Source organism: Sminthopsis crassicaudata, chromosome 2 (assembly GCF_048593235.1).
Source record: "Sminthopsis crassicaudata isolate SCR6 chromosome 2, ASM4859323v1, whole genome shotgun sequence".
In the NCBI taxonomy this organism is placed as follows: Eukaryota; Metazoa; Chordata; class Mammalia; order Dasyuromorphia; family Dasyuridae; genus Sminthopsis; species Sminthopsis crassicaudata.
In genome coordinates, this window is record NC_133618.1 from 576,849,057 (window position 1) to 577,096,556 (window position 247,500).

The window sequence follows — 247,500 nt, forward strand, 5'->3', positions numbered from 1 at the left end:
AAAACAGCAACAATAGGTATTTTTTCAATAGGTACTGATGGTGTTAATAAAAGGAATTGGCTCCACTGGTCCTTTTACTCCCAACTCTAGCATCTTATCATATAGCACCATAGACAAAGGTGTACTATAAGTAGTGTTAAAATTTGTACCTTAGAAATCAGCCAGTACCCCAAATCAGGGCTTGATTTATTTTTTTTTATTAATTGTCTAGATTTAAGAAAGAGATGGAGAAAATGTTAATTAAACAGATCAAACTTAATATTTTTTCCAGAGCAACTAAAATAAAAGTTTTTATTTATTCATTTGAATATAAAGCAGACATTATCACAGATGTACAAAATGTACTGATAGTTTAACAAACAAAATGTCCAGCATAAATTTTTTAATTTTCAGAGAGCTGGATGTTAAACATTTACTAGCATACTCCTAATCATACTTCTAGAGGCTTCCTAGTCCAACCACTTCATTTTACAGATGAGTCCTAGGTAGATTAAATGACTTGCCCAATGCCACGTAGGCAGGAACAAAGGTGGGATTCCTGTCTTCCAAACTACCACTCTTTCTACCATGCCAAGTAAATAATAAATGTTTGTTAAGTTAAATTGAGCTCCAGTATTCTAGATTAAGGAGGAGCATTCAGGGTCTGTGTCTCTGGATGTCAGTCCCATGTCCTGCTTCTCTTGGGATTAGTAAAATACTTTTACTAATATGAAAATATGCATCTAAGTTATAGGCACAGTTCACATAATTTCAAGTATGAAAAGGATTAACTATGGAGGCTATCTACTCCAGCTCTTTACCTGAACAAAACCTCTTTACAATATTCTAAGCAAGAGTTTGTCAAGCTTTTTTCTGAAGACTGTTAGCACAGGAGACACCACACATCAGAGGCAGCCCATTCTGCTTTTGGATAGCTCTAATTTTTAGGAAGGCTTTCTTTCCACCAAATCTCAATCTGTCTCTTTGCAAAATGGACCCTATCCTTGGGAAGTAAGAGGAGGGGGAGGGATAAGGGCAGGCTGGAAGGCTCTGAAGAGCCCATTATTAACTTCTTAGTGTGAGCATTTATTCCTTGGAAATAGGCAAACACTACAAATCAGCATTTGATTTAATGTTTTGTTGAGTGTGTAAACTTAAGAAAGTAATGGAGAAAAATGTTTAAAATGCAAATTAAGCTAAAAAGGGAACCCAGCTATGCTTTTTCTAATTTTTTTTTTTAATCTGAGAGCCTGTTCTTAAATGTCCGGCACATTCCTGGCTTGGGAAAAAGAGAGCAATAAATTTCTGTTGGTTAAATGTATCCCCAAATAATATTTACTTCATCACAGTAGCTGGACAACTCATAGGATATAATGATATCACATGGCAATAATTTCCTTTTATCTATATCACCTTTACAATATGCAAAGTATTTTTCACAATAATCCCATGAGCAATATTAGCCCTTTATATTTACTTGTCCCTTTATAATTTCACATATTTTATCTCATTTGATCCTCAGATTTCAACTATGAAATAAGCAGGGTAGCTATTATTTCCATCTTACAGAAGGGAAAAGTAAGGCTCAGAAATTACTCCTCTAAGGTCATATAGCTGGGTAGTACTAGAATTGGACAAGGATTGCATCAAGACTAGCTTTTCATTTGCTTGTCTTAACATTTGCTGAGCATAGAGAAGGTAATTGGTAGAAAAAGTCCCAGTCAGTTTAAAGCTGAGACATTGTAATCTAGTGACTTCTCCTTTCAAGACTGTCTTTAACAACCTTAGTGGAGAGGATAGACACAGTAAAAATAAGCTAAGAAACATCATTTTTGTGAGTTTCTTTTACTCTGTAGTAGTTTTTTCCAATTATATATAAAGATGATTTTCAACATCCATCTTTGTAAGATTTTGAGCTTCAAAAATTTTTATCTCCTTTTCTTTCCTCTTCAAGACAGCAATTAATCCGATATAGATTACACATGTACAATCATGTTAAACATATTTCTACATTAGTCATGTTATGAAAGAAGACCCAGAAGAAAAGGATAAAACCACAAGAAAGAAAGAAAAAACAAAAAATAAAAGAAGTGAAAATAGTATGATTCAATCTACATTCAAACTCCATAGTTCTATCTCTGAATGTGGATAACATTTCCCATCATGGGTTTTTTGGAATTGTCTTGGATCATTACATTGCTGAGAAATCTATCATAGATGATCATTACACAATATTTCAGTTACTCTGTACATTGTTCTCCTGGTTCTGCTCACTTCATTCAACTTCAATTTATGTTAATCTTTCCAGGTTTTTCTGAAATTAGTCTGCTTATCACTTCTATTAGAAAAATAGCATTTCATTTCATTCATATATCACATCTTGTTCAGCCATTCACCTTAATGGTCATTGCCTTGATTTCCAATTCTTGCCACCTCAAAGAGAACTGCTATAAACATTTTTGTATATGCGGATCCTTTCTCCTTTTTAATGATTTTTTTTTCATAGTATTGCTACTGTTGGATCAGAGGATATGCACAGTTTTATAGCCTTTTGGGTATAGTCCCAAATTGCTTTCCAAGATGGTTGAATCAGTTCACAATTCTACCAACAATGCATTAGTGTTCTTCCCACATCCCCTCCAAGTCATTTTCATTTTCTGTCATATTAGCCAATCTGGTATGAAATTTCTCTAATCAATAGTGACTTAGAGCTTTTCTAATGACTATAGATAGCTTTAATTTCTTCATCTGAAAACTGCTTGTTCCTATCCTTTGACTAAAATGCCCTCTTTGAAACAAGGGCAGGAGACTCCAATAAAAATTTTTTCACCAGTGGTGTGCTGGTAAATGTTTTACAACCAGTTCTCTGGGAAAAAAAAATGCACACACCACACACTTTTAAGTGCTTTCTGCATTATTAACCATTTTTCTCCATCACTTTCTTACGCCTAGACAATTGACAAAACAATAAATCAAGCCCGATTTGGAGCATTTTCTGAGATATGAATGCTCACATCATAAATTTAATAATCAGCTCTCATTGAGGTAAGAGCAGGCTCCTGCACGTTCATGTCTCTAACCCACAGTGCTATCTAAGAACAGGGGAGGGAGTCAGGGCTATGTTTCATGGACCATCTTCCCAGCTTTGCCCCGGCCCCTCTGGTCTCTCCCTCCTTCCCCTGACAAGTGGAGACAGTGACCCTAATCCTTTTCAGAGAAGAGGGCAGAGGGGTGATCCGGGCTTGGAAAGAAAGTATAAACGACAGATGTGTCGGATTGTCCAAAAGACAAGGGGCTTCTCAAGGATTACTCTGTCTGCTCTCAGCCTGGCCCCCCAGCCACCCAGGAATAGAATCTATGTATATCTTTCCTTAGATTCCAAGAAGGGGGCAGAGATGTCAGGAGGCCCCCAAGGTCAGCAGGGGCCCTAAAGCAGTCAGCCCACCCTCCAACCATCCTCAGGGGCTTCCAGCTGCCTGAGGAAAGGCTTGTGTTTGAGGAAGGATTAATCGAGGGTAAGGAAAGCTAAAGTGTCTGCAGGGAGCTGGGTTAGGGCAAAAGCTGCAGGGAAGAGCCTTGTTTCTCTCCTATTAAAAGAGGCCCAGGCAGACACTAGATCTTTGGGAAAAGGGAGGTGAGACAGGAGACACTGCACACAGTGTAGGGGACCCCACATTCAGCTCACTCTACAGCTTAGGTGAGTGAGGGCCCGTGGTCGCCTCCTTCGTTGGGTTAGCCAAAAAGAGCGGGGGATAGAGGTGACGCCTGGCCCACCTCCTCTCTATAACACCAGCTATGGGACTAGGGTGGGGGAGAGCAGGACCACTGGTAGGCTCTGGATTCACAAACCCAGAGTTAGAGGAGATCCGAGACTGAGACGGGAACAAAAAAGGGCAGCTCTCTTGTACCGGATCAGAAGTTGGGTTTTGACAGGCCCTTTGATGAGCCTCTGTGTCACAGTGCCCTGATAGGAAGTATTTAATAAACGCATATTGGTTGACTGCCTCTCAATTTGTGACAGTGGATAGAGGAAGGGACTTAGAGCCAGGAAATCCTGGATTCAAATCCTACCTCGGTCCTTAACTGGTTATGCGATCCTTAGCGAATCTCTTCTTTTGGATTATTAGTTCCTACTCTGTGAAGGGGGGTTAAAACGGACGGCCTCTTAACTATCCTTTCTTCCAATTCTCAATCCGTGATCCTGAGAACTCAGGGGAAAATGGAGGATGGGCAGGGCTGGGTGTGCTCGGCCGGGAGAGGAGGTGCACCATCCTGTCTGCGCTTGCTGGTGCTGGAGAGATGGGGAAAGAGAGGGGGTTATTGTCTGAGCCCCCAGCCACTTTGCCGAGCCGCCTGCTCCCCGGGGGGTAGACCCTGCTGCTTCCAGGAGAGTGGTCCCACCCACCTCCCCCTACTCTCCTCCATAACCCTGTGACCTGCCCCGCCAGGACCCCTTTCGGCTTGCTTCAAGCCAAAGCCAGGAGGGGAAGATTGGAGACCGAATGGGGGGGGGGGGAGGGGGGCGGGAGACGGCAGGAAGAGGGGAGGAGAAGGAAAAGCAGCAAAGTCAATTGCAGTGTCTGCAAGGTGCGAGGCAATCATCGGAGCGGCTGGTGAGCTGGGGTCACTCAGTAGTGTTCACATCAGGGTGAAATCCTTTCAGCTCTTCTCCAAACCCCTAGTGAAAGACAATCAGGCTCGCTGTCACCGAGCTAATTCTGTCTATATAAAAGCAGTAATGAAATTCACGGCAGGATTACCCTCTCCATCCAATGGGCCATCGCTGTGGTGACATATCTCTCTTATTGCCCGAATGTAACACACCATCTAATTTACGTCGTGTAGCGAGCAGGAATGAAATGTTCATAAAGAATTGCTGCATCTCGTCACCTTAACTGCGGCCCGGGGCTCTGAGGCATCTGTCAGGGAGAGGAGTGCGAGCGGGGAGGGGGGCAGAGCTGAGGCCGGGGGCGTGGCGTTCCGTCGGGTGGATGTTTCTTAATAGGACGGGCTGGGGGAGGCGGAGGGGAGTATGGAGCGGGGGGAGAGGGGGACACAGAGCCGGGAGAGAGGGGATGGGGGAGGCTCGGAGGGCAATCGGTGCGGAAGCGGGGGAGTCCGTAGGGACCCTGTGTAAGGGTGAGTGTGAAAGAGTTTGCGGGACAGTGGGGTTTGGTCAAAGGACTGAATTTCTGCTCAACCTCCAGACTAATGTTGCAAGGCTCCGGGTTTTTCCTCCTCACCCACTCCATCCCTGGGGTGAAAACCTCAGGCTTTAATCGGCTGCCCTTTCAACTCCTTCTGAAAGAGCTGCTTCCACGAGCGAAGTGGAAAGGAAGCCGGGACTCTGCGGGGGGTGGCGTAGGAAGGAAGAACTCTCACTCCTTGAGCTGTCCGGCCTGGTGGTCAGTGCTTGTCCATTGCTGGAAGGGGAGAAAGAAGTGAATGCCACGTCCAGTGGAAGCCCGTGCTCCTTGACCATACTCTTCCGCATTAGTTAAACCCACTGGAAATGCTCCAAGGGCATGACTGAAAATGTCTGGATTCTTTCAGGGCCGGGGACCCTTATTATCTAATTCCCTCGAATAAAGCTCAGCCACCTTGGGAATCTGATTTTATTTTCAGAAATCTCTTCTGTTTTCTGCTGAATACTAATCTTTCCCAGGCTCTGGTCTACATTTGGGGAAGTCAGTCAATAAACATTTTAAAGTGCCTATTAATCACTGGGCTAAGCACTGGGGATTCAAGTATGGAGTAAAAAAAAAAAAAAAAAAAAAAAAAAAAAGTTTCCTGGAAAGAAAGGAAAAAGAAAAAAACCTATCAATCAAAACTCCTGGTCTCAAGAAGCTTAGGATTGAATGGGGGGAAAAGAAAGCTAAAAAGTATGGGGAGGGGGAGAAGTGGGAAAAGGCACACATTAAGTGTAGGGCATAATAAAATAATCTGGACCAAGAAAGAAATTAAAAACTCTCTATACTATCCCTCAAAGTTTTAGTTATTTTTGGCCCAGAATACTTTTTGGGGAGGTATCTAGTCTGGACAAGATGAGTGTAGGGGCACAGCTGTTACTTGCTATTTGGCTTAAAGAGGACTAAGCCTTGAATTAATCTAGTAAGGGCTTTTAAAATACAATAGACTTGTCCTAACCCTTCCAAGTTTTTTTTTTTGTTGTTGTTGTTGTTGTTGTTGTTGTTGTTGTTGTTGTTGTGTTGTTGTTGTTGTTGTTGTTGTTGTTGTTGTTGTTGTTGTTGTTGTTGTTGTTGTTGTTTTCAGATACCTCTGAGTTTTGGTCTATGATGGGGAGGGGGGAGGAGGGAAGAGGGTGAAAATGAAAGAATATACATACATGCAGAAATGTGACCTGATCTTCAGTAGGTAAGTTGTTCTCTGTTTCTGTGTTCTTCATTATGTTCTTTCCTTATAGATATGTATGCATACCTATACACATGTGAACAAACTTTTGCACATATATTTGTATATGTCCATTTCCAATGAGCAATTATATGTGGATGTATCACATATAGATGCTTTTATGTATATGGGTTCATTTGTGTCTAACTCTCCACTATCACATATATATGTGCATATATACGCATATATATACATATAATATACATCGTATACATGTGCAACTCTTTAAATCAAGGTCCTTAATATTTTTTGTGTCACGGTCCCTTTGACAGTCTGATGAAACCAGGAGAACCCTTCTCAGAATAACACTTTTAAGTGTATGAAATAAAGTGCATAGGATCACAAATCACATTAATTAAATGACATTAATTGAAGGTATTAAAATATTTTTTGTAAAACAAATTCTCAGATTCCAGATTTAGAGCTTTGCAGAAATATACAAGTACCTGTGTTTGGATCCATTTGTGTGTCCCCATAGATATATGTATCTATCACTAGCTTTTCCTCTTTGTATTTCTCTTCTCCATTCTTTGCCCACTATCCCATCACAATCCAATCGTCCTAAAGTTTCATGAAGGCAGTTCCCATCCTCTGAAGTAGGCTTTATGCTAGTGCTTTCTCTATTTTGACTAATTTTTTTCAAAAACTCTGTAATCCAAACCCGAGTAGTTCTTTTTTTTCCTTATTAAACATCAAATTTGCCCCCTCTAGAGTTTCCCTTCACTCACCAACAGGATTTCACTGGACCAGAAAGACAAACTCCACCACCCTGTTTCATGATTGGTAGCTAGATAAGCAGAGTTTAGAAGTTCCATCAGGAATCCTGGAGGGCACCGGGCCATCCAATCATAGACAATTTGGGATGAAGGTGTTTGTCATGAGGTTATGTCATTCCCATTTTCTCCAGATAAAAGGAACATCATGTCCATCATAGACACATAGAATGTGCTCCTATTTTGAACAACCCTCAGGAAGAGGCTCCTAAAATCCCATTCCTCTTCTCTCTCAGGTGTTTCTCTTTAAACCCTCTTTTGGTACAGCAGATGACATCTCTCTAGCAATTTCTGAGGGAACCTAGAGGCTATCATTGTTTCTCCCATATATTCAGTCATTGCACTTGATCAACCTTCTCTTCTCCTGACCCTTAAATCCTAATTCCTTCAACATGATTCCAGATGGCCAACCCTCCAAGGTGATAATAATTTCTTTGGCTCTGCCAGGAGCTGACATTCTAAACCTGACTCCATCGGGGTAGATGCTGTGGGTAAAGTGAGATGTCATCCAAGCTGTACTCTGAACATGCTGTGTATCTATACATGTGCATACACGTGAACAGAAGAACAAGAGAGAAAAAGCCACAGTGATTCACAAAAACCAAATACTCTGGAATTAGTCTTAGCTCGAGGCCTAAGATTTTATTGTGCCATGTACCTATGGGGCTGGGATTAGTGCTGTCTCAAAGTTTACTTTCATGTTTTGTTGTCTTTTAATGGGACCTAGAGAGAATTGAGTGGGAGATGACAGAAAATAAAACCAAGCAAACCAGAGGAGTAGAAGGTGGATAAATATGATTCAAGCTTATCTGTAGAATTTCCTCACTTCTCCCCCCCCCCCCCAAGAACAAAATGCTTCCGAGATGGCTGTCTATCTATTACTACATAACTGCAAAAGCAGCCACTCAAGCAGGCAGGTGGTCACAGTCCTCAGAGACAGTGCATCCCCAAAGTTCATATTTGTATTCTGCTGTTAACTATCCATGTGACCTTGGATGGAGAACTTTTCTGTGCCTCTACTCTCCATCTGCTCAATGGGGATAATAACTTTTGCTCTCTCAGGGGTGTTCATCTGTACATAGTGACTTACAGAAGCAAATCCAAATTATGGCTGTTCCCATTCTGTTTATGAGTTAGAATATACTGCTAACAGGGGCTAGTTAAATTCCTGGGTGTGGCAGTTAACTCTGTTTTGGTTCCCAGCTCCAATCTGTACCCCTAATCCTTGCCAACTAGTTGGTCATTTGAAGAACTGTTTGAGAGTGACTATGGAGCTATACAACTGGAAAGATTTGGAACAATTTGGTTCAGAAACCCCCCTTTGCTACTGATGACCTGTATGATCTCAGGTAGGTCAATTAACTTCTTTAGACTCCATTTCCTTATTTAGAAAATGAAGAAGCTGGATTAGATGATCTTAAAGGTCCCTTCTAGATTGTGCATTTTAGAATTCTAAGAAAAAATTATATATATATAGATATAGATATGTATGTATACATATATACACATATACCTGTTCACATATAAGTATATATGTATGAAATACATATATGCACATATATACACATCACTCACACCCACATATGTATGTATCCCCTTAGTATTGCTATTGTAATTATTATTAGCTGGATCCTTCTGGCTTCTTCAGAGAAACTTGATTTATATACACATTTGCTTTAGTACGACATTAGCTTATGACACCATAAAATATCTAACTTGCTTAGTCTATGTGAAAGGAAGTATTATCCGGCATATAGATAGGTCCAAAGTATCCCTGCAAATAGGAATCAGATGAATATTCAGGTAGCTAGGTAGCACAGTGGATAGAGTTCTAAGTTTAAAGTCTGGAAGATAGGACCTGAGTTCAAATACTGTCTTAGCTATTGACCAGCTGTGTGACCCTGGACAAGTCAATTAACCTCTGCCTGCCTAATTTCTTCATCTGTGAAATGGAGATAATAATATCACCTACCTCCTACCCAGGGTTGTTGTGGGGATTGAATGAGGTAATATTTGCAAAATTTAATGCACTATGCAAATGCTAGCTATTATTATTTAAAGAAAAAGACACAGACTCCCATAAAATATAGGTCATTCTGTGACTCACCAGGTCTTTAAAGCCAAGGACTCTGTTTGATGGTCATTTTATTAGGATCAGATCAGGGACATTCTCTGGTAATTTGCAGAGTTGTGTAATTATTTTGTAGTTAGTAATTGTTCACTAAGTAAACCCTTGGTGTAGTTACCATGTAAGTCAACGGTATTTACAGGATATTTTTTCTGCCTGTAACTCAAAGCCTTACCGAAACAAATTGGAATTGCCTTCTGGAGGCCGTTGTTATAAATTACAGACCCAACATCTGTCCACATCTGCAATGTCTAGACAGCCTGTCTCAGATACAAGCAAGAGGGAGAGAGAGAGACTCACACAGAGAGGGGGAGAGAGAAGTGAGGAGCAGCAAAGGGAATCTAAGATTGACAGATTTTTTCTCTTCAGGTGTTTACACAAATAGATCCCACAATGACCTCTGAAAGTCGTTCAAACCTTCCACAAGCCAAAGTCAAGTCCTGATGAGCTCAGCCCGGGTATCATCGCCTTCTGGAGGAGTGTGGGAATGCAGGTGCTCCAACGTGGGTAATCGGCTAGGTTCTGAGAGAGCCTCGCAGGCCTCTGTTGGGTCCTGGGAAACTCCCTTTTCAGAAAACATCCCCTTCTTGCTCAGTCCTACGGATCTGCAAGTGCAGTGACAGATTGTGGCCAGGTTCAAGGAGGGCTTGGCACACAGCAAAACCAGCTCCCATCCTCTCCAGGCTCTCTCCCACTCAGCCCGTCTACCTCCCTCAACCTTACTGCACCTTGCTCAGCTTTTCTGGGGAAGGCACTCAGATGTCTCCCTTTGCTATAGTCCCTCTCCTGCACCCACGATAAGGAGCCCTGCTCGTCAGCTGAGTGATTGTATTTTTTTACAGTTCCTAGCACAAACCTTCTCATTTATATGTAAAGCAGCCATTAGTCATAGCTCCGTTCCCACACACTGCCTGATGTACAATCACATTTTGCAGCGGATGAATCTTTCCACACAGCTGCTCTGCTATGAATAATCCGTCCTCATGCCCATAAATCAGAAAAAAATCATGCACCTCGTTCGCCTGATCCTTACACAAAGTCATATATTTTACATGAGGACGAGCTAAATATTCATGAGTCTTTAAAAGGCTTTTTTTTTTCCTTTCAGAGGCACTTGTTGGGGTTATTTTCTGCTCTTGGGGAGATTGGGAGGTTGTATTAGGGAAAATGAGGGATTTTTTTTTCCTATGTAGAGAAGGGAAAAAAACACAGAAAAAGCTCCAGACCTTTTTTGCCCCCATAGAATCAGTGAATAGTTTGTCTATTAAAAAAGGCAATTTTTTTAAATAGAAAAAAAGATTACAAACACCAAGACTTTTAAAATAAGAGGAATGTTCATTGGTTGGGCTGGGTTAAGTATAGTTTGTGGATTAGATATCAAGGTCATTTTGTGATTTGTAGAAGAATTGAGTCTGATTACCTCCCTCTCCTCCTTTCCTGTGAGTCATATGTGCATAGTCTACTGAGAGAGTAAGGACAGAAGTGTCCAGTGAAGACAATGCCCAGAATCCAGCCAAAAGTAGGGCTTCTAGTTAGAAGGGAAATAAAGAAACGAGGGGAGGAAGTGGGTAAGAGGGAAGGAAAGGAGAGAATCAAAAGAGAAGACCTGGGCCATTGCCATAGTCACAGTGGCTTCCAAATAGTCTAAATGAGTTACTCCTATCTGTCCCTTCCCATTTACCCCTCAACCATCTTCAGCTCTTTTCAGGCCTATTTTCTCTCATCTCATCACTCCCCCCAAATCCAAAGCACTCTCTATGCACACACTATGAAAGCCAGAAAGGGATAGTGGAAAATATCCTAGACTTACAGAATTTAGTCGACCCTTCTCATTTTATCAATGAGAGGATTGGCTTAGAACCTTAGGAGGGAATTTGAGTTTTGGAGAATTTAAAAGACTTTGCCAGAGTCAGTGAAGTTGTAAAAAACAGACTCAGGATTCAAGACTGCATAGAGGTTCCCAACTTTGTTCAGCCCTGAAAGAGTCGTCATGAAATGAAAAGTATTTGGTGCTTTTTAGCATAATTAAGAGGCCTTGATTCATAATCATCATAACAAAAGGAAAGAAAACAACTTTTTTTATTTCCATTCAACAAGTAGAGAAACTGAGGGAAAATCATGATAGATAGCTTTCCTGATGTCATATCAATTCAACAAGCACCCTTAAAACTTACCACATTCAAGGTTAGTACCTTGCTAGAGGTTCCACTTGCTAGAGTGGAAAAAAAGGCAAAAACCAAAGAAACAATTTGTCCGTATGAAACTTACATTCTTCTGTAAAGTTTGTCAAATGATTTTGATGAAGGTGGGGTGAGGTCTTAATATCATAGCTGAAAGGCTGTTTAGAGATTATGTAGACCAACCCTTTCATTTTTATGGATGAGGAAGCAGATTTAGAAGGGGAAAGTGACTTATTCTATGCCCACAAAGATACATTATTTCAGTTGAACCTTATCAACACTGTGAGACAAGTATTATTCCATTTTACAGATGATGAATTGAGGCTGAGTAGTTAGGTGACTTTCCTTTGGGCATATAGCTATTAAGTGTCAGAGGCAGGATTTGAACCCTAATCTTGACACTGTTCAGTGCTCTGAAAATCAATCTCTCAAAATTGGGTGTGGTAGCTATAATTCACCCTCAATTACTAATTCTAATTGTATGTCCTGAGCTTTTTCTACCAGACCTCTGGGCATGGCCCTGAGCTCAGAGCCCTTTTCTTTTCCTGCCTCTCCCTAGAGATACCAGAGTGGCTTCTTCCTCCCTCCAGCCCCCTAACCCCACCCCCATTCCCCCAATTCTCTTTTTGTTAACATTCAGACAGAATTAATCAAAGAACTGCCAGATAGGAGGAAAAAGTCCAAACACTTCCAGATGGCAGATTCGCAAATTTAATTTAAAATCATTCTTTATTATCCAAAATATTAAAATTAAAGCAATAATGCCCAAAGGAATGCACAGATTAAAACCCCCAATGTTTCACAGCCTCTTCCTCAGGGGGTCCCCGAAACACTGAGTGAGAAAGCTTTGAAAGAGAAGGCAGGAGAGCACAAGGAAAGCAGCAGCTGTAGATCATGGAGCCAAACGTTCAGTGACTGACCCAATCAGCTTCATTTAAAGCCAAACACCAACTGTTTCATTTGCAATTAATGATTGCCCCAGCAAATTAAAGTGCATAAAGTCGTCACACAGAATCATCATATTAGAAGATACACAGCAGTCACAGGTATCGCTTCCCCAGCATCCATATAATGTGATTACCTGGTTAATTCAGGCCCAAAGATTTAATTCTGCAAAACACCCTGTCCCAAATTTTTATATTCATAAAAATGCAGAGTCCTTCCCTTGCTACACACACACACACACACACACACACACACACACACACACACACACACCACACACACACACACACATCTCTGTTCTCCCTCTTTATTGCCGCCAGGCGGCAGGCTCATCTGACACAGATCTAGTGTTTGGGACAAAGTGCATCTGTCAGCAAATGAGTCACATCCTTGTTCCATTCCTCAGGTAGTCTTTCTTTCTGGGGTGGATGATCTCTTTCAGCATCTTTGGTACTTTGGTACAATTAGCCAGGATCCTCCTTTGTCTAGAATTCCTGAAATAGAGAAAGAAGCTTCATACATTTCTGTGTGGTCTCCCCTTTGGTTGGATGAAGTCCAAAAGTGGAGTAAGAAACAGTTCAAAAAGTTGTTACTGCCTCTACTGTTTTAACCTACCAATCATAGGGTCATAGATTTAAATGCATATTAGAGGCCATTTAGTCCAATCTGAGGCACAGAGAGGTGTGACTTGTCACACAAATAGTAAGAGCTGGGATTTTAATTGAAATTGTCATATTTCAAATCCAAACTTTTTCCCCATTGTATCCCACTGCCTGAGCCATCAATTCAGTAATTAGCACCTCGATCAATAAGATGTCTTTATTTATAATTCCAAAATCTTGCTATTTTAAACTAAAAATGTTAAGTAATTTGAGTCATGTTAACTAAATTATTTAGATTACATTAAGCAAATTATTTTAAAAATGTATCTTTTGTTTTGATATCACCTACATTTCCCAATATAGATCCCCTTTCTTCCCCTCCCAGGGAAACTTTTCTTATAACAAATAAGAAAAGAGGGAGGAAAAGTCAAAGCAAAACCAGCTGGTAGAAAAAGTTTAACATTATATGCAATATTTCACCCCTATAATCCCAGACTCTGTAAAGAAGGTAAGCTTGATACCAGTCTTCTCACATCACTTCTTTGGAGCCTAGTTTGGTCATTATAATTCCACATCACCAGTTTTTAGTTGTGCTGCTATTCTGTTCATTTACATTGTTGCATTGTTTCCTTGTGTCTGCTTACTTCATTTTGCATCAGTTCATACGTCTTCCTATGTGAAGCCCAAATTCCTCAAATGGTCTTTCAACATAAAATTAAACTTCAGGACATTAAAAAAAATCACAAACAAGTCCATGTTGACACAATGACAATATGCGAATTTGCTTTTTTTTTTTTTTTTCTGGGTCTAAACTCTAAAAACATAATTCAGAGCTTAAAACCATTTATCAACAGCATCATTACTGTGCACTGCTGGGTGCCTGTGAAAGACTTGTTGCTAAGCTCATTAATGGGGGTCTTCCTTAAACCACCCTGATTTTTCTATTGGCATTTATTTCAGACCCTTACCTCTCCATTCAATCCCTTCTGATTTCAGGAAAAGCATTTGATTGGATGCTGTTGCTCAAGGCTTCAGGCTCCCTCCCTTTTTTCAGGGCTCTGCACAATCAAAATGGGCTCAGCTAATAAAAATCACATTGGTCCCCAGATTAATTAGTCTTGGGGGCTTCATAGTAATGTGTTACACTTATCAATTTTCCTACAATTAAACTAACAACAAATAATATTGACAAACAAACCACCAGATCCATAGCCTTAAAGGACTGCTTGGGGCTGGAGAAAGCTTTCTCTGACAGCCTGTAGAGTCCACTTTGTAACCCTCCCCTCCTGAGGTCGGTGTCATTTGAGCTGTGAGGAGGATTTAAGTGTGGCAGGGGAGGAAAACTGCCCTCTCAGAAAAAATATGGAGAGCCTTAACTTTGTCAGCTCCATCAGAATTGAAGTATAGAATAATGTTAGGGCCAGGAGCAGTTTGGAGACCTAGTCTAATTCCCTCATTTTACAAATGAAGAAACTGAGACCCAAAATAGGAAAATGATCTTCGAAAGACACACATCAGGATAGTGGCAGGAATTACCAACTTTCACTGACTTTTCAAACTCAAAGGAGGACAAGGCCCAAGGCAATAAGGACTGACTATCTTCTCCTTTAGGACAAGCATATCAACTCAGCTAGACCCTATGATTCTGTGAAATTAGTCTGGACTTGAAAGAAACCAGAGTGGAAACAAGTCTGAAAGGCACAGCTGAAACCCTCTCTCAGGACTGGTACTATTTCAGAGGTGCTTGCAGGACCCATAGCTGTCAGTGCACAGGGAAAGGTGTGTCAGCCTAGGAGAATTGTTTCACAAGTGGATTAAAATGTTTTAAATCTCTGCAAAATTGAGGTTTACTTAGGAACAACTGAGGAGAGAGGCAAATGGAGGAGGAGAACCTAAAGGGAAGGAACCTGTAAGACAATATTCTTATCTATATTAGAATTCAAGTTTAATATCGAGGTTAAAAGTCAGGACTTAAAGTCTTGCATTTTAAATTCTTATACATGATTATTATTTCTGCTTCTGTCCTCCTCCTCTCCTCTTCTTTCTCTTTCTTTTTCCCTCCTCCTCCTCCTCTTCCTCCTCTTCCTTCTCTTTGATTTCAAAGCTGCCTTCCAGTTTTAACAGCTTATGATTGTGCACTTAACTATCAGATAGTGATGATAGCTAATTACCCAAAACTTGTTTAAAAAAAAAAAAAAAAAAAGAGGAAGGGAGAAGATCTAGGTCCTGAGGAGTCTTGAATGAATTTGTGGAAATGCTGAAAATATTTTCTTCTATGATTTCTGAAAGTCAGTGACCTTCTTTTCCTCATCTGTCCCTCATTATAGGGTAGCAACCCAATATAAGGAGTGCATGTATTTATGAATTTACCCAGTCAGAAACTAGTTCTTCCCTGCTCACTGGCAAACTTTGCTTCCGAACTTTCTATATTTCAGGGAGACTTAGTAATATGATTGTCACATAATGGAATTGTTTATTTGCAGAAGCAAACCAAAACAAGTAGATATTACATGTGTTATTTTTAATAATAATATTATTAGTATAATAATAAAAATAAGGCTAGAGATTGGATCTAGGATTTTATTAGTATGAGGAACACCCAAGTGAGAAAACTTCTTCTGCAAATATAGGTCAGTGCTTTCTTTGTAACTTAGGATGTTATAAAATTCTTTAGCAATGAGAGGTTCAGTGACTTACCTAGAGTAACACAGCCAGTATGTGTGAGGTGAGACTTATCTAGCTCTTCCTGACTTTAAGGACCTCTCTTTATCTACTATATCATTCTGCTTCTCAAGCAAATGTACAGTATATAATAACAATAATAAATATCTATCAAGTAGCTATAAACCCAATGACTTCCTAGAGCCTTGGGGACCCCCAGACAGCACAAAAACTGCTTCATACCCAGGAAGTCAGAAATTCATAGTTGAATTTGTTTATGTAGCATCTGGGGACACTCACCAACTCAGTGTGTGGATCTTCCAGAGAATTCTACAGAGTGGAGCTCATCCTAATTATTCATCACAGAAGGCATAGTATTATGCTATATGAGAGATAGATTAGCATTTTTTCTTCTTATTTCCAGGCTAGTTTTCTTTTCTTTTTTTATTAAAGCTTTTTATTTTTCAAAACATATGCTTGGACAATTCTTCAACATTAGCCCTTGCAAAAACCTATGGTCCAGTTTTCCCCACTTCCTCCATACCCTTCCCTAGATGGCAAGTAGTCTATGTTAAACATGGTAGAAATATATGTTAAACCCAATATATGCATACATATTTATATAATTGTTGTGCCATACAAGAAAAAAAAGAAGCAAAATAAAATGTAAGCAAATAACAACAAAAAGAATGAAAATGCTATGTTGTGAACCATACTCAGTTCCCACAGGCCTCTCTCTGGGTGTAGCTATTCTCTTCATCACTAAACAATTGGAACTGGTTTGAATCATCTCATTGTTGAAGAGAGCCACGTTCATAAGAATTGATCATCGTATAATCTTGTATAATGATATAATGTATAATGTATAATGTATAATGATATAGTGTATAATGATCTCCTGGTCCTGCTCATTTCACTCAGCATCAGTTGATGTAAGTCTCTCCAAGCCTCTCTGTATTCATCCTGTTGGTCATTTCTTACAGAAAAATGATATTCCATAACATTCATATACCACAACTTATTCAGTCATTCTCTATTTGATGGGTATCCACTCAGCTTCCAGCTTTTTGAGGCTAGTTTTCTTGATATGTTTGGTTTATAAGTTGTATCAGTGATTATAATATAACATATAAAATGGAGAAAGGGAAACTCAATTACTTGAGCATAGTTTTAAAAACCTAGGTGGGGCAGCTAGAAGGCACAGTGGATAGAGCACCAGCCCTGGAGTCAGGAGAACTTGAGTTGAAATCTGGCCCCAGACGCTTAGCACTTCTTAACTGTGTGATCCTAAGCAAGTCACTTAACCCCAATTACCTCACAAAAAGAAAATCAAAGAAACAAAAAAACAACAACAAAAAAAATAACCTAAGGAATGAGCAAATTAGTAATTGCCAAATAAATGCTAAAATTGAAATTCTAAAAATCAAGGTAGAGATAAAAAAATTGAAAAGTGAAATGATAATTAAACTGATTTTCTTTTACAAATTCCAATAAAGTAGATAAACTATTAGTTAACTTGATTAAAGAGAGGGAGAGTTGTAGAGAGACATGAAATGAGAGAGGAAACCAAATTTACAAATTAAAAAGTGGAATTAATAACGAATGCTGAATAAAGAAAATTAACAGAAACTATTCTATCCAGCTAAAACTTGAATTAGCTGGATGACTATAATTACAAAAATGTAAAATACCCAGGGTAACAGAACAGAATAGAAAGAATTTGAACAAGGAAATCTCAAAAAGGGAAACTGAGCAAGTCATAAATGAGTTTCCAAAGGGAGGAAAATTGGTACAAATGTATTTACAATGTTTTCTCAAATATTTGAAGAACAAAGCACACCTATGCCACATACTCTTTTCAGAAAAATAACAGGCATCATACTAAACTCTTTCTATGAGACAGATATTGACTTGCTATACCAGCCAGATAGAATAAGGCAGAAAAATCCCCCCAAAAAACTAAAGGCTATAATCACTAATAAATAATGGTATAAAAATATGAAATAAAATATTATCAAAGATGCAACAGCAATATATTTTTAAATTTATCCTCTATGACCAGGTTCTATTTATATTATGAATGCAAGAATGGTATAACATTAGGAAAACTACAAATAATAAATCATATAACAAAAATAAATATCATGTTATAAGTTGATGCAGAGAAACCCTTATCAAATTTGATGCAAAGATTTTTTTCCCATTTTTGACCACTTCCCTTCTTATCCCAGATGCATTAATGTTGTCTATACAGTTTTACAGAGTCTAAGCTATCTATTTTATCTTTTATAATTGCTTCTATTTTTTGTTTGGGTAAGACATATTTATAAGTGTGAGAGATATATGATTTATTTTCTTTCTTATTTTAAAATTGTTTATTCTTTGTTTTCAAAGAGGAACTATGACATCAAGAGCTGATATCTTAACTTGCACATGAATCAGATTTAAATGAGGCAATGATGTATTGTTCAAATACATCAGTCTTACTCTCTCTTCCAGTTACTGAAGACCAAGGGCAAGACAAGAGTCAAAACATTTAATATTAAAGTCTCATATCCATTTAGAGTAAGTTATACAGAGTGTTGTAAGATGTTGGTCTAAGTCTAATTTCTGCCAGATTGTTTTCTAGTTTTCCAAGAAGTTCTGTTTTTTTCTTTGTTTGTTTTGGTTTGGTTTTTATCAAATAGGGAGTCCTAGGTAATATGTTACTTAGGGAAAAACCTACCTGTGTTATGTTACAATAATTCTGCTTTATCAAATGCTAGGTTATTAAGTTCTATTGTTTCTGAATCTTCCTTATCTATTCTGTTCCATTGAGGCATTTCTCTATTTAACCAATATTAGTGATTTGAATGGCTTTGATGACAACTGCTTTTTAATATAGTTTAAGGTCTGCAAGCATTATTTCCCCTTCATTTTAACTTCTTTTCATCATTTCCCTTGATATTCTAAATCTGTTATTTTCCAAATAAATATTGTTATCATTTTTATCAAGTTCTGTAATGTTTCCCCTTGATAATTTTATTGGTATAACATTAAAAATTTAAATTAATTTTGGTAGCATTATCATTTTTATCATATTGGATTAGCCTAGGCATGAGCATTGAATATTTTTCTCCAGCTATTTAAGTTGTTCATTTCTTTAAGGAGTACTTTGTAATCGAATCTATGTCTTTTGTGTGCTTTGAGAGGTTGATCACCAGATATTTTATACATTTTATAGTTATTTGGAGTGGGATTTTCCTTTCTATTATTGTTTCTTGTATTTTGTTATTATTATACACATAACCTATTTTATTGTGCTTCAAAGCACGATATGTTAATGTGTGTTTTTTGGATGGGGAGTGGGCTTTTTGTTTTGTTTTATTTTCTACAAATTTGAGGTTTGTGGCAATCCTGTGTCAAGCAATTCTATTGATGCATTTTTCTGATAACAAGTGTTCACACTGTGTCTGTCACATTTTAGTAATTCTCACAATATTTCACACTTTTTCATTATTATTATATCTGTTAAGGTGATCTATGATGGCATTACTGTAATTTTTGGGGACACCATAAAAGACATCAGACTTAATAAGTGTTATGTGCATTCTGACTGATCCACTGATTGACCTTTCTACCATCTCTTTTTCTCTCCTTGGGCCCCTCAATCCCTGAGTCACAACAATATAGAATTCAGGCTAATTAGTAGCCCTGCAATGACCTTTAAGTGTTCAAGTAAAAGGAAGAGTCAATCAGTGCAGCAAATTTCATTGTTGCAATTTCTTAAAATGAAACAGCCTGATTAATAACAAGTCATCAATATCAAGGCAAGACCCTCCACCAGAAGAAAAATTACTATTTGCTGAAGGCTCAGGTAGCATTTTTTTTTACAATAAAGCATTTTTAAATTAAGATTTTTAATACATTTATACATTTTTAAAAGATATATTATTGTATACCTAATAGACTACAGTGTAGTATAAACATAATCTTCATATGTATGGAGAAACCAAAAAATGTATGTAAGCAATTGATGATGTAGCACTGGAGCCCAGAAGAAGATGGGGACAAGGCAAACAGATTTTGTGATCAAGTGAACAGAGCTAATTATTAAACTCATAGAGGTTCACCAAGTAATCACCAAGTGGCAAGTATAGAGAATAATGAGAAAAGGACCCAGGATAGACTCTTGAGGGAATTTATGACATGAAGGAAATCCAATAAAAGCCACTGAAGAATATCAGATATGGAGGAGTAACAAAACCCCATAGAAATGAGAGTACCCAGGAGGACAAAGTGGTCAGCAATTTTATTTGCTACAGGATGTCAAGAAGGGTATTTTTAAAAGACCTAGAATCTGGAAATTAATATGCAAGTAGGGCCTGGTCAATAAGGACCCAGTCCTGGGAGCATTCACAAGAGGCTTTGCCTGTTGCTGAACCATTTGGGGTGCAAGAGTGTGTGTGTGTGTGTGTGTGTGTGTGTGTGTGTGTGTGTGTGTGCGTGTGTGTGCTAATAGTAATCCTACTTTTAAAAGTACAAGATAATGTGGAATAAAAAAGGGCCCAGCTCACATGCTCTCCTCTCCCTTTCAGAGCATAGACGGGATTTTTGAAACTGCTTCTTGAGTAGAAGCCCATATACTACATAGTGATGAATAGCTTTTTGATTGGCTGCTGAGCTGGAAGTAAGTGTGAATATAATAAGCACTAACTAGCCAAATTATTCTCTCTTTCCTGGTGGTGATTAAGGCAAAGACTGTTATAGATGTGCTATATAGGGCCCAGTTATCTTGCTGCTCCCCTACTCTTGGGTGACTGACTGAGTGTTGGAGATGGAATTGTGAGCTTACTAAGGTTGGAAGAGCTACTGGAAGGCCAGTGGCCAAGCTTTAGCAGGAGCCCACCTTATGAGCAACTTGTTTGACCCAGACCATTAGCAGAGACAGCATACTCTAGGCACAGAAGCAGCTCACTCATTAGTTCAGCCCTTAGCACAGTGCTTCATATATCTTAGGTATTAATAAATGTTTATTGAATAACTGTGGGGGGTTGGTAGAGATTAGTCTGGAGTTATGTTTCTATTAAAGAATTATGTAATTATTCTATTATAATTCTGTTAACTTTGGAGAGGACAGTTTCAGTTGAATGATGAGGTGGAAAGCTAGATTGCTGAAGGATTAGAAGAAAGGAAAATAGGTACAGCCACCGAATATAGTCAACTTTATTATGGAGTTTGTCTGAGAAGAGGAATGATATAGAATTATAAAATCTAGTGAGGTTTTTCTTTCTTTTTCTTTTTTTTAGGATAGGTAGGACTTGGTTGTGATTGCAGGTAGTAGGGAAGGAGCCAGTAGATAAGGAAAAGATTGAAAATTAGGGGATGTGAATGATAGTGAAATCAAGGCTATGTAGAGAAAGTTTGGGCTTGGCAAGGAGTAGTGGGATCATCAAAGATTGAGTAAAGGAGATAGTGGGAAAGGACCGAGGGAGATCTTGTTTAATGACAAGATTTTTCAGTGAAATACAAGGCAAAGATCTCTGCTGAGAGGATGTGGGAAGGGAGTAACTTGGGAAGAGGAGTGGTAGGATTGCCTTATTGCAGTAAAGGCCCAATTGAGAACAAGTGGCATCAATTTGTAGTGGTCCCAGGCCACTATTATACAAAAGAAAGTTGATGTAGCCAATCTCAGGAAAGAGGAGGTGGTGGAATGTAGATTTGAAAAAAAATCTTTGTACTTAATATCCCTGATAAAAATAATACAATACTCAAAATCTATGTGGAATTGACACAAATATATAAAAAGATTTAAATAAATAGTTTTTGTTTTTTGGTTTTGCTTTATTGTAACTTGATTTCTTAAAAGTCATTAGCTTCCATTTGCTCAATTCTAATTTTTATGGAATTATTTTCCTCAGTGAGCTTTTGTATCTCCTTTCCCATTGGGCCAATTTTGTTTTTTTAAGATATTCTTCTCATTAGTTTTTTGTTTGTTTGTTTGTTTGTTTTCCTTTTGTACCATTCTCAATTCTTTGCCCAATTTTTCCTCCATCTCTCTTACTTTATTTTCAAAATCCCCTTTGAACTCTTCCATAGCTTGAGACCAATTTTTTTTATTTTTAAATTTTTATTTATTTTTCATTAAAGCTTTTTAATTTCAAATATATGCATGGATAATTTTTCAACATTGTCCCTTGCAAAACCTTTGTGTTTCAATTTCTACCACTCCCAGATGACAAGTAATCCAATATATATTAAACATGGTAAAAATATATGTTAAATGCAATATATGCATACATATTTATACAATTATCTTGCTGCACAAGAAAAAATCAGATCAAAAAGAAAAAAATAAGAAAGAAAATAAAATGGAAGCAAACAACAAAAAAAAAGTGAAAATGCTATGTTGTGATCCATACTCAGTTCCCACAGTCCTCTCTCTGGGTACAGAGGGTTCTCTTCATCACAAGATCATTAGACCTGGCCTGAATCATCTGATTGTTGAAAAGAGCTAAGTCCATCAGAATTGATCATTGTATAGTCTTGTTGCTGTCTACAATGATCTGGTTCTGCTCATTTCACTTAGCATCAGTTCATGTAGGTCTCTCCAGGCCTTGAGACCAATTCTTATTTTTTTTGGAGGCTTTGGATGTAGGAGTTTTGACTTTGTTATCTTATGAATGTGTATTTCCTTGTCACTATAGTAACTTCCTATGGTTAGAAACTTTTTCTATTGTTTGTTCATTTTCCTAGCCTATTACTTGGCTTTTAAGTCTTTGTTAAAGCAGGACTCTGTTTCCTGGGTTTCCTGTTGCACTGTCTTAAGTTTCAGGGGGTTTGTGCAGAGATTTTTCTAAGGACCTGACCACAAGCCCTCTTTTCTGTTCTGGAACTGTTAGGAGAGTCCCTGTCCTTGTCCCACTGTAAGATCTAGTGTATTAAGGCAATAGAGTCCTGCTTTGCTTGAGGCTGGGGCTGTGCTGGTGCAGCCCATGCTGGGATTGCCGGCTAGACTCCCCCTCTGTTGCCACAGAACTTTCCTTGTCCTCTTTGGTGTCTCTGAACCAAAAGGTCTGGAAGCCACCAGTACTGCACTGATTCAGAGGCCCCTAGGCCAGTTCCTGCATTGCTGGCTAGGGGCTGGGGCTGGGACTGGGACTGCACGGTAGACTCTCACAATGATGTCACAGATCTTTTCTGATGATCTACTAAGTTGTCTTCGACTAGAAAATGTTCTACTCCACCTTTTGGGGTGTTCTGATGCTCTAAAAATTTGTTTTGAGTTATTATTTAAAAGAGTTTGGAGAGGTTGGCGGAGAAGTTGGACCAGTTCCTGCCTTTACTGCCATCTTGGCTCCATCCCCTAAATATAAAAAATACACATTAGCAGTAATCACCTAAATGCTTAAAATCACTAATAATCAGATATATGCAAATTAAAAGAACTATGAAACATTTATCATCTTATATTCAAACTATTGTTGTTGTAACATGACATGCAAATGAATTGTATTTGAGTGAGGGAGAGCTGTGCTAGGCAACCAACCTCATTTTCGCCTCTGAAACTATCTGGGTCCAGGATCAGGATGACTGAAAATGGTCCTGAATGTAAGGAGAGACCTTAACCTTTTTAAGGGAAGGTCTTTAACAGGTTTCAGTTTGACTGAAACAACTGTTCATTCAGTAATTAAGGTTAGGTAAAAAAGAAATGAGGCAAAGAATGGCCTTTAGAAACTTTGAGGTCCTCATCTCCCAGACTTGATTTTTTTTTTGCATTACACAAACTAGCAAAAATGTTAAAGATTTAAAAATTCATTGTAAGAGGAGATATAAGAAAACATTCATGCTAATTGACTACTGGTGGAATTGGAAATTGGTTTTACTCTGCTAAAAAAACAATTTGGAATTAAATATAGAAGGTTAAATTGTTCAAACTCTGACCCTGAGATTTCACTGCTGAGTCTCTGTCCCAAAAAGGCTATTGACAACCCAAAAAAAGATGCATCTGTACTAAACGGTTCATAGGATCTTTATTTGTGATAAAAAAAAATAGTTGGAAATAAAATAAATGAGAAACATTTGGGGAAGCTAAACAAATTATATTGTATGAGTGTAATGGAATATCACTGAGCTGTAAGGAATGGCAAAGCACCAAAACAAATCATCATTTTTCTGTATTTATATTTTAACTTCTTTTGGATAGAAGTAGAAAAAGGGAAGAAAAGATGGTATATTTTTGTTGTATCAATTATTTTAAAAACTTGAAAACAAGATTTGAAAATAAGATGATTTGTACTGCAGAATCAATACAGCCTTCAGGCATTTCTCAAATATTCTTTTATATTCTTAAATAAATGGATAAAACAAAAGTTTTGGGACCCAGAAATAAATGACAGAGAATAGATTCTTGATATTGTTTATCTGCATTTTTATGTAAGCTGTAAATGCTACCAAAACTTTTCCAATATTAAACAGAATAATGCATCACTTATCTGGAGCTCTGACTTACACCATACACAAGCTTCTGAGCAGGAAATAACTACAAAAGGCTTCCAACTCAGCTCAAAGGAAAATCAGAATGAAATTCACCTCCTCATTCAGGTAAGTGAGATTTAAGGCAGGGAAATAGAATGTGGAAAAACAGACTGGCAACCACAGTGAGTAATGACAAAAGTGGGAGGAAACAGAAAGACTATAAAAAGCAGTCATGAGGATTATAAAACCACAGCAGTGTTGGGCAAATAGCTCTACCTACTTCACTAACCACTGCAGGCTTCACATATTACTCCAAGTACAATAATTCATGTTCCAAAAGACCCTGAATATCCAAATATTAAAAAAATCTGTGATCTGATCAACACGTTTCCCCTCCAACAATATAGATCATAACTGATCTATCCCTGTCTACCCTTTAGAACTTTTGTCCCTGCCTGTAAGTTTACCGTGTGTGTGAGAGGAGGGGGCAGTAATAACAAGAACATCTACATCCAATCTGCTTCAATTTGACATCACAAGGATACCACTGGAGCTCAAGGGCTATCCATAACTTATCCCTACTTATCATGATAAGTATCATTAAGATATCACCAACTTTTCTATGGTACCCCTTACTTGGGGTGTCTTGCAGTTATATATGTCCATTATATGTCTTTTTATTGTCCTGGAGGTTATCTTTAATTCCAATTCTTTGACTGTGTAGTTATTCTATGGTTTTCAGACATGCATTATTATCACCAATAGAATACTGGCATTAGAAAAATAAATTTATATTCCAGGGAGAAGTTTGATATTATTCATCAAATCTGGCAAATTCCAAAGTAAATTTAGCCTGATTTTCTCCTATTGTTCAATTCTGAATCCTGCAAATTGTCTGTTTGTAGTTTCTATCCATTATATGGAAATTAACAGAAGAGTTTTTTTGGTTATTCATGTACCTGAATTTTATAGTCTAGACAATAGGTATTTTTCTTCTACTTGGTTCTACCTATGTGGATGGTTGGGCCTACCTCTGTTTGGAGGGCTTTATGCAACTATTATATCTCCTGCAAACAGTAACATCTAGAAGATATTATTATCTATAGGAAATCCCATAATGGGGAAAAACTATGAGCACAAGTTTCCCTATTTTATGCCTTTGATAGTAATGATTAGATAATAGGATAAGGTTATCTTTCAAGGAATTGTGTGTAATTCTGACTTATGCATGGGAGATATCATTTTTGGAAATATCCTACCTTTTAAGTCTGTTTTTTGTTTTGTCTTTTTATCTCCAGTTGTATAGCAGAGCATCTTGTGCATACGAGGTGATCAACAAATGCTTGTCAATTTGGATAAATATGTGCTTTCAGATTAAAAAATGCCTAGATGTCTAGATAGTCTAACTTTACCTTGTTGGAAGGGGATGGCATGGGGAGGATGTTATTGAAGATCAGAAAATGTTGATACAAGTAAGGCTGAAAATAGACAAGAAACTAGAGAATAGATTTTAGTCCCTAAGTGGGTAAATTTAATTACTAAAATAATATTTCCTCCGAGAAGTGCTCAATCAGAAAATGGGAAGCAAAAGTGGACTTGACAAGAACTCTTGGCCCAAATTCTCTAGAAAAATGTCAAATATCTCAAATAGCACAAATAGTGTATGCTGTTATCTACTTCTTTCTCTAATATACTCTTCACCTCTTTATATTTGGCTTTTGTCTTTCAATCAAAACTGGTTTCTCAGCTATTTCCCTTTGGACTCATGATCATCCAAACCAGTAAATTTTTTTTTTCCTATGGATTTTCCACTTTTTGACCTGCCATATTTGAGTTTATTGTGAGGCCAAAAATCTTGCCAGTTTCTTATTTGCTTACTAGTCTGATTTCTTCACTAGTCCTACTCTTCTAGTGAAGGTCCCATTTGGGACTATATCTCTCTCTATTCCAGGACACAGTGTTGTTTGGCATCTTCCCTAGAAGAAAATATACTTTGTCCAGTAGTACAGTTTTAGGAAGTGTCCTAATCACCAGCCCCTAAACTAAAACTTCAAGAACTCTCATTCTTTGGCTATAAGGCTCACTTTTGAGATTACCTAGTCTAGAGAATTCCCTTTTTCACTCTCTCACTTTCACCTGCTAGTCAGAGGTCTGGGATTGATGAATATTGTCCACAAACTGCACCTTTGGTCTGAATAAGTATACAAGTCTGCCTTATGCTTCTACAGGAAATCTATCAATAGGCTTGTTCTTCACCTTGAGTTGAGAATGTTGCCTTTCAGGATCTCTTTTTTCCAGCTGCCTGAAAGAATAAAAAGTTTTCCAAGACAGCCATTTCCAGTTTCCAGGTGCAGAAATAATTTTCCTTCCCTCTAGAACTATGTCTACTCTTTTGTGTGCTAATTTGGAATGCAAAAGGATGTCTGAAAGAATTTCAGGCAACTCTTTTATTGTTGTCTTTCTTCATTTCAGAAGAAGGCCTTACAAAATCATGAATTGGATTTTAAGTGAGAGAGAGTTGAGAGACAACAGAAAACGGTATCTCCTTTTATAAGAATCAGTCGCCTTAAATTCCAGAGAATTTATTATCTTTCCAGTAGATTCAAGTACTAGGTATAGTTCTGTGTCCTCTAAGCAAGGTACTAATGGGTTATGCCTATATTCTCCAAGGAGAGATTCTACTAAAATTCCTCTAAGGACTCATTCCTTGAAATCTTATCATCTTGAGTTGGTGAAACATCAAATTGATCAGGGACTCCTAATCATCTTGCCTCACATACTCATGTTTTAATTCCATAAATTTATTATCAATATATCTATAAATGGATATTATATCTATATCTATATATCAATGTCGGTGTTGGGCTTGGGTTTGCTTATACTTAACCTTTTAAGCAGGGTTATTTTGTTTTAGGAAACAACTAAATTTCAAAATGAAGTTTTCCCAGAATTTAAAACCACATTCATCACCAAAAAACAACACCCCCTCCCCAATCTGGACTAAATTACTGTCCCACCTATTTCCACCACAAAAAGACATTTCACAATAATCTAATTATTCTGGAGAGCAATTTGGAACCATAGCCAAACAGCTATAAAACTGTGCTCACCTTTTGATCCAGGAATGTCACTACTGGGTCTGGATCCCAAAGAGATCATAAAAGAGGGAAAAGGAGCCACGTGTGCAAAATTATTTGTAGCAGCTCTTTTTTTGTAGTGGTAAGGAACTGGAAACTGAGTGGATGCCCATCCGTTGGAGAATGGCTGAATAAGTTATGGTATATGAATGCTATGGAATATTATTGTTCTGTAAGAAACGACCAGCAGACACCTAGAGAAAGAACTCTGGGAGATGATTATGAACCACTACATAGAATTCCCAATCCCTCTATTTTGTCCACCTGCATTTTTTATTTCTTTCACAGGCTAATGGCACACTATTTCAAAGTCTGATTCTTTTTTGTACCGCAAAATAACTGTATGGACATGTATACATATATTGTATTTAACTTATACTTTAATATATTTAACATGTATTGGTCTACCTGCCATCTGGGGGAAGGGGTGGGGGAAAGGAAGGGGAAAAGTTGGAACAAAAGGTTTTGCAATTGTCAGTGTTGTAAAATTACCCATGCATATATCTGGTAAATAAAAACTATTATTAAAAAAAAAAGAAAGAAAGAAAAGAAATGACCAGCAGGATGATTTCAGAAAGATCTGAAGAAACTTACATGAACTGATGCTGAGTGAAGTGAGCAGAACCTGGAGAACACTGTATACAGTAAGAGCAAGATTGTGTGATGATCAGCTATGACAGATGCAGCTCTTCTCTGCAATGTAGTGATCTAAGGCAATTCCAGGAGACTTGGATAGAAAATGCTGTCCGCATCCAGAGAGAGACCAAATATGGAAATGTTTAAGAGGATTGTACATATATAACCAGATTGTTTACTATCTTAGGGAGGGTAAAAGTAAGGGAGAGGGGGAGAAAAAAATTTGGAACACAAAACCTTACAAAAATGAATGTTGAAAAACTATCTTTAAATGTATTTGCAAAAATAGAACACTATTGAGGGGAAGAAAATAAAGACATTTTACAATCAGCGGTTCCTCTTTTGGCGAGAGCTGTACTTTTTGAGTAGTCATGAATCAGGTAAGATTTCCCAGAACTAGAAAGCAAGATCTTGTGGCAAGATCCAGCCTAATTTGGGGAAAAGAGGCCCGAGTTCTCTTCAAGGAGGGAGTCCTTAGGTTTGTAAACCAAGTGATTCCAAGGCACACAGCCTCTTGCTCACAAGCAATCCTTTGGATACAGGGCAGATTTATGGGGTTTGGGTGATATGAGTTCGCAGTTCTCTAATAAAATCTGTTTCTTTGCCTGTGGTTAACCTCTTGCTACTAAGTAAAAGTGGCATGGTCGCCATCTTGTAAGCACATCCCAGGCCAGATTCCCCAAGCTTCTCCCAGTAACCAAGGTGACACATGCACTTCCGCTACCTAGAAGCTGAAAAACTACATTTCCCATGAGACTCCTTTTCTACTCGAGGTAGGCGGGTCTCTTAGGATCTGTTCTCGTAGGGAAACAGCAAGGCTGGCCTAGCGCAGGGATTGGCGGGTGTCTCAGTTCCCTTCGTTGCCCCGCCCTCCACCGTGATCAGTCCAAGAACTACCTATCCCGTGAGCCCTCGGGCCCGCGCCTGCGCGCGGCCGAGCCGGTTCTCCCTTGCCCCCCTGCCGGTGCCCTGAGAGGTAGGGAGAGGGCGGGGGGAAGGAAGAGGAGGCGGGATCCGGGAGCTGCGCTGGCTGCGGCCTGGCACGAAGGGGGCGGCCCTGGCGGAGCTGAGACCCAGCGGCCCCCGGTGACTATGGACCCGGCCGAGGCGGTGCTGCAGGAGAAGGCGCTCAAGTTTATGGTGAGGAGAAGGCGCGGGTCGGGGAGCAGCGGCGTTGGCGGAGGCGGCGGGACTAGCAACCGCAGTGTTGTCGGCTGTGGCTTGGGCCTGTACCCTCGCTTGGCGAGGGGAATAGCGAGTCTGGGGTCCGGGGGCGGCGGCGGCGGGGGCAGCGGCTGCCGGACGGGTCTGGGCAGGCCGGGAGCTGGGGGCCTGGGCCTGGGGGGTCGAGAGTAGCAGCTCCGCCATCTTGTGGAGGAGAGTCCCAGTGACAGCGGGGTCCCGACGGAGGGGAGCTGCCAGCGGCGCGCGGGGCGACGGACGGGAAGGGGAGAACGGGCCAGTTCCTGGGGAAATGGAAGGTCGTGGAGGCGGGGGCGGAGGCGGCCGGAGGCCGTTGTCGGTGCCTCCGCGCCGACGGCTCTCTGCCGCTGCGGGGGAGGATAGGTATTTGGGGGCCGAGTGTTGGGCGGAGCGGTAAGGGCCAAACGCCAACGGCCGAGAGGCTGGGGCAGGGGACTGCTAGAGACCCTTAGGACACCGGCACTGGGGAGGCCTGGGCTAGCTGAAGAGGAGACGGGGGACAAGCTGCCCTCCTGCTGTGGAACGGGCGGGGGTAGGCCTGACGTGGTAACGGAACAAGTTGATGATCTCTAAATAGTGAGAGGGTATGGACCAGGGGCGAAGGAGGAGGAGAGTTTAGAGGCTACTAAGGTTAGGGGCAAGTGTTTACTTCGAGGGATGAAAGGCTGAGAAGGCTAGAATAGTCCAGAAAGGACTGGGTCGTGGAGACTCCTACATTTCGGAGTGACTTAGTGAGGTGGGAGTTAAGGATGGGAGATGCTAAAGAGCGAGGTCTTCTGTTACATATTTCTTTAACCTCCTGTCATGCACGGACTTTGCTCATGTTTGGTCAGTTTTAAGTAAGTTTAGCATTGAGGCTTTTAATTTTGACTGCCTGTGGCAGTCCCTTGTACAGCAACTTGAGATGTTGACATCAGGTTTTTGTAGTTATTGTGGGTGAGCGATAATGAAAAAAAAAAAATACACGTAAGACTTTATCTGAGCATACCAGTTGGTCTTTAGTTTCCAATTTCTCCAGAGTTGGATTTGGAAGAGTCAGCCCCTAACCCCATTCTTTGAACGAATAGTTGCCATTTCCAGTACTGTTGCTTGGAATACAGTAACGACTACAAACTAAAATAACCACTAACTTAGTTAATATTGCGCTAAAACAGTTTAACTATTTTGTTTCCAAGAATGCTTTCTAAGTAATTTGTAACATTTGTTGAAAGTTCATTGATGGGAATTCATGCTTTTACTCATCAGAATTAAAATTTTATTGAAAACATAGAAACCAGTTGTATGAAGGGTCTCTTTGAATTAATACCCAAAGCTTAAATGCTATATCAGCTATAAAAGTCTTTGATTTAGGAGGTAGCATAGAGAAGTGAAAAGAACATTATATTTATAGTTAGAGGATATGGAAGTCCTGGCTTTTTTATTTATAACCTATTTGACCTTGGGCAATCTTGGCTTCAGGTTTCCCATCTCTTTACAAAGAAAGGGTTGGACCATATGAACTCTCACTCCTGTTTCCATTCTAAATCTATGAGCCTATGATCCTTTTTTTTTTTTTTTTAAACTTTACAAAGTGAGAATTATTACGTGGCCAGCTTTTAATTTTTAAAGGTAATAGTCACTTAGTTGCTATTTTTTTCCTTAGAGGATAGAATCTTTCTATCAGTTTAAGATGTTTTCCCCAGATTTATGGAATAATATTATTTACAGATCACAAAAGCATATTATGAGATCATCTACTTCAGACAGCAGTGCAAGAACATTCTCGGTCTCAATTGTATACCAAGGAGTTACTCATGTTTGAGTTTTCCCAACTGAGTTAAGTTAAACTTATAACTCTGAACTAGAGTTGACCATATCTTACTTTATACCTGTCAAAGTGCCTTATAATATTAACATCGGTCACTATCCAAAGGGAAAATAAGCTTTATGGACAAATACTCAATTTATCATATGTTTCTTTTGACACTACCAGCCATAGCTTTTGTCTGAAAGAAAGCCTAAGTGGTTACCAGGAGAGATAATAGAGATATATTTTACCTATTAGAGCAGAGAACTAACTGAAACCTAGACATTTAGTGTTCCAGTTGAGGTCTGTAGCAGTATTTTGTTTCAATCAGGGTAAGTCAAATTCTCTTTGGCCTCATTTTCCTGTTTATGAGGTCTTTGTTTACTTGTGTTAAGTTTTGAGCTCTCTTAATGATGCTGTTTGTAAAATCTTGAAAATTGTGAGTAGACTAGATATGAACTTAATCACAGTATTTTTTATATTAAAATTAGAGGAAGCATTGCATAGAAGAGTCAAAAAAATTTGACTTCAAATTTTTGCTCTGTCATTTATGGAATCTTGGGCAAGACATCACTCTTTGAGCTTCAGTATCTTTATGTGGAAAGTAGAAAGCATAGACTAAATCTCTAACATGTCTTCTAGCTCTGAAATCCTGAAGTTTCTGTGGTGTTACTTTTAACTTTGATGCACAGTGCTTGGCACAAAGTAGGTGGTTAATAAATACTTGTTTACTTGAGTGGAAGGGTAATTTTAGCCAAATGAAATTCAAGTTTCACACTATGTTAACTAAGAAATTTGTTACTCCAAATAAAAACTAAAATACAAATAGATTCAAGAAATGTTTAGATAAATTTATGGATATTACTTAGAAGATATTATTAAATGTTTTGAGGATGCCTGTAACCTTGTAAAGTTAAGTCCAAGAGTAAGAACTATATTATTTTATTAAACATCTCTGATAACACCATCAGAATATTGGTTTAGGTATATTTTGGGCATAATTCAAATTCAGTGAGATTGTCTTATACTTTTGTTATCTTCTGCATGGTGCTTATGTCAGTCAAGAGTGACTGGCTGTGAGAAATGTTTATAGACAATAGCTAGCATTTATATAACACTTTAAAGCTTGCAAAATATCATTTTTGTAAATTTATGTAAATTTCATATTTGTAAATATCATCTAATCCTCATGACAATCCTGGGAGGAAGGTGCTGCTATTCCCATTTTACTGTGACTGGCAAAGATTAATTTTCTTGTCTAGGATTACACAATTAGTAAGGATCTAAAGCTGGATTTGAATTTGGGTCTTCCTAACTTCAGGTCCAATATTGTCTCCACAGAGCTAATCAGTGCATAAAAGGAACTTCTTTTTAACTAAAATTTATTTACAATATCTGGATTTGTTCTCTCCTCCCTCATTCCTTTCTCTAAATTGTGAATTATTTCAGACCACTTTTGCTCAGATTGTGTCATTTGCATATTTTAATATTTAAAATTTTACCCACAATGGTAAAAATGAAATTGGCAATTTTACACAAATTTTAAGATTATTTATTACACAAAAACTTTTTTTGTGCTCCTGCTTTTGAATTTGTTGTGATTTATTTGAAAAATAGGCAGAAGTTTTATTTTACTCCTTTTATGAAAGTGTTTGCCAGAAATGGATAGTATAAAGAAATTTATAGAGCCTATGTTTAACTTACTTAAAGAAACAAGTGTTTTCAAGGTTTTGTAAGGATGAATGTTGAAAATTATCCCTGCATATATTTTGAAAATAAAAAGCTTTAATTAAAAAAAAGAAACAAGTGTTTTAAAACACCTTAGAAGTACTAGATTATAACAAACTAATAATGGTTTTATTAAGGAGTTATTATTGATCACAGTAGATCCCCAGGTACTTTTGCTCACAGTTTGTAGGGGAAAAAAGATCCCTTCAAGAATTATATAACATGGCTGAAAAAGATAGTGAGGACAGTTGACATAGGCGTGTATGATCATTGATTGAGAGCTGAAAAGGACTGTGGAGTTCATATTACCTATCTTTGTGACCTTCCATCCCTTTTATTTTATAGATTAGGAAATTGAGCAGTCCTTAGTGACTTGGGTCCTACAGCTAGTATGTGTGCCTGAGGAAAAGGTTTGAAAATGATCAGAGAAATAGAGGCAATGCTTTATAAGGACAGACTTACTGTTAGGCCTAGAAAGACATAGGTTAAGAATAGAAGCTTGATTTTTTTCTAAAAATTGAATAAATGATGAATGGGGTGAATGTGAAGAAGTTCATATTGAACTAGAAGTATTGCTTGAAGCTTGAATTGAAGTCATTTTAGAACAAATAGGATATGACTCCACACATGTATAATTAGGGTATCTACCACTCCGAGAAGTAATAAAGACTGAAAATATAAAGAAATTTAAGAAAGATTTAAATAAATTTGTGGTTAACTAAATTCTAATGGCTTCTTGGGGAATTTAGGAATATTTGTAACCTTTGCAGGTTGGGGTTTGAAAAGCAATCATCTTTTTCTTTATATTTAGTTCCATTTTTCAGAGAGAATACTAAGATTATTAGGTATTCACTGTGATGTTGATTTTGTGAAGATAGAGATTATTTTTTAGGCACCTTTGTAATCATAGTGCACATTAATTTGCACATACTGGGTTCAGATTACTTTAAAGAAGCAATTATGGTTAGTTACATTAGGTAACAGGTAGTCCTTTTTGACCTTAATCAGATGAAGCTAGATTGAACTAATTTTCCCCCATTTAAGTTACTTTTCTATCAGTCCAGTGATAGATATCATCACAGTATTTCATTGCTTTATTTTGTTGTAGTTTTAATTGTGTACTTTTTAAGAATAGATAGTATTCCAGGGAAATATGCAAAGGTTGTGACTTTTAAAGAGCACACTTCAATGACTGTTGAGGATATTAAAGCTGCTATTAGGGTAGGTAATTAAATCCTTGTCATTGAAATAGGATCAGTTGCATGAAACTGTAAAGGAAGGGGAGTGCAAAGGACAGAACTGCAGGAAAAGAAAAATAGTGTCAAGAACTCAAAATATTGCTGTAAACATCCTAATTAATCCTCAGTAAATAAGCAATGGCTTTCAGAGGAATTTGGTAGTTGGAAGAATTGTTATTCATTCCTCTAACATATGCCAGGACCTCTTTTTTTTCTTCATAGCAGGTATTAGCTATTTTGTTTCTAAACCTCTTCAGGTTTCTAAACCAACTTCAGGATTGGCAAAAGGCAGATTTTACGTACAAAACTTTTTCATTCAAAGTTATAATCATTGTCAAAGGGTAAGCCTTCATCAGACTAAAATACCTCCCTCTACAAAATATCTTGGGGATTCTTTACTTTTGGTGGTCTGAAAGTCATATTGAAGGAGTGATGAACTTAGTTATTCTGAAAAGCAGAAATAGTCTAGAATTACAGAAGTTTCCAAAGGTAGCTCCATATAGAATCATGATTTTGTACCATGCCATATATAATTAAATGTTAAGAAATTTAACCAATAGATGGGGATAAATGTGATTCAGTAGATAAAAGAAGTCATCTCATTTAAACTCTTTTGAAAACCATTTGTTCTGTAATCTGCTAGATTGGGAAAAAATGGACTTCATCAAAAGTACATTCGATATCTAGTATGATTAATGTAGCTTTATTATGAAGAATTAAAGGAATATATCAAAATCTTGTTAATATCCCCACTAATTCTCTACTCCAGAAATTGGGGTGGGGGGAGAATAGCAAAGCAAAGTAAAACAAAGATGTATATGATCAAGCAAATGCTAAGTCATATATTATCCTACATGAAGTCTTTCTGATTCCCTCAGAAACTGTCTTCTCTCTTTTGTATTTAAATATTTGTTTTTATTTTTTAAAAAATATTTATACTTCATAAGCTCGTATTGATCCTATGGATTGAAATTGTTTCATTTATTGTATTTGCATCCCTAGTGCCTAGCACAGTAGATGTTATGTACTAGGAGCTTAATTAATGCTTGCTAATTGATTAATCATCACAAATCATGAAGATAGTGATCCTTGCTGCTTGCCTTTCTTATTCATTTGCTCTATTTAAGTTCACTGCTTGCTATATCTTCTTTAAACAAGTTTGACAGATGTCATTAAGAAATTGAGTCACATTTTCCCTACTTCTTTGAATTGTTTTCAATTAGTATCCAGATTTTTTTTCATTACTAAAGTGGAAAAACACATAGAAAAAACAATCAATATATTCTTTCATAAACTCATATCCTCCAAAATGGTTTTTAAAATACACATGTATTACTTGAAATTTGTTTTTAGTTTACGTGCAGAAATGTGGGAGAAAAAAAGACTTTTTTCCTTGTTAAAGAAGTTGCAAGATCACTTAAGGCTTTATTTATTTATATGAGTTATTTGTGAACAGTGTGTGATATATAGCCTTTCAGTGTTACTTACCAAAACTTTTGTCTTTGTGGCTGAAACCCAGAAAAGTATAAATACATAATTAAAGTTTGATAACTAACTTTTGAATAGTCATAATTAATCATGACATGAAAAATAACAGCTCTCAGAAATTCATACTATCATATCTTCTTAGCCAATCAGGGGAGAAATATTTTTTTCCTTAGCTGTATAGATTTCTCCAATATTTTTCAAAAAACTTTTACTTAATATTTTATTTTTTCTTCAGTTACATGTAACACAATTTTTAATATTTGTTTTTAAAACTTTGAGTTCCAAATTATCTTCCTCCCTCCTCCCTATCCCATTCCCTGCATTGGATTTCTCTAATATTTGAAGAACCCAGGGCATGACAAAAACTTTAAAGATAGCGGTTATTCACTCTAAGAAAAAAAATTAATAAGTTTATTTTGACTGTCTGGGCCTTTTTTATCTTCCATGGTTGACATGAACCTGGTGAGAATTATTTTTTAGCGGCTGTTTTTTTAGATACTCTCGGAATTAGAATACAGTACAGCAACTTCTTGAAGATAAAAATATTTTTTTTTTACTACTGATCTTTGCATCTCCCCTAGTGCCAGGTAATGTAGAACGCTTTGTACATTGTGGATTCTTTAGTTCAATTACACAAATATCTTGAGTGTCACTGTATATAAGGCACCTGTAGTTACAAAGAGCCAAAAACAGTACCTGTACTTGATGAGTTTACATTTTACTAATGGACTACATGTACATAAGTAATTGAAAAGATGATTTTAGTATGTATAAATATGTATATACTTTTATACTGTGGCTATATGTATTTATGAATTTGTATCTTGTGTTATATATGTGTGTAGACACATAGTATATATTAAAAGGTAATTTGAGGAGGGAAGAAGCCACTGATAATGTAGGATAGAAGGTGTGAAAGAGGTTTATAGAGGAGTGGTACTTGAACTAACTGAGCCTTGAAGAAACATTCTGAAAGGCAGAGACAAGGAAAGTGTAGTAATAGATAGTGCTTATAAGAATGTTTACCAGTAAACATAATATGAGAAGGGAAGCAGCATAGGATCACAGCATCATAGAATGAGAACTGGCAGGGACCTTTGAAGGTGTTAGTCCACTCCCACTCCCTTTATTTTATGGATGAACAGACTTAGAGAGGCTCTATGGCTTACCCAAGATAGTAATTTTAACTCAACTTCTCTGCCTTCCAATCTAAGAAAATTGTTTTGGCAGCTGAATGGAGGATGAATGAAGGGAAGGTATTGGGAGCGGAGAGACTAATTGGCTATTGATCTGATCCAAAAGATGATGAGGGCAATCATCTAGGGTGATGGCTATGATGAAAAAGGGATAAATGTTGATGTAGAATTGGCGGAAGTTAACAAAGTGTATGAGACAGAGGGAAGAGTCAAGGATAGTACCAATATTATTAACCTGGATAACCAGGAAGAGGATGATATCTTCAGTAGAAATAGGGAAGTTTAAGAGAAAGTGAGAATTTAGGGAGATATGAGTTCTGTTAAGGACAAGTTTGAGATGCTAATAAGATGGAAATGTTCAAAAGACAGTTCAAAATATTAGACACTCATCTGTGTATAAGTGATTGAATCAAATGGAGCAGATGAGGTCACTAAAGGAGATTATCAGCACAAAGTCTTTAGGGGGATAATCTTGCATAGGGACCTACATATAGATGAGCCAGTAAGGGGTTCTGCAATAGGAAGGTCATACAGCTAGAAGGGCATTGACTTGAATCTGTTTTGTATGAGATATTAATGCTTTTTCAGCATCCTATACTTATTCTATGATGGTGATTGGTGAGGATAGAGTAGATTGTATATGTATGCATGAATTTCATAACAATTATTGGAATGAAGACTAGATGTAAAGTAGGCTTTATCCTATTAAAACTTCTATTTAATTATGACTAAATGTGTTTAAAAAAGGGCAAAATATTGGTTTGCAGTTGCCTATGAAACTTTGATCTCAGTGAATTGTGTCATTACAAGTTCTGGAAATAATCATCCAGGGATTGCAGTGTATGGATGAATAGGTTGTTGAAGCATGTCTGCATGTTCTGGTGCTTGTGCATACACACAGCCACACCCACACCAGAAATGAACTACACCTCATAGTTGGAATATAATCTTTCTCGTGAGGATTCCTAATCTTTTTTGTGTCATAGATTCCTTTGGCAGTCTTTTGAAGCTTTTATTTTTGGGAAGATTTCTAGCTTATCCCATTACAGATAATGCTTGCTGATGGTTTTAGATACTGCTTATCATTTTAAGGAATACTTCTTTTATTCCTATTGTCTTCAGTATTTTTAATAGTGTAAATACTGTATTTTGTCAAAAGTTTTTTTTGATATCTGTTAAAATAATCATGATTTGTGTTGATTTTGTTATTGATATATCAGTTATGTTAATAGTTTCCCTAATATTGAACTAACCATACATTCCTGGTAGATCATAGTGTATAATCCTTATGATATATTGTTGTAATTGCCTTACTAGTATTTTGTTCAAATTTTTTGCATTAATATTCATTAGGAAAATTGGTCTATAATTTTCTTTCCCTGTTTTAGCTCTTCCTGATTTAGGTATCAGCACCATATTTGTATCATAAAAGGAGTTTAGTAGGACTCCTTTATCCATTTCCCCAAATAGCTCGTATAGTTTTGGAATTAATTGTTTGTTAAATGTTTGGTAGAATTCACTTATGAATTCATTTGGTCCTGGGGAATTTTTCCTAGGGAGCTCACTAATGGCTTGTTTCTTTTTCTTTTTCTTTTTCTAGGATGGGGTTATTTAGGCTTTCTGTTTCCTGATCTGTTAATCTAGGTAATTTATTATTTTTAAAATTTTCATCTATTTTGCTCAGACTGTCAGATCTATTGGCATATAGTTGGGCAAAATATTTCCTAATGATTGCTTTAATTTCTTCATTGATAGTGATTTCAATTTTTTCATTTTTGATACTAGATACTTGGTTTTATTTTTTTTAAATCAACTAATCAAATTAGTTTATCTATCTTATTGAGTTTTTTTTCATAAAGCCAGCTCGAAGTTTTATTTATTAGCTCAATAATTGGTATGGTTTTTTGTTTAGTTTTGTTTGTTTGTTTGTTTGTTTTTTTTACCTTTCCATCTTATTAATCTCATCTTTGATTTTCAGAATTTCTAATTTGGTGCTCAATTGGGGGTTTTTAATTTATACTTTTTCAAGTTTTTTTAGTTGCACGATCAATTATAGATCTATTCTTTTTCCATTTTATTGATGTAAAAAATTAGAGAAATAAATTTTCACATAAGTACTGCTTTGTGTCTTATTGTTGTCATTCTCTTTAATGAAATTATTGCTTCTATGATTTGACCCACTTATTCTTTAGGATTAGATTAGTTTCCGAGCAAAATTTTATCTTATTTTTTATTTTTTAAAAATTTTTGTTACTTTTTTTAAAAATTAAATTATTATTTTTTCTTTTTTCTTTTTATAATTATAACATTTTCTTTGACAGTACATATGCATAGGTAAATTTTTTTTTTTTTTTTTACAACATTATCCTTTGTACTCCCTTCTGTTCTGAATTTTTCCCCTCCTTCCTTCCACTCCCTCACCTAGATGGCAGGCATTCCCATACATATTACATATCTTATAGTATATCCTAGGTACAATATATATGTGCAGAACCGAATTTTGTTGTTGTTGCTGTTGCAAAGGAAGGATTGTATTCGGAAGGTAAAAATAATCTGGGAAGAGAAACAAAACAAAACAAAACAAAACAATGCTCACAGTTTTACACTCATTTCCCAGTGCTTAATGCTTAATACACTTAATACTTCCTAGCTGTGTGACCCTGGACAAGTCACTCAACCCCATTGCTTCGGGGGGAAAAAAAAAAAAGGAACAAGTATTATCTTCCCATAGAGAGATATAAAAAATTTACCTCTATTGAATCTCTCTCTCTCTCTCTCTCTCTCTCTCTCTCTCTCTCTCTCTCTCTCTCTCTCTCTCTCTCTCTCTCTCTCTCTCTCTCTCTTTTTTTTTTCCTTTTCCCTTTTTATCTGTCTATGCTTCTCTTTGGTCTTGATATTGGAGGTCAAATTTTTGTTTTGCTTCTGGTCTTCTCCTTATGAAAGTTTGAAATTCTTCTATTTCATTGAATGACCACTTTTTTTCTTGGTGTATTATGCTTAATTTTGCTGGGTAAGTGATTCTTTTTTCTTTTTTTTAATTTTATTTAGAATTTTTTTTTCACAAGTATATATGCATGAGTATTTTTTTTTTATAATATTATCCCTTGTATTCATTTTTCCAAATTATCCCCTCCCCTTCCATTCCCTCCCCCCATGACAGGCAATCCCATACATTTTACATGTGTTACGATAAAACCTAGATACAATATATGTGTGTAAATACCATTTTCTTGTTGCACATTAAGTACTAGCTTCCGAAGGTATAAGTAACCTGGGTAGATAGACAGTAGTGCTAACAATTTACATTCACTTCCCAGTGTTCCATCTCTGGGTATAGTTATTTCTGTCCATCATTGATCAACTGGAAGTGAGTTGGATCTTCTTTATGTTGAAGATATCCACTTCCATTAGAATATATCTTCATACAGCATTGAAGTGTACAGTGATCTTCTGGTTCTATTCATTTCACTCAGCATCAGTTGATGGAAGTCTCTCCAAGCCTCTCTGTATTCCTCCTGCTGGTCATTTCTTACAGAACAATAGTATTCCATAACCTTCATATACCATATTGGGTAAGTGATTCTTAAGTATAGTCCTAGTTCCTCTGCCTTCCAGAATATATTCTATGATCTTTGGCTCTTTAATGTTGTAGCTGCCAAGTCCTATGTAATCCTGATTGTGACTTCTTGAAATATTTGAATTGTTGTGGACACTTGCAGTAGTTTTTCTTTGATCTGATTGTTCTGTAATTTGGCTATAATGTTCCTTGGAGTTTATAGGATCTCTTTCTAGAAATTATCAGTGGATCCTATCAGTGTCTATTTTGTCTTCTGATTCTAGGACATCAAAATGGTTTTTCTTGAAAAATTCTTGAAAAATACTGTCCAGGGCCTTCTTTTGATAACACTTTCTAGTAGTCCAATGGTTCTGATGTTTTGTCTCCTGGATTTTCCAGATAAATTGTTTTTCCCATCAGGTATTTTACATTTTCTTTCATTTTCCTTTCATTCTTTTGAATTTGTTTTATTGATTCTTTATGTCTCATAGAGTCATTAGCTTCCATTTGTACAATTCTAATTTTTTTTCTTTTTTCTTTTTTTTTTCCTCCTGAGGCTGGAGTTAAGTGACTTGTCCAGGGTCACACAGCTAGGAAGTGTTAAGTGTCTGAGACCAGATTTGAACTCAGGTCCTCCTGACCCTCGGGTCCTGCGACACCTACCTGCCCCCAATTCTAATTTTTAAGGTGTTATTTTCCTTAATTAACTTTTGTACTTTCTTTTCCATTTACTCAATTGTACTTTTTAAGGAGTTGTTTTCTTCAGTGCATTTTTGAATCTCCTTTTTTATTAGCAAATTCTACTTTTAAGCACTTTTCTAAGCTGTTCACTCTTTTTTTCATAATTTTTTTGCATCACTCTCGTTTCTTTTCCTACCTTTTTTTTTCTACCTCTCTTATATGATATTTAAGCTCCTTTTTGAGGTCTTCTATGAGTTCTTTCTAGGCTTGCTATCACTTTCCACTTTTTGTTGGGGTTTTGCCCACAGGTGTTGATGTTTTCCTTTTTTAAGTTTGTGTCACCATAATGATTTTCTATAGTCAGATTTTTTTGGTTGTTTTTTGCTCATCTTTCCTCATCCCTTCCACCCCCCTCTTTTTCCTTTCTTTTAAATTTGAACTCTGCTCCCAGGGTGGAAGGAGTACTCTCTCAGACTTCTTGGCCAGGGATTGCAGATGCTGGCTGTTTACCGATGTTGTTCAAAGGCCCACAGGGGACTGTCATGTCCAATGCTGTGTTAAGGGGTAGTGTGGGGGTGACTTACTTCTGGAGATTGTAGGGGTATGGCAGTTTACCTAGTGCTCCTCGACTGGGGTCCTGGTGATTTGTGTGATGAGTGCCAAGGCCCAGTGCAGGGTTTCTGTTTCCTGGGGCTTCACTGAAGCATGTAGTGGTCTGGCCTCTGGTGGCTGCCTGTGTACTTGTATTGGGGGGGGGGGGTTCATCCTGATGGCTGCCTGTTTGCTTAGGCACTTGTAGGATTGTTGAATCCCTGTTTGCCTAGTGTTGTGCTGAAGCATGCAGTGATCTGGCTTAAGGAAGTTATCTGTTTTTCTAGAACTATCCTGAAGCATGCAAAAGTCTGGCCATTGAAGGATGCCTCTTTGCTTGGAGTAATTCTTAGGGCTGGAGTCCACCAGCTCCATGAGTATGCTAAGACATGTGGAAGCATCATGATGTTGTCATTTGCTCTCTTTACCACAGTGGGGTTCAGGATCTCTTACTAGCTTGCTGGGAACCTTCCTATCTTGGACAGTGCCACTTCACCTCTACTCCTCTTTACTTAACTGAAATGGATCCCTTTTGCTAATCTTCCAAACTTCTTGGGCTAAGGGATTGTTTTACTCTGTCCTCTTGCTGATTCTGCTATTCTAGGACTCATCTTGGGTGCTATTTTATGTCTGCTCAGTGGTGAACATGTTAGAATATAGTGATTTACTGCTTACTCCACCACCTTGGCTCCTGCAAATAGTTCTCCCTGAAGCTTATATTTTTAAATACATAAAATAAAATTCATAGGATTATATTATTTTATTGAATAGTTATAAAAATATATTTTAAAGAAAGCACAAGTTCAAATATCCCTTTAACACCTCCCCCAAGTTCTGTTCATCATCAGTTGGCCCAAGATACATCACTGACAGTAAAGTCTCAGAATGTAGTTACTTGATCAACAATGAAGCCTTTTGAAGGTGGATAGGCTGCAGGACATGCAAATCATTGTTTTCTTCTGAAGTTAAACTACACGAACAGGGAAAGATAAAAAGCTGAAAATACAATAAGCATTCCCTGAACTAGATAAAAGTTACTAGCATGCAAGAACAAAGAAGGGGACAGGACTGTCCTTTTTAAGCAGACTTTAGGTTGGCTTCAAGTCCACAAGTAGCAGATGCCAATAGGACAGTGATCCTAGAAGTGTGGTGTAAGCTCTATTCAAACATAGTTTTAGAATTAGTGATAATCTTCTAAAATAGAGCCTGAAACACTTGGCACAAAGAAATGAGATAAATACACAAGTACTTTGCAAATTATGAGATACACTCATGATTGTTGCAAGGTTTTAATATGACAGAAGAATTTGTGTAGTCTCCTGAAGTTGATGTATGGGCCAGTCATGTATGGGCCAGTCCTGAAGTTTTGCTTTAACTGTTTTGTGTAATCTTGTTTGGTGTTATAAATTTCCCTCCCAGATTATAAATTCCATTATGACAGGAATCTAATTGTAATTCTCAGCATCCTTCTTGCTACCTCCCCCAATTCCTAGACTAGTGTTATGTACCTAGTGGCTCAATAAGAGGTTGCCCCATTTCCCCAAATTATCTTGCATGTATTTTGTATGTACTTATACCTGGACTCTCAATCCCTTCTCTTTCCCACATAGAATTATAACCTCCCTAAGGGCAGGAAGTATTTCATTTTTGTTTTTGTATCCCTAGCACTTAGCACAATGTCTGACCACATAGCAAAACCTTAGTAAATGCTAAATGAATTAATTTTATCAATATTAACATTATTAAGATTAGTTAGCTTGTGCTCCTCTAGAAGTCTTTGAGAACCCAGTTTCCTCTCCATTCTTTTGAATGAGTCCTTAAACTAGGTAGAACTTGGGAAGAGAAATATTTGGCTGTACCTTTGATTTATTTGATATTGAGACATTAATTTACTGTGGCCCTGTTTTGTACAAGGAGCTGTTTTCTGCCTGCACCTGTTTACTATCTCTTTGTTGCTTCCTATCCAAACAGAAAAAAAAGAATAAGTTGCCATTTAGAATAAGGTTGTAGCTGTTCTGTGAGAGAAATTTTGAAGGCTCTTTTAACAAGTCTATAGTGACCTGCTAATTGTATTTGTGGCTTTCTTTTGAAATGTTATGAAAGCTTGTCAGCAAAATATGAAGTAGGCCTTGTGGCAGTGAAAGATGGAAAAGAGTGACTTTACAGCATTATATGGTCCTGGTGGCCTTGATGTTGTTTGATTATCAGGCCTCAAGGCTTTAAATAAAGGAACCAAGATAGTAGAAAGGTGGTATTTTTAAAAATGTATTTTCAATGGAATATTACACCATTATAATCAAGAGTAAATAATTGTCTAATTACTAGATGATTTTGAGCTTAGCTTTAAGATCATTGAAATGATTTTGAATCTTGTTACAGAAAAGTTTATGTAGAAAAAAAGAAGATATGAGTTTAGATTTTTTTAGAAAGCTTTAATTCCATCAAAAAACCCTAAATTTTGAGGAGACAAATTTATCATTGTTTTAATGTTTAACATGCCAATTGTAACATACATTAGTTTTAAGTCAAATATGTGCAAAAAATTTATTTTTTATGTCTAAACATACAATTCTGACTTCTTTAAAAATCAACATGTACAGCATATTTATGTTCATCTTATAAAACTTGTAGCACATACTATTTTAAATGATTATGGAGATTTATAGTTGTGTGTTTGTTTTAATGAACTGTATTTCATTTCAGTATTTTAAAGATCACTGCTTTCATCAATGTAGGTATTCTGGGAATACCTCATATAGATTTAGTTGATTATGATAGAAAAAGCTATTGTTTCTGAAAAAAATGTCAGTCAACCAGCCTGGTGATGAACCTCTAAATATGGCTGGTTTTTAAGATAACAATAGTTGTCAGTCCATAGGCCTATATTGGACACTTTTCTAGCTTATTATAAGATTAGTTAGCTTGTGCTCCTCTAGAGTCTTTGAGAATCCAGTTTCATTTCCATTCTCTTGAATGAGGCATTAAACTAGGTAGAACTTGGGAAGAGAAATATTTGGCTGTACCTTTGGCTTATTTGATATTGAGACATCAGTCAGGAATATAGCCCTCAACTAAAGTACCTTGGGATAGTAAATAATGGGTTTTATGAATCAGAAAAGCTGGAGTTATAATCATTTTTTTTTACTTATAACTGTGTTTGACTCTAAATAAAACACTTAATTTCTCTGGGTCTCAGTTTTCTCATCTGTAAAATGAGGAAGTTAGACTTGATCTTTAAGATCTCTACAGTTTTAAATTTATAATCCCACAAACATTATTCTTGTGGGAAAATATGATTTGTTTTATGATAATATAATTTATAATCATCCCTTTCTAGGAACATGTTTGGGGGAGTGGAGTGATAACTACCTATAAGATGGTTTGCCTAGTGTTAGAATAAGTTATTGGCTGCTGATGCTAATTATGTTCCATGTTATTTTAATTTGATTTCTAATAGTAATTACATTATGAAATAAGATTAAGGTTCCTAAAATCCTAGCCAATTAATTTAGTTTGAATAACTCTAGTATAGTTTGAAAAAGATAATTTTTAGTCAGAAAAAAACTAATGTACTAGAAAGTATTTAAACAAATTACCGATAATTAGTTGTGATAATGACAATAACCTAATTCTTTTTTCTGACCTTTAAATTTATGATAGTTTGCTATATTTTTGCATGTTGGCATATAGAAAAGGATTTTTTCTTTCAATATTTTTTGTTGATATCTTTTGTTTTTAAATCACCTCTATTTCCTAATATATCCTTTTTCCTTTCCCAGAAAGTTGTTCCTTGTTAACGAAGAATTTTTTAAAAGAAGGAAAAGAAGAAGATAGTTTGGCAAAACTGACCATCTCGGTTTCCTCTGATAATTTTGCACACATTTTCTGCCCATAATTTCATGCCCATAATCTACCACTTCTCCAAGGAGAAGGTAGTAAATAAACCATTCAAATTACTCAGAAAAAACAGACCATATTTTTAAAGGTCCCCTCATTCCTAACCATATTCATACTGCATTAGATTTTGAAAATCTAAATGGATAACTAGTATTTTGTTAATGAGTTGGAGACTAGAAACTCTTTTTCTTGGGTTTCTATTCTTGATTATAAGCAGTCATTGAAATCTGATACTTACTTATAATGTTTACTACATTCCTATGAGCACTATGATATTACATATTAAAAACTACAGAAATTTTATGTTACAGCTGCCCTCAGCCAGCTTTTAAAATCTTTTATCACATTCCCAAGTACCTAAGTATTTAAAATAAAATCTTGTGAATTAAAACACACACATATGTATATGTGTATACATACACACACACACACACAGTTACAACTAAACATTAATCACTTATTAAAAAATTGGAATTGGTCATTTCCTCATTTGAACTCCCATTTCTTTCAGTGTGTCTTAAGAATGTAGTGTCCTATTACCATGTTAGTTTTGCCTTAACCATTTTTTCTTTGTTGGAAAGGGGGGTTCTTTTGGGGAGGGGATATTGAAAAAAAAGGGGAGTATGTTGGTAAATGAAGAATTAAAAAGCATCAATAAAACTTTTTTAAAATGTAGTTACAGTGGCTACATATTGTAGTTTCAACTGAGACTTTGATTAAACGTCTTATAAATTATACTCTATAAGCTTTCATAGGATCGTAGATATTTTTTTTTCTCCAAAGAAACTGCTTCAAATGGTTCTGTTAAGTGTACGAATGTTTCTGATGATTATCTTTTTAATTAAAATGAGAAATCTTTGTTTAAAGTGGCATTCGTTTTTTACGGCCTGTTACAGTCTCTGTAACAATCATTTCTTAAGTCTGAACGTTTTATTTCCAGGAATCCATTTATATAAAACTATGTTTAGACTTAATTAAGGAACGATTCTTACAAAGCTTGTAAATAGCCAGGAAAAAAGGGACCGAAAATAAAACTGACATTCACACTTAACAAAATGATTGTTACAAGGTATGTAATATGCTATAAAAATACAATAAAACCCTTTTTATAAGAGTTCATATTTTTCGATCCTTGTTTTCAAAGGTATTTAAGAAAAATATCAAAGCTCTACAAAGTGACATCTGTTTTACTGAATGGACTAGTGATAAGTTCAGTTGTCTTTAATTGACAACACAAAGAGCTATACCTGTTGTGTTATCTAAGTATTTTACATTCAATTTATATTGAATTTAGGCTTTATGCCATTGTATCATGAGGAAATAACTCCACTGGGAATCACAAGAACTAGGTTTTGGTTCTGACTCTTTTAAAAATACCAGCCATGTGACTTTGGGCAAAACCACTTTTCTTTAAAGCCTTAGTTTCCTGACTTAAAAAATACAGATAATAAGACATGTTGATTCTGTGACAAATTATGATTCAGTGCAAGAACATTTATGAAGGGTTTATTTAACAACACATAAAATTTTATCAGTCAATCAACAAGCATTTCTAATATCATGAAAAATACTACATTAAGTACTTGGAAAATAGAGTAAAAAAAAAATATAAGATTCTGTCCTTGAGGAATTTACATTTTACTGAAAGACTATAGCATATGCATAGATGATATAAAGTAATTTGAGAGTTATGTGGAGAGCACTAACAAAGAAGTTAGATAACTTGGGAAAAGCCACTGTAGAAGATATTAAAGGGAACTAGGAATTCCAAGAGGCTGAGGCAAAAATTTGTTCCTGATATAGGGGATAGATAGCCTATGCCAGAATAGTGAAGTTGGGAAATGGGAGGTGAAGCCATATGATTTTAAGTTCGAAAGCACCTTAAGGATCATCAAGTCTAATCCTCTCATTTTGCAGGTGAGGAAATTAAGATCCAAAGAAAGGAAATAATTTGGCTAATGTATTTGTAATAACAGTCATATACTCTGATTCCAGATGCATTGTTCTTTTCATTATACCATTCTGCCTATCCATTTCTAACCATATCCTAACCATTAACATGTTTAAATGTTCCATGGGTATGGTAACTGTACATCTCATATTTCAAGTATTGTGTCTCTTTCACAAATCAGGAGGAAAATACTATTGTTAGATCTCATATGTCCTGTGTTCGGTTCAAGAATAATGGTAACTATACATAGGTGACCTTCAAGAAGTGTGGGGAGGAAGTCAAAAGGAAACGTATCTCTTTCAATTCATATTTTAGTTTTCAACTCTGCTCCATCTCAATAATTCTACTTGAGTGTAAATAAATAATTTGAGTGGGTCATAATGACTGCTTAGGAGTAGACTTCATGGCTCATACTTATAATAATGTTCAGAAAATCCATTGTGAAATTATAGTGGCTGTTTCTACCCTAGAACTGTGCAAAAAGTCAGTCAGAAGACTCAACAAAACTAGTATCATTATAAACAAACAGGCCTGTAGCTTTAAAACACAGAGATCATCCAGAGAAATTGTAGCTTTACAAGGTTCTGTGTTTTGAGATAGAAAGAGTGGAGGATTCTCTCAGGAAAGCCCCAGAGTTAACAGAAAATCCCTGAGTTATTGGAAACCTACAAGGGAAATCTTGGAAGCCCTGGAAAAGGTCAGAGCTCAAATGAGAACTACTTAGGCTCAGAGGTCCTTTGTACTCTCTCCTGAGATGCTGTAAAGGACTCTGAAGATCCAACACTCTACGGTTCAAAGATCTAGGGGTGTTTAAGCCTGAGACATAGAGGTCAACACAAGAACCCAAGTAACCCATGAGAAATCAAGTGGGCCCAATGGACTCAAAATCAAAGAAGGAGTAGAGCCTAATTGGAACAATGCCCCAGTTCAGGAACTAAAACTAGAGAGATGATTAAATTCAAAGAAGATACCAACCAGGATAAAAAAAAAAAAAAAAATTAGAAATGCTCAAAAATCCAACCTATGAGGAAGTAATTCTATAATAACTACAAGCAGAGACTCAGATGGGTTTTCTACAACAACTGCATAGTTATTTAGAAAAAGGGGAAGCAAGAGATTTTTTCCTTAAAGAAAAAGAAAAGCTCTTAAAGAATTTTTAAAAATTTTTAAAATTTATTTTATAATTATAACATTTTTTGACAGTATATATGCATAGGTAATTTTTTACATTATCCCTTGTACTCCCTTCTGTTCTGAATTTTTCCCCTCCTTCCCTCCACCCTCTCTCCTAGCAGGCATTCCTATACATATTAAATATATTATTGTATATCCTAGGTACAATATATATGTGCAGAACCGAATTTTGTTATTGTTGTTGTTGTTGTTGTTGTTGTTGTTGTTGTTGTTGTTGTTGTTGTTGCAAAGGAAGAATTGGATTCAGAAGGTAAAAATAACCTGGGGAGAAAAACAAAATACTAACAGTTTACACTCATTTCTCAGTGTTCCTTCTCTGGGTGTAGCTGATTCTGTCCATCATTGATCAATTGGAATTGGATTAGCTCTTCTCTATGTTGAAGATATCCACTTCTATCAAAATACATCCTCATATAGTATTGTTGTTGAAGTGTATAATGATCTCCTGGTCCTGCTCATTTCACTCAGCATCAGTCGATGTAAGTCTCTCCAAGCCTCTCTGTATTGCTCCTGCTGGTCATTTCTTACAGAACAATAATATTCCTTAACATTCACATACCATAATTTACCCAACCATTCTCCAATTGATGGGCTTCTATTAATTTTCCAGTTTCTAGCCACTACAAAAAGGGCTGCCACAAACATTTTGGCACATGCAGGTCCCTTTCCCTTCTTTAGTATTTCCTTGGGAAATAAGCCCAGTAGTAGCACGGCTGGGTCAAAGGGTATGCACAGTTTGATAACTTTTTTGGCATAATTCCAGATTGCTCCCCAGAATGGTTGGATTCTTAAAGAAAGAATTTGAAGGAGAATATTTTACTCAAATAATAGAGCAACCAAAAATTATACTGGAACAGTTAGAAATCACTTGACTTCACAAAACAATAAGAAATATTAGAATAAAATCAAAAGATTGAAAAAAGAAAATAAAAGAGCTGATGAATTAAAAAAAAAAAAAAAGCTTAGACATTATATTTTCAAGAAACCATAAATGAGAACTGCTCAAATCTATTAGAAACAAAGATCCAGAGAAAAAACTGATGGAGTTTGAATGGAGATTGAAGCACACTATTTTTCTTTCTTTTTTTTTTTTTTTTTTTTCTGTTGGTTCAAGTTTTCTTCCACAAAATGACTATTAAGGAAATGTTTTTAATAAGATTCTACATTTATAACCTATATCAGATTACTTACTGTCTTAGAAAAGTAGGAAGGGAGGAAGGAAGAAAATTTGAAATGCAGAAAAAATTCTAGTGTTAAAAATTGTTTTTGCATGTAATTAGAGGGAAATAAAATATTGAAAAAAAAATCAATATTGATGCCCCCAAAAAGGATCATTGAAACTTTTTCTTTTTAAATGAACAGACAAAAGTTCAAAGGAATAGACAATTATTTGGAATTTATTATATATTAAAAAAAAAAAAAAAAACCAACCCAAGCAATATGAAATGAAGATTTCACTGTTTCACATGGAGTCTTCTTTTTGTGTTCTATATATATAATGATTCTTTTTCTCCTCTCCTTCTTTGGTATTTAAATTTAGAAAAGACAAAAACAAATTTTTTTTAAAAAAAATAACCAGTTTGAGCTAGCATTTGTGGAACATTGGACTTTCATAGAACAGAGTGGAGAATTCTGACTTCAGTAATTTAGGATTTATACCCTAAACTTGCATCTGGAGCTCAGTGACTTTGGGTGAGAGAATGTTTACTTTACTCTCCAGCTACCTGGCCCCAGGGATCAGATTATGTACACACAGACCATCTGCTCTGCTACCCCATTTTTCTCCTCACTAGACTAACAATTTGTGTACTTGACCCCTGACCCATGCCCCTGGGTCCTAGGAAAGTTTTTTGAACTCTGATGTGGGGCTGAGCCAACTCTAGTGCATTCAAACCTGGCTAGCCATGTGATAATCCATATTGAATGGCCCCAAAGCAGACTCTTAGATTTTCGTTCATAAAGGACATCTTACTTTTGGAAAGGAAATATCAATGGATTCTCTTAATTAAAATCACCATCCCTATTACTCCACCAAACCAAAGTCTATGTCCAGGTCTTCCATCCCAAATGTGTTATCTTCATTTATTGGAATACAAAGGCCTTGAGAGCAGATCCTGTCTCCCTGTCTTTTATTTGTATCCCCAGTGCTTAGCTGTGTGCATGCCATTCATTCATTAAATACTTTCATAAATGCTTTTTCACTTATTCATTTGTTGTTTGGTGTTTGGGAGTTAAGTACTTTGCAGTTCTGTCTTTAACTGATCTATGGTAAACTTGCTTTATTTTATGTTGAATCAGTCTTGAGGTAAGGTGGGGTGGGATTTGAAAAAGAGGGGAAGGTACATCCCTTCATGCAGGTAATGTGTGATACAGTTTTATGCGACCATAGAGTTAGAAGGGACCTCAGATGCCATCTGGTTCATTCTCCTCACTTCACAAGTAAGAAAGTTGAGGGCTAGGGAAGGTAAATGACTTGTATAGGTCACACAGATAATTAATGGGAATTGAATTTAGATATTTTGATTCCAAATCTAATGTATTTTTCATGGTACCAGTGTATTTAACATTGACTTCAAGTTGTGACCATCAGCTTTTAAGATGGACCTATGATACTTGGTCTAGCATCTTCGTAGGATTTCTGCTGCATCTGCTTCTGTACCTCTATGGCAAAGCTTCTTAAATTGTGAGTCACAATCCCATATAGGGTTGTATAACTGAATGTGAGGGTTGCAAAAAACGTGGCAACAATAAAAGGTATCAAATATTCTACCAAGATTTAAGTCTTTATATAAAAATAAGCAAGCCCATCCATCTCGTTATGCAAATTTGCTTTCATTTTTAGTAAAATTATATGTATACCAAAGAATTGTTTTTAAAATATATTGCTTTATGATTTATTATCAGTAAATATTTGATTTGTATACCTATTTTATATACCCATATACCAGGGTTGCATAAAAATTTGGCAAAAAGGGTTGAAAATGGAAAAAAAATTAAGAAACCCTGCTCTATGGAACATCTAGAAAAAAGCAAAGCTACAGAAACAGCATTGGTCCAAAGGCAATCAAGTCCATTGTACTCCAAGCAGGGAAAGTGCATATTATCTGTTCTTGATAAAGGGCTACCTTGTGAAAAATTAATGTGAAAGGTATTTTCTACTTGATTCCAAAGAGTAGGATGAGGAGCAGTGGTACTGGGAAGGGAAAATAAGTTTCAAAAGACATATTCTAGCGCTGTCCAAAAGTGGAATAGCCATTAATGTAGTGAATTGCCTATCGCTGGACATCTTTGCATGGATATTAAATGGATACCTGTTAGTGAATGATGAATTTCTGTTCATATATAAGTTGGAATACATGACCATAGAATATAACTTTTCTTCTAGCTCTGACATTTTCTCAAACCCTTTTACTTCCCTTTTGTTTTACTGTAATTTTAGATAACTGAATCCTGTTTTGTCCGTAGTAGATGAATAAAATTAACTTTCTATGCATTGGGTGTGTGCTCCTTATGAGGCAGGGACTATTTTTTATTTTTCTTGTGTCCTCAGGGCACAGCACAGTGCTTTGCCATGGTAACCCTTAAAACTATTATTTGATGACTGATATTAAATTCTTTATAAGTGCATGAATAATAATTGTGGAAATTACTAAGGTTTGAAAGCATTTTAATGTATCTCCTTTGATTGTCACAACAACCCTATGAGTTGGATACTACAGGTATTATCATCCCTGTTTTACAGATGAGGAAGCTGAGGTATACAGAGGTCTGATGATTTGGCCACTCAGGCTGATCTTGGAAGATCAGATTTGAACTCAAGTCTCTTTTTGACTCCCAAGCCCAGCACATTTTTCATTCCAAAGTGTAGGTATTAATAGTTATTATTAGTGTTTTATCTTTGTTTTGTTCTTAATTTAGCTATTTAAAATCTTATCCTTTATTTACATGACCTAAGGCATGTCTCATATTCTTATCTTTAATAGAAAATATATTTAAAATACTGTTTAAAGAATTGGGTTTAATTCTGTAAAGATTACTGGAACATAACAGATGGTCCCCTCCTCCCTCTTGATTGGAAAGAATGGAAGCTAGAAATCAGAGAGCTTCTCCTTAATCCTCTAATTAAGGAGGATGTCCAGGGAAGACAGCACATTACTTCCCACCTATCTGTTTACCTTAACTTCATCTTCCTAAAAAGTCAAATCAGTTTTGAAACTCGTGACTCTTTAGTACCCCCTTGGGTCCTTTCCTCCTTATAGGATTTTCATTATGCCCCAGCACTGGGTACCTGCTTGTCCTCTCCCTGTCCATTCCCTTTTAATCTTTTTGTGTTTTGGTTTCACCTATTAGATTGTAAGCCACTTGAGAGGAAAAACTACCTTTTGCCAATTTTTGTATTCTTAGCACTTAGGATAGTGCCTGGTACTTGTATAGGAGTTGCTTAATAAATGTTTATTGACTGACTTAAAAATATTAAATTAAATTGAATAATACATTGAATAGTGACCAATTGTTATACTTTTATCTTTTATATATGACTTTAATATTTGCTTCCCATATCAAATCACAATCTTGTGTACTTTGTATTATAGTTTTTGTCTGTCTTATTTTGCCAACCAAGCTATTATTCTTTTTACATCTTGTTTTTATTAATGTCCTTTGTTTTTAAATCACTTTAATTTCCAAATGTATCTCTCCCCAAATATCCTACCCAGTGAAACATCCCTTGTAAAAGCTAAAAAAGATTTTTAAAAAGTTGGCAAAACAAATAACCTACTAACCATATCTGACACCTTAAGTTCTCTGCCCCTTTAAAAAGAGATACTTTTTCATTACTCTTCTCAGCCAAATTTGGTCATTATTCAGTTAGACAACAAACATTTATTAAGCACTAATATGTGGCCCAGGAAATATAAAAGAAAGGCAAAAAATAGTCCTTGGTTTCACAGTATATTGGGGGAGAAAACATGCAAACAACCATGAACAAACAACATATATATGTGTGTGTGTGTGTGTGTATACACTTTGGAGTATATAAATTGGAGATAATCTCAGAGAGAAGACATTAAGATTAAGGAGGACTGGGAAAGGCTTCTTGAATAAGGTGGGATTTTAGTGGAGACTTGAAGAAATCCAGAGAAGCCAGGAAGGAGAGGGTTCCAGGCATTAGAAATTGGGAGGTGGAGTGTCATGTTCAAGGTACAAAGAGGCCATTGTTTCTGCATCACATAGTACATAGTACATGGGGTGGAGTAAAATGCAAGACCAGAAAGGTTGGAAGGGACTAGGTTGTAAAAGTCTTTAAAAGCCAAACAGGATTTTGCATTTGATCCTTTAAGTAATAGGGAACCATTAGAGTTCCCATTGCATTATGGTTAGACATGTAATTTAGGAAGAAGAGAGTGTTTGAGGTGAAGATAGAAAGTTCAGTTGAATACATATGCTAAATTTAAAAGACCCATAGGATATGCAGTTAGAGAGATCCAAAAGGCAATTGGAGTTGTGGCTGTAATGTTCAGCTTCAGCTTCTTATTTATAACAGTATTATAATCATTTTATATGTTCTTTTCCCGATTCTGCTTCCATCTGTATCACTTCATTTTAGTCTTACCATGTTTCTTGAAGTTTTTCATATTTATCATTTTTTTGCCATTCTTTTTTTTTAAAAATTAAACACAAAATAAGAAAAGAGAAAAATTGCCATATGTACAGCAGAACTTAAGAGGATTTAATATAAATCTTCCGTTTCAAGAATATATAATTAATATAGCACATTGTGTTCAAAGCTGTCCATCTTTTTTTTTGATTATTTGTTTCTTTGTAGGTTTTTTGTTGTTGTTCTCTGGTGTGCACTTTATACTTTATTCTCCCCCATTCCTTCTTCCTTCCTACTCCCCCCCAAAAAGTTACAATTAAGCATGGACACACATACATATGTCTAAATATGCATGCACATATACATAAATGTCTATAATCATATTTATATACATGTATACCTTCATATATATCTAAGATCATACTATACCTGTTTTTCTTATTTCTCTGAAGATGGACATTTTCCTTCATAAGTCCAAGTGTTTCCATATTTTTTTAAATCTATCAACTCATCATTTCCTAGGCCACACCAATATTCAAACCTTATACTGTCTAGTTATTTTAAATAGTCAAAACGAATATTGATTAATATGGCTGATGTAAGTGTAGTTTTCTTATTTTTTCTCTTGATTAAATATATTTTACCTTTAAATGTGTCTGAGTTCATGATTACTACCCTTGATTTTTTACTTAATAAATTCTTTTACTGATCTGTATTTTATTTTTGTATGTATTTCTTATTTCCTTTCCTTCCTGACTCTGCTTTACTTCTACCTGATATCTTGCCTTCCTATCAGTTAACCTGCTCCCTCCTCCAATGTTGCTTTCCTTATTCTCTCCCCTTATCCTTTTCCCTTGCCCTTCAAATTCAAGGAACAAAGAGGCCAGTGTTCTGTCCAAATTTAGAAGACTTTTATATAACCTTCTACATATTTATATTGTTCCTTCTTTATACCATTCTCATTAATCTATACACCCTCCTAAAACACCCCCCCAATCTTGTTCCTTCAACTTCTTATTTCTTTATTAATTTGAAAGACTTTTATTCTATTCTAAATGCCTATGTTGTTCTCTCTTTAACCCAGATCTGATATGAGTAAGCTCCCTCTAAAAATCTCTCCCTTATGTTCGTTTCTCTCCCTATCCCTTTAGCCTTTTCTTTCTGAAGTTAGAAGACTTTTATACTCTTATAGATGTATATATTTGTTCCCTCTTTAACCCAGTCCCAATGAACCCATTCTCAGAACTCCAGCTCTCCTCCTTATTCTTATATTAGAATAATTATCCATTATATTCACATATCAAAGTGTATTTAATCATTTCCCAAACATTTGGCATCTCCTTTGTTTCCAGTTCTTTACTACCACAGAAAGTGCAGCTTTGACTATTTTGGTGTATATGTCCTTCCCTTCCTCCTCCCCCCCCCCCCCCGTTTTTGACTTCTTCTGGGGTATTTGCTTAAGAGGGGGATCCCTAGATTTAAGGTTATGGACATTTTATTAGATTGTTAGCATGACAACTTCTTTTTTAAGGAACTTTATCTGAGCTCTGACTTTTATATAGTAATTAATAAATACTAGAGAAGCAGTATTGGATAGTGTGAAAAGAACAGTTTACTTGATAAATCAGTTTAAATTCCAGCTCTCTCATATGCTAGTAGTTTTGTGAGATAGTGTTTTATAAAAATGTTGTACACCATTGTGATGAAAATTATTTGAATTGAATAGGTTAGTTTAATTTTTGAATTTGCCCTGTCTTTCCTATTTTTCTTAGCATTTCAGCTCTTTTTGCTAGCTAAAGTGCTCATAAAATATATAGAAAGAAAGATGAAATTCATATTAGTGAATCTGGCAATTTTCATATTTGATAAATGCAATTTGGAAGGAAGTAATTGAGACAGGTGATTTTTGCAGATCACTAGCCTATTTTCCTTTCTTTGGTATCTTGGACCTTGATTACTGTGGATAATTAAGAATTGACTGTATAATTATATCATGGTAAAAAAAATCATAAAGAATAGTGCATTTTGAAAAAAAATCCATTTATACATTGGCTCTTGAATTTGCTCTACTTAGCTGACTGTACGTAACTGAATGTAATATGGATGTCAGTTTAGTGGTCAGTATAGGTTTAAGTACTTAAGTAACAACCCCCTTCAAATACCACATTTTCAGCAACTTAGCTCCATTAAGCATGTGCAATTAAGAAAGCAAATGGCAAATTTGCTAATACATCAATGAAATATTTTCATTCTTAGTCTTATAAAGCAAAATTCAACTGTTCTTTGCCCTCCCCCTCCCCTATTAAAAATACTATAAACACTAGAGAGAATAGGATGACCTTAATATTTGCTTCCCAGACTAAATCACAGCCTCGAAGCAGTTATTTCCCACTGAATAAAAAGTTTAATTTCACGCCCTGATTAGTGCTAGTACGTGTGCAGGTGGATATTTATTTTATGCAGCTTAACTGATCTGCTTTTGCAAATTACTTGCCAGCCAGCAGGGCTATAATTTCTTATGAGTAGTTGATGGTAAATTATAGTTCTCATTAGTAAAATTAAAAAAAAAAAGTATGAGGAGGTGGGGGTTGAAATTAGCCATCAAGCTTTGACCAGATCAGAATTTTTTCTAATGGCATTTGTAAGAGATACACATTTATTTTAGATCATTACTACATGGAGGTTTTTTAAAAAATTGTTTTCAGGTGATTTGAAAAATCCACTCAGAACAAAATGTTTAAAAATCAGATTGTTAAAATGTTGAGAAAAGGGTTTTCCAGTAATTGTAAAACTGGAGATATTACAATAAATATTAGAAAGGAATACGACGAAAATATAAGTAAGTTTAAGACATAATTTAGAAATGAAATTAAGAAGTTTTTGATATTAGAAGATTGAGTTAGTGATACTTCTTGAGTCAGAAGTAATGAAATTATTTTTCTTAATAATCTACATAAATTGAAAACAAGTTTATGAAATGGGTCAGTTACTGAAAACAAAAAGCTAAACTCAGAATCTTCCAACCAGAAGTATAGTATGTATGTATACATGTATGTATGTATGTATGTTCTTCTCTCACTCTGGGGTCTCTCCATCAGTCCCTAAGATTTCGAGAGTAGGGAAGTAGAAGTGGCTGTGAAGAATAGAGGGATGGGGAAAATTGGGAAGGTTTTCTTTTTTGCCATTAACTTGAGCTCCTGTATTCCTTCCAGTGTTGGGTGCTCTTTCAGAGGAACATTTAATTCAAAGATAGCAAGAACAAAAATACAAATATTTCTCAGCATCTCAGAGGCATATTCTTTCTTATCCTGCTTCATTTTCTAGGGAAAGTGGGCTCACTCTTAGTGTCTACATACATTAGTCTCATCAAATTTATATCCAGTTGTAGAATGATTGCTGGATGAATATTTCTCAGCTCCCTCTGAGCTGAGTCTCAAAAGTCACACCTCACTCATCAAGGTGTTGATGCTGGGCTTGATATATAAATCTTAGCATGGACTATATTAATAAAGTTCCTTACTGGCAGCTCCCTTTATGGCAGAAGTCACAGATCTAGTCAAATAATGTAAAAAGTATCCAAACACATTTTCCTAGTTAACTGTAAAGTATTCTGCAAACCCTTAAAAAAAAATAAAAAAAAAAAAATATATATATATATATGTATGTATGTATGTAGATAGCACAGATATTATATGTTAAAAATAGAAAAATATTTGTTCTTGGTCATTTAAAATTTGACATCCCCTGGGGGTAATTATATTTTTAAAGCATATATTTTACAAGTCCTGTAAATCTTCATGAATCATCATTTTGAGAATCCAACAAAATGCTGACTGTGCTTATTTGATAGTGTCAAGAAAAAGTGGTGCAGAGATGACTTGACTGGTGGTTATCAAAGTCCTACTGAAACATCTTGTTCTTAATTATCTCATTCCCCCTATTCACTCAGGCACACAGTCATAATCTATCCCTGTCTAGGATGATGGAATTTTACTTGTCAGGAGTATATAAATGGATATATTTAACAGATTTAGCTGCTGCCACCTTTTGGGTTGTTTCTGAGGACCTTTCTGCTTTGATCAGTTGTTTTTAAAGGACAGTTTGATGAAGTTAGTGACCAGTAAGCGTAATCTGAATGAGTGAATGTGTGGCATATATGGGATGTTTTGATTCTGTTTCATATCAACTATAGATCTGATTCATCATTCATATTTAATAATTCTGGGGGAACTGGACTGTTGTCTTTTCTTCATCAGTGCTTTTTCTTTTCTCAAGATTTTGGTTTGGACATGCTGCCCAGCCTTGTGAACATGGTCTAGAATAGTGGACTTGATTATTTTGGGGGGAGTAAACCCTATTGGCTTGTCTAGTCTATTTGCAATATGATTCCAGAAAAACAAAATCCATTTTCACTAGAATTAATGTACAGCCTACTTTTTGTTAATAATAGCTTTTATATAATGCTTTATAGTTTACAAAACATTTTACATATATTCCATATGTATCTTTTGAATCTCACATGAAGTTAGGTATTACATTACATGAATCTCCATTTTACCAAAGGGGCAACTCTTACATAGTAGTAATTAGCTCAAAGTCATCCATCTAGAAAATGGTAGAGACACTTAATGAAATTATCGATTAGGAATTTTAGAATTAAGATTTTCTCAATCCTCATTCTCTTGTATCTTGCTGAAGCCTTTAACATTGTTGATCACCCTCTCTTCCTTGATATTTTTTCCCCCTTCCTGTTCACTATCTGACTGCTCCTTCTGTTTCCTTTGCTGGATCCTCATCCAGATCATATATCCTAAACATGGTTGTTCCACAAGGGTCTGTGCCATCCTGTCTTCTTTTCTTCCTTCATACTACTACTTCACTTGGTAATCTCATTAGTTCCTATGAATTAAATTATCTTTATACTGATACTTCTCAACTCCTATCCTGCCCAAATTTCTCTGCTGACTTGTCAGATATCTTCTAAATAAGATATCTTAAAGACATCTTAAATCCAAAATGTCCAAACTTAATATCTTTCCCCCTAATTCTCCTTTCCCCCCTCAATTACCCTATATATTGGTATCCAAGGCAACTCATCCTGAGTTTCCTTACTATTACTTCCCTCCCCATTCTTCCAATCTTCTATCTATTACCAAAGTTTGTCAATGTTACCTTTGTAATATTTCTTGTAATCCATCAAACTTGCAGCACAGCCATCATCTGGGTGCAGACCCTTATCACCTCATACCTAGTCCATTGCAATAATAGCGTGCTTATGGATCTGCCTGCCTCAAGTCTCTTCCCCACTCCAATTCATCCTTTATGCAGCCACTAATGCTAATTTGCCTAAAATGCAGGTCTGAACATATTAGTCATTACCCTACCCCCTAAGTAATCTTCTTTGAGCCTTTATCACTTATAGGATTAAATGCAAAATTTCCTGATATTCAAAGCTCTTCTTAGCATAGCTCCTTATCCTCCACCCTCACCTTTCCAAGTCTTCTTACAGTTCACTCCTAATTCATGATTCAGTGAGACTGCCTTTTTGTCTGCTTCATGAACAAAATATTCATCACTAGGCTCTGGACATTTCTTTGGCTTTCCCCCATGCCTGGAATGTTCTCCCTTCTCTTCTCCATCTATTGCCCTCCTTTAAATCCCAACTAAAATCCCATTTTCTGAAGCTTTTCTCAACACCTGTTATCTCTAGTGCCTAAATTTTAAAAATTTTAAAAATTTTATTTTAAAAATTATTTTCTCTTTATCCTATATTCATCTTGTTTATACATATTTGTTATCTTCCCCATAAGATTGTGAGCTCTTTGAGGGACTGCCTTGCACCTCTTTTTATAATTGGCAGAGTGTCCATCATATAGTAGGTTCTTAATAATTGTGTATTGATATGATTTAGAATTATTGAAGGTCATAGCTGGAAGGGATTAGTTAATCCATTCACCTGATTTTACAATTCATTAAACCAAGATTCAGAGATGTTGGGTGATTTGTACAAGATCTCATAGCTCCTTACAGGCAGAGGCAGAGTTGGAAGAATATTACCATAGTGTTTTATGATTTCATGAATATTGTGTACTTCTGATTTAGATTATAGTCACCACCATATCTTTAGTGGACGGTGTTCTTTAATGCATATGGCTAAAGAAATGTGTCAGTTGGTGGTGAAGCCTGTACCTCAAAATTAATTCTTGACAGAAATCAAAAAAGTAAATTTAATTATAAAGAAGGTCCTATAATAGGACAACTCTGGAACCTAGCTGGACAACTCCTGAAGATTACCAGTGACAGCTTGGAAGATCACACTTTGAGAATCTTAGATTTCCGTAAAAGTTTTCCCATGTAACATGATAGAAATTGGCCAATAAAGGAATTGGGGAAAAAATGAAATAATTTTATTTTTCATACCCTCTTTTTACTTTTCCTTCTCCACAACCTGTTAACACTGTTTGACTAGTTATAGCAGTAAGAAAATTGGATTTTAAAATTTACAAATAGCCTTTGGTCACAATTTAATGTATTTTCTTAATTTTTTTTAATGGAAATATGTAAATTGAAATGATTAATAAAAACTTTGATCTCTACATGATATTTTTGGGTAATAGTTTTGAAAATTGAGTAGCAGTTTTAGTAAGAGTTTAGCCCTAAACAAAATTTTCATGCCTACATTTTATTAATTAGCATTTCTTATATTATAACATTTTCTTTGACAGTACATATGTATAGGTAGTTTTTTGTTTTTTGTTTTTGTTTTTTTTTACACAACATTATCCCTTGTACTCCCTTCTGTTCCGAGTTTTTCCCCTCCTTCCCTCCACCCCCTCTCCTAGATGGCAGGCATTCCCATACATATTAAATATCTTATAGTATATCTTAGGTACAATATATATGTGCAGAACCGAATTTTGTTGTTGTTGCAAAGAAAGGATTGTATTTGCAAGGTAAAAATAATCTTGGAAGAGAAACAAAACAAAACAAACCCCAATGCTCTCAATTTACACTCATTTCCCAGTGTCCCTTTTCTGGGTGTAGCTGATTCTGTCCATCATTGGTCAATTGGAATTGGATTAGCTCATCTCTATGTTGGACAAGGACCCATATGTGCAAAAATATTTGTAGCACCCCTTTTTATAGTTGTAAGGAACTGGAAAACTGAGGTGATGCCTATTAGTTGGGAAGTAGCTGAATACGTTATGGTATATGAATGTTATGGAATATTATTGTTCTATAAGAAATGATCAGCAGGATGATTTGAAGAGATTTACATGAACTGGTGCTAAGTGAAATGAATAAAATCAGAAAAACATTTACATAGCAACAACAATATTTTGTGATGATTAACTGTGAAGGACTTGGTTCTTTTCAATAATAAGGTTTAAGCCAATTCCAATAGACTTGTAATGGAGAGGGCCATCTGCATCTAGAGAGAGAACTGTGGAGACTGAATGTGGATTGAAACATAGTATTTTCACCTTTTTTTTTTTGTTATTTTGCTTGTGTTTTTTTTTCTCATTTTTTCCTCTTTTGATCTGATTTTTCTTGTGCAATATGATAAATGTGGAAATGTTTAGAAGAATTGCACATTTAAGCTATATTGGATTTCTTGCTGTCTCAGGGAAGGAGAAAAATTTGGAACACAAGGTTTTGTAAGACTTAATGTTGAAAACTATTTTTGCATGCATTTTGAAAAATAAAAAGCTATTAGTATTTTTTTAAAGGTTGGTATTTATCCTGTATTGTAGGCATTATTTTTGCTGTTTTTCAAATATTACAAGCCTTAAGGGTTTGTATTAAGCTTGGAAAAATTATGTTCTGTAATTTGAAGTGCTTTAAAAAGTAGATTTGGCTGTACATACCCTTTGATCCAGCAGTGTTATTATTGGGCTTATATCCCAAAGAGATCTTAAAGAAGGGAAAGGGACCTGTATATGCAAAAATGTTTGTGGCAGCCCTTTTTGTAGTGGCTGGAAACTGGAAATTAAAAGGATGCCCATCAATTGGAGAATGGCTGAATAAATTGTATATATGAATGTTATGGAATATTATTGGACTGTAAGAAATGTAAGGATGATTTCAGAAAGGCCTGGAGAGACTTACATGAATTGATGCTGAGTGAAATGAGCAGGACCAGGAGGTCATTATATACTTCAACAACAATACTATATGATGACCAATTCTGATGGACATGGCCCTCTTCAACAATGAAATGAACCAAATCAGTTCCAATTGTTCAATAATGAAGAGAACCAGCTACACCCAGCAAAAGAACTCTGGAAAATGAGTATGAACCACAACATAGCATTTCCACTCCCTCTGTTTTTGTCTGCTTGCATTTTTGACTTCCTTCTCAGGTTATTTTTACCTTATGTCTAAGTCCAATTTTTCTTGTGAAGCAAAATAACTGTATTGATATATAAACATATATTGTATTTAACATATACTTTAACATATTTAACATGTATGATTCTACCTGCCATGTGGAGGAGGTCGGGGGGAAGGAGGGGAAACATTTGAACAGAAGGTTTTGCAAGGGTCAATGCTGAAAAATTACCCGTGCATATATCTTGTAAATAAAAAGCTATTTTTAAAAAAAGAGTCAGGAATGAATGATTGGATAATAAAATTTAAATTCATTCTTCTCTTTAAAAAAATAGATTTGGGTTGGAGAAAAAGATAACAGTTCTTAAAACAAATATACTCAAATGAAAGAAATGGCTAATTTCTTTAGACATTACTTTGAGACAAATTTGACAATTTCTTCTTTCTTTGGTAGAAAACATTTCATTGGACTTTCCCAACTTGCAGCACTCTTCCATCCTGAAGAAGACAGTAACATTCCTCCTTTATCTTGCTGCCTACCTAACACTCTGAAAGGACACCATCCTGAGACCCAGTCCCTAGTGATATTTATAAGCCTCTTATACTTATTTGTCAGTGATTAACAAACTCTCCCCCAATCATATCCTGCTCATTCCACTGATCTTGAATTTCTAGTTGTCATTAAATAAATTTCATTTTCCATATCCCTCTACCTCTATTTTCTTAATATTTCCCTGAACAACTAGCCTCCCCTTTGCTTTCCTCTTAAATCTTTTCCTTTTCCACTCTTTTCATCTTCTAACTTTCCCTGAGACTTGGCTCCTTCTTGATGACTAATCTTTCTTGTAAGGCTTTCTAGCACTGGTTGCACCTCTTCTCATTTCCCTTAAGCCACCAGTTGAAAAGCATAAATGGGAGTACTCCTTGCTGCTTCTAGGCTCTCCCTCTCTCTCTCACGAGGTGACCTCTTATCCAATCCATATCTATTACCTTAAAAATTTTTTGATAGCTGTTGTCTACCACCCTTCAGGACATTCCTCTTTTTGCCTCAGTTATTTCAATCCCTGGCTCACAGTCTTTTTCATTTCATACTAAGGGACTTCAACATATATATTGATAACTCTCTACAAATATCCTTACTTCCCAATTCTTCAATTTGTTCCTTTCCTATGACCCTACCCCTTTACCTCACCACAGCAACATACCGAAATTGATCATGCACTGGCTACCTTGACTCACTTCCATGTTTATGACCAATGAAATTTCTTTATCTGATGACCATCTATTATCATTCCATTTTTCCATCCACCTTGTATCCTCAGATCTTGGGGTTTTTGTCCTTATTGGACACTTGATTCCTTAGTTATTCCTCTGGCCATTACTCTTAAACATTCTCCTTACTTTCCCATCTTAATCTCTTATAGAACTATTTCATCTCTACAAAGTTGAATCCATTCCTTCTTATCATCTCACTGATCTTGTCCTGTCAATTTTCAGCCCTGGATTACACCCATTATCTATTTCCTTGATTCCTATTCAGATGCTCCTGACAAAATTGTGCTGACTAGATTGACTACAAATTTATGTTAATTATCTTAATTTGACCCTCACTGCAACAAAGCAATCCTTTTACATCTCTCTAATTGACTTATTTTCTTGTTTTCCTATCTTTTAATTTCTTCTCAAACATTCTATGGCTCCCTTCCCTGATTCCTGCCTCCTCAGCTGAGAAACTGTCTAGCCTTAACTCCTCCACTTGACCTCCAGTCTTATATCTCCAGTTGCCTTTTAAGTCTATTGAATCGGATGGCTTAAACTCTAAATATATTCAAAATTGAATTCAATATCTTTCTCTGAAAACCTTCCCTTCTTCCTTAGTTACCTATTATCTTCAAGAATACCTTCATCTTCCCAATCACACAAGTTTGTATCCTTAATACCTCACTCCTACTCCTCATATCTAGTCTTTTGCCAAGACTTGTCAGTTTTATCTCTCTTCTGCCACCACTTTGATGCAGGTTACTCCTTATATCCAGTCTTTTGCCAAGACTTGTCAGTTTTATCTCTCTTCTGCCACTTTGATGCAAGATATCTTTATGCTTATACACAATAGTCTGTTGGTTTGTCTCCCTGCCTCAAATCTCTCCCTATTCCTATTCATCCCCACTTCACTAACAAAGTAATTTTCCTAAAACCTAGGTCTGACCATGTTACATATATCCCCAAATCCCCTATTCAGTAAATTCCAGTGACCCCATCTCCTCCAAGAGCAAACATAAAATGTTCTAAAACCCTTTATAACTGCCTCTCCCCTTTCTCCTAACACCTTTCTAGGCTTCTTACACTTTACATTCTGCTCCTCTCTTACTCCTCAGCAATGGACCATGGTTTTCTTAGTATTCCTTGTACAGTGACCTCCCTCTTCCAGTTATTCTCAATGATTGTCCACCATGACTGAAATTTTCTCTTTACCCATCTATACCTCCAGGCTTCTCTAAAGTCTACAGAAAGACTTTACTGTTCCCTCTTAATTTTAGTACCTTCTCTTTGCTGAGCATCTCTAATTTATACTTTATATAGCTTATTTGTACATATAATTATTTGCTTGTTCTCTCTCTTAGATTGAGCTCCTCAAGAGCAGGTACAGTCTTCTTTGTACCAACTTACTTTGTATCAAAGAACAGGGCCTGGTACATAGTAAGTACTAAATAAATGTTTATTGACTGACTAGGTCAAATTTACTAGCAAAAAGAATTCTTAATGGTAGAAAGCAATATGTGCAAAAACAACCTTCTCAGCCTTTAGTTTCTTAAGGTAAGAAATTGTTATTTTTGAGTCAATATTAATAATAAATACTTAGCGAAAATTATATTGTACTTTGTTGGTATTGGATTCATATCTTAGTATATTCTCACAGTTTTCATCAAATCTTTGAGAAAGTGTGAATCATTTTTGGATCAAAGAATTGCATTTTAAAATACCATAGACTGATGGCATGCTTCTTTAATTGAAACTTGAGAAAATCCTTGCTGTTTTTACCTGTCCAGATTGTAGGAAGAATGATAAATTTCTTTTTTTAAAAAAATTTTTAATTAAAGCTTTTTATTTACAAAATATATGCATGGGTAATTTTTCAACATTGACCCTTGCAAACCCTTTTGTTCCATATTTTCCCCTCCTTCCTCCCACCCCTAGATGGCAGGTAGTTCATTGCATTAAATACATTAAATCCAATATATGTATACATATTTATACAATTATCTTGCTGTGCAAGGAAAATCAGATCAAGAAGGAAGAAAAAACTGGGAAAGAAAACAAAATGCTAGCAAACAACAACAGAAAGAGTGAGAATGCTATGTTATGCTCCACACTTGGTTCCCACTGTCCTCTCTCTGGGTGTAGATGGTTCTCTTCATCATTGAACAAGTGGAACTGGTTTTAAGAGAGCAACATCCATCAGAATTGATCATTGTATAATCTTCTTGTTGCCATGTCCAATGATCTCCTGGTTCTGCTCATTTCACTTAGCATCAGTTCATGTAAATCTCTCCAGGCTTCTCTGAAATGATCCTGCTTATCGTTTCTTACAGAACGATAATATTCCATAACATTTATATACCATAATTTTTATTCAGCCATTCGCCAACTGATGGGCATCCATTCAGTTTTCAGTTTCTAGCCACTACAAAAAGGACTGCCACAAACATTTTTGTACATATGGGTCCCTTTCCTTCCTTTAAGATTTCTTTGGGATATAAGCCCAGTAGAAGAAACATTGCTGGATCAAAGGGTATGCACATTTTGATAACCCTTTTGGCATAGTTCTAAATTGCTCTCCAGAATGGTTGGATCAGTTCATAATTCCATCAACAGTGTACCAGTGACCCAGTTTTCCCACATCCCCTCCAACATTCCTCTTTAAAATGATAGATTTCCAATTCCAATGTAGCACTAATGGGTTGAACCAGCTGCACCTGGCAAAAGAACTCTGGGAGATGACTGAACCACTACATACAATTCCCAATCTCTCTATTTTTGTCCGCCTGCATTTTTGATTTCCTTCACAGGCTAATTGTATACTATTTCAAAGTCCGATTCTTTTTGTACAGCAAAACAACTGTTTGGACATGTATACATATATTGTATTTAATTTATACTTTAACATATTTAGCATGTATTGGTCAATCTGCCATCTGGGGAGGGGAAAAGGAGGGGAAAATTGGAACAAGGGGTTTGGCAATTGTCAATTAAAATTAAGCATGCATATATCTGGTAAATAAAAACTATAAAATAGTTATAGTTATCATTTTATAAGAGAAAAAAATGGATTAGCCATACATAATCAGGTGAGCATAAATTTAACTTTCTGTTGCATAATATGCCACTTTGAATTTGTTTCAGTGTCTAGGGTTTCATTTTTTTCTATAGACTTAGCAGGAATGTTAACTGTACTTTATTGAATATTGACATGTGTTCAATACAAAATGGAGTAAGACACCTATCTATATCTTATCTCAACTTGTATGAAAATTTTTTTTCCTTTAGATATCTGAGGTAGAGCTTAGTAGATATAAAACTATTTCTTTTTCTCAAACTCCAGAGTTTGGCTTTAACTTTTCCATTTTCTCGATAAATGTTAAGTTCATTAATGAAACACTTGAAGTGTTTGTTAGGTGTTTCAGTAACTTAGTATAATTTGTGTCACTTTGTTGCTTGATTCAAGAAATGTTACTACCACTGATATTAGTTAATAAATGAGAGGGAAAAAAACAAAAACAAAAAAAAACACATTTACCTGTGCAGTTCTATTTCTAAATTTTTTTTCCCCTTCAAATTGATTTAGCCCCTTCTCTAGCTCCCATTGTTTAAAAATAAAAGCAATTGCTTTTTTCTAACTGAATATAAAAGAAAAATGTACTTGGGCAATATGAAAACAACTGCTTGCCACTTAAAAGATCTAGATACATATAAAAACAACTCCTGTGTTTTAACAAAATATATGTCTCCATCTCCTTTTCCAAATGACAAAATACTTGGAATTTGAATGGAAATTTTCAAAGGTGTATATTAAGACTTAATTTTTAAAGTCAATGGTCCTGTCAATAGTATCTTCCTCTGTCTATTTATGTGTACTACATACAACACAAGGACATTAAATATAAAAACCTGCTATTATGGAGCAAAGAGTAATAGCATTAGTGTGGGCAACTTATGCTTATTAGATAATGTTCAACTATTATGTGCAATTTAAAGAAGCTGAAAAGTATGTAAATTTTGACACCACAATTTTTAGCTAAAAATGTCAGTTTTATGGCAATTTGTAGTATGTATTCAGTCTTGCAGAACTTCATCTTCTGCCACCTCATCTCTAATATAAACTGCTTTTAAAACACATTAATACATTGTTACTGGGATACTTTTCTCTAATAGTACCAAGCAAGAAACAGATCAATACTCTTAATATAGTAAGGACAATTTCATTACCATGAAAACCTGTTCAAGGCAGCCAGATGCTGAACAAAGAGCAAGGCTTTCATCAGATTTATTCCAAACATGTCTCCATTCCTCAGGGATAAATATTTTGGCTTGATGGGCAAAAAAATAATGAAATATAAAATAAGAATTAAGAAATTTTACAGTGAAATTATGAGATATTCAGTTAAGTGAATACCTTTTCACCTAAAGAGTATTTATCATTTATCATTGTACCAGTATGCTTCCAAAATGCAATAGAAAACCAGACAATGAATAGGCATGGTACCCTGATAGAGGTTTGACCTGTGGATGAAAGATGATGAAAGGGGAAGAAAGGAGGGAAAGTGGCAGAAAATACCCTGACAATATGGAGGATTGTTTTGTTTTTGTTTTTATTATTTTTTTTTCTTAGTGGAAATTGACCTATCTTAGTGTATAAATGCCTAAATTAATTGCTTTAGATTATTTCAGTAAAGTATCTGGTTTAGAGAGAACCACATCTTTGATATTTACTTATAAAGTACATTTAATGGACATGTTCCAACAGTTCATAAATCAGGATGCGTATTACACTATATTGTTTTTGGGGCTTTGCATACAATGGGTCTGCTATTAATGGTAGATCTTACTGGCTTTCAGTTTTTCAGTTTTAGCATAATGAAAGTTCCTGCCAAAGGAATCTTACCCAAAAGGATTTTATTACTATTAGACATTACATGATGTTTGAAAAAAAAATCCTAATAAAATTTTATTATTTGCTTTCTTTATGGGGAATCCAGTGTCCTTGAGAACACAGACCTAAAATAAAGTTGTTACATATTGTAGAAAGATTGTGTTGTTATGGCAACTGAAATGGGAAAAATGAAAGCAGCACTGAATAGCTGTATCTCGTTGTCATAGCAACCATAGTTGTGAAAATGATTAAAGCTAGTCCTGAAAGGATATATTACACTTTTAGGCCATTGGAAATAGAGTAAGATAAGACAAGGGGTTAATTTTAGATGAAAGTTAGACTAGTCAAGTACTACATGATATGTTTAATGAATAATTATGCATTCATTATCTCTTAGACCATGGTAATGTAAAGAAAAGACAAGTTATCACCTTATATTAACTTGTGGCAAATAATTTTTTTTCTTCTGAAACAAATTTAGGAAGAAATAAAGGTCTCAAAACAAATTCTCTGCTAATGAAAATTCTTTTTTAAAAAAGCAATAACATCTTTCTTTCCCTACTCTACTTCCTAGTGCACATATATATAGATACATGTAACACTTCATTTTCATTCCTTTACTGCCCTGCTCCATCCCCTTCTCTGATATCATTTTATTCAAATGTTGAACGTCAACATCAAAATGTAATATCTTGGCATTTGTAATACAGCATTATAATTACAATAGGAACATATTGGTACAATGATAAATGATAAATACTCTTTAGGTGAAAAGGTATTCACTTAACTGAATATCTCATAATTTCACTGTAAAATTTCTTAATTCTTATTTTATATTTCATTATTTTTTTGCCCATCAAGCCAAAATATTTATCCCTGAGGAATGGAGACATGTTTGGAATAAATCTGATGAAAGCCTTGCTCTTTGTTCAGCATCTGGCTGCCTTGAACAGGTTTTCATGGTAATGAAATTGTCCTTACTATATTAAGAGTATTGATCTGTTTCTTGCTTGGTACTATTAGAGAAAAGTATCCCAGTAACAATGTATTAATGTGTTTTAAAAGCAGTTTATATTAGAGATGAGGTGGCAGAAGATGAAGTTCTGCAAGACTGAATACATACTACAAATTGCCATAAAACTGACATTTTTAGCTAAAAATTGTGGTGTCAAAATTTACATACTTTTCAGCTTCTTTAAATTGCACATAATAGTTGAACATTATCTAATAAGCATAAGTTGCCCACACTAATGCTATTACTCTTTGCTCCATAATAGCAGGTTTTTATATTTAATGTCCTTGTGTTGTATGTAGTACACATAAATAGACAGAGGAAGATACTATTGACAGGACCATTGACTTTAAAAATTAAGTCTTAATATACACCTTTGAAAATTTCCATTCAAATTCCAAGTATTTTGTCATTTGGAAAAGGAGATGGAGACATATATTTTGTTAAAACACAGGAGTTGTTTTTATATGTATCTAGATCTTTTAAGTGGCAAGCAGTTGTTTTTATATTGCCCAAGTACATTTTTCTTTTATATTCAGTTAGAAAAAAGCAATTGCTTTTATTTTTAAACAATGGGAGCTAGAGAAGGGGCTAAATCAATTTGAAGGGGAAAAAAAATTTAGAAATAGAACTGCACAGGTAAATGTGTTTTTTTTTGTTTTTGTTTTTTTCCCTCTCATTTATTAACTAATATCAGTGGTAGTAACATTTCTTGAATCAAGCAACAAAGTGACACAAATTATACTAAGTTACTGAAACACCTAACAAACACTTCAAGTGTTTCATTAATGAACTTAACATTTATCGAGAAAATGGAAAAGTTAAAGCCAATCCTTAAGTTTTTATGTTTCTAGGTATTTTTAATGCACGATAGCATAATATATAGATCAATACCTCCCTGCCTTCTCCTTTACATAAGAGCAGAATTATTAAACCTGAGTTATAAACTTTGTACCAAAATTTTACATTGAGAATTAGGATGTGCTGATTTCTAGAGTAGTGCCTAAAAATAGACAGTGTGCTTGAAGTAGTAACAATTAAAACTTATCACTATTAAATAATTAACTTGCTTAAGAAAATATAAAGAAAAAAAATCTCACTCTTGCTTTCATTATTTGTCACATTTTGCTTTTTTTTTTTTTTTCCAGAAACATTCATTTTGGATGTTGTAAGGAATGTGTAATTTCATTAGTAGTGTTCTGAGAGAAAGATAAAAATTTTTCATCTGTTCTTAGTAATAACCACATCATTTCAGAAAATACCTTCCCAATATTTCAAGTAGCAGGCTGACATTAAATTTACTTTCAAGCTAAATTTTTTAAAATAGGAGAAGCTAGTGTTCATTTCTATTGGTTACTAGGGAACCTTGATACTTGCTCTCTTGGAACAGGAGTTTATTTCATATTTTTAATTGCCATTCATTTGATATTTTATAAACATGCAAACCAGCTGAACTGTATTGCACCAAGGAAGACTATAATGTGAACAGTGTTAGTTTATATACTTTTTTTTTTTTTACTGTGCAAAATAATAAATGTTTGTTAAATGTAATGGAAATAATTTAATTGCTACAAAAGTATTACTGAGTTCCAAAGAATGTTAGAATCATTTTAGTACCTAAAATTATTTGATATTAAGATTTCTTTTGATGAACAGAATTTCTTGGTATTGCTGTTTTCTTAATATTTCTCATGACCTCTTGTTAGATGAGACCATTTTGTTCTCTCATTCCATTTCATCTGTGAGGGGTAGTATGCTTCCAAAATGCAATAGAAAAGCCTTTTTCTATGTCCTTAAACAAATTTGCCACATGGGTTCTTTTTTGCTTCTGAAATATTTATGTTTGTACTCATAAATGTCAAGAGTTCTTATCCCTGATCATTATACACTTCAACAACAATATTATATATGAGGATGTATTCTGATGGAAATGGATATCTTCAACATAGAGAAGAGCTAATCCAATTCCAATTGATCAATGATGGACAGAATCATCTACACCCAGAGAAGGAACACTGGGAAATGAATGTAAACTGTTAGCATTTTTTGTTTTTCTCCCCAGGTTATTTTTATCTTCTGAATCCAATTCTTCCTTTGCAACAACAACAACAACAACAACAAAATTCAGTTCTGCACATATATATTGTACCTAAGATATACTATAACATATTTAATATGTATGGGAATGCCTGCCATCTAGGGGAAGAGGTGGAGAGAAGGAGGGGAAAAATTCGGAACAGAAGAGAGTACAAGGGATAATGCTGTAAAAAATTACCTATGCATATGTACTGTCAAAAAATGTTATAATTATAAAAGTAATAAAAAAAATTTAAAAAGAGTTCTTATCCCTTACATGATAAGAAAGCCTTTTTTTTTTACTATGTAGATTATTGACATAATAAGAACTTCATGTTTTATAGCAACTGCTAAGAACATGAAAATCCTATGTGAGAAAAAAATTCATTTTAAAATCCCTTTGTAAAATGGAAACTTATTTTTTGCTTCTTGCTTCTCTGTTGGCTCCAAATACATGAAACAACAGTTTCTTGAATTAACTATTGTGATTATTTTATAATTTTTTGCTCATATTGAATACTGTTAAAATAAGTATTACTACATTAAAAAATTGCTGTTTTGTATAACCAAATGACTTCCAGGCTCAGCTAGAACAAATTTATACAGAAAGTTGTACACTTCTTGGAATACATTTGCAATGGGATTTAATTGTATTAGATTGGACAAAATTTTAGTACAAGTAAGAATTTTAAAAGTCATTTCAGAGAATGTTTAGGAGATATAGTAGGCAAAGCTTATCCTTTTAGCATTTTTTTCTATTCTTGTTACATGGCAAAAGCTTTTTAAAATAGAGAAGAAAGTATATTGTGGATAAATTTCCATTATATTTTGTATTTGTGTTAAAATATTAAGCATTTAGAAATCAGGGGTTAGTATTTTTTGAAGTATTCAGAAATTGATAAATGAAGCATTTTTACTGTCTTTCTGCAGTGGATTACAAAAATACCTTTACTGAGTTTTGAACTGTTAACTCACTGTTCTATTGTGTGTTTATGGTAATCGTTTCTGATTTTGTAAACTGAGTTTGATTTAGAAGGGTTTTTTTAAGCATCATACATAATACTTCATATAAACCTAGTACCTAGGTTTAGTGTAGTCATAACCAAGTGTTAGCTAATAGTGAATATCTCTTTAAAAATTTGACTTTTTTCATTAAATACTAAAACAAGACAAAAATACTTTATAATACCACCAGTAACTGCTAATTTATCTTTTAGTTTTAGTACATCCAAACAAATGAAAAAGCAACCCAAATCTTAGCATTCACAAATATGAAGGAAATAGTTACCTAATGTCAATATCAAATTGTATTACAGAGATGGTCATCCCTTATAATGTATTTATCTTTTGCCAATGACTTCTGACATCTTTTGTTTTCAATACTAAAGTTGAATACCAAAAAATACATTGATGGAAAATTATAGAAAAGTCTTAATTTGCTTTGGGTCATTTTAGTCTCTTTGGTAAATTTATAATTAGGAAGGCCTTTCAGGGCTGTGTTGTGGTCTCACAGATACACGACTATTCTATATCTGGTAAATCAAGATTCATATGTTAGCACAGGGTTTTTGTTTTGTTTTTTTAAGCATATTATTTACACAATTCACTGGAATGGCTCCTTTGGAAGTTGGGTGGCTCTCTTATGTAATTATGTACTTAGTTACTTTTGCTATACTGAGCAGTAGAAATTCAAGGAAGAATAATTTACTGCTTATGCATAGTTATTAGAATTTTAAAGCACTTGTTTGTTCAAAATTCCAGTTTATTCAGGATATTGTTTGAGTAACTACATTTTTAATAAACAATAATGAATGAAATTTATTTTTATTGGTGGCCAAGTTGGAATTTTAACAATTCTAAATAAGCATTGGTGACTACTTCTTGGTATTTAAAGGTTTTCTTTCTTTCCAAGTTTTGTGGCAATCTTGCATTATATAGAGGGGGGAGAAAGCCTCAATTTTAAATACCATTTTGAACAATCACATTTTTTACACATAAAAAATTTGTAGGTGACTTCTTTGAAGAGCAATATTCACTTATGATACATAAAATCTAATATGTATATATATTTAATATATGTTGCATCCAAAATGTCAATACTAAAATGAATTTTGCAGATTTAGTAATAATGTCATTTGCCCCAGTCAGGACTGATTAAATAAAATATCTCTTCCTCTCTTCCTAACTTCCCTCAAACCAAATTGCCATTTCCCAAGGCCAAATTGGAATCTAAGATGACTGCCTCTTGTACCTGGGGCAGACTGAATGCTAAGGTCGAGAAGACTGGATAAAACAGATGGTGTTTAGTCTTTGACCTTTTCTTCCTTTAAGGGACTGGAAACAATTAGAAATTTCTAGTAGAGTAGATTTCAAAGCTCTTGGAGGGAAAATTAAGGAGAAATGAAAAAAGTACCTTGGATGATATGCTAGAAGTATAAGGAAAATTAAGCCTTCCAAAAATGTAACTCAACATTCTACCTAATTTCACTTACTTTATATAGCATGCAACTGTGCATTTTTCTTTGTTCTTTAAATGGCAACCTTCTTTAATTTTTTCCCCATAAACTAAACTCAGTGAATTTATTTTGTAAATAATCCTGAAGACCTTTTCTGTGATTTCATTTGCAAATCAGGGTTATTTGCAGTAATTTATTTGGACTTAGTCTTATCTTGGTTACCATAACAACTGCTTATAAAACAATTTGTTTTCATTAAAGTGTCTACATTTTTGGCCCAATTAAGGCATAAGTCACTGGCATTTGTTCACCAGTTTTACGTCTTAAAAGCCAGCTGTAGGAATTTACAAAGCAAGAACTCCACAGCCAATTTATTTTCCCTAAGACTGACCTTTCAAGCCTTGTTGTTTGTCTTTTGTTCTTGAAGAGAACTATGACATCAGGGAGGTGATGCCATGACATGCAAGTGAATTGAATTTAAGTGGACAAGGTCACAAGCTTCACTTTCTCTTCTAGAGCCATTTGTGTCCAGTGGCAAGATATAGTTCTGGGTAATTGGAGCTGACTCCAGATGAAGTAGGAGACTTTGGCCTTTTTAAGCTGAGGTTTTTAACAGGTCCCAGTTTGACCAAGGCAATACCCAATCAGTGATTAAGGCAAGATTAAGAAATAAGATAGAGAATGATCTCTTTTATCTAATTTTTAAAAATCAATCTTGGAGGGGAAGATCCAGAAATTAGCTCTGTAAGCAAGAGTGATATAATTGAATTCAACTATTACAGGAACTTGATTAAAGCATTTAAACATTTCACATCCAAATTTCATAGTACTCTATCGAAATGAGTTTGCCTTCATTCATATGTTGTTACTTATTTTATCTTTAGGTCTTTCCTTCCAAGGATCTTAGGATAAAAGATCTAGAGTTGGAAAAGATCTTACAGGTTATTTAGGCCAACCTTTTAATTTGATAGATAAAGGACCTGTGACCCAGACAGGTCATATAAATAGTAATGGTAGAGGAAGAATTTGAATTCAGGGCCTTTAGCTTTCATGTTCCATACCCGTTCCCTTGTACCATGCTGTTTATTACTTAATCTCTTATCTTTAGTAGAAACTGTATAATCAAAGATTCTGTATGATGAGCACCTAACTCAATTCAATCTTGATTGATGTAGAGTATAATACTAGATATTGAATAAATAAAGTTGAAAAATTATATAGTTGTTGCCCTCAAAAAGCTTGTTGTAGCATAGATTACAGATGGCAGAATAGCAAGAAGCAGTGTGATCTCCTATCCATAACTGCTCTAAGCCTAGAAAATGTATCAGACCACATTTTTTCTGGGGAAATCCAGAAGTCGTCACAATGAAACCTTTCTCTTACCCAGATTGATATAAGGAGACAGACTTCTGTTGACATTGGGAACTGGGTTTGGAATAAGAACATTACTATATAGAACTAGAGTTAGAATGTAATGGACTTATAGATACCCAGAAAAACTAAGGATAAAATGAATTTTTAATGAAAAAGAACTTCCAAGCATTCCTGATGAAAAAACAGAGCTGTGTAGAAACTTTTAAGGTTCAAAGGAGTGAAAAACATAAAAAGGTAAACATGTATAAATAGTACTAATTGAATAGTATTAAACAAGAATAAACTGTTGACATTTTAATAGAGGGAGATAGTACATGTGATCCTTTTGAACACTCAAGGATCATAAAGGGAATACAATTAGACAAGCCCTGAGAGTAGTTCTATTATATCTTAATGATCTCCCCCCAAGTATTTAAAGTTTTCCATTTCAAATTCTTTTCCTTCCTCCAATCCCTCCCTCACCTATTGAGAAAGCAAGCAATATTATATCAGTTGAAATCATGCAAAACATATTTCCATATTAGCCATATTGTACCAAAAAGTTTTTTTAAAAAAGTGAAAAAATTATACTTCATTTTGTATTGAGTGTTCATTAGTTCTCTCTCTGGAGTTAGAGAGCATTTTTTTTTGTCAGGAATTGTCTTGGAATTGTCTTGGCTCATTGTACTCATTTTAGAATAGTTTATACTTTCACAAATATTGCTGTTACTTTGTGTGACTCTGGTTTTGCTCACTTCACTCTGTATCAATTCATGCAGGTCTTCCCAATTTTTTCTGAAACCGTTCATTTTGTCATTTCTCATAGAATAATAGAATTCCATCCCAATCATATACCACAACTTGTTGGGCATCCCCTTAATTTCCAATTCTTTACCTCCAGAAAAATATTCTATATTTTTATAGATATAAGTATTTTGATGATATTAAGAATGGAAAGAGGAGAAGAGGAAGAGTAAAAATGAAAATTAGGGGAAGGTATTTCACAAACAGTTGTAGTACAAATGAGGAAGGGGTTAAGGAGATCACTTGACTTCAGCCTCATTCATCTGAACTAGCTGAAAGAAGAATGTGCACACATAGTACAGAAAAACATTTCATTCAATAGAGAAAAGAGAAGAAGTGGGGGAGGTGAATTAGTGGAAGAGAATATTAAAGGAAGGAAAAAACAGACACAAATTTACAAAAATATTCTTAGCTGTCATAGGTGGCAAAGAATGGGAATCTGAGAAAGTATCCTTAATTGGGGAACTGTTGAACAAATTATGATATCTAAATGTGATGGGATACTATTGTGTTACAAGAAATGATGAAGGGAGTGATTTCACAGAAACTTGGGAAGACATAATTTGATGTTGAGTGAAGTGAATAGAATCATGAAAACAATTTATACAATGATAGCAATATGGCAAATAGAAACAACTTTGAAAGATTTAGGAATTTTTAACAATGTAATGATGAACCATGATTCCAGAGGTCTAATAATGAAGCATGCTACCTACCTACTTCCTGATGGAAAAGTAAAGAACTAGAATGGACATGGACAATGTGGAAATTTGTTTTGCTTCATTATAGCAATTTTTTTTTTTTTTTTTGTCTGTTGGAGGAGTTGGAATAAGAGGGTAAGAAGGCAGAGTTTTGCAGATTTAAAAAAAATATGTTTTTTACAGAAGAGAGAAATGAGCAGAACCAAAAGAACATTATATATAGTAATAGCAGTATTGTTTTAAGAACAACTTTGAGCAACCATTCTATTGTGATTTTATATATATATATATATATATATATATATATATATATATATATATATATATATATATACACACACACTCAAATTAACCTCAAATAATCCTGTGAAAGAAAATGTTGTTTTTAATCCAGAAAGGAATATTGCTGTGGTGTAGGAAATGGTGTAGTTGATTTAGAAAAACATGGAAAGATTTGGATTATGAATGAACAAAAGGAAAACACACACACACACACACACACACACACACACACACAAAAGGTAAAAATAGTATTCTTTGATCTATATTCAGACTCCCATCAATTCTTTCTCTGAATGTGGATAGTATTTTCTGTCATGATTTCTTATGAATTTTCTTGGATTATTGTATTAGTGAGAAGAAGTAAGTCATAAACAGTTGATCATCACATAGTGTTGCAGTTACTATGTACAGTGTTTTCCTGGTTCTGTAAATCCTTAATTCATGTAAATCTTTACAGGTTTTTCTGAAATCAGTTTGCTTATCATTTCTTAAAACATGATAATATTCCTCTATTCATATACCACAATTTGTTCAGCTATTCCCCAATTCATGAGCATCCCCTTAATATCTAGTTTTCTTTGGAAATACAAAAACAGCTGCTACAAATATTTCTGTACATGTAGATCTTTCCCCTTTTTTTGTTCTCTTTTGATACAGACCTAGTAATGATATTTCTATATCAAAAGGTATGCACAATTTGATTGCCCTTTAAGCATAGTTTCAAATTGCTTTTTTAGAATGGTCGAATAGGTTCACAATGCCATAAACAATGCATCAATATCTCAATTTTCCCATATGCTCTCCAACATTTATCATTTTCTCTTATATTTATTTGACATTTTAAAGAAAGGATCTCAAAACCAACTTGTCCAAAACAGAACTTATCCCTGCTTACCCCATATCTATCACTTTCTGAATTTCCCTATTTCTGTCAAAGATACCATTATTCTTCGGGCACTCAGATTTCCCAGTCTGTCTTCATCTCTGAGGTGAGATGTCTTACATTCTCTCATCCTACATATCCAGTCAGTTGCCAGGTCTTGCCCATATTACCTCTACAGCATATCTCATACATTCCCTTTTCTTCACTCATAGGACTACTACCATAGTTCAGTTTCTTATCCTTTCTTACTTGGACTATTATAATTACCTCCTATTTGGTCTCCTTGCCTCACATGTCTCCTCTATCCATCCAATTGCCCAAGTGATTTTAAAACCTTGGTTTACTTTGATAATTTCCACTGACCTCCTTTTGCCTCTAGAAAAAAAAAGTGAAAACTTGACATTTAAAGTCCTTTACTATCTAGTTCCAAACTAATTTTCTTGTCTCCTTCAATGTCCCCTCACTCTATGGTCCAGCTACTAGCTTTTTTTGCTGCCTTCACATCTGTATTCCATCTCTTATCTCCATGTCTTTGCACAGATTTTCTTCCATGCTTGGTTTACCTTATAAAAGAAATGAAGCCAGAGACTTCAGACTCATCACCCTCAAATCCACTACTAGTTTAATCTTTCTTAAATATTTCATCATATCACTTCTCAGTTCGAGAAAACTTAGTGACGTTTTCCTACTGTTTTGAGCCTCAACCTCTCTCTGACTTTCAGGATTATTCCATAATATGTGTTTATTATTTTAGCCACTTTGTTCATTGTCTAACATTGTTACTTCTTTTATACCAGCCATTACTAATAGGCTGCTTCTAAAATCCTATAATACCGATAATTGATCCATAAGAATATATTACCTTCATTTTCTCCCCCCCCCTACCCTGAAATAGATTGTAAGTCTTTGAATATAGGAACCAAAACTTGTCATTTTAATTCACAGTGGATACATAGTACATAATAAACAAATATTTGTGGATTGAATTGTTTCTAGATAGAAAGAGCTTGCTGTTTGTTAGTAATCTTTTCAAAACCTCTTGTTATAATTTTCATGTTAATAATCCTGGGATTCCAGAAAGATTGTTCACTGAGATAACAATGACAATATCTTACAATGATATGATACCTTATATTTTTCAAGACATTTGAAAGTGTGCCTTACTTTATCTTCATGGTAGCTTTATGAAATAGGAAGTGTCATTTTTGAAATAAATGAAAATCTGTAAGAGAGAATCATTAAATTTGCATAGGTGCATTCTAAATATATCCTGTGGTTTATTAAGTAGTTCCACTGGCCTAAATTTTATTTATTCTGGTTCATGGCTTCTGAATACATAAACTCTCATGCATTACTTTTTAAAACAAATGTTGATTTTATAACTTATATTACTTTTGGATGTTGGCTCAGCAGGGACCAGCTAACATTTTGGTAGTTTTCTTATAGTAAATACAAAATAAAGACAACCCTTGGCTGTCAGGATTCTCTAAGAAGAATAAAGAGGATTTATGACATATACTTCATTCAGTCTAGATGGGAGGGTATAATTGAGATGTGATTGCTTTGAAAATTAATTCTTGCACATGAACTTGATGGGCACTAACTAGTATTCTCATTGAAGCAACAAAGGCTGTCTCTTCTCTGATTATCAAAGATGAGAGAATATAGGTACATGGATTTTTTTTAAGTGCCAAATTTTAAAAACAGAAAACTTCTTAGGAGACAACTTTTGTTTAAAAAAATTTAATAGAAGTTTTGGTCTAATTTTGAAAAGCAAAGTTGATTGAAATTAAAATGGTGGCAAAATGTCTTGACTTGTGATGTGGGAATCCATTCAGTTATCCATATTTGAATTTTACAATGCTAGATTTTTTTTTTTTTTTAGTGAAGTATTTTCATTTTTATCATGTTTTACTTAAGAGAAAAACTTAGTGAACACATAATATTAAGTTGTTTTTCATTTCAGTAGCTCTTGGTACTATATGTGTAAATTACTTAGATCAGGGCTTAAACTTTTTTCCATTTTGCAACTCCTTTTCACTTAACAAAATTTTATGTGACCTGAGCTCAAATCTGAGCTGAGATGTTTCTGGCAGCACACATGCATTCTTAGTGCATAGTACACTTGTTGAAGTCACATGATGCAACACAGGCAAGTTCTGCCAGAAATACCTCAGATTTGTTATGCATTTGGTTTTGAGTTAATTTTTGGTTACTTCCAAACTTTTTATTGTTGCCAAATTTTTTGCCGCCCCCCTCCACATTGTTACATGACCTTATATGGGGCCTGACCCACACTTTTAGAAGCATTAACTGATTTTTTTTTTAAAGAATTAGGGATTTAAGGATACAATACAATTCAAAATAAGGATTTAAGGGTACAAATTACAATCTTTTGCAACTCATATTTGTTGTCCTCCCATAATTTTCCACAGCTGTGCAACATAATGGGGACCTTCCCTTGAGTTTCTTGATATTTGGTTATCATTGTAGCACCCTTGCTTTCATTACATTGTTAATTCAGCTTCTTTTCTAGTCATCCATTTCTTTGATAAGAAATGCCTATCTTGTACAATTTATCATTGATAATATGCCACAGCCTACTTACCCTTATAAAGTACAACTTGCATCTCACCTTGCAGCTTTAATTCTTTGGAGATTCTAGTGTCTATGCTTCATGGAAATTTAGCATTACTGAAAAATTATTTTTATTAAAAAGAAAGGCCTTTATTTCAAGAAGAAATGTAGGTCCTTAAGAGCATATACAGTTTATCAAATATCAGCTACTTAACTCTCCTTTTCAGTTTTGAATTCCATTTCACTGCTTGTCTTTAGTATTAGCCCAAGAAACAAATAATGACAAATCAGTTTCATGAATTTAAAAAGCATAAGATTAAATTTAGAGGTTTTTGATGGTGACCAAGAATTGGGATTTCTGAGAGTGGTAATGGCAAATCACCATAAATTACCTTTTGAGAGGCGGGGAAGCTAATTTTTAAAAAAATATATTTTATTGATTTTTTTAAAATATCGCTTTCATTACCTTTCTCTTTTTTCCCCCCTCTTCCAACATGTTTTTCCTTATAAAATATTTTTTTTAAGGAGGAAAAAAAGCTTCAGCAAAACTGCCATTAATCATCATAATTTCTTATGCAGAATAGTGACATAATGAAAAGATGCTTGAGAAAGATAATGCTAATTGTGTCCCAAATAAGATTTACAGACACTTAAAAAAGTTTAGCCTAACAATCCATACAGGAAAAACCAGGAGGATGAGCTGTTCTGTCTTTGATTTGCACTTGGGTGGACAGCCCATTGAATTTTTGTCCATCAGTGCAAATGTGTTGAACAGACACTTGCAAGTACACAGTGTCCTGCGTTGAATTAAGAGAAAGAAAGTAGGCTGGATTACATTTGAGAAATTTTACAGTATCTTCATTTACTCCAGTCTTATCTCTGAAACAAAAATTTAACAGGTGACATCACTGTTCCAAGTGCTGTCATCTCCAAACAATTAACCTCATGGACCTCATGAGGCAGTGAAGAAACTATGATAGATGTTAGTAAGTTCCAGTTTAGGATTTTAATATAGAAGTGAAAGAAATTTTAGAAACCATCTATTTCAATCATTATATAGATAAGGAAATGAAACTAAATGAATTGAAAAAAGGGTCAGATAGGCAGAAAAACAGAAGAGCCAATATTCAAACTAAGGGCCTCCAACAAATTCAGCAGTCTTTCTGATATACCAATCTGCCTTTAACCCAGGAGTTACATGCAAAAAGTAGCATAAAAGATGTCATTAGAAAAATATAAGACTGGAAAAAAAGGCTGCAATGTGGCCTTTTAGATAAAGTTGTTCTCAGGAAGAACTGAGCTCAAGTCTGCCTCAAACACATACTGGCTGTTTACTTTTTTCTTAACTTCTTGGTACCCATAGAAAATTCTCCAAGACAGGCATATTATAGAGTAAGTATTTATACTGGTAAAAGAAATCATCATCAGCCATCTTAGTATATTGATGAAATCACAGGTCTACTTCATCATGTTATCTCCAGGAATAGCCAGAATAAGGGCTAACATATGGATAGTCCATGTGCTGCACTGATACCCTTAAATGTTAGACAGAAATTTAGAAGAAGGGCTCATAACCTTGTTTGTGTCATTGATCCCTTTGGCAGTCTGGTGATGCCTATGAAAAGTAAAATAAAATATATATAGGAAACTTTGTGTAAATAGTTATCAAATATTTAAGGTCATACACCTTACTTAAAGAATATCTGACCCAAGAGAAGGTCTCTACGCTGTTAAGCTCTGTGGAATATTCTTAAAATGACTTGGATGAGATAAATAGGATGAATGGATTGCAATTTTCACAACTGGAAGAAGTATCCACATGTAGGAGATCATAGATCCTTTGATGATATTCTGGCTATAAATATATATATATATATATATATATATATATATATATATATATATATATATATATAGGATAGATTGAGGCAGGACTAGAGGCAAGGAAATTAACTAATGGTTCAGTGATTAAGATTGCTGCTGTCTGATAAATGTTTTGTTATTCTTTAAAATATAGGGAGCCTTGATTCCCAGAGATTGATGGCCAAATATTGTAATGGCAATATTACAAAATATACCTGATTTTGAATTCACATTTCATTGCTTACTGACTTTGTGACCATAAAAAAAAGTCTTCTTGACTCAGTTGTTTAATCTATAAAATAAAGATAGTACCACCTTTCCAGCTCTGAGATTATTAATTCTGTAATTGTTAAAGAGAAACTTAGGGAATTCTCATCAGTTAAGTATCCCTTTTCTTCCTAACAGTATATAAGACACTGTTAAATGGTGTGGGTCATATATTACATTTTATTTTCTAATATTAATAATATTAGTTTAATAATATGTAATGTAAACCTACAGTTTTAAGAATTTTTGTTTAATATAAAAACACTGTCATCATTTTAAATCTTTGAAAATTCCAAATATCATTTAGCATTATTTATGATTTATGTTTTTTTTTTTAAAGAAATGTTTTCATGTTTCATACACATGATAGCCAGATATTTAGCTTTTACTCTAATCAAACACAAATAATAGCAAGGTATTAAGGTTATCTTCTGAACAAAGATAACCTCTCATTAAATATTTTTGTGGTAAATTATGGAACTAAATGAACCATGTTAAGCATCACAGTAAAGGATTGAATGTTTTATAAATCTCTAACATAATAATTACATTAGCCTAGTAAAAAGTTTCCCTAGTTTTCCTGGACCATTTGGTGCTGAGAATACTCTGATACTTCTATTAGTATTTTACCTTCTTTTTAGTTAGGTTTTAAATACTAGGAACAGCATTGTGGGGGCTTTTTGTTGTTGTTTTTTCTTCTGTTTTAGTTGTTTCTTGGCCTCTTTGTGTTTTTGATCCATCTGGAAAGATGAAGAGGCAGCTGCTGTGGTAACGATGCATTTTGGTTAATGAATAGCAGAGTAACTAAACACATAAAACACATGCAAACTGTCAGTGAGTTAGTTAACTATCATTGCCCCCAAGGTTGTTATTATACTTTCCTTTTTCCTTTCCCTACCTTCTAAAAAGCCTCAGTTTACTGAAATGTTTATTTTCTCGTTTTTAATATTAAAATGCTCCCATGGATTGCCTCCACCACCACCACCACCATCCCTCCGCCCCTGCTTATTTTGCAGAATTGTTCACCTTGTAGTGCATTAGAGGTGATTGCCTGTGCATAGAGAAAGAGGGTTGATTAATTGGACAATATGTAATCTTCCTTTGAGCAAAGACATAGACAATGATGCAAAAACTTGATTAAATATTTAATTTTTGGACTAGGCCATCTTCTGTTCTCATCATCTTTCCCTCTTTCCTTTTTCCCTTTATCCCCCGTTTCCTCCCTTTGCTATTAAGGATCTTTTTGATTTTTCTCTTGGGGGGTAGACCAATTAGTATTACATATTTCTTGAAGATGTTTCTGTCCTGAAGGCCAGCTGTATTGACACAATTCAGCCATGCCTTTAAAGTTCCTGTAATCTGTGCCATCCTGTCTCATACTATCCCATCTCATAGTTGTCCTCTCTCTGCAGTGCTCTATGCCCAGGTCTCTGTGGCTGGGCTGCTCCAGCCTGGCGGACAGCATGCCTTCGCTGCGATGCCTGTATAACCCAGGGACTGGCGCACTCACAGCTTTCCAGGTACTTTCTCTGTCTCTGTGGGGGGGACGGGAGGGATGTACATGGGTGTGAGTGTGCCTCTCTCTTCGTTCACACTCTTTACTGACATTCATTTTATTCTTCTTCATATCTTAGGTATTTTTCATGTCATTTTATATGCTTCTTTAATGATCTTTTCATGTAGATCCAGATTTATGCAGTCCAAAACATTTTCATTCCATTTATTGAATATGATTGGTTTGCCAAAATTGACATTGACTTGGCAATTGTTTTTCAAATCTATTAAATGCAAAATATTGAAAAAGGAAGCTCAGCAAATAACTTCAACATATAATGTTTTCTCTGGACCTACATCAAGCCGGGTTATAGAATTTATCAGTTAATTACATGCAGTTGATTGAATAGCCATTTGTGTTTTTCTTATAACCATTGAAGGAATATAATATATTGAGTCTCCTGATTAATGGTATTATGCATTCCCATCTAAGACCACATGTTACTTACATTTTAGTTAATGGTTGCAAGTCCATGAAGATGGTATTAAACTTAAAATATTCTAGGTGGACTAATAGTGGTCTTAATGCATCCTAAAGGGGAAATTCCTTTCAGAGTTAAACCAATGCCAAGTTTCTGTGGAAGAAAGATGAAAAAGAAGAGTAGAGAAAGAGGCAGAGACCTTAGTTTTAATTTGATAGCTAACATTTATAATGTATATATGTATATGCCCAGGGACATTTGAGTGGTTTTCTTGACAAATAAAACTGTAATCTGTATCCTCCAGTTTTGGAGAAGGATTTTTAGTCAGCATTTGATTGCAATATATACTATAGAAATTGTTGTATTTTGCCAATCTATGGTATAATTGATCTTCAACTTTCAATATAAGATAGTAATATACAAAATATATTATGTCTAAATCCCAGATAAAGTGAGAAAAAAAACATTCTGAATGTGATTGATAGATTTTGCTTAATTATATAATCTGTGTAAGTACTAATAATTGTTGCTCCTGCTATTTTTGCAATGACAATTTTACAAGGTTCTCTTTGTTTTTTATAATTTAACATTAAAATAAATCTCTTTTGCTAATACTATTATTTTTTGTTATTGTTGTTATTTTGGAGTTGAGATTTTATTCAGGTAGGGAGCCCCTGGTTTGAGATAACTACCAAATATACTACCAATAATTTGCAGAATATTATCTTACAGAAGTTACCTGGAGCACTTTGAGTTGAGTGCCAAATACTGGCAGAGGCAAATTTTGAACTCAGGTTTTCCTGAAGCCATGGCTAGTCTTCTATTTATTGTGCTAGCAATGTTTCAGTATTAAGCATAGCTAGTTTTACTAATGATAACCAGAATTTAAACTTTAACTTTATATAGATTTATGTAATCATAAATTTTTTTAACCTAAAATATTTTGAGCTCAAAATACAAATAAAGGTATTGTTTGTATAGCACAGTATGCATGGTTTTATTGTCATCATCATTGTATTATATTGTAATTCTTATTTTATAAATGAAGAAACTGACCCACAAAGAGGTTAAATGACTTGTATAAGGTGATGTAATTAGTTGGTGATTGAGTTAGGTCCAGAACTCTGCTCTAAACAAATCTCCTTTGATATGGAACACCATGGCTATTTAATTTACAAAACAGGCTTTCTGTGAGGAGTCTCATATTAGTTTGAATATAGACTATACATTTTACACTTTTTTCTGATAAATTTGACATGAGTGTATCATGTGTGGCCTATGCTTTGTGTTTTGGGGGTTTTTAAATGTATGCCAATTTTTTTCCCCCATAGCTCTCCTTTTTGAAATGTGGCCTATTTTGGACCTATATGGTCCTTTAATCTCCCTATAGTACCTGTTTTAATGCTATGCATATAGTAAACATACTTAATAAACATTTGTTGATTGATTCACACAACCATGCTATAGAAACATTAAATATAATCATATCTAATTAAAAATATGAAACTTAATTACCAGAGGGAAAAAACTAACCTAAATTGGAAACTCATTTAGATATACAAAGGTATTTTAGAAGAAAAAAAATTGCATTGTTGAGTAGGGAACAACTCTAGATATATTCAGCAATATTGCTAGGGTTCTTAGTCTGCAAATTATTGGGTCAGGAGAAAGAGTGAGAGACAGTGAGAGGGGAAGAGCGAGAGAGAAAAGAAGGGACGAAAGGAGGGAAAGAAAATACACATCTGACATTTTACTACTTTACTTTTATTAATGCTTCTGGTGTGATAAAATTGCAGCCTATGTACAGTGCTTTATGCAGAGTGAGTGTTCAGTAAAAAAAAGTGTTTATTTTATTCATCTCCTTTCAATAAATGCTACTTACTTTCATAAGCTGGATGGTATTTTTTAGATAACTCTCTGTATCACCAAGGTCTCTTATTTTTATGATGATGAGGTAGAGTAATAGAAAAATATGTTTGAAATAATAATTTTCATTTTTAAAAATGAGGCTGATACTTAAGGATTACATAGGAGACAGAGTTGTTTTTTTCCCCATTCCTTTTCCTTCTTTTAGGAAACAGGAAGCATCCTAGAAGATTTTTAAAACTTTTCACTATAGCAGCAGAAATTTGGGAGATCATTTAATCATTATCAGTTTGTCTGGTTATATGTGGGTATGTGTGGATATATATTAGTAAATATATACATACATGCATACATACACACTTATATAGGGGTGTGTGTGTGTGTGTGTGTGTGTGTGTGTGTGTGTGTGTGTCCAGAAAACCCAGGCAGGAATGACAAAATCAGAATGTTAAGTTTGTTTAATTACTGAACTAAATGACCTTTTAATAAAAATTCCAAAAAATAACCTGAAGATTATATGGTTGGGTCCAATTTAGGCATGCTTTCATTTTCTTTTCTCTGTCTTAGTGATTTCTTGTTTTGAATTATATTTTGGAGAATTGTTTTCATCTCCCCAGCAAATAATAGCTATTTCATCATATATAGAGTATTAAATAGGAGTTAAACAGTAGAAATAAGCAGCTCAAGTGGTGAAACACCTGAGGAATTACAAAGATAAATTCTTTTTTCCTTGGAAGATAAAATTCCAGAAGAATTTATTTTAACACTTAAGGATATAAATAGATATGCTGTTTTAGATAGCATGAAATGGTAGTAAACTTTAGTAGAATTTTGGACTATAAGAAACATTTGCTGTCTTTGAATTAACTTTAGTCATACAACAATAGTCAGACTTGTAAGGGATGGAATGAATTCAGGAGAATTTCAAAATGTTGGTAAATATATGCAGTCTTGATAAGCATGAAGTGAAATGTTAAAACAGTAATGCTATAAAAATTCAACATTGTTATACTTGAGATCAAGAAACGTAGACATAAAAATTTGGGAATTTTTATTGTTTAGTTATAGATAAATAACAAAGGCGTTATTAATATAAGATTCCAATCCTTATACATTATTATAGTGAAAATTATTTTGACAAGATTTACCAAGCGTAGTTTTATCATAATCAATGCGATAGACTTTCAAGGCAACAAAATAGTATTGTTCAGTTTTGTGAAGTTTGCTGGAATTTAACCTGTATTTGTAGTCTCTTTAGGTAAAGACCCCTGTGGCCACATATTAACTTAGAAAACTACATTTTAACATTATCTATATTCTCTTGTATTTTTATTTATTTTATCAGATATTCTCAGTTATATTTTATTTGGAGGCTGCTACACTCAGACCTACATACCTATAGGACAAGTGTTTGACATTTTTGACATAAAGTATGTAAAAAAAGGAATAATACAAAATAAATCTGGAAAAGTAGTTAGGAATCAGATGGTAGAAGAATTTAAATACCAGGCTGAGGAGTTTATATTTTATCTTTAAAACAGTAGAGAAACACTTAAGGTTTTGGCCAGAATTTGTACCAACTTCAACTCAAAGCCTCACATTTGTATACGTACGTACACACACACACACACACACACACACACACACAAAACAATGGGGGGTAAAAAGTGCAGATGGCACTTTTTTATATGTGCAGATGTCTATTCTCATAAAAAGGTTATGATAATGTCATATTGTTCCAGAGATTAGAAATTGGCATGGATGGGAGAAAGATTTATAAGATTCCTTGATTTCATGGTTTATTCATCCCATACAGATATTGACCAAAATTTACATGTGTGTGTGTGTGTGTGTGTGTGTGTGTGTGTGTGTGTGTGTGTGTGTGTGCACGCGCACACAAGTGTATTGCCAAATCATTTAGGTTAATTTCTTCTTCTACTTGTTTTTTAATGCATTAAAGTGGCCAAATTACTTCATTTTTATTAATGTGATTCCTTTGTTCATTAATACTTGTATGTATTTGCTACATAATATTGAATCTTATAACTGAAAATTATTCTAATTGTTATTTGATAATTGAGTCTAAAAGAAAGCATATACTGTAAAGAAAATCTTTTTCTTGATTTGTGATCTTGGATTTCCTGGTTTATTGGAGGTTTCATCCTCAGGAGTGTTGGGAGAGTTGGGAGAGATAGAGACTGGGTAACTGAAGACAATCAAGAGAACCCTCAGAAAACTCAGGATACAATCCTGTCTCTAGCTTTGGAGCTCTGTGATACTGGACAAATCATGCAACTTCTCTGAACCTTAGTTTCCTATTCAGCAAAGTGGAGATGACCATGTCTGCCTTTGCTATCTTGCAAGAATTGTTATGAGAATAAAATGAGAATAATGTGTGTAAACTGGCAAAGAATTTTTATATCCAGTGTTTCTGATAAAAACCTTGTTTCTAAAACATATAGAAAATTGACTCATATTTCTAAGAATACAAGCCATTCCCCAATAGACAAACTGGCAAAGAATATGAACAGACAATTTTTAGATGAAAAAATTAAAGCTATTTCTAATCATATTAAAAAAGCTCTAAATCACTATTGATTAGAAAAAATGAAAGTTAAGAAAACTCTGAGATTCTGTATCACACTTTTCAGATTGGCCAAGATGACAGGAAAAGATAATGATAAATGTAGGAGGGGATGTGGGAAAACTGGGCAATTGATGCATTGTTGGTAGAGTTGTGAACTGATTCAACCGTTCTGGAAAACAATTTGGAGCCATGCTCAAAGGGCTATTAAACTGTGCATACCCTTGATCCAGGAGTGTTTCTATTTGACCTGTATCCCAAAGAAATCATAAGAAAGGGAAAAGATCCCACACGTACAAAAATGTTTGTAGCAGTCCTTTTTGTAGTGGCAATGAACTGAAAATTGAGTGGATACCTATCAGTTGGGGAATGGTTGAATAAGTTATATAGTATGTGAATGTTATGGATTATTACTGTTATATAAGAAATAATTATAAGGATAGATCTGAGAGAGACTCTCCAGTGTCAACCCCTCTATCTTTTATAATATAAGGAAAGGAGGGACCCCAGAGGTGCGGGGTGAGGGTATGAATTTCAGAATTGATGTAATCTTACAGGAAGATGAGTTTCTGAAGATAGTGATGAAGTCCAAGAGAGCAGCCATTTTGGAAATTATGAAGCGATGGCCTTGGGCCCTCTTCTTAAATAGAAGCTCTAAGAGAAGCTCTCTCATATCTACGCCCTGCCTGTCCAATCAGAGGGTGTTATCCTTAGGATTCAAGAGAATTTACATTTGAGTGATAGAGTCTTTGAAAACCTATGATCCTTTCACCTGACCATTGCAAAACCTTTTGGTTACATTTCCCTGAGAGAATGATTATAATGATAATAACTAATATTTATATAGTGCCTACTATATACTAAACACTATGCTAAACATTTAACAAATGTTATCTCCATCTGATCCTCACAACAACCCTAGGAGTTAAGTGCTCCTATTATCATAAGTGGCAGCCAAGAGGCAGCCAAGCATTACATGACTTGCCCAAGATCACACAGCTATAAGTGTGTGAGGCAGATTGGAACTTCAGTCTTCTAATTCTAGGCCTAGTGCTTTATCCATTTTGCCTCAAAGCTATTTCCACTCAAATCCTTTCTCCACCCAGCTGCCCAAGTGATCTTCCTAGAGTATAATCTGACCGTATCACCTCTCATCAATCCCACTAGTACTTTTAACTACAGGATCTACTAAAATATCCTGTTAAAAACTTTTTTTTCTCCATTTCTAGTTTTCTTATACTTTACTTCTTCCACATACTCTACTGTCTTACCAGAGTATATAATAAAGTGGTCAGGAGGACTGTTACCTCTTCGTGAGGGCTTGTCGAGCCCTTTTCAGGATTGTTTATCCACCTTTGGTGTCTATTTGGTTAACTCAACTCTTATATGTGGCTCCAAAAAGTGACCAAACATCACCACCATCCCACTCCCCCTCCATCTCTCCCTCCCTACTCTCTATAAACCAGCCCTCAGCAGATAGGCTAAATCACACAGGATCTCTATCTCCTGAGTCACCTGCTCTTTCAAGATTCACTATGCCTATTTGGAACTATGCCCAAAAAGTTATCAAACTGTGCATACCCTTTGATCCAGCATTGCTGCTATTGGGCTTATATCCCAAAGAAATACTGAGGAGGGGAAAGGGACTTGTATGTGCCAAAATGTTTGTGGCAGCTCTTTTCGTAGTGGCCAGAAACTGGAAGATGAATGGATGTCCATCAATTGGAGAATGGTTGGGTAAATTATGGTATATAAAGGTTATGGAATATTATTGCTCTGTAAGAAGTGACCAGCAGGAGGAATACAGAGAAGCTTGGAGAGACTTACATCAACTAATGCTGTGTGAAATGAATAAAACCAGAAGATCGCTGTACACTTACAGCGTTGTATGAAGATGTATTCTGATGGAAGTGGATATCTTCAACATTAAGAAGATCCAGCTCACTTCCAGTTGATCAATGATGGACAGAAACAACTACACCCAGAGAAGGAACATTGGGAAGTGAATGTAAATTGTTAGAACTACTGTCTATCTACCCAGGTTACTTATACCTTCGGAATCTAATACTTAATGTGAAATAAGAAAATGGTATTTACACACATATATTGTATCTAGGTTATATTGTAACACATGTAAAATATATGGGATTGCCTGTCATCAAGGGGAGGGAGGGGAAAATTTGGAAAAATGAATACAAGGGATAATGTTATAAAAAATTACTCATGCATATATAATGTCAAAAAATTTATAAATAAAAAAAATAAAGTTATGTAAAATCACTAACAAAAAAAAAAAAAGATTCACCTTGCCTGAAATGTTTTCCTTCCTCCTTAGTCTACTAGTTTCCTTAGCTTCCTACTAGACTGCTCAAATTCTGCCTTCTGACCGAACCATTCTCCAATTGATAAATGGTCAAAGGATATGAACAGACAATTCTCAGAGGAAGAAATTGAAACTATATCCATTCACATGAAAGAGTGTTCCAAATCACTACTGATAAGAGAAATGCAAATTAAGACCACTCTGAGATACCACTACACACCTGTCAGATTGGCTAAGATGACAGGAACAAATAATGACAAATGTTGGAGGGGATGTGGGGAAATTGGGACACTAATACATTGCTGGTGGAGTTGTGAAAGAATCCAGCCATTCTGGAGAGCAATCTGGAATTATGCCCAAAAAGTTATCAAACTGTGCATACCCTTTGACCCAGCAGCGCTACTACTGGGATTATATCCCAAAGAAATACTAAAGAGCGGAAAGAAACATATATGTGCCAAAATGTTTGTGGCAGCTCTTTTTGTTGTAGCTAGAAACTGGAAGATGAATGGATGTCCATCAGTTGGAGAATGGTTGGGTAAATTGTGGTATATGAAGGTTATGGAATATTATTGCTCGGTAAGAAATGACCAGCAGGAGGAATATAGAGAGGCCTGGAGAGACTTAAATCAACTGATGCTGAGTGAAATGAGCAGAACCAGAAGATCACTGTACACTTCAACAACAATACTGTATGAGGATGTATTCTGATGGAAGTGGAAATCTTCAACATAAAGAAGATCCAACTCACTTCCAGTGGACAGAGGTAGCTACACCCAGAGAAGAAACACTGGGAGGGGAATGTAAATTGTTAGCACTAATATCTGTCTGCCCAGGTTGCATGTACCTTCGGATTCTAATGTTTATTGTGCAACAAGAAAATGATATTCACACACATGTATTGTACCTAGACTATATTGTAACACATGTAAAATGTATGGTATTGCCTGTCGTCGGGGGAGGGAATAGAGGGAGGGGGGGTAATTTGGAAAAATGAATACAAGGGATAATATTATAAAATATATATATATATATATATAATAAAAAAAAAAAAAAATTCTGCCTTCTGTAGGAGGTCTTTCTCAGAACCCTTAACCCTACTAGAGATTCCTCTGAAATTACTTCCTATTTACACTGTTCCATGTCTTATGTGTGCGTGTGTGTGTGTGTGTGTGTATATACGTATGTATGTATGTATGTATATTGATATGTTATCTCTTCTATTTGAATCTGAGTTCCTAGAAGGCAGGGCTTTTTGCCTTTCTTTTTTGGCCTCATGATTTAACACAGTGGTCAGCACACGTGAATTTTAATAAAGACTTGGTGGTTGACTTTACAGAATTGCCTTGATAATTAAATGAGGTGATATATGTTTGAGCAGTATATAAATTTAAAACCCATGAATACCAACTATTTACACTTGGAAATATGACATTATAAAATGTTTACAGTGTTCTGGTAAAAGGATTAGAATGTTCATTTTTGCCTTTTTGCCATTTTGTGAGAGCAATATATTTCTAACCAATGCTGCTGAGACAATACTGCTATCTTCTCAGGGATCTGTGTCTTGGGCCATCTGCTTTGGCATATTCTTATGTATTGAGAAATCTGATTATTACTGGAAAGTCAGTATGGTACAGTAGAACATGGCTTCTTAAACTTTTTTCCCACTTGCAACCCCTTCTTGCCAGAGAAATTTGTATATGACCCTGGATATATAGGTATATAAAATAAGTATATAAATCAAATGTTTATGATAATCATAATTTTACAACCCCTACATTCAGTTATGAAACTCCATATGAGGTTGAAACTAACAGTTTAAGAAACTGAGTAGTAGAAAGTATGTTGGTGCTAGAATCAGGAGAGCTAGATTATATCTTGACTTTGGCACCTTACGAGTTGTGTAAGCCTGGACAAGTCACTTCCTTTCACTGAGTTTCAATTTACTTATGTGTTAAGTAAGTATAATAGTACTTATAACATCAACATTAAAGAATGGCTGTGAGGAATGCTATCTGTGAATCTCAAATTATTATAAAATGTTAGCTATTGGAAAATATACAAGTTCTTTTTTCTAACAGTAGTGTGTCATATTTTTTATTCATTCATTTATTTATTTGTTTATTGCTGAGGCAGTTGGGATTAAGTGACTTACCCAGGGTCACACAGCAAAGAAGTATTAAGATTTGATTAAGATTAAGATTTGAACTCATGTCCTCCTGATTTCAGGACTGATGCTCTACCTACTGCACCACTTAGCTGCCCAGTGCTAGTTATTTCTGAAATGATTACATTCTCTTGTCTGTTTCCCCTGTGACCGTTTCTGTGCATTTTATGGGGACTATGGGCATGGAGGGGAAGGATAGAGGGATGAAGTAACCATCCCAAAGACTTTCAGCACTTACTCTGCCCTGAGATACCACTTTGAAAATCCTTTGTTATGAACCTCAAAGATCTTGGGGGACTTACTTGGAAGATGGAGGTCAGTGCAGGACTCCAACAATATACTTAAGAATAAGTAGAGTGTATCCCTTCATTCCCACCTAAAAGCAAAGTGAAGATCCTGCCTCCAATTAAGGAACTAAAACTACAGAAAGAAGTTAAAAACAAAAAACAAACAAACAAACAAAAACTGGCCAATTTTTTTTTTAAAAATGTAGAACCAGAGATATCCCCAAAGGGAGATAACTCTATAACTACTCCAAGCAAAGGCTTAAAGAAAAAAGGGGGGAAAAAAAAAGATTTTCCATAAGCAGCACATGAATAACCAGAAGAAATTAAGGAAGAAATAAAAAAATGAAATTAAAAATTCTGGAGAAAAGAATTAGAAAGAGGATAGATAGCCAAGAAGAGAAAGTGGATCTATCTTACCCAAGTCCTAGATTCCCTGAAAACTAGAATAGATCAAATGAATCAGTGACTTTATGAAACAGCAAGAAGTGAAGTGTTGTATGTAAAAAAAATCAGTAAAATCAGGCTTTACTGTAGAACATGTGGAAAAAGAGCTACATAATTAGGACTGAAAAGTAATTTGGGACTGGGTTTTGAAGGCTTTAATTGCTGAACAGAAGAATTAATCATTTATTTTGGAAGCAACAGGAGGCTACTGGAAGTTATTTAGTAAGGGGATAGGGTAAAACAATAAGACCTGCATTTAAGGAAAATCATTTTGTCAGGTTTATGGATGAATTGGAGAGAAGAAAAGTTTATGGCCCACCAACCAAAAAGTTGTTTTAGTAGTTCAGGAAAAAGATACTGAGGTTTGTTTTTAGGTAAAACAAAAGAAAAGAGAGACAGAAGTTCAAAGAGGAAACGATAATAAATATACATATTGAGTTCCTTTGAGAATAGGAATATTCATCTTTTAAAATTTATATTCCTTAAGCACCCAACACTAATGGATGGCACCTAGCTGGTGTTTTTTGTTGTTCATTTGTTTTTCAGATGTCCATCTCTTCCTGAACCCATTTGAAATTTTCTTGGCAAAGATACTTAAGTGGTTTGCCATTTCTTTTTCCAGCTTGTTTTACTGATGAGGAAACTGAGGCAAAGTTAAGTAACTTGCCTAGAATCAGTAAATTTCTGAAGCTAGATTTGAATTCAGGAATATGAGTTCTTGACTCCAGGCTTGGCCCTCTACTTAAGAAGTGCTTATTAATTGATTAGTGATTGAATGTTAGTATAACAAAATTACCTGAAATGTTGTTACTACATAGCTAAAAACATGCATGCTGGGTAGTAAAATAGATTTTAGGGAGAACATGATGAGTTTATTTTGGGGATAATATATTTGAATTGCCAAAGTCGCATTCCTAAAGTATAGTTCTATTCATTTTTCTTCTCTACCATGTAAGCTCCATTGGCTCCTTGTTGCCCCTAGAATCAAATATTGTTTGAAGGGTTGTTTTTTTTGTTTGTTTTTTTTTGGGGGGGGTGCTCCTTAGAAGTGTTCACAGTTTGGCTTTCCAATTTTATCACATACTTTTCCTTCATCAACCCAGTCACACTTACTTAAGCCTTGCTGTTTCTTCCAAAAGATATGTCATTTCCTGTTTCCAACTGTTTTTGTATAGGATGCAAAGTCCCCATATCCCTATTGTTCTCAGTCCTTAATCCTCCCCCTCATGGGTTCCAATTTGCTTTACAACTTAATTCTTAATATCACCTTTTATAGTACTTTCCCACCCTCCATTTTGTATTTATTTAGCTTTAAAAAATGATTTTTTAGTGGATAAAGTAATATCATATTTTTTGTACAAATCTTGTGTATTCTTATATCTATGTTCCCTGTATCTATGGAATCAGTTCCAGACCTTAGCTTTATGTATATATTGTCTCTCCCAAGAAAATACAGCTTCCATGAGGGTAGAGAGTTTTTCTTTTTTTGTATTCCTTCCTAGTATAGCGCTTGACATTTATATCACAATAAATGTATGTTGATTGGTTAATAGAACATGTTAGATTAATAGGAGACAGTTAAATGCAGATTTCGAATGAAGGTCAGTATGAGTCAATTTGAATTAAGGTCGGAGTCTGTGTTTCATAAAATTGACAGAAATGTTATTAGATTAAGTTTTAGGCAAGAATTTCAGACTTTTGCTTCTTTCGGTTTAACTCTGGCAAGAAGATATAAAAGTGTCAAGAAGAAACTGTCCTATCTTATGGGTTGGGGGTTTTTTCCATGTTTTTCAAAATTAATGTAGTTTTCACAACCAGATTTCAGTAAAGATAGAAAAGTACATGGTTATAGTTGTGCTAAAATTTTTCTTATTGTTTTTACATTGTATATCATCCACAGTCATGAATAGATGTTTATATATAAGAATACAAAATATCAGTTTAACCTATATTTATTGAGTACCTACTGTGCTTGGTTTTGAGGATACAGAGATAAAACAGTACAGATTTTATATAACTTCTAGAAAATATAGGACAGATGTATAAATAACTGTAAGTGTATATGAAAGGTCAAATTTGGTATGGGATAGTTAGAAAAGGAGAGAGATCATTTGAACCTGGGAAGATGAGGCAAGGCTTCATGGGGGATAGTGTGGAGAAGCTGCCAATATTGTTTATGAAGGAGAAAAGAATTTCTACTGGCAAAGTCGTAGTATCTCTTTTAAAGGTGTTTGTTGGTGGATCATTTGCTTTTTACTTTAAAAAAAGATACCAGACAACATTTCTTTGGTGATTTAGTCGATTCCTTTGTGGAGAATTGATAAAAATGGGTACAGGAATACAACAGCTTGAAAATAACACAACACTTGACCAAAATCAGTTTTGTATTCCCTACTCTAACTCTATTCCAGTGGTTCAGGAAATGTGCCTGTGGACTATTTACAGTAAGATTATAAACTGAATCATAATTTCAGTCAATAGAAGCCAGAGCATGTGGCTCCCGCACCCCAGCTGGTAGTAAGCTCTCCCCAGGTTTATGAATGTAGTTAGATGGCCCCCAACTGTTTACAAGACAGCAGAGGTGAGCTCTTTGATTGACAAGTCAGAAATGCATTAGATCATTCTCTCTGCCAGTCTCTGGTTCATGCTGTTAAAAATGTCAGCCTCCAAGTTTGAATGGCAGCCCGAGGGCCTTAGAAGCTTTTTGTTTTCTGAGATGGAAACACAAATTGGATGTGTGCCTGAGCGCTTCATCCTGGGCTGTAATTTCATCTTTTAGCTAAGAACCACAAGGTACATGAGCAAAGCACCCTGTAAACAATAATACTGAGGAAAAAAAATAAACAAGGTCGTGTTTCTGGTACGTTGATCTGCTGGTGTCCTGACCTCTATCACGTTGAACATCTCCACTCTGATTGCTGTTCCCTTTGGCATTACAATGAGAGGAAGAGAGACTGACATAGGAGGAAGAGATTTAAAGTTGCAGCGTCGTTGCACATTCCTTGTATTGGCTATGAAATATTGAAGTGCCAGAATGTGACACTTGGTTTTTTAAGCAACCTTCTTGTTTGAGGTGTTTGCTGCTCATTCTTTCCTCTTCCATTTGTCTGCTTTCATTGATGGAGTTGGAAGTAGTTGCGTTAAATGCATGAAAAGGGCCATTGTTAAAGAGAAGTGTTGGTGATGGAACCAAATCAGCTTAGAATGAGAACGTGCATGTGTAGTCATTGTAATCATGGTGATCAGAAAGGTGGAATAGGACAGTCAGTGTCTGAGTTCATACAAGAGACTGTACCCTGTGAGAAGTAAGAATCTATATAAAAGAGGAGCCTAAACATAATTCCTTAATTTTCCATGTCAGCATAATAGGTTTTGGCAAATTAATGTAATGTTATAAGACATTGTTGGAAATCAAACAAAAATATATTTGGAGACAATATTCATTTCTCCCGTCTTATTATGGCTAGTTATATGGAGTTTTCTATCTTCCAAGCTTTGGCATAAAAATAGTTTTAATTTTAAGTGCATTTTAAATTTTATTAAGTGGGTTAAGGATCAAGCATCAGAGAGTCAGTTTGGTGAGTGTACTAATCCATTGTATTGCTATGTGTAAGATACATCTGAGGTGGAAAGTTTAAAAAAAATTTTTTTACTGATAAGTATTAAAGGAAAATATTTTTATTAATATTTTAAAGATAGAATACTATTTGTAGATAATAAGCTCATTTAAAATATCTTTTGGGTCCTAATAATAGTAATTTTTTTTGTTGTTGTATATATCAGGGCTTATTAAACTGTTTCCATGTTCAACCATTTTTTTTTTTTTTTTTTGCCTGAGAAATGTTTGTGATTCTGGTACATTGGTATATAAAATAGATATATGAATCAAACATTTACTGATAATAAATCATAATTTAATAACTCCCACATTCAGTTAAAAGACCTCATATGGGATTGCAACTCCACAGTTTTAAGAAGCTGCAGTCTGGGACACTAAGAGGTTAAGTGATTTGCCCAGAATTACACTGCCTATATGTGTCAGAGACAGGACTCAGCCAAGATGTTCTTCACACCTAGTCTAGTTCTGATCACAATGGTAACACATTGCCTCTCATTCTTTATCTTAAATTCAAATTGTTCCTAGTGGATACCTTCTAAGCCAGAATTGTTGTGTTTTGAATCACTAAAAAATAAGAATCTGTGGTAAAAGTATTTGAATTAGCCTTTATTAGATGTTTTAAGAGGCAATTGGACATTTAACTTAACCTTCCATAAATGTGATAGGAATGAAATGTTTCTTATTTTGATTATATGGTAAAAATGAATTGAAAAATATGTTCATCTTTGGTTATTATACTATTGGGACTAGTTAGGGATTATTTAGTTCCTATGGAGTTGTCTGAGAAACAAAGTTTAAATAACTTGACCAGGGTCACACATGTAATAAGTGTCAGCTGAAGTATTTAAACCCAAGTCTTCCTAACTCCAAGTGCAATGTTGTCCATATCATAATGATTTTTCATAGAATCTGACATGTGTATACATAACATGTGTCTTAAAATTTATAAAGTGTTTTACATGCTTCTTATTTGATCTTCATAATAACCCTATATAGCAGGGAGTAGAAGTATCATTATTTTTATATATGAGGAGACTGGGGTTCAGAAAGGCTGAGTGATTTTCTATTAGTCTTAAAAAGATCATACAGTCATCAGACTTAAAGCTGGAAGAGACTTTGGAGATATCTAGCCCAACCAAGCTCCTCATTTTGTACTTGATGAGACCATGGCCAGAGTGGGTTATATGGTGCAATCTGAACCCAAGCCCTTCTGGAATACATTAGAGTTTGATCTTCAAATTAGGTCTTTTAATGCCACATGTAAATTTTTTCAACATCAACAAGAAAAGGGAGTCTTTTTTTTTTTTTTTTTTTTTTTGTAATATATAGTCTTTTTATAACTTTTTATTTACAAGATATATGCATGGGTAATTTTTCAGCATTGACAATGGCAAAAACTTTTGTTTCAATTTTTCCCCTCTTTCCCTCCCCACTCCCTCCCCCAGATGGCAGATAGACCAATACATGTTAAATATGTTAAATACAATATATGTATGTATAACCATACAGTTATTTTGCTGCACAAGAAGAATCAAACTTTGAAATAATGTACAATTAACCTGTGAAGGAAATCAAAAATGCAGGCAGACAAAAATAGAGGGATTGGGACACTCATTTCCCAGAGTTCTTTCGCTGGGTGTGTAGCTGGTTCTATTCATTATTGAACAAATGGAGCTGATTTGGTTCATCTCATTGTTGAAGAGAGTCACGTCTATTAAGAATTTATCATCATATAGTATTGTTGTTGAAGTATATAATCTCCTGGTCCTGCTCATTTCATTCAGCATCAGTTCATGTAAGTCTTTCCAAGCCTTTCTGAAATCATCCTGCTGGTCATTTCTTACAGTCCAATAATATTCCATAATATTTATATACCACAATTTATTCAGCCATTCTCTAGTTGATGGGCATCCACTCAGTTTCCAGTTTCTGGCCACTACAAAAAGGGCTGCCACAAACATCCTTGCACATACAGATCCCTTTCCCTTCTTTAAGATCTCTTTGGGATATAAGCCCAGTAATAACACTGCTGGATCAAAGGGTATTCACAGTTTGATAACTTTTTGAGCATAGTTCCAAATCACTCTTTAGAATGGCTGGATGTATTCACAAAATTCCACCAACAATATATCAGTTTCCAGTTTTCCCACATACCCTTCACCATTCAGAATTATCTTTTCCTATCATCCTAGCCAATCTGACAGGTATGTAGTAGTTTCTCAAAGTTGTCTTAATTTGCATTTCTCTGATTAATAATTAGACTTGGAGCATCTTAAGAAAAGGGAGTCTTGACAAAAGTAGGTGCTTCTGTCTTATACTGAGTGATGTCTTCATAGACATGATTATACTTTCAAAGAGATAGGCTATAGGGAATAGAGTTCACTTAATTGTTCTTGGTTTTCATTAAATATTGTTATATTTAAAAACAAATACATGAATTGTGATGTTGACTAGGACCCCATTATCTAACCTCATTGGTCATCATGTCACTTCTGGTATACTGTAATCCATCCAAATTGTTTTGTTCTCTGTCCTTCTATCATAACACTCCATTTCCTGTTGTCATGAGTTTGCACTGACTATTCCCTCAATGCCAAGAATTTATTTCTTCCTTCTGCCTCCTAGAGTCCCTGTCTTGCATCTTAAAGATGCAGCTCAGGCACTGTATTCTACTTGAAGTCTTTTTTGTCCTTCTTTTCCAATTGTTAGTGCCCTTCACCCCAAACAACCTTGTATTTAACTTCTATATGCCATATACACATATTCATAAGGTTTCAACTCGTGTGTGTGTGTGTGTGTGTGTGTGTGTATTTCCTCCATTGGGCTTTAAACTTGTTGCAAATAAGGAGTGTTTAATTTTTTGTATCCCTAGCACTTAGCTCAGTTCCTGACACACAGTAGGCAGGCATTTAATAATTACTTATTAAATAATAAATTTTCAGAAATTCTTCTTCCAGAAATTGAATTCCAGTTGGCTGATTACTCATTCTAGAGAAGAGTGCCTCCCTTTACCCCCAATTTGGTAGAATAGAGTACAAATACTTGTGAAGTTTTTTTTTTTTTTTAAGTGAGATTTGGATTGTTGTTTTGGTTTTTGTTTTTTGAAACTCTTTAATCTTTTAGAGAAATAGTCCAAAGCTAGGTGTATTGCTACTAGGTCTATTGTTACATACCTGTAATCCCTACCCTTGGGGAAACTGATGCTAGTGGATCATTTAAGGAGTTCTGAGCTGCATTAGGGCTAAATAAAGCTAATTGGGTATTCACACAAAGTCTAGTGCCAATATGGTGAGTATAGCCGCCAAAATTATTTTCCTAAAGTTAAGGTCCAACCATGTCACACACCCCCTCTCCAACCCCCTACTTTAGTGGTTCCCTATCACCTCCAGGATCAAATACAAAAATGCTTTGTTAAGCCTTCAAAGCCCTTCATGATCTAGCCCCCTTCCACCTTTCCTGTTTTCTTACACCTTAATTCCAGGATACTTATTCATTGATTCTGTGGTTTCCTGGCTATTTGATGAACAAAAACATTCCATTTCTCAGGATGCTCTCCCTCTTCAGCTCCGATTACTGACTTGGCTAACTTCATTCAAGTCCCAACTAAATTCCATCTTTTACTTGGAAGTTTTCCCCAACTCTCCTTGATTCTAGTGCCTTTTCTCTCTCCATCATTTTCTATTTATCCAGTAAGTAGCTTGCATTGAATGTATTTGTTTGCATGTTGACTCATTAGATTGTTAGCTCCTTGAGGTCAGGAACTGTCTTTTGCTTTCTTTTGAATCCCTAGTGATTGGTGAAGTGACAGGTACATAGTAAGCAGTTTAAAAATGTTTATTCATTGATTAATTGATTAATTGTAGGTCATTCTCATTTACCATAACTTAACTCCTACAATTTCCATTTACTGTTCTAAACTATACCATATATAGAAAAACAAACATTTTTAAAGTTATTAGTATGTGCACTGTGTTGGGCATTCGTGATTTAAAGACAAAAAAAGAAACAATCCCTGCACTAAAGGAGTTTCCAATAAGTCTACTAACAATAAAATTCAGATAGAATATTTAAAGAGAGCTGTCAGTTACCCTCAAATTTTCTCTTTGCAGTTCCCCCAACTTGAAATATGGTTTCAAGACCTGTACATTTTAGTCACCTTCATCTGGACAAATTCCATTTTGTCACTGCCCCTTTTAAACTGTGATACCTAGCGAACACAATATTTTAGTTGTGACCTTAGTAGCTCAGAGTGTAACAGTGTCTCACTGTTACTGCTATAATCTAATTACTCTGTTTCTGTCAGTGCAACCTTAGACTTAATTAATTTTTGACTGCAACATCATACTATTGATTTAAGATAAATCATAGCAATTCACTTTTTTTTTTTTTTTTTTTTTTTAGCGTTTTAAGATTTAAGTCTTTGTGAAATGTGTACTTTAAAAAATCCTATTGTTTACTAAAGGATCTGTACATTGTATATATCTCCTTACTTAGCCTGACTTCATTTCATTCTTTTCAGAGATTGGAAAGATATAAGTATTTTGACATGGCATATGTAGTAGCATGTCAAAATGTAGTCCAGGTACTTTTAGCTCTACTTTCTGAAGAGTGTGAACATCTGCTTAGAGGTATAGAAGAGCTCCACAATGCACTAATTGAATTACTTTTTTCTAGAGCTGTAGACTGCACTAATTGAATTAGAATCAGCTGTGTGGAGGGAAGGGAAGGAGGGACACACACACACACACACACACACACACACACACACACACACCCATGTTGAAAGTATGGAATAAGCAGAGCTCAAGCCTTAGGGGAAGAGAAGATTGTGGGAGGCATGACTGATGGTGTGTACTGTGCTGCTATCTAATGGCAGTATATGGAACTACATGGTCTCCAGGGAAGGTACAATTCAGTCATTCATTCTTCTGTTTGACTGACCTAAGGCTAACTTCATCCAGTTTGGTTCAGAGAGCCCCAGAATATATTTTAATTCTAATGTTCAGAAGAAAAATCATGAATAGTTTTTCTTTTAAAAAATGTAGATGAAAATTAATGATTTTGACTAATTTTTTTGCTGTACTTCTAATCTTTAGTTTCATTTTCATTGTATAAAAAAAAGCAAGTCAACTGTCTATAGGAAAGTCTATAGGAATCTAGTTCCAATTATTTTAATGCTTCTGGTGAGCCATTTTTTTGGTTTTGTATTTTTTATGTGGCTACAACTAGCTATGCAGAACTGAAGGAAAGAGACAAGTTATTATTTTTAGATTTGATTTTTAAATATTAAATAGAAAATATTTGTTTGGTTTGTTTCTCAATATAAGAAGAAACAGTTAATTTAAAGACTTTACTACATATATTATTCAAGAACTAGCCAGGAAATATTTGAAATTTTAGTTTTTACAGGAAAGGGGTACCAAAAATCTTACTGATCTTTGTTAAGAGAACAGAATTTAATTTTTATCAGAAACCTGGGGAAATTTGAAGCATTCCAAAGTTAGCCATAATTCACATATAACATCATTAATATATAATTCTAAGAAATTTTGAAAATAAACTGTAGCAATACTCATTTTAAAAAATCAAACTTAACTCTTAATAAGCATTTTAATTTGGAAAAATTCATGAATCACAGTAACACTGGGCATTAGCAAAACCCTTTTTTTGGGGGGGGGTTCTGCCTTTCTGCCTTTTTAATTAATTAAATATATTATTTATGTCCTAAATAAAACTCCAAATATTAAATATAAAAAATCTAATATTCTTTCTCATATAGTTATCACTATTAAGCGTGTGTGTGTGTGTGTGTGTGTGTGTGTGTGTGTGATCTTGAATACAATTATTTGGAATGATTCCCTGCTTTTTAATATATTATTGGGCTCTCAGAGATTTTTGTCCAAATTATTTTCCAGAAAGGTAGGAAAATTTATGACATTTCCTTCTTCTTAGAGTTATATGGGTATTTCCTTAATTTCATTTGGTGCATTTTGACATGATATCAAATACTTACGGTTCACTGAGTAACTCACCCAGGGTTACATTGTATATTTTGGAAGGTTATCATGGCATTTAGTTGTAAATATTCATTTCATTTTGTAAGATAAAAGTATTTCATTCCCTATTAATTGCTAAGGTAATTAATTAATGTAGACCAGTGACAAACTTATAGTCACATCATTTATGTCTCATCATATATCCCAGGCCAGCCTATCATTGTAAAGACATTTCCCTCTTCACTATATGCATATGTCAGCCATGACATTTTGTTTCATGATTACTATTTGGATTAATTAAATAGTATGAAATAGTGAAAGAAGCTCTGTACTAAGAGTGGAGACATCTAATCCTGTATACCACTTCTTATCTATAGAAATTAGAAAATTAGTTTTGATGGTCCCTTGGAGCCCCAAAAGTCAATAATAAACTAGAAGACAAAGCTGATGTCTCTTATACTGCCTCCTTCCGGTAGATTTTTAATCTTTGTTGTCTCAGCAATTGATTGTGCCCACTTGTGGTTTAGTAGTTAGCTCAGGGCTTCTTTACAAGACTATAAATGGGAAAGAATCCATTGCATACAAGGTATGAAGTGCTTTTTTAAACAATCTATTTCTAGAACCTAAATTGTCCGGGGACCAGCTCCTGATATAAAAATTCATAGAAACCTGTTTTTCACAGAGTGTGGTAACTCCTTGCCATAGTGCTGTAGTGTTAAAATTCACATTGGCCAGGTTGTTCTGTAAATTAAACACTGACAGCTACCCTCAGGGGAACAGCCAATGTATTTATGATGATGTGCTGATTACACAAAATACACTGCAAGCAGAAAACAGCTGCAGAGAACAAACCTCTTAAAAAGAATACAATTACAAATAGCACCCTCAGTATTTCTAGTGGTGAGAGTAAAATACAGCATGCTAATGCAGGTTTCTTAGTCTGCCTGAAAAAGGAAAATCTGAAAAAGATAAGTTAAATTATGGTTGAATGCTCATGTGGTCCGAACAGATTTGGTTTATGAAGACATAGCTATGAATGCACACATTTACCTCTGATTTTTTTTCCCCTTGGATTTTATTAGCTCTTTTCTTATATATCATAGGGCATGGCCTTAAGGTGTAAAGGTTCTGGATTTTTTGTAGAAAAACATGCAAAACATTTTAGAGGCAAGTAGCTAAGTTGTATTTATAGCTCTAATGTTAGTAAAATTTCCAGGAGATATTTAGTTGAATTATAAAGTTTACTGCATTAGTATTTTATTTTAAAAATTAGGTTCAAATTTTCAGAGATAAACCTTTGAAGACTTGCCCCTAGAATTAAAGGGAAAATTGTCTCCCTCCTTCCTCCCTCCAACCAGTATATAATATTTCTGGATAGCAAGATGTTGGTTAATTTGATACCAAATAAATTTTGAAGAAGTAAGGATGGTCCCTTCTTCATCTTCTGTTATTTTTATACAGCTAGGCAAGAATATTGGCATACAGTTTGTTTCCTTTGCTTGAGAACAGCTCTGCCACATTTTAAGTCCAGAACCTATAAAATATATTCAAGTCTTGAAAATACTGGTCACTGTTTAAACTACTAAAAAATATTTGACTTCTAATACATAAATTTACTCCTGGCCAATTTTAAGGTATATCATAGGGATATAGCAATTGGAAACAGTTCTCTTCACCCGTCTGAAACTTAGAATCTGTATATGGATCGCTAGTATGTAATAATTGACTATTATTGGTCAGTCTCTCTGCTTTTAATCAGTTTGGAGCCTCCTGGAGTTGTTTTCTCGCATTGCTGATATAAGTCCCATGTGGCAAAGGAGTTGTGTATAATCACTTTGCTTTAATCAATAGAATAATTGATAAACCAGATAAGATTTAAACTGATTATGGTCCCAACAGAAATCCCCAGAGGCCTTGGACTCTCTTAATTTTGACATGTGTGTTGTGTACCCTGAGGATGAAGTGCAGTTTGAATTATCTGTTTTTATTTGCTTAATGAAGGGGAGGGTGTTAAAGTCAAATGTTTAATTAACCCAGCAATGGGCTGCGTTGTCACTTACACACAGCTGATTGAGATATCTCATGGAGAATACTGAATAGGAATGATAATGTGGCACTGAGACGGAAGATTGCTTTTTCAATCCATTTGCTGGGTCACTGCTTTGAATGTCTTATTGGATGAAAGGCATTCAGCCTGGAGAAAAAATTCAGCATTTAAGTACATTTTGTTCTTTCCCTTCCCTCCTGTCCCTCCCCACCCAGAAGTTAACTAAAACAGATATGTTCTAGGTTTAATAAGCCATTGATATCTTAGTAAGAGATCAGGGATGGTGTATCTCAATAGCTAGCAGCCTGAAGCTGTATAATTTCCTGTGGAAACCGGAAAATCTTACTAGCCCCAAGATACTCTGATTGTGAGCTCTTTGTCCCCTTTACCCCTTCTTTCTTGGCATCATTGTGGGGTTGTCTTTGGTTACTTGATCTCCTGCCTTTTTTTGTGATGCTTGCTAGATGTGCAGCTGCCTCTAGGGCCACAGCCAGACCTTTTTTTCCTCTTAAAAGGCAAATTCTCTTCAATCATGTTATTGCCATTTCGTGTGGCTGGCTTCTGTTAGTTAGCATTTCTGATCAAATATTGCAGTGACATAAAATACACAGATGAAAAGGGAGGATTTTGCTTCTTTTGCTCCTGCTATCAAGCAAATGGTTGATTTTTTTTTTTTTTTAGTACATTTTTATTTGTTTAGAGTTAGCTTTTCTTTTGTGTGAATTAAAGAACTGGGCTAAGATAAATCCTGTTTAATAGTCCATAGTATCAAAAACTGTCTAGGCAAGTTTCAATTTTTAACATTCTCCACTGACTAGTGTATCACAATTCTCTCATCCTTTAGTTGTATATTGAGTGGAAACTCGAAAATAAAAGCTTTTTGTAACTTTCTGCTCTTGTAATCTTCATACCTCTTTTCCTTCCAATATAGAAAAAAAAATCTAATCTAGGAATTTACTTATTTCCTCCCCTTTTCTTACAGTCTTTTCTATTTCAGAGAACATGGCAGGAAGAAGACACATGATTGATTTTTATGTGTGTCTACTTGAAAGTGTAGTCTGGGACATGTCTACTGTTGGGGGGGGTATTTACAAAGCAATATAAGCAAGCAGCTAGTGTAGAGGCTCAGGTTGGGCTTATAGGTCAGGTCATATCAAAGGAGTAGCTTATCTTGAGGGATGCAAGTAATAGACCATATATAGACGAGCCATTTCAGGAATCATGTAGGTCATTTAATTATCCATTGTGATTGAGTGTCTAATGCTCTTTTGGCAATTACATGACCTCTGTTATTCTAGAAACCTTTCCAGGCCCTTGTGGGTCAAATGACCCTCCAGTCAGCACTCTCAGACTTCACTCTGCTCAGGAGGAACATGGATGTTGGGAACCACTGGCATTTAGAAATGGCTATACTTTCTTACCAACTACTGCTCAGAATAGAATGTCCTTTGTGCAGCAGGCAGTGATAGGCAACTGTTTTTGAAGTCAACTATTCCCTTGTTGTTTGCAAGATCAAGAGGTACATTGACTTAGACAGGAGAGAATTGAGGCAACACTAACCTCAAAACCAAAACTGGTTAGTTCAGTCTACATAGGCCCTCTGCTGCAAACACAAGTACGATAGCATTGAAATTAATGTTGTTTGATATCTGTCAAATCAATCAGCCATTACCAAACTCGGCAGTTAGTGAGGCAGTCTTTTTTCATGCTATAACATAACAATAATACTTGACAATGGCTAATAGAAATATATTTTAAATATAAGTTCATATTAAAATTAGTCTCACCAAAAAGTATTAAGTATATACTTAAGAACTATGTTAAATGTAATTAAAATTATTATTTAACAATACAGTAAATAAAAGCTACCTTTAAAAAAGTTGAAATTCAAGCCCAAAACAGGGAAGTTCTTGAAAGTTTGAACTCCTTTTAGTCACTTTTTAATTGTTCAGTGTGGTGTTTTCTAAGAAATCAGCCTACAATTCGGTCTCCCATTTCTTTTGAATTTTCATATTTAACTAGTGTGTATAGGATTCAGATACTTGCTGAAAATGATAAAAATATTTTATTTTATAATTGCTGTAGTCACAGGAATCTTATGATTCTGTTTAACTTGATATGGGAATTATGATCCTGTGTAAGAAAATGGTAATGTGTAATTAAATTAATTTCCTTATATTTGGGCAGTAAAAGACAATAATAGTAGAAAAAAATTATGTTCAATAGCAAAAACTTGAAGCACACAATCATATTTTCGTATACTCTGAAAGGGCATCGAATAAGTAATGTATTGTGGTAGATTTTGAGTTATGAAGATTTGGGTTCAAATACTGCCTCATAAATTTAATTAGCTGTGTGACTGAGCAAATCTCTTAATTTCTTGGAACTTCAGTTTCCTTATGGAGATAATAAAAATCTACGTTAGAAAGTTGTTAATGAAACTCAAAAGAGGTAATATATATAAGGTATTTACTTACTATGTAAATGTGAATTGAAAAACATTCAAGATCTTGAGTTTATTCCATCCATCCATACTTTTACTTCGAAGCAAAACTCATTTGCATCAGCATAAAAAGGAACAATCCGTAGTACCTTGTCAGGGGATAATTTAAAAAACCTTTTCCATGTTGAAAATAACCTATTAATGCATTTTTTCATGAAGGGTTTTGAAGTATGGTAAAAGTACAAATTAATCTGCTGCTATTGCTATTGCAAACTATCTAGGTATTGCAACTCTTAAATGGAGAATCCTCACTTAAATTTAAAAACTTTAGTCAGGAACTTCATTCTATGTTAGGTGATTTACAAACACCCAAAGAATTAAGTATGGTTTCCCTCAGTGAATTATATATAATGGGCAACGTATTAAGGTACTGTTTTCTAGAGGGTTTGTTTTTATATTTCTGAAATGAAAATTTCAAAAATTGCATGTTTTTATTATAGCAAAAATAAACAGTTCTGATTAAAAGCCTAGAATACTACCCCCCCCAAAAAAGAAGAAGAAGAATGGATCTATTTATTGTTGGGGAAATCCTTTTAAAATTGATATAAAGCTTCCAGCCACTCCTTTTGATTCATCAGACTATAACAAGTAAAAAGAGGGCAGCCAAGAATAGAACAAAGTTGAGTGTTTGATTTCAAATGGATACACCACTGTTCCTATAAGATATACCTTTGAGACTTGAGTTGGATATGTTTTCCAATCTTGGGGACCAAAAAAACAAAAAACAAAAAACTTGGATGGAAATCATTGAGAAGAAAAGGTAGTTGGAACTTGAGAGACCAGAAAAATCACTGATACTATGATGAGTGGGAAAAGTAAAAGTCAGGACAAGAGCGAGTACACTGAATAAAAGACAAATTGAAGAGAGTGATTGAATAAGGAACAATAGCACAACAGAACCACACATCTAAATTCAAGTCTTTGGCCAGTTAGCTTTTTAGAAGTTCACTTAAGTAGTTGGTATGTTTACTCATCATTCAGAAATTTGAGTGTACCTGGAGGAGTACATTTTGCCAACCCTGGGAGGAATCTTAAGAATTGTTTGAGTCACTGCTGAAAGGTAACTGTAAACAGAAAATCAGGGAAAATAGCCAAGGTGGTGTATTGGTTGATCATTAAGCAGAAAAGATATTCAGAAACAAGGTTGACGGCATAAATAATGATGTTGCAGAGATAAAAAGGATTTCAACTTACATCCTAAGGGTTCTTATAGTTTTCTACCCTGTTATGAGGATTCAAGCAGTTCTACATAATGCAGATGTCTTTGAGTTAAAAAGTAACCAGATGTCCTTATTAGCAAAAGCAAATGTTTGCCTCTTCATCCACATAAACCTATATTTAAAAGATTTCTGGATGAAATGTTTGTGTAAATATGGCAGCAACAAAAATTAGGAAATGGAGAATCTGCTAGAGAAAAACAAATTATAACATTAGACCCTTCAATATATTTTTTAATTACTCAAATAATTGCATGAATTTAACTATAAGAAGTTAATCAGATTAACTCGTTTTTTATTCACAATTTAGGTGAGTTTGGTCACCTTCATTCTGTTTTCTAGAAGTTTTCACATTCACTTCCACTCCAGATCTTTAGTGAGAGTGTTTTTGCTTTACATTATTGAGTAATATAGACTACTATATATTAGCTATAGATTTTAAATAGTGCAAAATAAATGCTAACTTTTATAAAGTTACATTAGCATCCCTAGTCTCATTATGCTTTAAAAATTGTGCTTGAAAAATTCCACCTTTGTAAACCCATTGAGGTTTTTATGATATTAAACCACATTATTATGGTTAGCCTTAATTGGGTGACTGACTGCTTTGGAATGTCTAGCAGGATAAAATGTAAAGCACCTATTTGGTATGGAAAGTTATATGTGTTGTGGTGTGGTTTTTCTTTTTTTAATTAAAAGAAAAAATCTCATAAGTTTCACTGAACTTTTTACATATAATGTGTTTGCAGGTTGGATTTTATATGTACCTTCATAGTCATTGCTACATTGATGTTCAAATCTTTAAGAAATCACATAGTTGAATTTATTCAGACAGCTTTATAATATCCATTCCAATCATAACAACTAAGAATGACTTTAGTTTTTCCCTTTCATCTTTATAGCATAGTTAAAATGTTTACTTTTCTTTATGCCTTCTTGGTGAAATATTAAAATATTGTATTGAGAAATTCTTTTACTTGAAACTTACAAAAGAAAGAAATCTCAGATCTGTCTTTACCCATCATTGCCTCATGGGCTCCCTTTTCTGTCCTCCCTAGAAGAGTACTTCAGAGCTTTAGGGGAGCTTGTTTATCTTGAAAGAACAGGGGGCAGGCTTTTAGGGACTGAGCTACATGTTCCAGTGTAATAGGCACCAACACTGTTTGACTTGAGAAACATTTGATCTCTTACATTAACAGCCCATGTCACTGTAATAGGGGCTACAGTTGTGGCTGCTCACAGCTTATTATTCTAGCTTTGAAATAACTGTTAGTACCGCACCAAAATCTCCTGCTATAAAATTGTATATTTTCCATCCCTTAGGATCTGCAAATAAACAAGTAGATTGTATGGCCAGCAGTTAGAACCTAGGGAGCATATTTTGTTAGCTTTGTTTTTAAATAAACTAAGAATCCTTCTCTAAAAATCACTTAGGTTTCATCTTTATTGTTGCTATGCATTTGTTAATCTGGCAGTATTAAAGGTTTCAGTTTTGTTATAATGTACGTGCCCAATTTTGATAATAAACTCCAAGTTCTTTCAAAAAAAAAAAGATTCCTTAGTAATAATAGAGGCATTTATTTTTTTAAATTGGATACATTTTAACTATTTAAAAACTCAAGCCTGTACCACTTTCCTAAGTATAGTAGTTAACTGAATTGTCTGAAGAATTTGATCTGTATTTTTTACTTTTAAATGTTAATCTACTTTTAAAAATGAAAAACAATTCTGTTGTTAACTTTTGCCGTGCCAGGGGCCTGCCTCTTAATTGAAGAATCTTATGGAGAAATTTTAACAATTGAATTTTATAAAGTCATTTCATTTGTCTCATCTCTAATGATATCGCAGTAGGATGATCCCATAAATTGATTTTTTTTTTAATCTTAAGGACCTTGGTGATTCTTCTACTTCATTCTTTTTTATTGTGTACAGCATTATAACAGGCCATCTAGCATTTACTTCACTTTTATACTAAAATACATGCATATATCAGCCAGTACAGGCATAATTGGTTGATAGGCAGCCATCTACCTATCTGGGGAATTCTTCTAAATACTGAATGTGTCATGTGCTATGACATGACGTATTTGTAATATCAGTGAACACAGAAAACACTTTCTGCATTAGATATAAGTGTTAAAGCAATAGTGTGTTTTAAGGATGTCTGCTGTACAAATTCTGGCTTGTGAGGTAATGACAAGTGTTTGCCTGCATAGACAATATATTTTTCCCCTTGAGGTCCCCACACACCTAGTTTCCCTCAAGCTCATCATCTCTGTCAGGTTAATCAATAGGCACCGTATGGCAGAGGGTCAGTAATCAGTGTCATCGTGCCTTTAAATCGTGTTGAAAATTTGCTTAAAGCCTGGGCCAATTAACATCGAGATGATGAATGGATGGGTAGATGGGAAGAGCCTGCCGCTCAGGGGCTTTGTGAGAAGGAGATGCTCAGCTGTTGAGCAGCAGACACCAGCGAATAAAATCAGCCATTCATGTGAGCTCAGTCCACCCACTCTTAATGATAATGTCAATCTAGCAAAATATATACACATTGGAGTTGTCACGAGTTCATAAATCAAAGGAGTTTGTCAAAGGCATTCAGATTAACGAGGCAGCAGCAATAACAAGTCAAATTTGCATAGAGAATTGCTCGAATCTCGGTAAATTATGATCCTGTTTTTCATTTGATTATTTGCTAATGTCTCAAGAGGGAGAATGATTATATTAGCATGCAAAATCTACTCCAGAAGTAGAAATCTGAGGTATAGAAGACCACCACACTATGACAATTAATCAGTTTCTGCATACTAGCATAAATGCAAAAGGCCCAGAAATGAACTTCTTTTTTTTATTATTATTTCTCCTTGCTACTGATCCAAATGGTTCAGCTTGACAGAGACTTTATATTGCTTTAACAGTGTTCTGAATTGTGCCTGCAGGCAAGACATAGTTATGCAGCTATAACCAACCTATCCATCTGCCAACCAGATTGGAATTCTCCTATCCAAGGCTTCCATTAACCCCCACTGACAGCTCCAAACAGGATTAAGAATTTGGAAGCATAAAAAATAGTTGTTCTTTGCATATATGCACAGTCCCTTTGCATTTTGAGAAGGGCTACATCTGTACTGTTTTATAATTAGCATCGGACAACATAGCAGGGGGAAAAACCTACTAGGCAGAATTTTTTTGTTTTCTCTATGGGGAGTAAGGCAGTACTGGTAGAAGCCCTTTACATTTGGTCATCAAATAGAGTGCTTTCTTATATCTAGTTCCTTGCATTAGATATATAACCAAAAAGAATTATCATTCCATAAAAACTTTAACTTAAGACTCTTATGAAAGATTAGAAGTATAAATAAGCTTTGATATGATTGTGGCTTAATAGAGTATGTAGAATGATAAACATATTAGCCAAATATTGTGTAGGAAAACATATAAAAGAATGGTACCTTATGAAGATAATTTGATATTTCTTTAAAACTGAACCCTAAATAGATTTATTCAGTCAGCTTTTGATCTTTTAAAAATAGGATTGTGTAGCTTAAAATGTAAATGCATTATTTAAAATAATTTTAGTTTCCAGCATAGTATTTTATATATCAGTATTAATTAAATATGTTGCCTTTCTTTGAGGAATATGAATATATATGTGTATTGTATTTATCTTCACCTTTCTAACCTTGAAGTGAATCCTTTTCATTTTGGAGTTTGGAGAACAAGCATTAGAAATTATAATTGGCTCAGAATTATGAAGTGATGGGGGCAAAATATTATCTATCAGTTTTCCAGTCCAAAATATCATCTATATTAATAATTAAACCCTATATTATTTTTCCTTCCTATGTTTTGATTTAATTATTTGTTCATAATCATAGTATACCAAAGTTATACCTTTGCCATTATGATGGAAAATTAAGCTTTACAGAAGACTTGGAACTCTTGATAAGAAGTATAAGTGACAAATTATTACTGCTGAATGATAATGATGCTATTTAATTTTATCTGTAACAATTGTCTAGACATCCAAATACAAACTCTTAAGTTAAATTCTTCTACCTTGATCAAGATGTTTACTTTCGGAGTTAAAAAAGAGGATTTGGCTTTTCATTTTAATTCATTTCAACAAGCATTTATTAACTACCTACTTTGTGTAACTTATGTAGAAGGGCCTGGAAATATAAAGACAAATTAAAAGCAATACTTTCTCTCCAGGTACTAAACAAATGAATAAAAGGTAATTTGAAAAGGGAGAGAAGGCTAACAATTTAAGGCACTGAAAGGCTTGCTATAGAAGGTAGCATATAAACCATGCTTTGAAGGAAATGAGGGATTTTAAGAAGCTGAGGTGAAATAGAGTATTTCAAGCTTGGGGAAAGTTCTTCAAAGACATAAAAAGGCAAAAAATGATATGATAAAATTATGGAAGAGGTAAATCTACTTCTTTAGAAGGGAGAATGCATCAAGGTGAAAGTGGGACACTGATCCAGAAAAATAAACTGAAGTCAGATAATCAAGTCAAGCAAATCAACAAACATTCATGAAATGCCTACTCTGTGCCAGGCACTGTTAAACAGTGGGGATACTAAGAAAAAAAAAACTCTCACTGTTTAAAAAAAAAAATTGTACAAACAAGATATAGATTATATGTGTGTATATGTGCATATGTGTGTATGTGTATATGAGAGAGAGAGGAAGAGAGACATAAAGAGACAGAGAAAATGGGGAGATGAACACAGAAAAGTCTTCTTGTAAAAGATGAGATTTTAACTGAGACTTGAAGGAAGCCTGAGAATCCAAGAGGCAAAGATGAAGGAAGATGTTCCAAGGATAGAAGACAGCTAGTGAAAATCTCCTGAGTAAGGAGAGAGTAGTTAATGGAAAGAAAGCAAGAAAGCCATTGTCACTAAATCTTAAAATGTGTAGATTGTGAAGAACTTTAAATGCTAGGCTAAGGAGTTTGATGTTATTCTAGCTTCAATATAGAGCCTTCAAAATTTTTGTGGAACATAATCAAACATAAGCTTTCTTTGACAACTTTCTATAGAGAGAGATTGGAACAGTAATCTAGGTAAGAGGTAATGAGGATCTGAATAGATCCTATGAATGGAGATAAAGACAATGAATATTAGAAATGTTGTAAGGATAGAGTTGATCTGACTTAGCATCTGATTGGATAAGCACTGGGGAGGTGGGGAGGAGACCCAGTGACTAGGCTCTCTGGGCCATCCACTTAGGAGGTACTTCATATTTTTGCTCCAAGCATTTTCTCCCGGGAATTTGGTGCCTGGAATTCTCTCCCTCCTCTTCTATTCTGTTTATTGACCTTCCTAGCTTCCTAGAGTGAATGTAAATAGTAATTATTCATTCATTCATTCATTCATTTATTTTTTTGCCAGAAACCTGGAGGGTTTTCTTCTCCCAAAATTTTACATATACATACATGCATGCACACATATGTGTGTAGGTACTGACTAGGTAAAAGAGGCCATTCTCTGCCTCATTTTTAGCCTTAATCACATATTGGGTGTTGCTTCAGGCAAACTAAGACCTATTAAAAGACTTTAGTTTGAAAAGGCCTAGGTCTCACACTGCATCAGGATCATTTCCAGTCATCCTGATCTTTATCTTGCCATTGGATCCAGATAGCTCTGGAGGAAAAGGTGAGGCTAGTGACTCAGTCTTCTCTCACTTAAATCTAATTCACTTGATTGCATATATCATGGCATCATCTCCCTGATGTCATAGACAAACAACGAAATCCCTGTTTTTACTGAAAGTCTTTCCCAACCCCTCTGAGTTCCAGTGCCTTCTTTCTGTTAATTATTTCCTTTTCCCCCTCCTATTTATAGCTTGCTTTGTAAATATTTGTATTCTTATTGTCTCTTTCACTAGCTTGTAAGCTCCTTGAGAGCAGAGACTATTTTTTCACTCTTTTTTTCCCCCAGTGCTTAGAATAGTAGGTATTAATGTTCACTGATTGAGTAAAGAGCTGAGGATCATTGTAATATAGCTATTCTGGTGACAAAGTTCAACAGAAATAATGAAGTTTGAAAGAGCAATAGTTTAAGAAGGGTGATAATAAAGAATTTATCATGCACTCACTCTGTTGCAGACACTGTTAAAGCTGTGGGATACAAAGAAAGGCAGAAACAAACACAGTCCCTGCCCTCAGAGAGTGTACATTCTAATGGGGGAGACAACGGGTAAATATTTTTGTACATGTAGGATATATACAGTGTCTATATCAAAAGTAGTATACACAAAAACTATATACGAAAAGGTGCCAATAACATTGTAAGAGCACTAGGAAGATAGACTACAAGCTGAATTATGAAGAATGCTAAGGAAGCCAAAAAATAGAGGTAAAGTATAGGAGGCAGCTTTTGACAAATCAGATAGTCAGGAGATGGAGTGCTGTGTGAGGAAAAGCAAGAAGGCTAGTGTAGTTGTGTGGTAGAGTATTTGAGAGAGATGAAAGTACTAGTAATTCAGAAGCCAAGGAATTAGGTTATACAAGTCTTTGAAGGCCAAATAGAGAAGTTTGTATTTAGCCCTGGAGATAATAAGGAGCCATTGGAGCTGATTGATGAGTGACATCAGGCCTGCACTTTAGGTAAATCACTTTGGCAACTAAGTAGATGAAGGTTTAGAAAAAGAGATAGATTTGATGTAGGGAAATCAAAAAGAAAGTTATTTTAGTAGTCCAAGAGAGAGATAGATACTGAGGGTCTGAACTAAGGGATTAGCTGTGCAAGTAGAAAAATGGGGATATATATGAGAAAGATTGTGAAGAAAAAAATGACAATTTGAAAATGGACTGGATATGTAGAAGAAGTATGAGTAAGAAGTAGAGAATGACACTGAAGTTTCAAGCATTGGTGACTGAGAGGATGATGATACTCTTAACAAAAGCCCTGTTTTGGACATGGTCAATTTGAAATGTCTATGGGACATAGAAATAATGATGATTGGAGTTAGAACTCAAAAGGTGATTAAGATTGCACATATCAATTTGAGAATAAATTGCAGAGAGATCATAATTGAGCTCACAAGAGTCAGTGAAGTTAATAAGAATGAAAATATTCCTAAATGGAGAACACCCACTATTAAAGGATGGAACAGAAGTAAAGATCCATCAGAGGAAGTAATGGTTAGACCGGAAGAGGAGAAGAGAGCAATGTCATCAGAACTAAGCAGGAGAGAGGTAGTCAGTAGCATTAGTAGTTGAAGAGAAGTCAAGAAGGATAAGACCTGAGATAAAACTGTGAAATTTATTAATGAAGATGTCTTTGGTAATGTTGGAGAGAGCAGTTTCAATAGAGTGTGAAGCTAGTAGAGTTGGAAGTAAGATAAGTGGCTGAAATAAATGACTTCTTATAAAACTTTGTGAAAGAGAGGAAAGGTATAGATAACTTAAGCAGAATTAAGCAAGTTTTTTGTTTGAAGATGTGGGAGTCTTGGACACGTTTAAAGGTTACAGGGAAATAATTAATTGATAAGAAGAGGTTGAAGATGGGAGAAAGAATAACAGTGATTAGAGGGGCAAACCCTCACAGAAAGGAGGGTATAAGCATTCAGAAGATTGCTTGTGAGAAATTTCTTATTCAGAAACCTAGAGCAATAGAGAAGAGATTAGAGAATTATGTAGAGGGATTTTGAGGTAGGGCATAAATGATATTTTTCTCCTTCAGATATTTGATGGTATAAAGGCTTGACAGAGGAAAAAAAGTTTGAAGCAGCTGCAATGTATGCAATGAAAAATCAAAGTGGGATAGTTGGTTGTTATACTTTGTTGTCAAAGAGAACCTAAATGACATCGCTATTAAGAGTCAAGTTATGATATGTCCAACTGTGGCTGATCAGACCAATATGAGCTCAGAATGTTCTATCACAAGGCAGGCACAAAGAGTCTATGTGAACATTTGAGGTGGATTCTCTAAATTTGCACATCTCACATTTCTTTTGGGCTTCTTAAATTCTGCTTTGCTTATAGAGCACAGCTTTTTCTCTGATGAGGGCACACCATGATGGGCATTCCTGTGCCAGGATATTCCATGTCACACAATGAATTCCAAAGTTCTTAAGAGAAATCTTGGGGTTGTCTTTATATCACTTTTTCTGACCACCTTGTAAGCACTTGCCTTCTATGAGTTCTCCAGAAAAATCTTTTTGACAAGCATATGTTTGGTATTCCAACAGCATATTACAATCTCTGTGGTAGAGTTTGAATGCCTGGCAGTTTAGTTCAAGAAAGGACCTCAATGTCTTATTCTGCCATATGATCTTCAGAATCTTTCTAAGACAATTCAAATGGAAGTGATTCAGTTTCCTGGCATGGCACTGGTAGACTGTCCAGGCTTCACAAGCATACAACAACTCTGTAGACCTTCAATTTTGTAGTCAGTCTAATACTTCTTCTCTCCCTCACTTTCCTTCAGAGCCTCCCAAACACCGAGCTAGCTCTGGCAATGTCTTTGTCAACCTCTTTATCAATGTGTAACATCCCTGGAAAGTATCCTGCCAAGGTAAGTGAACTGATCCACAGTATTCAAAATTTCTCCATTTGCTGTAAGCAGTGGCTCCACATATGGATGATATGGTGCTAGCTGATCAAGCACCTGTGTTTTCTTGGTCTTAATTGTTAGGCCAAAATTAGCACAAGTGGCAGAGAATCAATCATAATTTATTGCATCTCAGCTTTATTGGCTCTATTGAGTGCATAATCATCTGCAAACAAAAATTCATGCACTATCATTCCTTTCACTTTAGTTTTGGCTTGTAACCTTTTTAAGGTGAAGAATTTACCATTATTAATGGTAGTCCAGACTTTCCTTTAGAAGTGTCTCAGAGTCCAACCCACGTATTAAGTCCAAAGTCAAGAAGTAGGCTGGAAAAATGAACAAAAACAACTTCACTATAAAGAGCAATTATGGTGACAAAGAAGCTTGACATAAATAAAGAAGAAGAAAATGACTCCAAAACATCTTCAAGCAAAGCTTTAGAGCAATGCACAGATTGGGCACAAACCCAACCTGAATTTTTGAAAGATATATAGTAGGAGTTGGGGCTTTTTAAAAAAGAATTTTAAAATGTTTTCATAAATGGAACGAGTATAATGGGGGGGGATGAATTAGAAAAGAAATTAAAACGATGGAAGAAAGAATTGGAAAAGGACTTAACAGCAACAAACTCACTGAAAATTAGGATGGACCAAATAAAAGCAATAACTCTCTTGAGGAAACAATCATCAAACAAAATCAAAAAGCTAAAAAAAATAGAAAAACTTTTAAGGTGCCTCTAAGTAAAAACAGCTGACCTGGAAAACATACTGAGGAGAAAATAGTTTAAGAATCTTTGACCTATCTCAATGCTATGATTCCTCCTGCCTCTAGGGGGAAAAAGTCTAAACATCAGATTTCAAGATATCTTAAAAGAAAATTGCCTGGCTCTCTTGGAACCAAAGGGTAAAATAAAAATAGAAAGACTACACTTATCCTCTCCTGAAATGAAATGAAAACTTCCAGTAAGATCATAACCAAAATCCTGAGATTCCAGGTGGAAAAAAAGCAGGCAGAAAGAAAGAATTCAAATACTAAGGAGCCACAATTAGCATCACATATGACTTAACAGCAATCACTTTAAAGAAGTGGAGAACTTGGAGTACAGTTTTCCAGAAGGCAAAGGAAATATATTGAGTCACAGACAAGAATATAACTTAACTCAGCAAAATTGAGTAGGGGGGAGGAGAAGAGGAATAGATTTTTAATGAAATAGAGAACTTCTAAGCATCCATGATGAAAAGACCAGAACAACATAGAGACATTGAAATTTAAATAGAGGAGTAAGAGAAAAATTTAAAAAGATAAACATGAATGGAAAGTAATAAAGGACTAGACAAGGATAAACTACTTATATTCAAATATGAGGAGATAGATAATACAGATGTTCTCAGCATCATCAGCTGGGGTTAAAGAAGGAATACAATTAGACTTGGAAGTGGTTTTGTTTTCTTGATGATCTTAAAATAGAGAGGGAATGAATCACTGAAAACAGAACAGAAAGAAAAGTTGGGGACACTTATTTCATATAATCGGAGTATACCTTGTAGACATCTGTCCCAACAAGGAGGAGATGGGAGGAATGTCTGACATTTGAACTTCACCTTCATCTGAACTCGTCAAAAGCAGGAAGAGTACATACACATACTAAAATGCATTTCACTCAATGAGGAAATAGAAAGAAAAGAGGAGGAAAAAATACATAAATGGGATATTAATGAATGTAATGGCATATATTAATGATATAGAATACTATTGTGCTGCACTCTTATTAATGTAACAATCAACCTTGATTTCAGAGGACTAGAGATAAAACAAGCAACCTCTACTTCCTGATAGATCAATGAAGGACTTAAGATATAAAATGAGACGATGTATTTTTGGATATGGGTCAATCTAGAAAAATGTTTTGGTTGACCATACATGTTTGCAATGGAATTAGTTTTTCTTCTGTTCTCAATTGGGGAAGGGAGTAGTGGTTGTGATAGAAGGGTAAGAAGGTAGATTTTGGCTGATTAAAACAAATACGTGCATATATACATATATATGTAAATGGAATCAGATATAGCAGAAAAATCAAGAATGGAGGAAAAATCATTTGTGCTATAAGCAACATGTACTAAGTCCTTACCACATAAGTTAGGATATTTTCCCCCCACCCCCCACCAAAATTGATAATGAAATAATCTTCAAGACTTAAAGTCTTGGTACAACTTCCTGCTTGCCTTAGTTCAAAAACCAATACAAAAGCAGTTGGAGACTCTTTTGACTTGCCACAATGTTGACCAGGTAATTATTGTGGTACAGGAAAGGGAACTGTGCCCAGCGGAACCAGTCCTGCACTTTTTCTGAATAAGCTTTTCATGCTATTGCTAAATAAATATTTTTAAATGTTAAAGGGAGGAAAAAATATAGCAGCGAAGCCTGCTTGTAGAGAACTGAAAATATTAGGTAATCTGCTCAAGTGTTCCATATGGAATATAGCTACAATCCTAAATCATCAAGTGTTCTAGTTATCTTTAAGATAACTGTCTCCCTCCAAGCTACCAAAGGTGATTTTGTTTTCATGAATTTGGGGGAGACTCTTTGGATGAAAATTTCTTGGTTATGGATTTATTTATCTGTGTACTAGCTAAGTAGTGGAAATGATTGCATTGTCTTATAAGCCAACCAACCACTCAACCAATCAGAAAGCATTTATTAAGGATCCATTGATGAGCCAGACACTATAATTAGTGCTAAAGATACAGACCAAAGAAGTTATCTTCAATGAGGTAGGTATGGGGGAGAAAACAACACAAAATGAGTATAAAGAAAATAGTTACAAATTAATAAAAAATAGTAAAATAGAAGGAATACAAGGTAATGGGGGAGGAAATGGCATGTGTGAGAACGAGAAAAGACTCCCTATGTCTTGAAGGCAGAAGGAGATTGCGAGCACATTCTGAGCCTATGGTGGTCCAGGGCAAAGGAATTAAGACTGGAGATGAAATGTCATATTTGAAATAGTGAAAACCAGTTTGGCAGTATTGTAGAGCCAAGGAGGGAGTGATATGCATGTTTGGGGCCAAGTTGTGAACGACTGTCAAAGCTCCAGTTTCTAGTTTATCTTAGAGACAATAGGGAGCCATTAGAATTTGAGAAGGGAAACTATATGGACAGATCTGTGCTTAATGCCTCTTTGGTGGAAATGCAGAGAATGGATAGGAGGGTTCTATGAGCAGGAGAACTGAGTGTGCTAAGGTGCTAGTTTTTCTTTTTTTTTTTTTTTCCTTATTCAAGGACGCTTTCATCTGAGCAGGAAAGCATGGGTTTGAATCCCATTTCAGAAATGTCCTGTCTTCAATTTTTATTGGGAACTTATGTGATATAAAGGAAATAATTCCAATTCTGAGATCAAAAGACCTGGGTTCAAATCTGTCTCTTATGTTTAATATCTGTGTGATCTTTTTCTTATTTATAAAATGAGGGAATTGGAATTAATTGACCTTGAGGTCTCTTTCTGCTCTAGATCTATCATCCTATGTGTATTGGGTGCTTTAGAATAATAGAAAAAGTAACATCCTGTGTCTTCAGAGAGCTTGTAGCCTGGGAATATAGTCATAAAACACTTTAAGAACAATACAAGTTAATATTTAGGGACATTAAGTGGGATAACAATACAGTGCCAGTCTACTAAGCTTGAATATCCCTTAAAAATCAAGATAAAATCCTTTGATGAAGGCAAAGGGGATACTACTCAAAATGCTATGCCTTATTTAAAATGTATAGAAGAGAACAGAATGAAAAACAAAAAGAGACATAGACAAGCTAGACAGCTTTTATAGAATTTATTATATATTTACAAAGAAAAACAAGTTCTACATAATACAGATATGCAATTCTACATAGAAATCCTTTTTTAAATTCTGCTTTGTATATAGAAATAATCATTTTATTTGGTATGATTAATGTGGGGGGTTTTGTTTCATTTTCCTTTTTTAAAAGAATACATATCAAAAATAAGATTTAAGAGCTCAACAGAATTCTGAACTATTTCTCTAGAAATTAATATTGTTATATTTATCTTGGGTTGTTATCTAACACAGATTGTATTGGGGCTTCCTCATGTCAAGATGGGGTAGACTGCAAAATTCTGTTAAATGAAAATTTGTGTATATAATCTATAAGGGCCATAACACTTTGGAGAAGAGTTGAGGGAATAAGAGTTCTAGATAAAGAAATGTTTCATAGAAAATTCATAGAGTAAATTGAATAGTAAAAGAAAGTAACTGGCTTAACCATTATGAATGGCCTTTAAAATACTGTATATTGTAGGAAATAGGGAACCATTTAAGGTTTTTGAGTAGATAAAATAACAGAATGATTATAGTACTTAAGGAAGACTAATCTAACACTTTTAAGCAGATAATAGGCAAGAAAGAAAGATGGGGCAAAGTCTCAAGTTAGAGAGGCTAGTGAGTAGACTTTCACAATAATCCAACTCAGAAGGTGCTGATAATTTTGAAGTAGGATGGTAGTAACAGTAAACTTACAGATATAAGGAAGGATGGATAATTATCAAGATTTTGGAGGAAAAATTGGTCAAACGCTTATGACTGACTAGATTTCATGGGTGAAGAAGAATAATGAGTCACAGATGATTTCAAGCTTTCAAGATTACAGATATGGTTGGCAGCATTGATGAATGACAGGGAAATTGGGAAAGAAAGGAAGAGGAGTTCTTTACGTGTTGATTTTGAAATTATTTTTGATTTGTCTTCAGAACCCTTAGTCCAACTCTTTTTATTCAGCATTCCTCCTTCCTTGCCTTGTGTCATTTATTGAACAAACATTAGCACCAAGTTCTTGTTACACAGGAAACATTTTAGAATGTAGTCTTAAGATCTGATGTTCTGTCTTAATCCTACAAGTGGTATGTGTTTCTCCTTGACTTCTCAAACTTTAGTAACAATGCTGATATTGTTATAGCCCTGAACAAAATAAAATTATTACATTAACTCTAAAGTTGTAATTGAAATGTTTGGTTCTTTGCTAGGTTTATTAATACTGTTGACCTAGAGTTTAGTGAATTAACAAAAGATTATTTTATTTTATAAAAAGCACAGCTAGTTATTATTAGTTTTTTACCCCAAAAAGTTTTTATCATGATTAAATCCTAACATCTTGCCTTGATATTAACATATATAATAGAGATGACTCTGGTTTCCAGAGTTCAAGGTCTAGGAAAATAACCAAGCTGGAAAGGCTTTGAGGATAGGCTAATTGATGGCATTCCATCCCTCTTCTGAGAACAAGCTAATAACTAAGTTCAGAACAACTAATCATTGCTACCTGTAGAATTTTATAGCATTGCATATACTTTTTTAAAAATATATTTTATTGATGCCTTTTATCTTTCCTTCACACACTACTGTGTGTGATATACATCAGTGGAAAGAGTATTTGCACTAATAAAACCAGATACTTATATTACTAAAGTTAGCTGTCATTTTAGAATTCCCACAGAACTCCTCTAGCATAGTTTACTGTAGAAATTTTTACTCCATTTGCTAGAATTTTAAAATTTTGTTCTTTTATTAAAATCTTTCTAAAATGCACTATATATATGTGTGTATATATATATATATATATATATATATATATATATATATATATATATGCTTGCCTTCTTAAATAGAGTGTAATTTAGTCTTAGAGTCATCATTTCAAAAGTGAATTACTATGATGTGCCATAGATGCAAGTAAAAGACAAATCCTTTGTCTTTCCTCACATCTCCTATAAATAAATGAACTGAAATGTCTTAGTTGACATACTTTCAGAGGAATACATGGAAACATTAAAGGTGTGGTTTTTTAGATAAGGCTTAGTGACTTTTTGTAGGTGATGCCTTCAGCATCAATTACAGGTGGCTATTTGGTGCATACAAATGCATGAAAAATGGTCTACATATTTCTGGCTTGGTGGTATTGAAATATAGATGATTATATGTGTCACACGCAGACTAAACGATATCCAATCCCATCAAATGCTACAATCCTTCTATGCAACTTATTGGCCCCCCCAAATTACAAAGCTAGTTTGTCATTTTTGTCTCCTCATCACTGGCTAATTTTCCTTTGCTATTCTTGTCTACTATTTACCTTCCCTGTTGCAACTAATAATTTCCACCATTGCTGGTTTCCACCTGTTTTCCCTTTCTTATTTTCTCCACTCTTTTTGTTTCTTGTTTTTTTTCAGCGTCCTTTCTTTTCTCCCAACATTTCTCTGTTTTTGTGTAAGAAGTCTGGCCTTCTTCTGGTAATGGAGACATTAACAAACTCATTGGAGGACTCCTTTCTTTGGGATAAATTAACTGGTTTTCTCTTATAAGTTGTGATTTTTGGCTTTTCAGTTTTTATGTCTTTGCTGCTATTTCTTTGCCACCAAAAGATGGGGAGGGATGAAAGTGGGTAGAGTCAGAGCCATTTCAGAAGGCTGACCCAGTTTCACTGAAGTAAGTTAAAGTAAATAATATAATTATTTGGATGAAGTGCCATTAAAATGAGCTGTCAATTTTTGTATCAGTTTGGTATTTTGGCTTAGAAATAACCAAGTTTGGCACACTGTAAAATGCAGGAATGAAATCTTATCATGTCAAATAGCATTAGCAATCATTGTTTTTCATTTTATTTTTATGTGTTGTTGGATGGCCCGTAGGAAAAGTGTTTGATTACACATAATTTGCTCTTAACATTATTTTCTCTGACCCTTTTTTACTGTCACTGTTTATGCAAAACGTACTTATGTTTTCTTTGCATTGGTAGTAGGGAGGATTACTTGAGCTATTCCTTCAGTTTTCCTCTTCTGTTGTTCTTTTTATACTTCAGATAACCTTCCAGTTTTTCTTGACAGAAACAAATTCCTGTCCACAAAAATCAAATAAGACAATGTACAAAATGTTAAAAACTTAAAGAAAATTGTAGGTATATATAGAACATCTCCCAATTTTTCCTGTTTAATTCAGAACACTTTTTATAATTAAATTTCTCTAAAAACAAAACATCTTGCCATTTAGTTTTGTTATAATAGTATTTTACCAGCAAAATTCTAGTAAGCTAAATTATACATTAAACATTTTCACTAATTAAAAATTGAACTGCATATTCTTTTCTAAAGATAAATTCATGGGGGCAGCTAGATAAAGCACTGGATAGAGCAGTGGCCCTGGTGTCAGGAGGACTTGTGTTCAAATCTGGTCACAGACACTTAACATATTAGCTGTGTGACCCTGGGCAAGTTTCTTAAGCCCAATTAAAAAAAAATAAGTAAAAATATATTAAAATTATATAGATCTGAATTTGGCTTTTCCCTTTGTAGACACTCCATAACTTGTGCCCTGTAAGTCAAAAACTTAATCTTTATTACCCTTTTAATAGTAGTCACTTCTTGCAGACATCATAAATTTAAAATATCACAGAATTAACATCCAAGTAAGTTATAGTAGCTTTTGCATCTACCCAAAAGGAGCAGTTATATCTGATGTTATTAGAGAGAACTATGATCAAGTTCTATCAACCTTGAGAACTCAAGTACTTTTCAAATAAGGGCTTGTAACTTAGAATATGTGACCTTAAATATTTTAATAATTATATCAACATATGTGGTTTCTTTTGTGATCCTATGTATTTTATTTTATGTATTTCAAAACAGTATTCCAAGAAGAAATCCATGACCAAAAAAAAGTTAAGAATTACTGTTTTAGAATTAGGGTAGATTAAAAAAAAAAAAAAAAAAAAAAAGAGGGTAGATTAAAAAAAGATGATGAAGAAAGGTAGATGCTTAATTTGAAATTTATATGAAAACTTTCATAGAAACCTTACAATTAGAATTTTAGTTTCCAATTCTGGAAACAAAAGTTTCCTGTTAGAATTAAACAAATGATATCTCAAAACAGCAATAGTTCAGATTTTAGTAATACAAATTTAGATGCTAAAATTGTTGAAATGTTACCTGATTTCTAGTTTTATAAAACTTACTTAGCATAACTATTGTTACTTATGAATTTTGCTTTAGAGTAAATTTTATTTAGGTATGTTTTCTTCCTAAGTATATGAAAATCTCTTAGTTATCCCTTTTACTTGGCAATGACAGAGGCCAACAGTTTTTAGAAATCAGTCCTACTATTTGAATTAAAATTAATGGCTATATTAATATTAGCTTTCTGAAATAAAACATCTAGGAAATACAGGGAAAAGATCTAAGAAAGTAGACCCAGTTTTGAGGGCCCGGAAAAACTAGGACTTGAGTAAGATTTGAAAATTATTATTCTGGTGAATTACTAAATAGTAGGCATTGAACTTAGCATATAACACAGAGGTCTTAACACTGGAGACTTGACTTTTCACAAAATAAATAGCTTTATTCCATAGAAAGCTGAGTTTTCTTACAACAAAAATATTATATTAAAAATATTTAAAAGTACCACTCATAAAAATACTACTCAAAAGTACCCTCACTTTCACTGCCAGTTTCTAAATTGATTGATTCTTATTTTGCCTCTTCTTAATCCCTAATCTCAGACTTTAAAAATATATATGTATACATATAAATCCAACTACTAAAATTGCCAATGCCTTTTTTAAAACTATATTTACCATTTGGTATAGCTGAAAATCAGTTATTTGAAAAGGAATATATAGGAAATTGTGATCATATATAGGCCTGAACTTGTACCTGTTTGCATCTAGTACCTGCTATTTTAGAAGGAAATAAACCTGACTCTATAAATATGCATTAATCTCTGTGCAGTACCTAAAACATCCACAACATGTACATGTGTTTTTAATAATATGTGTGTATGTCCCTGCATGTATTAGATCATGCATGTGTGTGTATACATACAAATAAGTGCACAGATATATAATGTTTTAGCTTGCAGAATGATAGTTGTTATTCAGTTTCCTCCCACAGAATAATGTTGGAGATGATAGAACTGAATTAAAGCTTACTTTCTTTCACAGAATTCCTCAGAGAGAGAAGACTGTAATAATGACGAGCCCCCTAGGAAGATAATACCAGAGAAGAATTCACTTAGACAGGTATGAAATTCAGTCTAACTTTAAACACACACACACACACACACACACACACACACACACACACACACACACAATTCTCAACATCCCATTGTCTGCTATGGAGTTTGATCACTTAGAAATTAGACTGGCTATCTCACTACACACACACATAGATATAGATATACATGTATATCTCCATTGCTAGCTCCTGCCTTTAAAAAAAAAAAATGCTTCACGCTATTTGTGGTGAACTAGTATATGACAGTCAATTTCTTACATATAATGAAATCGTAATGAAGGTTAGATTCCTTGTGTAGGAAAAAGAACTTGATTTTTTTTCATGGGCATAATCAATATTTGGCTTAATTATAAAATTTGTTTATCAGATCTGACAGACCTAAAGTGGAAACTAGTTTCTTTTTAGTTATAGATGGTACTTTTTCTCCTTTCCATCTTGTTTTTCCCTAAGAGACAGAATTAGTTATGTATGGTCATGAGAATATCCTAAGAATGGAAAAATATGCTTTTCTCTGTTTCTACTGTTTTGTACCATCTTTCTTTGGAACCAAATGAATACAAAATGGATTGCTTCCAAAAGCCTTAGTTTCTGTAATCTTAATTTAGATTCCCACTCACTTGGGTGGTGAGCCTTATTTTCATTGTAGCACTTCTACTAAAGATGGCTTTCAAGGGTGTCAACAATGATTAAAAGGCATCAATAACTAACTTTTTTATATCTCTCCCAACGTTCCCTTTTTTTCTGCGCACCCTCTCCCTTTCTTCCCCTCTCTCCCTCTCACAAAAATGGAATGGAGAGGAGAAAAAGCACCATCCATAACTAAAAAGAGGTCAGTTTCATTTTGGGTCTGCCAGGTTTGATAATAAATTATATAATCCTCAGCCCCAGTCATTTTAATTCTAGGCTCTAGTTTGCTTATCGATATGTCTAACGATACAAACACATACAATGTTAATTTCAGGAATATATATATACATATATATATTTAAAGTCCTTGCAACTTTTTTTTTTTTGTATCTATTGTGTATTTAAATTATTTTTCAGTAAGTGCTATGTTCCATTTTGTAAACAAATTAGCTTGATGGATTTAGTTCATTTTAGTAGGTTTGGGAGTTGTATTTTTTTTTTTTAACTAAATATCAGTAATTTTGAGATAGTCAGATTGTAACTTGGTCACTTAAAGGTGATAAGTTTTTGACCTCTATATCCAAATAGAAGAACTTTATCAAGTTAGATAAAATTAGAGGTAGGAATACTATAACTATTATACAGAAACAACTGTCAGTTAACAATGACATGAGAAAAAAAAGTTTTGGCAACTTTATTTAAGCTAACAAACGAATTTTCACTCTGCAAAGTTATAAATTAATTTTAATAGGCTGGTCCAGATGGTCCATTTGGAAAATGGATAGGCTGATCTGTTGAAAATTAAACTAAATTTATCTCTCTCAGACTTCAAACTGAAGCAAAAGAGAAAATCGTGCCCATTAAGTCCAGCACATACAGATGGACCAGCAGGTCACACATGGGACTAATCTGATTCATTTTAAAAATAAATGCATGAGTTATTGAATTATTTTACAGTTGCAAGTTGTGTCATGTGCAGTATTTGAAAGGGATTAAATTTTTTTTTTGTATTTCTTTTAAAGCAGCTTTTCCCTTCTCCTCCCATTTAATTCAACAACTTCCTTGCCCACCCTTTCCCTAGATGACTTTTCTAATACCTATCATTCAGTGTCGAGATCCAAGCACTAGAGATTAATTAGGTCATGACGCTTTTCCCTCCTCCCTTCTTTGTCAGGGGGTTTTATCTTTATTCTCTTTATGAAGAGCATGAACTCAGTGTTCTCCAAAAGAGAAATGGCCTTTAGAAACAGGAAAGTAAGAGATCCTCCTGGGGCTCTCAGAGCCTTTTAGCTCCTGGGTGTTTTAACAGCTCCATGAATGTAGATTTGTAAATTTATTGCAGTGCCATCTGGTTTTTTGCTTCAACCAGATTACTGTTGGCTTGTAGCTGTCTATTGTGGTGGTCACTCCCTAGGAGCTTGCCCTCCCAATCTTAGGGATGAGTGATGAATAGCAGGGGTCAACATAAGCAGGTCACAGGGCAGCTGTCCAGGACTGCCCTGAACTTGATTACCCCACTGTTGTGGTTTTTGTTTTGTTTTTAAAGATAAGGCATAGTGCAGGTTGTTTAAACTCCCCCTTTCCCTCTGTTGAATGGAGTAATAATGAAGTGCCATTTGTTGTTATTGGTTTGTTCAGCAGACAAGCTCTGTTGGGGAAAGATGTGTCAAAGGTGCCTTGTGGGCTAGTAATATATAATCAGGATTTGAATCATGTAAGCTGTATTTCAGGTTAGACCCCTAACTTGGTATTGTTGATACACAGCATTTTGATAGGATTTCAAGAACCTCTTCTTCTATATTTTTAGAAAGTTTTATTTTTCCTTTTTTCAATATATGGGCATAGTTACATTGTAACCAGCTTAGTATCATTCAAACTAAACTTACAGTGTTCAGAGATTATTTGAAATATTTTTAGATCCTTGAGAAAAGGCTATTACCGCTATGATAGTATTAGCTTAAAAATGTATTTGAATACTAAAAATAGTAGCCCAGTGACACACTATCTTTTTTTATCCAGACAAGTCATTTTGTCTGCCTGATTTCTCTTGTTTCATTTTTACTAGCAGCAAATAAGAGAAATAAAAAGAAAAGCAACATACTCATTTAGTAGAAAGTTAATGTCTTTTCACATTTATAAACTTCACCTTTTGATTCTAAAAATATGGAATGTAATTTGGCATGAAGTGGCTCAAGTTTTTTTTATCCTTTTCCCCTTTAAGTTAAGTCAAGAAAATGTATCTATTACTTTCTTAGTTTTCTCTCCTATGTTACCTTAAGAAAATATGGCCTTAACGATATACTAGTTCTCCCAATGCTTCTGTATTAGTGCTAATAAGATCTGTCAGCATAGGATCTCTATGTAATTGAGTAAATTGTGACCGCTGTCTAATCCTTCCTCTACCCCTGCCCTTTGTGTATGTGTCCACTTACCATCCTGAGAACGTGGGCAGTGATAAATAAAGCATTCATCAGACTTCTCTAAACTCTTTGAAAGCAGCATGATGCCAGCCCTCTAGTTATATTTCTTTAAGTGTTTACGTTTTTCTGTATTCTTTCTCTTGTGTGGCTGGAACCCTGGGGATGCAAAGCCATGAGAGAGGCCAAGATGCTAACAAAGTAGCTGTCCCCCTTGTTAGCTAGTTCTTTTATTCTTTAAAAACAAGATAAAAACCATCTGGCTCAGGGCATTACATTTTCCTCCCCCGTGCACCTCTATAGATGGAGAGTTCACCTGCAGTGAGGGTTTACATTGATTAGGGAGGGAGCAGTAATTCAAGCCTCCATCCTCTTCAAGGATACTTTGCAGTCTTTAAAGGTGCTGACCCACTGAGTTAAACTGTCAAGGGAGGATAAAAAAGTAGCTTCATCCCAGGAGGTAACAGCTGCCAGGTTTTCAACACCTTGCACGCTGCTGGAAAAATGTCACAATTGTCAGCAGAAAGAAAAATGACTTGGTTGTCATCTTCTGTTAATGACAGGACTCTATAAAAGGAAGGATTTAAACCTTTTAGAAACCGCAAGGAGTTGTTTTCCCTGCTCTTTCCTCCCTCTCCCCATTTAAAATTTTAAATCCTGGGTTGTTCCAAGTAATCAGGGCCTTGGAATGTCTCCACAGAAGCAGCAACAAGCAAGTTAAATGCGCTTAAATAGCCCACTATAAGCATGGCAGTGCAGTGGGCATAGCTCCTTTACACAGTTGGATGAGTAAGAGGAAAAAGTAGCATATCACCAGCACACAAAATGACATTATGGTGTGTATTAACAAAACAACAACAACAAAAAAAGTCAAATTCATAAGCCAGTGAACTGAGAGAAAACATACTGTATTTCTGCTCTTTGGAGGACAATTTGTTTTCAAGCAGCATCCAGATGGGTAAATACCACGACATTTCTTTTTGCGAGAGATCCAGTTTTTCCTTTAAAAAAAAAAAATTCTAGCAGCATTTACTTCATTTAATAGCTGTAGTGCTTGGATATGATAGCATTCCCTTCTTTCTGATTTGATTGATGAAAAAACTCCAAGAATTTAATGAAGTCTTTGATATCAGGCAGGAAGATTTTTTCCTATTTGTTTTAGGTTAGTCATTTTAATTGTGTTGAGTAATTAGAAGGTACACACAGCCAAGGGAGCTTTGTTATGATAATTGCTCAAGAAAAACCCATTCCCTCTCCTATCTACCATTGCCTTGTGTTAAAGCACTTTCTCCCTCTAGTGGTAATATTAAGGTCTTTGGCTTGGCACTAAGCAAGGTGTAATTGCAATATGACAAACTATGCTTAAGGGACTCTCCTGTAAATACTTTAGTTTGGGTTTTGGCATTATTTCATTATATATATTTTTCTTTTAAAACTTGCAGCCTTTTTTTTTTTTTTTTTTTTTTCCTAGAGTGCATTGGGTTTCTGATGGGGAAAAATATGCCTGATATGTTTATTTAAAAAAAAAAAAAGCCCCAATGCATTCTGGGTAATGTTTTGCAGCTTGACTTAATTTTAGTCATCTATTTTAATTACCTATTTATAAAAATGGTTTTGTATTTGTAGACATTATTTAATACTTTGGCAGAAGCACCTCATTTGAAATAAATAAATAAATTGCATTTATTTTAAATAGTCCATGTAAAAGAACTTAAAGGTAATTAATGCAGGTCTCCTAAGTGAGACAAAAGTGATCTTCCCAAGTCTGATGAAGTGATTTGTTTATATAACTTCCCGCTTCTACTGTATTCTTTAGAGTCTAATAACTTTAAAAACAAAAAAAAAAAAACAAAAACAAAAAAACATGGCTAGCAATTTGTGCCTAGCTACAAAACTCTTCAAAAAGAAGCAATTTAATAACCAGCTTTCTTAAAATTACTTGGAGGAAGGAAGACTGTATAGGGGGTTGGTATTTTTGCTTTATTTTTATTTCAGTGTAATCATTCTTTGATAAATTATATAATCACAGACTTAGTGGGGAAAAAATATTATTGAACTCCTGGGTTGCAGTGACCATAAAAAGTATATTCTCATACAGAAACTTGAGCTACTGTGTGTAAATTACAAAGGAAATAGCATTTATGCTTGTCAAAATCCATATGGACCTAATTCTGTTTTGTATTCAACACTTAATCTGGACACAGCAGTTTGGTTTTTTTTTTTTTTTTTTTTCTTTAAGACTATTGTGCCTAGCTTCACAAGTCTAAAAGTACCTACCCTAAGAGCAGTACAGAATGAGATCAACTATAGCTCTGCATTTGCTGGAGCCAGGTTTGGTAGCATCTGGGTGGTATTTTTAAAGACCAGTTCCTGCTTGCCTAAGATGTAGCTATGGGCACTTGCTTTTTCTACATCACATTCTTGCTCCTGACATAATTGGATGCCATCATATATCTGTAAAGTTCCCCCACGCTTATTTCTCATCCATTTTCATTATACTATATCTTGTTTTGCTATAGGGTTGCTGAACAGACTTCTGAAGCAGCTCTTTGCAAGGTTAAAAGAATGCAGCCTAGTAACAAGTTTGTGTCATTTTAAATATATACCTCCTAGTAAATAAGGAGAAGTCTGGCAATCAATCCCTTTTAGTGTGTTATATGTTTCACCTGACAACTAAACCTTCTATTGATTAGCCATTACTTTGTTAGATAATCCTATGTCATTGAATCCATTGTAAAAAATTAAACTCTTTAAAATGTTTTACCCTAGCAGCAGTAGGAAAATTGAAAACTTGTTCAGAATTACAGCCTGCTTTCACAGAGAAGGTAGTTTTCAGCAAGCAGGCATCTCACCGGTTTATGCTTGCTTGCTTTATATGCAATATAAAACCTTATTAAAGCACTCCAACGCAGAATTCTCTGCCTCTAGTTCAGAAATGAAGCCACATTTTCAAATATTGCAATAATGCAGAAATCTATCTTGCCTGAGGCTATTTTGAGTATTGACTTATTTGCGTTCTACCTTAGAAGTGTTATTGGAATAGTAAGGCATTGAATTTATTTGCCCCCTTTTCTGTACTGAAATCAAAAGACTTCCACAAGTTTTAACTCATTGATTCTTATGAACAGACAGGACCCCCATTTTACAGAAGAAACAAGTAGGGATAAATAGTTAAATAATTTACCACTAGTTTCACTTTGGTAAAGCCCCGAGAAGTGAGAGAAAGGAATCCTGATTCAGTCCAGTGTTCAAACTATAGTTTCTATTCTAAAAAGTAGCAATTTTAGAGGAAAACAAAAAAAACAGCTTTCTACTTGCTAAGACTTAAATTTGAATTTCAGTTCTTTACAGTGTTAATAACCTCTCAGATGCCTTAAAAACAATCCAGGGATCTTTGCAGCTTCTTCTTGTTGTTGTTTTTTATGATGCAGTAAATGTTTGTTTTGTGAATGAACAGTAATAATGAGCCCTGAGTACAAAATGAGTACAAAATGCACTCTCTTAGAACTTTTAAAATATTGTGCCATAACTACATTTTATCCTTAAAATTATATGCTTAATAAAACAATTAGATTTATAACTTAAATGAATAAATTCAGAAAATAATAACTTGGCCAAGTCAAAAATAAACTTGATGATGATGTAATTATATAAAGTAACTACATGCCTTCTTTCTTTCCAAAAGCTTTATCTGATTCCTGAAAGAATGAATAAAGAAAAAGTCTGCTCGGTCTTAATGTGAGATATAAATGGAGTTATCTGAGTTTCTTCTTTGTTTTTTTTCTAGCATTATTTTAAGCACAAAAATAATTATGATGTCCACGTCATCATAAGATACAGTAAAATTGTTCTGGCATTGGCCAGAATTGTAATAACATGCAAAGTTGCCACATGATATTAATGTTTCATCATCTTCATTTGCCATCCTGCAGTTATGATGTATATCCTGAACAACATTACTAATTGTGCTTAACTGGCGATTTTAATATATTAACATATTCATTAAGGACTAAAATTAACCTATCAAATTTTTTTTTTTGGCCCCATCTTAATTTGGATCTTATCCTTTTCTGACAAAATAGGAGGCTTAGCATGTATAATATCATCACTTGGAAGATTTCATGATCTGTTATCTTTTTGGCATGAGTAATATTAAAGTTTGTTAGAAATGTTCTCATTTCTCTGAACTGTAAGTTTTATTCCTCCCTCATTTTAGGCCTTGGCTTTTAAAAGGAAGATGGAATAATAATAAATGAAATTTTTGTAATACTTTTAGACTTGCAAAGCACTTTATACATAGTACCTCATTTGATCTCTCATCAACTCTGTAAAGTAGTTACTATTGGCATTATTAACCCTGTTTCATAGATGAAGAAAATAAGATACAAAGTGGTTATTATAACTCAACTATACCGGTGGTAGGAGCGGATTCATCCCTAAGTCTCTCCCAATTCCCTGTCTGATGCTTCTACCATACCACCCTACTTTAGGAATCAGCAGATTGTTCATCTGTCCAGAATAGGAGTTTTGTATTTCATATAAAACTAAAGATAAGATTGTAAATTAGAATTTTTAAAATTTAGAGATTCAAGATTAATAGAAGAATTTAAAAGATGATTTTTTTGTTTTGCAGAGAATCTTGTTTTTTTTTTTTTTTTTAAGTATTTCATAGTTTCCCAGAGGCAATTCAGTTCTTTTCCTGTTTAATTCAGGTTCCTATTCATTGTCCCTCTGCAATGTCTAGCTAAGAGTCTACTGTCTGATAAACTTTATGAACTCTTCATCCGAAGTTTTATTTTAGTCTGGACAATATGCATTCTTCATCCTTTTGGTTTCTCCTCCTTGACTAGTCAGACCGAACTCTTAAGTGGTTATGAACGAACCTTGGTTACTTAGGAATGCTACAGTGTTCCAAACTTGGTATCATCAACAAAATGACATCTACAGAGAGAGGTTGTTGTTTGTCCTTCTTTCTCAAAGAGGACTATTGAGGACCATTGACATCAGGAAAGTGATGTCTTGACTTGCAAGTGAATTGGATTTAAATGAGGCAGAGCTGTGCAAATTTACCAGCTTGATTCTCTCTCTTCCAGAACCATCTGGGTCCAACGGCAAGAGAATCCTTATTCCCATTAGGCTTTGTGCTGAAACATCTCTACAGTGGCATCAGATACCTTTGGCAAGATTATGTCCTTCTAATTTTATGCCTCAATTGATAACAATAATTAGCAAACAAAATTGCTACATCTTTCAAGAAATCTTTTGTGATTTTGACATAAGTATAAGGGATACCTTATGGTAGGTGAGCCTCTACAAAATTGTTTTGCTGTAAGAATCAAGTTCTTTAATCATCAAATTGTAATGCTGAATGAGTCTCTGAAAAATTAAAGTTTTAGTCATCCAAAAGGCAATGAAAGAGCCCATGGTTGTCATAATATGTAGACTACACCAATGGTAGCATACTCAAAGAAAGGAATCCCTATGAGCTGCATATTGGCTTAGAAAACCACAAATTAGCATTATCCATGTTGTATTTTTATTTATTTTGTTAAATTTGTTTCCTGTTACATTTTAATCTGGTGGAATTTTGAAGTTGAATTTAACCTCTCTGGACTACAAAATTATCTTAAGAGTCATAGATACAGAACTAGAAGGGACTAAGGAGTCTATCCAGCAAGCCTCCTTATTTTACATATGAGGAAACTAAGACTCAGAGAGGTTAAGTGATTTGCCTATTTTCTTACAGATAATAAGTATCAAAGATGAAATTTGAACCCAGGTCCTCTAATTCCAGAACTGGTACTTTTTCTATGGAACTATGCTGCCTCTTGATTAATGAAAGTTGTGAAAAAGCAACACAATTATCAAAAAGATATGTATTAAGAGGAAAAAAAAGAATTGGACTGATCATAGAAATGGACAACTCATTCTCCATTTGTATCTATGCAATGCTACTGATAGAGGAAATTCTTCAGCAGATTGGGTGCACTATTTTGAAGGATCAAAGGATCATAAATCTATACCTGGAAAGGATTGCAGGATTTCATCATGAACCAGAATTGCCTAGGATGAAAGTACATGGATGGGTTGAGATATATTGTTGGATAAATTGCCCATATCATTGAGCTCTTAGCACCATCAAAATAAGACTTTTAGCAGTTTCCTCTGAAAGTTTCAAAAAAAACATGTCCTCAATCATATACTCCTATTAATTCTTGATCCTGACTAATAATTGTGATTTACAGGTACAAGTAATGGTTCGTTATATGTGGGACATAAATCAGACTTTATAGAATTATTTTGATTGTACCAAAATGTGGAGATTCAATAGGTAAATAGTGTTTCTGTATTGAAACTTTTTTTAAAAAATCTTTTCACAGACCTACAATAGCTGTGCCAGACTCTGCTTAAACCAAGAAACTGTATGTCTAGCAAGTACTGCTATGAAGACTGAAAATTGTGTGGCCAAAGTAAGTAATATTGAAAATCAATAGTGTGCCAATTGCTATTCATGAAAATTATTTTAATCCAATGTGACTGTAAACAAAAGTTACTTTAGGATTGCCTATTTTAGAAATGAAACAAGTGAACAACATTTCTCTGTCATGTTGTTATGTGATAAGTTGCAGCAAATTAGGTACAAGAAATTGGGTTTTCCAGTGCTTCAGTTGCAATGGAATCTGTTTCAAGGGTTTTATGTCAAGATTTGTTTCAGATGAACTCTGATTTGTTGCCTGGAAAGTACTTCTCAGTAATCACAAAATTAAGGTATGACCAAGGCAAGTAGAATACCATGTATTTTCATTTTACAAATTAATGTAAGGTTTTAATACATGAATAAGTGAAAAGTATGTTTATAGGGAGAATGAAACCTGAGAGAGAAAAAATTATAATTATTATTTCACCATCTATTACAATTTGTTAAGCACCTCCTGAAAGAATGTTGTATTTGATGCTTTTGGTGTATGTAGACAAGCTTGTTTAACCATGCATATAAGTTATTTCTTTCTACTGTGTAAATTAGAATAGTTATGTCATACATGATAGTTTTTCTAAAATTCTACCTGAATCTATTTGCTATTGAAGGTAGCTATTCCCATTCATTGTTGAAATTAATTTCCTCTAATTTTCTTATTGCAGTTTCTTCCTATCTGCCATAATTGTACTTTAAAAGCCATTTCTCAAAAGAGTATGACCATCCATGGAATAAATACCGAGATGGTCATTAGATACAAACTGTGGAGAGTTGAGATTTTTTTCTGTCTACTATTACTCAGGTTTACGTTGTGGTCCATGATTTGTTCAGGAGCTTTCTCTAGTCAGCTGTTTGACCTGGATTTGGTTATTTTGGATTTTCCAAAGTTGAAAATTCAAGTATCATCTCTTTTAGAAATTGAAACAATATTTTAGTGTTTTTTGTTTGTTTAGTTGACTTTTTAATATGGAGTATCAGTAAAAATTATTGCCTTTATAGCCATTTAGGGATCTGTTGCTGTTACAACACTTGTAACTTTAACTATGTTATTGTATTTTATATCTAGGCCCTCAGCTGTATTACTATTATTATTAGAAATAGGACTATTGTCATGGAGTCTTAATCTTGTGCTCCAAAATCCAAAGGCAGAAATATTTTGTTTGTTTTTACCAATACTATTTCTTTGAATTATCCAGAAGTCTGTAGGCAAATGAAGATCCAATATTTATATTCAGATTGCAATTAGAAGGCTGCTTAAAGAAAATGTCAGAGAACTCGCTTAAAGGTTCGCCAGTTAGATCTCTCAAATATCCAGATGTCTAAATGATTTCTTTCAAAATGTGAGACATATATGACTTTTATAAAGTCTAAATACTTTTATTTCTAATCATTTATTTAGAAGTAAAAAATAGTTATATTCTATAGCACTCCATCCCTTACTACCTGGTCAATTTGTGTATTTGCTATGTTTAAGGAGGGTTTTGTTTTTAATTTCTGGATTATGTTGCACTTAGGGTCTCATCACAAGTGGGTGACTTCTGGCTAAACAAGGTAGAATCTTAGCATGAGCACAGATCCAAGGACAGGGTGACAATTTTAATGAGTTTTATTGAGAGCCGGCCAAGTGAGCATCTGTTCCTTTTGTTTACTTCATACTTTGTAAGCCAGGATCTCAAGCTAGCTAGTTATGTTAGTGTGTGTCTGTATAGTGTGGTTTTTTTCCCACCCTCTCCTTCAATGGTGCATAGTTAGAAATATTTTGGCATCTGGTACAATGGCATAATTTCTATAAGGCTCTTGGGTGTGGAAATAAGTTTTCTCATTGATGCTCAGCATTCTGACTCATTCCCAGATGGTGACCTTCTCATCCCTTTCTTACTCATTTTACTTTTATTCTATCATAAATCTAATTTGGTACCTTCATTAAATAAATGCCCAAGCTTAAATGTAGTTCTTAGTGTTGACTATGTGATATGCAGTAGAATCATTCTAGATCCAACACATTTGCTCTGGATCCCACAGACATCTTCTGGCTCTCTCTGTTAACCTTTTCCTGTTGTTATTTATCTAACTTGCCTTTATCTCTTGTTGGCCCCAAATATCTATTCTAGTTCATCATTCCCTGTTTAAACCAATGACTGAGTGCTTCTTGGCAAGTGATTCTGTGTAGTTAGAATCAATTTCTTCTTTTCAAAGAATACAAGAATAGTGAAAACATTTCCTCATTTTATTTGGAGTATCTCATGTTCCCATGGAAGAGCTAGTATAGAATAGATATAGCTGAAGAGATCAGTGTTATCAGACCTACTTATATTAGCAATTGCATAATTTTTGGGAAAAAGATACAGTTTTCCTTCCTGCTATTGTAGGGCTATATACAGATACTATTTTCTAATCTTCAGCTATTTTATAATATGGTCTGCTGCCATTGATATTTCTGCTATTGCTAACTTGGTTTAGATATTAATATTGATTTAAGTTGTGCTCCAATGTGCCTTAAATGTTACTTAAGCCATTTTACTTTGCCATCTTTACTCTCTTTCATCAGTTCCCCATACAACAAACACCTTTAGTAACTTGGTGTTAGCCATTTTTATCACAAAAGCTAATTCAGGGCAGCTCAGCTGCATTGCAAATGATATTGTTGTCTTAGATATGACTCAAAGCCCTTGCTAAATTCTTAATCCTTCCTTTTTTTGAGAAATACATATAGAAGCTGCAAATTTGTTTGTGTAGAACCTCTCATTAATGTTTTTAGCAACACTACTATTATAGCATTCTAAAGTTATAGAATGTTGCACCTACTGATGACATTTTACTTTTCTAACCAACTTTTAAGAATAGTCTTCATGTCTAGTTAGAATATGAAGAAACTGAAGCAGAGGATTATAAATGTTACTTCAGACTAACAGGATTATCTTTGATATTAAAGATGGCAGAAGAAAAAATTTAAAACTCAGAAAGGAGGTAGACTTTTTTTTTTTTTTTAGTATCATTTTGTTCCCCGTTAGATTTGGGAACATTGAAATTATTTTATTTGCTATAAAAACTTTGCCTCTTTCTAAGTATAGTATTGTATAGTTCATGAATGACAGTGTTTATTTTGATATATTTAGATGAGTGCTGAAAATATTATGGCTTTAATTAGGTAGCCATTATTGATTGTCACTTTAGTCTTTAAAATAATTGCAGCATGTATACTGTCAACCTTCATGATTTTTTTATTAGTAAAGAAAAATGAAAACTAAAAATTTCTTTGTTAAAATTGTCATTTAAGCAGTTTGAGCAAAATATTGCTGAAAATTTTAGTTTCTGGCTTTGTCTTATTCTTTCTAAACATATACACAAAACAGATTTAGTTTAGTTGTCACATGTCTTGCCTGGATTTTTGGCCTTAATACAGAATTTTCTGCCTCTTTATGAGTTTGAGATAAACCTTCAGCAACGGTTTGTAGGGGTTTTATTTTTTTCTTAGTCTGATAATCTGTTTGCAACTGACTGAGACAGAAAAATGTGATGTTCCTTTCCACTCACTCCAGATTTTGATAGAAGACTTGTTTTATTTATTTCCAAAATTATATCCGCAGGAAACAAGCTGTTTAAATTCAGATTATGCTGAAGCAAAATGGTCCTGGTATGAGAAGCAACGTGCTGTTTTACGAGCACAGAGTCCCTTTTCTCATAACTGATTGATAGTAAATATTTTCCTGAAGAATTATTGCCAACCATGAACAGTGCAACTGTTTCACTTTTTTTCGTGCTACTTGCTGTACCAGCCATTGTCGGTAATTAAGATCTACAATTCACAATGCAGACGTTTGCACTTCCTCTGGGTCTGAGCTATTTATAAGGCATTTCAGCTGTTCAGAGTTTCTTTTGAGTTTTAAACTACATGTTAACAGGCTTCTTTAATCTGCTTTTCCACAAGTAGTCTGTCAGGTGGTCCTTTCCACCACAGAAACTAACAGGTTTAAATGTTAGCTTTGTTGTTAATGTAGGATTTAATCATATCATGTTGAATAACCTTTTTCTAAAAACTGAAGTTTAATGACTCTTAGCTATCACTTTTCAGTATTCTATAAAAGCATGAATGAAACTTTATAGAAGCCATTTTAGTGCTTTTCAAATTGCATAAAGTTAATGAGTATTATTAGCTTCTTTTGGTAATGAGAAAACAGGCACCGAGAGGTTGTAACTTTGGCACTGAATTGATAAATTTAACCAAGGATTTTCTCTAGTAGGTAAGAGTTTATATGCACTTCTTAAGTAAAAATAGATGTACAATTTTTAAATATGCATATACATATATATCCACTTATACATACCTTTTTTATACCCATATCAATACATATATAGCACATCTTAGCTAAAGTTTGTGTTATTTCCAGCAATTAACAGAGTGCTGAGCACAAGTTGATATTTAATGTGTTGAATGAATTAAATGAATGAGTGCATGGTAGCTCTAGGAATAATAGCATATAAAAATTTTAAAAATTAATGCATACTTCTTTGTATCATTGAGGAAATCCAGTCATAGACTATATTATTTGGGAAAATGCAGAAAATGGTAGAATTAGTTAGGGGTCTGTCTCAAGCCAAGGAATATACAAACTCTAAAGGCTATAGAAACTGTACCCTCGAATCAGAGTAACTATACAAAACAGTTTCTCAGCTACCAACACTCATTGTTAAGCATAAAACAAAAAAGAAACAAGTTAATGAAAGCTGTCAGTGAAAAATGTTAAAAACTTTGCCTAGAGCAGCAATCAGTCTGGTGGTCTCAGTTCCCCAAGTCTAGTTATATTGATTCTTCTTGTTGGCATACCAGTCAGCATCATCGATGATCCTCCAGCAGAGCAATTCTGCAGAGAAAAAGAGAACTCTGAATTCAGTGTTCCTTGCTTGGGAATATGGTCAGAGGCATTCAAAAACAGTTTTATTTGACAAAATCTATAATTTTTTGTAGTTCTTTGAAATGAACTGTTTGTGAACCTGTTTAGGAGCAGTAGCACTTTGATGATTGAGGAACTACTAATCTGATTGAAGTACCTGAACATGCTAAAATCAGTCCAGGTTTAAATCTAACCAAGAGGCTAATAAGATCAAACCTGTATGTGGATTGATCTGGATTAGCATATGATGAGTCTCAGTATCTTCCATACAGAAAAAGGAGAGGTAGAGAGAAGGGGATGAATCAGGAAAGTTCTTCATCAAGAATTTACTGCAGCATTGCTCATTGATGCATGTTGGATCACCCGCACGGAGAGATCACATGGCTCTTCCAAAAGTCAAACGATCAATTCGCCTCGTTTTGGCTCTGTACTTAATGCACAAACAGTGCGATCTGCGGGGCTGTAATTGCATTGTTAGGGCCAAGGAACAAGCCTGTGCCTTTTCAGCAGACAGCTGGCAGGGAGAGAGGCATGTTGTTAGGAAAGAGAGAGGCAAGGCAAATAAAATTACTGCTAACGCTCAGAGATCGGCAGGAGTCCTACTTGCCTAATCTTACCGGTGGGAGCAAGCGGCTGTTGTAATCCAATTATAGCAGCATAAGCAATTTGTTAGACACTCCGCATAATGTAACAATTTCCCAATAAACTCTGACTTGTAATAACGTCGGCAAGAGCCCGCATAAATCTACCCGAATGGTGGGGGCTGGAGCGTTCGGCTGGGGGCTTGTAATTGGCGCCATCAGCACGTTTTGCGGAGTGCAGTATGGTGCAGTCTTTTAGTGCAGGAATTTTAAGAAGAAAAGCATGGCACACATTGCTCAGAAAAGAGAAAAGTGGCCATTAAAAGGGGAACAGCCAAGAAGGGTGCCCTTGCCCTTTATGTAGAAAACAAATGAGAGGAAGCCACGCTTCCTCCTGATACTGAGTTAGAAAAGAGGGAAATCTTTTAAATATCTTTTTTTGAAGAGACCTTTTCTATTCATTCTATCCCCATTGCTCTTTCTTTATCACCACCACCCCAGAAAAATGGAAAAATTGCTGTTTTGACAACATTAGTTCATCTTAATAAACATCTTGGTAAGTCTAGCAGCAAAATGTAGCTAGGCATACGTAGAAATTTGGACTTATGAAATCTTTTTTATTATTATTATAAGTATTAGCTTTTACATCACAGCATGAAAATTTATTTTCTTTAGTATACCTTGATGTTTGGGGATAGAGGAGGAGGAGCAAATTTTATTAATAAAAAAAAAAGAGAGAGAACAACTTTATTACCAAAATTCCAAACCTGTCAGCTCTGTTTTGCTTTCTGTTTTAAACAATGTATTGCTCAGATTATCAAAGTCCAGTCTGTTGTTTGGTTAGTTTACTTTTCATTATTGTATATCCTTTCATTTCTCTAGAATATTAGGAACAAAGCTTTTAAAAAATCGTCCTTGTTGAAAATCTGATCTAAAAATTAGAACTTTGCTAGTTTTGAGTGGTACCTGAATTATCACAGATATAATTTCTGTTCCTAAGCCATATTGTACTATTTAGAGTATAGTATTTAGAGTAAAATTCAATCTAGCAATTATTTATTGTGCTCCTAAAACACAAAATAAAAGCATTTTTATTGATTAATTTTCATAATTACAGAATAAGGTTTATTTATATGAGTTCTAAGAAGATACAAATGCTCATGGATTTAAGGCAAGACTTTCAGCTATTGAGTGCACATTGCATGTTACATGTTTTCTGACTCTGTCCTCTTCTGCTGTTAATTTATGTCAAAAGCCAAGTTTCCAGTCTAAGAGTAGGATAGTTCAAACATCCTGTTGTTGCTGTATTATTACAATAAATATTTATTTTCAACGTAACCATTTTTTTTTTTTACTGTTGGAGCAAATGCCTTGTTTGACTCGAGCTACATCAATAAACTGCAGTGCCCCTAATAAAGCCACTCAGTGTCTGGGTTTAACTAATGGCTGATTTTCATGGCTTTGACAGTGAGCTGTGTGCGTTATTTTCTCCTGATATTGTAAAAATAATGAGAGCAAATTAGAACAATCAGTTTACACAGATAGCTCCTGATTGGAGGCGATGGGCAATATGGCAGCAGGTAATCCATCTTCGGGCTCCTGTCACATTAACTTCAGCAGTGTGAAAAGATCAGGTGGGGTAAGCGGGGATCCTGCCCAATCGGAACACTGAAATTAATGAGAAGAGCATTGTTCTGTGATCAACCTTTTAATTAGCAAGACTAGAGACAGAGGGAGTGATGAAGACAGCAGCACAGCTGCACAATACCAGACACAGTTTCTGAAAAAGAAAAAGGAAAAAAAAATAATCCATAGATTTTAAATTATCTTTTCTGTGCCTTTTGTATATAAGCAATGTGTCTTCATTCTAAATCTCTTTATAGACTTTGAGGAAATGCTGCTTACTCTCCAATTTAATATCCCATACATGGCCACTGCTAATCAGCTCAGCTCCATCCATGGGAGTTTCATTTAGGAATGTTTTGAATATCATCAAAACCCTTTTTTAGTTTTTACTTTGGGTTTAATGCTTTACTTCTTTAAAATCAAATGAAAGGCAATAACTTAAGTTATGACAGAGCTGTTGGTTTTTGTTGGGGTTTTTTCTTTTTTCTTTTTCAGCAGCCACCAATGCTATTCTTATTTAGGTAATATCTGAGTGCTTCAGTTTTGTACATGGCTGCTTCTGCTTTAGTTGTCATCATGGGAAGGAAATTTAGTTACCAAGTTACAACACTTTAGTCGAGTTCCTTTTATTTTTATTTGAAAACTGTTTTTTCCCCTCTACCTTAACCTACTTATAGCTCATTTAATGTTTCTTTTATTTATTTATTTATTTGTTTATTTATTTTTTGAGGCTGGGGTTAAGTGACTTGCCCAGGGTCACACAGCAAGGAAGTGTTAAGTGTCTGAGACCAGATTTGAACTCCGGTCCTCCTGAATTCAAGGCTGGGGCTCTATACACTGCGCCACCTAGCTGCCCCCATGTTTTCTTTTAATATTAAAAATTATTATTTAAACTAGCAAAATACTTTAACACAGTATTGGTGGCCAAAATGTCCAAATTCAAGATTGCCACTGTGAACATATATATATATTGACATGCCCTTTCCATAGAATTATGTCAATCTGTGATTAATTCACTTTTATATATTGAACTAAATGCTTCAAATGGCATGTGTTGTGTTAAGTAAATTAACAAAACATACTTACAAAGGCGATCAAATGGGGGGATTTCTTTCTCTTATGTACCTATAATCATCTGCAGAAGGCAGGTAAATGGTGTAAGTGTTAGTATGTAAAGAGTAATACCTGGTGAGGCCTGTGTTTATTGAGGACAAAATAGAAATAATGGGCATAAAGGATAATATGAACTATTCAAGTTAGTTATAGAACTTTCCTTATAGTAGTTGCTGTCAAGGAAACTTGTGGAATCATGTCCAATCTTGCATTTCCTAAGATAGTAAATTACAGAGACTAAATAAATCCACAATATTTCTAGTCCATGGAAAGGCTCAATAGAATAGAAGTACTTCACTGCCCCCTAGCCAGACAACCCATTCCTAGTAAATATCATTCCTGAAATTATGTCAGAGCGGAAGCCCACTTTCTATGGGCCACAGTGAGCTTTTGTTAGAAATACTTCCATAGTCTGTTCTATTGTTTTAGGGTTCATATCATAATGAGAAGTAATATTCTCTTATAATATTACAATTATTACTAATATCTAATACTTCCTTTTTGTTCTTAAAGCATTAGTGTACATAGCATACAAAGTTAAAATTTGCTTGATGTTTTGCTTACTGCTCCTTTTACATGCCTAAATTTGGATTGCTGATTAAATTATTTAAAATTCATATGTTGCTTTTAATAGTTATTTATAGAGGTAATCATCTTCAGCTTATTGTTTACCAGTTTCAGAAATTCAGTGCATGCGAGCTTTCTGGAAATAAATATGTTCTAGAACTGGGTGTCTAAACAAATCTCCTGCAAAGTTGTTGAAACCAAATTAATGAACAAGTAGTTTTATTCTTTGTGACAGTGACTTGATCTCATAGGATATATGAGATTTAGACTTTAGTAACTTTTCTTTTATACTAGGTTTCTACAAAAATAAAGTAGTGCTCATTTTCTTCCTTCGAAGATACTAGAATTCCACTTGATTCATTTATCTTACCTATGTCTGTACTTATTGTGAAAGAACTTTTTTCCCCAATGAGACTTAGTTCTCAATAGCTGTGTTAAAAGGTATATAAAAAGTAACAGACTTTTTAAAGTCTATAACAGTTAGGACAAGCCATTCCTAGAAGCATAACCAGTTGACTATATAACTGCTTAACTCCTTTTTACTCCCTCAGTGAACTATAATTACAAAGTCACCTCATGAGCCCTTCCTTCTAGAATTCATCTGTTCTTCTTTAACCTCAAAAGAATTTTTACCCATAGTTTGATGACTCAGCTCGCCACAAGTACCTTAGAGTGAAACAAATAGAACCACTCAAACCTTATTGAGGTGATTCCACATTCTTCTATTCTAAGAAAGTTTTCTTTCCTTATTGATTTTTTGGCTGGAAACATGTTAACCTTAAAAGAATACAAATCATTTGATGATTGTCCATTTTCATTATTCACCCATCCTCGTGCTGAAAGACTTTAAGAGTAATTTTGCCCCCATTTTCACCAATCCTTAGGGGAGAAAATGGAATTGGAGACCCCTGTATGTTTTCCTTAAAGTTATTACTTGCCCCCCACACTAAGAAGGACCTGTAAGTTTCTCAGTATGTTTTCTACACCACCTTTGTCATATAATATAAGCAATTTAATTTTGTTTTCCCCTTCTTTATTGTACATATTATACCATATTGTACCATAATGTTATGTGTCCAGTAATTCCATTATCTGATGGCTTTAAATGATTAGAATATAATAATTGCCCATCTTGTAAACCTGGTCTTCAGTTCTCTAAGATTTGACTTTGACTGTTATTCTCTTTTCTCTGTTTTTCTGCATATCAAATATCTGAGATGTTAAAAGATAATTGTGCTAGTTGGTAACTTGTGGATTCCCTCAGAGTGATTAGCATAAAAGGATTGTTTGGGATTATAATCTCTACCCTACTGCCTTTGGTAAAAAAAGCATTCAGGAGGTGCCCTTCCCTTTCCTGTCCAAAAACTCTTTATGTCTAATCAAGCATGGTCATTTATTTCCTTTTTTCCCCCTATTTTTTCATTTCTTTTTTTTTTTTTAATTAAAGCTTTTTATTTACAAAACATGCATGGGTAATTTTTCAACATTGATCCTTGCAAAACTTTCTGTTCCAAATTTTTCTCTTCTCCCCACCCCCTCTCCTAGATTCCAGGTAGTCCAATGCATGTTAATTATGTTAAAATATGTTAAATCCAACGTATGTATACATACTTATATAATTATCTTGCTCCATAAGAAAAATCATATCTAGAAAGAAAATAAACCTGAGAAGGAAAACAAAATGCAAGCAAACATTAACAGAAAGCATGAAAATGCTATATTGTAGTCCACATTCAGTTCCCACAGGCATCTCTCTGGGTGTATATGGCTTTATTCATTACTGAACAATTGCTACTGGTTTGAATCATCTCATTGTTGAAGAGAGCCATGTCCATCAGAATTGATCATCAGATAGTCTTCTTTTTGCCACATACAATGATCTCCTGGTTCTGCTCATTTCACTTAGAATCAGTTCATGTAACTCTCTCCAGGGCTCTCTGAAATCATCCTGTTGATTGTTTCTTATAGAACAATAATTCCATAATATTCATATACCACAATTTATTCAGCCATTCTCCAATTGATGGGCATCCATTCAGTTTCCAGTTTCTAGTCACTACAAAAAGGGCTGCCATAAACAATAGTCATTTATTTCTAAAGGCTCCTTAGGCCTTGATCAATAGGTAGCATTTTTTTAGAGAAAGAATAAGAATTCTTTGCAAGAGCATTTGGATAATTGAGTAATTGAGTAGAAATTATGACATCAGAAGTATGATTGTACTTCAACACCCTGTCTATTCCACATAGGGGATCTGAGTAAAGAAATAAGTGATATGACATAGGTCCATCAAATCATTTTCATAAAGCAAATGTTCACAGATGTTATTCTAATTAATGTTCGTTTTAAGTATACTGAATAATGTATTGGGAAAATAGAAGATTGACTATTAGGATTACCAAATTTCATGCCTAACTACATAGAAGCATTCTAGATGCATTTGCTGATATGAAGAACTAAAACCATATTAAGCTGGAATTTTTTAAAAATTGCTCATGCAGTGAACCTAAATTTAAGATTCTCTTTTATTTTGAGCTTTATAACTCAAGCTTTATTTCTTACTCCTCTCTCTATTTATCAGAAACACCTAAAAGAATGAGAAATTTAAACTGAAAATATTTCTTTGAGGGGCAAGGGATATGTGAAAAGGGAGACAAAAGAGAAAGGAATAAAACCAGGTTTAGAAAGAAATGGTTCCTACAGTGTTAACTATGGAGTCTGTAGCGTGACTCTAATGGAATATCATGGCAGGGGGTATAATACTGTAAATAAGATGAATATGCCACTTGTGGATTAATGGGCAACCTAAAGAGTGGCTTTATTTACATTTGTGTGGGGTTTATTTGCAGTTTATAGGAGTTTTTTTTTTTCCCCTCCTTTTTTTAGGTTATATATTTGGATTAAAGTGTTCATAATATTAGTGTGTTAAGCAATGAGGTAATTGTTTTAAAAATTAATCTCTTCAAGTCCTATTTTCTGTTAGTTTAAGTAAGACTTAGTGGCTATATTTTTGTTTTGTTTTTCATAGGTTGAAAAGGAAGTTTTGTTCTCAAGTAACTTTTTTCCTATTCTGTTCTTTTAGAGAATAAAGATTTCTGAGATAATTTGTAAGGTTAGATAGCCTTGGAACAATTTATTGCATTTTATATAGAGAAAAGGAGAAACAAAAAGTGGAGAATGTGTAATGTCTGAATTACAATAAGTTTCAGTTGAGAGTATACAGTTTTATAAAACTGAAGAAAAATTTATACTTTTCAAAGACAAGCTTGGGACAATCATATTTAATTGTATCCAACCTGATTACAATACTTGTATCTTCCTAAGCACATTTCATTTAAAAGTCAAGAGATTCAGAGTATGCTTCTTAAATATCCAACATGGGAAAAAAAACAAAGCACATTCACCAAAAATTTATTCATTAAGAATCAATGATTAATATTTTGAAATTAAAAGTAAAATGAGAAAATATATATCACCCTACCAACCTTTCTCAAAACATGGATCTCACTAAAATATAATACTTTTAAAGATTGTGTTAAATGAGAAATGAAGTTGCATTAGACTAATTTTCTATCTGTGTATTATGTTTATAACAACTAGATTTAAAATGCAGCAGTCATTTGTGTTGAACCTGACAAGCCTCTGCAAACCATAGAGAACATAGTAGATATGGTAATCAGGAAATTAATTCCTACTCAGTGTTATAATTTGTTAAACAGTTAGCCAAGTTTAGAAAATATTTAAGTACATGTAGCTACTTTAATCTCAACACTAATTTTTTGTTTGTTTTTCTTCTTTTGCACTTGTAGTATATTCCCTTTTAGCATTCACTTAAGAGATCATAAAAATTAAAAATACCTTAATTAGCAACCACAAAAAAGTAAAACTGTTAATTGAACCTTGTAATTTCTAGGAGGAACTGTCTGTTATGCTCTTCTTTTAAGGCTTTGATTGTATGTAATAAAACTGTTGCTTAATTAATGCCAGTGTTCTGAAGCCTTTGGATTTCACAAAATTGAATGAAGTGAAAGAGCCAAGAGACAAAATCAAATCGCTTTTCTATCAATGTTAATTTAGGTATGTCATTCTTGTTCTAGATCGTGAATTACCACTTCAAATATATATCAGATGGATTTCAAGAGAAGCATAACAATCAGTCCTATCTTAAGAAACATCTTAGTAGGTTAATGAATCTTAGTTTTTAAATAGTTCCTTATCTCCCTTGTGCTTCTCAAGAAAAGAGCATGATGGTATTATCCTGATTTGTATTATCCCAAGAGGAAAATACAAAACCAAAAATTGTATTATTTTGCCCATTGACATTGATTCCAGAAGTAGAAAATCAGAACTGTTAGAGTTACGCAATTCAGCCTTTGGAAATTGTTCTTTGACAGACTTAGTGTATGTTTCTAAAGCTTAAGACACAAGGAACTGGATATCTAAATATTGCAAGGGGAAATGTGTAAGCAATATGCCCTTGATATACTGTGTTTGGTTTATGATAGCGTCAGTATCTGCATGTTGAACTAAGTAGGGCATTATATATTTTTTTATATATACCTCTTAGTGCCAGAAATATTGCTAATTTTTAGAATGCAAGCTATTGAAGAGTTTAATAAAGAGATCTCCTAAAATATAACTCTCCAAAGGGCTAATCTCTGCATACCTCTATTTTTTCTTCTTTGATTCAAGGAATTTATTAGCTGCTTTCATATGTGTATTGATTTTAAGAAGGCTGTTGGAATGCAGTGCTTTCAAGAGGGAACATTTGAAATTCAGCAATGAAAAATAAAGTACTTTTCAATTTGGAGCTGCAGTGCCAGTGATTGTGCTGTAATCTTTAAACTAATTGCAGTCTTGGAGGCTTCTCAAGTGGTGGTCATGATCTTTCTAGATTGGGTGGGATTACTACATCATTTTTTAATGATAGATTTTCTTGAATGTATAGTTAGTGAAACATAAGCGTTTAGAGTAGAGACATGTTCAGGGACAATATCAATCCCATTGGTTCAAGGTCCTTGTGGAAGAGCAAGTCCACAAATATATGAGAAGAATACAGCTTTCAATTTGAATAGTCTTCTATTGTCCAGGGGGGTATATAATGCCTATAAATACTTTCAGCAGAATGATAGAACTAGGTTAACTGTTTACAGACATACCTTTCCATTCTCCCCCCCTGAAGAGCAAGGTTCTTCTAACACTGACCTACTTTACTCCTGTACAATGCTATAGGTACAGTGATTTTTGTAGCCATGAAGAGAAGAATAAATGAGGAAGACTCGTAGCATCTTTTAGTAGAAAGCATTTGGCAGTATGTTCCTTTGTTGGTAGGACATAATGTTGTAACAAATCATGAATAAATATTTTGTATTCTGTAATATTGTAACAGTTATAACCATTTTTAAGTTCCTTTTTTAAGTAGATATTTCTCTCCTGGCTTTGTGTATTGTGAACTTTACAAAACTGGCTTCGGCAGCCCTATTAATTATTCATTTCATAGCAACAATTAAAGCAAATTAAAAATAAAAATCTCCATATTGCAGTTAACTGTGGGCAACACCAAACTGTGTCAGCTCTATAAGGGCCTGTGGTGTTTCTTTAGTTAAAGGTGCTAGAGGGAGCTCTAACCTTCTTCAAAGGAATAGCATAAGGGACCAATTGCCTAGTGTTTGTATCTGGCCACAGAGCACAACTGAAAATAAGAGTTGAAGCTTCAACCACAGTAGAAACAGATTTTGTTTATTAGAAGTCCATGTTTCTGATATTTTAGGAAACATAGACTAAGGCCATCTACTGGCAATCAAACAGCTTGGTTCTCTATATATATCCCACATTGAATATAATCATCATGTAGCATGGTGCCTAGGCACAAGTTAAACTTTGCTTCAGTCTTCCATGAATACAGATCAAAATTCTCACCCTTTGACCTAACTCCTTCATTTGCTACTCTCACCATTCCCAATCTTGGCTTCCTTTTCAAGATTATAGCCCCTCTTTCAAATCAGTAATTCAATTCAACTAATAATTTAAATTCCTACTTTGTTCAAGACATTGTGCAATGTTTTAGTTGTCTAAAGACAAAAAATCTTTAAGGAGATTATATTATGAGAAGATTTCAAAGTAATACAGCATCTACATAAGTTTGTAACTTTAAAATATATTTGAAATAATAAATTTGAAGCAGTACAATTTTAAGAAGCTGTTTTGTGTTGGGTGTTTTTTTTTGTTTGTTTGTTTTTAATAGGGAGGCTCAGAAAAGACCTCTTATAGGAATTGGTCTGGTCTCTGTGAGTCTGGAAGGAAATGAGGAGCTCCAAGAGCTGAGGTTGAGATTGCATGCATTTCACTATTTGTAAAAAGATGTAAAAGGAACAGGCAGTAGGCCAGTTAAGACTAGAATGAAGAAAGTTAGAAAGGAAGTGTTATGAAATAATACTAGAGACAGGAAGGAGAGAAGGAAGCAGAATTGAGAAGGGCCTTAAATGCCACTATGAGGATTTTATTCTTAAAGTAGTAGGAAGCAATAAAACTTTTTTAATAGGGAGATGATATTGTCAGATTTGTATCTGACAATACCAATTTGATGATCATATGGAGGTTAAATTGTAAAGGAAAAAGGCTAGAAGTTTAGCAGCTAATTAAAAACCCATTGGAGATAAGGGTTTGAACTGGGGTAGAGAGAGAATGTGAGAGAAATGAGGAAGGGGACAAATATGGGAGATGTTGCAGTAATGGAAACTATAGGACTTGGAAACAGATTGAGATGAGAGTGAAGGAAGGATTATTCAAGGATAACACCAAGGCTGAAAATATTCAACACTTTTATTTCCACTCACAGAGCCCCATATGAGTTCAGGTCCTGATCACCTGGATTATTGCAGCAGCTCCCTAATTGATGACTTTTACATAGCTTGCCAAACTCATTTTCCTTAAATATGGAACTGGTTATGTTAATCTTCTGTTTAATAAACTCTGGTGGCTCTCTGTTGTCTTCAAGTTAAAAAGTTTAAAGTATAAACCTCTCTGTTTAGCTTTTAAAACTCTTTACAACTTAGGCCCGGTAATGTTCTGTTGTCTCCAGAAGCTGCCGATCGCTCTCTGGGAGTAGATCTGCTGTCCCAAATCAATCTCTCGGCCAGATTCTTCTTCCTGTAGAGAGCCGCCAACTCTGACCCTAGAGTAGACTTCTCCTCCTCCAGAGTGCGGCCCTCTTTTATCCTCCCAGGGAATGGGCGTGGGATAACGCAAGGGCTTGTGGGAAGATTACTTCTACCAATGAACTTGCTCCTTTTAAACATTAAGCTCTTCCCCAAAAGTTCAAAGGGGTAAAACTCCCTTTAAAGGACGGAACTAGAGAATTGTTAAGTACCGACTTAGCACTTAGTAAGAACCTAATATCTCATTATCTCATTAGCACTTAGTAAGAACTAAACAAGGCCCAATTTATCTTTCCAGTTGCATTGAATATTCCTTCCTCATTGTACTCTTTGGTCCAACTAAACCAACTTTCCCTCTGTTCCTCTCCTGTAGAATTATCTCCCATTTCTATGCCTCTGCATTTCCCTTTCTTTATCCCTGGAAAGCACTCCTTCACTTGGCCTCATAGAATCTCTTTTTAATTTTAATACATGGCTCAAACACTACTTTCAACATGAAACCTCTCATAATTTCTCCTATTCTCAGCCTGCTTCTAGGAGTCTCCCTCCCTAACAACTTTGTAATTATTTGTAATTATTCTGTATCCAGGTATATATACATGTCGTTTCCCTGCTAGAATGAAAGTTTCCTGGGAATAGGCCTTATATTATTAAAATTCTTTGTATTTGTATCATATATAGCACAATACCTGGTACCTAAGAGATTGTTTACAAATGTATGATGATTGAATGATTGGAAGAACAAAGTTATTCTCAGCAGAAATGGAGAATATGATACAGGTATTCAGAGAAAGAAATTATTTTTAATTACGGGTACTAGGAAAGTTCATGGAGAAATTTGACCTTGAAGGATCCAGTCTGATGAAAGTTCTCTACTATGTTGAAGACACCATACTAGATGATGTAAATATAAAGACAACATTTTTAAAAAATATTTCTGCTCTCAAGGAACATGTCTTCTGGGAGTATACAGTATGTTAACAGATAATATTCTTGAAAATTTGAGATGGAGGGAAAGAGAATACTAAGATAATCAGAAAGTTTCCTGTAGTAGGTACTACTACTGAGACTTGAAGTAACACATGAGCTGAGATTTGAAGGAAACAATTATTCTGAGAGTCCTAGGTGAGAAGAGAGTGCATTACAGGACTAGTGTTAAGACCATGCAGAAGTATGAAGATAGACAGTGAAGTAGTATTAAGTTGAGAAAGCAGAATAGTCAGCAAATTCTTTTAAAGAACCAGGTTCCTTCACTGACTCTTAATTATAGCTTTCTATACAATATGTCAGACCCTGTCAATTTCTTTATTGTCAGGAAGGGATGTAATGAAACCAGCAGCCCCTAAACCGAAGGTTCCCCTGACTGATTTCTGTCAGTTGCCACTGCTAAAAGAGAATAGAGAGGGAATTTTTTTAGCCAAAACTTAGTCCCTAGAGATTGATGACCTTTTTCTTCTTCCTCTCTTCTCTTGTGGCATTACTTCCTCAATAGTGCTCCTTAAGTATCTCATATCTGAATGATATATTCTAATGAACTATATAGATCAGCCTTGTGAAATATACAGTCTTTTTACAACAGGCCTAAAGTACCAGTTATGTGTAGTTTTGATAAATAGCATTTACAACCTCATATTATTCAATTAGTTTGATCCATGTTTTCGGTATTGATGAGTCTTTTCCAACTGTTCTAACTAGCTTTTCCTCCAGTCTTAGCTTTTGGGGTCACTAGTCTTTCTTACTAGTTATAAGTAGTACTTAGCTATTATCCTTAGACCTATGCCAAGCTCTCTCTTCCTCCCTCTCTCCTACTCTCTCTCTTCTCTTTTCTGTCTTCCTCTGTCTTCCTCTTTCTTTCATCCTTTTCTATCTCAGTCTCAAGTCCACCCACTTGCCTTTAGGTTAAAAATGCTATCCTCAGTCACCTGAAATTTGACTCAGCTGATGTTGCACAGAAATTTCCTGACTAATCTTTGCTCTGTTCTAGGTCCAGAACCAACTCAGCTCCCTTGAGCTAAGCTTACAGCCTTGATCAGCAGGTCATGGGTTTTTTTTTTTTTTCCTTTCCCAAACCACAGTTCTCTATAGTTCCTCTACAATTACCTAATTTTTTTAACTATTCCAGATGGTACCAGTCTACTCTAATAGTATGGAGTACATGTTGGCCATACATAATAACAATTTTTTAAATTGTTTTTTGTTCACTTAGTTTCTATTTGTGAGGTTGATTTCCAATTTTAATGTGCAAACAGACTTTAAACATAGGAAAAGATGGATTTATCTTCAGAGAAGGGGGCAGTGATCAGGTTCTATGGACAAGCCTGATTTGCTCTAAACTAGTGTACCAATGACATATAGGCATTTAGGAAGTGTCCTGCCTATTAGATGACACCCATCTCTACATTCATTAACATTAAAATATCTAATAGGTCTCAAGAAGAAGTCTCTGTGTGTGTGTAAATGTATAAATACAATTGTAAATATTACACATACATGTGTATGTGTGTATAAAATCATAGAAGAAGAAAATATGTAAGGTTTCTCATTTTTAAAGACTACCAGGACCTGATGTTAAACTCCGAAGAAATTTTAGTTTAAAGCCTTTCTGACAAAATAATAAGCCCAGTTCTAAGAATAATAGCCGACATATGTTCAATTTTACAAAGTGCTTTTGCCTTTATTATCTCATCTGTTTTATCTGTCTGTTTTTGCCTATCAAATCAATTTCATATATTCTTAAGCTAACAAAAAATTATGCTCATGAGGACCATAGACATACTTTGAGGTCTTCAAGATCCATGGAGACATATGGCAGATAGAAGCAGCCTTATGTTCCGTAGTCATGGCCTTTGACCCAAATGATGTGAGCATTCTTTCATTGTTTCATTCATAGTTTCATTGTACCTGTATGTTCCTCAGGAGATATTGCTCTGACTTGATCAACCCTTGTGTAGAATTAACAAAAAAGTAATGGAAAATGAAGTCTTAAGGAGAGGGTAACATTCATTTTGAATGTTGAATTTCTATAATATCTTTTGTCTAAAGAGTTAAAAGGGTAGAACAAAGACCTTTCAAACATGCAACAAGCTCAAACATGAATACTATGGCAAAGAAGGAAGTGGTAATGAGAAAAGAGTAGGGGAAAAAAAGGAGGCGCACTGCATCAGTTGGGAAATTAGATATATTGGCCCATATCCTTTTGGGAATTCTAGATCCTATTAGTCACTGCAAGACCATAGGAATGAGGGAGAGGGAACAAAAAGGAAGCATAAAGGCATTTTTGTATATATAAACACTGCCTAGTGTTACAGATACTCTGAATTTCCTTCGGGATTTTGTTTTTGTCCAAACCTGAGATTTTATTGGTGTAGGAAATCCCCAGTGAGAAATCTTACTTTACCAATGCAGAGCAACAAAAATGACAAAAATGATTTTGAATCCTAAAATCATTGAACTTTAAAGATAATTTGAGCCAATTCTGGCATTTTTATGTAAAAAGAGATTACTTGACCCACCCAAAGTTATCACAGCCAATTAGTGACAGAAAAAAGGAAGGAAACATTTATTAAATGTCTACTGTATTCCAGATATTGTACTAAGTACTTAACAAATATTATCTCATTTGATTTTCATAACTAACTTTAAAGGTAGGTGTGTTTAGTATCCCCGTTGAAGCTAACAGTCAAAAGTTAAGTGATATGCCAACCGTCATACAGATAGTAAAATGTTAAAGGTTAGAAACAAGAAGAAAGAACCTCTAAGAATCTGTTATGGGGCTGTCTTGTTCCAAATAAAAGAAACTGCATCAATTCATATTCATCATTATAAATAAAGTAACTTGTACATTGTACTGCCAGAAAAGTATTTGTAGAGCTGTTTTTAGTTGAAAGGTTGAACTACAGATATAGGCAAGACCTATATACCTTGCTGAGGCAGAAGGTAGTGTTTTAAAGAAGAAACTATCTTCCTAAATCATCTCAGGCTTTGAGAAATAGCAGTATCTCTAGGAAAGGGGTTAATACATCTCTCTAAGCAACAACAGAAACATTTCATTGATTCTTAAATTTTTCTCTGACTCCCTATTTTCTCTTCTCTCCATCTCCCTAATATCATTGGTGAGATTTTATCCTATTATGAAAAAAAAATTGAAAAGAATCCTGCATTTCTCAGAATTCAGCGTCTTTTCTCAGAAAGACCCAGATCTGCAGTCTTGGCCTCATGAAATCCCATAAAAATGATGCCCATGTGGGGAAAATGTAAATAACCTTCAGGCAAAATTACAAGGTAGCAGAGTTTTTCTGCCAATTTTTGAAAGAGGGGTGCTGATGACAGCTGGAATTCGTCTGATTTCTGCCTTTGCTCCTTCTTTGCTGATTCCTAAAATGAGAACAGAAATTCAGAAGGAAGCAAAATGCTCTCCCTAGCCTACAGGAAGTTTGCTTTCCTAATAAAACCAAGTAAGGTTTATATAGAAAACTAGAGTAGTGCCCTCAAGATCATCAGTCTGGTCATCTTTCTATTTTTCTTTCTTTCTTACTTACTTCCCAGTTCATTTGTATGTTACAGGAATATATCTTGACAATAGCTTTAAAAAATTGTCTAAAAATACTGAGGTACAAAAGTCCCTGCTATTTATTGATATATGCTGAAATCACATTATGAGTAGAATCCTCCCTTTTTATTCCTTTTTAGTTATATATAAAGAAATTTCAATCCATTAACCGCTCTAATATTTTTAAGGGAATACCTCTTTTTTTTTTTAATTTTTGTATAACAAAATTTAATGCACCTTTTTGTTTCATCAAAATGTTCAGGTAGATTGGTTAAAAATATGACATCCAATTAAAGCACAGAACTACTTTATGCTCGAAGTGAGTACCATGATAATTAAATAAACATGGAAACCAACAAATTGCATTTCTGCCACTGTTCTTTTCTTCCTATAATCCCACAAGCAAGCATTTCACCATCACTTTGACCCTTCAGATTGAAAATCAATTCAACAGATTTTTTTAACCATAAAAAAGATGAGATAATTTAAGCCCTTAGAGAAATTTATTACAGTATATTTGAAATCTCTTGTGTGACCATATTTAGTAAGATAATAAATTGAATATCACCAATTGTCAAATATATGATAAAAATAGCACTGTTGTAGATTCTTAAGTTGCAAAAAATATCTACAATGGGAACAGCTAGGTGGCGCAGTGGATAGAATACCAGCCCAGGAGGACCTGGGTTCAAATGTGGCCTCAGACACTTAACACTTCCTAGTTATGTGATCCTGGGCAAGTCACTTAACTCCAGCCTCTGCTGTGTGTGTGTGTGTGTGTGTGTGTGTGTGTGTGTGTGTGTGTGTGTGTGTGTGTAGGAAAAAATTGGTTTGGAGATGGCCAGAAATGAATAGTCAAAAAAAAAAAAAAAAATCCAAAAAAGGAACAAGCTATAAAACCAGGTTTTTTTTAAAGATTCACATAAAAATATACAAAGTCCTGGAATATGTTTTTGGAAGATTTTACTTGGATATATCAATAAATTTGTGATAGTGTTATATGTCTTCTTTCTAGTGATTATAGATTGCAAACTATCCATATCTTTTCCTTCTAAGTTCTTGTCTAGTCTTCCAGATGGAATCCTTCCAGTAATCTAGAGACCTCCTTCTAGATCTCTAGACTTTGCATGGGTATTTGTAAAACATATTGGTTGCTCTTTGGGTATCTCTCACTGTCCTTATATGACCAATGCACCTCTTTTTCTTTTTTCTTTTCTTTTTTTTTTTTTTTTTTGGCTGAGGCAGTTGGGGTTAAGTGACTTGCCCAGGGTCACACAACTAGGAAGTGTTGTTAAGTCAAATCTGAGGTCAGATTTGAACTCAGGTCCTCCTGACTTCAAGGCTGGTGCTCTCTCTATCTGTGCCACCTAGCTGTCCCTGTACCTCTTTTTCTAGTCCAATAGCTCTTGTATCAATCTTTGTACCACTTTCTCTTATAACTCCAGGTTGCCAGTGTTTTGACCTATTATCCATCAGATACCTCTGTTTTGCCTTTTTGGTAATCCCCAGCTTCATTTCTAAGCATACCTGTAGCCATACCACATCTGAAAGAATATTAATGGGCTTTTGTTTCAAAGACAAGCTTTGAGACTGCTCAATTAACCAAAGGTAATTCAATCTCTTCCTCATTTTGACTTCTGTGCTCTTATAATTGTCCATTTGCTATGTCTGTCCAAAATATGCAAATGGATCCAGCTTTATGGATTACCCATACAATTACATCTCATAGTACAATCAGTGAACATTCTTCATCTTCTTGGTTTTGCATGTGTGCATGATTAGACCTAAGTTTCTTGAGTGATTATGGATCACATTAGAATACTCTACTGTGTTTTAGGTTCTGTGAAACAGGATAGGAGAGAAGAAAGAACAGGAGTGAGATAAATAATATCATATATAAAATAGATATCCTCATGTGAGGACATCCAGGAACCAGGTAAATTGGGAGTGGGAAGGTAGAGGAGAGAGGGACATAGGGTAGAAGCCATTTGAATGAAGCCCCTAAGTAGAAATATAAATGGGGGGGAGTGGAGATGAGGGGGTGTGTGGTGTGTGTAAAATATGATCATTAAACTAAACTACAGATCATTAAACTATAACACAACCATCTTGAAAGAAAAAGAAACTAGATACATTTGGGAAACATTACAAGTATGCCAAAAAGCATAATAAAGTAGTAATGAAGGACTTCAGTTATACCTCTTTAAAAGAGCTCTTTATCTCTTTCTTTCTCTTTGTTTTTCTCTCTCTTTCCTCCTTCCCTTCATCCCTCCTTACTTCACCCCCCCTCCATAATAGCTAATAAATTATTGATTTGCTTTAATAATTTCATCTTTTTAAAGGTAATCAAACTAAAAAATTAATATCAATTCTGGAAATGGGGAACCTTGAGAAGTAAGAGTTTCAATGTTAAGGTTTGTGATAAGAGGAGAAAAACAGGGCATAGTCTGACTTGCATCCTAAATTTTAAGAGAACATATTTCAGAAGGCTAAGGAAAAAAAATAAGTAGAATCTCGTAGATTAAAATTCTACAGGGGAAGTCAGCCCAGGAGGGAACAATCAATAAGTCCTGCCAGAAGTTAAAAAGATAAAAATGGAATAGTTACTGTCCTCAAGAAGCTTCCATTCTCAGTGGCAGAGCCAAGATGATAGAATAAGACAAGAATTCACCTGTACTCTAAAAAATTCATCTACAAACTATAGGATATATATACATTTTGAAGCATTATTTTAATAGTGGCAGAAACAATAAAAAGATAGAATGAAACCGTTTTCCAGCCCAGGACTATTTAGAAGGTCAGCAGGAAAGGTCTGTCTTACTTGGATAAAAGGAGACTATAGTTGAGTGTAGACAGTGTCTGGGGAAGCCAGCAGAAGTTCCTGGGATGATCCAGCAGTGGCTCTATTAAATCTGTATCCCAAAAAGGTCTTAAAAGAGGAAAAAATATTCCCATATGCAACAATGTTTGTAGCAGCCCTTTTCGTTGAGGCAAAGAATTGGAAATTAAGTGAATGTCTATCAATTGAGGAATGGCTGAATAATGCAGTAGTCCTCAAACTTTTTAAATAAGGGGCCAGTTCACTGTCCCTCAGACTGTTGGAGGGCCAGACTGTAGTAAAAGCAAAAGTTCATACTCTGTCTCCGCCCCTCAGCCCATTTGCCATAACCCACTGGCTGCATAAACATCCGCATCTGGCCCGCAGGCTGTAGTTTGAGAATCCCTGATTTATGGTAATGTAATAAGAAATGATGAGCAGGCTGATTTCAGAAATGCCTAGAAAGATTTACATGAACTGATGCTGAGAGGAGCAGAACCAGAAGAACACTGAACACAGTAATCGCAAGATTATATGTTGATCAGGTATGTTAGACTTAGCTCTTATGAGCAGTACAATGGTCCAAGATAATTCCAATCAACCTGGGATAGAAAATGCCACCTGCATTCAGAGCGAGAACTATGGAGACTGAATATAGATTGAAGCATACCATTTTCACCTTTTTTTTTTTTTTTTAATTATTAGTTTGCTTTTTCTTTCCCAGGTTTTTTTCCCCCCTTTTGTTGTGATTTTTCTTTCACAACATGACAGATATGGAATTATATTTAGTTTGCTCTTTTGGGGAGGGGAAAAGTAAGGAAAGAAGGGAGAAAAAATTTGGAATTCAACAACTTTCAAAAATGAATGTTGATAATGAGATGATTCAGACCAGTTCCAATGGTCTTGTGATGAAGAGAACCATCTACACCCAGAGAGAAGATTGTGGGAACATAGCATTTTCACTCTTTTTGTTGTTGTTTGCTTGCATTTTATTTTCTGGTTTGATTTTATTTTTCTTGTGCAGCAAGATAATTGTATAAGTATGTATGCATATATTGGATTTAACATATATTTCTACCATATTTAACATATAATGGACGACTTGCTATCTAGGGGAGGAGGTGGAGGAAGGAGGGGAAATTTGAACACACGGTTTTCCAAAGGTTAATGTTGAAGTGTTTGTTTTTTTTAAATACATTGAGAAATAACACAAAAAAAAAATTTTAAAGTTATTTTTTAGGTGAAAAAAAATGTTGATGTGCAAAAATATTTATGACAGTCCTTTTTGTGGTGGCAAGAAACTGGAAACTGAGTGGATGTCCATCAGTTGGAGAGTGGCTGATTAAGTTATGATATATGAATGTTTTGGAATATTATTGTTCTATAAGAAAGGATCAGCAGGATGATTTCAGAGAGGCTTGGAGAGACTTACATGAACTGATGCTGAGTGAAGTGAGCAGAACCAGGACATCATTGTACACAGCAATGAAAAGATTGTATGATGATCAATTCTGATGGATATTATTATTTTCAACAATGAGATGATTCAGGCTAATACCAATGATTTTGTAATGAAGAGAATCATCTACACCCAGAGAGAACTGTGGAAACTGTGGTTCATAGCATAGCATTTTCATTTTTTTTCTTTGTTTGCTTGCATTTATTTTCTTTCTCATTTTTTCCTTTTTGATTTGATTTTTCTTGTGCAGCAAGATAATTGTATAAATATGTATGCAGATATTGGATTTGACATATATTTTACCATATTTAATATATATTGTATTACTTGTCATATAGGGGAATGGGTTGGGAGGAGGAGAAAAGTTGGGACACAAAGTTTTGCAAGGGTCAGTGTTGAAAAATTATCCATGCATATGTTTTTTAAAATAAAAAGCTTTAATAAAAAAATGTTGAAAGGTATCTTTACATGTGATTGGACAAATAAAATACTATTGATTTAAGAAGAAAAAAATAATTACTGGAAGCACTCAAAAAGGATTTTTAAAATCAAATAAGAGAGGAAGAGGAAAACATGGGAAAAATAATTAGAGTGGTACAAGAAAATCATGAAAAAAAATCAACAACTTTCTTTACTAAATGGGAAAAAATGGGAAAAGATGTACAGAAAGTCATTAAAAAATAATTCACTAAAAAAAGTAAAATTAGCCAGATAGAAAATTCATTGAATATGGAAAATTTAAAGTAAAACTGGTCAAATGGGAAAAGGAGACACAAAAGCTAACTGAATAAATCTTTAAAAATTAAAATTGGACAACCAGAAACTAATGACTACATGAGACATTAAAAAATCAAAATCTAAAGGATAAAAAAATAGAAGAAAATGTGAAATATTTCACTGAAAAAAATAGCTAACCTGGAAAATAGATCCAGGAAGGTTAATTTAAAAATTATTGGACTACCTGAAAGCCATAATCAAAAAAGAGCCCCAGTATCATCTTTCAAGAAATTATCCAGTTATAAAATATTATTATTCTATAAGTAATGATCAGCAGGATGATTTCAAAGAGGCCTGGAGAGACTTACACGAATGCTAAGTGAAATGAGTAGAACCAGGAGATCATTTTACATGGCAAAAAGAAGATTGTATGAAGATCAATTCTGATGACATGGCTCTTTTCAACAATGAGATTTCAGGCCAGTTCCAATGATCTTGTGATGAAAGAGCCATCTATACCCAGAGAGAGAACTGTAGGAACTGAGTATGGATCACAGCATAGCATCTTCACTCTTTTTTTTGTTTGCTTGAATTTTATTTTTTCAATTTTTTTCCTTTTTGATCTGATTTTTCTTGTGCAGCAAGATAATTGTATAATATATATGCATATATTGAATTAAACATATATTTTTACCATATTTAACATATATTGGATTTCTTGCCATCTAGGGGAGAGAGTGAGAAAAGGGGGGGAAGGAATGGAACCAGAAGGTTTTGCAAGGGTCAGTATTGAAAAATTATCCATGCATATGCTTTGAAAATAAAAAGCTCTAATAAAAAGGAAAAAAAAAAACAAAATTAATTCTTAAAAACTGAATCACTTTTAGATCAGGTAGAAGGAGTACATAATATACAAACTTTGATGGGAATGACCACCCATCCCAAAAAAGAAGCAGCTTTCTTTCTTTTAGAGACACAGTCTGAACACAAGTAAACCTATATGAAATGTACGCAAGATATATACAAGGTGATTTTTTTGTTTGTTTGTTTTGGAGAATAAGGGTACTATCAGCTGAAGGGAGGAGAGGAAAATAGTCATGTAGTAAAAGATAGTATGAAGTAGTTGTAAAGAAAAGCAGGAATTTTAACAGATGGAGTTGTGGTCATGAATTCTAGGCATGAGAGGCAGTTAGTACAAAGGCACAGGTGGGAGATGAAGTATAATGTAAGCAAGAAGGGCAATTTAGCTATTTGGAGTATGGAAAGGAATAATGTATGAGGTTGGAAAGACAAGTTAGATCCAGATTGTTAAGGACTTTACAAGCCAAATGGAGTTTATATGTGATTTTAAAGACAATCAAGGAATATTGAATTTTGAGCAGATAAGAGATCTGATCAGAGTTGGACTTTTCAGAAATCACTTTGATAGCTGTGGTTAGGATAGATTGCAAAAGGGAAAAACTGGAAGCAGGAAGAGCTTTTAGGAAGCTATTACCATAGTCCAGAAGAGAGATAATAGGAGCTGAGACTTGGTCAAAGGCAAGGTGAGTGTAAGATAGTAAAAAGTAAGGATGCGTGAGATATAGTGGAGATAGAATCTCTTGAACAACATTCTGAAGTCACGATTCTGAGCAGTAAAAGTAGTGGTCTAAAATGGACAGGGTGGATACCAGGGAACTTTACTCATCAACCAATCTAGTTTTTGTTGTTGTTATTGTTTTAAGACACATCCAGAAGTTAGAAACAAGAGCAGAGTTATTAACAAAAGCATGATGTGGTCTTGGAAAAATCATTTCAGGAGCACTAAAGTTCAATGTCAATTGAGGCTAGCAAAAAACAAAATAAAGCAAAAACCGAGGGAAACAAAAAGCATTTATTAATTTGTGGGAAAAAGAGGATCAGAGAAAGAATAAGGGGAGATAAGAGATACCAGAGAGAAGGTAAAGTTGTTCAACTCTTGTTCTGCTTCTGTTTCCTCTTCCAAGATGAATAATCTTTGGATTGGATCAGATTGAATAAAAATGGTTATTTGGGATTTCATACTCATATAAGTAGGCAATTATTTAGAGAATATGTAGCACCTGGCTTAATTCTTAGATTTTATTTGTTTCCCCTAACTCATCTTCCTTCAAGATCATATAAACTTTGAAACTCATACCTCCTCAGTACTTTCTGAGTCTGGAACTTTTCGCTGTGATTGGAGAGAATAAGAGGGTGGATATCAGAGATCGTCACTCAGTTCCTCCATTAATGAAGAAGCCCAGTGTATCCATTACATTTCCCACTTGGCTGAAGATCTTCATTATTTCCCCCTCTACCCCTCACCAGGTACCCTTCCTTTATCTCCAAACTCCTGCTTGTCAGCCTTTTTTTTTTTTTTTTTAAATGCATTTTCTTCCCCTATTGTAGGGAAGGGGCTCTCTTTTCCCTTTCTTTGTATCTTTAGTGCTTAGCACAGTTCCTGGCATATAGTTGGTGCTTAATAATTTTATGGACTTACTGATTGATTGACCATCCCTGAAAGAGTTCAAGTCTCAAAACTCAGGTAAACTCATCGTAGGATGCCATAAGAACACACAAGTATAATTTCCAAACAATTGTCATTTCTCTGAAAGATCATGGAGGAGGAGGTACCACAGGCTTGAAGAAGGGCATATGTTACAGTTTTTTAAATGGCAAGAGAATAAAGTCTATAAATTATATATTCTTACTCTTGACTTTAATTTCTTGCAGATAATTTTTTTTATTTTTAATAGTATTTTTTTTCAAACATATGCAAAGATAGTTTTCAACATTTGCCACTGCAAAACCCTGTTAACAGATTTTTTTCTTCCTTACTCCCCCCTCCTCTAGACAGCAAGCAATCCAATATAGGTTAAACATGTGCAGTTCTTTCAAACATATTTCCATATTTGTCATGCTGCACAAGAAAAATCCAACCTGGATTCATCAAGAACAGAACATGATAAACTAATTTTGCTTCCTTTTTGACACTATTACTAGACTGCTAAACCAGTGAGAGCTGGAGTTTTATTCCATTTGGGCAAATTGTTTGACTGTCTCTAATGCTATTGTGGAAAATATGAAAAAATATGGGCTAGATAATAGTAAGGAAAAAAATTATTAAATGTCCAGACTCATAGAGAAATTATCATTTATGCTTAACTATCATCTTGGAAGAAGATCACCAATGAAATATTCCAGAGATCTATGCTTGCCCTACACTCTTCAATATTTTTACTATTGATTAGGATTAGACAGCATTCTGGACAAATCATTTAACTCTATTTGCCTCAATTCCCTCATCTGTAAAATGAGCTAGAAAAGGAATTTGCAAACCATTCTAGTATCTTTGCCAAGAAAATTCCAGAAAGAGTTACAAAGAGTCAGACATGACTGAAAAAAAAAAATCCAAAGACAGTATGCTTATCAAATCTGCAAATGAGACAAAACTGGAAGGGCTAGCTAATATATATTGTTGCTTTAAAAATTCTTTTTAATAGGGATAAATAGAAAGTCTTCTTCTTGGGCTAAAAAAAGACAACTTCACAAACATGAAATGATGGATGTATATTTAGCCACCATTTTGCCCAAAGATCTAGAGGTTTCAGTGGAACACAAGGTTAAATGTGAATTACTTGTGCCAAGAAAGCTTGTTCTTCTTAGTCTGCATTAAGAGGTAGCATGTTCAGGACAATTAAACAGGTTTGCTAATCTCTGTGCTGGTCAGACCACGTGTGGAATATCATGTTAATTTTGAGCATCATTTATTTAAAACAGTTGTTTTATTAGAGTCTGGAAGACAGTGATAAGGATGGTGAAATTCCTTGAGATGATGCTGTACATGAAGGTCATTAGAACAAGTTGGGGATATTTATCCTAGAGAGGAGAACCAAAGACAGACTCTGATAGTTGTCCTCAATTATTTCAAAGACCATCATGTAGAAGAAAGAATGGCCTTGTTTTGCTTATTCTCTGAAGGTAGAATTGTAGTCTTGGGCAGAATTTGAAAAGTGGCAGACAAATTTGATGTAAAGAAAATCATCACTATTTGTGGGAAGTATTAGACTCCTCATAATACCTTTAGCAAAGGTGGGGTTACCACTTGTGGATAATATTGTTGAGTGGACTATGATGAAAAAGGGGAGTAATTTAACTCCATCACAATGATCGAACTAGGTGACTTATTAAACACTGTGATAACTTCCACCAATATAACCTTGAACATTGTCTTCAATGTGGTGCTAAACTATCATTATAATGTTTGTTCTTTAGGGGAGATCTCTTAGCTTATTAATAAAAGTTTTAGTCATTGGGCATCTGTACTATATTCCAGTCATTAACTTGAAGAGAAAAGCACAAGTTTTATTCCAGAAAAATCTGTAAAGTCAGTAGCATCAAATACATTGGGGGTTTTAGTCCCAACTATACTAAGTTGTGTGGATTTGAGCAAGTTATTTTGATCTCTGCTTCTAAAAAACATGCTGTATCCAAACCAAGTTTTTCCTGGATAAATTAAGAAAACAATTACCCAAGAATTCCAGAGAGAAATGACTTCAGTCCCTTGATGTTCCAAGGGTTATTAAAGTTTTACCTGCAGATAACCAAGACTTCAGAAGTCACAAGTCATTTACTTCATTCAGTGCAGCTCAGAGAGTCCTATGTTGCCTGCCTCAAAGGATTATTTCCTGCCGCATTTAACATGCATTAACAAGCATTTGGAAAGAGCTGAATTTCTTTTAGAAAGCTGAGTTGGCTTCTTGAAACACCACTCCAAATCTTCTCTTTCCTAATCCTGGTTTTAGGTGTACTTTCCAAAGCTTTCTTCAATGATCAAGTTCTACCTAGGTGTTAAAATTCCTTAATGGGTTATCTTCTTGTTTTTAATGAGAATTTGCAGGGCAAGTAGGAGGAAAAACTTTTTACACTATACATAAATATATATTTTTTTATTTTTCATATTATCAAGTTCTGTTGAATAAAAATGGTTCAACAAGGTTTTAATACTTTTCTCCAGCAACCAAAGTTTCCTTCACTATTATTTACAGGAGAAGTAAACTTCATAAAGCTAAAGCAAAGGGAGGATATAGTGGGAGAGGCAAAACTCTAACTTTAAACTTTCTCCCATCACAGAAATTTTATTTTAGCAATATTAACATCATTTAACATCCAGATGAGCAACCTCTATCAGAGAAAGTTATACAGAAAGAGCAACCAGATTCTGGACAATTAAACTTTATTAGCCCTCCTGAAACATTTAAGTAGTGGTTTAAGAAAATAGTTTTTCATCTCCTCTCCCTTTTGATGTTTATTGTTTAGCAGTGTGGGAGAGGAACTGTTTGTCCAACAAGCATTACTGCTGTTCCACTTAAATAAGGTGATCTTAGTAACATTAAGCCCTTTTTATACTCATGTTTTCTTTCCTTTTATCCTCTTGAGACTCAGACTTGTCATAGACTATAGGTATATTCATCTTAACATGTAATCCTGATTCTCCAGAACCAGCTTCTGGCTTTTTTCTTAGGCTTTCTACAAGAAATATTAATAACATTGCCTGTTAAAATGAAGTTGATGACATTAAAGCAAGAATCTAAAGAGAAGGAAAGTTAGTCGTTTTTAATATTTTTTTTCCTTTTGTCAGTAACCTTGGGTCATATCCAGTCAAGCTGAATTTAGACCATGTGCCTAAGATGTGTCATTCATTTGACAATTACAAGATAAACTGCTTTAGCTTTGATGTGTTGGTTTAACTGCTATATTGTATGCCTCTGTAACCATAGTATGATTCATGATTCACAAGTAAATGGGGTAATCATGAAAGCTTCTGCAGTACACTTGCTGGCCCAGAAAGCTAAGACCCCATCTCATTCTAGCTTTCACTGGTCAGGATACAATCTTTCAGTGGTGGTCCTGGGCTATCCAATTTGCTTTCTTTTTTTTTTTTTTGCAACAGTTTTTTACATTTATTTTTCAATAACAAGTAATTTATTCTATCTTTCCCACTACCTTCCCTTCTTTTTTTCCCCTCAAAGAAATATGAGCAAAAATTTTTGAATACCTGAAAAACAGAACCCACAGTCCATAGTTACATAATCTAATAAAAGAAATCCCTATATTATCACATCTTTTCCTCTCCCCCCATACATTTTCACGTTTTAAGTTCGTTTTCAGGCAAGAGGTAAATAATGTTTCTTCATTCTTTTGACCTTATGTCTTATCATTAAATTGATCAGAATTCTAAAATCTTTCAAAGTTGTTTTTTCTCTATAATATTGTTATATTTATATAAATTGTTCTTTTCTGCTCACATTGTTCTGTATCAGTAAAGATCTTAGCTTTTTCTATCAATGCCATCATTGCTTATGACATAATATTCTTGTTCATATATTAATCTACTTAACCATTTCACAATAGAACACAGACACAACCCCAATTTCCAATTTTTATCTACATGAAAAGAGTTGCTATAAATGTTTTCATATAGATCTTTTCTTCCTCTGTTTTTTTTGGGGGGGACCATTTAGGCCTCATAGTGATATAATAGTATAGTTGATTCAAACAAAGTATACAGAGTTTGGTAACTCTCCAAGCATAATTCCAAATTGCTTTCCGGAATGGTTGAACTAATTTATAGTTTACCAACAGTGCACTAGTATAACTGTTTTCCACTAACCCTCCAACATTTGTTGTTTTCTTCTTGTCATTTTTGCCTGTCTTATAGGTTATGGGGATGGGGAGGGGAGAGAAAGGGAAGGAAAACCTCATTTCTCAAATTTCTCAAATTATTAGTAATTTATAGCATATTTTCATGGAATTGTTAATATCTTGAATTTCTTAACTTTGAAAATTTCCCATTCTCATATTTCTTTTTTAACTATTCATCTTCGGAGAATGATACTTACAAATTTTGTAAATGATAACCTTTATCAGAAAAAAACTTGTTGCAAAGGGGTTTTATCCCCTTTCAATTAATTTTTTCCCTTCTAATTTTACATTAAATTTTTGGAGGAAAAATTTTTTTTAGTTTTAGATAATCAGAATTGGATGGAAGTGGAAATCTTCAACATAAAGAAGATCCAACTTACTTCCAGTTGATCAATGATGGACAGAGGTAGCTACACCCAGAGAAGAAACACTGGGAAGTGAATGTAAATTGTTAGCACTAATATTTGTCTGCCCAGGTTGCATGTACCTTCGGATTCTAATGTTTATTGTGCAACAAGAAAATGATATTTGCACACATGTATTGTACCTAGACTATATTGTAACACATGTAAAATGTATGGGATTGCCTGTCATCGGGGGGAGGGAATAGAGGGAGGGGGAGATAATTTGGAAAAATGAATACAAGGGATAATATTATTAAAAAAAAATATATATATATATATGTACATATATATATATATAATAAAAAATTTTAAAAAAAAGATTAAGTGTAAAAAAATATATACTTTAACATGTAATTGGAGAAGAAATAAAGTATTTTTAAAAAGAAAAAAAAATAGATAATCAGAATTGTCCATTTTATCTTGATCTTCTCTATCACTTGTTTACTCATGAATATTTTCCTATCCATTGATCTGAAATATAATGTCTATTCTTGTTCCTCTATTTATGATGCAACTATCTATGTATTTCGTGTATCTGTTTGGAGCTTATCTTGGTGAATGGTGTGAAGTGTTGATCTAAACCTAATTTCTGCCATACGATTTATTGTCTGGCATGTTTTTTCCTAGCATATTTTTAAACAAAAAGTAAGTCCTTAATGTGGAAATACATTTTACATGATTGCACATATATAACCTATATCACATTACCTGTTGTCTTGTGAAGGAGGGAGGGAGAAAAGTTTGGAGCTCCAAGTCTTGATGTTGAAAATTGTCTTTACATGTAATTGGAAAAAAATACTATTAAATACTTTTTGGGGGGGAAAAAGATTAATAACATATGTATCATGTTGAAACTTATATTGACTTAATTACTCATTGTTCCCAGACCTGCTTATTAAGCAGTTTGGGGGGAGGCTGTTGTGGGGAAGTATACCTATCACCTGCTTCTTGTCATATACCTCTACCTACAAATTGTCACTTTCTTGTCACATTTAGGAAGAACTTCTGAGTTGCAATGGCCCATCTCTAATGGCCCCAATACTGAGGTGGACTATCTGAATTGTCTTAAAGTTATCTATAAAAGCTGTCCCCACTTTGAAGCCATTGCTGGTTTCCAGTGATCATTCCTTCAATGTATTGCTAACTTGACATACTTATTATAAAATGCTTTTAATTCTCAACGAGGGAGAGTGACCTTCCCTCAGTAAGTGGAATCTATGGGTTTATCAAACATAATATATTCTATTATTCTGTTTACTTCCATATGTTGTGCACCTAATCAGTTCTATTAATTGACTTTTTTTTCCTTCTTTATAAAATCATTTTAATTTTTATGGCTTCATAGTATAATTTTGAGATCTGGTTCTGACTCCCTAAGACACAGTTTGATTAGTGTCTGTGAAATTATTAGTTCATTCTCTGCCTGAAGATAAAGAAAAACAAACAAATTGACAAATTAAGTCCTTAGGTAAATAAATATACATATAGAATGCAAAGAAATGTTCGGCTTTCCCATTCTCCGACCTATAAGTTAAAAAATGGTGGCCCACTAATGTCTTTTGTGTTTTTCTTAGGTGCCAACATTATCCTTAAAACATTTTAATCTACATGATATAATATCTAAGCAAAATAAGGTCCTGGAATCCCTGTCATATTTTTGCCCATTGCAAACAGCCAGGTTACCTTTTTGTAGGCTAGTGGCTTAAGAGCCTTCCACTCTTTGATTTAATATTTATGTAAGTTAAACAAACCTGAAAATTTAGAGACTTATCAGCAAAGTTATTTTAGGGCTATCATATTACATAAATAGCCATATTCTTTATTAATAGTCTTTATTAAGCAAAACACTCTACTATTTTTCATTTCTAGTGAGGTTAAACTTTTTTGTTTATAGTTACTATTATATTTGCTGTCCTTGTAAGCTATTCACCATGAAGAGCATAAAACTTAGTTTCCTAGTTAGTATGGTATATATGGATATCAGGATACCAGTTCTACCTCAATTAAAATTTAAATTCCTGCGTCCATATATACATTTAACAAAAAGACTGCTGTTACAATTCTCTGTAATGGGTAATTTAAATTGGAAAAGGGCACTGAAAGGGTTAAACAGTATAGTCAGTGAATGATTTTCTAGCCCTGGGGGTTTTTTGAGATGCCAGAGATCTAGGAATACTGCAGTTAATTGAATTCTTCAGACATGGACTCATAGTCTTTGGAAAATCTCAGTGCTGCAAAATTCTCTCCTGCATTGGCTCCAGTGATAGCTTTTACAAAGCCTTAAAAGTTCAGGATCTTTTTTTTTTTTTTCTTAAATTTATTACTTAACTTTATTACCTGCTGGAACATTTTATAAATGCTAAATCAAAGCATTTTAAAGATTTACACCTAAACATGACTTAATAATTTGTTACTTTTCAATTTTTGCTTCCGTACTCTTCTATGTAGATTTCACTGAGGCTTTCTAGTTTTTTTCTTCTTGTGAGCAAAGTTTGAACAGTACGCAGCAAGTTAACTGCCTGGAGTCTTTTAAATATAAGTAACACGCACCCAGTAATAAGCTGTCGGTTGTTTTTTTGCTGCCTGCAAAGAAACATAAACACAGCGCTCATTTCTGGCAGGTTTTTACTGTCAGAGTTTCTCCTATTATATTTATCTTACAATTTGCCAGGGGGTGAAGTTATTAAGTTTTAGCAGCAGCCATCGATCAAGTTCACAAGTTAACACGATAAAGGCTCTGTGCCGCTCCGATCCGGGGAAATGATGATCCTCACTCGGTAATTAACTAAATGAGAAAGTTAAATCTTACTTGAGAGCTGGGAGAGATGAAAGAGAGGTGTTTGTCAGTTTCTCAGTGGAAATTAGAAGCAGTTTTCTGCAATTCCCTAAGCTGCTGCTCTGTCATATTTTACATAAGCACTGGGAAAACGTCTTGTAATTAGTGCTGTCATGGAGGATTTTTTTTTTGCTGAAGGATGTTGGAATAATTCATTAGATTATCAAGAAAGGCTTGTGTCCTGAAATGATTAGCACAGTGAAATTTAAACCATTAACGATAACAAGTTTAGAGCTTGCTGCAGTGCAGAGGCACCCGGGGTATGTCTGTGCCTATTTCAATCATTTCTTATAATTAAACATTATGTCCTTTTTTTTTTTCTTCCTTCACTAGGACCCATCCAAAAATCCTTTTAAGGTAGCACTGTCTAGATCAGTGAGTTTACCAGCCTTGGAGGTGTGAGTAGTTAGTAGCTATAATAATGCAGCAGTAAATTAAACCACTGTGAGTTTTTTAGTTTAGAACAAAAGAACCTATCACCCTGGAAGCTATAAAGTTGCATGAGAGAACCTACTAAGGAAATAATTGGCTTTCCTTTGAAACTTAAAAATTTTAGATGCCTGTTCTATACCTTTGGCTATCACAAAACCCAGTAAAGAATCCAAATGATGGCATTATTTTAATTTTCTTTTAATTATAAGATTTTCCTTATAATGAGTCAACAGGAAAAAGATATGTGAAAGACTTTTCTAGCATTTGTTATCTTTAATGATTTCATATTAGGATAGTTGTATGTTTCCTGATATTTTTTGTTTTTAAAAAGTAGGAAGAAATCAAACTTTCCTGGTTGATTACTGAAAATTACTCAAGATGTAAATTTAATGTGAACATTTCTTTTTCTGATGCCTCCCTGTCTTCTACACTTATTAATCAGATTTGACATGCTTATGAGTTCACCTAATATATAATCATCTGTTGTAGAAGCTGTTAAAATATTAATGGAGTGATCTCACGAAGAAAACTAATATACATTTCTGGAAACCTGTACCAGTTTCCTCAACATTTCTCTTCTCTAACAACTGCTGTTTGGATGGGAAAAGAATAATTAAATTACTCCTTTAAATTCTCACTTCATTTTAATTTACTTAAAGTTGTGAATATTAAAGGGCATAAACCCACTTTTAGGTCATTGTCCTTTATTCTGCATAATCAGTCTAATCCAGCCTTAACCTTCCAGTCTTTCTTTGTAGATCTTATAAGGGGATAGCCTAGTAGTTTATATTCCATTACAATTTCAAGATCTTTTTAAGATAAACTGTATCTAGTTAATATCCCCTTTATTTTATATTTGTTGATTTTTTTAGCCCAAAGTGTAAGATTTTACTGTTACCTTTATTAAATTACATCTTATTAATTTCAGTTCAATGTTGTAGCTAGTTAGTTCCTACCATTTTGTATCCTGACTTTGTCATCCAGTGTGGTAATTGTCTAGCTTTGTGTCATCTGCAAATTTGATCAAAATATCATACATACATTATGAAGTTTGACTCTTTCTTAGTTCTTACTTTCCATCTAGCCTTGTCGTGGAAAAGCCAGAATTATGATTACTAAACCACTATAATTAATTTGGTTAGATGATTTTTTAGTCAAAATCTGGACTTGTGTTTTTCCATAAGTAAGTTGCCTGAGTTGCCTGAGAAACTGAGAGGTTAAATAACCTGCCAAACTCAAGCCACATATATCACAAGCAAAATTTGAACCTTGAAGGTCTTCCTATGATCAGCTTTCTGTCTACTCAGCTATGTTGCCTGTAATGTGATTGATTTTTTGAAATATTATAAAGATTGAGAGAGATACCAGAGAACTAAGAAGAACAAGTGATTATTCCAAGTTTGATAAAGACTGGAGTCTACAAACTATTGACTATTGAGATTGACTTCAATTTCTGATAGATTTCTAGAAAATATCCTAAAGAATAGTGAAAACCTGGAAGAAGAAGTAGTGTTCAAACTGTTTCATCAACAAATTATGAAAAACTAATGAAATTTTTTTTAAAACATTAGTAGAAGTAGTAGATTATCCCAAGCATATTGGAATATGTTGCCTTGTACTTGGCCTTGTGCTCTTTGTAATTTTTGCCAAATAATGACTTAGAAAAAGGAATAGTCCCATCAGTCAATCAGCAACCCCCAAGACATCCTTTTCAAAACTATAGTCAAACCAAAGGCAGGAGAATCAGCTAATGTTTTGTATAATAGGGTCTAAAAAGATCTGAACAGGCCACACTGTTGGGCTAAATCCAATAAACTGGTATTTAACAGGGGCAGATGTAAAATCTTATACTTGGATTCAAAGAATCTACTTCATAAATAGCAAGTGAAGAAGTCATAAGAATACAACAGTCCATCTTTAAAATATCTTGTGATTGTACTAAAATAGCAGCTCAGTGTCAAGAGTTACATCAACAAAGCCATCAAAAAAAACCTAACTTGTTCTTAATCTTCATTAAAAGGCATTATTTCCAACACCAGGCAGGTGATAGTCCTACTTCACTATGTTCTGTCAGACCACATCTTAGGTACTATATTTAGCTCTGGGCACCACAGTTTGGGAAGGACATTGATAAACTGAATTATGTCCAATAGAGAGCAACTAGGAAATAAAGAGTCTCAGGATCATGGTATATTATGGGGTAAGGAAACTGAAAACATTTCACCCAAAGAAGTAAAGATTTAGGGAAGGACACAGAATTATAGGATCATAGGTCTAAAACCTTAAAAATCATTTAGTCTATCCCCTCCATTTTGCAAATGAGGATACTGAAATCCAGAATAAGATAGGGTTGTTATATGGAAGAATAATTAGAATTCCTTTGCATTAAGATCTGTGCATGGATGTTTCCAAAAAGCAAAAGTAAAGTTAAATGTATGGGAAAAAATCTGAACAATCCTAAAAAAATAATGTTGGAGAAGTAAAGGTTTCCTCCTTATTTTTAGATTTTCAGGCAAAAACTGAATGACCAAAGAAGATTCTTGTTTAGTTGCTGATTGGCACAGACACCATCTGGAGCCCCTTTAAATTTCAGAGCTGTGATTCTGTGTTAGGAAAGTATATAAACTATAAAATGCTGGCATACAAATGTGAAATATTATTTATTCAAAATTTAACAAATATTGAATGAGTTCTGTTCTGTGGGAGGTACCATTACCTATTTTTATGTTTATTATTCCACTTTGCAAACAAACTACTGTATCATAGGCTCCTGAATTAAATTATGATCTTGGACATAACATCATGCATTAATTATTCTTTTTTACCTTTCACTTTTCTGAATTTTTCCTGTGTGTAATAGTTGGTCATTATGTGTTTTAATGATTGACATTTATTCATCCCCGATTCCCCCATCCTGAGTCTATTATTTCCTATCTGTTTGACCTTGTAAAGCTTCAGTTTCCTTATTTGTCAGAGATGTGGAATTTGATAAACATTAAAATCCTTTCTGTTCCAAAGTGTATGTTACTGTAAATTCACAAAATCAGTATACTTTAACATGGTAAAAGGATACTGTAGTCACAGTTTCTCCTTATAATACAGCTAGAAGAAACTCTTTGATCATTTTGAATGTGATGTATGTAATAATATATTAACCCGTGAATGCTGTATTCAGGAGTCAGCAAACTATGACCAAATGGCCAAATATAGGATAGTTTTGTAGGCCATTGAACTAAAAATGTTTTTTTTTATATTTTCAAATAAAATTTCACTGTATTTTAAAATGTAAAGATCGTTCTTAGTTTACTGATTGTACAAAAAAGGACTGCTGGTGGGCTTTGGCCTTCTGCTATTTGCCAATCTCTGATCTGGAGGACAGCTCTATAAATATTTAACTTCCAGTTTGTTTACTTCATCTGGCATATGTGGCGGTGGGTTTTTTGTTTTTGTTTTTGTTTTGTTTTTTAATGAAGCTACATATTGATTTTTAAGAAAAGAGGAGGAGGAAGAGATATGTTGCAGAAGGGAAAAAGGGTTGACAGCCAGAGCAGATAGTTACTGTTACTATTAAGCTGAGGCAGTTTGTCAGCTTTCCTGGGGACTTCCACACAAGTGGTTGAGTCATCAGGCTTTTTCTGGGGAAACCAAATCAATTCTACCACCTCTGGTAACCATTACCCTCTCACACACGCAATCTAATATACAGCCTGTTGGTTTCTTAATAACTGAACTTTTTCATTTTGCCCTAGTGGGTTTTCAGAAGTCCTCAAATTGAAATTTGGGGATTTTATTTTTTAACTATAGACCATAGCTTTTTTGCTATATTTACTTTATGTATTTAAGAAAAACTGTATCAGGGAATATTATAGATCTTTTACTACCAGAAATCTTTACACAAGTGCAACTTCTACTTGAAAATGAAATGAGCTAATCCATTCTTGTTAGATATAAATAAAAACATGGCATATTATACAATGAGTGATAATCAGTCAGTGTTCAAAACAGTATAGCCTCTCTGTTTATTTATTGGTTTCCTTGATCATGTTTAGAGTAGATTAATTTGCAGTGGTCAATACAGTTTGGTTGTAAGGAATGCACATCATATAATCTCACAGGGCATATATCCAGTCCTGAGGATGCAATGACTAAAGGTCTAGTGAAAGGAATAGTTAGGAAATTAATAACTTCTTCAGTTAATTCACTTTCAGAAACTAATTGTTCATTTGTTTATGTCATGCTTTAACAAGGATGAATATTGAAGAAGATGTGGGAAAACTGGGACACTAATACATTGTTGGTAGAGTTGTGAAGTGATCCAACCATTCTGGAGAAAAATGTGGAATTTTGCCCAAAGGACTATTAAACTGCATACCCTTAAAAACTTCACTTAGCACTTCATGCTAAGTGAAATGAGCAGAAGCAGAACATCATTGTATATGGCAACAACAAGATTATATGATGTTCAGTTCTGATAGATATGGTCCTTTTTAACAATGAGATGATTCAGACCAGTTCCAATGATCTTGTGATAAAAAGAGCCATCTACATCCAGAGAGAGGACTGCGGGAACTGAGTATAGTTCACAACATAGTATTTTCACTCATTTTGTTGTTATTTGCTTACATTTTATTTTCTTTCTCATTTTTTTTCCTTTTTGATTTCATTTTTCTTGTGCGGCAAGATAATTGTATAAATATGTATGCATAGATTGGATTAGTTGCTATCTAGGAGAGGGATGAGGGGAAGAGGGGGGGAAATTGGAACACACAGTTTTGCAAAAGTTAATGTTGAAAAATTATTCGTGCAAATCTTTTGAAAATTAAAAAGTAGGGAGCAGTTACGTAGTGCAGTGGATAGAGCACCAGCCCTGAAGTCAGGAGGACCTGAGTTCAAATTTGGATTCAGACACTTAACACTTCCTAGCTGTGTGACCTTGAACAAGTAACTTTACCCTAATTGCCTCAGCAAAAAAGAAAAAAAAGAAAAAAGAAAATTAGAAAACTTTAATTAAAAAAAGAAAGAAAAGGAAAAAAGTATCATACTTTAGCTTTGTTCATTATAAGTAAATGTATAACCTGAACTTGTTTCCCTATTGCTACATTCATGCAAACTTCATTATAAAAAAGTTTTTATTGCTATCTTCTGTTTTTACATCACCTAAAGTTCTTCAAGGATCTTTCCTCTCTCCTCTTAAAGAGCTATCTTATATAATAAGAAATATATTTTAAAGAAAAAAAGAGAAAGAGAAATCAGCAAAGTCAATCAATGCCCTGAAAATATATACAATTTTCCACAGCCATGGACTTTCTACCTCTGCAGAGGAATTGGAGATTTAGCTCTTCTTTGGGAAGGGAGTTAGGTCAAGAAGCAAATAAGTATTTATACTACCTGCTGTATGCCAGGCACTGTACTAAGCACTTTACCAAAATGATTTCATTTGGTCCTCCCAGCAATCCTGGAAGTTGAGTGCTTATTATTACCTTCATTTTATAGATATGGAAACTGAGGCAGAGGTTAAGTGACTACTTAGGGTCATGTAGCTAATAAGTGTTTGAAGTTAGTTTTGAACTCAGGTCTTGATTCTAGACCCAGGGCTTTCTCCACTGAGTTACAGCTGCCTTGAGGCCATACTTGTTTTTTGTAATTTTGCAACATTCACTTTTTATCATTTTGTTGTCATTGCTCTTTCTACTTACATTGTTGTAGCCATTGGGTATGTTATTTTCTTGCTTTGCTTACTTTCTCTGTGATCTGATCACATATATTTTAGCAGGTATCTCCTCTAAACTCCAAAATTAAGGTTGCCTTTAGCATTATGCCAAAGACTTAACAAAATAACTTTGAAAGATTGCTTGATTGTACCATCTAAAAAAATCGAATCTTCAAAGATGATAGTATGTTAAAAACATATCATTAGATAATTTCCATGTACTAATTCTAATAAACATTGTTTTAATACTATAAGTGATGTTGATGAAATTATCTACCACAGCTTGAAGTATTCTACATCATAGCCTATGAGAATCTAGGGTCACCTCTATTTGCTATCATGCATTGTGATGAAGTTTGAGGGCATTCAGATATCCAATCTAGGAACAGAATGGATCCATCATCTGAAAAGCAGCTCAAAGAGACTTATCTGAAGGCATCTACATGATCATCTTTTTAGCCACAGCAAACATAAAATTGTCTATTGTAGTTCAGAGGGATTGCAGTTTAAATCAGTAGAAAGAATACTCATATTGACAAAATTGTAAAACTTTTAAAGTATAGAAATGGGGTTTTCATAAAAGTAATAATTACTTTCTTTTTGATAACATAAAGGATAGGATTTGAGTTTTTGATATAAACTTATTAGAGGTTTCAGCACAGCCTTTTATACATTGGTTCTTCTTTACTCAAAGGTTTTCTTGCTTTATTATTAAGAAAATGATTATTAGAATGTTTTCAACTCAATTCAACAAACATCTGTTAAACACCTATAATGTACAAGAAGTCTTTCCTGTGTACTAAGGACAGAAAGATAAAAAGAAAATTGTATTTCCCAAACATGATTCTCTTCTATGGCCTATTTATCATAGTTTCTCTTAGCTTATTACATATAGCAATACAGGCAATTAATTCCCTGTTCAGGTACTGTTTTTCTCATGCCTTTCTAGACAATGACAGTATGTCGTAGTATCTGATCACTAACAGAATGATATGATAAGATGCATCATTCTGACATTTGCCTAGTACATGCCTTCCAAATTGTTGGAAATTTTCCTGAATTTTGCTTGTAATGTCATATATTTATTTTCATTTTCTCTTTTTAGACAAAACTTGCCAATGGCACCTCCAGCATGATTGTGCCCAAGCAAAGGAAACTCTCTGCAAGTTATGAGAAAGAGAAGGAGTTGTGCGTCAAATATTTCGAACAGTGGTCAGAGTCTGACCAAGTAGAATTTGTGGAACATCTTATATCCCAGATGTGTCACTACCAGCATGGACACATAAACTCATACCTCAAACCCATGCTACAAAGAGATTTCATAACTGCCTTGCCAGGTATGTATCCTCTTTTTTGCAAATTACACATTTTTTAATGGGATAGGCTATTTTTTAAAAAGAGTTTTGATAACATTGATTGATGATATCTTAACATTCCAATGGCTTTGGTTCTTATCTGAACATTGCCTCATTTTAATATATTTATTTTTAAACTTATCCCTTTTATCTTAGCCACTTTAAAGCAAAAGTATAATTTTAAAATTAGTTTTAAAATAATGTTTCTTTTATCCTCTTTGATCTTTTTGGGCCCTCATTTACCAACCATATCTTAAGAAATATCTTGCCTGACATGTATATAAGCAGTTTAGGTTTCAAGTTATATTTGTTGTATATTAATAATTCTTATAAGTTTGATCAGCAACTAGTATAAATTCCAGTACTGAATAGGAAACATTTTTAACTGAAAATCTGATAAGAATACCTCAGGAATCTTGTTATGAAGTTAAATATGTAAACTCTAGGTTTTACAACCTCAGTGTGCTTAGTAAACAAATAGCTACTGAAAAACTATATAAATATGGAGGCTATGAGAGTTTTAGAAATTTTTTTTTTCCTTTTGTGCTAAGTGCTTAATGGTAGTAATCTAGTATACTGGAAAGGCATTATTACTTTGGAAAATGATCCTCTTAGGTAAATATAAAGATTGTGACTACATTAAAATCAATTCTTAAAGAGAATAATATTGAAAAATTAATAAATTTCAACTACATTAAAAAATTAATTACTCTGAAGAATCTATCTTATATGAAGATGTTTTTCAACCCCAAAAGTTAAATTTTATCAAATATGTTTTAATCATATCTTGAAAGTAAACATTGTGGTGCTGAATTTATAAATTTATCTCTCATTAAATAGAAAATAGATTCTTACTGACTTTCAGAATTAGTAGCATTAAACACATTTGATTGGTGGTTGATTTTGAGCATGTACTTGTGTATATGATCCAGAGAGAAAAAAATACACAAAATAAAGCTTAGTGTTCTCTTTCTCTTATTTAGTAAAAATTTGTGTCTGAGGGAATTGGGAAAAGAGGAGGCTCTTCTGAACTATGAGTCTTTATAAAAATTCTGATGTGACCTGTAAAGAGAAATAACTTTGAATGTGTCTGTCTCACTTATGATTTGGAATAGCAGCCAAGAGAAGGTTTATTAGTGCAACCATACTCTTTTATAGGCAACTATTCTTCAGAAGCCTCAGTACATAGGATTGAATGGGTGGTAAAGATTTTTAATATCAAGGTTTATCTGGTTTAAAAACAACAACAACCCTAAACACATATAAACACAAAATGTTCTTATACTTATCCTATAAATAGTCACTGAGATGCTACCAAAATTATTGGTCAGTTTGTTAAATACCTATTGTGGGCCAGGTACTAAGAGTACCTGTGGAGCTTATGTCTTTGTTGGCTCTTCTCATGGTTCAGTGATCTAACGCATTCTGGATAGAAAATGCCATCTGCATCCAGAAAGAGAACTATGGAGTTTAAATGTAAATCAACACATGCTATGTTCACCTTTTTTTTCCTGTTCCCCCCTCCCCCTTCATGTTTTTTTCCTTTTGTTCTGATTTTTCTCTCCCAACGTGATCCATAAAGAAATTGGTGTTTAAAAAGTCAATATACATGTAAAACCAGCAAAAAAATAAAAACACTTTTTTTTAAAAGAGGTTATGTGCCCCAGGAAAGGGTAACAGCAACAATAATGATAAAGATAAGGATATGGCATTTGTACAAAGCTTTAAAAAGTGCTAAGGAAACCAAAAGTCAGAGGAAAGAGGAAGAGCATTCCAGGCAGGAGGACCAACTGGTACCAAGAGGGAAATAGTAAGTAGTCTGGTTTGGTTGGAATGGAGAGTGCATATGGCAAAGTCAATCTGAAAGATAAGTTGGAAAAGAATTGTGAAAAGCTTCAAACACCAGCAGAATCTCATTTTTGTTCTGTAAGCAGTAAGCCAGTGAAGCTTCTTGAAAAGACTAAACCTGTCCAGTTGATAATATCAGTTAGTAGCTATGGAGAAAAAGGATTTTGAGAGAGAAGGATTTCTGGAGGCAAGGCATCTGGTTAGGATGGTCCAGGTTAGATGTAAAGGGTAGGGGACTAAAAGTAGAGTGAAAGAGATGGATGTGAGATATATTATGAATGTCAAATACAGGAGAGGTGATAACTAAGTAACATGGGGAAAATTTTCAGGTCAAATCACCAATAAGATAAGGGGCTAGATTGGAGACACTTTCTCCAATCCTTACAACCTCTCCAAAATAGGAATTATGTGAAGATCAAGCAAGTTCAGCTGGGTCCATAATCTAAGCAAGATATTTCAAACACATATTCACAATCTACATGCGGTAGTATGGCCTAAACAAAATTAAAATGCTGTTAGGAAATATTTAACAAAACAAGTAAACACAGTAAAACATAATCAATGTTAATATTTAATAACTCTTGGTCTCTTTGAGATTGACTTCATGGGTCAAGCACTTTAAGAAAATAACAATCCAATGAACTAACAGCAAAGAAGGCTAATGCTTAATGATTTGCTAATGCTTAATGATTTAAACCAGTATCTCCCTCCCATTGATCACTATGCTCCAGCACATATGCACAAGCCAACTCATGGGCTTATTTTTTTTCCTTATTTAATATTAAATCCAAATTCTCTGCTTCCTTCCCTTCTCACACTCATTGAGAAGGCAGACATTTTATGTAGATTATATATGTATAATCATCAAAACACATTGTAAGTCATTCAGTGAAAGAAAACACAGACAAAAAAAAAAAAAAAAACCAAGAAAAATAAAGAAGAAAAGTATCTTTGATCTTCATTCAGACTCTACCATTTCTTTCTCTGGAAATGAACAGCATCTTTCATCATAGATCCTACAGTATTGTCTTAGATCATTGTATTGCTGAGAATAGCTAAGTTATCCACAGTAAATCATCATACAAATTGCTGCTACTGTGTACAGTGTTCTCCTGGTTCTGCTTATTTCACTTTGTATCATTTCATAAAAGCCTTTTCCATGTTTTTCTAAGAGCATCTTCATCATTTTTCAAAATTTATTTAGTATTTTATTTTTCTCCATTTATGTGTAAAAACAAGTTCTAACAATTTTTGAGTTCCAAATTCTCTCCCTCCCTCCCCACTCCACCTCATTGAGAAGACAAGCAAATCAATATCAGTTATACATGTGTAGTCATATAAAATATTTCCACATTACTTATGTTGTGAAAGAAAATATGAAACCAAAAATAAAATCCCTCCAAAAAAAAAGATTTTTTTTTTTAAGTATGCTTCAATCTGTATTAAGATATCATCACTTCTTTCTCTAGGAATGGATAACATTATTCATCATAAGTCCTTGTCTTACAAGTTATTCACAGCTCATGATCCTACAATATTATTGTTGCTTTGTACATGATATATTTTACTTTTCATCAGATCATATCTTTCAGGTTTTTCTGAGAGCATCCTGCTCATTATTTTTTATAGCGCAATAATATTCTATCATAAGAACATAACCACAATTTGTTCAATATCCAGTTTTTTGCCTTCAGAAAAGAGCTGCTATAAAAATTGTTGTACATATATGCCCTTTTCCTTGTTTTTTTTTGTTTTGTTTGTTTGTTTGTTTTTTAATCTCCTGAGTTTAAATCTGGCCTCAGACACTTAGTAGCTATGTGACCCCAGGTAAGTTGCTTAATCCTTTTTGCCTCAGTTTCCTCATTTCTAAAATGAGCTAGAAAAGAAAGTTGCAATCCACTCCAATGTCTTTATCAGGAAAACCCCAGATGGGGTCATAAAGAGTTAGCCATGACTGAAAACTATTAAACAAAAAGAACAATTGCCATTTGAAACAATTTGTAGATTCTCTCCAGGCAGGAAAAATGTATGACTCAAAATCCAAAATACATAGTGGTTAAATTGAACAATTCCAGTGACAAACAACAATTTCTTAAAGCAACCAACAAAGACCTTCAAATATGAAGGAAAAGAAATCTAAATAAGCTACCAGAAACCACAAAAAGAAATTGAATAATGTGTTCCATAGAGCTTATCCCAAGCGACATAACTCTCTTCAACAATGAGAAGATCCAAATCAGTTCCAATTGATTTGTAATGAACAGAACCAGCTACACCCAGTGGGAAATGAGTGTGGACCACAACATAACATTTCCATTCTTTCTGTAATTGTTTGCTTGCATTTTTGTTTTTTTCTTATCCTCTTTCTAAATCTGATCTTTCTTGTGCAATAAAATAACTGCATAAATATGTATACATATATTGTATTTAATGTATACTTTAACATATTCAACATGAATGAGACTACCTGCCATCTAGGGGAGGGAGGGAAGGAGGGGAAAAGTTGAAACAAGAAGTTTTTGCAAGGGTCAATGTTGAAAAATCCTCAAAGAGTTCATATTCCATTGAGACGAAAACAAGCAAAGAACAACCAAAAAAAAAAAACAAACCCACTATGTTGAAGGTAGGTACAAAATAATTAAAGAAGGAAGGCATAATGTTTTTCTCTTCCAATTGTATTTTATTTTTCATTTGATAGTATTTTTTTCAGTTACACATAAATATAATTTTCAGTATTCCTTTTTTGAAAGATTTTGAATTCCAAATTTTTCCTTCTTACTCTCTCCCCCCCACCAACATAGTAAGCAAATTAAAGGTTAGTTTATGTGTAATTATGTAGAACATAGTTTCACATGAATTATGTTGTGAAAGAAGAAATAGAACAAAATACATACACACACAAAGAATAACTCTTCAAAAAGTGAAAATAGTATGCTTCAATTTTCATTCAAACGCTATCAGTTCTTTCTTTGGATGTAGATAGCATTTTCTATCATGAGTCTTTTGGAAGTTTCTTAGATCATTGTATTGCTGAGATGAACAAAGTCATAATTGATCATCACTCAGTATTACTGTTATTCTGTACAGTGTTCTAGTTCTGCTCACTTCACTCCGCATCAGTTCATATAAATCTTTTCAGTTTTTCTGAAATTCGCCTGTTCATCATTTCTTATAATATAATAATATTCCATTATATTCATATGCTGTAACTTGTTCAGCCATTTCCCAACTGATGATCATCCCCTCAATTTTCAATTCTTTGCCACCACAAAAAGAACTGCTTTTAAATATTTTTCATATGTATTTTGTACATATAAAAAAAAAATTCTCTTTGGGATACAGACTTAATTCTGGTATTGCTAGAGCAAATGTTTGTTTGCCCTTCGGACTTAGTTCCTAATTTTTCTCCAGAATGGTGGGATGAGTTCACAATTCCACTAACAATGTATTAGTGTCCCAATTTTCCCACATCTTCTCTGGTGTTTATCATTTTTCTTTTCTGTCATATTAGCCAGTCTGATAGGTGTAAAGTGCTGTCTCAGAGTTGTTTTAATTTACATTTCTCTAATCAGTAGTAACAAGAGCATTTTTCTCAATTACTATAAAAAACCTTGTTTTGGAAGGCATTAAAATTATGAGAGATTGGCAAAAAGGCTTCCTGGAGAAGGTAGAATTTTAGGTGAATTAGAAAGGAAAGAGGCCAAGAAGTAGAGATGAGGAAGGAGAGCATTCCAGGCACAAAGAATAGCCAGAAAAAATGCTCAGAGCTGATGAAACAGCAAGGAGACCAGTGTCATTGGATCCAAAAGTATGAGAGTGGGGACATAAGAAATCTCGAAAGAAGAGACTAAAGGGCTTTGAGATTTTGCATTTGAATTCTGAAGCTGATAGGAAACCATTGGAGTTTGTTGAATGTGGGGGTTTTACCTGAGTCTAATCATCAGTGAAAAAAGTAAGGATGTTCAATAAAATAGGTATTTGAAGCATTCCTACAAAAAAAAAAAAAAAAAAAAAAAACAGACCTGAGCAGACTTTGTGCTTTTCAGATACCTCAGACAACAGAAATAAAAGATAAGTAAATAAATAGAGAAACCAGTGAAAGCACAATCTACAAAATAAATGACCCTGAAGGGTTAGGGGGAGAGGAAGGAAAAAATTTAAAAAGAGAAAGATAGTTATGAGGTTATAACTGAATAATATCTGAGAAGACCATTAAGAGATTTCTTTCTGAAAGTATACAAGGAAATAAGAGTGAAAGTGAAATTTAAACCAAATAGAAGTATGGTGGAAAAGCAAGCCTGAAACATGGTCTAAACCCCCCAACCACCAGCCTATAAGAGAATCAATATTTTTATTGTTGAACTAAACTGCAGAATGGGAAGGTGCATGAAAGGAGAAGAACATAGAAGGGGAATACGTGTTGTACCCTAACCAAATCATAGGTTAACAATAAAAGGAAAATAACTCCTGTAGTTTCTCAGGAAAAAAGCCTATAGAGAGTGGGTGAGGAACAAAGGGAGGGATTGAAACAAGTAAAAGAAAGGAGGAAATATAGTTTCATTGAAAGTAAAGGATGTTCCTATGACAGGAGAAATATTCTATAATAGGAAATGGGGTTCTTACACTGGGTATAAACTAATATTAAAATGGAGTATGACATGATCAGAAAATCAGTTTGACAGTTGATTGGAAGATAGGATGGACTGAATTTGAGAAATGAGGCCAGAAGACCAACTAAAAAGCCATTGCAGTACTTCAAGTATGAGTTAATGAGGACCTGTACCAAATCACTAACAATCTGAGAGAAAGGCCACATACAAGACATGTTATAAAGTCAGAATCAATAAGACTGAATCAGATTGGCTATGGAGGTGAGAGAGAGTGAAGAATCAAGGATGACACCTAGATTGTGAGCCTGGGTGACTGGGAGGTGCCCTCAACAATAACAAGAAAATTTGGAAGTGAAGAGGTTTGAAAAGAAAGATAATTAGTTCAGTTTGGGTTATGTTGAGTTTAAGATATCTATGAGGCATCTAGTGTGAGATGTTCAATAGGCAATTGGATATGTGAATTAGGTGGTCTAGAAGAGATTATGAATAGATCTAAGAATAGATCTAAGAAACTTCAGGATAGAAATAATTGTGAAGCTGTGGAAGCTAGAAGATCATCAAATGAAATAATGAGATCTTAAGCCAAAACCCTGAGGGTCAACCACATTTAGCAAACATGACAAATGAAGATTCAACAACAGATACTGAAAAGGAGCATGTCAAACAGCTAACAGGAAAGAATAGATCAAGTGAAGGTTTTTTGAGAATAAGAGACAAGGACATGTTTGTAGTCAGGGAAGCAATCAATAAACAAGGAGAGATTGAGCATAAGAAAAACATTGGGACTAATGGAGCAATCTACAGGGAAAAGGAAGATGAACTAGGATCATTTGTGCATGTTTTCTCGAAGTGAAACATGAAGAAAAGATGATGGCAGAAAGCATCATAATGATAATCTAAGATGAAGAAGGGAGAAGAAAGAACTTTCAATTTAGAGTCTCAGTTTGTTTGTTTTTTTTCCCCCCATGAAATAAGAATCACGATTCTTAAGCTAAAAAGATGTAGGGATCAGGGTTTGAGCAGGAAGTGTTACTGAAATTCAGGGTGGAAAGTATTCTAGAGGAAGAGGATAATTCCATTATCCTTTCATTTTTAGTCATTTACTACTTTTTTTTAATGGTGATATTATTAAAATACAAAGAAATTATTTTTCTGTATATACTTAACAATATTTACAAATTCATTGAACTATTTCCCTACTTCCTTCTCCCCCCCACTAAAATTTATTTCCAAAGATGGAAGAGAATCTGCCTTTTTAACTGTGCTTCTGACTTGCACTTACACTTCTTAAAGAAGTCATACCTAACTTGGATCTGTATTTTCTCTCTCTCTCTCTCCTTGTCCAAGTACTACAATACAAAGCACACTAACCCTTTTCTCCACATATGTAACCACTATCCTTACCACATTTTAAACATTAATGTTTTATCAAAAAAACCAAAAAAACCCTCTTGAACTTCTATGGAAAAGAAATGAGAAATGACCCTAATATAAAGATTTTGGTGATCTGTATAGTAGGGTTTGAGATACCACTCATAGAACATCCCTATCCCCTAGTGCTATATAGACAGATGTATATTGTTTTCTGGATTCCTTTTTATTTTTAATGTCTTGAGGGTTGTGCTGGTTGTTAACTTTTAACTCCCTTATCCAAAGGAAGATGGAAAATGCTGTTTATTTCTGTAATTTTATGGAAAAAAATATTAACACTTATTTTATCCAACTCTGTGTTTCAGAGAGAAACTGGACCCCACTAGGGATAATGATGTGTCTTCACAGTAGACCCATTGCTGTTTTATCTTTCAAGGACCTTTTGAAAGGGGGGGGAATATTCCCCTTCATATTCCCATTGTTGTTATGTTTTCTCACAGCTCGAGGTTTAGATCACATTGCTGAGAACATTTTATCATACCTGGATGCCAAATCACTGTGTGCCGCTGAGCTTGTGTGCAAGGAGTGGTACCGAGTAACATCGGATGGAATGTTATGGAAGAAACTCATTGAGAGAATGGTCAGGACAGACTCTCTGTGGAGAGGCCTGGCAGAACGGAGAGGATGGTGAGCTTTTTCAACTTTCCTGCTACTACAGAGCTTCAGGTACTGGGCATCTATAGTCATTGGATGGCAGGTGGTGCCTCTTAATACATAGCCCAGTGGCCCAGTTTGCTTGTAGTAAAAATTCGAAGGGAAACATTTTTTTCTCATTCAATTCACTCATTTTTCTTTGGGACGATGCTCTTTAAGTTATATACACTAGAGCTAATGAAATCTTGTAAATAAGAACAAAGAGTCTACTTGCTTTTTTAGCAGATATTCTATAATCTTAACATATCTTAATACCCAAGGTCACCTAATCTATCCTTTTCATTTAATAGACAAGAAAATGGAGTCCTGAAGATAATAAGTGACATGACCAAGGTCACATAGTAATAAGGACAGAGGCTGAATTTGAATCCATATCCTCTGATTTCTAATTTTCTCAAGATATTTCATAGTTTTATCCCAAAATAGTACTATTCTGGGGGATTATCTGATTATTGAGCTTGGAAACATGAAACCAAGGGTGTTTCACCAAAATTTCAAGCTGCTCCATTAACAAAAGAAAAACTTTTTCTTAAAACTTCTTTGCTTTGAGCAGAATCATGCATTTATAATTTTCTGTCCAATGGTATCTCTAAGATATTGATTACAAGAAAACCAGGTTTGAATATTTCATAAATAAGACAAAATATTTCATAATATTTTGAATATTTCATAAACAAAATGACATCTCATGTATTTTAGCAGTTATGAAAAATGGTGCAAGCATATGTGTTCTCACGTGTCTCCAAATTTGCATCATCAATTGTTTATCTTATGAAAAAATGAAAAAAATTATTGACTGTGAGGAATACTTTTAAAATTAAAGACTCATCCAAGAATATTTCTGACATATGAAGATCGTTTTGTGATTAAAACTCAGTTTTTAAATACATTAAACAGGCCAATATTTCAGAGTATTCTTTCATTCTCTTTATCAAGAAGATTTCTAATAAAACCAGTTACCAAGGGCAAAATTTTTTGGCATTTTTTTTAAAAGCAAAAACTTTATTAGCCAAAGGTATAATAATTTCTATTAAGATTTTATATTTGCTTCCATATTATGACTTTTATAGGACTATTATTTTCATCACTCTGTACCTTGGAGATGAATATTTGAATACTGTATAAGACAACACAAATGAAAGCACAGTTTTGTAATACTTTTGCCAAGAGATGTCATCAGTACCATCAGAAACATTTTGTCAGATAGGGAATTCCATTCAGTAGTTACTTATTAAACTACCTATTATTTATAAAATACTTATTGTGCCAGACCTTGGGATTGCAATGCCAAAAAGGAAATCATCTCTGTACTCAGTTCTTTTGGCACAAGTGTAGTTGATTGCTTAGAGGCAGCTAGGAAGAGGGTTAAATGGATAGAGCACTGGGCCTGGAGTCAGAAAGACCAGAATTCAGATGTAATCTCAGCACATATTAGCTTTGTGATCCTGAGCAAGTCACTTCACCTCTGCCCAAAACTAGAGTAGGAAATGGAAAACCATTCCAATAGCTTTGCCAAGAGAATTCCATGGACAGTTGGTCCATAGGATCACAGAGTCATATGCAATTGAACAACAATAAAGTTGATTGCTTCTAGTATAAATTCAATGGACTGATACTGCCAATACTAAGAATTCCATCACAAGAAACTCATTCTCATTCTTTTAGGTTAATAATACTGGAAGCAATAACACTTTAAAACTTATTTTAACCACTGACATTTCAGTGTGAATGTATATGCTTTCATTAAGATACGGAGCAGGGAAAGTTTGAAAAAAATAGGTCACTGGAGGAAGTGGGAAATACCAAAAGCAGACTATAATATTTAATATATAATAATTTCACTCAGGTCTGGTCCTAAATAAAACAATTTTAATTAAAGTTGCAGCCAAACAAGCTCATTGGAAAATATATGAAATCCAAATCAACCAAGATTTAATACCAGGTATATGACTGCTACTCCTACAGATTTTCCAACTACAGAAGAAACAACATACTCCTGCTGTTTTTTGTCTTCTAGGGTTCTAATTTGGCTCCCTCTACTTCAGCTCCATCCTACTACAAACTATGTCTGCTACATCCCTCCTAACTTGATGTACACCCATGAAATTAAAAGTATTTTGATCATCATATCAAGACTCTGCTTAATATTACTATTAATATAAAATCACTTTATCAATGCTGCTTCCATTTCTACATGTTCCCTTTCTCCCTTTAATGTTTGATGTTTATCTCTTTCCTGCTCACTTTTTTTCTTGTGCTTTATTCAGGCTTCTTTGAACAAGTGCAGTAATTTCCGCACTTCCTTCTTCCTTTGAAATATGTCCCCAAAAGCTCACCATTTCATTGAAGCCTTTCAATGATATACCTTTGCCTTCACTCTATCTTTTAAGCTTTCTACAAATCCCTCCATCCAAAAAAAAAAAAAAAAAAAAGATACAAACTACCAGTGAAGCTTTAGGCTCTAAGATTTAACTTCTTCTCAGGGGCTGTATTTTGTATCCAAATGGAATTGTTGGTCTGATTTAGATTGTATACCCATCCTCCCAAGGTATGAATTCTGTCATTTTTCTGTCTTGTAGAGTGCTGAGTACACTGTATGTGCTCAATAATGATAAGTCTTAAAGTACATTAAAAGACCACTTGGGAAAAGCCCCATTTTCTTAATCAGCAGGCCACATTTTATGATAACACTTTACTCTTAATATTTAACATTTATCAAGTACTCATACTCTCATAGGTACTACCATTTTAGATAGATAAAAATGGTCCCTATTGGTCAAGGAACTTACTTCCTAAAAGGATTCAATATATGATACAGCAAAGAAGCATGTACACCTAGATTTTTTGACATCCAGATGCCCTTTTCTCTAGCACTCTTGTTTGGCATCTATTCATATGCTAGATGAGAAGTCAGTTTTTTTAGGAACAAATGAGGATAATGAGTTATCTATGTATGTTCCAGGATCATCGTAAAGTAATCAAGCATCATCTAGCATGACACCTTACACATAGTGTGGATTCATTGTTTACCCAGTGAATAACTGATGTCCTCCTATTGTATTAAGCCAACTGCCTCAGGAAATGCAATAGGGGGAAAAAATGACAGTACTAACTTTGTGCATTTTACAGCAATATATTCCCTATACCCTGTCTATGACTTGAAGTATTAGAACCCAAGCTACAAGTGTAGATAGATGCAGGTGTACAATATCATCTTTTCTTGATGTACTTTGAATAGTGTCAGGACATATGTAGATTCCCTTGAAGTGCCTGTGTGCTAGGTGCTAGGAAATAAAAAGGAAGATAGGAACTTATTTAGAGTGTGGTTGGCATTTACCAATATTATAAGCTCTTGTTTCAAAACTATGATTAATTTCTATTAGAAGGCAGTAATCTATTCACCTTTAATACATTAATAGAGTAACTTTTTCAAAGAAGCACATTTTCAGCCAATTTGCCCTTAAACATATTACTTTCATCCCTTTCTGCTTTATAAATCTATGCCCTCTCTCCCACCTTTTTTTTTTCCCCCACATAAAAGCATTTTTGGCCTCTTCCTTGCCAGCTTAGTATTCTATATCAGCATAGACAATAGAGCTAGCTATCTTCCTAATAGGAAATTTTCTCAACTAATTTTCAAGGTGTATAATAAGGAGAGGGCAGGGGAGAAATACTCCTGGAGACATTGAACAATTAATTATATTGTAATGGAGCTGTAGAGGGAGGAGTGGATGACTGGCCCAGAGAAAACAGCATTTCTCTAGTGCCAGGATTACACTCAGAGGCATTTCTGCCTGTCTTCACTTTGCAAGGCACTGTGCCAGTCATAACAGCAGTTAGTACGCCCATAGTGGGGTTTACTAGCTTCCACACCGTGTTTGGTGGGTTCTTAACTTCAGGATGAGGAATTAAATTTTTTACACAGCAGGAAGTGATTGCCATTTACTGAATTTTTTGTAGTAAAGATCTAGCCTGGGATATGAGTATTGCAGAGATGTACTGTCATAAGGAAGGAGATGCTAACAAATGTTGCTTACGAAGAATCAAGCAAAGGCAAGAAAATATGTGTGTGTGTGTGCGTGTGCGTGTGTGTGCGCATGCTCACATGCACACATAACTGGAAATACACCTGTGAAGCTTGATTTCTGCCTTAAAACTTAACTTTATATAACTTGTAACCATTTCTCTTTATCTTACCTCCTGCCTGCTGCTATATACTCCAGTGACCTTTTTTGTTTTCTGTTAAGAGTAAACTGAGTTTCTATTTTTAAAATACATCTACATTGTCCAATAATGTGTGAGTAACTGAACACCCAAGGCAGCTAAGCCCACACAAGTAAGGACCTAAAAAAGTATCTCTAGATCTATAAGTCTTATATTAAGCTATACCTAGTACCAGAACCCATTGGTCTTGATGTCAGCTTTATCTAGTGTAGAAAGGACTTTTGGCATGCATTTTGATTCTTAGCCATATCCATGTAGTATATTCTGTAAATGAAAGCATTATTTTGAAAAGTGAAAAACAACATAATATTAACTCATTGAAATAGTGAGTAGCTTGTGAACATTATCAGTGTTAACTTTATCTCTTGACATTGTGCAGTTAATTACATAGTCTTGCATTAGAAGTACTTGTAGCCTATGATCTATGAAAGTAATAAATAGCTGTTACTTCAAAAATAACTCAAGATTCCCACTATCCATGGCACCAGAAACCAAGAAGTAAGCAAAGTATATTCTATTTGTGTGTTATTCTTGACTGGAAATAACCCTGTTTTATTAGAAAGCAAATAGATGCTAATTGGTCTCTGTACATAATGCAAAACAGAGAGAATCAACACTGCCTCATATACTTCTTGGTTTAGATGTTCTGGAATCAAGATTACATTCATACCTTACTGGGTGGATTTGAGAATCAAATGAAATATGGCATACTTTGAAAAAAGTATGAAGCACTATATAAATAAGAGGTGAAATTATCATTGATAAATGTTTTTTGTCTTTTAGGGGACAGTATTTATTCAAAAACAAACCTCCTGATGGGGTTGCCCCTCCAAACTCTTTTTACAGAGCACTTTATCCTAAAATTATACAGGACATTGAGGTAAGAATCTGTCTGGATTAGACACAGGTATTTGTAAAATTAAAGAAAACTGTTGATTTGCTACAATAATGATTTTTGTGGATGTGTATGTATTTGAACCAAGGGATATAGAATTCATTTAATTTGAGTTAAAAGGTCATTTTTTTAAAAAGTGATTAAGATTCTTGCAATCTAGAAAATCATGAGCCACATCTTTAATCTTTCCATCGCTGCCTGTTAAATAATCTCATGGTGCTTGATGTTTTTATGTCATATAACGGTGAGAACTGATAAGTGCCTCTAAAAGATAATTGGAAGTTAAATTCTGACAATATTAACAGAAGCTTATCACTTGAGATAGTTGATCCATATTCAGATAGAATGTTGAATATATGAGGCTGATTAATATGCGACCTCTTTTGGCAGGGTCAGTTTCTAAAATCCTAGGAAAATGAATTTCTAGGAACTGTAGCAGATGGAGAAGTGCTGTTGAGTTGACTCCTGAAGATAGAGACATATTACCTAAAAACAAATTTTAAATTTGGCTCTAGTTCTGAGGAACATCAATAAATTTGAAGTATACATTCTCTACCTTTCCTTTCTTGACTCTCTTGCTACTGTGATATCTGGAGAGAGAAGTCAAGAAATTTTAATGAACCTAATTGCTGCCACTTTGTCACCCATCCTCCACAGACAATAGAATCTAACTGGCGTTGTGGAAGACACAGTTTACAGAGAATCCATTGCCGGAGTGAAACTAGCAAAGGAGTTTACTGTTTACAATATGATGATCAGAAGATAGTAAGTGGCCTTCGAGACAACACTATCAAGGTGAGGCTTCTTGTATGCTCAGTTAGAGGGAAGTGGAGGTAGAAAGGATAGCCATCACCCAAAACAATTCAGAAGTTAATAGTATTAGCTTAACTCTGAAAGAAAGAGGAAAATTTTTAGGGTTTGGGATATACATCTCACCCCAGAATCTAAATGTTTTCCTCATAAGTGCATTCATTTATCAGAAGAGCCTATATAAATCTATCAGATCCAGATTGATGTATTCTGCTTCTACTCAAGATGAGTTTTTCTTACAGTGTGATTGGTCCTACAGTAACTGTATATTACCTTTGTTCCTCACTGAAACAGAAAAAATCTGTCTTAAAATGAAACCACAGATACTAAAAGTGTTTCAACCCTCAACTTTACCTGTAGAAAAAAAGTATATCACATACTCCCACATTAGTTTTAGCCCAGCTACAAAAATTGCCATAATGAAACTGATAAGTCATTGCCATGTAACCCACTGGCACAATGATCCCAAGGGTCTCTCCTCCTTGTTTACCTTCCTAGATCTGGGATAAGAACACGCTGGAGTGCAAGCGCATCCTCACAGGACACACAGGATCAGTCTTGTGCCTCCAGTACGATGAGAGGGTGATCATAACCGGGTCTTCTGATTCCACCGTCAGGTATAAGAGACCAAAGAGAACTTACTGGGGCTTTGAAACCTTTCCCTTCCACTCTTCTTTTCTTTTCTTGCCATCATTGACTTTAGTATTTCTAAAACTATATCTAAGGATCATCAATATAAAATCATGTCTACAATTCTTGAATTAAAAGCTCATTTCCAAAACTCATCGTGTAACTTTGTATTTTTTACTTATAAATACACATTCTATGTTATATAGTTACTATTTATACCATAAAATAATAACCTTTTCAATTTAGCGAAGTGATATTTAACTTGTCATCTTTATGGCAAACTTATACATTCCCCTAGAAGAATATCTCACAAGAATTATATGTCCATATAATGAAGCATCAGTTTCAGGTGGTGAGAACCATAGTGTGGCAGTACAAACACCCCAGTTTAAACTTGTATAGGTGAGTGTACTCTATTCTTGCTAGCTCCTCCCCTGCTATCCCTGCAGTTTTTAATTGCAAGCTTCACTAAAGGAGGGGGTACTCAATTTCCAGAGGCATTGGTGATTTGATGACATAGCCATTATGCTGCTGGAGTCCAGTGCAGTTTGAGTTCTGGGTACCAACAGCACTGCAGGAACCCTCTGTAAGGAATTTTGCCTTAAGCTAAAGGATTTAGCAAACATAATGCATCAAAAGTAAGTTCTTTTTTTAAATGGAAAAAATCCCAGTCATCTACATTTTAGATACTCTTGAATTAAATGTTTACTATAACAAGTTATCCTCTGTAAAGAGAATAAGCTATTCCTATTTCTGGTCTGTTGACTTAAAGGCCTAAACTATCTTAATCCTTGTCATCAACTTCCAATAGTTAATTGAGCATACCATAGGATGAGATATTTTTAAGGATTCTATTATTCAAAGAAATCTGTTATAGGAGTGCATAGGGGAGAAAAGTGGACTAACAGCTATTCTGTAAACTCAAATAACATTTCAAACACTTTGGTTTATAGATGACAATCCTTTATCAACACACACACAGGCACTAGAACAGAGTACACATATGCATATCCCTAGGTCCTATTGTTCATCAGAATCCCTTTTCTGAAGTCAGTCTCAAGGCTTTAAATGAATTTTCACAAAATCTTGTGAACCTTTATGTATATTGTTGAATGAATTGTAGCATGAAATTTTCTGACATCCCAGTTCACCTGCCCAATTTACTTTGTTTTTTCTTTCCAGAGTTTGGGATGTAAATACAGGCGAAATGTTGAACACACTGATTCACCATTGTGAAGCAGTTCTTCATTTGCGTTTCAATAATGGAATGATGGTGACATGTTCCAAAGACCGTTCCATTGCTGTATGGGATATGGCCTCCCCCACTGACATCACCCTTCGAAGGGTGCTGGTAGGACATCGAGCTGCTGTTAATGTTGTAGACTTTGACGACAAGTACATTGTCTCTGCATCAGGAGACAGGACTATAAAGGTGAGAAACTTTAAGTATTGTTAGGCTGGAGACCAGGATTTTTCCAACTCTTCCTCAACTTAAAATAAGAGGAATTAGCCTGAAAATTTTATCAAAGGCAAATTCATTTTTAAATGTCATTTCAAGATGACTTTCCAGCTAATATATTGACCCAGACTTAAATGAATATTGAGTTTGAAGATAAGATAAACCTTCATTGTTATTAGATGCTTCATTGCCATGGTGTTGCTGAGTATGAGAAAAACAGATAAAAATTTTAAGTTCAAAAAAAATTTACAGATTTTTCATTCTTATAGGATTGAATTGACCTCACAGTCTGCATTTATTTGGGAACTTCTCAGACCTTTAAAATCAGACGCAAAAATAAGTTGTAGGTTGTCCTGAATCAAAAATAAAACAAACAAACAAAAAGACATACTACCCATTACTAAAAAGATTATTTTACCTATAAAATTAACTATCCTAATGGCACAGGTCTTGGGCTACATCACAGCTGGGAGCTGGCAAACCCCAGTAAAAAGCCCCAGATTAACTACCAAATACTTTTTTTTCTTTTTGGTCTCAGGTATGGAACACAAGTACTTGTGAATTTGTTAGGACCTTAAATGGCCACAAGCGAGGCATTGCCTGTCTGCAATACAGAGATAGGTTAGTAGTGAGCGGCTCATCTGACAATACTATCAGGTGAGTAAAATTATGGTTTCTTGGATCCACAGGTTTATATACATTTCAGTGATGACATCCTGTTTTCATTTTCCTTGGGATAATTTAAAAATAAAACTAACCTCTAAACTGTAAAAGATTTTCTTTAGTTCCTTGCAGGACATAGACTATTTCTGAAGTGAAGTAAGAAAAGCAGTGTTTTTGTTGATGAGCTGTTTTCTAATAACTAGATTTTATTTAAAGAGTACATAGCTTGAATAAAAGAAAAAAAAAAAAAAGACTGGACTTCAGTTAAGAAGGTAGAAGTTGGGAGTCCTTTAAGACTGAGATTTTCTTTCTCTAAAATTGCTTCTATCTGAGATGAAAAGTGCAACCCAAGCCAAACACGGTAGCCTATGTAGACCTCTAATCCCTGCTACATGGGAAACTAAGGATGGTGGCTTGCTTGAGCTCAGAAATCCTGGACTGAACTAAATTAAGTCATTAAATCAGGCACCAATATGATGAGCCCCTGAAAGTAATGGAAAAACTGGGTTGCCTAAGGAGAAGTGAATCAGCCCACATTAGAAATATAGCCAGTTGAAGCTTCCATGCTGAACAATGTAGTAGGAACAAGTCTATGACTTCTACCTTAGGCAAGTTAGAAAGACTCACTTTCCAAAAGAAAAGTCAATATCAGGATGCCTTTTCTCTGTCACTTCTTCAAAAAAATTTCTGTTCCTCCTGAAGAATTATAGAGCACATGCCATTAACATACCACATACTTTACTGGCAATTTCATTTTTTCCTCTATTATTAAAGACATATGGGTTGGCAATTATAAAGTGAAGCATTCATTTCATTTTCTTGCTTCATAAAGACATTGTCACAAATATGATTGAGATTTGGAGAGATTCTTCCATTCCTTCTACTTCCTGGGGGGAAGATGTGGGATAAGAATGACCCTCATTCAATACCAAATATACTCATTCTATCTAATAAAGATGTCTTAGTTTACATATAACTTAATAGATTAAACTCAAAGCATGAAATAATTTAAATTAATTTTAGTACAGATACATAAAAGCATATGTACATATATATATACATACACATGTATGTTTTTTTAAGAAGTTTCTAATTTAATTTTTATATTTATATATGTAAAAAGTCTCTCCTCCTTACACTACCCCATAGAGGAGTAAAAACAGTCAGTCTCAGTGCATAATTAAACTGAATTGTGTGGACATTTATCAGAGATACTTTTGCAAGGGAGGGAAATGGTTGACATACATTCTCATTGTTTTCAGAGAGTACTACCTGTTGGATTGATTAATTCACTTTCTAGATAATCTTACATACTTTTGATGTGTTAATGCCTAAGAAAACCTAATTGTAAAATTACATACTATAGAATAACTTGAAAATACATGCTTTACTTGAGCTGAGAATAACTTTCCTGCCTATCCTATCAGACTAAAAGAAAGTATATTATTACAGCAATAAAAAGTATTTGCATTAATTGTTTTTGTTAGGGCTCTGTACTGCAGGATTTGGTTTAAGGAAGGGAAAAGGAATGTTGTTTTTGAAGGGCAAGAAAATATTTATAATATTGGATTAGCTTTAAATTTAGGAGGGCGGGGAGTTGCTTTTGGAACTATTGAATATACATATAGAAGGGGACTAATTTTACTATTACATAAAGGCAAATTAAGCTGTGCAGTGTTTTTGATACTGGATGGTGAAAAATATTCTTGTTTCCTAATCCTTAAAACAGCATTTGTTTTTCTAAAAATGGTCTTAAATTATAAAAGTTAGAGTGTTGTAAGTTATCGTCGTGGTATACTTTTAAAGGAGCAAAGTTCACCTGGGTACAATACCTATATAAACATTTAATTCCTTGATTATTAATAAGTCTTGTATTCAGAAATGATGAGGGTACACATGAAATTATTGATTTTATTTGTTATTTTTTAAAGCTGCTGAGTGACTTGTAAATGTTTCCTATTTATTCTTTTATTTTTTAATAAGAAGATTATATATCAACTCTCTCCAAACTAGTTTTTATATGTATAAATAAAATTTTCTAATGCATACCACTTTTAAAAAACAATTGAACTACTTTCACAGTAGTCTGGCCATCATAACCAAATGTAAATAAATTCTGAGTTATTCTGAATCAAAAATTATGCTATCCATTATTATTAAAAAGATTGTTTACCTTGTCAGCTGTACTATCTGTGCCCTAATGCTTGTTTTTAAGCATTATTTATATTTGTGATAAGTGAATTTTTATGATTATAATCCATGTTCTCTGAAATACACTTGGGTTTCTTATTTTACTCTCTTTTTTAGGTTGTGGGACATAGAATGTGGAGCATGTTTACGAGTGCTAGAGGGCCATGAGGAACTGGTGCGCTGTATTCGATTTGATAACAAGAGGATAGTCAGTGGGGCCTATGATGGGTGAGGTTTTCAACAAGATTCAGAAAATCTGCCTCCCTCTATCCCCCTACCTTAAGGTATTAAAGGTAGAATTACTCTCTTTGATAGCAGTGGGTTGCTGCCTCCATTGTAGAGTATCTCTTAGATCTTTTCATAACAATTGGTCCAAGGCTTTGTAAGACTGTGTCTAAGGCTTGTTCTATCTTCCATTTATTTTAGTTACTTAGCATGACCATGTAATTTATAATACAAACGAAAGCTTTAATGTCAAATGTAAAAAAGATCTAGTAAGTAAAATAACTATTATATGAAAAGAAATTAATGAAAATGGCAGTTTCCTGCCAAGCCTAAAACACAAGAAAGGGTTAGTAGTTATAAAATTTGGTTGACCCCCTTTGCATTTAGTCTTCTTCAAGTGGTTTGCAAAAGTACAGCTATGTTTTCATCTGTTTTAACTTGTCCAAATATTTTAGTAGTATTATATATAACACAGATGAGATTGGTAGTCAAATGGACTCAGTAAATATTTGGTTGATTAGATTTGTGCAGGAACTCTTGTGCCTTCAATTTAAGTTATCTGACTCAAAAAAAAAAGTTACAATTTAGTCTTAAAGACATGTTTTTTAAATATTCATAAAATAATTAGCAACATTTCCTTAGATCTTCATTTGCTTGCACTGATAATATCCATCCATTTGCTAATGTAGTAGTTGCTTATCCCTCTATGTCAGTCATCACCATTATCCCCATGGGAAATTGTTCATTAGTTTTGGGATGGGAAATTCCAGATGTTAGAATCTAAGTCTGTTTTCTCTTGTTACTCTACTTCCTATTGCCAGCCACCATTCTTTTGATTTTGACCAGTATTTGTGTTGGTATTTTCATTAAAGATTACTTTTACATGAAGAAGTATCTAATGACCAATTAATGAAATTGTTAGACTTTTCATAGTTAAATCAGAATAAGAGAGTACACAAATATAAATTCCAGGGCTTTTAAGTGATCACCTATTCCCCAGCATGTATAATTAATGCTGTTCTATAAATCAGCCAGCAAAGAGAGAAACCAAAAGTAGAAATTTCTGGGTTCTAATTAAGCTCTTGTATCACCAGCTGCCTGATGTCAGATATCTCTTTTTTACCTTCTCCAGGTTTGGTGTAAGCTTTCCATCTGTCCATGTCCTGTTTAGCGAAGCTCACCTGTTTCTCATTTTTATGTTAACCACATATTTTTCCCTCTGTTAAGCTCTACCCAAGAGTGAATGTAAAAGCCATGTCCTAGAACAGGAAGGTTTATATGTATTCCCACAAGCTACATTTATCATATAAGCTCCATTCACTGTAAATGTTTATGTGAATTTCTGCTGACTCTCTTCTCTGTTCCTTAAAATTTGCTTTTAGAAAAAGATTTTTGTGGTTGTTCCTTTTTTTTTGATCCATAGGAAAATTAAAGTATGGGATCTTGTAGCTGCTCTGGACCCCCGTGCTCCTGCAGGAACTCTGTGTCTGCGAACCCTTGTGGTAAGAGCTTCATTTGAGGTCAAGAGTTAGGAAACAAGTTAAAAATGGAGATGTCCACCTACTGTGGAACTTTGAGTTAGATTTGATAACCAGAACCTCTCAAAATCTAGGACCAAATGAGAAGGCAGCATATACATGACAATAAAATATTTTTTATGTGGTGCCTTTCATCCAAAAGTACATGGAGTGGAATGTGGCAGCTGTTTAACAGCTGCACAGCAACTAAACACAACAGTTTAATTCAGGAAGTGAATAAGAATTCTGTATCCTCTAGAAACTGCAGGGGGTACTTAGGGAAAGAGAATATAATTACCCAAGTTGGAATATGTCCAGTATATGAAGACCAGCACACCTGCTCCAACACAAAGTGCCGTGGGAATTGAAATGACCTCCCTTTCCTGACCCCCACATATATATGCACTGGTGATTCTTTCTGGGTCAAGAGATGTTGCCTCTGGCAACATTTTTCTGAGATTTTCAAACCTTCTCCTCTCCCTTCATAGCATTGTATGAGGGGAAGTTTGAAAAGCATCACTTTCCAAAATAACTAGCTATATGCATTCTTTTGTTTGGCAGGTGCTTATATTGGGTAAACATTAAGGGCTTCTCCTTTTAAGCTAAGAGAACTGAGCAGGAAGTGAAGACTCTTTCTACTTTTGAGAACTTAGAAAAGCAAGAACCCAGAAGGTGACATTCTGAGCTTTGATCAAATGCTTTGGCTCGGGACCTGCCCTTTATGGACTTTCTTACCACATCAGGGATACGTCACCTGCGTGCACCTATGTTTATTTTTCACTCATGTAAACTTATTTGCCATCAGTGGTAATTTCTTTTTCTGGAAAAGCTGGGTTGAAGTCCTGCTTCAGACACTTGCTAGACATGTGACCCCAGGCAAGTCACCTGTCTTCTCTGTGTCTTGGTTTCTTCATAAAATGAAGGGGTTGGACTGAATGGTCTCTGAGGCTTCTTCTAACTCTGTAGTCCTGTGATTTTATTATCTACATGTTACTTTTATATCATTCAACAAACTTCCCTTTAAATTATTCTTGTGCTTTAGCCCTTACAAATGAAATTTATTTCTGTCATCTCATTTTAATTTAGCTTAACCATAAAATATCCTGCAATATCTTATTTAAAAAAACAAAAGGGGAACCACATACACACATCAAATGGCTTTTCAAACAATTGCTTCCAAATAATACTCTATTATCATAAAATTGTGTGTAGATGCTTGAAGGTGGGACTATTTGTCTCTCTATATATACTGTTTATGCAGCTGTAACTCCTACTAATAGTGATTCATTTGCTTTTAAGAAATCTACTTTGATCTAAATATTTTAATTCATCACCTTTCAAGAGAGACCTATGTCCCATATTACAATATATATCTCCTGTACTGAACAGGTCGGGGGGGGGGGTGTAGGTTGAAATGAGAAGGTGTTCCCACAAAAAAGTAATATTAGTACATAAAGGAGATACTTTATAGTTTGTTTGTATCTGTTTGCTAGAGATTCTTTATAAATATGGAATCATGTCCTAAGAAAGAAAAATATTTTTGAAGACTTTCCTGGGACAGGAAGGTTTATATGTATTCCCACAAGCTACATTTATCATATAAGCTCCATTCACTGCAAATATTTGTTTATATGAATTTCTGCTATCCCTCTTCTACCACTAGAGTCTTAAGAGAATTTCTTTAGAAGTTCAAGGTTCATCCTTTCCTTTTGGAACCCCAAACACCATATTGTCATTTTTCTTGGCCATAACTTAAAATTCATTTGGATGCCAAGAAGGGTTATAGTACATTTACTGAACAAAGTAAAGTAAGTATCTGCTGGATTTCAATTTGACAGAACTCTCTAAGATGAGAAATGGTGGATTGGTAGTTATGTGTATGAAGTTCAAATGGTTTGTCTTTTCCCTACTCAAATCACAAAGCTACTAAAGGGAAAAAAGACTTTGAAAACAAGCATCCAGATATTCTAGAGATTTATTGTTCTTATATCAGTTTTGAGAAATGCCCTGGATGACAGGATAATTTCCCTGACCTGTTAATACAGTCATTAAAGGAATCCTGCAAGTGACTTTTTGAAGGCACTGAACAAAATTAACCTTCTGATGAACTTTGTCATCATTTTAAGAACAACAATATTAGTTTCTAGTGAAAAGGCAAAAGGAGGAGGAAACTGAGCACAAAAAAAAAAAAAAAAAAGTTTTTTTTTTTAAATACACCAGATCTAACAGCAGTGATGAAGTAGGACAGAGCATGGTTTTCAGAATTGTCAGTAGGATTAGCTAAAGGGCAACCTTCAGTCTATTTACCCCTTCTTCTTTGTTTCACATAGCCTCCAGAATCAAACCCAGCTCACATTGAAGATAGGAAACCACCTACTGTTTGTGTTCAATTTTCAAACAGTAGGAGTAAGTCCACAGATAACAAATGCTCTCTGCAGGCCAGTTCCTTTTTATGATTTCCCCTCCATGGACAGAAGTATCATTCCACAAGCTTATAGCAACTTTTGAAGCTGAAATAGAATAATATAATTTTCCATGCAAAAATCTTTTTTTGTTCCTCCTTTTTGATACTGGATGTCTGGACTCAACCAAGAACAGCAAGAGAGTAAATGCTCTTAGCATTTGGTACTTAGTTTCACCAGCATTCAGTGTTTAGGTAGTTGTTACTTACATGTACTATGAGAGAGAAGAAGCAAGTCTATAGAGATGGTGAGCTTTATTTCAGTTCATACATGGTTTTAAATTTATACTTTAATAAAAACTAAAGTAAACCTACACATAGGAAGGAAGGAGCATTAGGAAGGCACGTACTGTTTTGTTTAAATTTTATATTTCCCATAATAATTAAAATATCCTTCTGATCTATTGTTTGCTTATTGTTGCCAAATATTTATGCTGTTTTCACCTGCCTTGAATACTAATTAAATTCATTTTTATCCATATTCTTAGAACTGCTAGTGAAGAATCTTCTTTGGCAACTGACTTTGGACATGCTATAGCATTTTCATACTGCATTTCTATCCCATTAGTCTAGACCAGCTCAAGCATTTTCTATTTCTTGATTATTCTCCATTGCTATTTGTCCAAAAGGGATCAACTAGCATCTTGTTGAAAAAATGAAGAAGCCTGTTTCCTGGATCCTGAAGAAATTCAAATGGTGGGATATAAAATAATGTAGATTTTTTTCTTTCTGTTTAGGAGCATTCAGGAAGAGTTTTCCGACTCCAGTTTGATGAATTCCAGATCGTCAGTAGTTCACATGATGACACAATCCTCATCTGGGATTTCCTAAATGACCCAGCTGCCCCAGCTGAACCACCTCGATCCCCTTCTCGCACATACACCTACGTCTCCAGATAAAATAATCATACATTGACCTCACACTTGCACAGGTAGGAAAAATAGTTGTATATCTAGTTCTGCATGTGATTGTTGGAAGGAAGACAAGCACAGGCAAAATACAACTTTTTTCTGAGTAACAGAAATATTTGAGACTGCCTTATCCAATGTTACCTTTGGTTAATGTAGTTTTTGTCCCTGGTGATTCTGGAAGAATTATTCTTTTGCCTGAAGTCAATCTGTTATGTTTTGTGTCCTGGATAGAGTTTGGGATACATTCTGCCATCTTTAAACCAATGCTACCTCCCTATTTGCAACATTTAAAATGGAAGCCTTGCTTTGGTGTGGCGTGAGTAAGCTTGTAGTGGTTTCAAAATGACTAGAGGGAGAAGTTTATGGCTATGCTGATGTCTAAATAATGTTTGAGGAACAGTGAAAAATGAGTAGGAAAATGGCAAAGATAATGGGATGAGGATCCTTTTCCCTTTACATCACTAATTTTGATCTGCTCCACATTGTAAATTAGTAACCATTTTAGGAGAACTAACTTTACATGGACCAAATGATTTGGATATCCAAGGAAAATATGCTAGTTTCACGAGTAAGCAGAACTAGTTAATGTCTGGTTCAAAGTTGTACAGTGGTGAACTTTGTGACCTGGAGAATCTTTTTAACCTCTCTAGGCTACAGGATACAAACCTATCTCTCATTGGATTCTAAAAGGAAAAAAAATTTTTTGATTTTTTTTTTTTTAATATACTTTGGAAACTAAAAGGCCCAAGAGATACTAGCTTTGGCTCTTTTTTATATTGCTTAATTTAAATCTGGTCACAACACATTATGGCAAGAGGAACCCTGTTCACTAAGTATATATCACATGTTGTAGAGATTTAACTCTAGCTGTGAGGTACAGGCTAGTTTCTTGGAGGGCCTTAGGGCCAGCCAGAGTCAGCATAAATTAAAGCTCTTGGTCTTTAGGGGGATAAGTGAAGGAGGCAGGCAAAGCCACAAGGCTTGCCAATGATCTATCCTGGATTTTCAAGTCCAGAGTCACTAGACTCTCACCTTCTCCTGCTGCTGCAAAGTGACTCTCTGGTCCCTCTCATCCCACCCTCTAATCCTTATCTTAACACCAAACATTGAACCTGCATCAATTGTTAGAAGAGCCATCTATCCAAACATATGCTACTAAGGTCATTATTTCATATCAAATAGGTAATTAGCCTTAAGTGCTCCGTTGTCTGATTTAAGTATGCCTATTCAGTTTCAGCCCTCTACATCTAGCCATATTTATTTGGTTCCACTATCTAAAATATCAGTTAATACCATAGAATTACAATAACTAGGTTCCAAGGCTCCTTACTTTCTCTCTCTCCCCTGCTAGGCCTTAACCACCTTGAAATTGTCTTATTTGGGGAGTTTTGAAAGACCCTTGTCAGTCATTTCTAGCTTCTTTCTTAGGCATGAAGAAGTCATAAGATATCCAGATTCTTAAGATTACTATAGATTCAGATCTTTTCTGGTCATGATGAGTTCATTCAAATATTTGAGACCATCCTGTATTTAAAAGCACTACTACCTGAATAAATGATAAAATGCTGCATGAGTCTTCAGTCCCTTCAATTATCCAAAGCACCCAAGCATTCTACTTTGTTTCATTTATACATAGGGAAGGTTATATCCACAGTTGTTTTGCAACAGCCATCAAAAACTCCAAAATTATTTGATTATATCATTTCATCACCCTTTATTCCTCTCCTTCCTAAACTTTTCCACATTTGAATATTCTCCCAAGTTATCACCTCCCATCTAACCTTATTTCTCTTGTTTTATAAACTCAGCCTTATAATTCAGAGGTGCCAAAGCAGCCAGCAAGAATTCAGGAACCAAATTAGAATGTTACTGAGAAATGTTTAACAACATAAATAAAAGACAATAAAATAAAATACAATAAAACAAAGTTAGTTTTTGATTTTCTAAGTATGCAGCCTTCAGGGATTCCTTTCTGTTTGAATTAGACACTACTGTTGTAGTTAACCTGAAGTCAGGAGGACCTGAGTTCAAATGTGGCCTCAGACACTTAACACTTCTTAGCTGGGTGACCCTGGACAAGTCATTTTTTTAATCCCATTGCCTCATTAAAAAAAAATAAAAATGAAAAGAACAAGAAGAACCTACTGATAGACTACTGGTAATAATCAGCTGGGAAGTTCTACTAGTTCAGTGAGAGAGACTTGTAGACTTGCCTTTAGTCTAGAATTGCTCTGCTGTTATTCCTCTGCAGGTTTAAGAATGGAAATGTTTCCATTCTTAAACCAAGAATGAAACCCCACTCAGCTCTTGGGATCTGAGCCACATTGCAAATTGTCCCTTACCCTGAAATGCCATCTTTGAACACAGATCTGCCCTACTAGGGAATGCATTGCAAAGCTGTTCTGTCATAATAACTCAGTATGGGTCTGGAACTCCTTTTTCCCTGGTGACCAGTTTTCCTTACCTGCTAGAGTATTCCACATGTTTTCTCCTGGCCAGATCCTGTTTCTCTCTTTCCAAGCCTTTGCTTTCTTTATTCTTATTTCAACTGGAAAGTGACTTATGTGACTTTTTTCTTAAAATTCCCTATCAAGATTCATTTTGGCGCAGAAAGAGTTTGAGGGAGAATTTGTTGTACTGTTTTCTGTTACTCCACCATCTTGGCTCTGCCTCCCCCTCTATGCATTTTAAACATGTTTCAATGGCCTTTTTTTATTATTAATATTGCTTCTTGTTTCCCACAATTAAAAATGGAGAGAGAAAAAAGAGAATTTGTTAAAAATAATAATAACAATAATAATAATAATGATATAATAATGACAATAATAAGCAAAATTAATCCAAATAGTGTCCATGTCCTTCTATAACTAGATGTTTCTTGGTATATTTTATGTCCTTCACTTCTCTGTTAGTCATGAATAGAATGCTTCATCATAAGTCCCTTGGACACATGGTTGATCATTGCATTGATCAGTTCTTAAGTCTCAAATTTATTTTTTTCATAGTTTTATCCTCCTTGTAAAAATTTATTTTCATTCTTTGTCATTTCATACTATTTGGCATTCTCTGAAATAGTCACCCTTGTCATTACTGAAGTACATTGATATTCTCCTATATTTATATGCCACAGTTGGTTCAGCTATTCCTCATTGTCTAAGATACCCCCTCCTCCTTATTTCTAGTCATTTGATTTTTCTTTTATTGTCTTCCTTTTTCATTCCTTCGTTAGGATCAGAAAGTTTGTTGGAGTTGTGATTATTGCCTTTTAATATTATCTTCCCTCTTAATCCCATTCCCTATTCCTACTTATCCTATTGAGTTTGTTGTATTACACCAGATTTTGTGTGTTTGTATTCAACCTTCCTTTGTCCATTTCAGGCATAAGTGAAGTTTATCAGATCTCCCATCCCCTTTCCTTTAACTTTTCTACACTGTTCTTATGAACAATTATGAGGAAGAACAAGTTCCATCTCCTCTTTCTTCTTTTGTACATTAATGTATTCCTTTTAGTCTCCCTTCTGGTTCAGAACAGAACCAATCTATCTCCAGAGACTGTTGTTTTTCTTATGTTTTTTTTTTTTTTTTTTTTTTTTTGATGTTCTCATCTCCCTTCCTGAGAAGTCAGGGAGAGTGTGACCATCTATGTTTAAAGCAAAAGAAAGTGGGAGATGTAGACAGCTGAAGATAGTGAGAGAACTCTGGGAAAGGTATACTTGAAACAAGGGTACTTACAATAGGGTGTTTACTCAGTGTGATTGATGAGATAATGATTCTCTAGTTTACATATACTTAGTACTTAGTATGGTGATGTGATGTAACAGTTCTACAGTTGACACATGCTCAGTATACTGTAGTGATGTACTTGTACTAAGGTATATAAGGGCTGAGAGGACTTGAAATGAGCAGACTCCCAGTAGCAGGGATCACAGGCGTGCATTACCACATCTTTAAGAACAGAGAAGTTGAACACCTTAAGTGACTTTCAGAAATTGATAGGAGATATCCAATGGATATATCCAGTGTTAGACTTAACTTCATTGTAATTGTAAATTGTAAATCAATTACAATTATTATATGACATTTTAAGGGGAGACAATGCTTTAAACTCACCACGCCAGCTTACAAAGGAAGCCCAAGAGGCTTTGAGAGAAGTTAAACTGGCTTTATCCAGTTTGGTTGAGTTACTCAAAAACTCTTGGAAATACCAGTTTTTGCTACAAAAGAGACAAAATTCTGGAAGACACTTTTCCCTCCAATTCGAATGTTAACACTGTTATTATAAAACTATTTCCAATTGGTCAGATAAGTTTACCTTTCTGAGTTTCTTTTGATTCATATATTTTATTCAGCTCTTATCTTTTCATCAGATTGCTCAATGTTCTCTGTTCCTTTAAAGGTCTTCTTTTTCCCCTCCAAAGTATAATCAATTATAAGTTTATACCATTTGCCTTCTGGATTACTGTATTTCAAGATCTCATCTCATTTACAGTGATTGTGGTTTCTTAGTACTTTAAATCTTTCTGGTTGCTTAGCATAAGCTTTGTTTCAGCTATGACATTTCTGGGATCTTTCCTTTTTTAATTACTTTCAGGAGGTGATGGGTTGATTCTTTATATCTTTACTTTGCTCCTTGCTTCTAATAGGTCTGGGCAGTTTTCAATAAGTCAGTCAATAAACATTTATTAAGCATCATATACTGTGCTGAGTACAAGGAATATACAAGAAGGGGCAAAAGACAGTCCCTGCCCTTGACCTACAAGCAAAAAAAGGAAGTAAACAACAAAAGGAAAGCAGTAGAAATTAAAAGATTCATGAGAGGCTTCCTATAAAAGATGGAATTTTAGTTGGGACTTACTGACTCAGGAAGTCAGTAGATGAAGCTGAGGAAGGAGCGTGTTTCAGTTCTGGGGCACAGACAGAGAGAATACCCAAAATCAAGAGGTAAAGTATCTTGCTCATTGGACAGCCATAAAGTCACTGGATTTGAGAGGATGTGATGAGGAGTAAAGTATGAGAAGATTAGAAAAGTAGTAGAAGATAAGTTATGGAAGGCTTTCAATGATGTCAGAAGCCAGATTGTAAGACATTAAGAAGTTAGTGAGAGGAAAGAAAGTGGAGGCCCCTGTTATAGAAGGACTTTTTGAGAAATTTATTTACAGAGCGCAGAAGAAATATAGGACAATAATTGGCAGGAGTGAAAACATGTAAGGGTTTTTTAAGGATGGAGCAGACATGGGTATATTTGCAGACAGTGGAAAATGAGCTAGGAAAAAAAGAAAGATTGAAAATAAGTAATAAATAACATGACTAATTTTAAGTGAATATTTTTTATATGTGGCTGAGGAAAAAATATTAAGTATAGAATGGGATGATAGAGGGGATGATCTCTTAGAGGAGATGGGATGGAATAAGATTGCTTAAACAGATAGAGGTTTTAGCCTTGTTAAGGATTAAGGCCCCTTTATTGTGTGAGATAGAGATGAAGGAAGCACTTGAGTAATAGGAGAAGAGGTAGTTTTCAGAAGAGATAAGATATGAAAGAGGTATTCTAGAAAACAGGATGGTGAGTTGATAAGGAAGTTTTAATAGGACTGCTTAGCAGCAAGAATCTTGTTAAGGTTGTATAAAGTTAATTTTAGTGGACCTAGTCAGAATGGTTACATGATTTTTTCCATCTTTGTTTTTGCAGCGTGTGTATAGGAACAAAAGTGGCCTATGGTGGGAGTGATCTAAGATTAAGACTTGGCAGAGCTAATTGGAGCTGACTTTGCTGGCAGTTCCCTTTTCTTATTACCATTGGACTTCTGACTGACCTTTTGTGCAGTTCTGGAATAAGAGAAGTCACTTACTATGCTTTCTTAACTGGATTTGTTTTCCATTATTCAGTCTGGTTTTGTTGAAGTAAGTAGGTGGCAATTGGTCCATCGGCCTCTCATTCAGGCAGACATCTTAGCTGGAAGTCCTTATCTTGTACAGTATCTTATTATATGCGATAGGTCCTAAATAAATTTTGAATAAATGAAAGATTCATTGGACCAGGATTAGTTATTATTATTAAGTTATTAGACACAGTCCTGTGTCTTACTAACTAGTTCAAATAACAGCAATATTATCAAGTAGCAGACCTTTTATGTATCCTTTAAAAATAGTCATTATTACTTATGCCTACAGCTGGGAGTGTGAAGTTAAGGAAACTATTAGGAGTTCTGCCCCAAGACAATGCCAAGTTAATGTTCTTTGACTTTTGTATTTGATGAAGATGCTTGAATACAGAACTAACTCTTTTCTTTCCTTTTACAGGACTCATTAAAGTTGCGGTATTTAATGTATCTGCCAATGCCAAGACAAGCAACAACAAAATCAACTATCCAGTTACCTAGGATTAGCTGAGAAGTGGGGCTTTCAGACTTATGTTTGAACAGAGTTGGCCTGCAGTCGACCCAGGATGGTCTGCTCAGCACAGCTGACTGCTAAAGTGCTGCTATCAGAAGATGTCTTTTATCTTTGGTGAATGAGTGGAACTTTTAAAACTCACCCCTTCCCTGTTCCTTCCTCTTTTTCCCACTGCACCTGTTTTCCCCCTCTTTGGTTGCAGGCACAGATGACCTATAAATATATTTAGTGTTTTGCCAGAATCTCTGTTGCTTTGCTGTTAAGCAGAAGAATCAGTGCTCCTGAGAGAGCTCCTTCTGAGGGACAGGAGGAGGATGCTTTGAGCTAGAAAGCTCGGCACCTCTGCAGACTTTTTAGCTTTGGGAGCATACAGTACCTGATTGAAAACCACCATTAATGAAGAAGAGGCGAAAGTTTTTGAATGCCTTCTGGAGTTGTTCTGAGTGAAAGGGTGTATGTATGTGTGTGTGACATTTTTGTGGTTTATTACCACTGGCATATATGGTATATTGATCCAGGATCTCTGTTTCCTTCTTTCTCTCATTTTCTTTCTTCCCTCCCTCTTCTCAGTTCTATAACCACTTAGAGAGAAGATATATGAATGTCCTCAGCATGCTTAAGGTAAATCAACTAGAAGACACTACACTTAAAAGGGTTAAAAAATTGTTTAGATGAAGTGTCCAGGCCAAGATTTTGCTTCAGGTTATCCCAGTAGGTGAGTCTTTAGTGGATACTGAGCTTGTAAAAATGGTACATAGGAACTAGTACCTCTCACCTCTTCCCCCCACCAAAAACAGGAATATGCCAGCCCCCTATCCTTGTCTGCTTTTTTTTTTTTTTTCCTCCTGGACACAGCAGTCTTCCTGATTCCATGTAGAGCATTGGAAGGAGGAACTGATTACTTTTCCTCTCATTAACAATTAGATGTGTAATAAAAGCAATTGTACTTCATCTTAAATCCCTCAGACTACAAGAAAAGGTTTGGAGTGACCAGGGCCAATCCCTTGGGTGCATTCAGCATAACAGCTTACTTCTGCTCATATCAGGATGCTGAGCATTCAAGTGGTAACATCTTTCCTGCAATTGTGAACCAAATAGTTGAAGAAATAGTCAAAACTGAAAAGATGATCAAGATTCTTTGGGAAAGTAAATACCATCTTCCCCCAGATAAAATTTAACCACTTTCACTTTGTATTGCAGAATTTGCCTGCACTCTTTTTTTAAACCATGTATTTACACATAGGGTTAAGCTGCCATCAAAGAAGCTGAAATTTGGGAAACAAATTTCAACTAATTGAGATGGAGATTGTATTAGCCATTTTTCCTTCTTTTCTTTTTCTTTCCCTTCCTACCCCTAATTCACCCAGATTTCTCAGGCAATTAGTTGGTAATGAAAGTGAATGACCCTCATTGGTGTCAGATTAAATAGCTGCCTAGAAAGCAACCATGTTGGATCACACACATTGATCATGTTTCATGTGACCCTCCACAGGCTTAGTGAGGACACTGAGGATCACAGAAGTTTACTCTACATGCTCCCAGACCCCAAAATATGGAATGCGTGAACTTACATGAATCATCAAACTAGGCTCAGAACAAGTAGGAGAGCCAAGGCCCTACCATCATGTATATCCCTTCTCAAGCTTCTTGCGGAAGCTTAGCAGGCAAATCCATCTAACAAATCAAAACAGCTTCTCAGGCAGCACTAATAGTCTGAAAGTCAGACAGAATTAGAAGACTATTCCAAGTCTGTTTGAACTAGATTTCTGTCAGATAGAAGGGTGTTTCTAGCCTATCCTCAGGAGGCATGTCCAAATATGGCCTGAACAGACTCTGAGGATTGAATATTGGATACACGTGTACATACTTTTCCTTCCTTGGTATAATCAGCGCACTTAACATTTGTAATCCAGGTCATATAAAGAAAAATAATTCTCTAGCACAGTGACTAACCCTCCTACTCACAAATGCTGCAAAGATTGATTCCCTAATCAGTCATTGTTAGGGTCCCTTGTTGGGGTATCTGCTATTTGCTGCAATTTTCACTTAATTGATCTTTACTCTTAAATTTAGGATTTTGCTGCAGGTAAAAGAGAGGTATCAGCTCCGAAATGCATATATTTCAAATACTGAAATAAAGAGATGTGGACTTGTAGCTATTGCAAAGGTAGCATATAATAGCCATAACTCTACTAGCCTTCTGCTGTATGCTGCTCTTTAATCCAGGGGAGATAATGGGTCATAATTGGTATTAGAGACTTAACTCTAACCCCAGGTCCTTTTTGAAGGTATGCTATTTTCAATACTTATTTCAAAGCCTATTTGATGTACATCATAAAGAATCTTCTAGCTTTTAATGAAATTGAGCGTGGATTTGACAACTTCAGAGCTGTTAGCTCAGAGGAGGATATCAACTCTCTGTTGATGATGGAAAAGGAAATGAAGTTAAGTGGCCTGAAAAACTTGAATCTCACGTTTCTGAGCTTTGGGGGTCATTTACCAGTGCATTGTAGAAGAAATAATCAGGTAAGTAGAAGTTCATTTCCAGAGAAGGTAAACCCCACTTACCATCTCTGCATGATTTCAACAGGAATTGATTTTCACTAATCCCCAACTGGGCTAGAATAAACATAGGGTCTGACCTTTTTAAAAAGAAAAAAGAAAAAGAACAAAGAAAGTCTCTTAATCTATTAAAAGGAAAGATGGGAAAGTAGCTGAAATAGACCGAAATACCTCCATTACAGTTGTCTTCTCAAAAATATGTAGGACTCTAGTATTTAACACTTTCTAAAATTTCAAATTTTAGAAAATTTCTTCTGCTGAAGATGGGGTGAGACTCATTTAAAGAGAAGTGTGTGCATATTTGCACATGTGTAGCACACCCATTCTCTTAACACAGCCTGGACTGCCTGGACAAAGGTCTATAATATATAGCCTTGCTGCAAACATGCATAATTCCAATGCTAAAAGAACTTTTTACTTACAAGTATGCAATTTAAAAATGGATTTGAAGGAATTGTGAAAGGGAAACCTATTATGCAGCTTTCCCTTGGCAAAATTCTTTTACCTAAATCCTAACATTCCAGGAGACTCTAAACTGAAACAGTAACATGTATTAATGTCTACAGTTATCATAAATGTAAAGACCTTTAACCTTTGGCTGAAGAGAATCTGTGACTACTCCATGTTGGTCCCCTGCTTGTTTGAAAACAAATTTCATCTTTTGATTTGGTATAACCAGAAGCTGAAGATGAAGGAAATAAATTTCTCTCTCCCATTTCTCGTTGGTCTGAACATCTGTAGTTGGCAGTTACCTGATATAACACATTTCTTAAGGGAGGGGGAAAAATTTTCAGGAGGGGAAGTTGGAAAGTGGTTAGGTTTTTTTTCCTGAAACTGGATTGGGTTAACTCTTAGTGAAATTGATTTCATATAAGGAATACCTCATTGCCTCAAGTGAGAGTGATCTACATCCAAGTCATGTGGCCTTGGGGAAGTGCTCTACAGATCTGAATCTGTGGTATCTACAAGTTGCTTACAAATGGACAAGGGAATTCCTGGAGTTGACTTTGCATGCCTTTATTTTATTGCATACCATGTTCTACTTTTTTTTTTTTTTTAATCAAGTTTAGTTTTATCCCTTAGCTTTCTCCTCACATATTTGACCTTATGTACTCAGATTATGTAAATATGCTTACCAGGACCTGAATTGTCAGAAAATTACTTTACCTTTCCTTTTCTCTATTCAAACATGAGATTTATCTCCTTCCCCTTTAGACAAAGGATGCCATTGTTACAGAGATGTCTTAAGTTTCATCATTGCATTCACTCATCATATTTGAATCTAATCTATTCATACCTCTCTTCCTGTAAGCCATTTTCACTATAATTTGAACCATAAGATGTGAAGATCTTAGGGAGCATGAGCTCTGAGTGTTGCATTTCTTCATACCTTTGCTCATTGCTCATAACTAGAATTTGGGGTGCTAAGGAGAGAAAGTGGTAAATCCACGAATGTGGCTATTGGATTTCCAAGTGGAGTTCTGGAACTTCACTATTGGAAGTTTAACTCTTGTGACCTGAGACTTCCCAGAAAGAAAGCAACTGAAAATTGTTTTCTGACTAATGGAGCTGGCAACTCAGCTACTTTGAAAAATAGGGCTTTTCTCTCCGACTATGAATGTCACTGTACTATTTTTCCCCACTCCCCACCCCTGTACTGGGCAATTCTTGGCACAAAAGGAACCTATAGTTTGCTAAAGTATTGCTTGTGCAATCACCTCAACTCTCTGTACTCAGAAAAATACAACCACCTTTAATGCTTTTCTAGATTGGTGAAAAAGTGAGTCCAACCTAAGCTGTGGTTGAAAAAGGATGTTCAGACAGAATGGAACTATGAGGATGGGGCTGGAAGTAGAAAGATGTGAGGTTTCCTGGGAGATTTTGGATTTGTTCAGCTCTTTGTTCTCTAGACTCAAGTAACAAGTGCTTTGACTTTTGTGATTATGTTATGGTGATATGTAGTTAATGTACTAATATGTTCAAGAGCTAGGATCATGGTAATAGAGTGTGTGTTTTTTAACTGTTCAAAAAAAAGTAACTTAAATTACAAATATAATATTAAATTGTGAATTTGCCAAGTGTCTTGTCTCTTTACCCAACCCTAGGAAGGAGAGTGAAATTGAAAAGCAGTATAAGCTATTAAATATAAACAATAAAATATTAAGGCATTTACTTAGGAAAATAAAACCCTGAAGGGCCAGAGAATACTGAGCTTAGCCCAGAGATCAAATATGATTCTGATTAAAAAGCTGTCCAATTTGAACTCCCATATTCTCTCTTACTCACTCTCTCTCTCTTCTGTTTCTCTTTCTCTCCTTCCTTCCCGTCTGTCTCTCCCCTCTATCTCATATACACATTTTCTCTAGTTATAATTGAGTCAACTTACCAGTAAACTTGGCTATTCTGAGTCCTAACAGAAATTACTTGAAGCAAGAAAGTCTGCTAAGTTATGAAAAATGGCAAAATATTAGCAATTCTAGGGGTATTCATGATTGAGAATCCCTCAAATATGAGATTTATTCCCTTTTCTCAAATTCCACCTTAACCCTGTCTAGGATTGATGGACAAAGGATAGTACCTCCCTTCAGTTGTGGTAGAAGGTTCTCTATATCCTTCCCATAAGGAGAGCAGCTTTTTTTCCCCTCTTACTGGTGGTGGCCACCCCTCTGCTGCCATTGGATGATATCACTGTATCTCCAGAAGCCAGAGAGAAGGCAAATGCCTTTACTAGTGCAAACCTAATGAAGATATTCCATTCCTACTCTGATTTCAGACATGGTCAAAGCCTGAGCCTTGAAGAAAGTGAAATCTATTTTTCCAATACTATCAATATCAAATTTATCTTACCCTAAAAAGTCCCCTTTGTAAAGCTGTCACTACTATCTTCATTCTTTGGTCTGGGACAGGAACCTTCCACCTTCACAACTGCTGCTGCCATCATCAGTGATGGGGGTGGTGGTGAAAGGAAGGGACCTCCCCCTTCCTGATTGGCTCTTACCAATTAAGAGCATTTTATTAGAATGCTAATTAAAGGCACTTCGTTAGCAGCAGGGGAGGCTGGGTGGGTGTCTGGATGCTGATGAAACTACAACTGAGAGAAATTGGTTTACTCCCCCCCATCAACACTAGCCTCTCAGGACCCCCCTCAGCCCTGAAGTTTCTCCTTCCACCCGACAAACCCTTGGCTTTCAATTAGCAGCTCTCAGGGGAGTAAGGTTATTATCTGAGCCCACCCCCTTCCCAAAACCATGTGGACTTGGAAGGATTGGGAAACTTTTTTTTTTTTTTTTTTTTTTTTTTCTTCATTTGAGACCCTAGGGAGACGGGGAAAAAAAGAGTTAAAACTTTAGACCATGTGGTGAGAGTCAAGGAGGATATTCCCAGTTAGATGCAGGAGAGGCTCAATGAGTTTTCTTATCATAGAAAGGAGCTTTTCATTGCTAAGTATGCTATTGACGCTTCATCTGAGACTCAACAGCCTCAGTTTTTCACCTCATGAATCTTTTGAACCCTTTGAGTTTTTCCATAGTTTGATGAGTCATGGATGGACAAAGAGAAGAATAGTAGCTCCATTCTCTGGGTCACAACTAGGGTTCATTTCTGTCAAAGCTGATTGTTAGCTGTAGTGTCATTTACATTGTCACCATCAGCCAGATTGTGCCACACTATTCAACGCTTCCCTGATAGTGACTGTCCTCACATTGAATTAATTTCTTTGTCTTTGTAACCTCATCATGGTATCATTTTGAAAAGAAAAAAAAAAATGATCAAGAAAATCTCAAAGACATGGATAAAGATTTAATGGGTGTGGATGATTGCATTTTCTGTCCTTAAATATTTGAGATGACTGCTGGGGATTCTCCTAAAGTCGCTTTGGGCCCTATTCCATGAGGAGGGCAGGAATCAGTTGTGATCAAGATCATTGACACCAGCAATTGAGGGTCACCCTGAGGACAGCCCCAGTCCCCTCCTCCTTCTCCCTCCACCACCACCACTTAGCTGCAGAGTTAGCACCAGGGAGCTGGACTGGGAGGACAGATTTATGGCCAAGCCTAGCTCTCTCTGTTTAACCCGAAGCCGACTTGGGCTGCAGACACTAAATTAGATTGTTGACAATTAGAGAGACTAATGGGAGCTCGGCCGTCCCTGGAGCCAGATAGCCCAGCAAGGCCGCCCTTTAATAATCACCGATCATAGGCAGAAAGTCCCATGAACTCCACCCTCCCTCCAGTACACACACACACACACACACATCCCTACACCCCTCTTCAGGAGCCTTATAATTGGCAAGACCTAGGCCTCAGCCCCTCAACCAGTGTTTATCACTAATTCCCCTTCCCTTGACCCCACCCCCACTCCACTCTGTCTTCATGGTATCTGGTAGAAAGAAGACTGGCTCTAAAGTCAGAAACAATGGTTCAAATCCTGCCTCTCTGTGGCTAGGTGAATCATTTAAACTGAACCCTGTTTCCTCATCTGCAATAGGAGGCAATATCTAGGTTTATGATTTTATTCTTGGTCTCCCCTATCTCTGTATTTGCTCTCCCCCCTGCCCAACCTCCCATTTCCTACTACATACTTCCTCTTCCCTTCATCCTTTCTGCTCTCTCTTCTGTTTTCTTACCCTACCCTAACTGGGCTTGAGGCCTCTCTTCTGGTTTTCCGAGGCCCCTGACTTTGTTTCTCTTCTCCTTCTATCATTTTTCCAAGTCTCTTCATCTCCCATCCATGCCCATTCAACTCAAGCCAATAAATATCTCCTAACAACCTACTTTACAGGCCAGTGTGTTTGGCTTTAAAAGAAGAGAAGGGCTACAGAGCTCAGCTGGTAGAGAATATGGCTTGCATGACTAGTAGGAAATATTTAACAGGCATAAAAATGGTCCAAGTCAAATGTTTAAAGAGGTTGGTCAGGGGGATCAAGGAAAGTTTCTTGGAGGAGGTGATATTCAAGTTGACTTTTAAAAATGGGAATTCAACAAAGGTATAGGATATAGGAAGCTGAGCAAAGAGGGAGGCTGGAAGCTTGGGCAATATACAGACAATGGAGAGCAGCCCAGTTTGGCTGAAGCAGAGAACATGCAAGGTGCTGATACGAGTTAGGCTAGGATGGTGACCATGTCTGTCTCCTCCCTTTTCCTTGGTGTATATGTGTTTCTGTTTCTTGGTCCTGTCTTCTTTGGACAGATATGCATAATTTCTCTTCACTGAATCAGGAGTTCTTAACTAACTGCATTGTGATTGATCCCCTTTGGCCTTTTCTCAAAATAATGTTTCTAAATACATAAAACAAAATACACATTATTACAAGGGAAAACAATTATATTGAAATATGGTTATCAAAATGTTCTTAAAACAAGTTCATGTTTTTAAGAATTAAAGAACATTAAAAAATCCCTGAACTACATCACAGACTTATTAAGTGCAACGGGAGAGTCAGCGCTCAAGCAGTGTTTGTTTGTTGCTGACTCTGTATCTGAGCCTCTCAGTATCACCCTCCCTCTATCCCCGATGGACTGGCCTGATTGGTCTTCATGAGTTTGCTTAAGAGTATGTCTCTAGGTCTGAGTGACCCCTAGGTTCTCACTTGCTTCAGCTCACTTGCCCTGTTAGCCTGGGCCAGCCCCAGGAGGCTATTGGTAGGGTTGAAGTCCCTGCATGAAACCCAATGTCTCCCTGCCCACTTGGAGCCCCCTGCCCACTTGGAGCCCCCTGCCCGAGCTTGATCCTTGGTAACTGGGCAGTCGAGTAAGCAGGGAGGAATGGGTGGGTGGTAATGAGGTTGCTATGAGTGGTGGTGTGGGGGGAGAGGCTCACATTCACTCAGGCAGACTCATAGCTCTGTCAGACTGATTGGTCCTGTGCGGAGGCGCAAACGGCCCCCCGTGGACACACTGAGATTGGTTATAAAATTACAGGCATTTGTTCTGCTGTCAGACCCCTCCCCCCTTACACACACATACTCCAGGCTCTCCCCCACCTCCAAGGTCCCTTCTCTTCCATTGCTTTAAGCCTGATCCTCTGCCCCAGGGAACAGTCATAAGGATATAGGAGGAGAGTGGGTACCACACCTGTCCAAGGATAGTAAATACAGCTTAGAGACAGAATAAGGAGGGAAGGAGTTAAATCTTATAGTGACATTCAGGAGTGAGGGAGGGGAGAAGAGGGAAGGAGTTTGGACCCTTAAAGCCCATAGAGTTAGAACCCCTGCAGAGCAGCCTCCAAATCTCAAACTCATGGTTTCAGTCCAAGTTCTTCCTGATTTCAAGGCCATGGAAGGAAGGAAGAAAAGACACAAAATGGAAAATATGTGGATCACAGGCCCTGCCCCAGACCATCCTGTTGTGAGGGTGGCCATACTCGCCTCCCTTCTTCCCCTGTTGGCGATATGTTTGACAGAGAGATGGTCACAGAACTGGATCCATCACTCCCAAGAGAAGGCTTGAATTCCTTATGTGTAAAAGAAAGCAACTAAGGGAAGGTACTGTACTAAATAAGAAAAGGATAGTGCTTGCCTTCAAGAGGCTTATGGTCTAGAAAGAAAAGACAATCCATAAAGCAGAGCTTGAAATGAAAAAATATGTGCTCTGTAGCTTCCAACAATCCACTCTGAGGCAGCCCTTCAGTCCCTGTGGCCTTCCCTGTCCCCACCACTGATGACTAATAGAAGCTGCCTCCCCACCCCTGCTTCTGCGTCCTTTCTCTAGTCTGTAATGCTAAGACCTGGTAGCTCTGGTATGACAACCCTATGCTTCTAGACAGGCCATGAGAGTCAATAGGATCATTGATTTAAAGCTGATGGAACCATCAGGTATAACGTGATGAATAAGGAAACTGAGCCCCAGTTTTCTTCTGGCTCCACATTTGCAGTGCATTCAATTAGAGAAAGAGAGTGATCTCAGGGTCAAGAAGGTTATTCATGAAAGGTGATTTCCAGGGATGATGGGGGGGTACTCTTCCCCACCCTTCCTGCTATAGGAGCCAAGCTTCCTGTCATTCATCATCCATTCCCAGACCAGAATTTATTTGCTGTAATTACATTTTTAATTAGAGCTTTAATGGCTCATTGTTCACCAACAATGATGAATCTGTAGCTTCCTCCCCTGCTTCCACCATCCTCCACCAAGGGGGAGCAAACTCCTTCCCCCTGAACTCTCTCCCTCCCAGGACCAAGAAGGCTAATAATGAGCTTAAGGCCCAGTGTTTCCTTCTGCTCAGGGACAGTGTTCCCACAGGCAGGCATAGTCTCAGTGCACAACCTGGTGTCCCCTCAAACTCCCTTGCTTCCCAGTTCAACGTGGGATAAGACATACTAGAGAAAAATATTGGATGGTAGGCAGGAAACCTGAGTTCAAATCTTACCTCTCATTCTTGGCTGTGGAAGGAGCCTCTCAAGTCCATCCCAGCTCTGACATGCTATCTTAGCCTGCTTCTCCACTCCATTTCAGCTCCAGGCAGAAATCTTCCTACAGCTCCACAATGCAAAACAGAAACCTCCTAGACTGTCCCCTACTAGCCTTGTTCTGTATGTTTACCATATTTTCAGTTACTCCCAGCTTTCCCATGCCATCTCATACTTTGATCTTAAATTTTTCCCTTTGAAATCAACACTGTAGTCACCCAGTTCACTGATTGGTCTCTGGAAACAAATTAAGTCCCTTAAATTCCTTACTCCCTTCTATTGTGACATCTCTTTTTCCAAACCTTTTGTCGGATTACCTCCATGTTTCCAAATTTCTCAGTATCTTCATCTAGGTTGTCCCATAGACTCAAGTTCAAAATATCTATATTCCTCCTCTTGATGACGTTAGTGGCAGTCAGAGAGTTGCTAAAATTCCCTTATGGTCGATGCACAGGTTCTTCATGGAAGAATTAATGAAACCCAAAATATTAATTGGCAAAAATGAAAGTTGTTCGATAGGAACCCAATTCTGCTAAGAGACTGGCTTCTTTTGTAGCAAAGTCCTCTTAGGGAAATAGAGGCTGACACTGAGAAGAGAATGCCTTCTCAGGGGCAGGATCCTAGCAAGCTGCTCTGGACCTTCTGCAAAGAGTGAGTTTAGAAACTGCCCTTTAAAAGGAGTCTTGAGGTTTCAGGTTGAAAAGCCAAAGTTCCCAGGCCTAGATGCTTATTGGTTCTGGGCCCAGATCTCCAATTGGAATTAACGTCACTTCAAAGGGGTGCTTTTAGGCCAGGATTTCTAATTGAATCAAAGGGTCTGACATCCCCAAAAGGTAACTTATCTAGGGGGAGATTCCAAAAGGGATCCCAGATAAAAGGGAACACAGTTTCCCTCCCCCTTCACTCATGTGCCATTGAACACTTCTGGAGGAACTCATTCACAACCATTTTGACTGAGATGCAACCTGATTTTGTTCCACACTCCCTATGATGTAATCCATGATGTGGTTTGTCACCAAATGATGGCAGGCACCAAAAGTTGAGGTTCAGTCATGCAAAGAATTCACAATAGCCATTCTTTTTGGTAAAAGATAGATTTATTTAGGGGAACAGATTACAGACAAAACGGAGGGACACAATAGACACTGAGAAGGGTGAATATGAAATAGTTGGAGAGTGTATAAAGGAGAAGTTCCTCGGTGGAACTCACAATTACCCAATAAAAAGGGAGCCTCCCAAGAGGTTGGGGCATGTCCTTAGCTGGCAGGCTAAACCTTGAAAGGGACCCAGCACCCCAAAAGAGCCAGTTAGTTATATAGAGGAAAAGTGGGGTTGGGAAGCATTGTGGAGCCAGGAGAAACACCAAGGGGCATGGGACCACAATTGTAATGCCAATTGAAGTGGGCTAAATTCCAAAAAAGATTGATTTAGCAAAGAATCAGGAGCAAGAAGACAAATTTATAGGAAAAGTTAAACCAGAGCTTTATGTTTCTTATTTGCTAATTTTATGATTTATAGGTAAGTTTGAGGGGTGGTCTATTCACTATTGTCTCAGTAAATTGGTTATCAGTCAGCAATGTTTGTAAGACTATATATTATAGTCTTCCTAAGGCCAGGAGACTTTACAATCATTAACAGATTGTTAGAACAATAGCACTCTAAGGGGACCTCAGGATTACTGCTATATTTCTCTTAGAAGCTTTACGCCATCACCTACTGTGTCCAAACCTCTTGTCTCCTCAAATCTCCCACACCACCCCCTCAGCAAAGGACCTTTTTTTCATACTTTATTAAGAAAATGGATACCATCTTTTATCAACTCGTTCCAATTCTCCAATTCAAAACCTCTTCCCATTATTCCTTTTTTCTTTTTTTTTTAACCTCCTTTATTCTAGACCAAGAAGGGATGGTCCTTCTACTTGCCAAGGTTAACCCCAGTACTGGTACCCTTAACCTCATCCACCCCATTCTCCTCTGGGAGCTTATCCCTTCTGTCTTAATAGTCCAGCCTCTTCATTCACTGGCTTCTTCTCCAGTACCTAAAACTGCCCACATCTCCCCCATTATTTAAAAAAAAAAATTTAAACAAGACTAGCATTCCCTCAAACTATTCTCATTTCTCCCTATCATATCTAAACTTAATTATATTCTTATTACCTTCACACCTTCACATCCCATTCATTTCTCCACTCATTGCAATATAAGTTCCAACCCCACCTCTCAATTGAACCTGCTATCTCCAAAGTTGCTTCTCAGTCTCCTAATTATGAAATCTAATGGTCTTTTCTTAGTCCTTCTCTTTGATCTCTCTGCAGCATGTAATGCTGTTGGTCACCTCCTCCTCCTAGATTCTTCCCTCTCCCTGAGTTTTCGTGATGGTGTTTTCTCAGTTTTCCTTCCCAATCTTCTAGATCATAACCTTGATCTCACTGTGCAAGGTTACACTCCAGATCTTCACTAGGTTCTTTTCTCCACTCCACTCAGTTCCCATGTACTCAATTCTCATCTATATGCAGATCTATTTACCCAGCCCTCATCTCTTTTGCTCAACATCTCCCTATGAAGTGTCCCATAAACAACTCAAGTTCAAAATGTCCAAAAGCTAATTATCTATCCCACAAAGCACACCCTTCTTCCTAATTTCCCCTTATTTTTATCTAAGGCACTACCATCTCATCACCCAAGTCTGAAATCAGTGTCCTCAACTGTTCATTTTCTACCCCACCATATCCAAACAATTGCCAAACCTTGTCAATTATATACCTTCATCAACTCTCACATCCTTCCCTTTCTGTTCACACATTCACCACTCTAGTCCAGGTACTGATCCCTGTCACTTGGACTATTGCAATAACCTTCCTATTAGTCTTCCTGCTCTAGTCTTCCCTTTTCAATACTTCATGCAAATGCTAAAGCCTAGGCCTATGCATGTTACTCCCCTGCAAATATCAAGGGCTCCCTATTGCTTCTAAAAGAGTAATTCTTACCTTTGGCAAAAAAGTCCACCTTGGTTTCCCTAACCTTTGCTTTTCTCTGCAATACTATGTATTTTATATTATGTGTTTAATCCCTTCTGAGAAAGGATTCATAGGTTTGACCATGCTTGTTCATGATACAATGCCTCTAGAAAAACCATCTCTACTTGGTCATTTTTTTTTACAGTCCTCCTCCAACCTGTCTTTCAGAATGATTTCCAATTAATCTTCCTCATATAGTCTATATTTCAGCCAATATTACCTCCTTGCTTTCCATGACATTCCATTTCCAGTTTCTGTATCAATCCTAATATCTGCAATGTCATTCTTCCTTATCCTTCTTGGAAGTTTTAGCTCTCTTGCAAATCCAGCTTAACTACCACTTCCTACAGGAGGCCATTTGTCATTTCCCCTAGTTATTAATGCTCTTCTCCCTTTGCCCCCAAATCAGTAAGTTATAAAACATTGATTTAGCACCTATTATATGTCAGCAATGTGCTAAGCATTGGGGATACAAAGAAAGACAAAAATTAATCCCTGCCTTCTAATGGGGATAAAAACAGCATGACAACAACCATGTATAAGTAAGAGAAAGGATAAATTGGAGGTCATCTCAGAAGGAAAGCCTTTATATTGAGGAGGAAAGGCTTTTTGTACTTTGTGTTCCCTTATCTGTGTCACACCAGGCTTTGTTCATGCCCCAATTACCCAAGAGGGAGGAATCCTGTGGGACACAGCAGGGATCTATCTGCTTCTGGGAGAAGGCGTCCGATGCTCTGCTACTACCATCCTCTTCCAAACACTGACCATGCAACCAGAACAATCCGTCATCTTTGCCACTATCTCACTGGAACAATCTCTTCCCAGCAGCATCTAGTGGGTAAAAGCTCTGTCCATAGGCACCAGGCACTGAGCCTGGTGTGGGAAAAGGTACCTTCTTCCCCTTCCTCTTAGGACCCATGGACCTAACTTGGTGTTTGGATCTGTTTTGTTTCTCCTTTTCAATTCTAGGTAAACATAGTGGAATCCCCAGATTGGGAGCTCCAGTTCAAGTGACTTTGGAGTCAAGATTCCAGGCTAGACATTTTAGATAGTGTTGTGAAATAAAATATACTTGGCCTTCAACAATGAAAGCTAGGGGACTTACTGTTTATATGAAAATAATGTTCCCCACCCCAGAAAAAATGAAGGAAACATATCTAACTGCTTTATCTCATTTGATATTCACAACAACCCTGGGAAGTGGGTACAGTAAAATCTTTAAAATTCACGTCTTTTAGATTCATGATAGTTGTGTTCACATATCTGAAGAGCTATCATGGAGAAGAGAATTTAAGCTTCATCTGTTTGGTATTGGAGGGCAAAGTTGGGATCAGAGCCACCTGTTAAGCCTGAAGGCAAGAAAATCGTCCTAATTAGAGAATCAAAAGTGGAAAGGATGTCTCAGGAGATGGTTGGTTCCTTCTCCTGGAAGGGCTTCAGGCCAGGTGAGGTGAATTGACCACTGGTCAGTGATGTGAAAACACAGATTCCTTCTGGATAAGAGTTGGGCTAGATAGCTGCTGAGGCCCCTCCCAGTTCTCAAATTTTGTTATTCTCTCTCATGCAAAGTCCTTGGCCCTGTTGTTTAAAATCTTTATCAATGGCTTGGAAAAAAAAACTAACAACATGTTTATGAAATCTGCAGATGACAAAAAAATTAAGAAAGGACTGTAATACATTGGATGACAGAATCAAGGTCCAAAAAGATCCTAACGGGCTGAAATGATGGGCCAATCCAATATGATATAATTTCATATGGATAAACGTAAATTCCTTTACATGGACTCAAAAAGGATCACTGTTCAAATTAAAATCCATTTTACAGTTGAGGAAACTGAGGCAGAGTTACACAACTGGCAAGTATCTGAGGTCACATTTGAACTCATCTCCCTTTCTGCAGGCCAAAGCTCTATTTCCCCATTACTGCCCAGTGGACCCTGTAAAATAAGGTGAGAACAGGAACTGTCTCAAATTTGTCTTTGTGTCCCACACATCCAGCATGTAACAGGTCCTTAATATGTATGTGAGTAGAATTGAATTGGCTCAACTATTTGTCAAATGTAAGCCTTGATCATACTTCAACAAGAACCCCAGTCAAGCAGGAAGGTGGGACCAAGATGGCAGAGCATAAGAATACAGCTGGCTTTCTATCCCTCCAGAAGATTCCACACAGATACAGTAAATGTACCAGACCAAATCCGGAAGTGGAAAGCCATGAAAAAGTCACAGTAAGTCATTTTTGCAACCCAGGTCAGCATAAGGGAAGAGCCAGAACGTGGGGAGGATTCCAGCATCCAGAAGCCAAGGGCTATGCCTCAAGTCAGGGCTGAAATCCCAAAGCAGGTACGTGTGTTAGCTGGCAGCTTTGTCCTTCACTAAGCAGTTCTTGGTCGCAGGTCTAGGGTAGAGTGAAGAGAAGACTTGTGTATGAGGGTGGATTCCAGATTAAAGAGTGCCTATAGTTTTGTGGTGGCAAAGAACTGGAAACTGAGTGGATGCCCATCAGTTGGGGAATAGCTGAATAAGTGATAGTATGTGGAAGTAATGAAATATTACTGTTCTATAGGAAATGCCCAGCAGGATGATTTTAGAAAGACTTACACAAACTGATGCTGAGCGAAACAGGCAGACTCAGGAATACTTGTACACACAAATAGCAAGATTGTGTAATATGACCGACTTGGTTCTTCTCAACACTTTAGTGATCCAAGATAATCCCAATAAACTTTGGATGGAAAGAAAAACCATATATATTTTTTAAAATAATCGACAATAAAAAAGAATGGTTATAGGTTCCTAGACTATGAATTGAACAAGGAACAGATTTGGAAGCAGGCAGCTGCTAGGTGGCTCTGACCCTAAGAGAAGAGCGGGTACTCAGTTCCAACTTCTAGCCAAGTCTAAAGCCTGCAGAGAAATAACCAGGGCAGGGATTCCCCCAAAAAAGGGAAGCTTACAGTTCTGTCACCATGAACTGCTCTCTACCTGGCTGTGATTGCACCTGAGCACACTATACTGGGAACAGTATTCTACCAGAATTGTAAAAGAAGCAAGCTTTTTGCTCAGAACCGAATCCAGGACAGTAATTTGCAGAAGCCAGATCAGGTGGATTTAGTTAGATTTTGCCCTGACCAAACCCTTTGGGAGCCCTGAAAGTTTGCAAGTCCCCAATATGAGCAATTGTTCCTGAGATCATGGCAAAACAATATTCAAAGCCTCAAAAAAGGGACAGCTAGGTGGCGCAGTGGATAGAGCACCAGCCTTGAATTCAGGAGGACCTGAGTTCAAATGTGGTTTCAGACACAACACTGTGAGCTGTGTGACCCTGGCCAAGTCACTTAACCCCAGCCTGGGGGGGGGGGAGCCTCAAGAAAAGAGCAACAGGGTCAGCCCACTCTGTCCAGAAATACATAGAGAACCTGATCCTAAGATAAAGTCTGAAATCACGAAGTAGACTGAAAGATTGAGCACATATTCCCCAAAAAAGAATTCTACATAAAAAGCTATTATGGACAGGGATGCTCAGAACGCAAACGCAAAAGGAATGACTCCAAAACAAGCAAAGTTTCAAAATAAAATATGATGGGAACAAATTCAACTAGAATTCCTGGTAGAGATCAAGAGATTGTAGAAGTTATAAATTTTTAGTAAAATACCAGAAGGAAAAAATGGAAAAGAAATGAGAGCTATGTAAGAAATAATTGACGCTTAGCTTAGGAGGAAACCATACCCAAGCAACAAACTCCTTAAGAATTAGAATGAATTAAGTATGTCAGTGACTCCATGAAATAATGAGAAATATTGAAACAAAGTCAAAATCTAAAATAAATGAATAAATAAAATATAAGCAGAAGAAAATGTAAAATAGCTCATGGCAAAAAACAACCAATTTGGAAAACAGACCAAGGGGAGAAAATTTAAGAATCCTTGCAATACTTGAAAGCCATTACCAAAAAAAAAAAAAAGCCTTAACATTATATCTCAAGAAATCAGAAAACTATACAGATCTAGAATGCAAAGTAAAAATAGAAATAATCGACTGGTCATCTCCAGAAAGAAATTCCAGAATGAGAACTCTTAGGAATATGAAAGCCAAAATACAGAACTTCCAGGTCAAAGAATAAATACTGCAAGAATATAAAAAGAAAGAATTCAAGTATGGAGGAATCCTACTAAGGAACATTTGATTTAACAATCACCAGTTTCAAGGATTGGTGAGCTTGAAATGCAGTATTCCAAAAGGCAAAGAATGTAGATTTATGGACAACAATAACTTATTCAGCAAAACTGAGTATGTTACAGGTAGGGAAATGGACCTTAAATGAAATTGAGTAGTTCTAAGCATTTCTAATGAAAATACTAGAATGGTGTAGAAACTTTTACATGCAAACACAGGAATGAGAAATATAAAAAGATAAATATGAATGAACAATCCTATCATCAATATCTTCAAGGGAGTCAAATTAGAGAGCCTTAGATTGATTCTGTTTTGTCTTAATGATCTTTAAAAAAGAATGGAAAGAAAGGGGAAGAGAAATATACTGGGGGAAGGAAAAAGAAGGACAGGGAAAATTTTCTCACATAATCAGGTTATACAAGTAATCCGCACAAACAAGAAGGGTTTCGATGAGAGTGGTTGGCTCTGGAATCCCATTCATCTGAACTGGTCAAGGAAAGAATACACATTCATACACAGCTGGAAGCAAAAATGTGTTTCACTCACAGGGAAATTCAAAGGAACAAGGAGAAAGAATAACTAGAGGAAAGATTAAGAGAAAGAATAGTTCCAAGCAAAATAAATTTCAAGAATGTACAGAAATACTTATAGTTCTTTTTGAGATAGCAAAGAATAGGAAGGGGGTGTTCATCATCTGGATAATGGCCAAATATGGCATATAAATCAAATACACTTATGCTTTGAGAAATAATAACAAAGATGGTTTCTGAATAACCTGGGAAGACTTTATGAACTGATAACAGAGTGAATGAGCAAAACCAGAAGAACTTTTATACAAAAATAATATTGTAAAGACAAACTTAGAAAAAGTTAGGGATTATGACATGATGAAAGCTGCTGTCCATCTGATAGAAAGATGAAGGATTTAGACATAAAATGAGGCTTTTTTTTGGAAATGGCCAATTTGAAATTTTATTTTGCTCTGAGTATTTTTCTTAATTGGAGGGAGGAGTGGAAAGGAAAGGAAACATTTTTGTTGATTAAAAACAAAGTTTAATATAAAAAAGAACAAGTAATAGCAGACTAATCTTATTATTCATCCTTCTTTCTTAAAAACAATGACATCATGAGAATGATATCTTAGCTTCTGTGTGCATTGGGCTTAAGTGAGACATATTTGCTCAGAGTCATCAGCCTCACTCTGTTCTCTAGAGTAATCAATGTCCAGTGGCAAGATAGAAGTCAAGATGACTAGCAATGGCCTAGGATGTAGTGGATAATCTTAACCTTTCTGAATTAAGGTCTTTCCTGGACCTCATTTCTTTGTCAAGGTACTGAACTGGTCAAACACGGGAATGCTATTTATACTTTTTATCAATGAGTTGTGTAAAAGCAAAGCTGGCATGTTTATCAGATTTGCAAATAACACTAATCTAAGAGGAATAACTCACAATGACAATCAAAATCCAAAAAGAACTGGATGGAGTGAGAATAATTCTAACAAAATGAAATTTAACATAGGAATTATTATCAAGTTTTATACTTTGATTCTAAAAATTACTTTGCTAATATGAAAAGGTGATTAGACTCAATTTGGAAAAGACCTTCAGGGTTTAGTGGATTGCACTCAACATAAGTCAACAGACGACTGATATATGGCTCATGAGATTTTGACAACTTTAAGAAAACTATAGCTCCCAGGAATAAGGAGGCAATGGTCCTGCCTTCTGCCCTAAACAGACCACATTCAGAATATTGTGGTCAATTCCAGGCACCATAATTTTAAAGGACATTAATAATCTAAAAGAGAATAACCAGAAAAGGAAAAGACTGGTGGGGAACTGCAGTTATCTTCAAATATTTGAAGAGTTATTATATAGAAGAGTCTAACCAGAAAAAAAGTGAAATTGGGAGAAATAGGTGGAATTTTCAAAAACACAAATTTAGGCTTGATGTCAGGAGAAACTATCTCAGTTAACACCATCTCAAAGATGAGTGAGGTTGCCTCATGAAGCAAACAGCAGGTTCCACTTTATTAGAAATCTTAGAGACTGAATGATCAGTTATGGGGATTGAGGAATATGTTATACTTTAGGAAGAATGGATTGGATCAACTGGTCACTGAAGTCCTTCTCGACTCTAAAAATAAGTCTAGGTTTTAGACTCTAATGCCTGAGAAGTTAAAGGAAAGGAAGCAGGGGGAACTTGGAGCTAAGGTTGCTATGAAAGGTTAGGGATGGAGGCTAGTTAGTATCTGATACTTGGCCTTCACTGCCCTGCAGAGGGACTTGTCAGTAACCCACTATCCATCACATGTCTCCATATTATACAGTTTGCAGTTAGGGCAAATTTCAGGACCTGACAAACCCCTCTGAATTTGAAGCAAAAACTGGACATCATTCCCCAATATTAATCCTCTTCCAAGAGCTATCAGATGATTGGACAGAAGGAACAGACACATTCAAAACTGATCCCTGGCTCCTTGCATGACAGCAGCCTCAGCTCCAAACTTTTTAAAATCTACCTGAACCAAGTACTTACAAGGAAGCCTCAGCCTCCTCTATGCAAGGGAACTCATTCATAACCACATTCTAGTTGTGGCTTTGAAATGCTTTTCAGTCCTGACTTTACCATCCAACCTGCTAGTCATCTCTCCTATCTTTATGCAATCTACAAATCTGAAAAGCCTGTCTTCTATAGTATAGTCACAGTAAGGAAAACATGCTGGAACTCTTATCTTCCCAGAAATCAGCAGGAGTCAGGATCACTAAATGTCTTTATTCTAGATCTTTACCGTCTCCTCCAACGCCAGGTCATGAGTGCAAGTGAGTGTGAGTTCCACCACCCAAGTTTCTCTTACTCCTCCCACACAAGTCACTTCCCCCTCTTTGTCCCACCAATCAAGTCAGCACAGAACAGCTGGGGAGGGTCAACCTTCAAACAAGTTAATAGGGAACCGTCCAATTGGCAATTAGTCTCACGTGCTTCATTATCCAAGTGCATTGCTCAGTTCTAGCCCTTTACATCTCCCGCTTTCTTTTGTTTTAGACCACAGGAGGTCGCGCCATCCCTGACTTTTCAGGGAGATAAAACCCCAAAAAGGAGGTGATCACACCCCCCCTGACATCTCAGGAAGGGAGATGAAAAGCACCAAAGGAAAGTGGGGATTGCTAGCAGGTTTCTGGGTTGAAGGGTCCTATTAGAGACAAATATGCACAAACCCATCAACATGGGAGGTATTACACAAGCACATAGCAATAACGCAGAGGCTATTAGTGGTGACTCTCCCCACAGTCAGTGCAGACTCGATGTGGTGTAACAAACAGGAATTATACATGCAAGTAGTGATATAACAAACAATATAAATCAACATGGTATTGTAAGAGATTTCCAGAAGTCCTAGAAGGAGGGAATGTAAACACCAGACACACATACCCCTTCTTCAGCAACCAAGAAATAGTCCAAAACCAATCTATTGTCCATTGCTTCACTGTTAGGGAATCCAACGATCCCCACAAGTTTTTGAAATCCCACATCAGTCTTTTTATATGTTAGGGAATCCAATGATCCCCACAAGTTTTTAAAGTCCAGCAACAGTCTTATGATGCCTCAGAGAATCCAATGATTCCTGAGGATTTTCAAGTCCAACAATTTTTGATGTCCATGGGTCAAACGCCATAACTGCCAGGTTCTTTCAGTGGTGGGCAGTCAGCAACGGAACCACCCGATGTTTCTTGGGTCTTCTCCTTCGTTTCAAAGGTCTGCTCTGTCTCTCTCCGATGGACAAGGTGAATATGGCTCGTTGGCACCCATCTGATTCCTTCTCCTGCTGAAGAAATACAAGCAAACCCTCTCCCCCAAGCAGTTAACCTATCTGGTCCCTTCCATTCACCACTTTCTGGGTCTCTCCACATCACTTGGCGATTATCTAAAGACAGTGGAGCTGCTCGCACTGGACACTGCCCTTCTGGGGGGATATAAAACCTGTCTGCTGGAGACAGTGCATCTTTGTCAAAAATTTAAAAATTAATGGTATACACTACACACCTGTCAGATTGGCTAAGATGACAGGAACAAATAATGACAAATGTTGGAGGGGATGTGGGAAAACTGGGACACTAATACATTGCTGGTGGAGTTGTGAAAGAATCCAGCCATTCTGGAGAGCAATCTGGAATTATGCCCAAAAAGTTATCAAACTGTGCATACCCTTTGACCCAGCAGCGCTACTACTGGGATTATATCCCAAAGAAATACTAAAGAGCGGAAAGAGACATATATGTGCCAAAATGTTTGTGGCAGCTCTTTTTGTTGTAGCTAGAAACTGGAGGATGAATGGATGTCCATCAGTTGGAGAATGGTTGGGTAAATTGTGGTATATGAAGGTTATGGAATATTATTGCTCGGTAAGAAATGACCAGCAGGAGGAATATAGAGAGGCCTGGAGAGACTTAAATCAACTGATGCTGAGTGAAATGAGCAGAACCAGAAGATCACTGTACACTTCAACAACAATGCTGTATGAGGATATATTCTGATGGAAGTGGAAATCTTCAACATAAAGAAGATCCAACTCACTTCCAGTTGATCAATGATGGACAGAGGTAGCTGCACCCAGAGAAGAAACACTGGGAGGGGAATGAAAATTGTTAGCACTAACATCTGTCTGCCCAGGTTGCATGTACCTTCGGATTCTAATGTTTATTGTGCAACAAGAAAGTGATATTCGCACACATGTATTGTACCTAGACTATATTGTAACACATGTAAAATGTATGGTATTGCCTGTCGTCAGGGGGAGGGAATAGAGGGAGGGGGGGTAAATTGGAAAAATGAATACAAGGGATAATATTATAAAATATATATATATATATATATATATATAATAAAAAAAAAAAAAATACTATAGTGAAAAAAAAAAAAAAAAAAAAAAAAAAAAAAAAAAATTAATGGTATAGAGAACTAAATTTAGAAGTTCTCTAGGGTTACCCGTGGCTCCCCCTTTCTTTTGTTTTTGGAGGAGTGCCTTAATATCTCTGTTTCTTCTCTCTACTATTGCCTGCCCTTGAGGATTAAAGGGTATGCCCGTGGTATGTAAAATCTTATACTGTGCATAAAAGTGTGTAAAATGTTTAGATGTATATGCAGGTCCATTGTCTGTTTTTATTGCTTGTGGCACACCCATAATTGCAAATGCTTGTATAAGGAATTCAGTGACCACTCGGGCTGTCTCTTTTGCTGCTGGCATTGCAAATGTGAATCCTGAAAAGGTGTCTACCACGACATGGATAAAAGATAGACGACCAAAAGATTTATAATGGGTCACATCCATTTGCCAAATTTCATTAGGTCTCAAACCACGAGGGTTCTTCCCTGGAGGGAGTGTAGGAGCATGGAAAGGAAGGCAAGCTGTACAGGCTTTTACTATGCTCCTAGCTTCTTCTCTTGTTATTGCAAACTGCAAACGTAAAGCTCGGGCAGCCTGATGATATTTAGAATGAGATTCTTGTGCTTCTTGAAATAAAGGAGTACTGGCCAGCATGGTTAGAAGGCTATCTGCCTTTGAATTACCATCAAAAATAGGACCTGGAAGTCCACTATGGGAGTGGACATGCAAAATATAAATCTTACCTGGATGCTTTCTCACTTGCTCTTGAAGCTCTTTAAAGAGCTGATATATATTGGAGGCTACAAATTTTATTTGGGCTGTGGCAATTCTTTGTACCACACCTACTGAATAGGCCGAATCAGATATTATATTTATGTCTCCCGATAATTAGCAAGAGCTAGAATGATTGCATACAATTCATTCTGCTGAGTAGACTGAAAAGGAGTTCTGATTACTCTCTTTATAGTTAAGTCACGAGAATACACAGTGCAAATATTATGTTTGGATGCATCTGTAAAGAGAGTTGGTCCTTTAAGAGGAACTTTAGAAACCTTTTCTTCAAGAATCCATTGCCAATTATGTAGCAGTCTGGTTATCTTTAATGGAGACCCGTGTGCAAAATTTGGAGCCATGGTTAATAAAATTTGCCACTCTGGGATGGTTTCGCAGCACACATTAACTTGTGCATTAGTATAAAAGGTGTATATCTTGTCAGGTCTTGTCCCAGATAATTGTACTGCTCGTTTAATGGCCTTTAATAAAATTCTAGCCACAAGCACTGGGTAAGGAATAAGGCTTTGTTCTGGTTGTGCTGGGAGGTTCACCCACTCTATCACACTGTCTCCTTGATGAAGGACTGCTGTGGGTGCCTCTTGTGTAGCAAAAACTGATATTTCCAAGGGTTTTTGAGTGACTCTTTCAACCACATTGGATAAAGCCAGTTCAACTTGTCTCAAAGTCTCTTGAGCTTCTTTTGTAAGCTGGAGTGGTGAATTTAAAGCACTGTCTCCCCTTAAAATGGCATATAATGGTTGCAATTGACAGATAGTCAAGCCTAGCACGGGACGCATCCATTGAATATCTCCTATCAATTTCTGGAAGTCATTTAAGGTGTTTAGCTTCTCTGTTCTTAAGGAGAGTTTTTGTACTGTAAGCACCTTAGGATATACTTCATATCCTAAATATTGGAAAGGAGCATGTCTTTAAATCTTTTCTGAAGCTATGTGCAATTTAAAATTCCTTAGTGTTTCTATGGTTTTTTGTAGACATGCTTCTAACATTTGTTCCTCAGGTGCACATCCCAATATATCATCCATGTAATGTAATAACATTACTTTTGGAAATGCTTTTCTTACTGGACTAAGAGCAGCAGCAACATACATTTGGCACATAGTAGGGCTGTTTTTCATTCCCTGTGGCAAAACTGTCCATTCATATCTTTTATAAGGCTCAGCTAAGTTAACGCTGGGCACTGAAAAGGCAAATCTTTTCATATCCTCCTTATCTAGAGGGATAGAATAGAAACAATCCTTAATGTCTATAACCCACAGAGGCCATTCTCTTGGCAACTGAGTAGGAGATGGAAGTCCAGGTTGAAGAGTTCCCATAGTTTCCATCTGTTCATTTACCTTTCTTAAATGAGTCAACATCCTTCATTTTCCTGATTTCTTTTTTACAACAAATACTGGGCAATTCCAAGGACTTAGAGAAGGTTGTAAGTGTCCTTGGTCAAGTTGTTCCTGTACTATATCTAGTAAGGCCTGAATTTTATTGTTATCTAAGGGCCACTGTTCTATCCACACTGGTGTATCAGTTTTCCACTGGATAGGAACAGGTGAAAGTGTTGGCAGGCCTTCAACAGCAGCCCTGCCTAAAAAACCGAAGTACTCATTTTTAACCCTAATTGTTCTTCCCCATAGATTGATGGGGATTTTTTCAACTATAAAAGGAGTAAAAACTCCTGTTTCACCTTCAAATACCCATCTTAAAGGGGTAGCACTAACTTCAGCTGCTATTGATCCTCCTACCCCAGACATGTAAGTGTCTGCCTTTTTCTTTGGCCAGTGACTGGGCCAGTTGGCACCTCTAATGACTGTGCGATCTGCACCTGTGTCCACCAGTCCTTCTAATGCTATGCCATTTATATAGATGGTGAGCATAGGTCAGTCAGCTGTCACAGCTGCTGTCCAGTATATTCCTGGGTTTTTCTGCTTGGAGTAAGAACATGGGTGACTATCACCAGGTTGCTTATTAGGAGTCTGTATCAATAAACCCGATGCTACTACTTCCCCTGGTTGATAAGTCACACATTGTCTCCCTGTGTTAGTGACTGGGATATTATCTACACATTCCCCAGTTTCCCACATCAGTGTATGAATGAACACTGTCTTGTAAGTACTCTCAGGAGGTGAAATGGTCAAGCCTACTGTGCCTGGAGGCAAGGGATCCATAGGTTGGAGAGGAACAGATTTCACCTCTCCAGGGGGTATCTCAATTGTCCCAGCTGCATACAACTCTATCCTCCCTAATTGTAGTCCCTTTCTCCCATCATGTTGCTTCCTGGCTGACTGATTGTGTAATCCCTTTCACCCCTCAGATGGCTTCCTGGCTGATTGGTCATGTCTGGGTATTGGACTTGGAGGCACTCTCTGGCTGTGGCATCTGCTGCCATCATGCCCCAAGTGTTTTTTGCCTGGGGCCCTGGAGCTGGGCCCCTCATCCCGTTTCCCTGAATCAGTCTACACTCTGAGGCCCAATGGAGTCCTCTGTTGCATTTTGCACATGGGGTTTTGGGTCTTGTTCTCCCAGCCTGTCTTCTCACTCTGTCTCTATGCCAACATTGAGCTTTCAGATGGCCTACTTTACCGCATTGAAAGCATTGACGAGTCTCTCTGGAAACCCCTTGCCAAAAGGGATCCTGTCTCCCCATGTTGGGATCTTGGGAAGTCTGCATCATAGCCTGGCTATAAAAGGTATTTGTGCCCATTGTGGCACAGCGTCTTATGATCTCCTCTAAAGGAGCATCCCTACGTAGTCCTAGTATAATCCTTCTACAAACCTCATTGGCATTGTCTCTAGCAAGTTGCCTCACCAAAGTGTCTGTTACTTCATTTTCACCATTAGTCTGTGTAACAGCTGTCTGCAAATGTGCCACAAAATCAGCAAAGGGTTCATTTGGTCCCTGTACAATTTTTGTGTAGGTCTCACCCTTGTAGTTTTTACTGGGGAGAGAAGCCCATGCTTTGATAGCAGCAGCAGAAATTTGTTCAAATGCTGTTATGGAGTAATTAATCTGTACCGAAGCGTCTGCATAAGAACCTACACCTATTAGTAGGTCATAGGTGATGGAAGTATTAGCTGCACTTTGACTATTTTGTTGGGCTTGAATCCTACAGAGCTCACAAAATTCAGAAAACCACAACAAATTTTGTCCAGGTTCTAAGCACACTTTTGCAATGACTTTCCAGTCACTAGGGGTTAAGGTTTCATAAGCCAAATTGTGTATTAACATCCTAACATAATTTGATGTAGCCCCAAAGACAGTGCAAGATTATTTCAGGTTTTTAAGGACATCCATATTAAAAGGAGCATATCTTCTACTCTCTTGACCTGCAGAATTATGCTGTTGAATCACGGGAAAAATTTGAAGTTTGAAATCATTATCTACTTCTTTTCCATTTTCAATTGCTTCAATAAGCCCTCTTTCTAATCTAGTTACAGGAGTGGGCAGTTGTTGGGGGGGGGGCGCTGATGATGTCACCGCCCCTCCCACTACTCCTCCTCCCTCGGTCCCTGAAGGTGGAGTGGATGTGGGCTGATCAATAATCTGCTCTCTAGGTGGGGTTGAAATTTCTTCTGGACAATCGGAGTCTACACCCTCAGATTCCTCATTCAAATCCCCTTGCCCTCTGGCAATGTCCTGAGTTTGCCTATCTTCTATCTTTTGTTCCTCCCGCTTCCTTCTGGGTGCCTTTTTAGAACTCTTCCTTCTTCTAAACTCTTCTCGATAGCTTAAGTCTAATAGAATCAAGTTGTATAGATAAAATACCTCTGGGAAAATTTGACAAAGCCCATTTTTTGAGTAAAATTCTTTCATTTCAAGTCCCACTAGCTTCCATTTATCTATACGTAGTTTTTCTTCATTTAAGAACCAAGGGGACGTGCGTGCGACTCAAGGAGTGTAAGAGATTATTCATTTGTGGATGGTAACAAGTAAACTTTTCTCATCAATTATCTTAATTATATCCTCTATAGCATTGCTAGATGAGGCAGGGGCTGGGGTTGGAGCAGGGTCAGCTGAGGCCCAGGATTTACCTAACATCTGCCCCATCTCAGTTACTAGAGATTGCTGATTTAGTCCTTAACAAGGTAAGTTCCTTATTTCTATTAGAATACTCACCTAATCTCCTGGTCACAGGAGGACTTCGGTGGAAGTAGGGTGCCAGCCACACATTGGACGCCAAATGCTGGAACTCTATCTTTCCAGAAATCAGCAGGAGTCAGGATCACTAAATGTCTTTATTCTAGATCTTTACCGTCACCTCCAACGCCAGGTCACGAGTGCAAGTGAGCATGAGTTCCACCACCCAAGTTTCTCTTACTCCTCCCACACAAGTCACTTCCCTCTCTTTGTCTCACCAATCAAGTCAGCACAGAACAGCTGGGGAGGGTCAACCTTAAACAAGTTAATAGGGAACCGTCCAATTGGCAATTAGTCTCACGTGCTTCATTATCCAAGTGCATTGCTCAGTTCTAGCCCTTTACAAAAACACTTTGAAAACTTTGAAGCACTATATTGTGATACCATTATGACTACTTATTAAGAATATTGAACAAAACAGTACCATGGACAGATCCCCCAGGTATTTGCTAGAGTCTCCCTTCAAATTAATGTTGGTCCATTAATTACTACTTGTGTCTTATCAATCGAGTTATTCCAAATATACCCAACCCCATTATAGTCTGGCCCACACATCTTTATCCATCCTAAAGGAAGCCATGAGGTTTGAATAGAGGACAGCAAGAAAACAAAGACAAAACAAAACTAAACAATGAAGTCCTTATCCAGGAATATGTTGGAGCCCTGGTCAGGAAAAGACTGAATCCTTCCTTAATCCTCTTCCCCCAGTGTATGCTCTTTTTGGTCTTTGCCCACTTCTAATATTTATTCCATCCAAGAAGAAAAAGGTGGCAAAGGTATAAGAGATCCAGGTTAACATTATTGGGAAGGGAGAGAAGCCATCATAACTTGTTGAGTGGAGGACAAAAGAAAAGAAACTAAGATTGGGCCCACTCCGGTATATGTAACTCAAGAAAATTAAAGGACAAAAAAAAATACCCAATATATCAAAATACTAATGATTGAGATGGGCATGGGGGGTTGTGTGTGTGAAAATACTGAAAGGCCAAGTAGGTACTGGTCAACTAGGAAAAAGCTGAAGAAATTGTGATCCATAAATGTAATTGAAAACTATTTTATTACACCATAAGAAATTACAAACATGAAGAACCCATAGAAATATCGAACTTGTCCAAACTCATGAAGAGCAAAGTAAAAACAAAACATGCTCATTTACTATTATGATGTAATTAATAACACACAAAAAGGCAAAAGTCCTGAGACTAAATGCAATGATCAAAACCCTACTAGCCTATAGTACTCTGGTGGATATCTCACTTGCCTCCCCTGCAATCCCTATTCAGTGGGCTTCACAAAGGAAACCAACAGTGACTATTGTATGACCAGAGAAAATTTACTAATAGCTTCCAGTCTTGGTTCAATTGGACAGTGTCCGGAAAAAGAAAAAAGCATTAACTGAAGGTGGGGAGAAGGGGTCAGGGGACCTGTCCTTTGAAGGAAGGCTAGGATTTGCACTAAGCAGACCGGAACAATTCTAAGAACCACATTTTAAGGACAAATGGGAGTTGTTAAATGAGAGGGCTCAGGAGAGCAAGGGGAACTCATAACTGTGACATGTGAAGATTTGCTTTTCAGAATTAGGGACATTTATCCCGCAGAAGAGAATGGATGGGGTGTATGATCACTGTTTTCAAGTATCTGAAGAGTTTTATAGAACAAACTTTTTTGTGTGTGATCTCACCCACGCCCATAGGCTCAATTATCATCTCTACAGAGATGATTCATGAAGCAATATATCCAACCCAAATCTCTTGCCAGAACTCTAATCCCATATCCCCAATACTGTGCTAGACATGTCCACCTGGATATTATGTTGAAATCTCAAACTCAACATGTCTACCAAAAAACAAACGAACAAACAAAAAAATCTTACTATTTTCTCAACTCCTGCTTCTCCAAATATCCCTATTTCTTTTTAGGGCAACATCATCTTCCCATGCTCTCAGGTTCATAATCTCCAAATCAACCTACATTCTTTCCTCTTCCACCCTCCTTATCCAACCTGCTGCCAAATCGATGTATTCTACCTCAACATCCCTTTCAAGAGCAACTAAATGACACCATGGATAAAGATCTGGCCCCAAATCAGGAAAACTGAGTTCAAATCTGTCCTCACTTTCAAGCTGTGTGACCCTGGGCAAGTCTACCTCAGTTTCCTCAGTTGTAAAATGAGGATAATAACAATACCTCCTTTCCAGAATTAGTGTGAGAATCAAATGAGATATATACGAAGTATTTAGCACAATGCAGTCATAGTAGGTGCTTAAATGCTTATTTCCCTCCTTTCTTCCATCTTTTTTTCTCCACTCACATAGCCATTGCCCCCAGAATGAGGAACTATTTCATTATTGTCTTTGGAGTATAACTTGCATTGAACTCTGTCTCTATCTCTATCTCTCTCTTTCTGTCTGTCTCTCTGATTTGAATTTAGCTCTTGACTTCAGAGCCTATGCTCTCTCCACTATGCCATTTAGCTACTTCCCCTGTGTGCATGTGTCTGTCTGTCTTTGTCTGTCTCTCCTATTTGTCTCTTACTTTCCCCTCTCCTCTCTGTTTTTTTCTCTCTATCTATTTTTCTCTGTCTCTGTCTCTCTCTCTCTACCCCCCCCATCTCTTTCTTCCGTCTTCCCACCACTAAATTGTGTACCAGCTTCTATCTCCTAACACAAAGGTTCTGAACTTAGGGTCCAGATCTGTGGATAGATGTCAAGGGTCTATGAATTTTCTAGTGGGACAAAAATTACATCTTTATTTTTTACTAACTTTTGGTTTCCTTTATGAATCTGTGTCATTTATTTGTGTCTTTAAAGCTCAGAACAGGGATAGCTAGATGGTGCATTGGATAGAGCACCAGCCCCTGGAGTCAGGAGAATCTGAGTTCAAATCCAGCCTCACAATACTTCCTAGCTGTATGAACCTGGGCAAGTCACTTAACCTCAATTGCCTTGCCAAAAAAATAAATAAATAAACAAATGGAAGCTCAGAGCAGAATTCCTGAAGAAAAGCATCTTCAGTTATCAAAAGTTCTACTCCTTGATATTCACTATCATGCCATAGAAGCCTCTTCACATCGACAATACACTCTGTGGATGCCTCCTCTGACTGGCTGGTTCATTCTCCATTTTAGGAAAACAAACAGATCAATTTTTAATTTTGTTGTTGTTCAGTCCAAGTCTTTGTGACCCCATTTGGAGTTTTCCATTTCCTTTTCCAGCTCATTTTACAGATGAGGAAACTAAGCCAAATGGGTTAGGCGATTTGCTTAGAATCAACAGCTAGTGAGGATCTGAGATGGGAGTTGCACTCATGAAAGTGACTCTTATGGCTCTGACCTGGCCTGGACCTCTATCCACTGTACCACACAGCAGCCCCTATTTTTTAATTATTCTCTTTATTCCTCTGCAGATTTCATTCCTAATTATTTGGACTTTCTCTACCACATCTTCCCTACTACCTTCCAAATCTTTCAGCTCCCTTTTATGTGTTATCTTCCCTCATTAGAACATAAGCTCCTCTAAGGCAGGAACTATCTTTTTTCTGCTTGTATTTGTATTCCAAATTTTAGTCTGAAATGTAATCAATGCATGTTGATCTGATCAAATGACCAAACATGAAACATGCAAACTACCTTCACATAAAAGAGTGAAAATCAAAATATATTCTCTTCATTTCTCCCTTTCTCTTTCTCTTTCTTTCTCAATGAGATGGAGACTTCATTTGCAAGACAACAAATAGTTATAATAGGCTTTGTTTTTATTGCCTTCTCAATGCATGGGACAGAGGAGAGGAAGGGAAAGATTTGGAACTGAAATAGAATCTTAAAGAAATGCTTGTTGACTGACTGATATTGTCCTTAGGTTTCAAAGGGGTTCCATGAAAAAAAATAATCTAGTAACCTGTAAGTCTTAAGGAAAGATTATTTCTTTTCTAATTTTGTTTTCACTTTGCATATAGCTGTGGCTTAATGTTTGCCAAATTGAATAGAAGTGAATAGAACTGAGAAATTCACAAAAAGACAAATTTCTGTTCTAATAAAAAGAATTCTAGAGATGGAACATGATCCCCCATCCTTCCAAGTACCTTCACATAATAAGTATAAACAAATTCTAGCACAGCAAACCCCACAAAAAGATAGAGTGAAACAATTTTCCAGCCCATGAAACCAGAAAGACTTACATGAACTGATGTTGAGTGAAGCAAGCAGTACCAGGAAAATACTGTACATAACAATAGCAACATTGTATGGTGATCAACTCTGACAGACTTGGTTCTTCTCAGCAATTCAGTGTCTTACTACACAGGAAAGTAGGAAAGGAAGGAAACAAGAGAAGGGGAAGGGGAGCTGATAGAAGGAAGAACAGTTTGGAGGAGATTAAAGTCAGAAGCAAAACACTTGAAATTTTGAGAGAGTAAGAGGAAAGAAAAAGTAGGATAAATAGGGGGAAATAGGATAGAAGGAAATACATAGTAATTATTACTGTGAAAAAAAATTTACAGTGAGTTTCTCTGATAAAGATTTCATTTCTCATATATATAAAAACAGAATCAAATTTATAAAAGCCATTCCTCAGTTGATAAATGGCCAAAAGATATTAACAGATGATTTTCATACAAAGTAATCAAAGCTATCTCTTGTCATATAAAAAAGTGTTCTAAATCATTATTGATAAGAAAATGCAAATTAAAATAACTTTGAACTATTGCCTCATACCTTCCAGATTGGCTAGTATGATGGCAAAGGCAAATGACAAATGTTGAAGGGGAAGTATAGTATACTGATTCAACCATTCTGGAGAGCAATTTGAAACTCTTCCGGAAGGATGATAAAACCATGTATACCCTTTGACCAAGCAATACCATTGCTATAGTGGTCTATATCCCATAAAGATAAAAAAACAAAAAGGGAAAGTGTCTATGTGTATAGAACTAATGATAACAGATTTTCCTGGAGGTGTCAAAGAATTGGAAATTAAAGGCATGTCTGGGTGGGGAGGGACTGTGAAACTGTCCTCTCTGACTTTGGGGAGTAAGCCATGGGTGAACTCTTAAGAAACTCTTTGGGAGAGACCGCCTCAGGGAATCAAGATAAAGTAACTTCATTCTGTTACCTTGGTGGGACTAGCTGCACCCTCTAGTCAGCTGAAAATTAGTCCTGGACCACTCCTACTTAGCTTGAACTTAAGTGATCTCATTCAACTGAAAATCTAGGCCTGTGGGCAGTAACAATATTGAAGGAATATCATTCAATTGATCTCTTATAAAAAAAAGGCAATTTTAAATTCATAACTAGCAGAGGTGCAAAAGCAGGACCACGCCTTGCCAAGGAACCTCTCTCTCCTTGGCATAGCTGCCTGCCAGGACTCCTGCCTGCTGTGAAAACATTCTCTTCTAGTGATATAACCCCTTTTTATTTCTCTGCCAGGATTTCTCTGCTAGGACCTTTATTTCTCTGCCGGGATCTTGTCCGACTTCTCAGTGCCAATAAACTTCCTTTTTCCCCACTAATATTATGGTTTTGTAAATTCTTTCACATTGAACCTGCACTGACCAGAAGGGGGTTCTCATACCTTAACTCTCTGCACTGCCACTAACCACATCATGTCCATCAATTGGGGAATGTTGTATATGACTGTGATGGAATACTATTGTGCTTCCAAAGTGATGAGCAGGATGCTCTCAGAAAAACATGGAAAGACTTGTATGAACTTGTGCAAAGTGAAACAAGCAGAACTAGAAGAACACTGTACACAGTAACAATATTGTGTGATGGTCTTCTGTGAACAACTTCGCTATTTTCAGCATTACAATGATCCAAGATAGTTTTGTATGATTTATGATGAAAGGCGCTGTCCATCTCTAGAGAAAGAACTGGTAGAATGAATGAAGATCAAAGATTTTTTTCATTACTTTTAAATTTTTTTCTTGGGAGATTTTTTGTTCATTTTTTTCTTTCACAGAATAACTTACATGGAAATGTATTTTGCATGACTATGTATATATAACCTATTTCAACTTGCGAGCCTTCTCAATGAGAGAGAACTTGGGAAAGAATATTAAAAGGATTTTACATATAATTGGGGAAAATAAAATATTAAATGCGATTTTTAAAAAATAAAAAATTGTAGTTCTATATCCCAAGATGTTCCCTATGTATACCAAAATATAATCCTTCTAGTAGCAAAGAATTGGAAAAAGAAAAAGAGTGGCAAATGAATGACCAAGTTGTGGTTCATGAATGTAATGGAATATCATTTTATAAGAAATTATAGAAATGTTCACTACATATATGGGCCAAGTTTCACAGGCTCCCTGACCAGATAACCTGTGAGGGAGATCAAAGACTCATCCAGTCTCTCTTGATAGCCCAGAATTCATCAGTTGGTGACATGTTTGGAACTCAACTTTCTGAAACTATGTCTTGAAGTCTCCTGGGACAGAGAAACCAGAAGCTGTAACTAACAGTCATGTAGGAGGAAACACAGGCAGGGTCAGATGGGACTCCATTTCTAGTTGCCCAGGTCCCCTGACTCAATGAGCTTCACTCATAGATGTCAGAGAGAAGTGATCTTTCCCTGGTCCTAGTAAAAGCAAAAACAAACAAGAAGTACCTGATGCAGTGGGTAGGTGTGGTGATTCATAGAGCAGCTCAGCCTTTCCTCTCTCTTGCTTTTTAAAGAGAGATTATGTTAAAACTCACACCTTCATTAAGTTGTTAGACAATTTATCTTCCTCTTTAAGAGGAAAAACTAATTGAGCCTCGGCTCCTACTGTCAATTTCCTCTTCCCAAATGAATTTTTCTTCCATCGCTCACTCTTTTCACCATTATCTTTTTGCCCCCCACCTTGAAATAAAAAGCTTCCCACCCCTGGTTACATCAAAGACGCCAAGGTCACCCACTACATGCCAGCTTGACTTTATTCTTGCGCCTACATGGGAGAGTAAGCTGATGATTTTGTGCAACTCTGCCTCACTTCAATCCAATTCACCCACAAGTCAAGAGTGCCTGTGAAGTTAGAGGTCCTCTTGGGAAAGGAAGGGCAAACAACGATTAAACCACAGCAGAAAGACATTCAACAATGTTGGGCAAAGCCTTATAGGGTTAATCGTGATGTTGGTCCATAATTTGAAACATGAGATCTTTTGTAAGATAAATAGAAAGCCGTTTCAAAAACCTGATCTAGTCTCAAGAAGAAACTTGGTTGGTTCAAGGATTTGATTTCTTTTCTTCTTGATGGAATCTTAATGTACTTAGTATTGTATGTTTCTCTGGTTACATATAAAAACAATTTTTAACATTCTTTTTTTGAATTTTGAGCTCCCAATTATCTTCCTCTTTCCCCATATCCCCATATCTTTTCTTCTTAAGGAAAAGAATCAAGCTAACCAGTATTAAGTAAGACTTTAGGAAATACATGCAGCCAACATGACAGGGTCTTAAGAAATATTGTTCCTGTAAGGCAGTTAGATTAGATGGCCTCTAGAGTGCTCTACAATGCTAGACAATGAGCCTAGGAACTATAAAACGAGGAGTAGATGTTGAATCCACTTACAAGTTCCAAATGCAAGGCAAGTTCACTGAAAAAAAAAATATCTCTAAGCAAGTACTGATGACATTGTAGAGCACCAGACCTGGAGTTCAAATATGGCTTCAGACACATGTATGTGATCATGGGCAAGTCATTTCACCCTGTTTGCCTCAGTTTCTTCATCTGTAAAATGAGCTGGAGAAGGAAATGAAAAACAACTCCAATATCTGCCAGAAAAATCCCAAATGAGGTCATAAAGAGAGGAACCCAACTGAAAACAACTGAATAGAGACAACACAAGTTTCCATAAAAGAGACAAAGAGACTGAGACAGGCAAAGACAGAGACATAGAGAAGGGGGAAGGAAGGAGGAAGGAAGAGAGAAAGGAGAGAGACAGAGAGAGCAAGAAAGAGAGAAACAGAGGGGAGAGGGAGGGAGAGAGGGAAAAGGAGGAGGAAGAGAGAGAGAGAGGGAGTGAGAGAGAAGGAATGTGGGTGTTACAAAGAATTCTGGATGAAAATTGATGAATGAGTGAGAGAGTGTAGTCAACTAGGGAGAATCATAATAATGACTGACATCTATATGGTGTGTAAGATCACAGTTCAAGCGCTGGAAGGGTCCTTGGAGGCTATTCAATGCAACTTCATTTTACAAATAAGAAAACTAAGACCAAGGTTATATGAGTAGTGCCAAAGGCATTGCTTGAGTTTTAGATCCACTGGTTTTTCCAGGGCAGGATTTTAATCAGCAAAAAGGAGAAGAGGATGAGGGTCCATTGCAGTCATGGAGACAATTTGGGGGAGGAAGTGGCAGCACGGGATAATGCTGATGGGTGGGTTGAGGCCAGATTTTGGAGGACCTTGACTGCCAGGCTGGGAAGTTTTGTTTTCTCTTGCTGACGATAGGGAGGGACTGAAGATTTTTAGGAGGAGGGAGGCCATGTTCAGAGTGATACAGTAGGAAAGCAGCTTGGACAGCAGCCTGAAGAAAACTCTTAAAAGGAAAGGATGGAGGCAGGGAGACAGAATAAGGAAGATATTAATAGAGCAGGTGAGAGGCTACAAGGACTATGGTGGATCACAAGGAAGGAAAAGAAAAGCGGGAAGGCAAAGGATGTGGTAGAAATAGAACTAAGTCCTGTGATGGGAAAGGATGGTTTGGGGGGGTAGAGAGGGAGATGGATGGGGGGAGAGGTGGTGATGGAGAGCGAGCTTCAGCTCTGAAATTCTGACACGCCCCCCTCCTCCATCCAGGCAGCCCTAGCCTTGCCTGTGCCAGCGGAAAGCATGCGGTAAGTATGCGCAGCATTACATATGTATATTGGAGAGTAAATAACCCCAAAAAGTGCCTGTAAATAGACTTCGAGTTTATCCTTTATTAATGAGGCGCCAGGCGCCTGCTGTGTCAGAGCAGCGAGACTTTTGTAATATCAAAACCTAAATTACACATCCCAGGAATGCAGGAATCGCTCCCAGCCTCTGCCAGTGCAAGCCTTCAGTCTTTCCTCAGGCACAGTCCAAGCTCCAGAGGGGTTAAAGGGAAGGTGACTTCTCCCCCATGCGGGGGAGCTGCAGGAGGTGAGGATGCGGGGCCACCCCCCCCACTCCTTCCCCGCCCATCATTGAGCCACACTGGCCAGTCAAAAAATGCTTGGAACGAGGGGGAGAACTTGAATCCTCATTCTAGGGGGCTGTGTTCTAGGGGCTTGAGATCCTGGGGGGGGGGGGAAATCAGCACCAAATACAGAGCTGGATCCTCTGCTTTTAGAAGAGGGATGGTCCTCTCTCGTAGGGCTTTGGGATTTAGCCTGACCAGTCTCTGTGACTGATTGGGATGTCTGTGTGTGTGTGTGTGTGTGTGTGTGTGTGTGTGTGTGTGTGTGTGTGTCTCTGTGTGTGTGTGTGTGTGCGCGCGTGACTCCTGGGGGTGGTAGTTGAGAGACAATAGTAAGGGCCCATCACTCCTCATCACTACCAGGTCCCACAGCTCAAACGTTAGCCTCTCATAGATTATCATCTCCTTGATCCCTCCAACAATCCGAATTCAGGAGACAAGGCACTGACCCTCTAGCCAGGCTAAAAGACCCCGACTATCCCGTCTGGGGGAAGGAAGCAGGCTTTCCTACCACCATTATCCCAGAGCTCTTGTCATCCCCTCCCCACACTGAGAGCCTTCAGAGAAGAGGGCACCATGTGATCTGAAACCTTG

The 247,500-nt window shown here is 35.5% G+C and overlaps 1 protein-coding gene across 15 annotated transcripts; it reads left to right on the forward strand.

Moving 5' to 3' along the window:
- Positions 1-28,792: 28,792 nt before the first annotated feature.
- Positions 28,793-211,040, forward strand: BTRC (beta-transducin repeat containing E3 ubiquitin protein ligase). Of its 15 annotated transcripts, XM_074295370.1 has the most exons (17): positions 28,888-29,049; positions 52,161-52,282; positions 84,180-84,287; positions 118,241-118,327; positions 127,364-127,441; positions 136,864-136,953; positions 179,628-179,859; positions 188,207-188,393; positions 193,428-193,524; positions 194,197-194,334; positions 194,848-194,966; positions 196,162-196,411; positions 196,977-197,095; positions 199,409-199,519; positions 200,940-201,018; positions 204,232-204,425; positions 210,706-211,040. In XM_074295370.1, exons 3-16 carry the CDS (start codon positions 84,186-84,188, stop codon positions 204,391-204,393), a joined length of 1,851 nt encoding a protein of 616 aa, XP_074151471.1. In that variant the 5' UTR covers positions 28,888-29,049; positions 52,161-52,282; positions 84,180-84,185; the 3' UTR covers positions 204,394-204,425; positions 210,706-211,040. The 15 variants fall into 15 exon arrangements, with proteins under 15 accessions (XP_074151479.1, XP_074151476.1, XP_074151484.1 ...); XM_074295375.1 differs by lacking the exon at positions 118,241-118,327 and having other exon boundaries at positions 28,794-29,049; XM_074295368.1 differs by lacking the exon at positions 52,161-52,282 and having other exon boundaries at positions 28,874-29,049.
- The last annotated feature ends 36,460 nt before the right edge of the window (positions 211,041-247,500 follow it).

What these genes read in the sequence shown, in the direction of transcription:
- BTRC (XM_074295368.1), top strand. Translation starts at nt 29,002, where the DNA reads ATGGACCCGGCCGAGGCGGTGCTGCAGGAGAAGGCGCTCAAGTTTATG. An exon ending in TCATCTGACAATACTATCAG is followed by an intron (nt 197,096 to 199,408) that starts GTGAGTAAAATT and finishes TCTCTTTTTTAG; the next exon opens with GTTGTGGGACATAGAATGTG. An exon ending in GTCAGTGGGGCCTATGATGG is followed by an intron (nt 199,520 to 200,939) that starts GTGAGGTTTTCA and finishes TTTGATCCATAG; the next exon opens with GAAAATTAAAGTATGGGATC.